Source organism: Mastacembelus armatus, chromosome 8 (assembly GCF_900324485.2).
Source record: "Mastacembelus armatus chromosome 8, fMasArm1.2, whole genome shotgun sequence".
Taxonomy (NCBI): domain Eukaryota; kingdom Metazoa; phylum Chordata; class Actinopteri; order Synbranchiformes; family Mastacembelidae; genus Mastacembelus; species Mastacembelus armatus.
In genome coordinates this window covers 18,638,946-18,843,861 of record NC_046640.1, presented here as the reverse complement: position 1 = coordinate 18,843,861, position 204,916 = coordinate 18,638,946, and the positions used below count along the sequence as shown (strand labels likewise).

At 39.3% G+C, this 204,916-nt stretch overlaps 20 protein-coding genes, 1 long non-coding RNA gene and 13 gene segments (V, D, J or C); 21 read left to right on the top strand and 13 right to left on the bottom strand.

Moving 5' to 3' along the window:
• The first annotated feature begins 953 nt into the window (after positions 1–953).
• Positions 954–11,747, top strand: LOC113140642 (nuclear mitotic apparatus protein 1). Its single transcript, XM_026324530.1, has 17 exons — positions 954–970; positions 1,543–1,603; positions 2,426–2,753; positions 2,996–3,092; positions 3,253–3,379; positions 4,012–4,121; positions 4,333–4,655; positions 4,742–4,977; positions 5,166–5,276; positions 5,442–8,357; positions 8,536–8,683; positions 9,072–9,177; positions 9,840–9,996; positions 10,280–10,366; positions 10,608–10,734; positions 11,150–11,238; positions 11,643–11,747. The coding sequence occupies exons 1-17, from the start codon at positions 954–956 to the stop codon at positions 11,697–11,699; spliced, it is 5,097 nt and encodes a 1,698-aa protein (XP_026180315.1). The 3' UTR covers positions 11,700–11,747.
• A 1,327-nt stretch (positions 11,748–13,074) lies between these two features.
• kcnj12b (potassium inwardly rectifying channel subfamily J member 12b) lies at positions 13,075–26,938 on the top strand. Of its 7 annotated transcripts, none has more exons than XM_026324654.1 (3): positions 13,075–13,131; positions 17,723–17,985; positions 20,111–25,015. In XM_026324654.1, the coding sequence occupies exon 3, from the start codon at positions 20,224–20,226 to the stop codon at positions 21,490–21,492; it is 1,269 nt and encodes a 422-aa protein (XP_026180439.1). In that variant the 5' UTR covers positions 13,075–13,131; positions 17,723–17,985; positions 20,111–20,223; the 3' UTR covers positions 21,493–25,015. The 7 variants fall into 7 exon arrangements, 5 of the variants coding, with proteins under 5 accessions (XP_026180439.1, XP_026180441.1, XP_026180440.1 ...); XR_003296679.1 differs by lacking the exon at positions 13,075–13,131 and adding an exon at positions 25,511–26,938 and having other exon boundaries at positions 17,419–17,985; positions 20,111–21,671; XR_003296678.1 differs by lacking the exon at positions 13,075–13,131 and adding an exon at positions 25,511–26,938 and having other exon boundaries at positions 17,419–17,985; positions 20,111–24,912.
• Positions 26,939–27,079: 141 nt separating this feature from the next.
• tufm (Tu translation elongation factor, mitochondrial) lies at positions 27,080–30,580 on the bottom strand. Its single transcript, XM_026324652.1, has 10 exons — positions 30,499–30,580; positions 29,952–29,998; positions 29,722–29,860; positions 29,399–29,565; positions 29,030–29,299; positions 28,697–28,829; positions 28,446–28,550; positions 28,074–28,225; positions 27,638–27,757; positions 27,080–27,511 (listed from the first exon to the last, which is right to left on the bottom strand). Exons 1-10 carry the CDS (start codon positions 30,533–30,535, stop codon positions 27,341–27,343), a joined length of 1,341 nt encoding a protein of 446 aa, XP_026180437.1. The 5' UTR covers positions 30,536–30,580; the 3' UTR covers positions 27,080–27,340.
• Positions 30,581–31,164: 584 nt separating this feature from the next.
• On the top strand, positions 31,165–34,371 carry hspbp1 (HSPA (heat shock 70kDa) binding protein, cytoplasmic cochaperone 1). Its single transcript, XM_026324658.2, has 8 exons — positions 31,165–31,319; positions 31,600–31,721; positions 32,188–32,404; positions 32,530–32,754; positions 32,894–33,049; positions 33,549–33,645; positions 33,752–33,863; positions 34,121–34,371. Exons 2-8 carry the CDS (start codon positions 31,605–31,607, stop codon positions 34,199–34,201), a joined length of 1,005 nt encoding a protein of 334 aa, XP_026180443.1. The 5' UTR covers positions 31,165–31,319; positions 31,600–31,604; the 3' UTR covers positions 34,202–34,371.
• Positions 34,372–34,951: 580 nt separating this feature from the next.
• tmem86b (transmembrane protein 86B) lies at positions 34,952–36,390 on the bottom strand. Its single transcript, XM_026325702.1, has 3 exons — positions 36,173–36,390; positions 35,684–35,927; positions 34,952–35,512 (listed from the first exon to the last, which is right to left on the bottom strand). Exons 1-3 carry the CDS (start codon positions 36,221–36,223, stop codon positions 35,061–35,063), a joined length of 747 nt encoding a protein of 248 aa, XP_026181487.1. The 5' UTR covers positions 36,224–36,390; the 3' UTR covers positions 34,952–35,060.
• Positions 36,391–37,165: 775 nt separating this feature from the next.
• On the top strand, positions 37,166–40,724 carry aspdh (aspartate dehydrogenase domain containing). The gene is made up of 8 exons (XM_026325250.1): positions 37,166–37,229; positions 37,332–37,389; positions 37,492–37,636; positions 37,777–37,861; positions 38,412–38,561; positions 38,831–39,054; positions 39,135–39,274; positions 39,991–40,724. The coding sequence occupies exons 2-8, from the start codon at positions 37,335–37,337 to the stop codon at positions 40,026–40,028; spliced, it is 837 nt and encodes a 278-aa protein (XP_026181035.1). The 5' UTR covers positions 37,166–37,229; positions 37,332–37,334; the 3' UTR covers positions 40,029–40,724.
• On the bottom strand, positions 40,602–48,562 carry gys1 (glycogen synthase 1 (muscle)). Of its 3 annotated transcripts, none has more exons than XM_026325247.1 (16): positions 48,420–48,562; positions 46,484–46,602; positions 46,134–46,315; positions 45,123–45,314; positions 44,701–44,886; positions 44,405–44,549; positions 44,020–44,137; positions 43,624–43,744; positions 43,414–43,520; positions 43,172–43,231; positions 42,704–42,896; positions 42,348–42,474; positions 42,163–42,258; positions 41,890–42,053; positions 41,708–41,788; positions 40,602–41,559 (listed from the first exon to the last, which is right to left on the bottom strand). In XM_026325247.1, exons 2-16 carry the CDS (start codon positions 46,599–46,601, stop codon positions 41,329–41,331), a joined length of 2,121 nt encoding a protein of 706 aa, XP_026181032.1. In that variant the 5' UTR covers position 46,602; positions 48,420–48,562; the 3' UTR covers positions 40,602–41,328. The 3 variants fall into 3 exon arrangements, with proteins under 3 accessions (XP_026181032.1, XP_026181034.1, XP_026181033.1); XM_026325249.1 differs by lacking the exon at positions 48,420–48,562 and adding an exon at positions 48,154–48,400; XM_026325248.1 differs by lacking the exon at positions 48,420–48,562 and adding an exon at positions 48,200–48,400.
• Positions 48,563–49,962: 1,400 nt separating this feature from the next.
• Positions 49,963–61,023, top strand: pold1 (polymerase (DNA directed), delta 1, catalytic subunit). 3 transcript variants are annotated; one of them, XM_026324615.1, is made up of 27 exons: positions 49,963–50,093; positions 51,014–51,202; positions 51,626–51,739; positions 52,094–52,234; positions 52,467–52,592; positions 52,843–53,011; positions 53,349–53,463; positions 53,568–53,697; positions 53,834–54,000; positions 54,117–54,221; positions 54,405–54,545; positions 54,672–54,782; positions 54,912–55,103; positions 55,193–55,281; positions 55,402–55,518; positions 55,635–55,748; positions 56,044–56,191; positions 56,922–57,017; positions 57,113–57,250; positions 58,278–58,453; positions 58,656–58,808; positions 58,911–59,013; positions 59,119–59,251; positions 59,653–59,766; positions 59,916–59,968; positions 60,378–60,475; positions 60,586–60,673. In XM_026324615.1, exons 2-27 carry the CDS (start codon positions 51,016–51,018, stop codon positions 60,671–60,673), a joined length of 3,318 nt encoding a protein of 1,105 aa, XP_026180400.1. In that variant the 5' UTR covers positions 49,963–50,093; positions 51,014–51,015. The 3 variants fall into 3 exon arrangements, with proteins under 3 accessions (XP_026180400.1, XP_026180399.1, XP_026180398.1); XM_026324614.1 differs by having other exon boundaries at positions 49,999–50,165; XM_026324613.2 differs by lacking the exon at positions 49,963–50,093 and having other exon boundaries at positions 51,016–51,202; positions 60,586–61,023.
• Positions 61,024–61,124: 101 nt separating this feature from the next.
• Positions 61,125–66,354, bottom strand: LOC113140692 (GTPase HRas). 2 transcript variants are annotated; one of them, XM_026324616.1, is made up of 5 exons: positions 66,050–66,354; positions 65,684–65,796; positions 64,912–65,090; positions 63,901–64,060; positions 61,125–63,726 (listed from the first exon to the last, which is right to left on the bottom strand). In XM_026324616.1, the coding sequence occupies exons 2-5, from the start codon at positions 65,792–65,794 to the stop codon at positions 63,613–63,615; spliced, it is 564 nt and encodes a 187-aa protein (XP_026180401.1). In that variant the 5' UTR covers positions 65,795–65,796; positions 66,050–66,354; the 3' UTR covers positions 61,125–63,612. The 2 variants fall into 2 exon arrangements, with proteins under 2 accessions (XP_026180401.1, XP_026180403.1); XM_026324618.1 differs by having other exon boundaries at positions 65,684–65,799; positions 66,051–66,354.
• A 3,270-nt stretch (positions 66,355–69,624) lies between these two features.
• Positions 69,625–80,538, bottom strand: slc17a7a (solute carrier family 17 member 7a). Its single transcript, XM_026324529.1, has 13 exons — positions 80,477–80,538; positions 73,998–74,250; positions 73,622–73,740; positions 73,402–73,516; positions 73,226–73,313; positions 72,906–72,992; positions 72,668–72,810; positions 72,394–72,543; positions 71,743–71,875; positions 70,701–70,811; positions 70,163–70,290; positions 70,005–70,074; positions 69,625–69,923 (listed from the first exon to the last, which is right to left on the bottom strand). Exons 1-13 carry the CDS (start codon positions 80,536–80,538, stop codon positions 69,625–69,627), a joined length of 1,758 nt encoding a protein of 585 aa, XP_026180314.1.
• Positions 80,539–81,189: 651 nt separating this feature from the next.
• Positions 81,190–90,564, bottom strand: slc6a16a (solute carrier family 6 member 16a). Its single transcript, XM_026326001.1, has 12 exons — positions 90,240–90,564; positions 86,829–87,042; positions 86,543–86,700; positions 85,653–85,779; positions 85,345–85,520; positions 84,793–84,903; positions 84,383–84,624; positions 84,003–84,183; positions 83,436–83,637; positions 82,946–83,105; positions 82,691–82,853; positions 81,190–82,425 (listed from the first exon to the last, which is right to left on the bottom strand). The coding sequence occupies exons 1-12, from the start codon at positions 90,240–90,242 to the stop codon at positions 82,081–82,083; spliced, it is 2,082 nt and encodes a 693-aa protein (XP_026181786.1). The 5' UTR covers positions 90,243–90,564; the 3' UTR covers positions 81,190–82,080.
• A 671-nt stretch (positions 90,565–91,235) lies between these two features.
• eps8l1a (EPS8 signaling adaptor L1a) lies at positions 91,236–98,871 on the top strand. Of its 4 annotated transcripts, none has more exons than XM_026324399.1 (14): positions 91,236–91,343; positions 92,487–92,595; positions 93,074–93,132; positions 93,248–93,380; positions 94,505–94,593; positions 94,701–94,775; positions 94,852–95,000; positions 95,086–95,283; positions 95,517–95,625; positions 95,715–95,855; positions 95,955–96,096; positions 96,728–96,890; positions 97,144–97,276; positions 97,648–98,871. In XM_026324399.1, the coding sequence occupies exons 2-14, from the start codon at positions 92,487–92,489 to the stop codon at positions 97,732–97,734; spliced, it is 1,587 nt and encodes a 528-aa protein (XP_026180184.1). In that variant the 5' UTR covers positions 91,236–91,343; the 3' UTR covers positions 97,735–98,871. The 4 variants fall into 4 exon arrangements, with proteins under 4 accessions (XP_026180184.1, XP_026180186.1, XP_026180183.1 ...); XM_026324401.1 differs by having other exon boundaries at positions 93,232–93,380; XM_026324398.1 differs by lacking the exon at positions 91,236–91,343 and adding an exon at positions 91,721–91,811.
• Positions 98,872–98,946: 75 nt separating this feature from the next.
• On the bottom strand, positions 98,947–101,525 carry nme4 (NME/NM23 nucleoside diphosphate kinase 4). Its single transcript, XM_026324404.1, has 5 exons — positions 101,343–101,525; positions 100,432–100,562; positions 100,247–100,348; positions 99,914–100,026; positions 98,947–99,767 (listed from the first exon to the last, which is right to left on the bottom strand). Exons 1-5 carry the CDS (start codon positions 101,485–101,487, stop codon positions 99,647–99,649), a joined length of 612 nt encoding a protein of 203 aa, XP_026180189.1. The 5' UTR covers positions 101,488–101,525; the 3' UTR covers positions 98,947–99,646.
• Positions 101,526–102,575: 1,050 nt separating this feature from the next.
• xpo6 (exportin 6) lies at positions 102,576–115,360 on the bottom strand. Its single transcript, XM_026324397.1, has 24 exons — positions 114,547–115,360; positions 113,336–113,426; positions 112,724–112,836; positions 112,076–112,273; positions 110,942–111,101; positions 110,464–110,541; positions 109,764–110,295; positions 108,863–108,989; positions 108,651–108,760; positions 108,326–108,434; positions 108,091–108,183; positions 107,630–107,699; positions 107,374–107,533; positions 107,190–107,282; positions 106,521–106,665; positions 105,813–105,962; positions 105,493–105,682; positions 105,253–105,408; positions 104,837–104,951; positions 104,476–104,647; positions 104,151–104,312; positions 103,866–103,964; positions 103,439–103,669; positions 102,576–103,235 (listed from the first exon to the last, which is right to left on the bottom strand). Exons 1-24 carry the CDS (start codon positions 114,547–114,549, stop codon positions 103,134–103,136), a joined length of 3,459 nt encoding a protein of 1,152 aa, XP_026180182.1. The 5' UTR covers positions 114,550–115,360; the 3' UTR covers positions 102,576–103,133.
• Positions 115,361–116,313: 953 nt separating this feature from the next.
• antkmt (adenine nucleotide translocase lysine methyltransferase) lies at positions 116,314–118,589 on the bottom strand. Its single transcript, XM_026324402.1, has 6 exons — positions 118,523–118,589; positions 118,067–118,230; positions 117,835–117,939; positions 117,610–117,750; positions 117,102–117,152; positions 116,314–116,720 (listed from the first exon to the last, which is right to left on the bottom strand). The coding sequence occupies exons 2-6, from the start codon at positions 118,226–118,228 to the stop codon at positions 116,484–116,486; spliced, it is 696 nt and encodes a 231-aa protein (XP_026180187.1). The 5' UTR covers positions 118,229–118,230; positions 118,523–118,589; the 3' UTR covers positions 116,314–116,483.
• A 320-nt stretch (positions 118,590–118,909) lies between these two features.
• Positions 118,910–122,995, bottom strand: hirip3 (HIRA interacting protein 3). 6 transcript variants are annotated; one of them, XM_026326261.2, is made up of 9 exons: positions 122,883–122,973; positions 121,719–121,858; positions 121,329–121,449; positions 120,905–121,058; positions 120,312–120,674; positions 120,058–120,209; positions 119,834–119,981; positions 119,404–119,502; positions 118,910–119,305 (listed from the first exon to the last, which is right to left on the bottom strand). In XM_026326261.2, exons 3-9 carry the CDS (start codon positions 121,365–121,367, stop codon positions 119,118–119,120), a joined length of 1,143 nt encoding a protein of 380 aa, XP_026182046.1. In that variant the 5' UTR covers positions 121,368–121,449; positions 121,719–121,858; positions 122,883–122,973; the 3' UTR covers positions 118,910–119,117. The 6 variants fall into 6 exon arrangements, 5 of the variants coding, with proteins under 5 accessions (XP_026182046.1, XP_026182048.1, XP_026182043.1 ...); XM_026326263.2 differs by having other exon boundaries at positions 122,922–122,973; XM_026326258.2 differs by lacking the exon at positions 121,719–121,858 and having other exon boundaries at positions 122,883–122,995.
• Positions 122,996–123,814: 819 nt separating this feature from the next.
• On the bottom strand, positions 123,815–127,973 carry kctd13 (potassium channel tetramerization domain containing 13). 2 transcript variants are annotated; one of them, XM_026326025.1, is made up of 8 exons: positions 127,651–127,973; positions 127,178–127,239; positions 126,651–126,911; positions 126,399–126,568; positions 126,148–126,237; positions 125,909–125,961; positions 125,529–125,724; positions 123,815–125,190 (listed from the first exon to the last, which is right to left on the bottom strand). In XM_026326025.1, the coding sequence occupies exons 3-8, from the start codon at positions 126,886–126,888 to the stop codon at positions 124,942–124,944; spliced, it is 996 nt and encodes a 331-aa protein (XP_026181810.1). In that variant the 5' UTR covers positions 126,889–126,911; positions 127,178–127,239; positions 127,651–127,973; the 3' UTR covers positions 123,815–124,941. The 2 variants fall into 2 exon arrangements, with proteins under 2 accessions (XP_026181810.1, XP_026181809.1); XM_026326024.1 differs by lacking the exon at positions 127,178–127,239.
• A 1,012-nt stretch (positions 127,974–128,985) lies between these two features.
• On the bottom strand, positions 128,986–141,193 carry sez6l2 (seizure related 6 homolog (mouse)-like 2). Of its 2 annotated transcripts, none has more exons than XM_026325228.1 (19): positions 141,078–141,193; positions 140,257–140,337; positions 139,978–140,106; positions 139,685–139,903; positions 136,491–136,627; positions 135,847–136,039; positions 135,536–135,721; positions 135,269–135,452; positions 134,489–134,652; positions 133,649–133,843; positions 132,432–132,570; positions 132,015–132,211; positions 131,688–131,882; positions 131,339–131,533; positions 131,045–131,236; positions 130,746–130,784; positions 130,428–130,545; positions 130,224–130,335; positions 128,986–130,099 (listed from the first exon to the last, which is right to left on the bottom strand). In XM_026325228.1, exons 2-19 carry the CDS (start codon positions 140,312–140,314, stop codon positions 130,070–130,072), a joined length of 2,682 nt encoding a protein of 893 aa, XP_026181013.1. In that variant the 5' UTR covers positions 140,315–140,337; positions 141,078–141,193; the 3' UTR covers positions 128,986–130,069. The 2 variants fall into 2 exon arrangements, with proteins under 2 accessions (XP_026181013.1, XP_026181014.1); XM_026325229.1 differs by having other exon boundaries at positions 139,685–139,900.
• A 1,464-nt stretch (positions 141,194–142,657) lies between these two features.
• On the top strand, positions 142,658–145,030 carry asphd1 (aspartate beta-hydroxylase domain containing 1). The gene is made up of 5 exons (XM_026325697.1): positions 142,658–143,107; positions 143,336–143,542; positions 143,794–144,001; positions 144,697–144,810; positions 144,921–145,030. The coding sequence occupies exons 1-5, from the start codon at positions 142,658–142,660 to the stop codon at positions 145,028–145,030; spliced, it is 1,089 nt and encodes a 362-aa protein (XP_026181482.1).
• Positions 145,031–146,587: 1,557 nt separating this feature from the next.
• Positions 146,588–151,128, bottom strand: cabp5b (calcium binding protein 5b). The gene is made up of 6 exons (XM_026325308.1): positions 150,945–151,128; positions 150,150–150,180; positions 149,915–150,058; positions 149,211–149,320; positions 148,859–149,006; positions 146,588–148,151 (listed from the first exon to the last, which is right to left on the bottom strand). The coding sequence occupies exons 1-6, from the start codon at positions 150,993–150,995 to the stop codon at positions 148,123–148,125; spliced, it is 513 nt and encodes a 170-aa protein (XP_026181093.1). The 5' UTR covers positions 150,996–151,128; the 3' UTR covers positions 146,588–148,122.
• A 4,613-nt stretch (positions 151,129–155,741) lies between these two features.
• On the top strand, positions 155,742–156,177 carry LOC113140358 (Ig heavy chain V region 5A-like). The segment is given in 2 exon segments: positions 155,742–155,786; positions 155,870–156,177. Coding segments are annotated over 2 exon segments (351 nt in total).
• An 86-nt stretch (positions 156,178–156,263) lies between these two features.
• LOC113140399 (Ig heavy chain V region 914-like) lies at positions 156,264–157,269 on the top strand. The segment is given in 2 exon segments: positions 156,264–156,879; positions 156,974–157,269. Coding segments are annotated over 2 exon segments (345 nt in total).
• Positions 157,270–158,242: 973 nt separating this feature from the next.
• LOC113140361 (Ig heavy chain V region 5A-like) lies at positions 158,243–159,277 on the top strand. The segment is given in 2 exon segments: positions 158,243–158,467; positions 158,555–159,277. Coding segments are annotated over 2 exon segments (351 nt in total).
• A 425-nt stretch (positions 159,278–159,702) lies between these two features.
• On the top strand, positions 159,703–160,782 carry LOC113140396 (Ig heavy chain V region 6.96-like). The segment is given in 2 exon segments: positions 159,703–159,751; positions 159,843–160,782. Coding segments are annotated over 2 exon segments (354 nt in total).
• Positions 160,783–161,961: 1,179 nt separating this feature from the next.
• On the top strand, positions 161,962–162,547 carry LOC113140640 (Ig heavy chain V region PJ14-like). The segment is given in 2 exon segments: positions 161,962–162,026; positions 162,123–162,547. Coding segments are annotated over 2 exon segments (468 nt in total).
• A 2,495-nt stretch (positions 162,548–165,042) lies between these two features.
• Positions 165,043–167,299, top strand: LOC113140639 (Ig heavy chain V region 914-like). The segment is given in 2 exon segments: positions 165,043–165,099; positions 166,941–167,299. Coding segments are annotated over 2 exon segments (402 nt in total).
• Positions 167,300–169,556: 2,257 nt separating this feature from the next.
• LOC113140343 (Ig heavy chain V region 914-like) lies at positions 169,557–177,670 on the top strand. The segment is given in 2 exon segments: positions 169,557–169,612; positions 177,186–177,670. Coding segments are annotated over 2 exon segments (366 nt in total).
• Positions 175,954–176,391, top strand: LOC113140368 (Ig heavy chain V region XIG14-like). The segment is given in 2 exon segments: positions 175,954–175,996; positions 176,084–176,391. Coding segments are annotated over 2 exon segments (351 nt in total).
• Positions 177,671–179,216: 1,546 nt separating the features above from the next.
• LOC113140332 (Ig heavy chain V region 914-like) lies at positions 179,217–179,746 on the top strand. The segment is given in 2 exon segments: positions 179,217–179,265; positions 179,357–179,746. Coding segments are annotated over 2 exon segments (366 nt in total).
• A 528-nt stretch (positions 179,747–180,274) lies between these two features.
• Positions 180,275–180,695, top strand: LOC113140405 (uncharacterized). Its single transcript, XR_003296639.1, has 2 exons — positions 180,275–180,420; positions 180,517–180,695. It is a non-coding gene; the product is annotated as an uncharacterized LOC113140405 (long non-coding RNA).
• A 7,928-nt stretch (positions 180,696–188,623) lies between these two features.
• On the top strand, positions 188,624–189,193 carry LOC113140391 (immunoglobulin heavy variable 4-38-2-like). The segment is given in 2 exon segments: positions 188,624–188,666; positions 188,750–189,193. Coding segments are annotated over 2 exon segments (345 nt in total).
• Positions 189,194–197,038: 7,845 nt separating this feature from the next.
• On the top strand, positions 197,039–197,615 carry LOC113140638 (Ig heavy chain V region 914-like). The segment is given in 2 exon segments: positions 197,039–197,097; positions 197,194–197,615. Coding segments are annotated over 2 exon segments (465 nt in total).
• Positions 197,616–198,536: 921 nt separating this feature from the next.
• LOC113140380 (Ig heavy chain V region 5A-like) lies at positions 198,537–199,144 on the top strand. The segment is given in 2 exon segments: positions 198,537–198,752; positions 198,840–199,144. Coding segments are annotated over 2 exon segments (348 nt in total).
• Positions 199,145–199,797: 653 nt separating this feature from the next.
• LOC113140345 (immunoglobulin heavy variable 3-7-like) lies at positions 199,798–200,471 on the top strand. The segment is given in 2 exon segments: positions 199,798–199,846; positions 199,938–200,471. Coding segments are annotated over 2 exon segments (360 nt in total).
• Positions 200,472–204,916: the final 4,445 nt, after the last annotated feature.

Genomic DNA, 204,916 nt, shown 5'->3' with positions numbered 1-204,916 from the left:
TCTGTTGACGATTTGAAATTTATTGATTTATTGGTTGTGACACCAGAGCTCAAAATTACACATTTACACTGCTTTTGCCCAACCAATAGTCCAAAATTGATTTTTCTTTCTTTTGATAGTTTCATATCTTGTTTGTTATGTTATGCACATACAAGTGCCCAGCCTGGTGGATATAATCCAGCAAATACATTTATCTAGGCAATCAGTTGCACTGGTCCCTGAACACAGATGTATTCTATAAAAATAGGTAGAGCTGACTTTCTTCCCTAAGGTACCTTAGGTTTTACTAGATTGTGGTAACAAATTTGCCTTTTTCTGCTGCAGTCGGCTGGTGAGGAAACATAAAGTACAAGGATTCAAGTCGTATTACTGACAATTAAATGACTAATTAAGGAGTTTTTCATGTAACTCATCACACAGTGCTGCTACATTATTCTTTTTCTCAGTGAAGTGCTTCTTCAGACAAGTGATGTATGGGATCTGTGAAATAGTTGTTCTAGGTTACATCAGGTCACAGTTCACAGATCCCAGGTGACAACTGTGTCACTGCGAGTCTTCAGCAGAGCAGCTGCACAGTCAGCAGGTAAATCTTCTGTACCATGAGAGTTCATGTATTCATTGCTACCACTGTGAGTTGTGCAAATGTAGTTTTGTCTTGATATAAACTTGACAGACACTTGGAGCATTTGTAGGTATCAGGCAGGTTTGTCAAATTCACTAAAAGTGCTGGGTAGTAATCCTGTTAAGCGGTTTGCTTAATCCTACAAACTCTAATGGAGTTTGTCAACTTGTTATGGGATTAAATGTGCCTGTGTGCTGGTGTGTTTCTTTGTGACACCGTTGTATCGACCTGTGATTTTTTGCTAGACTGAGAAGGAGTTTGTGCAGCCATAAGTTACTACTTGTATCTTTTTAGACTCATTCAGTGTGTTTTGATTATATTGCTGGGAAAGATGTCGAAGAACCAAAGGTGAGTCAGCAGTCAGAGGAAATTAACTTATTTTAGTTAATGTACAGACCGATATAAGGGAAAATTACACAAGTGTAAATAGAGTATAGGACAACGATTCTGTTGCTAGGATAATATTAAAAAATATACAAGCAGCACCCTCAGATGACAATTAACATACTGTGTACATGAACATCATATGATATGCTGTTTTCTTTAAGGACAAAAGCTAGTTTGATGTTTGTTTGTATATTATTTACCTGGTAAATGTTCTTACTGGTCACTGTGAGCACTACTTCACTGTATGTACAATGCTCCACAATCTATTGCGAACAAACAAAACTTACCCAGTGCCTTAATCAGCTAAATAAGATAAAAAAAGACCGTTTGTTGCATGGTCTGGTGGACACAAGGAACACAGAAATGACTAATAATTTGAATTTAGAACTAAAGGATAAACTGTATAGATAATGGATATATGAATAAATATAACACTGAATTAGGCTAAATCATAAGTATTAACTGAAGGATGAGTATACAGTGCAGGACAGTAGGCTGATTTATGTTGAAGTGTCTAATCTTATCTGCAGCAGGTGGCATAAGACCCTAGTAAACTGTAAAACCAAAACACCCACACAGAAGAAAGCAGGAAAGGTAAGGACCAAGTTCATTTAGTTATTTATTTTTAGAAAAAAGCAATTCCCTATATACCAGAATTGTTGCTCAGCTGTGTTGAAAATGTTGTAGATATTAAACACATTTTATTGATATGTTCTTTAACTCATTTTGAAGTTCTTTGGCAAATGTCCTTGCTTACCTGGTTTATGAGGTATGAAACATTGCAGCATTATTGATTTAACAATGTCTTCCTTCCAGCAGTAACTAACAACATCTGCATATATGAAAATAATATTACTGGTCTACACTGAGAATACATAGTGTTGGAAACAAATTTTCCTCAAAGCGGATATGTATTCTTACTAGGCATGCATGCCTCTGGCTTGATTTGTGCAGCCATTAATGGCTAAAAATCAAGTCAGTGCAGTAAAACCTGCACTAGTTGCCAAGTCAGGGATCTTCAAAGCTCTTCTAATTGATTTCTCCGTCATGTAGTCCAGCCACAGATTGACTGCCTCTGCAGTTTGTGCAGTTGCATCTACAGAGACTGGTATATCTGATGGTTCTCCAATACTCAAGTGTGATTAAGTTTAATGTGTGTGTTTGTGTGTGTGTGTCCATGATCACAGTGTAGGTCAGAAGGTACTTAAGTAAATTAAGAGCTCTTGTGAGGATTAGAAGGTGCTATCCATCCATTGGTCTTTGGATTGTATGTGTCAAAGATTCAAAGAAGAGAGAGATTAAAATATTATCAACCTCGAAAATGAGGTTGAAAAAGCATTCTGCTGTCTTTATTTGATTTATTTTCTTAGACAATCACTGTTAGGCCTCTTCTATCACTCTCTCTCTCTCCCAAAGGACATAGCCGCTTTAACAGTGGCAGTGTCCGGTGGAGAACAGGCTGGCAGCGCTATGTCTAAACCCAGTGTTGGCAGTAAAAGGAGCAGCAGCCTCAGCAGCAGAAGTGGAGACTTGAGTTCTGGTGGCAGCAAAGTTGGTGGCAGTCTGAAAAGAGGCAGCCTTGTTCAGCAGGGCATCAGACCAGCATCTCGCCCAACCAAACCAGCCCACCGCCTCTGCAGCAGCCGCAGCTTCTCATCCCTCCACACCTCCTCGCTCACTGCTGCTCCTTTCATGAGAAGCAGCCGCTCTCTCAGCAGACTCGACCAAAGAGCCACTGGAGACGGTAATCTTATTCATGTTTTATTTATGATTTTTGAATAGTATTTCTTATTCAATAGGTCTGTTTGTTAATGAAAATGTGTTGGTTTATTTTTACTGTGCTAAATATTCATTTTGATTGTCCACCACAACATAGAAGTTGTAAAATAAAAAAAGAGGATATCATAAGAAAATAATAACCACTAATAATCTTGTCAAGTTATTTCATATATGGCTGCTATTTCTTTGTCTCTGAAACGGATTCAGACTGTGCAGTTCCAAATTTACAAGTAGAAAAAGGACAAACCACAGAAAAGAACGTACAGGATTCTGGCCAGCTGCCATGCTCTCAGGAAGAAATCAGGTTTGTTGTCGTTTTTAAGGTTTTTTTGAGAATTTCAGAGTCCTGGATTTTTCATTTAATGGCTTCTCTTTGAAATGCTGTTATTGTACTATATTTCAAATACGTCGTGGTGATCTGCAATCACTGATAGCAGGTTTTGACCCTTCTATTTTTATTTTAGAGACAACAAAGACCAGTGTCATGGTGATAATACCAAGAAAAAGAAACGAGGCAGCTTCTCTGAGTTTTCCTCTTCTTTGGTGTCCAATACAGGATGTCATCATCACTGCAAGAAAGTAAAAAAACAAGTACTTTTTTATGATTATATGTGTAAGTGGTCCACAGTTTTTGACCTTTCCCTGCTGATGCTATAATTGAGGCCAGAGATATCAGGTAGTGACTATGTATTGTTGATTATATGACTACTTCACAATAAATACTGTTCTCACGATCCAGACACTTTGTATAGTAGATGAATGTTTCCATAGACTTTGTGGTCATCTGATAGACATGGGGCTGGTGGGAGACCTGTTAGAGGGAAATGAAATGCATCAAAGGACCCAAGCATATTATTATTACTCTTACTATTCTAATTATTGCATGAAGATGATAATTTAACATATACTTATCTAGTCAATTTCAAATGAAGCACCAGAGAGATGAAGAGATTTTAAATTCTTGACCGTCAAAGCATCTGAAGACAGTCACAGTGTCCAAACATTTAAAAAACAAACCTTTGAAACACAAAAACTTTCTTTAGAAATGTGTTTGTAATAAATAAAAAAAGGCTTCTTCAGTGTTAATGTTTTCCTACTTTTCTTGTGTAATAGTTGTGTACAAGTATTCTTTGTCTTGTCACTCAATTCACAGCAATTGTATTTGTATTTGTATTTGTATTTATTATATAATATCATAATGACTAATATTTCTGTTTCCACAGACCACAGATGGTGTGCACACACTTTGTGCAACAACCTCTGGGATGAGGCGCAACTGGGTCCAAGCAGTTTTGATGAATGTGAGGCCTGGTCTTATACCTGATGTCACCAGGTAACTAGAGTTGTTTAATTTCTGGTGTAACTATCAAAAATGGTGCACAATTAGTGTCACTGTTCTAGATTTCATGGTATCTACTATATTATTGATAACCAATATTATTCTAATTTTATTTTTTTAATTATTGAGGCTTCTCATTATCTTACCTCTTAAAAAGCCAACTTACTGCCTTTGTGTAAAGAAGTTCCTTTTGTATTTTTCACAGCCCCCTTTCAGAACAGAAATCACAGCAACCAGATTCAGATTCAGCTGAGGTTGTGTGGAAAGTGGAAAATCTAAACAGCTGTTTACAAGAGCACAAAATCAGCAGCTGGACAGAATATACACATCAACAGCAGGAACAGGATAACAAACCGCAGCCAGAAAGAGAGCAAAGATCTGCTGACGAAAACTCTGCATCATTTCTTCGCCCAGTCTCTCTCCCTGGCTCCTCTGATCCATCTCCCATCAATCTTGCAGTCCAGGTGGAGGGGGGTGAAGCTGTGTCCTGTCATCAGTGTCCACCTCTTATTGAAACCACACAAACTGGTGAGTTATTAAAAAAACTGAGAAAAATAAGATAGGAGGAGAAATGCAGCCTATTAGTGTTTTAATGTGAGGCCTTTCTGTATCAGGTGTGACAGATCCATCACCGTGTGTTGAAGGAGCACTAAGCGACAACTCTACCTCCACAGCATTGCTGTCAAATAATGATTCTTTTGCTGAACAAATGCAGACTGAAACTGAGCTGAGTTTGCGGCAAAAGGAAAATATACAGCAAAGTGAGGTATCAATAAACTCCACCCCTGAGGGCACAACAGTCAAGAAAACACTGCCACATGACCAACAAACTGGGCAACTAGTCAAAGAGGTGAGATTATGTTTTTGTGTGTGTTTAGTAAAACAAACCAAATGAATAAAGTGTCACAGGCGGCAAATAACAAACCATGCAACCTTGAAAGAAACACTGAAAATTACAGGGGCACAAAGTTTGTTCACATAAACACATAAAACACAAAGTGAGATTTAAAGTGAGAGTTTGTTAATGTTTCTCCACAGCTGGAACAAATACAAAAAGAAGTGTCTCGACTGCAGCAGTTAAACAGGAATCTGCAGGATGACCTACAGCAAGAGAGAGAGGGTCATTCAAGAGACAAGATTCATCCACAGGTATAACACAGAAGATGCTCCCCTGACCTGTACCATTGTGTGAAAAGACCCACTTTCATTTAGTAAAACATAAAAAGTCAAGTTTATAGTCTATTTTAAAATAAAGTATGATTTGTTGTTATACTGTGCAGTTTGTCCTAATGAACTCTCACTGTTGTCCTGTAGAATGAGCTTCCTTCAAACTCCAGCTCATCTTCAGAGCAGGCTCTGACTTTACAGAGACTACAGAAAATAAACCACGACCTCCGCACTGAGCTGGAGGCCCACAGGAGGAGAGAAGAAGAAGCCAGAGAGGCTGAACTCATGCGAAGAGTAGATCTTTTAGCTCAACAAGCACAGTTACTGGTCACAGGTGATGCCACAGCACTTGCACAAACTCATCTAGAACAAGATCGCCATCGGTTCCATGAGCAGCAGATGGAGTGGGACCATCGTGTGGCCTCGCTGAAGTCTCAGCTTAGCATCAGTGAGGAGCAGAGGAAGGAGGCTGAGCTGCGCTTGACTCAGCAGCAACAGGAGTTACAGAATTACCATGATCTCCAGCAAGAGGCTAGTAACTTGCAGAAACATCTTCAGGAAATGAAAACTCAACTTCATGCCAACAAGGAAGCACAGGCACAAAAAGAGGCTCGTCTGCAGAAGCACCTAATGCTCCTTCAAGCAAGTCAGGACAGAGAACGGAGGAGCTTGACTGCAAACCTGGCACAGGCTGAGCAACATTCACAAGACCTTCAGGAGAGACTGGACATGGCTGAGCAGCGATTGGACAGCCTGAATAAGAATCAGACCTGGACCAGAGACATTGAGGAGGCTCAACATCAGCTTCAGGAGGAGCTGGCACGTACAGTATCTGCTGTACAGAAACTTCAGGAGGAAAGGGAGCAGCTCGACGGTCACCGTCAAGAGCTGCAGAATCAGTTATCTGAGTCAGATGCTGAGGTGGGTCGTCTGCAGAACCGCTTGAAAACAGAAGAGACACAATATTACAATATTGAACACTCATATGAGAGAGTGTGTGAGGAACTGCAGGTGGCTTTGGGGAAAGTGCAGCAAAGGGAGTCTGAAATACAGGATATACAAGAAGGCTATGAGAAGCTACTTGACCAGAAGGAGCAAGAGCTGAGTGAAGTTTTGTTGAAGATGGAAGTCTTGGGCAATAGCCTGGAGGAGACAGAACAGAAACTGAATGAAGTGCTGAAAGTGAGCACCTGTGTCTCTTCTCCACTGAAGGACAAGTCATCAGAGCTCACTCATAGTGAGAGACGATGCCAATCAGATGGCCCTCTTGCTATAAATGACCATAGGCCAAAGGCAGTAGACAATGACCAAGTGTTTACCAGTCCAAATACAACAGATGTTGCTCAGATAAATGGTAACCATTCCCATGAACATACAAGAACCCGGTCTCGTTCGGTTGACCCATCATACCAGTACATTGTCACTGCAGGAGATGACCCAGAAAGGTTCATGTCTGTGATCCAGTTACTTGAATCTAAGCTTTATGTGACAGAGGAGAAACTAAGAGACATCACCCAAAGATTGGAAGAACACCAAGGTCACACCAGCTGCCAGGACCCCCACCTTTGTTCCCAGCTCACTCAGAGCAGAGCCACCGCCCAGCACCTCAGTCTGCTGCTTCACAGTCAGGCCAAACAGAGCCAACGCTTCGCCCAGGAGACAGAGAACCGCTGCAGGATGTTGGTTGGAAGGTTTCATGTTGCTCTGAACATCATCCAAGCCTGCAGAGAGAGGCTTCATAACACTCCGATTAATATTTCAGACTTTGAGAAGCAACTAGCCACTGTTGCTGCCTGTCTTCAACAGGGAGAGAAAGAGGCAGAGAAACAACAGCATGAATCACACAATGCCAGCAGAGGAGTGAATAAAATCCTCAATGATGAGTCATTAGCTGCAGCTAAAACTACATTCAATAATATGTTATACTCAGGGGATGACAGGGAAAGTGTTGGAAGGTGTTTAATGATGGAACTATTTGTGGTAGAAAAGATGGTTTCTGTTCTTCAGAGTCAACATAGTGTTAGACAACTAGACTTAGTCCCTCCAGATAATGAGGGGGACATGGCCCACCGTTACAAAAGCATAATCTCCCAAAGAATAGCCTTGAAAACAGAAAATGGAACTAGCAGGGAAGAATGTGATAGTGATGAATCTGTAGAAAGTGCCATAGGTAGAGTGTGTGCTGACGCTGAGCTCATTTATGTGTCTATAAAATGTCAGCAGCAGTATGGAAGTGTCACTCAAGTCAATAATCAAGAAAGAAAGGATCTGGCAGATATCAGTCCCCCAGAGTTGGCCCCATATGAGGAGCAAGTGCAGCTTGAGGGCAGGGGTTTAGAAGAATCTGCAAAACCAGTTGAAAAGAACCAAACTGGTGACAATGAGGTTGAGGCAAAGAAACAGCCAGACTGGTTAGAGAGACTTATATCCCGGCTGCAGAGAAGGGCTGAATTCTTACGCCAACTCTGCCAGGGAATCTCTGATGAGGGTGGTGTGGACTATGGTGAGAAAAATGATTTTGCAGTAGACTTAAATTGGATGCAGGAGCATGCAAAGTTAATTTATTTGTCAGACAGGCTGTGTTTGGATTTAGAGCAGCAATTTCAGCAAAGTGAAACGTTGCAGAAGCAACTACAGGCCTCGTGCAAAGAGCGAGAAGTCACACTAATTGATGAGCAAGAGGCCTTAAATCACACCTTATGTCAGCTTCAAGAGAACAACAGCGTGTTAAGAGAAGAACTAGAGCGAGCAGAGCAAAGGATAATATCTGTAGAGAATGGGAACCAGAACCTCCTAGAGGACATTCAGAGGATTGAGGACTATCATGAGGAACGTATGAAAAAACTGGAAACAGAGTATCAAGAGAAGATTAGGGAGTTGCAACAGATCCATGAAGAAGAGATGAAACACCTGCTCAGTTACTATACAAAGTCTTCTTTCATTGAAAGTAACCCCTCCACATCAGAAGAGAGAAAAACAAAAAAACGGCTTGGAAATCAAACAATAAACGGCAATGCAATGGCAGTGAGAGAGTCTTACCAGAAAGAGCTTGAAAACCTTCAGGTAGGAAAGACCTTATATCTTTCTTTAGCATGAACTTAAATGATTATAACATACTTTTTGTTTTTTGTTGGAGTGTGACATCAAAAAGCAAAACCTCCAACACACATCCACTAGATATATTCTCCATTTCTGTTAATGCATGAATCACTAAAGAACTTTATTCTAAATTTGAATATAGGCTTCCTGTGACCAGGGTTTCACTGCTATGGAGGAAATGCACAGGAAGCTGATAAGTGATCTCCAGCAGCAGCATCAGATGGAGGTGGCTGCTCTTCTGAAAGAGAAAGACCAAGTGCTGCAGGAGGAGACAGCTGCCACGATGGCAGGTAGAGGTTTTTCTGCAATGAACTATAGAGAAATAAAAGTACTACAGACACATTAAGTCCAAAAAATAGTTTCACTATAATTAGCTTTTTTCATTGTTTGGTTTTTACACTATTTAAATTCACTGACACTCAACAGTGTTTAGTTTACATTAGCAAGCAAAGGACATCTGTTCAGAAACATTAATTTAATTGTCTTAGTTTAATGAATGTGACAAATATTTATTTATTATTATTATTTATTTTTATTTAATAATCAGGTAGTCAAAGGGAAAACAAGAGAATTTAGTGAACCAGAAACATTGTTCACCATGAAGTTTAACAGAAATCATGTTAACAGTGGTAAATAATAATGTATTTTGGATTTGTCATATCTCATATCTTTTTACAGCCATTGTAGCAATGAGGAGAGCACATAAGAAGGAGCTGGAGAAATGCAGAGAGACACAGCACACCAGGGAGAGTGCTGACATCATGCAGCTGCACATTGAATATGAGTGAGTTTCTGCTTTCACTCTTTGTTTTTTCTTCTGCGCTGAAACTACGGATGAAAAGTTAAATATGTCTTACTTCTTTACAGCAATATTTACCACAGGTCTGTGTTATTGGCTGTATAATAAACTTAAAGTGTAGATCATATGCGGCAGGTGCATATTTGCCATAATAGGATACAAATCATAAGAATAGCTACAGATCAAATGTCTTTTGCCCAGGTGAAATTCCCCATGAATATAGGCATCAGACAGTTTTGTGTCACTATAACACCATAGATTGGCTGCAGGTGCGTCAGCTCAGACAGTGACATGGACATAGTTGTGCATTAAAGTAAAATGATGTATTCTGAATTAGAGTAATTTTTTTTTTTTTTTTTTACACAGACTGGTTGCAAAGATAATAATGTCATGTACAATTTATAATATTTACCTGTTCTAAAATGACGCCTGGTCACTGTTTTCAATCAAATCTATATTTACAAGGAAATCTCCAGTTTAATTTAATCTCAAAATGGTCAGTTTTTCCAAGGAAGAGTGAGCCGCTAAGCCTGTGCTAGTTGTGTTTCCTCAGTCCATCATACCAGATTTTTATAGCATCACTTCTCCCTCAAAAAACTCTGCTCACTTAAGTGTGTATAATCTCCGCCTCTGCTTTACCATTGCAGGAAGGAGATCCAGTTATTGCACAAGGAGCTGGAGGTGTTGTCGGTTCAGCACACTCAGAAATGCCTGGAACACTCTAAGCTGAGTCAAGAGCTGCAGGATGAGCGAAAGTCCTCGATGCAGTACCAAAAAGAAAATCAGGAGCTCAAAAAGAAGCAGGTATAAACATTTTCTCCTCACAAAGGTTTTTTTGGACAGTGTGTCTGTTCTTCTAAAGCCATTCATAACATTTTCCTGTCATCCTTTAAGAGACAGACAGATGAAATGTCTCACCATCATTGCTCATTTAATGGGGAACCATCACATGTGACCCCACAACTAAATGACTTCTATGAAATGGAGGTTAGTGCCTGGAAAACAGAGTTGAGATGTTATGTTTGGTACATGCCACTTAAAAGTTTCTCTCTGAGAGAAATTATTATTTAACTTCCTGTACTTTCAGGTGATTCTGCGGGCGAGGGAGGCAGAAATGCAGTTTCTCAGGCAGGAAGCTCGTTCTCTGAGGGAAGAGCTGAAGATTGCTCGCATGGTATTAAATCTGTCTAAACCTCTGGGGAGATCCCTGAAGACGTTACATATTGTCAAGACTCTTCATAGGCAAAACATTATAAAACTTTATTTGTATTTACAGAAATTGAAGATAAATTAAAAAAGCAAGAAGATGTTTGTCATTAGGAACATTGTCCAATTTAATATAATGTATCACATAATGACTTCTAAGTGAAAATCTCATTTTTAGACTGACGTGTGTGTGTGTGTGTGTGTAACAGGACAAAATATACGCTCAGAACAAGCTGAAGGCTCTATATATGGACAGCCAGGGTAAACCGCATCAGGATGTCAACAAACTCAGCGAAGATTTTAAGTTCGCTACTTGGTCTCCAAGCAGAGCTGCAGGTCAGAGCTGCACCTCAGCGAGAAACTTTTTGCTTTGTCTACACTATAAATTTAACAGTAGCTAAAGAAGATTTCTTCTCACACATACAATTAACATTTCTCTCATTGGCTGGTTAATACTTCTTCCTATTTTGATGTAAAGACTGATGTTATTCTTAAACATATACATAAATTCATGTTTAAACGCAACTTAAAGGCATAGTTTGATCATTTTGAGAAATGGACTCATTCTTGCTGTGTACGATGAGAAGAATTGTTTCACCTGTATAAAGCTATAGTGAACAGTCAGTTAATTTAGCTTAGCATAGGTCTCATATCAGTCTCCTCATCCAATTCTTCTCAAGAAGTGTATTTCTAAGAATGTCAATGTGTTCCTTCAATTCCCTCTGTGTCTTTTCTCTCTTCGTTTTCTCAGAGGACTTGACAAACACAAGTGATGCTGCTTTTCTGAAGAAAACTGAGAAATCAGCCCTCACACGTCAGATCAGAGGAGTGAGATCAAAGGTAAAATTCACAGACCTGGTAAATACAGAAGTGCATCCATATCTGTACATCTAAATCAAAAACATGCACAGTTTCAACAGACATGTTAGCGTTAGGGTTTTATCAAAATGTCAAGCTATGTAGCACAAAAAAATGTAAACACACCTGAGAGTAACTCTTGTCAAACACACAAGCACTGCAGGGTGTAAAAAACACATGCTTCCAATAAACAAGTGGCAATATCTTTATAAGACAGAGCTGTAGCTTCACTTGTGGTTAAGCTTTTGTGTTTTAAAGGCTTCAGTCTTATCTACTGTTTAGTGCAGAATGCCTTTATTTTGCAGTAGTGTTTGTAGTCATACTAACTAAGAACCTTTATTCTTTTTTATCTCTTGTTTTTCATGTTTATGTGTGTTCGGCTGCAGAGTTTAAAAGAGGGCCTTTCTGTTCAAGAAAGAATGAAGCTGTTTGACTCATTCTGATCCAAAGACGATAAGAAGGTGCAGTTTAAAGCCAGGTTATGTATTTCTGTGCATTATGTATAACATTTGTTGTTACAGTACATTTTTATACGTTGGCTTGTTGCTGATGTGCTATGTCCTTTGGAAAAGCTCTATTTAATTTTGTGTGTTTGTGTGTGTGCGTAAGAGGAGTACCACTAGAGGGAGCACCAAACATTGGCTTTTCTAGATACATATTTCTAAAGATTTAAAATATAACAGAGCAGTCACAGACAGGCAATATTTATGTGTTGGTGTACATCTTAGTATACTGCAAACACACACACCTTTCCTTTTTCATTTAAAAATTGCACAATGTGTTGCATCAGTTATATAATTATTGTTAACATGTTGGACCACTAGATGTAGTGAAATAAAATATTTATTGCCCCAGTAGAGGCAACAGAGACTTTGGAAACAGATGAGGTGTCTGTTCCTGTCTATCTGTTGTTGTTAAATCTTAGAATCTGTTGCTGCAGACATTGAGCCGTTTTATGACCAAAAATATCAAAGCTGCAAAATAAAATGAAGAATTTTAGGGAGGTCAAAATGTATAAAGCTGCTGTACTAGAATGTATTCAGTTATATAAACACAGAGATTAAAATAATACAAGTACATGTACAGTGCATTTGTATCTTATTTGCCTGGTAACCAAAGACAACAAGCTCTGAATGCAAATCTGACATCCTCTCACTTCATCTTCTCACACTCTAAAATAAAGTCAGACAAGGAGCTGGTGTAAATAGTGCGTGTGGGTTGGAACATAATAGGACTTAAAGTCAGCTTAAAAAAACTTCCAAGAGCCACTAATGTCTGCTCAACAATCACATGGGACACACATAGTGTTCCTTATTAGTGGAGCATCACGTCTGCACAGAATCAGCACGTCCTCCGACATCGTACCACCTGTCACACAGAGGGAGAAGAGTCAGGGAGGTATTTGTTTTCAGTGATCCTTTATTATTGCTCCTCCTATATTAAAACATCCTTTTGACTATCATTGCTTCAAACTGCCTTTTATGAACATCTTGCTGACATTTAATCAACATGTCTGACATTGTTGAGAGATACAACTAACTTACAACTTGTTTCACTTGATTGAGGCAAAATGTTTATTTTATGTTTTTCTTCCTTTAGTCTTTTTAGCTTTATTCTATAGAAATATTGATCCATTACAGTAAATCACCACATCTGAATTCTGTGTAAATTCTAAATCATAGCTCTCAGTTTCCTTGCACCCCTAATCTCAATGTTACTCTGTTCCCTGGAGTCATATTCCTAAAGAGGAACATCGCACCTCATTAAGCACAGCACTTATCTTTTCTTCACTGTGACTCCTGCATGTGAAACTACACGAATCTGAGCTGATACTTGGAAAGTTCAAAGCTGATTCTTTAATGTTCATGGTCCATGGTGGGTAATTCTACACCTGTGAGGTTTTCTGGTTTGCTGTGACAATTTAAACAACACAATTATCAGTTTGGGATTTGTTCTCTGAAAAACCAAACAGGTAGGATTTTTCATTCTCAAGCACAAAAAGGACATAAGGGGAAATGATCTTGATACTTTATTATCCAAAGACTTCAGTGAAATATTACATTTAAATTGTTTTGTAAATGTTAGAACACAGAAAATGATTCTTTTTGGAGAATACAACCTTGCTTCAGTTTGTTTCTGTATAAAGTAGTGTTTGTGTTTGTTGTGCTGTGTGTATGTGCACCTGCAGGGCTTGTTCAAAGTTGAACTGCCCCACAAATGCTCCTGGTCCTCATGACTGATCAGCGGCTGATGTAGAAACACCAGCACCCAGATGCACCTGCTCAGGCTGTAAAAATAAGTGGCCCATTTAGTCATGCAAAGATCAATTACTGCAACCAGCACCAGAGCTGCTCTGATCAGCGAGTGCAGCCAACTTCCCCACCTCAGCTGTGTTTACACTGCATCTGAGAGGACTGTTTTCCTCTCACATGTGACACAGGTCTGTGTTTGTATCTGTGCAAACTGTTTTTCTTAGTGTGATTTAGATCACAGCCCTGTGACAGACAGGTGATTAGTCCAGGGTGAACCCCGCCTCTCACCCAGTGTCAGCTGTGATTGGCTCCAGCTGTGTCCATGGCCCTGAACTGGACTAAATGATAAAGAAAATGGATGAATGATTTGGATCACAGTGGAACAGAGTCAGGTCCAGAGGCACATGGCCTACATGCAACTTGTTTGCTCAAACTCAAACTTGTCAGTGTTTCCATGACAATGGATAAATGTATGTTGTTCATCTGAGACAAATATAAATTTGGCATCAGCATCAGGTTGGAAACACCAGCCTCATGGACAGCATGGTGGGTGCAAATGCAGAAGTGAAGCGAATTTCTATTAGATATTGTCATGTTTGAAAAAAACATGATCTGTATTAATCACTTAATAAAAACAGCAACAACAAACTTTAAACACACTGTGTACAATATAGTATATACACACTGTGTACAATATAGTATATACACACTATGTACAATATAGTATATTCACACTATGTACAATATAGTATATTCACACTATGTACAATATAGTATATAATATAAAATATATTTATTTTTTCAGCAGTAAGTGAGAAGCAGATATTTACATTAGTGCACTGCCATTTCTTGCAAAGTTGCCTTTATGTTACACAAGAAACAAAGCTGCCATCTGCCTGTATGAGGCAGTATACTGTATATGAAAAGTTTAATTAATGTTATTGATGAAGTGCAGATGTCGCCTCACAGCACGAGGGATCTGGATTCAACCTCCGGTCCTTTTTCGTGTGGCACTAATATGGTCTCCCTGTGTTATTTCACCAGGTGGGAGTACTTTATTATTATGAGGCAGGAAGTTGATTAGGTTGCTCTGGACCTTATTCCCTAACTGGAGCAGGGTGGCAGGTGAACAGCTCCCTAACACCGTCCTATATCTTGTGTATGTGCAGCTAAGATTTCTTTCTTGGAAACATAGCAGTTTCGATATAATAACTATGAAGTAACTGAATGTCAAGATTTCAGTGAGTGTCAGTGGAACAATAAAATGCTTTCTCTAATATTTCAGACATTTGAGTTGGCACAGACTACTTTGCTCAGATTGTTGTGCACGTTGAGTATAAATCCTTAATGTTTGTAAAGCTGACTTTATTGTTATATGTTTTTTTTGTCATTCATGAAATGGTTGAAGCTGTTAAAGCTGAACTGCACAGGTACCTTATGATACCTCTGCTGCACCAGTAAAAGATGTGGGCATTAAATAAGAATCCGGTCCATGGCACTACCCAATTGAAACCAGTACCACAACAAGTATTGTATATAAATGAGAGTCTATAGGGATATGTTTAGATAATAGAATAATGAACCAAAACTCCAGAAAAGCAGAGAAAGTGAGCATGAACACCAAAGTGCTGGTGAGAATGAATTAGCAGTTGTATAAATTGAGTACTTGCCATGCTCCTGATCCTGAGTGTCCTGTCAGAACCAGCTATGCTCCTGTCTGACTGATCTTTGAGCACCTTGTGCTCTGAGGGATGTGTTATATCCCGCACAGGATTTAACACTTTAAATGAATCAGAAGATTGTGCACTGATCATTTAAAAGGTGATTGCTGCAGCTGAAGTCCTGAGTGTGGTTGAGCCTGGCCCACTTTGTCCTGCTGCAGTCAGGCGGCCTTTAAATAACTCACTGGGTATGAAGTATTAGCTGGGCTTTGGTCTCTGTCCCCATAGTACACTTCACATCCACATCTGCTCTGGCATCTCCTATCTTAACCCATTTACCAGCCTGACAACATAGTAACTGTACTGCAGCAGTCATGTTGGTGATGTAAAGATACACAGCACACACAAATTCACCACCCAACATTTAATGATAATCATAGCCAATGAAATTTTACATTCAATATATTTCAGCTGAATGTTTTCCTCAATGCATGTTTCCACTGCTGTCTAAACAGCCCGAGTAAGTCCTGTTAAGAAAACATAACACTGAAAAAGTCATTCCCAGTAAATATGACCATTCTGATAAAGAAAGTGTGAAAAATCTGAAGTGTGATGTCTGGACTCTTGTCACTTCACCACAAATGTTCACACACAACAAAATGGCTTGTTATATCTTACATGCGTTATCTTATCATGCACACTAACTAAATGTACAGTATATATCCTTGTCCTCTGAAAAGCTGCAGTGGTCACACGGCATTAGTGAAAACAGATCTAACAGCAGCACTTACAAAGGTCAAATAATCCTATTATTATGAGAAAACTGATACTCAGACTACCATGGCTTCCTTGGCGGCCGTCACACTGCAGTGTCACGCACGCTTTCCACCCATCGCTCTGCTCTGTGACACTTTCGGTGAATCTGGGTCAGGACAGTATTGGAAATACTGATCCTGTTTCTGTCTTGTGAAAGTCCTGAAGTAATTACAAACTGCTGGGCAGAGCAGTCTGGATGGTAGCTTCTTAAAAACTAGAACAAGGTGTGTTTTTGTGCACACACTACAGGGGTGTTAGGGAATAGAAACAGTTTGTTCTGTTCTTTAGTCTGCTGTTAAATATTTAGTCTTTATACATTTTAAACTGTGCTGAGGATATGGTTAAATAGATTGCAATGTCTCTGTTGGTTGATCATTCACTTTGATCCTGTGTGAAACGTCCAAAAAAAAAAAAAAGATATTAATGACATTCACAGTCTTCAGAGGATTATTCCTAAGGCCTTTGGTGAGCCCCTGACCTTAGCAGTCTATATGTTCATTCCTTTAAATACCTCAACTTCTACCAGAGGGTTTATTACAAAATATTTTATAAACATTCAGTTTCCAGACAATATGCTGTATTGTAACAGCTGTCAAATCCTGTCATCATGTGCAATTGTTCAAAATTTTGGTTTATGGGCAAATACCTGCAAAGCTAATTGCTTTCCTAATAGCCTCAGCTGTGGTGAGGTCAATGCTAAGTGGTAAGTGATAGCATGCTGAACTAATAAAGTGGGCTTGGTTTACATTGCACCTGCTTAACACCAGCATGTTACCCGTGTAATTTTGAACCTTTTATCATGTTTCCATTATCACTTTTGTCAAAGCTGTGCTGTGCCTAAATATAGTTTCACAAGCATAGCTATAGATGCTTAATCTTGTTTTTGCAACTAATCAAGGGCACAATGGCTCATTTGTCCTGTGATGCACAATAAATTCACCCATTTCCTCCTCCAAACAAGCATGCACACACAGTGTTTAGCGAGAAACTGCCTACATCGGCTTTTCAAAGTCCAGCATGCTCAAAAGGGGGTGGTTTGCTTTCTGAATGAGTCAAAATGGAGACCACACCACCCACTCTGTTGGTTTTAGTTAGAAAATAAAGACAAAATTACAGATAAGGGTAGTGAATTAGAAGAGTGAATTACTTTATTTCCATAGACACCTACGTAATGGGCATTATAAATCTGGACCAATAATAAACCTAATGTGGCACCAATGTATCTATTTTGGTTCATCTGAAGCAAAGTAATGTTTTCTGATCCCTCTCACACACATCAGTCCTAAATAAACCAGCTGGTTCTTTTGACTCTTAACATTGCTGACCAGTGCTGGTACACTTGGTAAGGGAAGAGCCTCCAAATGCCAAGTATCTACAGTGACACTGTGAAAGGGAGGGGGAGGACGAGAGCTGAGCTGTGTGCAATAGTTCACTTGATGTGGGATACATAGTGGGATCTGCAGAAGAACAAGATCAGATAGCAGATATACAGAGAAAGTGTGAGATATGTGGAAGAAGAAAGACTGTCGACTGACCATGACTCTAAAATAAGCTGTGAGAGCTGTGTGACGTTTTGATTGGACTGGACCCTACAGGCCATGTGAGCTCTATATACATTGAATTTGAGATAGCTGTGATCAGGTCTTTGTGCTATTTGGAGGGTCAGAATTATGACTTCAGTGCTTCATTAAAGTCATTTTCTAAATTCTGGTCTGTTTCTGACCAATTGGATTTCAGCAGTCACTTTGGATGACTTGATGATAGGAGTGATTGTGATGCTCTCCTCACTGAGAGGACAAAGAAACGCGAGAGATATGAAGGTTCTCTGTGGCCATTTACTTTTCTGCCTCAGGAGGGTAGAGTGGTTCTACCCATAACAGAAGAGTCGAGTTGAAGGAAGCCTGAGGAGAAACATGCAGCAGTTTGGTTAGAAGAAAGCAAGATCTGGCAAGAAAAGGAAAGTTGGAAATCACCATTTATCAGAAAAGCCTGGATACACGGTAAGTTGCTTGTCATAAATATATTTCCATGAATTCACAGACTTGTGGGCTGAGTCTCGTTGTTTGAATTACATATATTTTCGTAGGTAACAGTGATAAATGTCAGCTGATAAATAGGCTCATCTCTGCTACAGCTTCGAGATCACAGCAGGCAGAGTATGGCTCTGGAGAAAGCCGAGGAGCAGTCACACCAAATTTTAGATATTAATATCCTCGACACTCAACATACCGCTTCCTAGCAACAAGAGCACTGAGAAAGTGGCATGTAAACCACATAAGCACATGTCAATACACAAAGAGCTCATCAATGGTGAAAATCTCAAAAGATTTTGTTATCAATTACTGTCGTCCTAGAGGCTGTGCTCTGAACTCAGGTCTGCAGTGTGATGGTGTAGAAAAAGAGAGTGAAGTTCCATCAGAGAAAACTGCAGCCAGTATATTTAATCTATAACAATTTAAATAAAGAACAAGAACGATTAAACTTAAGTCTGATCTCTTATAAGGTATGATATAAGGCATGTTAACAACCTCTCGACAGTGCAGACAACACAAACTACGTTTTCTGCAGCATCTTCTAATGTCCTTTTTTTAAAAATTGGTCCAATGCGACTCTGGATTTTTAGCCAGGTTAGTGACCTGACTGGAGGAATGACAATGTCAGCATGACACTTCACCACAGTCCAGATTCAAATATCTCAACAAATGCAAAATGGACAATCATTCAGGTTTGCACCACCATGATCATGATCCCCAGACAACATATCCTAATGACTTTGGCCCCTGACCTTCCCTGTAACCTTGCCATGAAGTTGACATTTCTATTTGCAAATATTAGCTTGCTAACATGCCAAACAAGCCAACATGTGGAGCTTGAGAAACATTATATTTACCTCTAGCATGGCTGTTTGTTCCAACCAATGTTTATCATGAAGTTGAATTAGAGACTATGATGTTAAGAGACAGTTTGACTCCAAAATATTCAAGCAGGAGGCCTGGCATCACTTCGAATGGAAAGAAGCGAGTAGGACATATTGTTATTTTACATTTGTAAAGATTACAATTTACAATGCACCATGAGAGAAGGTATGAAGATAAAAAAGGCACCTTATGTATCTCTAAAATTCACGTTCCACAGAGTTTACTAGTTCTTCTGGCTATAATTTGTGAATGATGTGTCCATGACATAATATTGATGTCAGTACAGGCTGAAATATAATTAACAATGACAAAATGTAAAATTAGAAATATAGGTTCAATGGAATTTTAAATAATGTTTATATCAACAAAGAGACAGCCATAACATTACCTGAAAATCATACTGAAGACATTACCACAATTTTTTTAATCCAACAAGGCACAAACTGTTTGGGACAAATCAGGATTAAGTTTCCTCCATTTTAAAAATATTTTTACACTAATGTGCTTTAAGTGATCATATTGATTCCTACCACCGAACATTTTTTTATCTGAGGTTGTCCCTTCCATGATACATGTATCTAGTTTTCATCTCCAGATTTTTCAGCCGATATTATTCTCCAATTCAGCCTCACAGGGGATTCACACACCCTCATCACAGCACTCCAGTGGCTCTAATAGTTGTACCAGCTGGAGGAAACAGAAGATACATCACATAAAATGGCAGGGCATTGAATTAGCTGGCTATTTCTGTATCTTGTTAACTAGAGAAACATGTATACAACAGAGTAGTTCAATAAAGCAGGAAAGAAATGATGGAGATTTGATGAGATGAGATAAAGTGAGGTAACATAGCAAAGTCATAAACATGCTATGAAAGAATATATTAGTAATGAAACCAAATTTTTACATAAACCAGGTCCTTAAATTAGATTTGACTCCAGAGAGAAGTTTTAAGTGCATCATGAACATTAGGAATCTGCATTTCTTCACTGGAAGTGAAAAGAGTGGAAAAGAAATTATTAATGAAAAATGTGATCTTATGCTGAACATATTAAATGGGTAACTGGACATAAATTACTATGTGGTTATCTTACATTTATTTTTCTTGTATATCCATGTAGTTTTCAAAGATTACAGAGAAGAAAGACAATGACAATATTCTACATTAATATTTTCCTTTTCTTTGTTTCTTTCATAAAAACAACAGTTTTTCAACTCCGGGTCAACCTTTGGACAGAGCTGTGCACTTCCTGTGAGCCTGGTCAGTTTTATATGAATCCAGTTGATAGCTTGAAGCCCTGTGGCTGTGCCCCCTGAGGCATGAGTGTGGCAAGGGCTCACCACCACCAGAGCTTCCTGCCCTGTGAAGAAAAAGAAGGCCTGAGACTAAGCGCCATGCCTGCTGTGGGCAGCTTCGGCAATGGCAAGATTCACACAAGACGCAAATACTACAAGCGGTTCGTCACCAAGAATGGCCAGTGCAACATCCATTTCTCAAATATGGATGAGAAGTCACAGCGGTATATATCTGACATGTTCACAACTTGCGTGGACATCCGCTGGCGATACATGTTGCTGCTGTTCAGCCTGGCATTTGTGGTGTCCTGGCTAATGTTTGGCTTGGCATTCTGGGTCATTGGCCTCATACACGGTGACATGGACCATCCTGGAGAGGATGACACTTATGTTCCTTGTGTCATGAAGGTCAACACCTTTGTGGCAGCTTTCCTGTTTTCTGTTGAGACACAGACAACCATTGGATATGGTGCTCGTTTTGTGACAGAGGAATGCCCGACTGCTGTCTTCATGGTGGTGTTTCAGTCTATCATGGGCTGTATCATTGATGCCTTCATGATTGGTGCTATCATGGCCAAGATGGCAAGGCCTAAAAAGCGTGCAGAGACTCTATTATTCAGCCGCAACGCAGTCATCGCTATGCGTGATGGGAAGCTATGCCTCATGTTTAGGGTTGCTAATCTAAGGAAGAGCCACATAGTGGAAGCTCATGTTCGAGCCCAGATTGTTAAGCCCCGCTACACACAGGAAGGCGAGTACATCCCCCTGGATCAGATTGACATGAATGTGGGCTATGACAAAGGCACTGACCGTCTGTTTCTGGTCGCACCCCTTACTGTCATACACGAGATTGATGAAGAAAGCCCTCTCTTTGGCATCAGTAAACAAGACCTGGAAACATCTGACTTTGAGATAGTGATTATACTTGAAGGGCTGGTGGAGGCCACAGCCATGACAACACAGGCACGCAGCTCTTACCTGTCCTCTGAGATCCTGTGGGGTCACCGCTTTGAGCCTGTTATTTTTGAGGAGAAAAACCAGTACAGGATAGATTATGCCTACTTTCACAAAACATTTGAAGTACCATCCACCCCAAGGTGCAGTGCCAAGGATATAGAGGAGAGAAAATTCCCAACATCTGGTGCCAATTCCTTCTGCTATGAGAATGAGCTGGCCTTCATCAGCAGGGATGAGGAGGAGGAAGAGGAAGACAGGTGTTCATCAGAGCTGGTGAATGAGCCGATTACTTCTGGAGGTGATGAAATGTTCTCCCGTAGAGAATCAGAGATTTAACCTTTGGCTGTTGCTTGCTGTGTTTGTTTTTGGGTGCAGAGCAATGCAGGCATCATGTGAAGAGCCCAATGACTGTCATTCTTCTGACATGAGGACACCACTGCAGGTGGAGGACCAGCAGCACTGATCTCCATCACTCAAGCAAAGATGAAACTCACCACATTTCTCACTGGATAAACGTTTGTGCTTTCCTGATATGGTTAATGAGCTTTATCACATGCAAACTGTCATGTTTCCAGATTCTAGTACTAATGTGCATGACGACAGTATAGTTTTGTATGAATATTTTGGTAAATGTTTTATTGTTTTTTTTTTGAAGGGACTGTCTGTGGGCATGAATCAGGTGTTGTTCACAGTCCTCAAACATCCAGTTTACAACTGAGTGTCGATTGAAAACTAAACTTTGGGAATATTTCTCTTGACTCATTTGGCAAAAAAGCATCTTAAATATACTCTTGTGGCTCCCTACATGATATTGTGTTAAAACAGCTGGAGCTAAAAAGTCCCAGGCAAAAGGTAGAATCCTGATTAGTTGATGATCCATGCAGAAGACCTGGATATAAAGAAACAGCTTTGTTCTTATTTTGCAGTGTAGAGATCGTTCGTCCTATAACCATGAGAATAATTAAGGTCACAATGATATTCTAACATTATTTAGCTTGATTTGCTAATGGGCAGGACTTATGCTGGATTTATGTGTTATTTTTGTTATTTCCAAACAGTACTGTTTTCCACTTTTAACATTACAAAAGCAAAGGCGTTTAGGATCATGACTAACCAAGCTATCTCAGGTATTGTTGGCTGTACTTGCTGGAGTGCAAACTAACCCAAATCAAATAAGCGGCAGGTGCTAATATTAGAAACTGATATAGTAGCATCCAGGACTGGATTCCACACAGTGAGGAAGTACCACACAGTGGAGGTGCTAGTTGTGATCGGGCCTACTTTTTATGTAACCACACAAAATAATGTGTTTTGCAAATCTGCTGGCCTTGGTTGTTGTAGGTAAAACTAGAAATGCTTGATGTGCTAATGTTTGCAGCTTATTTCAAAGCAGATAAACATGCATCCATTCCTTACAAACTTTATGTTGAATTTTTGGTTTTGGAGAGGGTATCAAAACATAGTAACATTCTGAGGAAGTCAAAGTTTGACTGGTCTTCTACTATTTGCTAAGTTGTGATTGCACAATTGGTCATGAGAATTAGCAAATGATCTAATGAAATTACTTTGTCAGTTCTTTTCAGATGCAACATATATTCTAACAGAAAACCACAACTGTACCTAACTCCTTGTTTTACATGTGAGACATTTTGTCTTTACTGGTCAAATAGCAATCATCATGACCTGTGTGAATCTAACAATTCCAAAATTAGAAATAACCAAAGACAAATAACATACACCTTAAAGTTTAGCCATTTCTGTAACATAAACACATCAAGCACAGGTCAGTCTTACTGTAACTTCTTACATATTATTAATAAAAGAACTGACACATAATTTTGGAGGACTCCCATGGGTAACAGAGGAATGTAAGTAAAGTAACCTGAAAAGAAACGCATGCATCCATGACCTGCAGGAGAGAGTTGAGTAAAACTTCATCATATCTGTGAAAAAGAAGTACTGACCAAAGGAAGCCATGACACACAACACTAAACATGGGAATGAAGATAGTGTCCCTTCAAAAGTGCTGGAGACTTGTATGACGCCAACAAATTTATGACTCCTGAATGTTTTAGATGTTCATGTTTTGTATATTTATAAGGTCTGTTACCACTTGTACGAAATAGATATTTTTGTGATTGAAAGATTGAACACGCTCTAACTCAAATTTAGATGCCACATCCTGCTTTGTCATAGTATATATATATATATATGAAATAATTCATTTATTCACAATTTCAAATCTAAAATAAGTTTGCAGCAATCACACAATACATTGAGAAAAACTTTAAGTATATTAACAGAATAATATTCTCTGTGAGACTGTGAATGTCCTGGTTTCACTCTGCCCTGCTCCTGATTTATGTTTATGGCAATCCGTTGTTTTTCTTTCATTTTTTCTGTTCTTCTTTCTTCTTTAATAATGTAATAATAAGTAATAATGATATTAGGTCATCCCAGGTAAGATGAATTAATTTTCCCTACACATTTCACCATGTGGGTTAACTTGTACACCTGAATGCCATTTCAGCACATTTGTATTTATATCTTGCTGACTTGCCCTGAAAATATCACTATTGGCTTGTTCCAGGAAACAAATGAGAGTTTTATGCCCATTTGCACCAAGAGCAAAGCCAAGGGCATCCTGCATGTAAAGAAGCTCATTTGTACATTTGTCAGTCCATTATTGTAAATAGTTTTATGAGGTTCTTAACTGCAAAGACACTTAAGTACAATAAATGTGTGTTAATATTATATGTTTCTGGAGCAAAGGAGGAAACTGGAAAAACTCTTTGCTTGATGGACCGGAATGATGTCTACTGAAACGAAAGGACCTCAACTTTTTCTCGCTGTCTTCCACTAAACTCATTTGAAGCAATCTTTACTCTAAGTTGCACTTTTTCATTTTGCAGAGTTTGTTGTGTGAGAAAACGATTTATAATTTAACAGACACATAAAACAATCATCTGTTGATTTCCACAATAAAATGCACCTCAGAAATCCAACAGTATTTTTCCCCCTCACTCATCAGGTACAGGTACAGGTACAGGAATAATTTGTGTTTTTGTATTTTGCATTTGTTGTAGGGTTGCAACAAATAAGAGTGGATAGAAAGTGGGAGTGAGCTGATAAAGAGCAATGGATTGTAATCTATGGCTGTGATGTGGTGGGATGGTGTCTGGTTGGGGTCAGAGGTGTATGTTTCACTCTTATGCAACCAATCAGACATGTCTTTGTGTATGCACACACTGGACTTGGCGGTCCTGCTTAATTTGCTGCCCTGCAAACTTGACCACTGGAAGACACCACACAGAACTTAGATTTGCTAAGGTAAATATTATCAAATTGTACTACATATAATCCATATGAGCTGATATTTTGCACTGAAATATTTAAGCAGAATAACTATTCTACTATCATCTCTAGCTAAATAAAAGTCTCTTCACTCACTTATAAAGAAAAATCAGGATTTCTACTAATGGTTAAAATTCGTCTAAATTGACTTGTCAGCTAAAGAGCTAAAGAGTGGGTGTGTGAAATATTAAACTTTTACCTTGGCGACAACATGTAAGACAGTTAAAAAAAACAACTGTCTTCTTCTTTTGTGCATTATACTTTGAGGAAGTCATCTTAACACCAAATACTTTAACAATGCTGTATCCTCTGAGATGTGCCATGTGACGAAAGGAGTGGTGAGAATAAACTTGGATGTGTTCTTCCCACTCAGTCGTGTTGGAGGATGAGAAGTCATGGAGGGTCAGTCTTCCAACATGTACAGTGGGTTGTTGAAAGGCAAATTCAGCCTTAATTGCAGCAGTTCTATTCTTTGCTGGTTTCCCTTGACTGCCAAAAGGAGGTGGAGGGTAGAAAAAAAAGTAACATGATGCAACAGCTGCACGTCCTTCCTTTAGGCCATAACTCCATGACTCCATTTTAGAGCTGGGTCATAATCTCATTGCATTTTCTATTTGCTGTCAGTTTTACCCATAACCAAATCGGTTGTTTGGCTTTAGGTATCCACAGCAACAATTAACCACTGCAGCTCATGCAGGTTGTATTGAGCAACAGCTGAGGTATATTAACCTAATATTAATACATTAATCCATTTTTTATATACTAAAAATGTGTATAGTTATCAAATGATGAATGTAGCCATAAGAGTGATGTAAAGAGTCAGATTCAGTCATTGTGTATACTCTGAACTAAGCATCCGTGTTGAAAATGACTGGAAATAACTTTTAAATTTTGGTGTCCTTGGCCAGAGATATGTCATTTAACTGGGACACAACAAATCAATTAAACAAACCGTAACATCTTCATAATATTACATTCCGGTTTCTCTTTCCTTTTGCAGCATAATCTGATGGCTAAGGCATGTTTATTCTTTTGAGGGGTGTGGACAGCTTAAAGGTAAGGTAAGGTAAGGTAAGAGACATGAGCTTGTGAATGGGAGATCACTGGTCAGAAAAAAAAAAAACAACACCCTGACTGGGAAAAACTGAGCGAAGCATTTTGTTTTAGAAATCAGTGTGGATTAGACTATAATCGAAATCTGCTGACCACAGTTAGTAGTTGTGTGGTAGACAAAGTATTCAGAACATGAATACAGATTTAATCATCTCACAAACCCTCAGAGTAATCTGGTGACCTTTTGGAGGATGCTTGTCCCTGTCCCTGAAGTATGGAACCACTGGATTACTATAAAGTAATTATAATCATACACTTTGATCAGCTACAAGTGTATTAATAGAGACTTTATTGTCGGGAATCTTCATACAACTACATTTCAGTTACTTCTAAACTATTTACTGTTTTTTTTAAACATTGCTCATGACCTACATGGAAGGCAGTAAAAGTATTGTATTTCCTTTTATGACTTGGCAATCAAATTAGTTGCGTCAAAAGCAGACCGTTTCATGGATTGTATCTCCCTGATGTTGCTGTCAAAATGAACATGTCAACAGAGCAATCAGATGAAAAGTGACATAAAAGCAGCAGATTTTCTTGACATGATTCAGACATCACTTACAGGTTCAAACATGTGGCCACTGGTTTGAGTCACATGTAATAAAGTGCTGTTCATTTTCTGATCATGTTTCTTTAAATTGTTTTGCTTGGACATTTATCCTCCAGCTGAGCACATCACTCAGTGGTACTAACTGCTGCAGCCTCTACTCATGCAGACATACAGTATTTGATTACAGCAACAGGCTGATTGGATTACAGGAGGCACTGACTCAAATACCTACAGCAAACACGGGGCAACTGGAGAACTTCCTGCTTCGAATGGACAAGCACAGAGGACATCAACTGTTCAGGTCAGCCTGACTTAACACACTGAAATGACCCAGTACAGTGAAGAGTGAAAAACTGTTAACACTTATCTGAAGATTTATCAAAACTTCAGTCAGAGGGTCTGAGGACAGAAGTGGCTGCTGTAAAGCTCACTGAGACAAATTTGTAATTCGTGATATTGGCCTATACAAACACAATTAAGACTTGAAAAACATCTACTTTCAGTCAAATTATCACTAATTTTCTCTGACTGATACTGTTATCTACATTATAACCTACATTGCAACACATAAACTTACACGTTTTTTATGATGATTAATTTAATGTAAATGTAAAACACAAAAAGAATGAACCTCCTATTTCATTAGATTAAAAAGCAAAACAAGTCAGGTACAAAGCTAGAGTAATAAAAATTAGTCATTTTGACATAACTACTGTGAAAAAACCTCTTTGCTGCCCTCATGTGGCATACACGCAGCATGTAATGTAGTTTTCATGGCTGCCTTCATCAACAGATGTGCAGACATACAGTTGTACAACAGAAACATGGATCCCTTAGTAATTTGTTTTTTTCAGCTTTCTGGAGAATCGTTTGGTTTGTAATATCCAAAAAAATATGGAGGCATTATTGTTATTAAATACATTTTATTACAGAAATGACAATTTTGAGAATCTGGTCCTTAAACACAAAGACAGTGCTGAACATATTTATTTTGGTTGGGTGCATTCCTTTGAGTTGTCTCCTGTTCATGAGTTTATGTGTTTATATATGAGTTTATATTTCTATTTTTAATTGACTTGACCAGACACAGACACCCTCCCTCCCCCCCTTGACCCTCCTGCACACACACCTGTCCTGTCCTCACTGCCCTCACTGCAGAGATCCCCTTCAGCCCCAGTTGCACTTGTCATCCTCTGTCATAGTCAGGATATCTGTGACCAGGCCGGTGCCGATGGTTTTGTTTCCGTCTCTCAAAGTGAACCTCTGGCCTTTCTCCAGGACCATTGGCTGGCGGAGCGTCAGTGTCAAGGAGGTGTCTTCCCCTGGCATCACCATTTCCTAAAACAGAATGAGAACAACAGACACAGGGGTTACAGTCAATTAAAATCCTGTTGTCATACTACATTTGTTTACAAATCTGAGATTCAATCGTCCATATATTGATAGACTGGCACACAAACGCACCTTTTCAGAGGGCAGAGTGATCCTACAGGCCATGTCCCAAGTTAGAGAAAACATGACTGGCATGAAGTTATTGATAAACGGTTTATGTCTGCCTCCTTCCTCCTTACTCAGAATATACACCTGTAATAGAGGAAGCACAAATATGTCTGCACACGTGACACACATTTCAGTCACTGGAAACAAGGGGTTATGCATATAATTTTAGGCAGCATAAAAAAAAAACAAAAAAAGCTTGCATTCACACAAAGTATTTATGTGTTTTCATTTCAAACATCTTCAACTCAGTATATGATCTGGGAGTTGTTACTGTGGCATCTGGCTAGTCTCCCAGTTGACTTAACATACCATTATGTTATGGCTTCATTTTCCTGTACTGTCATGCAAGAGATGTCACGATTGGCATCAGTAACAACTGTGTGTAACTGTGTGCTCTAACCTGGGCCTTGACTTTCTGATGTGGAAAGATGGATCCTGGTTTACACATCACCATCCCTCTCCTCACATCCTCCCTCTTCAGGCCTCGGACCAGAGCGCCCAGGTTGTCTCCCGCCTCTGCCCGTTCCAGAGACTTATGAAACATCTCGACACCTGAGTCAAACAGGATGGAAATTTCTTCAATACTTCTGCAGCTCATACATCTTTGGACACAAGCACAACAGACACACAACCTGACTTGGCACTTCTTCTCACTTATGCACATTACTCTACTTGTTTCCTGAGATTTTTCCTTTATTTGTCCCAATTTCCTTCATGCCCTATGTAAAGAGCACAGGACTTCCTCCTCTGAGCTCCCGCTGCTTTCACTCACCTGTAACCACAGACTTGAAGTTGCGATTGTGGCCCAAAAACTCACAGTCGTCTCCTTTCTTGATGACACCCCTCTCCAATGTACCTGTTACCACCGTACCTCTACCTGAAAGGCACAACTAATGACTTTCAGATTCAGAGAAACTGACATTTTTACACATCATGAACATCTGTCTCAGTTCATTACAACTCGGAATCAAAAATCTATAAATTTTGAGTTTTACATTAAAGAGCTTGGGGTTTTTATCCTACCTGGGATAGAATAAACCCCTTCAATGGGCAGAAGGAAAGGTTTCTCCAGCTCTCTTTTGGGCAGAGGAATGTAATTATCCACAGTCTCCAGTAGTTTCATCACAGCATTTAAACCCAGGTCAGGCTCCTTGTTCTGAAATGAACCAAATATTCACTCAGATCAAACTGAGATGAATTGTATATAATCTAACTCCAACTAGTCACATGTCATTCATTCAGTTTTATCCATATAAATATGTTTATATTGGAGCTATTCAATGTTAGCCCCCCTTTATCTGACAGAGACTTTAAGTAGTTGCAAATTCAACGATTTACTCCCAGAGGTGCCCTCACCTCCAGAGCACAGAGTGCAGAGCCTATTACAACAGGTGTGTTCTCGCCATCATAGCCAAACTCTGTGAGCAACTCGCGGATCTCGATCTCCACCAGATCCAACATCTCCTTGTCCTCCACAGCGTCGGCCTTGTTGATGAAAACCACCACATGTTCTACACCGATCTGCCTGGCCAACAGGAGATGCTCACGTGTCTGAGGCATCTGGCCATCAGTGGCTGCCACCACCAGGATGCAACCATCCATCTGAGCCGTGCCTGTAATCATGTTCTGAAAATGCAAAGCAACAAAAACAAACCTGCATCATATTCAGTGTTTTCTTCTTCAGGTTATTTTGAGAAGCTTTACAGGAGAGGAAAAGCTGATTACCTTGACATAGTCGGCATGACCTGGGCAGTCTGTGTGGGCATAATGTCTGTTGGCTGTGGTGTATTCTACATGAGAGGCGTTGATGGTGATGCCTCTGGCCTTCTCCTCAGGGGCATTGTCTATGTCTTCATACTTTTTGTAGTGAGCACCACCAGCATCAGAGAGCACTGTGGAGGGAAGTTCACATTGTTCAGATTATGTGCAAGCACAAACATTCACAAAGCCAGAAAACTAAGGAGCCTTTACTTTTCCTTGTGGGTCAGTGAAACTAGTTCACTGTCCGAACCAACTTGAATATGATCAATTTACGCTGGTGATTCTACCTTTTGTGATGGCTGCTGTCAAGGTGGTCTTGCCGTGATCAACATGGCCAATTGTTCCAATGTTCACATGGGGCTTGTCTCGGCTGTATGTCTTCTTAGCCTCTGCAGCGAAGGTCCGCCGACTCAGAGGCACAGTACACTACAAGACAACGAGAAACTCAGGAATTAAACTCAGTCAGAAAACCCATGTTATAGAGTCTGTAGACTGCAGTGGGTGTGTGTCTACTCACCAACTTGAATGAGCTGTGGAGGAGGCTTGGTGAAGAAAGCTGAAGTGCTGAGAAGAGTAAAACACAATGTGAGAAACATATCAAATGAATAGCTGATTAACGCAGATATCTTTATGGAATGGGCAAACAAAATCTCTACTAGAGTCAGAAATCACAAAGCCTAAACTAACATGTGTCACTGTCATGCAAAATCACTTCATTTAAGCCTTATCTGACAACAGATCAATGCAAAGCTAATACCTAAGCACAATAACAGTTGTGTTTTAGGAACAGACTGGTAGCTAACTGTCTGTAATATATATAACTTTAATAATAATCAATAAGTCAGTCAGTCATCAGCCTCTGCTAGCTACATCGGTAGCTAACACTCACTGGTAACGTGACCTTGCGTTGCTATTACAAGAGAGTGCATCATCTTGTTTCCATGCTTTTATATTTGTACAAGCGCAACCAACATTTTCTACTATTCTGCAACAAATCGGAGTGCTATGAAATGATCAGAAATACACACAAAGTCAGACACTGTCAAAGAATGAATCATTTTTACCCGAGAAACATGCACGCAAACCCACAAGGGCAGCCATCTTGGATTGCTAGAGGAGCCAAAGACGATCCAAACGTCAAGATAATATCCTGCCAGTTTCAGAGCAGTCCATTGAAGCAGCAAACCTCCCCTCCATGAATAACATTTTTATTCGTTACAACGAAATTATTATCATTATTTATTTATTATTGTTTTGTATTATTGTAACTACAGCAGAGCAGGCCAACGTAGCTTGAGCTTATTCTAATTGCACCATTTTAGGCTATTCGTTTCTCTAGCTTATTTATCATTTATATTGCAGGATTTGCTTTATTTCTTTCCTTATGCATTGACAGGGAAGAACGTGTTAAAATCTAGATTCTGCATATTTGATATAATCTCTTTGTGTTTTTATAAAGCCTACGTAAAATTAACTCGTGAGGAACTATCACTTTTGCCCATAGTCTCTGACCGTCGCGCTAACCAACGTCACTGATTTACCTTAAATACTCTACTATGGCTAAGTTTACTCTTGTGCGTCTTAAATACAGAGCTCATATTATGGTCAGTCATATTATAGAATTATCTTAGAGAGCTGTAAAGAGCTTGACATTATAATATGACACAAAATTCATTGAAAATTACAGTAAAAAACATTTTACTTCCCAGTTTGGTCCAAGGTTTATGGTAAAGCATGGCTCCCTTCTTGACACTCATGAGATTAGCTAGCTAGAACATTCTGGTGCATTCACGTTTCTGTGTTTATATAGGGAGCAAACCTGCTTAGACGTCACAAACAAACCGTGTGTTCTCTCATCAGCACTATTTTTCAAGACATTTGAAAGGTAAGTCGAAATAATCCGACTGTGTCGCCGATATTTCAGTATATCCTCAGTTATCTACCGTAAAAACAAGGTAGATGAGTCCAGCATGGGCACATAGAGGTTGGCTTCAAACTTACTTGGCTGTTAGTCGCTAATTAAAGGTGAAGAGGAACAACGTTTGCTTCTATGATTTTTGTCATTTGTAATGTTTCTGTGGCTGTTCTGTTTTACTGCTAAGCGTCACTAACTTTAAAGTCCAGAATTTAATTGCTAAGCACATGTTCGCTGTTTTTCTCTTCAGCTCTCATGGCAGAAGACAGACAGAGGAGGTATCCCCAAAACCTTCAGGGGGTCCTGCAGCTGGCGGTAGAGGCCGGGTCAGCTGCTGAGGGTCCTGCCCCTGTTGAACCCATGTCCGAGGAGGTAAGTGCCTGTCATTCATTTCAAATCTGAGAAGGCTTTGGGCAGATACCATGAATGCACACGTGTCAGAAAGTAATAACTATCCGATAAGAAGAATTCAATAGACTATATTTATATATTTCTAATGGAATAACTCCTGTTGTATGTGGTCAGGAATAGAGCTGAAATAATGTGCTTGTGTGGTTAGACTACTGACAGAAAATTAATCAGCTTGTACTTTGATAAGTTATTAGTCCTTTCAACACGTTTAAGAAGGAGTGTCAAAAGAATCTGGTTTCCATTGTGAAACTTTGTTGTTTTCTTTTGAAGCCCTGTGGTTTGAATATGGCAATGTCCGTGATGGCAAACTGTAAAAGGCACCAGTTTTCAGATAGTTTATAGTGAAAATAATAATGAATAACACAAACACTCAAATAATTAGTTGCATTCCTCTGTCAAGTATTCTCATGTTCTTTCTTTGTTCCAGAGGAAAACATGGCTGAGAGAAGCTCTTTCAGAAATCTGCAAAGGGCAGATGGATGAAGTGGAGCAGATGAAGCAGTGCCTGGCTGTCCTACGCAAAGAGGGAATCAGTGAGAGGGAGACAGGAGGAGAGGAGGAGATGGGTGAAGATGATGAAGATGAACAGGAATCAGCCTTTGAGATGCTGTCAGAGTTGTGTGCGAACCTTGACAATGCTAGAGGTTTGTATTAAATGTGATGATATTCTCTAAGCAGTTTGTAAATTCATGCTTAACTCTGAGACGCTAGATGGATATTTTGAAAGCGAATTGTTTTCCTGACTGTGTCCTGTCTTTCTCTGCTTCAGACCTGATGATTCTGGGTGGACTAGAGTTGGTTGTCTCCCAGTATCTGTGTCATTCCCAAAGTGGGCTAAGGTGGCGTGCTGCTGATCTTATTGCTAACTGTGCTCAGAACATGCCAGAGGTGCAGGTCCACTTGCTTGACATTGGGGCGCTGCCAAAACTGCTCCAGCTTACAGACTCAGATCCCCACTCTACCGTCAGAGTAAAAGCCCTTTACGCTGTCTCATGTGAGTACCTAAGAACACTGGCACACAGCTGTTTAACCTTTAGACTAGACTGAAGTGCTTTCTGTGTTCATGACTGTGGATGTTCAGTGTACACTGAACCTGAAAATAGAACTGTAACTGTATCCTAATGTGACTTCAGGTCTAGTCCGAGAGCAGGAGGCAGGACTCCAGGTGTTCCTGTCGCACGATGGCTTCTCCGTTCTAATGCGTGGCATGCAGTCAGAGAATGAGAAGCTCAGGACCAAGTCAGCTTTTCTTCTCCTCAACCTGCTGACATCACATCCTGAACAAAAAGGTAGAAATGACTGAGACTCACGCCACCTTGGTTCACCTTAACCTGCTGCAGAAACTCCATACAGTAGCCATTCTTGGATTACCACCGTGTGATCAAAATGTCAAAAGTGTGTTTAAAATGTGTGTGAACTGCTGTGGATGTTCCCAGTATTCAATTTTACTAATAATGCCCAAGGTGTATAGTGAACCTTTTTTTATTTATTTTTTTTTTTATTTATTTATTTTTTTATAAACAAGTGCTGCTCCCTCTCCCCTTATTAGAAAATTACTTGTTTAAAGCTAGCGTCTAGTTTGACTTTGGTGACTTGTCATACACCAGTTGTGTGCTACTATTTGATCAAACTCTGATGATGAAATCTTCTGGGACAGAGTGATGTTCTTACACTCTGACAATGCATCGACAGTGTTACTTTGCTTCCTCCTGAACTGCCACTGTAGCTGTGAGTCATACTGAGTCATACTGGGTCTGGTATCATATTCCTATTTTCTGTTTCCTGCAGATACAGTTGTCTCTATGGGTATGGTCCAGCAGCTTGTATCTGTTCTCCGCACGCCACACTCACCTTTCCATGAACATGTGCTTGGTGCCCTTTGTTGGTAAGACCCGCCCTGGACTTTGCTGCCTCCAGCCTTCACAGCAGAATGTTAGTTTACATTAGTTCATGGTAGCAATTATTGTCTTTTCTGTTTTGTGTCTGTGTAGTCTGGTGGAAAACTGTCATCAGGGGCTCAATGACTGCGTGAATCCTGATCTGCGCCTGGAGGAGTTACTTAGACAGCGAGCCAAAGAGCTCCAGGGAAAAGAAGAAAGTCAGGTAATTTTTTTTTTCTTATCTAATGTACAAATGAACTATCGCATAATTGCAAAATCTAGTCCATTGGAAACAGCATTGTCTAAACAAAAACTAACTAGACCTTTTATGGTATACATTTCCAAGTCCTGACTAGCTGCCAAAGTGTATATACTGTATTTTAAAATGTAAACAAAATGGAATTATTGGTTGTATCTTATGGCTTGGCTTAGTCCTTTTCTACTAAGCATCTTATAAAATCATATCTATTTTTCTAACAGGAAGAGCTCGACTTCTGTGAGCGTCTGAGGGTTTTGTGTTTCCGTAGCCAACAGTCAGATGACAGTGTGATGGATCGCTGAAGTATTATTTATCACAGATGTTGTAAAGGTATAACAGAACATTCACGATCATGGATGTTAAGCAACATTTTTGTCTGTTATGACAGCTGTCTATATTCTGCATGTAATCCAGGAGCTGGATTTTATTGTGTAAATAACTTTAATGTATAAAATACTTTTTCCAACTGTTATTTCAGCCCAGTGCTTTTAGATCTACATATCTCAAATGTTTTACCAAACATCACTGTCAGAGCTAGTCAGATGTTTTCTGTTTAGTTTATTTAACCCCACAATAAATTGATTTGCAAGTACATTTAACTTTTAATTTAAGTCTAGTGTTTGTAAAGAATTGTCTTTTTTTTTCATAGGTTAGTTCTTAAAAGATGACACAGAAGTGCAGGCATCAGCTTTACACTATATTTATTTATTTATTATTAATGGGAGTATTTTTGTACATATAATGACCAGCTCACAAGAAAACATTACCACCATATGTATGTACAACTTACAGTGAAACATGGATGTTGCAGAAAATTACTGATTAAAATATTTTGTCACAGAATACAGATGTTACATAAAATATTAAGTTTCTATAAGTCAGACATATTTTTTAAAATATTATGATTATTTATTATTCTGGAAATAGACCTTGGAAAAAGGTGTCTTGTCTTGCATGATGCTATTTTGCACCATCTTTTCTATTACATGCAGATCAGCAGAAGAACTGGTGTTGTGTTTACCTTCCTCTTTTGCTTTATATGGTGGGGTCCGTAAAAGATTTCCAAAACCTACAGGATGTGTTCTTTGGCAGTATTTAAATTTTATTGAAATAAATGTGAGGAAGATACTTAAGGCTGCAGGGATGCCACAAAGATTTTGTTTATGATCTCTTCCATTTTGCAAAGTCATCTCTGTTCTCCACTGCTTGTATATCACCTACAGCGATGAGTAACTGTGCCAAATAATATGTCACCATGACAATAGTGTTACCATGTTTTGTTGGTGCCATCACCTTGAAAACCTGCAGAGCCAATGAGAGGTCAGACACCATAAAGGTCAAACCTCCTAAAAGTGTTGCTGTGTGGTGGGTTCTAATAGCTAAAATCGCCATTACAGTAATTAAAGCAGTGTAAACCGCCACAGCTGGAGTTAGTTGATCTGAGTCTGGTGCCTTCTGCAGGAATGGATAGATGTAGATGTAGCTACCGCCTCCCACAATGACCAGGATCACATATAGGAAACGAGCCCAGGAGGAAGAGGAATATGGTGTATAACGACTGGAGAGGAAGGTGAGTGAGTACAGCAGATGAGCCACAGCAAATGCAGCCATGCCTGAAAAAGTGTGTGAGATGAGCGATAATATATGATTTAATTAAATTAAGTATAGCACTAGTCACTAGTATTTCACTAGTGACTGTAGATGGACAAAAAATCCTACCTGTAGTTTAATTTGCATCCATAAAATGGTTCTCAGTATTTCTCTACTGTACAAACAAGTCTTACCATGAAGGAAAAGCTCAGGCCATATCAGACAGCAGTCACCAATAGCAGAGAAGATCAATCCTCCCACCACTCCCAAGATACTTTGACCTCCATTCCAACTCAGTACTACTGCAGCTAATAGCAGTGCTGGTGCTGATTTGACACCTGCAGACGTGATGGACGCAGGAGAATCAGGAGTCCACAGGTAGAAGTACACAGCTGTGGAAAAGAAGAAAGGCAAGAGAAAGAAAAGCAGCATATAGGACTGACAGAGGGAGGAACAGAAAGCACAGGTTGACACATTTTGTTTCAACATTAATTTTTAAAAATAAACTGAAACCACATGAAAAATTTACAGTAACATATATCCATCCATCCACTATCTATACCCGCTTATTCCTTAACCAGGGTCACGGGATCTGCTGGAGCCTATCCCAGCTCTCTTTGGGTGAAAGGCAAGCAGTAACATATAAGTATTGTAAATAAAATTGAGTGGGTTTTTTTTGGTACCGTATTTCTTCTCTGTCGTCTGTCATATGCATCTGTCTCAAGGATGTCCATCTTCTCAGTCAGCACTGGCGTGGGCTTCCACAGCTGTCACAGCTGGATAAACCTGTGTTGTTAGGAACCTTGTATTTTCTTCTGCTTTTACAGTTGTTTCTCATGGAAACCAACACTAAACCCTCTTGCTCTCTTGTTCCTCTCGTCTCAGATCTCTGCCATGTCTCTCAGCCTGTAGGTGTTCACAGCAATGAACTTTGGAATGATCTTTGATGTCTGGTAGTTCTCTGATAATCAGTGTTCTCATTGACAAACAGGTGACCTTTGACATCTCCAGGCGCAATAATTACAAAAACGCATGAAGGTTGAAGTTGAACTAGACACTGTGTGAACTGTAAACTTTCTTATATGATAAAAGTTGTTTTCTTACTCCATATCTCTTGACAGTGACTATCATAAGACATATAATGTCTTATGATAGTCACTGTCAAGTCTGGGGACACCAACTAGTCTACTTTTGAAAGCTTAAACTGTTTAATGTGAAAGCAAAAATTCTGCTGCTTGTACATGACTGGGCTATTGCCTAACAAATGGTAATAAATAATACATATCTCAAGTGTATGTGCTCTGATTAAAGGGTCATCCTAACAAAGACAGGACTTCACATTGCACTGCTGGTGTTCACTAGATGGCCACATTGCTCCAAAGCTCTACATAAAGGCAAAAGCCATGCTAAATCAAACTAAAACATACTGTGCAACAACAGACCTGTCAGTGTTTACATTTTTGTAGATGAAAGAAATGTAACCATGTTGACTGATGTAATTTAAGACTCAATCAATGTCTCATTTGTTAAAAGGCTTATGTTTGTTGGACTAAAAAAATCTTCATGCATCTGAGGCTGAATTTGTGCAAATGTGTATAGGAGGAGCCTGAAGTGTAGTAATGTCACAGACTGAAGAGCTGATAATAATTAACCATGTCCTCTATGAATCAAACTTTGTACCATGCCTGCCTATGATTCCTGGTATTGTGCGGTGGTTGTTCTTCAGATTGGGATTATCAGGTGAGGAGAGTATTTTTAAAAAGGTCAACAGACATGAGTGTGTTGTTAAGTTGCAAATCAAAGTTGTGGGATTTTATTAGCATGTTTTCTTTCTGTCCATAGGTCATGGCAGCCAGCTATCCTTCCATAAAAGTTGGAGTTGTAGGATATGGACATCTAGGTTTGAATTCCCCTCTAAACCCCAGACATCTACTCTTCAAGACTTTGACTTGAATTCTCTAATCACGTTAATCTAATAACATTAAATGTGTGTGTGCTGCAGGGCAGTACTTGGTGGAGAGGATCCTTAAAGATGGAGCTGCTCTTGGTTTGATTCTGGCTTTTGTTTGGAACAGAAATTCTGATAAGCTCAAAGGTTTAGTTCCTGATGAACTTGTACTTGGTGATCTATCAACCTTTGCAGAAAGGTACACGCATAAACCATGCAAACCCTTGCAAAAGACAATATTAGCATCTTAAATGGTCTCTGTACTACCACACAAATTAAGCATTTAATGTCACATAAAATCCTTTTCAAGCTTTAATCAATAATTACTGTGGTTTACAGGCAATGTGATGTGATTGTAGAAGTGTGTCATCCTCAGATAGTGAAAGAATTTGGGCTCCATTTCCTCTCTCAGGCTCATTTCATGGTGAGATTCTTATCTGCCTGTAAACCAGGTTTGGTGATTGAATGTGAAAACAATTTACATGGCTTTTTTTTTTTTAACTGTGCTTTTATTTTTTTAGCAGTTTTTTTTTAAATGAATTACAGTTATGCTTCCCATCAGTAGAGAGTGGTTTCATAGTGTGAAAGCCAACACTGTATATTTGAGTGTGCAAAGTTTCATCTTTATGTTTCTGACTGATTTATAACAACACTAAAAACAGACAAGAGTAAGACGTGAGGTGTTCTCATGTTCTTATTTGAAAAGAGGAAGTAAATTTATTGTAGAGTTTTGCATATTTGTGGATTTCCAATACATTTAGACAGCTGAAGTCTGTATTTCATTATGATAGTGATGTTGTCTGTTATCTTCAACACATATGTGTGATTATTGGTTATAAATACCAAAGATATACAACATATTTCTTCTTTAAACCCTGAGATGTAAATGAGTGTACGCTAAAACAAAATAGTTGCTGTATGTGTCACTACAGAAAAAAACACCTAAGCTGACAGAAACATCTTTTTTTTTTCAGGTGGGCTCCCCTTCTGCTCTCTCTGATCCCAATTTGAACCAGAAGCTGCGTCAAGCTGCTCACCAGTATAATAAGACCCTGTACATCCCCAGTGGTGCATTATGGGGAGGCCAGGACATTCAGAGGCTGAATGATAGTGGAGCCTTAAAGGTAACACTGGGTTGGTGCTGTTTTTTTAATTTTTAAACATCAATATTGAGTTTTACAGATAACTGAACATCTCTGGTAAATCTTAAGGTGAAAGTTTGATCCCAAGGGTTAAAATCAGGTTAACGTTAGAGTGAAGGTGTAGGTTTAGATTAAAGTAAGGGGAAACACATATCTATAGGGAAACTTTAATTACCACAGAATGTACTTCTAAGTTTGGGGGTTTGAAGCTAACCTAAACTGTACTGTTAAATTTCTTGGCTTCTGCTCAGGCCTTGTTTATAAGAATGTCCAAGCATCCATCCTGCTTCCGGCTGACAGGAGACATCCTTTCTGATTGGACAGAGGGAGAGGGCAGAAGAGTTTTATTCAGAGGCTCAGTGGCAGAGTTGTGCCCACTTGCTCCTAACAATGTCAACACCATGGCAGCAGCAGCAGTGGCAGCAGGAACACTTGGCTTTTCTGGTGTTCAGGGAGAGATTGTGTCTGACACAGCGTGAGCCTAACTAAAAATCTGATTTACACAGTGCAGCCTTTCATATCTGCTTCAATGCTTCTCACCTTGTTACCCTCCAGATTAAGTGACTATCATGTGGTAGAGGTGGATGTGACCGGGCCTGATGGCTTCACAGTACACACAGTGAGGAGGAATCCAGCCAGACTCGGAGCAGTAACTGGAAGTGCAACATACAACTCCTTCTGGAACAGTTTACTCAGTGAGTTCTGCATTGTTTCCAAACACTTTCACAGAAATCCTGATGTAAAACTGCATTCAGCAGCTCTTTATGATGCAGTGGTGATACTTTAGCAAGTCAGTCACTGTTTCAAAGCTGGTAGGGTTGGAATAAATTAGTGCAAACTTCAATGAAATGATTTGCCAGTGTTGCTTAGATGCAATCAGTGAAACAATATATTTTGCTGCCAACCATCCTCTAGAAGTGGTGGACGAAATTGACTTATGTAATTTATCAAGCATTAATAGCATTTAGTGGATGGAGATCATTTTATATATACAGATAAGCGTTTTAGTCCAGTGGCTCCCAAAAGCGGTTGGCCCCTCCTCCTAAGGCCCATAAAAAAAACATTTTGTAACTGAAAGAATCTGGGAAGTTGAGGTCAAATGGCTTTTTGGTCAAACTGCTACCAATTCCAATAACTAAGTCCTACTTTTTATTAGTGGTCAAAAGACCTTTAACAAAAGTAACTGCAAATTTCAAATAAATACAATAGAAAGTACTGTAGCATAAATTGGCATACTCAAAGTACACTTATCCAATAGTGTACTTACAATACAGTACTTGACCTTGAAGTTACTGTCTACCACGGTCTACTGGAGAGAGTCTATTGGAAACAATGAAATAATAAACATATCACATCGAAAGACAAAAATATGCAACCAATGATTTAACCCTAACGTTTTCTTTTTGCTCAGTGTGCAAAGGACATGGGGGCCGGGTTTACTTGTGCTGAAGCATGTGAGGACTTTGGACCATTGCCTACAACACAGGAGGAGAATCCACTGGAAAAGTCCAGGCAAATGAAATGGTTCATGGTTGATAAACAGAATTTGAAAGCACATATATTCTGGATATCTGTGTTCCAATAAACCAAATAAACAGAAGGGTGAATTGTTAAAACACTAGTACATACAGTATATATATTTAAACTTTATTATAGCTTCATCTAGTGCAAGATTGAAACAATTGATAAAACTTTTACAAGGAGTGTGAGTATACACCTAGTAAACCCCCTCTCCTTCTTCCATTACAGTCAAGACGTACTTAAGCTCATTTTACAGCCATTTCTCTTTTGTCTTTCACCTGAAGGAAAGGCTGCCATCTAAGCACAGCCCATTTTTGCCCTTTGTCTCATTTCTGTTTCTTTCACAAATAAATACTTGCTGATACAGGCAAACCCAGGAATAACACACAAACAGAAACAGGAGTGTGAGGTTGATGATCGCCGCTGAGGCTGTGATATAATAAGGCAGGAACAAAACAAAAACACACACTTGATCCTGTTCACATTAAGTGCTACTGTATGTGTGTGTGTGTTTACATTTTATTTCCACTCTTGGAGTTTTGCAGTAAACAAGGCATTTGAAAGACAGAAGAATTGCTACAGTTTGGTGGAGAGTTGAGTTTAAAGCGCTGCATCAATATTACACATTCAAGGAAAACAAAGATAAAAAGAACATGCACTCATTGTGGCTACTCACAGCACTTTTACATGGGTCTCTTTATGTCTGAAGAATAACTTTCCCTGCTTTCAATGTGCAATGACGACAAGTAGGTAAAGGTGTGGGTTATGTGATTTTTCCTGCTCTAACCAATCTGACTCAAGTATAAAAACCCTCCAGAGATTCAAAACAATCCTCTGTTATTTTTAATGCCTTAGGCATACATTATCCAGTGTTAGTACCTTATAAAATCCAGCAGTTTTTTGTATTTTCTTTCCATGTTGGGCTGTTGCTTATTCTTTTTTAGCTGCTGCATTTTCTCCACAGAGATCACTGATAGCACTGCTGGTGTAACAAAGAATACCGAAACATGTTGAACTGAAATATCTTTAAAAATTCTGAGGTAAGCACAGGTTGGGAAGACACTGACAGTTTTGAAATTTTCACAACATGCTGATAATAAATTTAGCACTCGCATTCACAAAACTGCATCCACTTACAAAACGTGTGAGTACATGGATGACTATATTACGATTTTCACAGATAATGTTTCACTAGTGAGGTTTAGCATGTACTGTATGTGTGTGTGTCTCAGTTCTTCTCGCTTGTGATGCCATTGCTGTTCCCAGGGGACTTGTTTTTCAATGGTGGGGTGTAGGGCTGGCGGATGTTCACTCGATCTTTTTCTGCCTCCAGATCCTCATCATAGCGTTCATCTTCATCATCATTATCCTCAGCCTCGCTGTGGTGGGGGGAGGAGTGGCGGGACAGAGCTGGAGATGGTGGCACAGAAGCTGGTCGTGGGTAACGGAAGCCTGTGGTCTGAGGAGGAGAATAAAATCATTAGAATATGAATTGGATGATGAAGCTGAAAAAAAAAAAAAATCACTTCCATCAATTAAACAAAACAAGTTAAAGCAGGTGACAGCTGAGAACGCCCACCGCATAAAAGGCAGACAAGTTAACTTACTGAGGTGGGCTCTTGAGGTTCATATATGTAGGTGTCAGGGAAGGCTTTAGCCAGAGCCATATGACGGGCAGCTGTATAATACTAATGTGGAACAAAAGAGAAAGGGAAACAACATGAACTCATTTTAATTTATTTTAAAAATGTCACATGAATAAAATTCTCCTTGGTATTCAAAATCTCACCCTGCCAAGGTATCTCCAGTCCAAGAGATCGCTCAGACGCTCGGTGCGGTTCCTCTGGATGATCCGCTGACGCCGGCTCTGCTTGCAGAACTGGAACAGGTAGGAAGTGAGTTGGTTACACGACTCGTCAACCCCCCGAAATCGCCGGTCCAGGATGTAAATACCTGTGGAGAGAAGGTATGATGTGAAATGCTGCATATTCCTGTTTATGCTTTAAAACATTTTCAGAGAATCACAGACAATTAAAAGTATAGCATATATAAAGAAAGGTACCATATGCTGAGGGGTCTGCTATGTGTTCCTCCATGAAACAGCCAAAGCCTGACAGGTTAGTTGAAACTGATGGAATTCCCATGACTGTGCACTCAGCTGATGAAGACAGAAGAAGTAAGCCCCAATGACATTTTACAGTATATTACACATATATGTTCACACTTGCCCACATGAGGGTGTCATACCTGGTGTGTACCCCCAAGGCTCATAGTAAGAGGGGAAGACACCAAGGTGGCAGCCTCTCACAAACTCCTCATAATCCATCGGAAGTAGAGGAGAGGTAGAGGAAAGGAACTCTGGGTGGAAGATTATCTAACAGGAGAAGAAGCCATTCATTTATCAGACCTTGTTATATGGGAATTTACCATTAGAAAGAATGTGAAATGTGGGCAAACCATAATTCTTTCTTTAGAAGTCATACAGCTGAACTGTCTACATCCTGGCTGATCCACAAAACATGAAAAATATGACAAGAACTCTTCAGCAGAGCGTTGTTGCTTGATTTATTGAGGTTGACACTATTTAGAGACAACTGACATACCTTGACACGGTCAGCAGAGCTGTTGAAAAGGCCGATACGACGGACACAATTAAGGATAGGGTCGCTGCTGTCCTCCAGCATGTTATGGGTACAGATTGGAGGCTGACATTGTCTCTGAGTCGCAAAGATGGCACGCTTCATAATGGTGAAATCCTCTTTGTCCAGCATCTTTGACACATCTGGCAGCTGCCCACTAAAGAAAATTAGTAGATTTAGGCTTAATGATGAGGAAAAAAATTAAATGCAAAATGATGAATACACATTTTGAAAACACCTACAATGTAATGCTTATATTAGTAGACTAAATATAACCAGTATGTTAAAACAAATTACTTTTTTGACAGATTCTACTTTGATTCTTCAGAATCTCCAGGACTGATGGGGAAACATCTGGATTAGTTTTTTTTCTTTTTAAATCAGCAGATGCTTGCACATGCTATAGGTTTCATTAAGTAGGTTGAAACTTACACCAAAAGTGACTCGTAGAGTTTTTTTCCAAAGCGTTCCTTTACAGTATGTGCAGTATCCCTGTTTAGGATAGAAATAAATGAGAGCAGTATAATAAGACAGCTATTAAAAACACTTGTCCAACTTGGATGGTGACCGTATAAGTATGGACTTAAAATCTGTCTAAGTATGGATGCGTGTAGCGTGTTGGCTACACTTTTAGCAAACTGCTTCACCTTGTTTAAAATGAGAGGAAACCTCACCAGAGCTGCTTCCTGACTGCCTGGCCTTTCAAGGTCTCCACATTGAAGTTGTTTGTCCGAGCTGGCATGATGAAGAAGGCAATGACAGTCACATCACTGTGGTTGACCTGCGACAGGAAGCCCAGACAGAAATACAGGGTTAAAATGTAACATCTCTGATTCAGCTGCCCCGACCCCAAAAACATATGCAAACTAAAAACACACACTTACTCTCAGCAGATAGTTGAGTCTGGCTAAAGCCTCCAAGAAGATGTCTGCTCCTTTGTTGGAGAATTCATACCTTCCAGCTATGAAGAGGAACAAACACTTGTCCAGGTTGAAGTCAAGGTGCCTGATGGTCAAAACAAAGCACAATCTGTAATATGTCTGTATTCTTCATCATTTACTTTGTCTCATGCTTCTATCACTTAATGAATTTGATGAAAAGCTTGTAACCAGAAAGTGAAGGCAATAAAATGAGGAAGTAGTAAATTAAGCAGAACATAATTAGATTATATTATATAGCAATTGAGTTTTATTGTTTATGTGGGGTTATCTGTACATTGAACATTTATCCTCCTGCTACCATGCTGCTAAATCTTGCACTGTGTATTGTGAATCTCTGACCCATAGAAGTGTCCCCTGATGAACTCCTGAATCCGATTCTTGCTCTGAGCGTGGAGGTTTTGAAACTCATGCACAGCTGAGAACTTCTTCACATTGAGCCCGTTGGGAGTGACGATGTCTGTGTGAGGTGGGAGAAAGTAAAAGCGTTTAATGTAAAAATATGACAGACAGACAACAATGTGACAGATAGAGGCAAAGACAAAAAATTATTTAACCTTTTGTATTGAATTAGGTTAAAACAATAAAATATTAAGACTTTCAGAAGCAAGAAATAGAGTATATTTATATTCAGTGAAACTTCATTAAGTCAGTGATAAATAAGACTACTGTGAAATGTCACTAAGTTTCTGAATGCAGTGTCACACATCAATTCACCTCCACATACCTGGTTTCCTCTTGAGCAAATGCTCGGCCTCAATGGCTGTAATTTGTGACACAGTGGTGAAGACATGAGCACAGTGAGCAGCTGCCCGCTCCAAACAGTAACGATGGTAGATCTGTCTATCGCCTGCTTCCTTATCCAAGTTGAACTAAATGAGTGGTAAGGATGACAGAGTATAGGTTGATTGCTTGCTGAAAACAAAATCCATATGTGGATGACATCATACTATTATTTTCTTATTTATTTCATTACTTCTCTGTACAATAAATGTAATGAGCTGCACAATGAAACACACCTACCTCTGCAAGGTTGTTATAGAAGTCCACATTTCCAGCACACAGATATCGTCCCAGTAGTGTAGCGTGAGTGGTGAAGATAGTCGCAACAGGCAGCTGCCTATGTCTACACAACACCAGGCCGAGGCCTGCCAGCCACTCATGGAAATGGGCCACAACATGTGGAGGTTCTTCACTCTGGGCTGCGTACTGCAATGTGGGGGAATACAGGGTCACTGTGAGGTACAACACACACATACTTCATGTGTCTTTCTGGGTTTTCTTATTTTAAGACTGGATATGTATGATAAGACCTTTTCAGGTGTTTTAAACTAAAAATAATTCCCTTTTTTCTGCACATAAACACAAAATATCAAACCTCTTCTTTACACAACTAAGTCATTTATATAAGTTATCAGCTGTGACATGTCACATGAGCTACAAACCTCCCCCAGAAGCCAAGCTGTTAGGAAGCCAAAGAGAACAGCATCGTTGGCCTCACGATCGAACCAAGGCACACCAATGTCACAAAGGTCCCACAGCTCACTCTTCCAGCGGTCCAGAGACCAGGCAGTGAACGCAACATCAATTAGAACAACGTAGGGACTGCCCTCAATAAGCCAGCGTCCAAAGTAGACCTGTGGGATAATGAGGAACCAATGGTATAAGAGTACTTTTATTCTATAATAGTGGGAAAGTACTAATTATTAGTGGTTGATCTCTAGCTGAAAAATTACTTTAAGAAAAATTGTAAAAAAATACAAAAATCTTACATTAATCATTCATTTAACTCTTATTTTTGTACATACATTAACCTTAATGGAGTCGCTCTTGATGGTACAGAATTGCAATGTCATTTCATGCCTAAAGTCTGATTAAAGTGGAAATGACTAGATTAAAGTACTAATACAAGGCAAAAACAAGAAAAATAGATTTTTAGCTCAGTCTTCTTTGGGGCTGATCAGCCATGGAACTTAAAAATGCCTTAATTCTTGAAAAACAAGATGAGCTTCGTTGAAAAGAAGGCACTGTGCCTTTAAAACACAAGCTTGAACATTGATAGCCTTGACCTATAATTCCACAGGACTCCCAGAGTGACACAGCGCAAAGAATTGAAAGTATCACACACACACACATACTGACAGTCATCTATTTCTGGAGAGCGACTGTGTGAGACCATGAGAGTCAGAGAGACACTGATACAACCTCTAACCTTTGCAAGGAAAAGGTCACAGTGTTTAGAGACACGATGGTCAGGGACAGGCTGAGAAAAGAGTCGATCAGATATAAAAGAAGAACTGTGAATGATCTAACTGGGTGTTTAAGTGTAGTGAACATTTATTACATGTATCTACAAATCACACTCTATAACCACTCCAGCTACGTGGAACTGTGCCCTTGAGTGGAACAAACAAATTTAACTCAGATGTATGTTTGGTGGGTATGTGTAGCAATACCTTACACCCACTGGAGTTCATCTTGTCAATGGTTCTTTTCAGCTCAGGATTGGTGGGCTCGATCAACTCCACCTGAGTGCGCACGTTGCTCTCCACGTAGGGACCCACCAGGAAATAGTTCTCCCCCCATTCCTCTGCGGTCAGACGGGCTTTGGTCTGGATGACAGTGTAGATGCCTCCAACTTCACACGTGCGTGAACACGTACACACGGGTAAGATAACAATAAAATATGATTCATCTGTACAGATTAGATTTTTCATGAGGAATAATCTGTGTTTATGTGAAGATGGAAAAATCTTTATGTAAGTATTTTACTTATTCAGAAACGAGAGAGTGATAAAACACTTGCCTTTGTTAGCGACCTCCCATGCAATTTCAAAAAGAACAGCATTCTCCAAATCAAACTCCTCATCCCAATCCTCCAGTCCTGAGAGGGACGTGACAGACAGGCTGCGAGCCAGCGGCATGCTGGGTAAACACAGAACACACTGAGCTGGGGCAGGACCACTTTACAACTGTGTAAATCACCAGTTAAATCATATAACATCAACTTTAGGATACAAAAATATTTAGTACATTAGTTTACTAGTGGGACCCTGACTGTAAACATTTAGCTTGTTATTTCTCTATAACAGTACCAAGTAAACCCCTAACTTTCTCTTGACAAACATTTCCTCACACACCTACAAGAAGTGATTATGTCATCCATCAACCGCATGCCTTATTTCATAACTGCCACTACAGTGCTGTGACGTAAAAAGAAATTTCTCAATTCTTTTACAATTGTGACAATCCTTGTTCTCGTTGGTAAAACACTGGTGATCAAAATGGAAGTCATATGACAGAGAGACCTCTGCAAACTCTACACACAAAGGCCCCAGAGTCAAATGAGATTCAAACCCAGAACCTTCTTGGTGTGAGGCAACAGTGCTAACCACCACACTACCATGCCACCCAAATATATTCTTAATTTTTCAGGTAACGTAATAACTCCACCTTTGGCTGTTCCCAAGGAAAAACACTATGCACAGTGTGTGTGTGTGTGTGTGTGTGTGTGTATGTGTGTGTGTTTGTTTACATAACATACACATGCACCATGTATTAAAGGACAGCATGAGCCTACATAAAACCTACAAAACTGCTGTCTACTAAACCAGAAATGCGCTGTAAGAGATCAGGTACTGCAACAGAAAAAGTCTTCACATTAGCAGTGGAGACATTTGCAAAGTATAATTAAGAAAGGAATACATTCCTCTTGACTGAGTGTAAGAGTCAAAAACAATGTGCCTAAAGAAACGGTGCAACCATCTGAACAAGAGGTGTGAGAGAGGATACAGAGGTGGAAGAAATCATGGACAAGGGCACAGATCAGGTAAACATTTGAACAACAGCTTTGGAGGTTTCAAGTTTCCACATATCACATTAGTGTAATTTGTGTATTTGACCACAGGTGTATTCAAACTAAACATGATGCCACAAGATTCTGTTCACACCTGCTTGAAACTCAGATTCAAGGTAAAAACACAACGTTCCCCTTCATAATATATTTTGGAGAGCAAGTCATAGAGAGCATAGTCTGGAGGACAAACAGTCGGACATTGTCCAGCACTGAAGATCCATTATGCAACTGAGGTAACAATAAGGAATAGTCATTACTGAGAGGAGTGGAACCATAAACACTCTATATTAGGGCACCTGTCTAGTAACTTTTATTATTATATATTCTATAAAAAAGGAAACCATAGCAGACCCTGAAATTAAACACGACAGTGCTGGTCAATTCTTCAGGGAACCCCTGGGATTCCCTCGGGCCTTTTGAACACACTCACCGACTTATGTCACTACTTTATGCATGTTTTTAAATGGGGGTACCGTCACTCACATACAATGACAATAACAAACATCATGCTTATCAGCTTTGAAATTCCAATATTTACAGTAGTACTGTCCGGCAGGCCTACAGGTCTATTAGAGGACAAGAACCGTAACCAGGCTATGGAGGACTCACTGCACAAATACCTCAGAAAGCGGCTGCTCTTCCACAGAATACAGGCGGTAACGGTACCTTAAAACGAGCAGCAGACCTGTCCGCTGAGTATGAATGCTGCGGGATGAATCGCCTGTGTTTCCTCACGAGTTGAAAAGCGAACGTGACATCAAGCACCTACTGCAAATCAGCTGCGGAAGCGCGCAAAGGACGCCTGTGATGCGCAACTGCGCGTTCCTGTTGAGAAACTATTAACCTATTTTCACTCGGGAAAAATAAAACACAATTTTCTACTCACCCTTCAATTTTGTTCCAACTTCACTACGATGAACTACACATTTGCAGCTGTCGCAGTCAATCCAAAAAAGGACACAGCTGATAGGGAGGAAAAGGGGGCGGCACCCTTCTTTAAACGCCAGCGATCCACATTGGTGTGATGCGTTTACTGTCATACTGACTGACAGAACTACCATGTCTTTTGGTGCAGGGTGAAGGTTGGGTTCGCGAAGGCGGGGTATCTGTCTACATAATATTCATGAGCTTTACTCCTACTGGTCTCAGCCTCTTCTCTGCCTCCTCCCGTGCACTGACCGTGAAGGGAACTGGGCGTTTTCTTCAGACGAGAGATGCAATTGGCTGAGCAGAGGTTCAAGGGCGCTGCATTGTCGGTTCATTATTATTCCATCCATACAAAAGTGGTGAGGAGCCGTGCGACACGAGGCAACTCATTCTTTTTTTTCTGTCCGGAGGGACAAGAGCAAAGGAGTTATTTATAATGGCTTTAAAGGGTCACGGAGAACATTGTTTGGAGAATACAACGTGACCAGTGACATTAAGAAACACAACCCCTCTATATATCTTTGTGATTTATCATGTATAGCAGTAACCTTAATTCTATTTTCCACTGGCTCCTATTTGTCTAACTACACTGTCATTCACTGCTGACCACATGGGCCAAGTGGCTGCACTGTCAGTTTCCAGATAAAATCAACTCTGTGTAACAGACACACACACACTGATTTCACTGACATCTAGACACCAGCATGTACCTTCATTTGTAAAGTCTTGCTGTAAAAGTTGCTGGAGGTTCTGGCTGCTTTATCTTCTGTTTATTTTCTCAGCTGATTAATCACTTGTGAAGACTTCTTTCCAAATAAACAATCATTTCATCAAATATCTTGTTTTATCTGACCAAATCCCCAAATATTTACTGTTATGAAGGACAATCTCATTCTCTCATTGACTCAGAACTATCAAATGTTTGATAATTTTGTTTGACAAATGACCTAAATGATTAGTTGATAATTACGATATTTATCTGTTGATTAATGTATTAATGTTATTGCAGCTGTAAAACTGATGTCTGCTACAATCTCTGACAGAAATTGTACTTTCTCATGATTTATTTCTCATTATTTTGATAGTTACACTTTTACACATCCAGTCACACTTTTTTGTGTGACTGGATTGTCTTGTAATCTTGATCTATCTATCTATCTATCTATCTATCTATCTATCTATCTATCTATCTATCTATCTATCTATCTATCTATCTATCTATCTATCTACCTAGCTTTATGGGGAGGTTGGTGTGCGTATTATTTTACACATTAAATAAAATTTTATTATAAAATGGTTTATTCTGGGCAAACAATGTTCTTGTTAGTATAAAAATAATTGACGCTGTTTTCCCTCCTTTCTGCTGCGTAAAGTCTGACGTCATTTAGCAGGGACCACACGGTTTTTTTTTATAGCAGGAGGTATTGCCGGGCCGCGTTCAGCTTCCTGGTTCTTTACAGCTGAGTTTCCGCGTTGTCCGTGTCGTCATTGTCCGTTCCTTTACTATTGGGCCTATTAAGCGACAGACCCCTACTTTTTTCGCGCTTTCGTCGGTGAAAGCTCACAAATTAAAGACGAGTGGCGGGAGCTAGTGTCATCTGGGGGCTGTTGTGAAGTTACTATCCAGGCTTAGGTATCTGTAATTGCATTAAAATCCAGTGATAGTTACTTTGTCACATTTCACAGAGAGATCAGTGCGACACTGGTAAGATTAGCTTTGGCGCGACGTTGTTCTGTGTTTACACTCGCTTTTGCTAGCATGCTGCTTTAGCTCGGTGCAAAATAACGCAGCTGCTGCAGTTTGAGGAATTACTTAACACAGTTTACTATTGCGATACTGGGATTAATATATAGGAAGTACACCATTAACATGTGGGGTTATAAACATCAGCCATGACTGCCCGCAACTGAAAAGGCATCGACAACTTGGGAAGACGCTGCGCGGCTACTTGAAGTATTTTAAGTGACGATGATAGAGCAGCACAGACAACGACCATATTGGTTTCTTTCTCAATAGCTTACTTTATGTGCAATCTGGAAGGATGTTTTTAAGTTTTGGGGTTTTTTACAACCCAAACAACAAACCACTTTTACCAGCTTAGCTTGGTTTGTTGTATTAGATGCAAGTTTTGCTGTTTCTTTCTGAACTGGCTCCAGTCTGCCTTTTCCTCCATTAGAGGCTGTTTGATTTAGGAAACCACTTGTAGTATTCTGTACTGCAAGTGATGAAAGTACTGTAACTTGCTTGTTTTGACTGTTACACGCAGTAAGACGTCCATAGCCAGTTTGTATGTGGATGCACCAATCTCCACATGTGCTCTGACACAACAAGGAATAATGTCGATTGAATAGTTATTTCTTTGTTGTTCTAATGTTTCATAGATATGGTAACATCTCATCTTTCATGTCCTAACAAGCTCTTAAGTAGTGTGTTGTTTTGATGGTTCAGTCTCATTGCCTTCTTCATCACTGCCTTCTCAATTGAGTTAGGTTTCTTTGAATTTTTATTTCTGATCTCCACTAACATCCTTTGACCCAAAATGTTTCTCGCAGGCATGGATTATAAAAGACGTAATGGTGGCCCTTTTCTGGGCGGTGCATCCCAGTCCAAACGGGGTAAACCAGCTGGTGAATGGGAGGAGAGTCCATCACATTTTGAAGAGGAGCTATCAATGTTTGACGATGTAGATATGGAGGCAGAGGAGATGGAGGGGCAGGCAGGCCATGATGTTATTCCTGTAGGTGAGTGTTGGACAAAACTGCACAAAGTCAGAGGTATAATGGCAGAAGTATAATGGTTTTACAGGTGAGGGAAAAGAGTGAACTTACCTAGTCAAATTACAATTCTGTTTTATTTTACAGCCAAAACTTCAGGGTGAGTAAACTTTGTCACTGGTAGCTCTAACAAATCTGAGTGGCTAAGTGGGTAATCCAGTCATCCTTACATGCCTAATTGAAGCAAGCTTACCTTTGCGTTGTGAGTAATGGAACTGTGTGACGATATTAATAAAGGGTAAATGTGGAACTAATTATTCATTGTACCAGGAAAGTACTGTTTGTTCAACTTCTAGCTATTCTCTTTTATTCTGTCTATTCTTAGCTGTGCCTATTAACATATGAAATTATTGATTCAGGCTTTTTTCCTGTCATACCGTCTTCTACCAGGTGACCTCTTCTCAGCAGACCTTAACCCTCGCTGGCGTCGACCTCATGCCTCTTCTCTGGACTCATCATCAAATACTTTGGTGTTTCAGCAGATTGATCTTGACTATTATTTAGGTAGCTATCAAAGAGCACTTTGTTGATGCTAGAACCAAGTGAATGCAGACATAAGGAAAACATATACAGTGAATTTATATATTGTTGTTAAAAGTATAAAATTATGGTCATTTTATTTTATTTTATTTTATTTTTTTTGGACATCTGTTCTAGAGTCACTTTTTACAAATATTTTCAATATTAAAGATTTGAAATGAGGACTGGACTGTCCTTACAATTTAAATTACTCAGTCCTTTTAGGCTTTTCTTGTTTGCATCTAAATGGAAGTGTAAATATACTTACAAGCTCATATACAGTTGTTGTATGTGAGAAGAAATGACATCAAACTTGGTTTCCACTTTTGTGTTACGCAGGAGAGCCAGTGCCTGGCATGCCTGGCCAGTCACAGGGAAAAGTCCCAATCATTCGAATGTTTGGGGTGACCGACAATGGCAACAGCGTTTGTTGCCATGTTCATGGTTTTGCTCCTTACTTCTATGTTCCTGCACCCAGTGGTGAGTACTTGTCTTTATTTTTGCAATATGTAACTTTACATTTCGGTGACATAACATATTTGATCAGTACAATGGCTTTAGTCAGTTACTAATGAATCATTCAATCAGTAGAACATATTCTGTTCTTCTGAGTTGTCACTTTTCTGTATGATTTAATCTTTTGATGGAAAATTCATGTAATGAATTCTTACTGGTTCCTCAATGTTTCACTCTTTCTGCGTCCTTTGAAAAGGGTTCACGGCTGATTACCTGGGTGAGTTTAAAAAAGAGTTGAACTCTGCTGTCCTTAAAGACATGCGCTCCAATAAGGACAATATCTCCATCACAGTGTTGGCTGTGGACATCACCCGGAAAGAGAGTGAGTATACCTTTAACTTTTAAGTTAGTTAACTTTGTTGTTAAGTGGAGATAAGTGTGTAAAGGATTTCACTCACAAATATGGTGTTTGATTGAACTGTTGTAAAGGACTGGTCATGAATGAAATCTGATAATAAATTAATGTTTTTAATATATTTATTAGTGTATAGAATTATACAGTAATAACATACCCTGACTTTATGCTTTTGTCATAATTTTGAGATCTAAGCTGCTGTTTTCTTTTTTCAAAGGTATATATGGTTACCATGGGAAACGCAGCCAGGATTTCTTGCGGATAACCATGGCCATGCCTCGTCTCATTGCCCCTGCAAAGAGATTGCTGGAGCAGGGCCTTAAGTTTGGACCTTACCCGATCCAGAGTTACCAAGCCTACGAGGCCAATATAGATTTTGAAATTAGGTGTGTATGGTATTTTAAAATGATATGAATTAGTTAACTTGTGTTCACAAGAAATTTGTCTGCATCAGTATTATAAAATATTAACTTTGCAGTAAAAGTCAATGAATTGTGTGGACGTTATTATAAAATAAATTAATCTTGCTTGAATACTCAGAACATGTGTGCAAAGGAGTAAAAAGGCAGCAGATTTTCTGGGAGAGTGTAACAAGGTTCTTGTAGACATAACACACTGAGGTAGCCAGTCTATGAACACAGTGGCTCTTTTACAGCAGCTGGTAAATATTGTGATATTAGTTTTATTTTTCAGCTTAATCACCCTACCTGGTTGTGTTGTCAGGTTTATGGTGGACAGTGATGTGGTGGGATGTTGCTGGATTGAACTTCCCAAAGGCAATTACAGACTGCGTGAAGAGAAGAGCATGGGGGCCACGGATTCTCAGTACCCAGGCAAGGTAGGTCACAGTCTGGTGGTCAATGGTTCACTTTCCTGTCTTCATACAATGTTCATATTGCCACACTTGGTGTTCATGAACTTTCTCTGGTGTTTGTCCTTCAGGTGTCCCTCTGTCAGTATGAGGTGGATGTGGGATGGACAGATTTAATAAGTCACCCGGCAGAGGGAGACTGGCAGAGGATTGCACCTCTCAGGGTCCTTAGCTTTGACATTGAATGTGCAGGAAGAAAAGGTTGGTTTGTTTTTTACTCTCTGGCATTCAAACTGTACATACAATAAACATCCAATCATAAAAATATATATCATCTTGTCAGGCTTAATGAAAAGCAAATTTTGAGTTTGTCCTTGGTGTTAACTTTCCCCCCCAGGAATCTTCCCAGAGCCAGACAAAGATCCTGTGATTCAGATAGCATCTATGGTGCAGCGTCAGGGTGAGACAGAGCCGTTCATTCGTACAGTGTTCACCCTTCAGTCCTGTGCCAGCATTGTAGGTTCTCAGATACTGTGCTTCACACAGGAGAAACAGCTGCTGCAGGTACCAGCTTTTCCTTAAGACACTTACGAATTTTGGTGTTTCCTTCCTTTTCTTTTCTAATGTTTTGTTGTTCATTGTCATTGTGACATTGTGAACATTTATGCTTGTATGAGCAGAGCTGGGCAGAGTTTTTGAGGACAGTGGACCCAGACATCATCACTGGATACAACATTCAAAACTTTGACTTTCCTTACTTGCTCAACAGGGCAGCTGCTTTAAAGGTTAGATGGACCCACATTCCTTTACTGCTTTCACCTAATGACAATCTCTATAATGTTCTTAGCAAATTAGGCATAAAAGCACTTATGTATTTGTAAACAAACTTAATATCTTTTTTTTTTTTTTTTTTTTTGGACTAAGACATTTCTTCTTCTATTCAATAGCACATGTTCTCTTACGTTTAGGTCAATCTGTTTCCCTATTTGGGTCGAGTGCGAGGCATCAAGTCAGTCTTGCGAGACCTAAACTTCCAGAGTAAGCAGATGGGCCGTCGAGAGAACAAGACCATTAACATGGAGGGCCGGGTTCAGTTTGATCTACTTCAGGTCAGCACTATTCTAAACTGTAATTAAACAATATTTCAGACACTGTATCATTTGTTATTGGTGCGTTGTTTCGAGAAGAATATTCAGAAAAAGAGTATATTGTAACTGGTTTGTCTGTATTTTCAGGTGCTCCTTCGGGACTATAAACTGCGTTCGTACACACTAAATGCTGTCAGTTTCCATTTCCTGCAAGAGCAGAAAGAGGATGTACAACACTCCATCATCACTGATCTGCAGGTAACAGTCTGGAAGAGAGCTGGTTCTCCTTAACAGTTCTACAGATTTGACTGCCATTTGTGCACCTGTTTGTAATGAAGTTTCTAAAAACTTACATTGAGTTTATTGTTCTCCACTTTTCCATCTCAGAATGGTAATGAACAGACGCGTCGTCGTTTAGCAGTCTACTGTCTGAAAGACGCCTACCTTCCACTGCGCCTGCTGCAGAAACTGATGTGTGTGATTAACTATATGGAGATGGCCAGAGTGACAGGTGTGCCTCTAACGTACTTACTCTCAAGAGGACAACAGATTAAAGTCGTCTCTCAGCTGCTGCGACAGGTGACAAATGCAATTACATATAATCGTTATTGTATAACTGCAGATCTAAAGATGCGAAACCAAGTATCTGTCCACATGTACATGTTTAGGCCATGAAACAGGATTTGGTCATGCCTGTTATAAAGACAGAAGGAGGAGAGGACTACACAGGAGCCACTGTCATTGAGCCAGAAAAAGGGTATGTTCATTTGATCTTTGTTTATGTGAGTGTATAAATCCTCTGTGCTCTTGATTTTAATAGTTTTGGAGGTGCACTCTTCTCACATTCCTTTCAAAGACCAATTTCTTCTCTGTGCAGGTATTACAGTGTGCCCATTGCCACCCTGGATTTCTCCTCCTTGTATCCGTCCATCATGATGGCTCACAATCTCTGCTACACCACCCTGTTGCAGAAAGGATCAGCAGAGAAACTTGGGTGAGCATGTTTTTATTTGCTGTTCAGATGCTTAAAATGGGATTATGTATGTTTATTATCAACATGGTGAACTATAGTAGTAGAAGCTGTAATAGTGGAAATGCTTGTGTCTTCAGCCTGGCACCGGAGGACTTCATCAAGACTCCGACTGGTGATCTGTTTGTGAAGAGCTCGGTGAGAAAAGGACTTCTACCTGAGATCCTGGAGAACCTGCTGTCTGCCAGAAAGAGGTTTGCATTGGCTCAAATAAATCACAACAATAGACTTGAACTGAGTAGTTGGCAGTTGAGTACATAGCTTTCATACCATGGTCTGCTAAAGCCCGTTAACCTTTTGTTTCTCTGATTTAATGTTTCCTGACAGTTATTCTGGAAAAATAATAAATTTCCAAACTAAAACAAACCCATGATTTAAACAATTTGGATTTTATTCATGCTATAGAAAGTATACAGCAAAGTACTGTGTTGTTTCTGTGCCCATATGTCAGCCACATCGTTATAAGCTTGTCCCGCTGACTTTCCACAGGGCCAAAACAGAACTGAAGAAGGAAACTGATCCTTTCAAGAAGCAGGTGCTGGACGGCCGTCAGCTGGCCCTCAAAGTCAGTGCAAACTCCGTCTATGGCTTCACGGGGGCCCAGGTGGGCAAGCTGCCCTGCCTAGAGATCTCACAGGTGCGTTCTTGATTCTGGGTGACAACTTGGAAATAACCATCCTGTTCATATTTGATACGTGACTGTGCAGCATGTGGTGCTCTAAGTACATTTAATTAATGCGATGTGATTCATGTGAACAACCTTCAGTAATAAAGCATGGTGGCCTTGTTTACGCAAATTAGTTTGCATAAGGAGCCTGCCAGTGTTTTCAAATGCATCAAGACTAAAACACTGCTGTTTTCAAAAAGTAAAAATTGGAGCAAATCTTTCTTATGCACCTGAAAAGAGAGTCATGTGCTGTATAAATGTTTTTTTTTTTTTTTTTTTAATTCTCAATCAAACCACTTCTTATTTATTCATCCTAAATAACCTGTGCACAACGTTACATGGTTGTGCACAGATGTGAAGCTGAAGCATGAATGTTAAAGATGTAGAGCAAAGATTAGTGCTTAACTTAAAAACCACAGAACAGGTGATGAGAAATGTAAAGAACTAAACACAAAGAACTTCTGCACCTGTAAAAACGAGCAGGCTGTGTTTCTTGCTTTTTTTGTGGAAAGTTGACTTAGTTGCATAACACCTACACAGAGAATTGAGGAAATAACTACATGACCAGTTTTCCCAAGTGGCAAATATTTATCCCATGTACTGAAAGTCATGACTAGAAAAGGTCTATGACCAATGAAAGTTCCTTTATTTTAGCATTTATTGGTAAACTTATCTAAATCTTTTGGGTTTGTCTCTTCAGAGCGTCACAGGTTTTGGAAGACAGATGATTGAGCAAACCAAACAGTTGGTGGAGTCCAGATACACTATTTCCAATGGTTACCAAGCTGATGCCAGGGTGAGGAATACTTCTTTCCTTTTTCACAATGACATATTTATGTTTTGCTCCTCTTCTTAATTTAACGTGGATGTTTTTACCTGTTATTTGTTAAGGTAATTTATGGAGATACAGACTCTGTGATGGTAAAGCTTGGAGTAGGAACAGTAAGGGAGTCTATGGATATTGGGAAGGAGGCAGCAGAGTGGGTGTCATCCCATTTCACACCACCCATCAAACTGGAGTTTGAGAAGGTACAGTTTCTGCCCAATCCATTTATCTGTGGAAGTTGCTAAGTTGTTAGTGAGGATGGTTAGAGTGGGTGTTAATTCAGACACTAATTTGACCTGGATGTGTGTGTAACATTGGAATTGAAAGCATGATGCAGATTTTATATGTATAACAAAGTACATTTGGCTGTTTATTCAATACAGGCAGAACAAGATTCCTTAAAGTTGACTTGATAGCTTTGTTTTACTGATGCAACAACCCCATGCCCTCAGCTTGATTTGTCTGTTGTTGCCCAGGAATACAGCATACAGTAAGCTTAGTAAATCATATTTTGTAGTGTCATTTATACCAAATGTTTTCCAAAGATTCTCTTACATGGGTTTTCAGGAAGGAGAAGTTAATTTAAACTTTGAGAAGTATCTTATCACAACAAAAATACTGATGCAGTTTTCCATGGCCTATTGGCTAGAACTGCGATTAGATTCAGTGTGTCTGACACACAGAGTATGAGGTGATACTCTAAGATGCTTGTGATTCAAAGCATAAAAAAGTAGACATAGCTTGAATAGTCTAACATCGTCATATTGAACGACTGAGTGCTGGAATTGAAAGGAAAAAAAAAATCTACACCTGCAGGCTGTCTACAAAGGTCTCCAGTATTTTTCTAGCCTGTGTTGCATCCTGTTTTTGTTTTGGAGTTTGACGTTTCTGGCTCCAGCTTGATCAGCTGGTTGCCCATGCACCTGTGCTGGTTTCTGGTGGGGGCCCACATGAGGCTTTTGCTCAGTTCTCTGCCACAGAAGCTCCCTGGGGTAGTTTGGTATATTTTGTGAAACTACTTTGGTGTTGTGTTTGCTAAAGAAATAACACCACCATATCCTGATATCTCTCTGTAATTTGTAGATGATCTGTTTGTGAAACGAAGTATTTGAAGTGAATATGGAGGTGTCTTCACATATTAGGCATCTGGTATTATGAGTCAGAACTTAGGACCTTGACAGACTTGTAAAGTCTTTTCAACTAATGCAAGTTTATCTTTCTCTTCCACAGGTGTACTACCCATACCTGCTGATCAACAAGAAGCGCTATGCAGGCCTGTATTTCTCCTCCTGTGCAGACACACATGACAAGATGGACTGTAAAGGAATTGAGACTGTGCGCAGAGACAACTGCCCTCTGGTGGCTAACCTTATCAACACCTGTCTACAGAGGATCCTCATTGACAGGTAGAGGTTTCATCCTTTTTCAGTTTTTATCTTGTATTTAATTTGGACATAGTGATTAGAACTCCATAATTATGCACGGAACAGTAATTACATCAAGTGTTAGTGTCAATTATTCTGCCAGATTTTTGACTTCTGACAAAGAGCTTGAATCTTAACCACTTGTTAATATGGTTGTAAAACAGCTGGTGTGATGTGTCTTTAGGGATCCCCAGGGTGCCGTGGCTCATGCAAAAGAGGTGATCTCAGACCTGCTGTGTAACCGTATTGACATCAGCCAGCTGGTCATCACCAAGGAGCTGACACGCACGGCCCAGGAGTACAGTGGCAAACAGGCACACGTGGAGCTGGCAGAGAGGTCAAATTTGACTGGGCACTGCAACATTTGATTTAATATAACACTCAAAGGACAAACTGTGTGATAGGGATGAGCAAACTCTTTAATATTGATATCTTACAGGATGAGAAAGAGAGATGCAGGTAGTGCCCCTAACCTGGGAGACAGAGTTCCATATGTCATCATCAAGGCTGCAAAGGGAGCAGCAGCATACATGAAGTCTGAGGTCTGTAGACACCTTTGTCTTTTAAAGTGCATGTTTATTTCCTTTATACTTCCCACTTATCATATTTAATCCTAATAATTGTTTTTCTTTCTAATGTATCTTCAGGACCCAATCTATGTGCTGGAGAACAACATTCCCATTGACACACAGTACTACCTGGAACAGCAGCTGTCCAAACCACTGCTAAGAATATTTGAGCCCATCCTGGGTGAGAGCAAGGCAGAGAACATTCTGCTGAGTAAGTCTGTACACACACTTACTGAAACTGGACTGACGAGCATCTGTAATTAGTTTACACCCTTGCCTTTGTTACAGAATGAATTCTTTAGGACCTCAAGGTGTTAGACTTTAAGTAATTTTTGGCCATTTCACATTTTATTTACTCTGTTGATTTATTATCAAAATAATCTGGAGCTTTACCTTTACCTCTGTGTTGGATTGAATGTAATCCTGCCAATCACCAAATCAAGTGTATTAGAGCTGCACAGTTCAGCCAAAACCTTAAAAAGAATCTTACAGTCACTGGAGGATATAACACAGATGTGGTAGTTTTAAAAAAGTGACACTTCCATTATCATGTGTTGTCTTCTCAGGCGTTTTAGATCATAACATCACTGTTGATTGTACGGTGTCTTTCAGAGGGCGACCACACACGTTGTAAGACTGTGTTGACCTCAAAGGTTGGGGGTCTCATGGCGTTTGCCCAGAAGAGGAGCACCTGTATCGGTTGCAAAGCTGTGCTCAAGACAGATGGTGTGTTTTCACTATTTTAAGGTTTTCATTTCTACTTTGATATTCAGGTTATATCTTTAGATTATGCCTTGTTAGTGGACTGTTTAGGATTTTTGTACCTATAGTTGGGGTTTTATACACTAATGGTAATCTCTAATGCATCATTGCAGCGGCTGTGTGTGATTTCTGTAAGAAGAAGGAGTCTGAACTTTATCAGAAAGAGGTAGGGAAGATGCCAGATGTCTTATTACTTTCAGATGCTGGTTTTCTACACTATCAGAATTCAGAGGCTTGGATTAAAGTGTTTTCCCTAAAAGTGGGTATGGTGAGTAGCTACAGCTAGTGTTAAATTTGCTATCACTATGTATGTTGTAGATATTCAGAGAAATGAGAATATGCATTAAGTGACATTCATCATGATAATTGTTTAGTCAGTCAACAAAAAAAAAAAAAAAGATCCTATCAAACCTACTGAACACACCTAAAACAAGCAGGACAGTGGCCCTCAAGGAGCATGGTTTACCCACTTTTAGGGGAAAGTAGAAAAATAGTTATCCTCTTAAGTTGTTCTTGGGTGCTGTTGTCTGTAGGCATCACGTTTTCTGTCATGTGTAATGATTTGACAATTGCAGATCTTTCACCTGAACACCCTGGAGGAGCGTTTCTCTCGCCTATGGACTCAGTGTCAGCGTTGTCAAGGCTCCCTGCATGAGGACGTGCTCTGTACCAGGTACATATGCAGTACAAAAATCACACACTTACCATAATTCTGGACAGCCAAATTTACTATAGAGTTATGGTATTATTTAAATGTAAACATCCTTTCTCCCACCCCTGCAGCCGTGATTGTCCTATTTTCTACATGAGGAAGAAAGTTCAGAAAGATCTGGATGACCAGAGCAAACTGGTGTCTCGTTTTGGATGGTGAGAAAAAGGCACACACTCTGTCCTCTTGTGCCTCATTTCAGACGACTGTACTGTCTCACTGTATTTTTTTTCCTGAATGTTTTTGTTCTTGTCAAATCCATTTATATCACACTATTTCTATATTTTCTAATGTAAATAACTTACATTATTTTTTTTGTAAAATAAAATAACTTTTTTGGTATTTATGGCCATTACCAAATCATTGCAAAAATAATAGTTGGCAACGAATGTATGTATCGATTAGTTAGAGCCAGCGATGTAGCTGTTTGCGATATCGGTTGCAGAGAGAAAAATGGCAGAAGTGAAGTGTGAAAGTCCCATTTTTCTTAATTAAACAATTTTTACACTGTGGATGGTCTTCAACTACTTTTCCCTGTTATGTGGTCAGACGATCAGTCATCCAGTAAAATGTTTACGGTTCTCATGCCAGTTGACAATAACTTGCACGTTACTGAGCAGACAGATTTCTGTTTTATCTAATGTCAATCCACAGTGACACAAAGACATTTAATTGTTCATTACAGCAGAGTGCATAATAAGGTTTACATAGCTGTCAGTGAGACGTTCAGAACAATCAAACTTTATATTTTTAGTCACAATAAGTCGAGATAATGACACATTTGCAGCCTGATTTTACAACATAGCAGGTGTGAATCCTTAATGGGCGGATACACTTGTTACATTATAATTCAACGGCATTTAGTTAATAGAACTTTGATATAATTTCAGTAAATATGTGAATAGTAGTTTCTATGAAGTGAAATTGACCAAATGTATGACATTGAAAATTGAATCTGAAAGGTTGACAAATTTTGAATGGATAAAATAAAACAAAAATAGGGTTCAAACTTCTGAAAATTGAAATCTAAATGTGTTAAAAATTGCATAATTTTCAGTGTAACAAACTGGTGTCTTCATAGCTTTGAAACTTACATTACATTTGACACTCTCCTTTTAGAGATTGATTATTGCTTTCAGTTTCAAATCTGAAACTTTGCTGAAAGATCAATCACATGGTCAGTCAGCTAACAGGGATCCATCTAAATGTGCTTGTAGTATTCACACTCTAAAGTGAATTATTACAAATGGACACTAAAGATGCTGCATGGAAAGCATGCCTGTCAGCACAGCTGGGAGAACTGATTTGTATAGTTGACACAAAATGGACAAATTGTAATACTCTCAATCACACTTTCCATGCATCATCTTTACAGTATTCAGCTGTGATTATTCATGGAAATTAGTTTAGAAGAATCGCTGTTAGCAGACAGTGCCAGAAAAAACAGAAAACAGTGCCTGCTTTTTTTTTTTCTTTCTTTTTTCAGGTTGAAAATCAGGTTGTATCTCTGAATGGAGAGTTGGTAATATTGAAAAGTGAAGTCATTTTACAAATAAATACTTTTGAATCCCGTTTCTTGTTAAAGGCGCACTGTGTAATAGAATTAAACAAAATGTCCCATCCCACGTTATGACACTGGATGCAACTCGGAGGAATTGAGCCCAGCCAGCCTGCTTGGTCCTACAGTAGAAGAACCTAAAGCACTCCACCCTGCCCTCACATAATCTCACACCCCCAACCTGACAAACTAAAGTACGCTCTGGCTCTCTCTACTAGTATTATGTGCCTGTGTTGAAATGCTGCCCCCTACTGTTGTTCTGCAAGCAAATCTGTTACACAGTGGGCCTTTAAAACACTTTTTACATTCAAAACTTATTTAGCCCTTTAAATCCTATGTCAGTCAGTGATTTCACTTCAGTAAGTTTTTCTTGATGGAAAGGTTTTAAAATTGGTTTTGGCAAATTATTTGGAAGAACTACAAATATAAAAATTTAACAATCCATTACATTTAGACTGATGGCAATTATTAAACAAAGGGAGCTATAAAGTTGTTTGTCCTTTTCAATATCTGTATCATTCAGTATCAAGAATGATGAAATAAGACTCTTCCTGTGAGATTTAAGTTCAACACTGGTTTCAACATCGGTGGATGATGTAAGATTTCAACCACGGATGGCACTGGGCTTATACAAAAATTAATTATAAAATTGACTGGAAAAACAAACAGGGCTGACAGACAGTAAGTTAATGATGGTGTGAAATTATGGAAACTGCCATCAAATCTCAGCCAATCAAATTTACATGCTCCCACTCTGTTACTAACTAACATTCTACAATAGCATACACAACAGGAAATGCATAAAGTGCACCTATGAGTCTAAAACAGTTTTGAGGCTTTTGTTACTGTGGTGATCCTATCCTATTACAGCATTTTCATTGACAGTCTTTGTGAGAAAATTAAAGAAATGAACTAGGCACTGCTGTTGTGTTTCAAACCCCAGAGGATACACAAAACTATGAAAAAAGGATTTTTTTTCCCCAAAAAATATTTTCATGGCAAAAAAGTATCCAAGTCATTGTGATACTGTTTTCTCATGAAATCAGATGGACATTGAGCAATCATATATAACATTTCACCCCAAACAGTGTATTGAGTCCTAAAATAATTTTGAGGATTTGGATTCAATGCATCTGCAGAAGTAACAGTGCAAAGTGCGGTGAAGCTCCACTGTGAATCCCCTAAATAGTCAAGAGGAGCTGAAAACACTGGCCCGACAATTTACAATCAGAAAAAATATCTGGGGAAAATAAAACTTGACCACACACACCAAACAGGTTTTGACAAATGCTGACTAAACAAAACAAAACAAAACAAAAAAAAAAAAAAAAAGGGGGGGGGGGGGCTTCTAGTTGTCATTGGAGGACTAAATGGCGACATACTGTAAGTGGAAACTGTGACAGCAGGTAAAATGCCCTTGTCATGCTTAAGTCCCTGCCTGGAAATGTGCAGGACATCTCCAGAATGAGAGGAAAGGTGCAGTGTGTGCAGGGGAGCATGAAACAAGCGCCATGGGGGGATGCTGGTGAGAGTGTATGGTTTGCTATAGAATTATGCAACGTCTCTGATTATTTTTCTTACTCTTTTTGTTGCTGCGATTGGTCTCTTTATATCTTCTGATCTCCCGTACCAGTGAATAGAAAGCTTCCTCCACACCCTGCAGGGAAAGCGAAATGCACACTGGTCACACACGTAACGCTTGTAGATATGGACACATCCTGGATATGTTGTTTTTGTAATTACTGGTTTTATTTCAGATATTGATATGCAAGTGTCTCATTTAATCAAACAATGCAAAGTAAATGCATAAGGTACTGCCTTTCCTATATACCTGTCTGGTTTTAGCAGAGGTCTCCACAAACGGTACTCCATAGCTTCGTGCCAGCTCCTGCGCCTGTCGTGTCTCCACTGTGCGGGTACTCAAGTCACTCTTGTTCCCCACCAGCACCATGGGAACACTGTCGCTGTCCTTCACCCTGTTTATCTGCTCTCTGAGGAAGAGGGACATGAAACATCACCCAGTCTGCTTTACAGCCACGTCACTATCATTACTATCATGTATCATCTGCCATCATGACCACACTGGGCACCAACAGACAGTCTAAGTTTTTCTCATCTCTTAAGTAACAAACCAAGTTCTAGAGAACAGATTACCCCAAGACCTTGTAACCACATGCATCATATCTGTAGCTGCATTACAGATAATTACAAGCACAGTTCCTGCTAATGAGGAAGTAGCCTTTGTAGTGCTAGGCAGTCTGACCCTGCACAGTACACTACGTGCTGCTGTACCACTTAGTTAAACACTGTTCAACAGGCAATTGCTCCTCCCCTCCTTTTCAAGTATGGATTTATTACTGACACAGCAGGCACTGTTGGTGTTCAACATTTTGCAAATACTGCAGTCTTTGATTTTGACAAGCCAAAGATGTGGTTTGTGCAATGCATTGTGGGATTATAACATTCCCAGAGCTTTGCCAAACTCTGAACACACATCCAATTTGTTAACTGGATGTTTAAAAGTCACCATGAACAACTTTGTTTATGTTGTGAATTCTAACTATGTGACATTACCAATACTACATTTTACTTCTAAAGGCATTGTCATTTTATAAAAAACATATTTTCTTCCTCTTTTAACAACATTGTACGTCCTTGTATCTTGTAACAAGTACACAGTCTTTTGATACTTATTTGGTGTATCAAAATTAAGAATATGAACCTTAAGATACACGTAAGTATATAATTCACAGCAGGTGTTGCTGTGCTCTGAAAATGTTCCAGTCTGGCTGGTCAAAAATCAAGATGATATTTGCAAAACAGTCTTTGAAGCCTCTTGTACCTGTAGAGGTGAACGTCCTCAAAGGACTTGGTGTTGTTGATGGCAAACACACAGAGGAAACCCTCTCCTGTCCTCATATACTGGTCCCTCATGGCGCTGTACTCCTCCTGACCTGCAGTGTCCAGGATGTCCAGCAGACACGTCTCTCCGTCAATCACCACCTGTTTCCTATACGAGTCCTGCAACACAGAATCAATAATCATGAAAGGGAGTCTGCCAACAACTGTGACAGCAGATTGCATCATAATGGTTGTTTTTTAGCAGTCATATCACTGCATCATGTAGTGAAAAGACCTTGTTGGGTATAATATTAACTCACTGGAAACTTGAAAATTTTAAGACAAAGAGATTTACAACCAGCAACAATATGAGAAATACATAAAACACTACACAGCAGCTGGGTCTGTTTGTGACACTAACAGACTTATTTGAATTTTGTTTTGTTAATGTGTTTTACTCATTTTCAAAAGGCTCCTGGCACAACCTGGCCTTTTTAAAAAGTGATGTAGAGTAGAGACAGTGCAATTTGGTTGTTCACTATGACCCAGTTTGCATTATGGTACATTAGGATCTGATGATGTGATACATCATTGTTATTCCCTTGACCTGTCACTGATCACAATTTAGTGGCTGATGGATGTGAAACACAATAAAGAAAAAGTTCTGTGTATTTTTCATAGCACAAGTCACCCTGAGAAAGATGAAATGTACCATGTAGTTCCCGAACAAACCTCTGAAACCTCTAAATGTGTCACACCAAACTGTGTCTCACCTCGATGGTTGGATCATATTCATCGACGAAGTGGTTCTGGATGAGCTGGATGGTGAGAGCGCTCTTCCCCACACCTCCTGCCCCGACCACCACAAGTTTGTACTCGGTCATGCCTGGAAACGATTAAACCAACAGGTAGTCAGCAAAAAAACCAAACAAACTGTGATTTCCTCTCGGATTAATCAATGAGAGCAGCGCTTGACCTAATCTAACCAGCTGATATAACCCTCTTCCTGACATGGCGAAGACACTGACCCAGATTTAAGGTTATTGTGTCTTAGCGTTGGGTGTCTACATGTTAACTCTTCCGGACAGTTACTGAGCTGCTCTGCTGGTAAAAGTTGGGGCTGTCCAAACGTTACTTACCTGTGTGTGTGTGGTTTATTAGTCCGTGAAATGATAACCAGCTAACTTTACGGGTGGACAGGCGAGATTAGCTTGCTACATAACGTTAGCCGAGACCAATCCCCTGCTCAAAACACTTGTACAAACGCTACAACACAATTTTGTATTTCTAACTCGACTTTTCCGTAAAAACGTGAGCTACAGATTGGTGACGCTATCGGTAAAAGTCTAACTTCGTGTAATAAATAAATTAAAAGCCAAAAATCGTGCGAGTTCCTATTCAATCTCCATTGTGATTCATTGCAAAGAGCAATGCCTTTTCGCGTTAATCCCCACGCAGGGAGACAGACGTCGTAAACCTCCAATCATAGTGGAAGTAGAGTTTGAAACCCCGCCTATTTCTAGAAAAGTGTCCAATCACGAACAGCCTTCACTGAGCACGATTTAGTGAACATTCCTTCTCTAAACTCGTCTTTTTTTGGGCGGGTAGAAATTTATAACTGATGGATACGAATAATGGTATTCATACTCATCTATCTTCCGATATCATATAGAATGTACACCTGCTCTAAGCAGTGCAAAACTCTTAGCCTCTTAGAAGGCTTCTATTATTTTATTTTGAAAGTTCTCACCGGAAGTGTTAATATGGCATTTCGTCTGCCTTGACAATAGTTGGTGTTCACCGTGGATCTGGGTGTTCACTGCCCTCTGGTGGTCATATTTGGGAACTGCAACAGAACAAAAACCCGATTTAAACCTACATTTATATGCAACATATTACATTATAGGAAATATAATTAGAAAAATAACGTGACTTTGTAGCCCCTGTTGTTCTGAGGTGTTTTGGTAAAAGAATTGTTAAAATTTATAAAATGCATTACAGTAGATTTTCTTGTCTACTGTAAAAGATTTATAAATGATGACAATTTCATGCATCTTAAAGGTTTATCTTCAGTCACACTGGATGCACACATCCTGCAGGCATCATACCCCACCCTCTGGTCCCTCATCCTCACTTCCCGTGCCGTGTGACATCCATGTTTCTCGCTCCCTCTCCCACTGAGTGCATCTGCTCTCCTATCTAATCTTTGCCTAAAATCACAGAGATAATCCCGCATCCATCTGTCCCAAGAGAAAGAGAGAGAAAGACAGAACTGACAGTGTGGGCATAATATTAAAAATCAACACTAATTTAATGTTTTTTCCTGCTGTTTTGGTGATAAAATCCTAAAGCCATTAGTTCAAGATCTGAAAATTGCTTAAATTTTATTATACACAAGGATATCTCACATATACATCTTTTATACATAGAATATTTCCATCTTATATTCAAGTTTAAATACTAGCATTTCCTTTTAATTTTTTTTTACACTGAGTCCAACCAGGTAACCACACATTTCATCAAGAAGGAAGAGGACAACAATGGAACAACCATAAACTGAGACAAAGAAGAAACTTGATTAAAATACACCAACACAACACTTAAAAATGAAATTGTTCATCGCAACAATCATTCAAATCTTGTCACTCATAAAACAGTAATTTGCCTTTGTTACATAGTCGTGTACACAAAACTTTACTCACTAACACATTTTACCATTAAATCCTCATTTGATTGAAAAAAAAAACAAAAAAAAAACAAATCTTAACATTTCAGCAGTTCTTCTCACAAAAGTGAGCTCAACTCACAAAACCTCTATAGGTTAAACAGAGCCTGACTGTTTATCTGGAAAAGAGTTGCCTGCAAATGTACCTTTAAATTTAAATTTGCACTGGAGTACCCCCCCCCCCCGTACCTAAACAAATTCCTTGTGTGTGTGTGTGTGCGCACACTCACTTGGCAATAAAGCTCATTCTGATTCTGATTCTGATTCTGAAAAATAACATGTAACACCTGATAGTGCTCACACTGTGGGGACAAAAATGATTTTGTGACTCAGACTACCTACTAATTGATGATTTGGTTTAAGGTTAGGGTGAGGTGAGATTTAGGCAACTGGTGGTTATGGTTAAGTCTAATATAGTAAACTAATATAAGTCAATATCAAGTGAAAAATGAATGCAAACATGCAGGTTTCATGTATCTTATCTGTTGGCTCTACCTGTTCTCTGTGTTTCTTTCCTGCATCAGAAGCTTTTCTGGAGTCTCCACTGCATTATCCAGCTGTTATTGCGTTAAAATGGAGTGGACACTGCTTTAAAAGGACAAGAAAACAACTGATGTGATTAGTCATTGTTTGCAAACCATAACCACACCCTCTAATAACGTATGATAATTGATTCTGGCTAATCCCCACCTGTTACCATCTGCACCATGGGATCTTTACTCCAACAGCCACATAAATACCAAACACTGCAGCACCACTCCTTCTGCACATGGTGCACTTAACTGTGCTTGCATGAAATTTGCAGTCTGTGTGTAAAAGCAAGAGAGTGATGATGCAATGCTGTGCTTATTAAAGCATGCTCACCTGCATCTAACACAACACACTCACTATCCCACACACAGACAATCTGAAAAGCCCAGACCCACCAACTCAAACATTTAAAGGGAAAGCACAGATTGAATTAAAACCAGAAAAGAAGAAGACAGAATGTCCTGTTAAACACATGAAGGAAAACAGGGGGAGAGGATAGAATAGAGGCAGCGACAGACAACAGGACATGATGTGATGCCTGGAAACACTGCTACTGCTTTGCACTGGTTAACAAACTCTCACACTGTACTTATCATTCATGGCCACCTCTCCAAAGGGAACACACACATAGTGTAAACCACAAGTGTCAGATGATTACTCAAGATATGTGTTCTCTGACCCATGAGTCTGGCTGGACATGACCTACTTCAGTCAGACCCAGGCGAGACTAAGCTAAACACCACACACAGCTTTGTGCACAAACTCAAGCATTAGCTTACACACACACACACACACACACACACGCGTGCACATACAAATTGGGCAGCCTGTTATAACAAAAGCTTTACAAACACATAAACAGATTGACACTTAAGCACCTTTTCCTTCTTTGAGAAGTTTGAAAGTAACAGGGTTTAAAACATGACAGATTCTCACCATAAAATGAACTGAGTTCATGTAATTTGGACAAAGTTGTATAAAGTTGTATGCTCTAAGGGTTTACATTTTAAAACTGTGGCCTCAAAGGTGCTTCCCCAGCAAAAAAGTAAATGTGCGGCTTATACATTAAAATTTAAAAACAGAAAAAAACACCACCAGGGTTTAGAGAATTGCTACACCAAGCAACCCCCCCCCCCCCCCCCACCTAATTTCTCTAGGATGTTGTGGAACCAGAATTCCTGACCAATTACAATGAGCCCAGGAGCAAGAAGGAAATCTGGGAGATGAGTTCAGTTTGTGTTTAGGTACACCTGCATGCACATGCTTACACACACTCATACACGTACACACATACACCATGGAATGCATCAGACACACATTTGATATGTGCAGTTGTAAATATTGTACAAAAGCACACAGCAGGTCCATCAGTACTGCAGTGACTTTCTTACAGTCCCTCTCCAAAAAAATCTTCATCTTTTCCTAATTTTTTTTTAAAACTTGAATCATGTTGATTTTCTATGTCAGCTCCCTCTCTTCTTCTCTCTCATACATGTAAGAGTTATATCCAGGTGGCTGCACATACTCCTCAGATTTTTCCCAGTCCGTCACCCATCCAGGACCAGCTCCTCCCCCTCCTCCAGCCCCTCCTCCATTGAAACCCATCACTGGTTGACTCATGGCCCCGTATTGCCCACCTCCACGGTACATCTCCTCTGTCTCATTGGCCAGTTCATCCTCATTAATGATACCGCATTTCTCTTCACTTGTGTCCTCTATGTCTGCCCATGGCTGCTTCTCTCCTGAAGCAAAGATTCCTATTGAAAAAATGATCAGAAATTTAGACTAAGGTCTCCTGTGCATGCTCACAAAGCACTACATTCATAGACAAGTCCTACCATAGAAAATCACTCCTCCATAATGAACAAGGGAAGCTATAAGGAAGACACCCTGCCACTCCTCACGTGTCTGAAGTGACAGAAATGGTGTTGAAAACAAATGAGTTTGGCCAGTCTCATCGTGCATCATCAGGCTGATCACAAGTGCAGGGACATACCTTGTGTTTGGTCATGGCTCCAACTATGAGAGGACACACCATTCCAGATAATGTTCCTACCCCGTTTGAGATGCCCATCAGTATGCTGGCATATCGAGGGGCAATATCCAAGTGATTAACATTAAACCCTAAAAATAAATCAAACAATGTGATGTTCCACTGTTTCTCAAGCTGGTTTTCATGCTTACTAGTGACACATCTCACAACGAGTAAATAGACATCAGGGGGAGAGATTTAGGCTGCTGTTGCAATTTAATAAAGATAAGTTAACCAGCTGATAACAGTAGCTTCATATTTTCTGTACACACAGCAGAATGACATTGACTTCTCCATTTAACTCTGAGCAAGAAAATCCAAACCTAAATGTCAAACTGTTCCTTTAAAACAAGCACAGCAGGCTTTTGTTAAAATACAATTTCTCTGACAAACCTTTTTGATCATTTAAACTGAACCCAGTCAGTTTTGAACTGTTGAAAGGTTACAGCAATACATCAGATTAAATCAGGCTTTCAGCATATTAGTTTAGACCATCTCTTACCTGAGATGGCAAATCCACTGAAACCCACAGCAAGGACTAAGAAGGAAATGGCAACACCTTTTGTGTGAGAGTATCCCACCACCAGCAGGAGGGTGGCCTCCATTCCAAAACCTGAAACACATCCACGTAAACACAAATAAAATACCACAAGACCAGAGCTATGAGCAATGCCATCCACAACTTCATACTCAGTTTAAAAAAAAAAAAAAAAAAAAAAATCACTGGTTACCTGTTACACAATAAAGCAGTATATTGAAACGTTTCTATGAGTTTCTATGTAAAGTGGCTTGATATGATTTTCTTGTGATTTGGTTCTATGCATGTAAATTGAAAGAACAAACACCATGTTAGAAATCGTACAGACTCATCCAGCCTTTAAGTTATGCTTAAATAAAAATATGATTCATGTACTGGCACCTATTGCATTACTTTATGTCAGTGCCTTAATAGTGGCAATGCATGGACCTTCTTCTTTTTGCCTCAGTTTCCTAGTCTCTCAGTTCTGTTTGTGTTTGGCCGACTTAGTGTAAATGGTGTGACAAATATAAACATCCCAAAATATGAACAAATAGACCTGCATCCAAATAGTCACACAAATACATCAACAAAAATCTCTCAGCTATTGTTTTTCACGTTGATTCACTACAGAAAAGATGATGGCATCTTAACATCTACCTGATGACAACATCTGGGCAGCTTGGCTTAACTGACATCCAGGTGTGGGTGTCCTCTCGTGTGTTTTGCCACACACAAAGTCTAGTTTATTTAAAGACAGATGTTCTTTTGGGCTCACTGGATTCTCACCTTTACTAAATAAAATGTTTCTTGAGTTCATTCCATATTTAATCTTTTACAATCAGGCTCATTTTCTATTTCTCAACATTAGTCTAGTTTTTACTGTCATAATCTCAAATCTGAGATGTTCTAATGCAAACCCCAGTAAATCAGCGCGTTGTCCAGTTTCTGCTCTGACAATGCTGTCAGCTTTCTCTAGTCTTTCTTTTTATTCCTCCTCACTCCCCTCCACCGTTTTTGCTCTCACCTCCACAGTTCATGAGCTTCCTCACGTTGGTGGTGGACATCAGGTTGTGAGTTCTCAGGTAGTCTGCCAGTTGGCCTCCAACAGGCACAACAATGGTCATCACCAGATGGGGCAAAGCTGACACAATGCCCACCTGAAAGACGAAAGGAGAGAGGAGCTGAATGTGTATGTTTGTCATTACTAAACAATTCAAAACCTAATAACTATAGTTTGCAAAGAGATTGCAAATCTTTTATCTAAACCCAAGATAGATTATTTTGTAATAGCACATTGAAAATTAAAAGTAGTAAATACTTCTACTGTTTAATGCTCCTGAACTGTGATATAAGCTAACAAAGACAATCTAAAAGAGAGGAGAGAGTGTAGAATACTAATAGTTTGCTCTGACACTGACCATGCAGTTGAAAGCCTTAAAGTTTTGCAAACCAACTTAAATCTTTATCAGCGTTTTGAGACAAAGACTTGGGTTAAAACAATACATGAATTTCACTTAAAATTCAGTTGAAACACCATTAATTCAAGGCTCTATCACCAAAACTAAACTGCACTCAGCTAAAGTTGGGTGCTCAAGCTGTGGGCAGATCCCAGGTACTGAAAGAAATCAAAGGAAGGAAGTTTTTATAGCTGTGTATTTGGATGATATGATCTCACCTTGCTGATCTCAAAGCCAAAGACTTCTTCAAAGTAGGCTGGCTGGCTGATGAGCAGCAGGTAGAACGTCCAGCTCCTGCAGAAGTTGGCCACAATGATGGCATAAACTGGCATGGAGGTGAAGAAGTGTCTCCATGGGGTTTTAAATTTCTGTCACCAAAAGGAATAAGACATTACTTGGATCCACTGACTACACTGAGATGGATCAAGAACTAGAGTCAGCTGAATGTGGGTTGGTTGACAGGCTGCACATAAACATCAAATAGTGCCATACATGGAGAGGATTAAGAAACGCTGCAGACTCTCCAATGGCATCTTCAATGTACTTCCTCTCCTCTGGTGTGATGGTGGGATGCGCTGCTGGACTCTCATACGACACAAGAATCCAGAACAAATACCAGAATATCCCAAAGCTGCCTGGGAGAGGGAGAGAGGCAGTGAACTGGCTGAACAGTCACAGTACTGCAGTAAACCAACAGATACCCCAGTATAAAGATATTCAGGATACTAACCATAGACGTAGAATACTGAAGGCCACCCAGTGTATTGCACCAGTATCCCAGCTAAGGGCATTGCCACCACAGCCCCTGCATAGGATCCTAAGAAGGCACCAAACATGAAGTAAAGCAACAGCACCAGGGTTTTACCTTTTTGGTTATAAAGTAATTTCAGTGCTCAAACAGCTTCATATATACTGTTAATGAATAGATGTGGAAATCCACATCTTCTACTTTAAATCTTTAAAAGTCTGCAGGAACCTCCTGCAGCTGATGTTACAGAAGGTTAGTGCAGATGTCATAGAAAGTGTGTTAGTATGGTGTTGAAACATTACCACAAAAGGCCGTTGTAGCTAATCGACTTCTTTCCAGAGGAGGTGCCCACTTGGCCCAGATCCCGTGGCAGGCTGGGTATGATACACCCTGAAGGACAAAATAAAGTTAGTGTTGGAAAAGGTTTACACATCACCCTTTAAGCACATGCACATGCACATGCAGGAACATACTGCACCTCAACAAGGCCCTGGCATATCCTGACCAGTATGACGCAGCTGTAATGGCAGCGAGCAGCAGATGGAATCAGCATGTTGAGGGTGGAGGTGGCCACTATGGCAAAGCCAAACACTCTTAAACACACAAAAAAGAAACGCAAGGCCTCAGACTGAGTGTTCAGCGACACTAACCATAGCAACCTTAGAATCATGAAATATTCAAAATATATAAATCTTCACCTATTAGCTGCAAATTTTTGACATATAAAACCGCCCGGAATCTGTGTGACGATGTAGCCCCAGAAGAAGGAGCCATGGATCATCCCTACTGTCTCAGGGTCCCAGGTGAACTGTGCAGCCTGGAGAAAAAATATATAAATTAATGACATTTAATATTGAAAACAGAGAGGAACAATCATCAGACCGGTGACCATACTTTGACAGCACCTCCAACTTCTTTATTTTCTTCACTATTTTGATGTGTTTAAATAAATGATGCTTTTCAGTTCCAAAATTAAGAAGGGAACTGATGTTTGTATTGTATTGATGTTTATATTTTTATGATGACATTTAATCTTTAGTGGCATTAAATAGGTCAAAAGCTTTGATTTCTTACCACAAGTACTTCCTTGTTGCCTTTGTACACGGTGTGGTCATTGACCATGCTTACAATGGCCACGCCCAGGTTGCACCGGATACCGAAAGAGATGCAGAACCCCAGTCCAGACAGGATGGCGATGATATAACGCCTCGGCAGGCCAAAACAGGTACAGTCCACCACCGGCAGCTCCTTCTCCTCCACCAGCTCAGGGCGGCCCTCTGCTGATAGCTCAATGGTTTCTCCATTGGGCTGCTGCTTCTCAATGAGCCTGAGAGGAGAGACAGAAACAGAAACAGAGGCAGCATATAGAAGAAGGAATGTGGATCCAGAAATACCTCAGGATTTTGGCAAACGCATATAAGATTATACCCAACATAATTCAATCTGATCTAAATTTTCTGCCACAATAAGTTTGGTGTTGAACTTCAGTAAAGTTCTACAGATTTGAGCCACACTACAGAATGAACTTATTAATGGACCCAATTCTGAGACTAGCTCAGCTTAAGAGGTTATTTCCTTTAAGAGGAGAAAGAAACATTCCTTGTGGATAAACAGGCGGGGTTATGAGGGTGAGGTCACACACTGATACACACCTCCACTCAGGACAAAAACCTGCAAAACAACAGAACAATGACTCTAAAGGGGATTTCCTGGGAATATTATTGGCAATAATACAACTGATGCTTTAAACAAATCTCAGTCTTCTCTTTATTTTCATGCACATCTTGCAACCACCACATTTATTAGTGAGGAGATCTTACACCTTTGTGATACCACCATGCATTGTGAGGTTGTAAGAAGTGTATATCCATTCTTTGTGCATGTTTTTACTGCAGAGAGTTTGTAGGCTTTGTCACACACACCTCCATGCAGACAACATGCACCATGTTGGGGCTGTGTCTCACTCAGCATGTGGAAGCAGCTGTCACTAGCCAAGAACACACAGCACATTCCCTGAGTGCCTGCTCCTACAGGTCGCCTGGGACCTGCTACGACACCAGTGTCCCAGACCCAGGTCTAACCACACAGATCCCAGATTACCACTGAATGGACAGGCTTGGAAGTTTATGCTGCGAGGTTACTGCTTAACTAATACTAACATATATTAGCTTCCTCTGTTCTACCCTTTACACAATTTTAAATTGTGCACATTTTTCTAAGAAGAGACCAGATTCTTTTATGCTGTTACTCAGGAGTCAAACAGAGAAGGCAGGAGAGCAGCCATCTGTGTGTTACAGCCTCCATGCTCTCAGCAACACCACCCACTAACACACAAATACTGTACAAACATGCAGCAGATGTAAGGACATGCTAGGTGCAAATCCACATTTCTATTAAATCAGATACAATGTAACTGTGGTGTTCATGTTTTAACATGAGCGTGTGTACAGTATTTTGGAGTACATTTGAGTTCATAGGGTGTCGCACTTGTGTGCTGATCCAGTTAGTCAGTGAGCTGGAGAATTATGCACAAAAACAGGAGGAATCAGGACAAGGATTTGTTCCACATGATGAGGGTGGTTGCATTTTTGAAAAAGGTGTTTTAAAGATCAGGTACCTACTGATGCTGGACTGTATTTCAAGTGGATATTCAAGATGATTCTTCCCTCTCGGGGGCTACATACACCGAAAACCCAAAATAACTTACTCACACATACTAACACAGGACAAGCCAGACTCTGACACTGGTTAATTATTCATGTGTTTCTGAGTGAGATAAATAATTCACTATAGCTTTTTACACCATAATCTGTCACTACTTATCTATGTCTTGTATGTCTGCATCTGTTATATTTCTTAGTTATGCTTGTGCATTGTACTTTCTCTGCTATACACAACAGATTCTGCATAAACTCCTTTAGAATTCATGCAACAAAAACATGAAATATATGCAGGTATAATGATCTATAAATTGAACCTTTAAAACACAGTGAACAAAAGAAAAATAATAAAGAACCATTCAGAAGTTTGTAAGAGATTATAGAGGTTAGACTCCCTCTCTCTCTCTCTCTCTGTCTGTCTCTGTCTCTCTCTCTTAAGCTGTCACAACATTCGGATTAGGATTACAAAAATGATTTACTTCCGGAAATGAATATGGAAGGACAGACTAGCACTGGGCATGGTTCAGCATGTTTCTCCCTCTATCACAACCCACTGTTGAATTCATGCTGGCATTTGATTCTGTTGTTTTTCTTACCTGCACATATTTTTGATTCAAATGTTTAATGATTCCTTTTTTTTTTTTTGCCGAACTTGTCAGCAATGAGTTTGGTAAAAATTGATAGCAATTACCCATTTGATTTAATAGTGTGACTGAAATTACTCCTCCAGTCTGCTGGCCTCTAGACATGGAACTTTAACATATGCACCATAGTGCAGAAAATTCAAGAAACAAAGAAATGACATTGTAAGCGATCCTGTAACAACAAACTGATCAAAAGGCTGATGTAGCACAAAGGAAGGCACATTTTTCAGTTGGCTGTATTCACACTGCTGTCCTCTCTGTAGCAAACAGACGTGCTGACTTCGCTCCTGAGTGGAGCTCAGTAGGCTCTCCTGCTTCACAGATAGTGAAGGCTGCAGGAGGATCCTCATTAAACCTCAGAACAGATTGCAGCCTTACACTTTCACATATGCTACCAGCTAACGAGGCTAGCTCACAGCAACAATTACTGTTAATTACAGATGCTTCCCACTAAAAAGCAATCTAGCTCTAGCCAAGGGTCTGCTCTTCTAATGCTGTGTTTTAAAGTGGAAGGATTTTACTGGCACTTTCAGTTAATGGACAAATATTACCTTGATATAAATCAGCATTTGTCACTATATCTGCCTGCAAACACAAAACCTTTTTCATAATTGTGCTGGTTGGTATGTTACACACAGAAAAGAAGAGCAGTCCCTGGACATTTCCCTTTCACTCAGCTGATGTAATTTCTCTTGTTAGCATCATTCGGACCCGATTGGTCTCATCTGGCAACAATTAATGAGCAAGCGAGCATGAGCAGGCAGGAGTCCCGTGACCTCAGGCTCTCTGAAATGTCATAATTACAACTGTAACAGGCTCAGTGAAGATTCACAATTAAAACACAGTTGAGATCTGTGCTTTTCACCTTTGCACAAGAAGAAAACTATATAAGAATAAAATCTGAATAAATATCTGATATAAAATGTACAAGACAAAATCAAAGTGATTCATCATGAAAAAGGCACTTCAGGGCATTTACCCACTGGATTTCATATAACATATAAATCTCAATCAGATATAAAAAAAAACAACAAAAAATAAAAAACTTGTTAGTTTGCATGCTCACATTAGATTTCATAGATGACTTCATCACTCCCTAAACTCAGAGTAGACAACAACTGCACTCATGTTGATTAAGATCACATTTGCTTTACATTGTGAGATAATTATTTTGCTTAATTTCTAGATTTACAGTAATATGTTGGCTATGGTAAATTAACACTTTTTTCACATGTTGGTTCATGACCTGAAACCTTTTTAACCTGTATATTAAAGTCACCAATTTACAGAGCATTCTGCATAATCCTTTGATAAGAGGATGAAAGAGACAGACTCTGACAGTAAAAATTATATAACATCCGTGCACTGAATTGATCAAGCATTGTACCATAAGCCAGCGCTGCTTTTCTCTGTTCATGTCAGTGTCCACTCTCCTCCTCTCTAAATTAGATTGAGGTTTTCTAAAATTTTAAAGAGAAATTTCTGTTTTTTGTAATTTTGATAGTGGTGTCTCCCCCTGCTCCATGAGCCTCTCCCTCTCTCTGAAGTGAACAGATTGGGTCTCAGTGGGACTGTGTCACCCAGGGAGACACCCTGCTCCCCATCCTGTCACGCTGCTTTTTTTTCTGCTGTGACACACAACGTTCAAATAACCACATGTGACCTTCATAGACTTATCTATACTCACATAGTATAACTCAATCAGCGTGAGCACTGACTCAATATGCACGCACACACATGGCTTCTTGCTTCCTCAGTAAACGACATATGTGTCACAACATGATTAGCATGTTACATATTGAGAAATTATAAAAATGCTATTTTTGGTTGTTTCCCAGGTGTCCCAAAGTGTTTAAAGCTAAAACCTAACAACATTAACAGACGATGGAAATGCTAAATACTGCAGCTGTGCTGACCACAGGGATACAGGAACATTGCTCCCAGTCACCAGGCATGCTGAGCGGCTGCAGCTGACTTTCCAAACTGCTCTGATGGATTCATCATGTGTGACATCCTTAGAGTACATTTTGCTGCTTCCACACACAACAACACAGGTAGATTGAAACAGCTGCATAAACATACAGAAAGAAAAAAGATAAATATAGAGAAATCAGGTATCTTATACAGTGGCACTCTCCCAGTGATGTAATTAAAGATAAGCTCTCCTCATGAAGCCCTGCAGTCAGACAAGCACAGTCATTTAAAAGCCTTTACCAGACCTCTATGCAACAATTTTATGAGATGCAAAATGTCCACGGGATGCTATTAGAAATTTTTACAAACGTCAACATATGGACTCATGCTACACAGTTGTAACATGAGTCCTTGTAATTATATTTCACATGATGCTGTTGAGGAGTTACATGGCACAAGGAGATGAACAGATGATATTTGGCTACTTATTTGAAGATGTTAAAAGAGTTAGAGGAGAAAGGTAGAGTGCACTTGACCTTACAGTGGTGAAGTTTATGCTTACATAGTGCAGTTTAATATAGAAACAGGAGATGCATTCTGATAGAGAAAACCTTTAAATAATTGATGAACTCCTGGCTGCTTTCATAAGAAAGGATCATGGTTTGTGAGGTGGTGACATCACACACAGACATAGACATTTGTTCATACAGTGCAGGGCCTCCTTTACACATGCACACATTTATACACACATATTTTCATATCTCAAAACATCCATTGTTACATCAACTTAAAAACAATCCACTTTTTCTTTGAGTTATACAAATCTCTGGCCATAAAAAACCAGAGTTCACTAGCTAAGCCATGGAAACGTCCGCTAAAACCAATCTGAATCCAATCCAAACATAACACATATCTCATAGCATCAGCTGTGACCATACACATGCATTGCTCACCACCAGTAAAACAGAAAAAGCCTGAGATTTGCATGTCTGTTAATCTGGGAGACCCTGATAGGCTGAGAGTTGTGTCTCAATGGATGGATGAAGGATGGAGGAGGATGGCCAGACTGGAGGAAGTGACATGGACTGGGATGGAGTGAGTGGGAGGAGAGAGTTTAGGGATTTGTGTGGCTCAACAGCTGGACTGAAAAACAGGCTATTTCAGGACGGGATTTATACGTTTGGCTGCTACCTCAAATCCTGAGAGAGTGAAAGCTTAAAGCAGTGGTTATTGCATGAAGGTCTATCAGTATCTTTAATCTCTTTTTTTACTGAAATATTGGCTACACACCCATCTGTGTTGCAACCTTTGGTTTGATATGCATTTTATTATAATACACACAGCACTTTAAGGCATTTATAATTACAGTCTGCTGTTATATATGTTGATTTCATCTTTAAAATTGACAGTCACAGACATGAGCTTGAGTCTGTGATCTCATGGTCTGTTAATCCAAGAGAAGCAAGTAACTTTTGGCAGTTTTGTCAATTATTTGATTTGGATGACCTTCATTGGTAATCACGACATAATTTTACTTTGCGTTTAAACAAAACAGTAAATGTTTGGATAGATAGATAGATAGATAGATAGATAGATAGATAGATAGATAGATAGATAGATAGATAGATAGATAGATAGATAGATAGATAGATAGATAGATAGACAGACAGACAGACAGACAGACAGACAGACAGACAGACAGACTCTCATCCAGGTCGGGCCAATAACGCACGGACATATTATGTAATCGCACTTTCTTCTCCTCTGAAACACCAACATACTCTACTTTAAGTCAAACAAACCGGCAGGAAAAAAACACTTTTACAAACAGCAGCATCGTTCAGGATTTGTAGAAGTGTGCAATTAAGTATCAAACCAAAACAAAACAAACCAAAAAAACACAGCAAAACTCCTGTGCCACATGTATAGGCCTACTACTGTAACTGCACTGTGCGACTTCTCTTTTGGTACAGTAGGATACAGTTTTCCTCGTTAAATATAAAATACAGGCAATTCGTGAAGTGAGAGTCAAACATTTGCTCCATCACTTGCGGCATTTTCACCCAGTTCTTACAGTGCAATCACTGCGCCATGCGCTGCGCTAAGCCGGACTTTCCCCGCTACCTTCATGATGTTTGCGGTCCAAACCCATTCCCCCAGTTAAAAGCAATAAAACCGCACTTTGCTTTGCCACAGGGTTACTGGTTGGAGGAGAACGGAGAGAAACCTGCATCATGATGAAGTGCAGTGTCCTGCAGAACAAAACTATCCTCAAACACATGAAAACCGGGAAAAGTCAGAGCTGGAATCACAGATATGTGAAATGTGTGTGTACCTGTGAATTTTCCCCAGAGTTTTGCCCGCGACCGCCTTGAACCTGTCTGGTCTGATCTCCATCCTTGCGGCGCCTTGACCCTGCCGGTGTGCTGATGTCCCACGCACCGTCCCGTTCTGCCCGAGTGCGCACAGTCCTCTCTCTCCCCCACGTCTCTCATCCCTCCCTACCCGCGAGAGCTCACTTCTCTCTCAGATGGGTCACAGAAACGCTGGGCCTTTCAAAGTGCAAGTTCACGTTTGGTCTCTGTTAATAAAGCAGTAATCTACTGAAAATGAAGACATTAAGTTAAAGACGATATTGAATATCCATGCAATTTGTACCAAGTGTAAATATGATAAAATACCAGGATCAAAAAGTGCAAAGTTCCCCGACAGTGCAGTGAATTGCAGAATTTTCATATTCTTTCAGGATGTTTTTATTTTTAACTAGTTATTCCTTTAAAAAAAAACAAACCAATTCATAACATTCCACCTATAATTAAGAACATGAGTATTATATTAATATCTATCAATAAAAACTGTTTTATACTAAATAATATGAACTATTCCATCCTTAGTTCAATCTACTGAGTCTGTTAATAAAGTCAAATATAAAATCATAATGATCTTCAGCTTTATAAAGAGCAAAATAAACATTAGATATCACACCTTTAAAGGTGCTAACAGCTACAGGTTTGAGTGGAGCTGTAAAGGTACCTTCACCCAGGATGCTGCCATCTGGAGGTTTATTTAAACACTTAAGAACAATACAATATTGCACCACTGGACACTGTTGTGACCTTATGAGGTAAAATCATACAACTAATGTAAAATAATCTTAGTTTCATATTAAGATCTGTCATTTAACATCTAAACTGAATACACACACACACACACACACACACACACACACCTATATATATATCTTTTCATTTCTTCTGGGGACATTAAATTGAGCACATTGACTTACAGTCATTTCCTGGAGACTTAACCTAACCTTAACCATCACCACTACTTGGGCTAACCCGAATCCTAACCTTACACCACGGTTGTCAATATAATACATTGCCCAAACTGACCTAAATCAAGTTCTAACCTTAACCCTAAAATCAATTTTTAACACTCAAACAGGAGTTTGAAAAAGCAAGGACCAATCAAAGTGTCCACATCTGTCAGTTCACAGGGTTTCAATTCACCAGTAACTTGCACTAAAACTAGTTTGACATGACGGTGGCTGGAACATCCCTTATCTTAAAATCTTTCATAAATTCTTTGTTTTCCGATGAACAGCAGTCTCTTCATATGTCATATACCTTAAAGTGTTTCTATGTTCTGGCCAGCATGAGTAATTCAGAAACTGAGGAGGGTTGAAATAGAGGAATTGTAGTTTCAAAACTCCATGTATCAAAGATTTCAATGTGATTGGTAATGAACCTTCAACATAAACAGTTCAAACAACTTTGGATTATCAATTTTAGAAAACTGACTGAATGTTGTCACTGGGTACAACACAGACTCTTGTGTCCTCCCTTTACGTTGCCATCTTTCTTGCAGGGTCTTGCTTGTACACACTCTGTAGTTCAGCATTTTGTCTCTCAAACAACTACCTTCACACAGCCGTAATCACATCACTGTATCTTGCTCCTCCTCTTCCTCCTCCTGCTGGCTCAGCAGCTGGTATTGTTCGCTGCCTATCGGCAGTAAGGCCGCCCTGGGACGAGCCTCGTCCTCCTCACAGAGGGCTCGCTGGTCAAAGTCGGAATCCAGCTGCTCAGTGGAAGTGCATTTGGTGTAGAACCCATGGTGCATCTCCTGACCGCCTTCTTCCTCAGAGTGAGTGTTAGGGACCTGACGATTTTTTAGCATGGAATGGATGTAGCCAATAGGCACCGGCAGGCTAGCAAAAACTATGAGCATGACAATCATAGCCAGGGCCCAGCCAGGGTACTCAAGAGTCATCTCTGAAGCCTGAAGAGGTGGAGACACAGCAGCTCAGAGAGAAATACATGTGCAGGAAGAGCAGTGCTCAGGAACTACAGTCTTTTCACAGACAATGAACACAGGATTAACTGTTTTGTTAGTGACTACAAAGAAACTTTAACACTGTGAATACTTCAGTCTTTTACGTTAATCATTCTTTTGTGGAATTTAGAGCAGCAATAATAGCACGTCCATAATAAGAAAATGAAAGATGTTTGAGCGAAGCATAAAAATCAAAGGTGCAGTTTCTTACTGTGCTTCGATTCCAGGCAGTGTACGTGGGCCCTTTGAAGACCATGCGCAGCAAACTGGCAGCCAGAAGACCAATCATCGCCAATAAACAAACGTATTTCCAAAGATATTTGTAAACTACTGGAGGACGCCATTTGAGCATGACTTCAACATCATCCAGGAAACTGCAGTCATACAAACATTTTAGATGAATCTTGTCAAAATAAGAAAATAAAATATAAAAAATAAAAGAGGACAAAGGCAAAAATGATCTTACCGATCAGTTCCATAAATCCACGCCACACTAATGGTTTCAAAAATCACTACAATGACCAGAGGTAGTGTTGCTGAGTAGTCATCAAACATAGTCACAAAGTAGTTTCCTGAACGCTGGGTGAACAACAGCCCTATCAAGAACCCCAAAGCACAGGTGGACACTGAAAAACAAGAATGTAGGCAGTGTTAGAAAATAATACAGAACAAACCTTGTTAAATTCATTTGATTCAATATACTGTAGTATTGTCCCTTTAAACTTGTCAGTAAACGTGGTGGTGTCAGTCATCGCTGTTTAAACAAATATTTTCAGTGATTCTGGCATTTAAGCTAAGTTTGATTATCTTATTTTATTTTTCTATATATTCATATACAGCGAAGACCAGTCAGTGTCCAGAATTAGCTGGTACAGGTACAGGTTTTTGTAATGTTCCATAACTGCAAACAGCAACTGCTGTCTATATTCTAAGAAATAAAATGTTGAAAGCATTACCAGTAAGGAGAGTCCGCCGGAGTCCCGAGAGGCTGAAATTGTCCATCAGAGGTGTGAGGATTCCCTGCATGGTCCCAAACATGGTGCTGAGGCCCAGGTTGAGCAGCATTAGAAAAAACAGTGTGGACCAGAAGGGGCTGGCTGGGAAGACGGCCATGACTTCAGTAAATGCTATGAATGCCAGGCCTGTCCCTTCAACACCCTGCACTCACACACAGCACAGGAAGAAAATACAGTGAGAAAATACAACGTCTGAAATATGAATTATAGAAATGTTGGCCTCAGACTGTAAATATGTAAGTGAATGAATTTAGTGGCTCCCTGAACACACTAAGAAACAACAAATGTATGTGATAAAGTATATTAACCCAATCTTGGTGTGTAATGTACCAAAACCTTGTTTTATTGTTTTTGAGATACTTTTTATCCCTTTACTGTTAAATCATTCTCCCAAGGACACTTCTTGGTTTTAGCTCTTTCAGCTCTCACATTTGTCTTGAAAGACCTCAATATTAAGAAATAAACATATACATACATATAGAAAGTAAGTTATTATCTCAAGAACACCTTATTCATCTCTTGCTCCAGACTGCAGTCAGTGATGTTAGGACCCACCATCGATCTGTAGTGACTGTACCACTCTCTGTATTCAGCTATAGACACAGAGCTTGGATCTGTCATGTTGAACCACGGCCACCAGTGCTGGTTTGATCCATGGGACGCCATGATGTTCAGCAGACCGAGATTTCTGGAAGAGGTCAAAGCAATAAAATAAAATCAGAGGGAGCAAATGCAATCTACGAATTATTTTACTTATTTAAATGGAAAAGAGTTTCAGTTCCATTGATCAATCAGTTGAGCTTATGTAAAAATTGTTTTGGCTGTGCTAGAAAATATGATTTTTAAACTGTCTAAGGTAATATTCATGCAAACACACATATCCGTACTTAGCCACACAGCGTAGTGCGATGTTTTTGGCACGAAAACCCAGCACTACAAAAACCACCAGGGAGGCCAGCACAGACGTCATGAAGTTAATGCCGGAGACCATCAATGCGTCCCTGTGGCAGTTGTTGTGGACTGGATTGTAGGATGAATATGCAATAACGGATCCATAGCCCAGTCCGAGGGCAAAAAACACTTGTGTGGCAGCCTGCCTCCACACCTGAACATTTCCCCAAATTTCCAGCTGAGAAATACCATTAGTGTACAGACAGGAAAACACGTAAAACATCCATTGCAGTTTTTAAACATTTTCCACTCAGCATTCATTAGACGGCTAGTAAGAAAAGAAATGGAGAGAAAACGTACAGAGGAAAACATGAACATGAGCAAACGGTATGAATGCTGGGCTTACTTTAGGATAAAACATGTAGGTGATTCCTTCCATCGCACCGTCCAACATCAACCCTCTGATGAGAAAAATAAAGAGCACCACGTAGGGAAAGACTGAGGAAAAGTACATCACCTAAGATTTGAAGAAAGAAGTGGAGGATGATTTCTGTGTCAGAATATTTCTGAGGAATAGTTCAATGACAAATATTTGCTTTCTGGTGGAGTGTTTGATAAAAATATTCATGCCACTCGCATATCTGCCATTATATATGAAACCTAACCTCAGTACAAAGAAGCAGAGGAGCAGTTAACCTATAAGCACCTGTTTCCAGTCGTTGTGCTAAACTAACTAGCTGCCTGCTGCAGCCATATATTTATCCCACAGACAAGGCAGTGGTGCTCATCTTCTTATCTTACACTCAACCACAAAGTAAATATCTCATTTCCACAAGGTTGGTGTATTTTAATGTTGATGTACTTTAATAATCCTAAAACCATCAGTGTCTGTAATGGCAGGAATGTTGACAGTTGAAATATGGTATTTCCTGGGGTGAGAAGAGAAGACAGATTTTACCTTTGCAGAAGACTTGATGCCCTTGATCATAGCCAAAGAAACAATTGTCCATGCAGCCAGCAAGCAGACTGTCATGTTGGAGTTTAACTCTCCAGATTCTTCAATAGAATTTGTGATGTTAAGAGCTTTCCGAAACCAGAAATATGTTGTTGGGGAGCTACTGGCACATTCCCTAACTGTTGATTTAGAAGAGACAAAACTGTAAACCTTGCACTGTAAACCTTGCACTGTCAACAAAGACATAGATGACATCTATGTGACATAGATGTCATCTATGTCTTTGTTGACCTTGTCAGTTATGTGACTACCTGTGTCATTGGTGGCAACATCAACTGGACACTGCTGCCATGGCAGAGGATACTGAAAAGAATTCCCCATGTAGAACAGGCTCCAGGCAATGATAACATTGTAGTAAAGAGCCACAAAAAAACAGACCTAGAAAAGGAAAGGGTCATGAATTTACTTAAGCATTTATCAGTATTTACACAGCAATTTCTAGCGATACAGGATACAGTATGTGCTGAAAAGTACTTTCAATGTCAAAAATGAGCTGTCAAAGCAGTGAACAGCTAATCTCATATGGCCTCAGACAGCAGCATGCAGTGGAATTATTTGTTGTGTGCTCCTTTAGTTAAGATATTATTAAACTGTGGACTCCTGTATGTGAAAGGCTTGCTAAAATGTATTTATAACAAATTCTGAGACGGATTTGGACTGAATAATGAGTTTGTTTGTGTTTTTTACAGAAATTAAACAAGCTCTTTTAGAAATAGAAACATGGGTGTTTATGTGTACAATGACATATCTGTGTGCTGCACATGCACAGAATGTTCTTGTCTACTTTGTGTTTGCATTCTGTCTTCGGCAGAGAAAACTGTTACGCAACAAACAGAGCGTTGCAGCACTCTTACATTACTAATGCCATCAAACATCTTTTCTTAATTATACACACGGTATGGCTAATAAAAAAGTTATTTACAAAAAGGTAAAGAAATATGTTGTGGCTTCATAATAAGATATAATTAAGGTGTCTTTTAGAACACAGGATGGAGAATGGATTTGACTGCTTCTCCATTCTGGCTTTTATTTGCCCAGACTAACAAATAATCCAAAATGACAGACGTACACAGACATATGGCTCGATTTCAAACACAGAGAAAAAAAACTAAATAAAGGTAAAATTAAAAATAATCCTCACCATGCAGCTGGAGTAGCCAATCCCTGCCAGCTTTGGGGAGATGTGCTTCCAGACACCAATGCTGCCCTGTCGAATACTCTGGCCAGCTGCCAGCTCCATGAAAAACAGTGGAACCCCCACAACCAGTAAAAGAAAAACATACAGAAGCATGAAGGCCCCTGGAAGGAGAAAAGGAAGAAACATTAAAAAACACTTTACACAAGTCATAAAACTTACTCACATTTTGTCATAGATTGTCAAACTTTTTGTGTTTGTCCTGTATAATTATTTCTTTAAAGATACTCACCTCCTCCATTTTGGTGGCAAAGGTATGGGAACCTCCACACATTCCCTAAACCCACACTGAACCCCACCTGGGCCAATACATACTGGATCTTAGAGTCCCATGCTGGCCGGTCTCCATTGGCTATCTCTACCACATCTGTGCCAGGCTGCATATGACACTGGCCCTCACCCAGCCAGGCTCTCTCTTCGGTGCTGTCCAGTGAAGGCTTCTCCACCTTTCAAAAACATAGAAGATGAAGAAAAATAAAAATGGCTTTGGGTAAACCTCTTCTGATTATAGTTTAGTTTTTTTTTTGTTTTTTTTTTTTTAAATCGACCACAATCTAGATCATGTAACATATGATATTATCCCAAAAAGCTTTTCTTGCAAAAGGAAACTAGGCATGTTGAAAAAAAAAAAAAAATTCCACGCACAGCTGCAAATAAAATAATTCAATTCAATTTATCTGTAAAGCACCAAATCACAATAAAAACAATCTCAAGGCACCAAAATACATAATGAGTCAATCACTTGGCAAGTTCAACTTATTAAGCAGGGACTGCCACAGTCTATAACAATATAAAAGGTTTATGATGTCTGAAAACCTGGGACATTTGTGCTGTAACCCATGTTGCACTCCAGTATGATAAACAAACAAGAAGAATACGCTCTATGTAAGAAAAGTGAGACTGACATTTTGTCTGTAACCTACATTGTATCTGTGCGAAGCCAAACACAAGAAACGTTATTAACCTTAAGATTTTCTTATGATTAGCAATTTTCAGCAAAAACCTTCACTGTATAGAGATTTTATCATAACCTTGTGGTGGAGCCCACCATTCCCAAACTGGATTCAAACAGCCTTCATGAACACAAGAGAGAGTGATGAAAATGGTATGTGTAGCGATGTGATGCAACATTACTGTTTTTATCTTTAGCCCTACTGTTCACTCTCCCAGAGTCACATAAGAACAGTATTGAATTACTGCTAATGCAACTTTGACTACTGCTGCTTCACATTAAAGCCATTCAATTATGTATTTGTCAAAGAGGTTAGAGATAACCATAAATGTTAGTACCCACGTTTGAGACAGTGACAAAGATATGCATGCACACATATGTAAACAGGAGGTGAAATGGGAATTGTGACCTAAATCCACTAGGCAAACCTTACGATGAAGGTGGGATCATCTTAAATTGACGTGAGGGTGGGAGTGAGCAGGAAAATCCACTGGGCGGTGTTAGGCTTACATTGGTTCACATGGTAGGTGGTGCCGAGGTGCATGTGTAGACCCATGCAGTGGAAACAGTGGATATAGTTGGTAACATGACAGGAGGAAAGTTTCAGTATGACGATTTGTTTCAATATTTACCACAGTGTAAGAAACAGCTGGAGGTGCCTGTCGTCTCTTTCACATGTTCTAGCCAACATGTTAAGTTCAAATGATGATATATTATGGACCAAAACAGGCTTTTGTTTAAGTAGTTGATGAAACGATTAGTTGATAAATCAGTTGCTGTGAAATGTTATCAACATTATTAACAATGAAGTTATTTGGTAAATATAAATGAATGTCTTGGCTTTCAGTCCCTTATGTTGCTTGGACAGATTGTTGTGATCCTGCTGTTTAAGGTAAAGGTGGAGCTACAGGTAATCCGCATAAAAATAACTATTAAAACGAGAAATTAAAAACTCCAGTGGTAACATATAGATTGGAAATAAAATAGGTCCTAAAATAGGCCCTTGAGGCACTGCAAAGTTCAAAGCAGCTGCGTCAGACACCCCAGACCCTAAAAAAAATTTCCTCCTGTTAAATAAGTTCTGACCCAACAGATGCAGATAAACCAGCCCATTGTTTTAATCAAACAATAAGACTCTCATGATTGACTGTATCAGAGGCAGAGTTAGGATGCAACACAATTAAATTAGAGAGAACACCTGCATCTGCATGCACAAGAATAATATTAAACACTCTCCAAAAAATTCAAAATCCAGACTGAAACTTCTCCAAAACAAAAAAGTTTGCTTCTGAATGTTCAGTTTTTCAAACAGGTCTAAAGCTATTGTAATCCAAGTCAGTTCTTTTAAGAAGCAGCTAAATTCTGGCTACTTAGAAAAAGTTAGGGACACAACTAGAGACTAATCAAGCCAGAAACCAAGGGCCAACAGTAATCAGAGTTTGTTTGAGAAAATTAGCAGGAATATAATCATAGCAGCTCAAAGAGGATTACAGATCCAATACTGTGTCCATAAAAATAATTTTAAAAAACTAGGTTTGAGGATTAATGAGTGATGGAGCTGTATCAGTATTGGTAAAAGGAGTGGTGATTGGTTTTGTCAAAAAGAACTGTAAAAATGTATTGGAATCAATACTAAACGAAGGAGTTTTGTGGGGTGGGGGCAGTATTTAGAAAGCCATCAGTTGTGAGAAATGAAGAGTTAGGATTGTTCCTGTTGATGTCAACAGAATCTTTAAAATATGATGAATTGAATAGATGATTGATATTTAAAAACTGATGAACACAAAAAATTATGCTATTTCTATGAATATTTCAATCACCGGCTATAAAATATTTATCATAGTCAAGTTCAGCACCAAGAAACTACATAATATTTTGTACTGTATATATCAAACAACCATTTCTAGGGCAGGAATTTATCCCAGGACACATTTTGTGAAAGGAAAATGCCCCACAGACTGCACACATATACACCAGGAGATACAGTATAATTCCCAAACACATAACTCATTGTTTTACACCAATGTTTCCATCATCACTGTAACTACATGCCTATATGATGATATGGAAAATAACTATACATACGCATGTTGCTATACAGATTGTGTATGACTGTAAATATATTTTGGGTAAATAAAGTAGAAAACAGCAGCTGTTTTTAACATTTAACATCACTGATCAAATGTGTTTTGGCTTTAATCTCAGTGTTCATCTCGACAACACAGCAGTGTGGAGGAGCTGTTGTCATTTTTTTTTTGGTAAAGTCCAGAAAACTAACAGGCTAAAGTGTAAACATGAATCCACCTAAAAGAAAAGTCCACATTTAGTATTTTTTTGTAATATCTGGCTGTTATTTAGTTTGTTCTACAGTAGCTACAGCACAGAGCATTGTGGATATTTTATTTTCAATGTAGACTACATTATATTAACAGATGTGGGCAGTGAAACATATCTGTCTCTGAGCACATTGTGCAGCATTGCATGTATACTGTGAACAAATGTACAGAAAATCAGCTGCCTGGGGGAGATGACCGCAGCCTTAAAGCTCTTCATGGCTCTGAGTGTGGGCTACTTAGCACCAGAAATAATGGAAAAACAAAATAAACCAGAGCAAGAATCCAGTAGAAGCAGCAGAGTTCAGATAGAGCGCATTAAGTCACGTTAATAAAACGTGATGTGTAGTGGACATACCATTCTGACAGCACGTCCAGGAGGGTGTAGAGTTTCCAGCAGACCTGGCGTTGGTCTTCCTGCCAACCACTCTCCGTCTCTTTCCAATAACACTACTTCAAACTCTCCCTTTTTTTGGCTGTGATAATATTTAGACTAATATTTAGACTTATTAAAGGCAAAGATGTCAACTCGTGGGTCCGTTTCGTGCGTGGGAACAATCTTGCCAACCCAAGAAGAAATGAAGGAGAAGTTACTGCAGCTGGAGCCAATGAGCAGAGTGAGGGGCTGAGCTGGCCGGCCCCCAAAACGCTCCGCGGGGCAGGACAAGCAGACCCATGGGTGCACGCTGCTGTGTGCGTGGCCACTGAAACAGAGGAGAAAAAAAAAAAAAAAAAAACAAACAAACGAAGAAAGTTAGAGTTTGTTCCTGTGGCCATGTGTATTACGCCCTGTGCTGCGTTTAAACACACTGCCCTTTGCACGATCTTTAAACGTCAGATTATCCGATTATAGGCCAATTACGCATCTGTTCGTGTAGTCTCCAAATAAACTCATGACTCGACATTGCAACACTGCGCTCATTTATCTCACACTGCTTGTTAACAGTTCTCCAGCCTGCAAGAGGAAAAGCTTATTCCTGGTGTTAAACAAACTGTATGAACCTGCAGAATCAACACGTTACTAGGGTCAGAACTAATGGAACCAGGTATTTAACACCAACAACCCATTTAAAGTTTGCCTGCCTGTGTCAGTCCACTCGAGACATGAAGAAAAGACTCTGACCTTTAATGACCAGTTGGTGTCACTGTTCAACAGCAGCTCAGTTTCCCCCTACGCCATGTAGTTAAATTCTCAGTATCTAAGAGCTGAGGCCTATTACTGCACGAAGCTAAATTAGAATTAAGACATTATTCCGACCTAAATGTTCAATAGACTGACCTCTCTCGGTTTGTCACTAAAATACAGATCTGCTCAGAAACAACCGAGGATCTCTTGCTCTTCTGTCAGGATTGTGTTGATTTCTGTTTATTGTTCCAGTTAACCACTTTTCAATTCTTCATCTGGGTCAAACTGCTGATGCACCTGCCAGCAGTGTCACATTTCTGCAGCATTAGAAACTAGGTATGTGTTTCCCACATCTTTTCCTATATCACTTTAATAGACCTGTCTTCCTGTTTGCTAACCTCTGAATCATATCTTGGCCTTGGCTTTGTTATTGTCTAAATAGAAACTTGATGTCACTGAGTTTGTGGAATTGGGGAATCTGAGGAAAAGTGCATTACATTTCTGGAACAGCACATATTGCAGATTACATTTGCCCCTTAGCACAAGCCAAAGGCAGTTTCTGCCTGTCACAAAGAGAGACATGCTCACAAAGATGCAGAGAGAAGAATGAGAGGGAGGAAGAATCCTAGGAGAGTGAAAGCAACACAGATTAAATACAGAAGGAAAGCCAAACTTGTTTTTCTGGTTTCTGTATCTTAAGAATGTGGGACGTACTGGTGTAAACAGCTAAGCACAGTGCACATCTGACACGGCAGCAGGACTGATTTAAGCACCGTGGACTTAAATACTCAAACTGCGCTAAAGGTACAGTGACAGTGATGTATCTAGATATTTGGTGTTACGTTTGTGTGAACTGTATGTGAGAGAGAGTGATTGAGAGAGAGAGAGAGAGGCAGGTACACCTGTCATACGAAGGACAACTGCCTTGTGTCAGTAATGTGTGAAGACCTTTGATGTAACTATACTTCATTTTGATACATTAGAATATTGATTCAGTTTTATTGCACAAGGGGCATTGACTGTGTATGATATGATGATATGTTAAGGTGGTTGTTAATGCTTGAAAAGCTCATCAACATGTTGGTGATGTTGAAAAGAAGAAAGGACAGGGGGAGGAAAAGATGAGATAAAGAGCTTCATTATATTCGCACAGCATGTGTAATTTCTCTATGACGTTTTCGTGTGTCATCTGTACACCATGTGTCTGGTTGTAGTGGTTTTTCCTGTCATGTATCTGTCACGTCCATGCAGGTGTGCACACTCAACATTCTTACAACCGGCTTGTGGAATGTGACAATGTTGAGCTCTCATTCATCATTACAATGTTCAGACAAAGTTGAAATGAGTGTTCCAGGGTCGTAAAGATTCGAACCTGGAACCTTCTTGCTGTGATGTGACAGTGGTAACCACTGTATGACTGTGCTGCTCCCTGAATTACGGTACATGCTTGATTTTACTGTTTGCATGTACATGCTACAGATGTCTGCAAAACGACCACCAGTGGTTCCCAAAAAGCCTTCAGGTGTCCAAGTCATGGTAACACCAGGGAATGAGCCTCCTCCCAGTGGCTACACAAATTTTGTCAAAGGTATAATCATCTGGTCCATGTGTCTAGTACTGTGCAAGGTTTAGGCACTAACAATGCACATGATTTGCTTTTATTATAAATTACATAACAATTTTTGCATTTATCAATAAACTTCATGCAAAGTGCAGTATAAGAGCAAAACCTAAATCTAATCAGTATTTGCAACAATCCCTTTTGCTCTGAAATCAGCAACAGTTCACTTTGGTTTGACCTGCACAGTTTCTCCTGGTACTTTGCTGCACCTTGGAGCAGCTGTAGCAGTTCTTCTGTAGGTTCAGGCTGTTCCAGGGTCCCTGGATTGTGTTGTCTGAGAAGAATCTAAAATTAATCTAACTCTAAGTGCCATAAACCTCTGCACAGTGCTGTATGTGTGAGCATGTACCTGTGTTTTCATTCTTAAAACCAGCATCATGCACTAGGCCTGTTGTTGAAGTGTATATCCAAATTTGATAAAATGTTTTTTTCTTCCTCTTCTTAGAGAATGGTACCCATGGGGTGTCAAATAACACATCTCTCCCCAATGCAAAGAGTGAAGTGGTATGTACTTCCAGAAATAATTCAGATTTTAGATGTTTAACCTTTGCAAAGAAGCTTATAAAAAGTACGTAGCTGTGGTTAAATTGTTAAAATACACAGTGTGTTTCCTCATCAGGAGATTCTCAACCACTGTTTTGATGATGTGGAGCGATTCATGTTGCGCTTGCAGCAGACTGCTGAAGCCCAAAGTGTCCTCAACCAAAGAAAGAAGAGGAGCAGGAAGAGCAAGAAGAAAGAGAATGAAAATGGTGAGAGCTGTTTTTTCAACTACTAGTTTCATAGTTTCACAAACATGGTCAAGAAAAAAGAAAACACATGCTGAAAACCTGCTTTACTGAAACAGAATGTGAACAATGCAGGTAACACTATGTATTGAGATAGCATGATATTTTTGACAGACTGCAGAAGAAGAGCAGAGGCAGGAAATGGATTTATTCTATTGGGTTGATGACATACTTTGGCTTAAAGCAGACACTTGGTGTTATGAAAATGTTACCATATGAGATACAATCTACTCATTTGGATCTTGTTAAAGAAGAAATGGTATTTCTAAATAAGTGAGTCATTCTTCCTCACTGTGACAGGGAACAGCAACAAGATTTGTTTTACAGGCTTGATATTTTCAATGTAGACTGCTGTTTCTTTGTCACTGGAACATTGAACAGAAGTTGAATTGTTTTCATCTACTTGTGTTCAACCCAGTGTTGGCCTGGCAACATGACATGGGTGTTTCACAGGTTTCTGGCCAGTGTGTGCAGGGATAGGTGTGATAGGCCTAAACACAATGCCAATAATTATGAAATGGAACACAAGATTTCTAGTCATTACCAATGGCATAGCTGTGTAGTAGAGTGGTTGGTGGGAACAAGCTAGGACAAGTACTCCACACCTTTACAAAGTTATCAACACTAATGGCAGGCTGCATGTTGCAGAAACACACTAGTATTCTTCTGTAGTGTTTCTATTAATACTTAAAGTGGGGAAAATAAGTACAAAAAGAGTTTCTCCACCAAATGCTAAGTTATGTTTTGCTTGGGGATCAAATACTTATTGTACTCACTAAAAAGCCAATCAGTTTATAACATTTGATATAATGTGTTGTTCTGTGTTTGTTATTTATATTCTACATTGCTCTGTTACAATAAATCTACCATAAAAAATGATAGATTGTTCATTTCTTTGTAAGTGGGCAAACTTGGAAAATCAGCAGGGGATCAATAATTATTTTCCCCACTGTATATGTCTGTAAATAGGCAGCTTCCAAAGTGTTGACACTAGAAAAACCAAAATCACTACCTGTGTAATAACAGCAGTGATTGTGTTTTTAATATGTATCCTGGAAGATGATGTGACTGTACCTTTCTCTGTGTAGATGACTTGTTGACCATGAAAGCTTGCCCTCCATCACAGGAAGAATTTGTGGGCCTCTTTCAGAAAATCAAGTACTCCCTCTGTCTGCTGGTGAGATTAGACTTGTGATAATTAAGCAATGAAATAACTCTAGAAATTTAGGATGATATTTTTGGAAAAATGAAACGAGAAATTATCCTATTTGCTTGTCTATTTAGGACTGTGTGAAATCATCCATCTCACGGCCTGACGCAACAGAACTGCTACATCACATCTTTGTGCCTCTTAGTCTGGTCAGACCTTTTAAAGTTTGATTTAGTCATTTCTCAGTCCCTGTGATACTAAGTATAGTTACCTTTTCTTTCACAGATGGTAAAAACCACTGGAGGGCCTGCATTAGGTGCATCAGTAGTTAGTCCTGCTATGACCAGCAGTTCAGTTTCACTTCTCCAGGAGCATCTGACTGAGCAGGAAAAGGCACTCTGGACTTCATTAGGACCCAACTGGACTTCACCACGGTCTGTGTGTTTATATATGTGTTTACAATCATGGTTTGTAAATGTCATGTTGATCTAACAAGATCCTCCTTCCTTCCTTCCCCAGTTCACACCTCAGTGTGTCTGTTCCTCCATACTCACCTGTCTTCCTGGATGGCTGGCAGCCTCAGCTCTATGACTCATCTGGTCAGACTCTCGAAGACCCCATTGAGTTGCAGCACAAACAGGACGCCTTCAGGGAGAGTAGGGAGACACAAATTCAACAGGACAAAGTAGACGGCCCTGGTGAAGAGGCTGTTGGAGTGTAAGTCTGTAGACATTGAGAAAAAGAACAAGGCATAATTATGTTTTTATAGTAGGAATGACAATGCCAGCCAAATTCCAGTATGTTACCTAATAACCTGTCTGGATCTGATTAACAACTTATTTCCATGTAACTCATCAGAGGTTAGGCACACTCATATCTGACTTCAATTTGTGAAAATTGCTTTATTTTTTTACAGTTTGCATATATTTTAAATGACATTTCTATTTCAGAGGTGAAAATGGGCTCCTACCAGAGGGTGATATGCTTTACTGCTGCAGTTATGACTTTGTGGCAAGAAATAGCAGTGAGCTCTCTGTGTTACATGGAGAAATACTAGAGGTAGACACCCTTAATTAAAATTATAGGTGGTAACATACCTGTTGGAGTGTATATCACAAGACACAGCTGATTTGTGAATCTTTCCTTAGGCCATTGAGTCATCAAATCGATGGTGGAAATGTCGAAATCGATTTGGACAGATTGGATTTGTTCCCTTTAATATTCTGGAGCCTGTGTCTGCTCTGAATAACGGAGGGGAGGACAGCCCAGTGGTACGCAGAGAGTCAACGGTATGAATACAAACATCTACACACATACAGTTTAGTTGCCGCAAACACTTCACATGCTGTTGATTCATTTTCATATTCATTTCTGTTTTTCCACAACAGAAGACACCTGTTACCCCCAAGACAAAGTACTTCTCATATGCTCCATCAAGCCCAGTTGGGACCAGCCCCACTGCTACAAGTCCAGTGCGTCCTCAGACCATGGTTTTTCCATCTTCAGCAATGAGAGAAGATGGAGACCGAGGTAACAGACCCATCCATGTTCACATGTACAAACATAAAATGGCTCGGTTCACAAATATACTGGAACCCTGATACTTTGTGCAATTTAATGAATTTAATGAATGAAATCCATAAAATCAAACAGAGACACATTTAGCAAAAGCTGAGCAGACAAATGGTTATTTTAAATTGCCTCTTTCAGCTATCTTCATTAAGGGAAATAAGCTGAGTGTCAAGCTATTTTGGCTTCTTCCCCAGCTCTTGCCTATTTGCATGTGCAGAACATCACATACAATGAAAATAACAAAATTGTTGTATCAAAAACTTCTAGTCTTTGGGCTAAAATTATTCAACAAAAATCCCATTAACTCTTGTTTTGTTACTATACAAAAGACTCATATCTCATGAAAAAATTAAAACCAGAGTGAAGTGATAGAAGTGTGTATTTTGTACTCAAATAAAAGAAACTAAACCCAAAGCTGTAGCTTTCTAAATACCTATTTGCAGGATAGGACACCAAATGTAGAAGGAAAGATTAGATGACGTGATGATGATGATGTGGCTTAAAAAGTGAAATCCAGGAGGATTAACACTAACCTGACACGGCTCAGGTCTGCATGTGCATACTAATGAAGTCTGTTGTGTTTGTGCAGTCCTGATAATGAATGATGAGCTTCTGCAGCGTCTAGCTGGGAAAAGAGGCTCAGGCCATCCACTAGTGGTGCCCCGAACAGCTGACCCTACTGCTACCCTGAACTACCAGTCGCCGCCTGATGAGGTGAAGGCCTGGCTCACTGGCAAAGGCTTCAGTCCACAGTGAGTGTCCACCACTGGAGAAAACTCCAGTTCACACTGCTCCCAAAAACATGGAAGACTAGTTTGAATAATCCACTGGTTATATTACATCTGGTTTTAGGTTAGGGAATATCACTTCCAAAATGTCCAAGTGGGGGTGAATCAAGTCCATGCATTTGTCTGGTTTGCTAAATACAAATGATTTATGTCTCTTTTGAACAGAAACACTTGTAGACACCACCAATGATTGTGTCGCTGTTTTCTCCTGTGTTAGGACAATTCAGAGTCTGGGTGATTTAACTGGAGCACAGCTATTTTCCCTGAATAAGCGCGAGCTCTGCACAGTGTCACCAGAGGGAGGTGCAAGAGTTTACAGCCAGTTAATGGTGCAGAAGTCCATTCTTGAGGTTTGTCCAGTGTTATTCTACATGTATTGTGTATTGTTGGGTCAAACATGTCCTGAAACTGTTGGCACAGCCTCAGCTTACGCACAGACTTTGCTAGTTTACCACATTTTTATTTAACTTTTAATTTAAACAGAAGATTGACCAAAATGTATATTGACTCCTTGATAGTTCATAGTTAAATGGTCACAGTGGGTAGATTCTTACAGGTAGCATATCTGTTCTTGGTTTGATATTATAGAATTTATTGTACAGGTTGTATTTAGTGGTGTGTTTTCATTAGACCTTCACTGTACAGTATAAAAAGAACTGAAATTGTGTATGTGTGCTTCTTTTGAGAAATATCCTGATATTGTATCTTGTGTCGCCCTCAGGATGCGGCCAAAGCCACAGAACTAGAGACAATGATGCAGAAGCAAAAACAGAAGATTGACTTGAAATATGAGAGTGAGGTATTGTGACTGTGACTGACTCACAACCACAAATAAAGACATGACATCACACATTTGCTGGGCGCACATAGGGCTGCTGTGGATGATTTAAATGTTTTAATCATGTGTTATTGTATTTTTTCTGTGCTACAGATATATCAAGAAAGGCAAGCTGTTTAAAGTATGACTGTAAAATTAATAAATACAGTTATATTAAAACTATTTTTGAATTTAAAATGTTTTAAGACAGAAGGTCTTTTAACTTCAAATCATTGCCAGAGCTTAGTTTTTCTATGTCGTTTTTTCTTTTTCAGGTGATATTTAAAACAAGACAATAAACACAAATGAGTACATAATGAGTAGTCTGATATGCTAATGTTGTAAATTAAATACTATCATAATGGACTGAAGATACTTTTTAAAGCTATTAAACCAATGAAATGTTAAGAGTGTTTGACTCCACAGAGCAGTCGATTCAGACTTTTTAATGCTTGCACATCAACCTGTATTAAAGATAATGTTACTTGTTGCTGTTCAACACCAAATATGCATTAAGCTGAGTTCATATACTGTATTTACAGTTTCAGTCCTGACTTATTCTATGAAATTAAAATGTTTCTGATTTTGCATTTCACTGTGATTTCAGCTATGGCCCATGTGTCATGATGTTTTATACAGAAAACAAGAAAAAGTTATATGATCCAGACATACACTTTCCCCAAGAGGACATAGAATTCCAGTGATTTCATCATATACACTGAGTGGAAAATAAAGAGCCAAGTATTTTTAAAGATGTATAAGGAATAAAAAATAGGAAGTGACACTGAAGCTAAAATTAATTCCTCCTGTGTTTAATGACAGCAGATGGAGGTAAGTCAATCAATATGCAGAGCTCTGCACAATAACACGACTTCACAACATTTCTACAAAAGCTACAACATTCATCAGAGGTCAGATGTTCTGGTGTGAACTGATTATTTGACTCAACTACTATTAGTTATCATCCTAAACATTTCAGGCAATCCCTGGTTTCCTTTAAACAATTGACCCTTTTGTTTAATTTCATTTGTGTCACAGTGGTTTTAACTAGAGGTAGAAGCATTATGACTTCATTTACACAGATTTACCTGATTAGACCTTCAGTCATTGAAAATAATTAGACTTAAGGTATTTGAGGATATAAATCAGGTAAACAAAATTTTAAATTACATTTCTTCAAGTGTTACACTTAATTGCTTTCCAAGAGCACGACTGCATATCATTTGTTAAATAATAGAAAATTACAATTTTTTACTAATAATTCCTTCGCAGCAAAGTTTTCTTAAAATGTGAGTTCTATCATTTCAGTGTAGCCAAAGAGTTGCAAAATTTGTGGCATGTTCTCTGTAATGAAAAAGCTTGTGCAAAAGTTTGAGTGTGTTAGTCTGCTGGAGCTGGGCTGGTAGTCAGTCATTACACTATTACAGTGTGGGCAACAACAAGCTGAAATTAAATTGGTCCTTATTTTATTTCACTTTTTGTCTTTATAACTTGGTAATGCTTCAATCTGGATCTAATCCGACTCACTTGTAAATTACTCCTTGGACCACAAGCTATTTAGATTTTTGCTCACTATGATAAGGGGACAACAAGAACATCATATTAATCACATAATCCAAATGTTACACCTGCTCAGAGCCCCATGCAATTAAAACATTTCAGCTGAAATAAGGTACTGAGACATTATCATGTTTTGCATCTGTCATTTCTGTTCAGTTCAGTTTATCCACTATAGCTCCACACTGATAATGCAGCTCCACAATCTCAGCGTCTTAACATAAATCTTTGTGATTGTGTACTTACTGAGGTAAATTATCTGGTAGGAACACTGTACGTGCCTCATTATTCTCAGTCACTGTGGTGACACTGTTAATGGCAGCAGCAGAAGAGGTTCTCAGTATCTTCACAGCTCACAGGTGATGGTTTGGTCACAGCTGTCCCAGTTCAGGAGCTCCTTTCCCTGAAACCACAGCTGGATCTCCCTCTTGGCGCCCTCCAGTGAATCACTGGCATGGACCACATTCCTTCAAATGATCAGTAGACTTTACTGTTTAATCTCCAAGGCAGAAAAAAAAAATCTGAACTGCTTCTCAAGTGGCAATGTAAGAAAATGGCAGTTGCTGTTAAATCCTGAAACTTAACATAATAAGATCAAATGACACCAGGTTACCTGCTGACATGAATCCCGAAATCTCCCCTGACCGTGCCTGCTCGGGCCTCAACTGGGTTAGTATGTCCTACCATCATACGTGTTGTCTGGACTACATTGTGCCCTTCCCACACCTAAACAATAATAAAACATACACACACAAACAGAAGGTTCAACACTGAGCAAGATATGTGGCTGTGTACTCGGTATAAATTACTTTTCAGCAAACATTTAAGACATCTGAAACACACCTTTCATGTCTGTCAACTTATTGCACAGATAGAAATAATAATAAAAATAGACAGAGTTGATGGAAAACACAGAACTATTCCACAAGGAAGCAGGAAACCTCACCATGACCACCACGGGCCCTGAGGTCATGTAATGCAGCAGACTGGGGTAGAAGGGCTTCATCCTCAGTTCACAATAGTGCTGAGACAGCAGCTCCTCAGACACCTTCACAAAACAGACATCCACCGTTACAATGACCTGTACTCCAAATAAATATTGTTAAACATACCAGTGTCAGGTTTCTGTACCTGCAGCATTTTCAGGCCAACCAGTTTGAAGCCCCGCTGCTCAAACCGCTGAATTACTCGGCCCACAAGACGCCGCTGAACTCCATCTGGCTTCACAGCTATGAGAGTCCGCTCCCTGACATCTGGAAGACCTTGTGGGGCAGACAGAGCAGAACAGCAGCTGATGCCATGTGAGGACAAATATTGACCCCAACTCACTCACATTAGTGCAGGGAAACAACCCTCAGCAAACACACACAGGTACATGTGAAACGCAGCCCAACTAGCCTGTGTCAGCAGAGGTTAGATTCAGCTGGGGCACCGCGCACGAGCTAATGAATGACTGCACGCAATCAATTAAATACACACGAGAGAGACTCGGTCTGTTGGCATGTTAGACTGGCTGCACCCGTGAAATACAGACTTTAAGTGTTTTTATCGAGAGAAAACCGTTCATGATACACTACTAGTGTGTCCTGTCCATTACGCAGGATCCGGCGCAGGTTTTGGACCGATTACGCACAACACAGGTCGCTGTCTCTCCAGCATCGCTCTCATCATAGTCACTATCTGTACCTCTAACCCAGTTCTAGTTCATTACCCTGGAGCCTGGCAAACAAACCTGTTTTTGCAAAAAGTCCCGTTAAATTTAGAACAAATAAACGTTGCACATCAAAAGTAAAGTCTATGGTGTTTAACATTAATTTATTATTTAAATCTAAAGACATAAATATGTCACACTCTCTCTCTCTCTCTATACACACACACACACACATCACCATGGCATAAACTGTTTCTAACATGTATCTGCCAGTTTATAAAGTCAACATCTCATCTGATTCCAAAAGTGGCACAAGTTTCTGAACTACCTGACTAAAACAGATAATGCACGAAAGCAAAATCAAGCTGTTGATAAAAAGTCAGTCACCTACTTGATTTGCTCCTGTGTCCTGTAACTCTGTGTCCATGCAGCAGCGCGGGGGGAAACCTAGAAATCAAACTTTTACTGGAGTTTTGCTTCCCCGAATAAAAGTGTTGGAGAACTCTTGGAAAAAGGCAGCGCTGGAACATGAGCATGTTTTGAGGTTTTGTTTCTTCAGGCTCTACAGAGTGAAGTCAACCCTCCTCAATCACAACTCACGAGTCAATCCCGTCTGTCCCACCTGATTATGGCTCGAACGAATTCTATTTAACTCCAGTGATGCCAAACGTGTCTGGCTTCCTTTATTTCTGCACGTTTGTTTTTATTCACCAAAAGTGCCTCGTTTTCCCCTGACATCATTATTGGATGTCACACTAACTTTATGCGCAATCTTCTGTAAATATTTCCAGGAATTCACTTCGAGCTTCAGCAGGATGTGTATGTCTGCAGGATATCCAACAATGCACTGATGACTGTAGGTTTTACAGCCAACAAATCGTCGACAACGTCCAAATTTAATGCACCAAGTCTATTACAAACCTACGTCAAAGCCCAATCACTTTAATGTAATCGATAATCCCTTCAATAAACTCTCCATGTATCCTTTTGTAAAGCAGAGTAGGGTTTTTGTCTCAGCCTTGACAGACTGGAAGTCTAAGATATTACAATACCTACATTCCTTTACATTAAACTCACATCTAATTAAATCTCGATTATTTCACCAGCTGAGAAAATGTTTGTACTTAAACATCTTAATATCCAAAGTCCTCCAAAGACAAATGGCACCCAACACTTCAAACCTCACACCAAGTTCAACTTAGAGAAGAACTGATGCAATATTTTGGGTTTAGTTTGAGAAAGTGTTTCACCTTATTACTCTAAGGCTTGTGAGGTTTTCATTATCCTTCCATTGATTCTGATTTGCCCCATGTGATGAGTCACATGCTATGCATCAAGACTTCTGTTCATGATTCCTGTCAATGACAGTCTGCTTTTATCCATCTTGTATATTTCCTCAGTAAAGCCCAAACCAACTATTTAACAATGTGCGCATGTGTCACAAAAGTGAAAGGCTAAACATATTCAGGTGAAGTAAAAAAAATGGATGCCCTGATGAGTGAAAAGCAACAGTGAATCCAGAGGAATGAGAAGAATCTCTAAACACAACCATTATTCACACAAGCAATACTGTAACAACACTGAGCAGCACACAGACCAACAAAATCACGAATTAACTAATACCTGAGTTTTACTAAAAAAAAAAAAAAGCACTTTATTTAATCAAGCAGTTTTTCTCTTTTTCAGAATGGAATGATATGAAAGATCTTAAGTTGAGAGTCTGTCTCCTTTGGAGAAAAAAATCTGAAGGCAAAATGAATGAAAGAAGACATTTTAAAAACTCAAAATGAGTTGAAAGTGCTCAGTCCCAGCCCGGCTTTGTTGCAGAGGCGTGGGAAAGAAGGCCTGGCTCAGACTGCTCCAGGTCTGGGCGAAAGCCAACTGCAGACCAGGTTTACATTTCTTGCCAAACTATCATTGGCAATACGTAAGGAGGGCACTGCTTCTAAAAAAATAATAATAAATGGGCCAACCTTCTACAGTAGAAACAAACAAAAAAAGTAAAACAGCAGCATCCTCAACCTCCAATTACTCAACCATTCAATAATGTGTGTTGTTCCTTCCTATTTCTTTGAATAGGCAGAGCAAAGCTGAACTGGAGGAGTGTTGGGGCAAAGTGGTCAGCACAGGCTGTCCTTGAATATCACACTTGATGTGCGGAGACCTTCAAGCAGTCATTGTGCTATAGCTTGATGGTTCCAGTGGGCAGGCTACTATTACACAGTCTGTAGTAGCGGAGGTCATTCACTAGCCGCTGCACACTTTGAGTGAAGGATGGCAGGTCCTTGGAAGAGAAGAGGAAAATTATACAATTAAATGTCATTTCAGTCTTGGTTTATTTTGAGGCTTATATTATGTGCAACATCTTTAAATCTTTCTTCAAATTATGTATGTAAGTTGGTTGATCCTGTCTAATGCAATCTATATGTCAACTGGCTATAAAATATACTGCCATTGTTATTCAATCCCATAAATGTTTGTTCTCACCCGCTCAAGCTTGAAGTTGCGTGCGAGAACAGCTCGTTGACTGGTGTCCACACCCTGGCAGCCATTGAGGAACTCTGGCATGAAGGCAGAGTAGAAGGCATCAAAGTCAACAGAGGCCATGTTGTAAATGGCAAGAGTGATTTCTTCCTGAAGAAGGTCGTGGCTTTTGTGGAGAAGGACCTGCAGCAGCACGTTGATAAAGTGGAAGAGCATCGAGGTCCGGAAAAGCTTCTGAAGGACAATGAAAGCAGAAGAATGACAACAGGGTTTAGACAGGTTATAATTATGACTACTACAATTTAATGTTGCTAGAGAATCCATGTAATACTCATACGATAATGTGTGGATTACAGGACACGTTATCTTACAGGTGAATTGTGCATATTATGCTACAGGTAGAACAAGGATGATATAAAACTCTTCTTACTCTGTGATATAACTTGTGCTTGCTGTTGAGTGACTCCAAATAGGAAAGATTCTGCTTGAAGATGTGGATGTCAGGCTGCAGAAATGACTGTCCAAAAGCCTGGCAAAGAAATTTCAACAAAGGTCAGAAAATCAAGTTAAACAATAATTAGTTTCTCTTTTAGGCATGTTACAGTTTGCTATTTTTGTGATTTGAAATGTAATCTGTTCCAAACACAAAGTGTAAATCGTCTTGCTTTATTGAAAGAGTACATGGTAACAACTGCAGGCATGTGAATAAACAAACCTGCATGGCAGCTGTGAAGTGGGCCTCATTTTCAATGGTATCTTCGGCAGCTCCTCTTTGGACAGTTGTTAAGACTGAAGTTTTAAAGAAGTACCTCCAGTTTTGATGAAGGATTTGGTATAGCAGCTCAAACATCTCTGCCTTGACGTCTGGGGAAGACCGCTATCAAAGATGAGATCAAATGACCTTCTGTTTTTCACGAAGTGCATTTATTACATATTGCAAATTTTAGGTACTAGCAAATAGATTAATGCAGATGCAAACAAAATGAAACTCCAGAATCTGTAGAAAACTAGCAACCTTAGACAGGTAAACACCAACTGACCTCTGCCACCACTGGGTAAACCTGTTCAATGCACAGAGAGAGGATGCTGGGCAGGAAGGGCTTGAAAGCGTGACCAGGTTCTTGCACCACCACCTGCAGAATTTTCAGGAACTTCTGTACCACTCTACACCCTGCACTGCCCTCTTGCAAAATGCTGGCTGCCAGCTGTTCCCTGGAGCACATATAGTGGGTATTACATTATATTACATAATGACAAGGATGATAGCAGCATTTTCAGTATTTTCCCTATGCCATTGAAAACTTTATCCATTTATAATGATTGTCAAACTACTACAACTAATAAAAGTAAATATTTCTAAAAATTACAGTGAAGTATAAGTTTAAAAATAAGTTTTTTAACCTGGTGAACATGCTGAGGAAAGTGTGGATGATCTGTCCTGTGAAAGCAACACCCATTTGGACTCGCAAAGCTTGAAACAGTGTCAAGAAGAAGGCCAACATCTCATCTGTTACATCTGTTAAAGAGAAGTGACAATTAGCAAAGCTGGCTAGTCAGAGGATCTTTTGTGTTGTAGCTTGTTCTCTTCAGAATTTGTACTGATATTGGGATTTTAAAAGTATGATGCCAGATGTTTGCATACTACCGCTTTACTAATTTAATTCAAATTCATAAACTTTGAAAATTTGTCTGCACTATAGAACTGCCTCTATGCCAATTTCTATTCCGGAGATGATAGCGATGAAAGGCGGTTGACCTTGTTGGAATTTTTTCTTTGAACTTGTGATGAATAGTCAAACTGTAGATCAGACACAAACCTGACTGCTGAATAAACACTGGGAAGAGGCTCAGGGACACTTGGACAGACTCCTGAAGACTCTGGTAACAGATCTGTCGCGATTTGGTGGATTCACCAGAGATGCTGTCCACTATATCTCTGAGCACAGGCAGAGTCTGCTGTATTACTGCTTTCACTGCAGTAGAAAAAAAGATGGTCAGAAAACACAATTATAGAAAGAAACATACACACACAGAAAACAGAAAGTAGAAATACTCACTGTCATCCAGATCAGGCCGCCGTGGAGTAATATTCACTGTTCCTCTTAATATACGATACTCTCGAGTGAGGGCTGCCACTAGACTGGCATGGTTGCTGGAGCGGGTTTGCCACTGCTGCTCATTCTCCGGTAAGTTCGCCCAAGGGAGCAGCAGCATGTTGGATAAAGCCCTACACACCAACATGTAAGCCTGTATGAGCAGGCACATATACAGAAAAGAAAAAACAGACAATTATTTCAAGCCTAAATAAATCCATTATTTGTCTTTATAAATAAATTAGTCTTCATACATATGAAAAATAAAAGCAATAAACATGGACCTCTTGGGGAAGTCTGTGGGTCTGATTATCTGTTGTAATGAGGTTGAAGATGTTCTGAACAGCTGGTAAAGTCACCAAGAACACAGGCCGCACTGTGGATGTGATGGACACCATCAGATGACATGCTGAGAGCAGCAACTTTTCAGGTACCTAGAGACATAAGTGTTAAAAGAAGAACCATTTGGTAACAACACTCTACAGCATGTGATTTAATGACATGGGTTTTAAGCACCTTTAAGGCAAGGCAAATTTATTTGTATAGCACCATTCACACACTACGCAATTCAAAGTGCTTTACAAGGCATGTAATTACATTAAAAGTATGGAAAAGAGAATCTAAAAACAAAGACATTTAACATAAAATAAATTTAAATCAAATAAAGTAAATTTAAATAAGATGTAAAAGCACATTAAGGCAATGAGTTAAACAGCTAAAATATCTGTTATGCACAGGATGTAAATTACACAGATATAAATACCAACAGAGTACATACATCCTCCTTAATGAGCCAAAGTTTCAACATAAAACAAACACCAGTTTATACAGCATGTATCTATGAACTGCACTTTTGAGCCATAATTATAATTTCACAAAAAACAAACATTGTCAAGTCCCCTTTGCATATTTAAAAACATATAAATTACAGAAATTATTTAAATACAGTGTTTTAATTACAATTGTCCTCCAAAATATATGAGGCATGCTACCTTAGCTGTAATGAGTGGGCTACTGGCATCTATTGTGGATGTGATGAGGGTGATGAACTGGCTCTGGTTTTGACCGTGGACCTCACTGTAGAACTGTGCAAGCCAGTGAGAGTAGGCTTGCAAAGCAGCAAGCGCCTGTGCATGTCTGTAATCAAAAATAAATAAATAAAACATACTAAATAAACCATATTTAACCACAAATAAACTACACAGCTACATTTGAAAGTATAACTTGTGTCATGCTAAATTTATTTCATGGTAATTCAGTCCTTCAGTCAGGTATTTCAGTCTTAAATTTTGTTTTTCATGAATTTTTGAGAAACCACAAACATGAGAAACCAAACATTCAGTTTGGCCTGGATTTATATTAGGCCAGTTTCAGAAATAAAATCGTCTAACTTTATAAAACAAAACAAGAAGCTGCTCTGAGAAGAATAAACAGGAAGAAACCTTACCAATACTGTACAATCAACCATGGCAGCTTTTCTGTGGCTTTAATTAATGCTGTGAAATATGGTGTCTAAGTTCACACAAACATTGCACAAACTCTCTTCCTCTATTCTGTTGTTGCCGACATTGTGTTCAAAGAACTACAGTCTTATTAATTGTAAACACCAGGTCACATATACAGAAATAGGGTTATAGTTTCTATAAACATATGATACTTACACATCAATGAGGTCTGGCTTGAGCACGGAAGGCACAGCAGTCTCCAGGTCGTAAAGGCTGGTCTGAGAACCGTAGCAAGTCACTTTGACCAACCTTGAAAAACATTAAACACAGGATTCATAATGAATCACACTGAAGACAAGTGTAAATATTTCTTGTTTTGGGCAAGCAGCAGAACACTGACCTTTCCACCACTGCCAGGGCATCAGTGAAACGTTCAGCAAAAACTTCCCCAATAAAATGCTCAGCCACGCGCCCGACAGCTTGAAGTAGGGAGCTGAGATCCCTGAGAGAACAGTGAAGTCGTCTGCAATCATTCTCTGCAGTTATATTGAGCCTCTGACCTGAAAGATGACAGAACATTTTTATCCCTGGAATCACCACCATTCAACATAACTGTATCTAAAAGGGAATGGAGTGAATTTTTGAAGCATACTCACTTCTGCCGGTGGTGACGATAAACTGCTGCAAACCCAGGTACACATCCAAATTGTCTTGGAGGACTGGAAACTTGAGACAAAAGCAGGATAAGGAGAAGGCTGACACTCGGATGTATCACCATTCATTTATTAACAGGTACTACTAAAGTTGAGTCTTAAATCTTAATTTCAAACAGTAGCACAGAATGAATAAGTATTCCTGTGGTAAAAGTTGAACACACTAATAAGGCAGCAAAACAAGACCAAGTGATGTAGTATAATATTCAGGACAATTTTGCTCCTCCAATTTTGGAAAGTACAAAAATGTTTGGTGTTTCGAGAGCAGACATTTTGTGCTTCTACCAAACAAATTTAAAAATCAGCATACACCACACTAAAAATGTAATACTCCCATGACACCAACATTAAAATACCTAAAAACCACATAATATATTAAGATAACAGCAACAACAATCTCTTACCAATGTGGAAAATGCATGGGATGGGAGAAGCTCCATCACCTTGGCAACCACCTCCAGACTTTGACGCAGATACCTTTGCCACTCGGTCTGTTGCTATAGTTACCAAATTAAGAATGACATTTGGACAGTAAAGTGGCAAATATATCATACTTTTATACTTTAACATGTGCATATCTTAAAGGGGTCAGTACATACAGCCTTAAAATACACACACACACACGAATAAGGTTCTTACATCATCATCCAGAGTCTCATCATCCAGCTCTTCTAGCTGGGCCTGATTGTATCTGAACTGTATACGATTTTGAACTTCCCTTAAGAGGAGAACTAAGGCATCTTTGTACCTGTCAGAAATACAGGGATGTACACTATTTCAAACAAAAGCTACATACAATAAATAAGACCTCAGACATTTTGCACACTGCATATGTCTATATGATATATGGTTGCATTAATATGACAATGTCAGGTTAGTTCACTGGGTGTTTCAGAAAAACACTGAAGGTTATAACCAGGAATAAGTAATTTAAGGGAATGAATACATTTTCTAAGTGGCATACCTGTTTAGAACACTTTCTCTGTCTGCTAGTCGGCTTTTGATTTTGGTTGTTAGAAAATCCAAAAACACACTCCAAATATCCAAACAGGCAAAATAGCCTTCATGGGTAGGCTGAAAAACAGTAAAGCAAGAAAGCAAGTTTGCAGAAAAGCAGTAGAATTTAACACAGTTTGGTGGACTGCATAAACAACCTAATCACAACATTATCATTACCTGGTTGAAGGTGTACTTGAAAAGCAGTGCAAGAAACTCTACAATTGGAAACTGAGGACTAGCTTCAATTCGCCTCAAGTGAACACTGACAAACAGGCGCAGAAAGTCTGTGAACTTTTCCAGGTAACTGTAAGTCAAAAGACACAACCATTAACACAAAATAATGAATTCCACGAAAAACACCTTACAGTAATCTATGTTGGTCACCAATATTATTTCAAAAACCAAGTCAAAGTACACACACAATGTTATGACATGGTGTGTGAGTATTACTACTTCTTCCACTATGTATCGCCCTAAACATTTGATTTTAGAGGCAATTCAAGCTTTGTCTAACATTAGTGCTTTGTGTGACATTAGCAGTAAACAAAGCATTCTACTGAGTTTCCAAATTCACTCATTGGTCAGTTACCGCTGGCTTTGGAGGCTGCCTTTTGTACAGTTGGGTACAATCAGGCATTGCAGTTCATGTCATAGTTTTGAAACAGAACAAGATAAGAAAGGAAAAGAGTGTTAAGGAGTGGTTTATCGTTTGTTTCTGGAGCACTCAAAAGTAGTGGCTGAAAAGAAAATAGGCACAGTCCCTATTAAGTTACATTCACAGGCAGAAAGTAGTTATATAAAATGGTTCAGAATGACACACACATATCAGAGCTTCAGTACATGTGTATGCAACCAGTGTAGAGAGAAGTAGTGATGAAAACAAAGACCGTTTTGATAGATGTATTACTAAGAAACGGCACAATGCAAATTCTAAAAGCAAATTAGACTTGAGTGTAACAAAAGTAAATATGACTAGATACACACTACATGCTGAATTTGTTAATTTAAAATACACTAGTCTCTAGTCTGTAAACACTTCCAATACATAAATAGTATTAATGAACTGACAGAGCCCCACCTCTCATCAAGTTCCTGTAGACGGCTCTTGATTGTATGAGCGTTATTCTCACGTGTCAGCCTCTGCAGAAGAAAGAAGGTTTGCTGGAACATACGAAGCAGGTACTCCTCAAAGTCCATGGGCACACAGTTCTTCGACACCAGTTCATTGACACAAGTCATGGCAAGAACACCAAGCCGGGCACGGTCCACCTTACTGCCCTCGCTCTGCTGTCCATTTCGTCCTTCTCCATTCAATACTGGTGGCATTGTCCCAGTATTAAGCTGCCCATTGGAAGAGGAGGAGTTTGAGGAGATAAAAGATCCTGCCTTGTGCTTTGTCCGTAGATCACAACCAAAACGTGCAAAATGGAAAATGGATGCCAGCAGGGTAGGAGTGATGCTTGTAGACAGAGGGATCCAGCTAAACAAGTGAGCCAAACACTCCAAAACCAGACAGCAGAGCTGCTGACTCTCATTGTCCAATGCGGCCATGGGTTGGCAAAGTAGTTTTGAGTACTGGCTGCCCTGAAACAAACTGCCCAGCAATTCCACTGATAGATGAAAGACACAGAAAATGGTCTGGTTAAATCATGACAACAAAAATATTTAGCTAAGTGCTTGCTGCAGTCACGTTAAATAATACATACAAGCAACTACTACTCCATGATAACCATTTTACTATCAACTCCATGCTACTATATACAGGATGATTCACTTACCACTTTCCCCTGAGGTGGGTGAGGGAGGTGGGGTGGAAGCTATTACACTGTGCTTGTCCCAGTAGGTCTCCAGGATACCTACAGTGGCAAGAACCCAATAAGCTACATAAAGGGAAGGATTTGCACCAAACATTTGCTCTGACTGACAGCCGGACTAATTTTAGGCAGATTTTCTGTGCCAGTTTGGTTTTTTTTTTGGCCACAAGAAATACAGGGCGACTGAATGTTAAAAATCTGATTTAAACCTCATCAGCTGCTAGATAATTAATGGTTATATAAATCAGTTCCACACCATAACTGCACAGTGCCATGGAGTAAACAGTAAGAACACAAATTTCTGATGGATCTAGTCTGCTACCTGCTCTTCTGCTCCCAAATGAAGATAGGTTGCCACAAATCAGCCTACCAGCATTACCACATTGGATAACTTATTATATTAGGAAATCAAGGTGCTCAAAATATTAGGGGTCGTTCTCACCTGTCAGCAGTCCAAGTACGGTTGGTACCTGCTCCAGCAGCAGTTTGCGCAGCTCATCTTTCCTGGCTACGCTCAGGTCTTCTCGAGGACATGCAAGTTCTTCTGACGTGGTTTTCAACATTACTAACCCCAACTGAGCCAAAGCTGGAGACTGGATTAACTGCAGTTTACAACAGATTAAGAGACACAGCTCCATCAATGAAGAAAAAGAATTTGCCCCTTATATATATATATATATATATATAGTCCTTTGCTGTTAACAGAACCTGTAATTTATACTATACTCTATTATGAGGGTTGGTTGACAGTTCAGAGTTTCTGGTAGAGGTCGGACATCCTGTCTAAAACAAAGGCAGCGTCTGCTAACATCTAACACTATTAATAAACTTCCATGAAATGAGATATTAACTCTCATAGAGGTCATATAAATACATGAGTGTGGCTGTGGCAGAATCCTGATGTTTCCTATGTGGAACCTTGCATCTTATTTGATCCATTACTTTTCTTCTCATAATCATGTGGTATCTATACAGACATTAGACACATCCAACTAGTTTTTACCTAATTTTTACTTTTAGACCAGTTCCCTGTGCTGAAAGAAGAGGAGCATGCAAATGGGGAATGGAATCATTTTATAAAATCCACTGTAGACTAATAGCTTTTAATCCTTGCATTTTAAATACTAATACTGTGCTCTGAAGCAATGGTTTAGTCCATCCAACTAACAACAACACAATTTCTTAAGATTAAGAGTTAAATTAAGATTTTTCTTGTAGGTCTTGTCTAGCCACATCATTGTGATATTCGGAAAGCTTTTTGTTGTTTGCAAGCACTAAACCAGTAAAATTAGCAGAAATATAAATATATGTAAACCTGAAATGCAGTTTAAATAAATCTGACACATCATAGCTAAAGTAATACACAAACTTGTTAGGAGAATGTCACGATATCTGAGAACATGTGTGTACTGTTAACAGAAAATATGGTTTTGTAGTCTTGTTTTACTGTGATTGTTTTGTCTCGGTCAATTTTAGTTGCATTTAGGAAGACAACCACCATCACCCAGTTACTGGTGATTTATTGATTTAAACAGAAACAAAATGTTTTAACAGTAGAAATGACAGTACGTCTTACCTGAAGGGTATTTGTGAAGAAATCATGGTAGAACATTGGCCAGTCCTGGCGACCAATGTCCACAATGACTTTACAGAGCTTGTTACGAATGAAGTAGGGCACTGACTTGTGCTGAGCAAGCAGGAGTTTGGGGAGACAGCTACGGATTTCCATCTTGTCTTGGGAAGCAACACCGATCCACATCTTGTTCACCAGGTTCTGAAAGTTAAGGGGAAAATTAGATGTCAAAGCTTTAGCTAAAGAAGATATTTTGGAATAGTTCTCCATAATTTCAGTAAACAGTAATTCCTTTAATTCATTCAACAAAAATGGTTTTACAATATCGTGAAAAACATTTTTCATAAAACATATTCCAATACAAATGAAACACTGCAATTGACACCACCTAAATTTGAATTACTGATCTCAGATATCAATTAAGAAAGCGAAAGTATGTCATCACGGTTCACAGGATAATCTGCCTTTTATCCCCTTATACAGTTAGCTAACTTGTTTTGCATAATTAAACAGGGAAAAAGAATGGAATTGGTTCCTATAAAAAAATACTTAACTCTATGCACTGTGCTATTTTATGTCATAAAAAAAGTTAAGACGACACTGGCTTGTACTTTATTCTGAAAATATGCATCTTTCAGCTCTGTAACTTACTTCAAACACTGTGAGACTGTACATCATTACATACTCATTCCGAGTATTGGAAAGGAAGAACAAGCAGTGCCTCCATGCTCCAGTCTGCTGTGCGAAGTTATTCAACAGCTCTTCTGCAGAAATAAGGAAGTAAGCATGATCACTGACAGTATTTTACTTCACTTTCCTAGACTCAAAGTAATGCGTCACAACACAGGAAGTGTATAAAAAAAAAAAAGCAGCACAAAAATATTTTTCATTGAAATCAAATAAATTCAGGTCACATTAAATACTCTACAGTGACATTGAGACCTACATTGTATTTGGTGATCCAGATTTACTAAGACAGCAATGTGCCGACTGTTACAATGTTGAGAAAATACCACATTGGGGAAAAAAAACATTAGAATCTAAAAAAATCCTTATTAAAAGACTACAAAAGCATTATCTTAAAAAAAAAAAAATTAATAAAAAAGCAAGACCCACAGTGATCATTTTCATTTTGATTAAAACATACCTTCAAATTTGAAGTCAATGTAATTAACTGACCCCAGTGAATAAGACTGTAAAACATGGATTCTTGAGACTTAATGTCACATTTTAATCTCTAATGCATAGGGAGGCAAGACTTACCTATTTCTCTCTTTCGCTCATTGGTCGTGCAGCTGTGAAAGAACTCTGTCATAAGATTCTCCAGCGCACGCAGCGATGCCTCCTCTGAAGCCTAGTGTAGAGTAAAAGGTTAAATCAACCACAAAACCTACATCTACACGTTCTGACAATGTGTCCTTTTGCACTTAACACTGATCCATTAGTGTGGCAAAAATAAGATACACCAGCATCTGTTCATTTGACATAAAATTCATGTCTGCTGTGAATTTATACTGCATGACATATAATATTGATGCACATTAGATGCTCAATTGCAGAACAGTAATAACCCTTTCCATATATGTTCACAAACAAGAAACCCATCCTTACAATGAAGACGGAAAGGCATTGAAATTCTAATATCTTACTTTCATAGACAAGCATTTATTATGCCAAGTTTTATTCCACCCACTTGTTAACGAAGAATGCCTGTATGTATGTATGTATGTCACCCCACACACTGATTCACAGATAAGACCTTTAGTAGGTTTAGTGCTTGTGGATGCATGTACCATCGTGCCTACGGCCTGTGTGAGTCAAAAATCTATCCTGACTTATTCATGCCTACACAGAGAGTTGGTCACTGGTTTGTGTATTATGGCAAAGTCTCATGGAAATGCTACAGTTCACAAATGCACTTTGACTTCCTCACTTTCACTTTGAAGACTGCATGAGAAATACAGGTTGGGCCATAATAAAAATCAAACTGTATTAAAGCAAATCAATTGTGCTGTAACACTTTAGCCGCCATGCTTTTACAAGATGAAGGAAGTGGGGCCCTGCCTAGCAAAAACAAGTCAACAAGACAGCAAATTAAGATTTTAAAGAGCAGTTCCTGTGGCAGGTGGGTCTGAATTCCTCAAATAAGCCACAACTTGCCGTGACTTAACACTACTCACAACAAATATTCGGTTTTGCAAGATGGGCGTCCTGTTCCGTGAAATGGCATAACGAGCTGTAACATCCTGTGAAACCCTAGTTTTTCACAAACCGTTATATGACTGAGCATACAGAAAGGTCACATTAGCATGCCGCGTTAGCAATATGTACGTCTAACTAGTTAAAAAAAGATGCAACGTAAAATGACTTTGGGTCAAACAAACGAACCCAGAGCAGTATGCACCGCATTAGCAAATAAGACAGGTAGACAACATGGACAGCTTTGTAAATAACACACCTTAAATTATACTTACCATGTTTGGCTGGCTCAGGTGCTTTCTTCACTTCACTTAGTCTCGGATTAAGTCGAGGGAATAAGAAAACATTAGCTACTTAGCTACTTAGCCAATTCTGTAGCTAACGTTAGCTAGGCTGTTGCTGGCTAACGTAACCGCAGATGGGCTTCATCATGCTCTGCTCGCCTACTTAGGTCGATACTGTGCGCACTTAAAGTAACAAGATTACACTCAAAGTTGATTTTGCGTTGCTCCAATAAAACACGCTATCGTTTACCCTTACCAGATATATAAGTTTAAGATCGAATCAGCTATCTCGGATTGGTGAGTTAGCTGCATGTCCGTGTAACGTTAGATCCATTTACCGTTAAGTTAAAAACACAGGTATCTTGTTTTCCGGGAACATCTAACACTGGTTGCAGGAATATTTAGCGTCAATAAGCTTTGCGATAAGCGTTTCAAAGCCCAGTCACCCAGCTGCTAACGCTGCAGCGGATGGCTAAGTCGTTAGCTTTTCTAGAAGAATGAAGCTAATTTTCTTCAGCTAGCTGTCAAACGTTCACGACAACTTGCCTTTAGCGGTACAGCCTGTAATTATTAAGCAGCTTTACATGCACGTCTTAGTTATGTATTTCACAAATTTGTAATAACACTAAATATGTAATACTATGCGCGCTTGTTCCTGTTACTCTCATTTGCAACGAATAGGGCGGCTCAAAAAAACATAGCTAGCTTGCTGGTTACAGGGTTTGCTATGCAACTTCCTCTTCTGCTGCAGAAATCAACCAACCCGCTGCTTTGAATGTATTATAGCAGTCACTGTAATACCAGGACGAGCTTTCTAACTGTGACACATATTACGTAGTGAGCATACAAATAAATTATTGTGGGTGAATTATAAATGAAAAATTAGTTGCTCAAAAATAATCTGCGTGTTACATATATATATATATATATATATTTTAAAACATGACAGCTGTTTTGACCTCGTTGGATCTGCAATACTTCACTGCTTTCATTTCTAATGAATGTTTAATGTATTTTCATGTGGTTTTCTCCTGTGTAATATCTAGTTCAATGCTGTTACTTCTATGCAAAGACCATTACGTTTTATCTTCTGTTGGATCACAAAGTTAATAAGAATTTTGTTTAAATTATGTGTATGGACAATAATTGTGGCTGCCTACTACATGCTTCCGTACTTGTATAATATGTATACTATATACTGAATGTACTATACACAGCAATACCAGTGTTACTGTACGTACCATGTATACACTAAGGATCCAATCAGGTTTATGCGGGGGAATCCGGTCACCTTTGACATCCAGTGCCCACAGAGCCACATTCCACACTTGCTGCTACAAGTATATTTCCCAAGAAGTAAGAGCCTTTGACCATCATCCACTTAGCATTTAAATGTTTAGTCTTTCCTACCTGTACAAAGTGGGCTGCACCATGGAATCCAAATATTCAGCTTAAGAAGTCTAATTATATGTAGGGCACTATAAGAAACACTAAATATACTGTTTCATATCAGCTGCAGATGATATACTTATGTTTGCTCCCCCAGGCAGGTAAATCCCAAAACTCTACAGTGTTCTACAGGCAAAAGTGTAGTTTTCCTTTAATGTCAACAGGGACTGTTGCCCAGGAATGTCTGGTTAAAAGGTTGCTTGGTGTTGGTAAGCAAAGAATTTGATCAAAACATCAAAATGAGCACTTTTGTGTAAACACAAATCTAGATTTTTGTTAGCCACTGTACTTACCATAAAAATCATATTGTTGATGTAGTCAAAAAGAATTAGTCTTTATTATATAATCGACATTCAAGTTGGGTACAGTGTTATCAATATTCCAGTGAAGGATATTTATATTATATAAGCAGGGTTTTTGATATTTATTTCTATGTTACCTTTGAAGGCAGGACCAAGACAAGAGACACTGAGGCATCTTCAAGTATATCCTTTCTCCTTGGTTAATTCCTTGTCAAGGTCAAGGTTCATGACTGTGTGCTTGACATTTATCTTGGACATGTGCTGTCTTTGTGCTTGCATGCTATATGCCCAGGCCCTGTCCACACCCTGACCCTCAGTTCTGAAGGGTTCCCAGTTAGGGAAGGGAAAACGTCCAGCTACCACCAAGGCATCATCAGGAAGCTCAGCCTGCAACTTCTCCTGCAATAATGAAAGCTAGAAACACAAGAGCATAGTTAGAACTTATACAACACTTTCACAAAAATGTACAATTTTTAATTGTACCTTGACAATATGCTGAGAGATTTTTTGCTGGTATCTATAGTCTAGCTCAGGTTGTTTATAACAAATTGTAGTCATCTGGCTTAAACAGTATTCCAATTTACCAATGTATTTAAACTATTTTTACATTAATATAAATTCTGAGGGGAAGAACATTTAGTCTCTATGTTCACCATTAAGTTCCTGCAGGTGACCCATCCCACCTCATCACATGATGATCTCATTTATTAATATTGCTTTACTACCACATTTGCTTGGCTATATGCTACATGGAGATGATCTGTACTTTGGATATCTGTTCATTGTGTTACTCACCACACTGGGAGCCAAAAATACTGTGACATTCTTGCATTCTGTCAAGTCAACCTGTGATGAGATACAATGCAGGACAGAAATAGGACAATAACTTTGTTAGCAATTCACCTTCAAATAAGAAAAATACAATGGAATCAGTGTTAGAAAACTTACAGTAACTTCCTCTGACTATGACTACTAGTATATACTGCCTGAAAGGATCTGAAATAAGCTGTGAAATCTTCAGGAACACTGACTATGTGTATTATGTGTGGAGATATTGAAATCATCTTTGCTAATAAGAAAACCGTTGTTATGATGTTGTTAGGATGTTGTTAGGATGTTTGATTGTGTTATTTGTTATCTTTTCCTTCTGGAGAAATAAAATTTCCATTCAAACAACCACGTTGTTGCAGTAATATATTGCTGCAGATACTAGTATAAAATGTCATTTATAGGTTGTTGGTGTAAACTCAAAATTTACACAATAGTGTTATTAATGGTATAAAACAAGTGACAAATATCAAACCTTCCAGAGATCTTCTCGTCGATACGACACTTTACCATGCTGGCCTGCTCTCCATGCATGAAAACGGGCCAGGCGAACGAGCCACGGGTTGAGCTCATAACCTACAGCAGGAATAAAACCCTGCCGACTGGCTTCTAAGACCTCAAGGAACAAAAACAACTACAGTTAAAACCTATTGCTAATCAGTGCAAGTCAAAGGTTTCAAAATATCTTGCTTGTACTTACAATGCGGCCATCACCAGATCCCAAATCCACAATGCCCCCCTTTCGACATCTCAACAATGTCATTACATTATCTACTTGAGCTTTGCTGGCAGGAATGTAGGGCACCTTGAAGAAATTTTAAAAAGCTTCTAATAAAACAAAATATATATCTCAACCCTTTCAAGTGGTGCATTTAGCAGAAACGAAGTTGCATTAATCGTTATTCGACATGTTATGAAGATATAGGCCTTACCTGTAGCCTCAAAGGGACTCTGCGGAAACCTGGCTGAAGGATTCCCACCCACATTGCATATACAGCAAGCCCAGTGCCAGCTGCTATCTGAGCAACACCCCAGCCACCAAGAGGCCTGGCCTTGAGCTCAGCAAAGACCTCATCTGTTGTGTCGTCATCCATTCCTGGTTAAAACGTATAGTAGCATAGTAGTTAGCTATACATATATTATATAATGCAATCCCATACAACATGTCTGCCACACATTGTTCATTTAGGAAGATCGGGCTTACTGGTTTGGCATCTAGCTTCGGGTCTGATATGTAATGTCAGTTTACTAACCGAGTCGCTCTGTGACAGACAGACTGTGGCTCAGCAGTTTGATGATCACATCTATTTAAACATGCCGCTATGTTGCTACAGACAAAACCTAACAATCGTACTTTTATTCGGATAATAAATAATTATCTCACTGACCTGGTTGAGCACGGGCGGACACATTACACCGTGGGACCAGTCCATCTGCGAAATAGTCCGTATATCCGCGAGCTTATTCACATGAGTTCCGGAAATGTGACATTGACAAGACATATTCATTGGAACTAATTATTAGATTACAATGAATTTTTACTATTCACTTTCTTACAATTTTATGGGTATTAGCTTATCGCTATGCTATCTAATCCTGGTAATCAACTTCCTGTACATTTGATCTATTTAGAAATGTATTTAGACAGATCAAAGCAACTCATGTTTTTGTTTCATGATTAAAATAAAACTGTTGTTTATGAACACAATGCTTTAATTTGAAATAGAACATGTATGTACATGAAAACATTAAATTATCATAACTTTCCATTGTAATTCTTTTGAAAAAAAAAAGCCCAATTTGAAACCCATCCATTTACAATATATAATAATTTTATAAATAATACAATCCAGATAACTGTTTTTGTAAAGAGTACTAGAAAAACCCAGTATCTGTATCCTTAATATCAAAATGATTAGCAAAGACCCAGCTTGTACAAAGAACTAAAACTGTCCATATCCAAGAATGCAAGAGGAGTCCCTCTCAGTCACTGTCAGCATCATCACTGATGATTCCCTGTAGGTTGGCCCACTTGGTTGCTCTTCCACACCCTCTTTGTGTATTGTTTTCCTGATCGCTATCAGAACCAGAGTTCAGTGTGCGTTGATATGTAGAGGGGGGAGGGTCATCTCGTTCTTGCCATGCTGAGGTTCCTCTGCGTTTAGGACGACCTGAAAGAGGTATTTATTATCGTTATGAAACTTTACTCTGGTACATACTAATGGAAAATAGGAATAGGTGCTACAACCTAATAGAGACACATAGTTACCTTGTGTGGAAATGATGTTGCTGACGTCAAGAGCTGCTAGTTCCTGAGCCTCCTCTCTCTTCATTCTGACTTTTTTGCATTTCTCAATAGATGGCTGGCCTGTGTGACAACACAATATCAGATCATACCATACATGGCATAATATAGTTCAATAAGTGTTAAAAAAGGGACAAGGAAAGGACAAGCTAAGCAGGTAAGTTCCTGGTAAATTCCATGACAACCTGACAATTAAATATTGATATTTTGTGTGTGAACACGTCTTTGTGAATTTGGCCTTATGGTGATACTACAGACCAGGTCCAGAGACATAAAAAAAATTGGGATTCTTTCTCTGTAGGACACAGACTTCCACTTTACTTATTTACCACTAATAGAAAATATGTTTTCAAACTAATAAACCTGAATTTGGAACTCCAATAGTCCCACTGACCATGGACACCAAGTTCTTCGAGCTCCTTCTTCAGAGCAGCCACCTTGGAGCTAACAGAGTGACAGCCATCAAGGAGCTTTTTGTAATTTCGCCTCACACCACAAAGAGAAATGTAGCGTTTGAGCCTCACAACCGCTTTGTTGTCATCCTGAAAGATAACCAGAAATGTCAGCAAATGACCATTTCAACTGAACGCATAATTAAAAGTCCTGATTCTGACTCACCTTTTTATTTCTGGTGCCCTCATCTTTTTTCATAGTTTTTTTCTTTTTATGATCTTCTTTATTTTCTGTCCCTCTATCCTTTTCATCCTCCAGAGATGGAAGTGAAGATGAATCTGAATCTGAGTCATTGTTTTTCTTGTGCAGGGAAACTTCTTCCTTGGCATAACACAACAGAAAGTTGTTACAAGTTATAAACGTATGACAGTATAACAACAGTTATTGTGTATTGTATACGTAGGTTTTTGCAAAGTCACCTTTTTCACTGTCATCAGAAGACTCATGACTTTTGTCTTTGTCATTCCTTTCTGACTTGCCATCTGTGTCAGTGTCATTCTCTTCAATAATCTGTGTTTTTTTCTTCCCTTGACTTGTACTGTTGCTTTGGGCTTCTCTGTTTTTTGTAGTAGTTGCTTTTGTTTCCACCATTTCTTTTGGACTAACATTTCTGTTAGTCTCATCTGTAGAGTCGTCACTGTTCACTTGCCGTTTATGGTTTCCATTTGTCTTTTGCTGTAATTCTTCTATCTCTTGCTCTGCATCCTCAGATTCAGATTTTATTTGCTCTTCCTCTTCACTCTCCTCACTTTCTGTTTTGCAGTCCCCTTTTCCCTCTGATTCTGTCATTAACCAAAGAGAAAAGATGTCATTTTATGGTATGCAAAGGAGCAACAAAACTCACAAACCTAACAAACCTTACTGGGGATAAGTCAAACCAGATTAGCTTAACATAGTGTTCGACAACACAGGGTACGGCAAATGAGAAGAGATTCATTTTAAGTGTATGCAAAAGACAGTTAGTTACAATTACATGTATGTAAAGGAAACAATGTAAACATTTATAACCTACCTGATGATGAGTTTGAGTGATAGCGGGATTTCTTTGCCTGGGATTCATCTTCATCCTCTTCTCTACCACTTATCACCTCATCATTTTCCTTTTCTCTCTTCCTTTTGATTTGAGGATTCTTGGTCTCCAGCTCACTTTCACTTTTGTCACTGTGCTAGTAGAAAAAAAATTCATGATTATCCACCATTTTCTCTGCCCCATTTATATCAATGAGGCTAAATAACTGGAATGCCTCAGTTTAATGCAGTACAAAATAGTGTCCAAAAAACGAGATGTTGAATCAACACCTATTTAAATCACATTGAACAAAAACTGAACATTATAACCTAAATGAGAGAAAATTTATTGCAGACCACTAGTTTCTAGTGCATGTGATAAAATGCCAACTAAGTGTATCTAAGCTGAAAAGGCAAAATTTACAAACCTGCATTTTCATAAGTTCCTCTTCAACCACCTTTTTCATGTAATTTCTGGCCTCTGGACTTAACGATTCCTGTCCCACATGTGCCAGGTATTGCTTTTTTAATATTCCTAAAGTCAGCGTGCTGGAATAAAGATCAGAGCACGGTGTGTGAGGCAAGAATTAATTTTTGGTAACATACATAATTGACCTGTGTATAGAATAAAAATGCCTGTAAAAAAGGATGATTTAAACATAATTACATTACACAGGATGAATCATATTTAAAGATGTAAACAGTGAGTGACTGTAAAATGGAAAATTTAGAAGTAACAAAAGAAGTCTATAACTTTGTGAGTAAAGAATAATTTTCTTGTTCACAACATGTTTGTGCTACTGTTTATAAGAACATACCTCGATCAGCTTTAATATTATGACCACCTGCCTAATACTGTGTATATGGCAGCCAACGGTTGGCACTTTTTCACTCTGCACTGGACATCTTCTGTGAATCTGCTTCCACAGTTCTACTGTCAGGAAGAGCACACATCTATCTGCCATTCAGTGAAAAACAGAAGGGAGTGAAGCTGTAGTTGTAATATTACCACTACAGCCGATGAATGTTTCTTTTCATAAAGGCCAATGTGCAGTCACTTTCAACCATTTAATAGATTCAGACAAAATTGAACCTTTTGAAAAGAACCTATGAAATGTACAGGTTTAATCTACAGTAGGTCACCGTCATCATTAGTGAGCCTTGGGCATCCATGACCCTGTTGTCGGTTCACTGTTTGTCCTTCCTTTGACAAATGTTGGTTGGTATCAACCACTGCAGACTGGGAACACCCAAGTCCAGCATTTTCGGATATTTATAATGGTTTTGCCCAACTGAAAGATACCACTTTCCACCAGCAGGTGTCTTTTATAAACAAGTAGCTTATTCTCTTCAGCCAAATACCGCATGGCAGCTATCCTTTACACCAGGAGGGGGCTACCTATGTTCCTCGAGGGCCTCTGCCTTACCCACTGCTACCTGAATCAGGTGTGTTCAGCCAATCAGAACCTGGAAGATACCAACTCACTTTGCCTTCCCGCACTCAACCCTCATCTGAGATGGTATCTTCCAGCTTCTGACTGACTGAACACACCTGATCAGCTGTGGGTATTCTGGGTAAGACTGGGAAAGAGGGAGAACAAGCCGGACAATGGTCCTTTAGGACCCGAGTTGGACACTCCTGCTTTAAATAAAACATGCTTGGCTAACGTTACCCCTAAGCCCTGGCACGGATAACGTGGTAATATGAGACTGCGTCACGTGTGAATATTCTTCCTTTATAAAACACCACCTTAAATACAAGTATTTACACCATTGTCGAAGCTTGTTTGAGTTGTTAACTGACCACTAAATGTGTTGAAACTGGTTTGTTCCAGTGGGTCCAGCTGCTTTTAGTCCTGTGTGAAGTGAGTCGCAGTTAGTAAGTAGCTAACTCTTCACGCAGACTCGATTAACATTAACACACCCATGTTTTCGGTACAAACAACTTTCACTCACACAAGCGTTGAACTCGTCAACCCTACCTTAAGTCTGGCTCATCACAGAGCTGACCACACACAAACCTGCGGATGTTTATTGCCTCCTTCTTTGACGCCATCATTTCTGGCAGTGATATTTCTTTTTGGCGGCAATGCCTCCCCGGAGGTAACAGGAAGTGACGTCAGACAAACTCCAGGTGCTTTCATATTGAAAAATATGTGATGTGACAACGTGTACTTCGAAGACATTAACTTATATCTTCTACAATTATTGTGAATCATAACTATATTTTTTCTCCATCACGTTTTCTTGTAAAGTTTCGTTTAGTTGTCTACAATAAGACTTTAAAAATTTTAAAAATGCATTTTATGTCGCTAAGATTTTATTATAGCCCATTTTAATGAGAAAATGTTTTATTCACAAATTAGTTTTTAAAAGATTACTTTTCCTTCATTATTACATATTATACCAGTCAATTTAACTATATATGAGTCAAAATTTTAGATTTTGTTAAAAACACACTACAAACATTTTTAGAACAAATGGAGAAGTGAGGTGATCCCAAATTTCTGACTGGTATTGTGTTTCACTTAAAATATAAAACAGTATTTACAGACGATAAAGTGCCTGCACACTCTAAGACAGATTTTTCCTTTGCCCTTGCGACATACAGTGCATTCAGAAAGTATCCACACCCCCTTTATTTTTGGTACTTTTACAACTATTCCTAAAATACAGTTTTCACTTTGTTACTATGGTAATGAGTGTGGATTTCAGAAAAATCAATGTAAACAATTATAGTATCAGGCTGCAACATAACGAAACTGAAAAAAGTGAAGGGGGTTTACTTGCACTGTAGTGCAATGGTAAATAGTTAAAATCTTAACTTGGGTTTTGTTCCATATATTAGCAGAAAAGCTTCCAAATAATTCAACATCCACTTCAGCAAAGATATAAATTAGACAAAGGAGACAAATTTGATTTTGTAATTTATTCAGAATATTTCCATGACCACTATTGGACGGAAATTATATTAGTGCATATTTGAAGGTATTCCAAGGTGATTTTATGAAGGATCTGAGATACATATTGCTCTCATCCCATGGTTTTTCAGTATTCGGTGATTAGATTTACACAAGACACAGGTAAGTACTAAAAACAAAATACTTATCTTCTCCCTGAGGGAATCCCAGTATTATCATCACTGCATGGTACTAATTTGAGCTAATTTCTGTGGTTTGGTGTAAGACAAAGTGTAACATGGCTCAGAATAAAATTCATTATTAATAAAATGGTCATGGTTCCTCTTTAAAAACATAAACTGAAATGTATTTTAGTCATTTACAGGAATAAATTCTGATGTGTGCTGTCAAGTGTATCATATCATTCCAAAAATTTAAACTCACTTGAGCACTAGTTAAAACAAAGATTGCATACTATACAAAAGTTAAATACCAAACAATAAATTAGGTTCATAAATTAATTAATAAAAAACATCCTGAAGCAATAGCAATAATAATTTAAATAAAGAAAAAGGAGCTGCTCAAAATCGCATATATGGACATCCTCACTAAAAATGGCTACCCAGTTTTATTCCAGTGTTAACACATATAAGGTAAACGTCACCACCCTCTTTTCATCACTGTTGGGCAGCATTTCAGTCAAACTTATTAAAAGGCAACAGATCTTTCACAACTTCAGAAACTTCAGTACCATTAACATCTGCATTGACATCTGCTTCAGGGATCAAATCCACATTTTGATGGGAGTTCGGTTTTGAGCCCCATTAAGTAACATGCAGGAGGTTCTTTAACATTTGCAAAGTGATGTTTACGTCAGTTCCATGGCCCAGGTAATTTTTTCTATTTAAACAATGTACACAATTGGTTTGCTGTAAACAGAAGCATTTTTCAACTCAAACTCTTACTTAAATTACAAACAGTCATCACCCCTTACACTTCTGCAGAAACATCTAACGACATTTAATGAAATAACTAACTCCAAAACTATTGCTATGATCAGGGACACCTTTCGTTCTGTTGCAATTCAACAAAAAACAAACACTCATCAAGTCACTCTCTCGTGCTTTGCGTTTTCACATTATCAGTCCTTATACACAGTTTGCTGACCGTGCCCTCTTTCATCATGCATTATATGCCTCCTTACATGGATCCGTCTTACTCGCCTGTCCCCGCCCACAGCACCCTCTTCCTCCGACTGGCCAGCTCCCAGGGATGAACCTGAGCCTCTTGAGTCTAAAAGGTGTAACCCTCCAGGACCAGATCCTCTGCTATTCTCATAGATGAGGATATTGAGGGTTTCTTCAAAGATTCGAGCCTCAGGAAACTCAACCTAAAAATACACCATGACCAAGTTTGTTGGTAAGTGACAGTTTATTTGGTAAGGACAATGGAAGTTTTTACCTGGATCTTGATCTACTGCCTGTTAAAGAAAGGTTGGTTTTTAAAAAAATACTAAAATGTCATTAAAATAAACTAATTTTCTGAACCTTAAGAATGTCTTACAGTGCAGTTTAGTCATAGTGAGATTAGCCAATTCCCTGTGTTTTCAGGCTTTGTGCTCAGCTAACTGGCTGCTGACTAACTCACAGCAAGAAAGCAAATCTGTATGTTCCCCAAACATGCAAGTTAGTGCTGTAAGACTTACTGTACAAACACTGTAGTGCTTACTTTGGTCTGCTTCTTCTCTGTAGCATAGACAATGGAGGTGCAGCATACTTCAGCAATCTTACGTCCTTCACCATAGAAAGACCAACAGCAGATCTCATCCCCGAGCACGTCTTTCACAAACAGGACCCGGCCATTAAATCGGAGGACAAGTTTGTCAAACAGTTCAATGTTCTTCAGCAGGTTATCATCAGAATTGCTGGTCACAAAAGAGAGACACAAAAGTCATTAATAACTGAGATTATTAAGCATCAGCACTCAAAATCCATAAGTGAAGTGAATAAGTGAAGTTTAAGTAAACAAAAACATCATGGCAGCATGTGGTTAGTCTAATTGTTCTTCATGCTCTGTGGGGGAGATGAACAGTCAGCCTTAATTTTTACCTGGTGTAAGAATATTTGTTGTTTCCTCTGTTGTTCTGCAATTTTACCACCGGCTGTACAGACAAGCAACAGGAATAAATCTGGGTCATTCTGTAAATCTATAAGTGAATGTCATTACATTATGAAAATGTCATTAGAAAGTCTGTGTACAAGCACAACTAACTTTAAAGCCACAAATCAAAGACAGTACTGGACAATTGTGGTTAACAGCTGATCTATTTAGACAAGATGTAATTTACCTTTCTACAAGTAGAAATCATCTTCTGTTCTTCTTTGGCTGAGGTGATCATAGGGATACAGCACACACTTTCAAAGACATCCTTCTGCTTCTGAATATTAAGAAAGAAAGAAAGAACACCAAATACATCTGCAGCTTCCACATTTTCAGAAGGGATGAATTAACCACATACAAATAAGCAAATGATTGTGTTTATTTAATGTTGAGCATTTACTTAGAATAAATAAAACCAATAAAAAAAAATCTATTTACTTGCATGGCACTAAGGCAATGCTGGACAAGTCCCTGAACCCGATAGTACTGGGCCTCCTTCAGGACCTCATCCAGTTCTCTGTGGTCTTCTGGAAGTGGTACTGAGCCATCACGCAGGAAGTTCAAAACAAGCCCAAAGTGTCGGCCACACCTATCCAACACAACCCAACCTGGGAGAGCAGGGAAACGTACTTACAGTCATCAAACGACAACAGTGTGGATGTAGTGAAAAGGTGACACACATCCACTCACCTTCTGAGTCTGTGTTGACGTCTGTCCCTCCGTTGCATATGCTCCGCAACAGACTGTCTTCTTTGCTTAATGTCTGGACAGTTGTGTAATGCAGCGAGCCACCAACATTTAATTTGACATACTTGCTCCCTAGCAGACCCCGATTTCTGTGCTCATCTGTGTTATGGCAGGCAGGCTGGGAAACAGCAGGCCGGGCAGAGTCGGCAGCGTGACTGCCAACTGAAGCCTCGGCAGACATGGGGCTGGAGGGTTACGTCCTGACTGTAATGCAGAAGGATATGGGACTGGTTTGATACAATGACAAGCAACGCTCTTTATTCGTGTTCCATAACTGTGTTCCTGACTATATCTGCTTAGTTATTTCCAGAAGCAGCACATTAGTGTGGAATATTTAAACAATGGAAACTGGAGAACAAAGCAATGTAAGTGTTCCTGCTGTGTGAACTACAACTAAATGACTTACTACAGTTAATTCATGCAGTTTTACACCATAGTGTGTTGCTTCCCTTCTCACAAGCCCAACTTACATGAAGTCTGTGTACTTCTGCAACAGCTGCGCTAACTGAGAGAAAAGGTTCCAGGACAAATGCTTGAGAAAGAAACATCAGAAAGAAAAATGGTGTTTCTGTGTATCCGGATCAAAAGGCACCAAGAAATGACTCTCAGACGCACTTTCTGCACTTGTTACTCTCAGCCCCTTGGATCTCTGATACCAAATGAGTGTTTTATTACCAAACTGCTAATCAAGTGCAAAGTGCATCCGCTTAACACCAGGTTTTTTCCACTCTCCGCTCAAGTGAAAGGTCCTAAATGTTCGTCCAACCCCATATTAGCAGCGTTTCAGCTATTAGGTGTTGACAGCAACTATTCCCAACACAACAAACACAAATAGCTCAAACATGACACCAACGACTGAGGTCGAGTCAGTTGGTGAAATAATAGATGGCTGATAAAATCCTATCATGTTAAATTCATTTAGCTTATACAGAACCGTACTTACCACAGCGAACATCCAAGGAGGCTGCGACAGCGGATCTAACTAAGTTAATTTACAAACCACACAAATGTACAGCCCTGCTAACATCTGACAGCCATTTTAGCTAAATCAAAGCGGCTAATAACAACCAGTCTATCTGTCGTACAGCGAGTTACGCTATTTTGTTTGGTAACGTCTCTTGCGTGAAAATTTGAAATCTACCTAACCTTAAATGCGGATAATTAAATTAGAGAGACCCACTTCCATAGCTGGACCCAAAGATTAGCTGATGCTAACACGAGAGGCTAAATAGGTCAAACGGAAACGAAACTAGACCATCTGCTTCCGCTCCCTTCTTCTTCTGTTTTCAAATTGTAGACAACAAGTGAATTGCTGCCACCTTTGGGAATGAAAAGTGATCATTATGTAGAGCTTCGTATTTTGAGTATTCAGTGACCAACTTAGATGTAAAAGTCGTGAGTTTGAGTAGCTCGAATGGTTTTAGTTTTAAAAACACAAGTTTGGAGGTTTTATTTTGAAACGAATGACTGGAAATAGTATTACGGGATTTTGTTTGACTTGACACACAGCGCGGACGTATTTTAGGTTGTTTACTGCCCTCCAGTGGTTACAGTAAGAAACTGCAATACAGTGAAACGTGTAGCTAACGGAGAGTAATATCTCTATAATCGTCTTTAATGTTAATATGTGCAACACACACTGGTGTGATTGTTACAAATAAAGACTCTAAAGTTTATGTTTATTTAGCGCGAAGGGAAACGCTGTTAATCTGAGTGGATCCATGTCTTTTCTGCCCTCTTGTGGTCACAAGGGGTAACTGCAATGTCAAATTCGTCAAGGCAGCGTCAATGCAGACATGATGCTAATATGCTAATACTTCCGGTGAAAACCTAAGAAAATAAAACCCAAATGAAGCAACTACACAAAAACCAGAAGTTACAGAAGTCGAAAGTTTTTAAATTTGGACAACTACACACTAGTGTAAAATCGTAATACAGTAATACAGACAAGAGAGCATGCTACCAGTTTCAATGAATACTTCAAAATAAAGGCGTCTTCGTAGTGGTCAATGTAAAGTTTATTCTGTGAGAATATCACAGATATTTATAAAGATTAATATTACTCTGTAAGAAGTTTTCAGTTATTTCATATCTGTAAATGGCATGCTAATAAATAATAATAATAAAGGTTTACACCATTCAACAGAGACTTTATTTCCAGTTCAGCAAATAATTTACTGCCTTCAAAAGAGTGTTTTCATATATGAAGCAAAGGAATGCTACTGATGATGAAGAGAAGAATTAAGTCTACAAAGCAACAGTCTCCAAGATCCTTCATTTGGCACAGTGAATGAGACCACATTCACTGTTCAAACAATCATTTGTAAATAAATACATAATGCATCACAGCAAGCAGCCAAGGTTGTAATTTTTCATCAACATAGTGCATACAACATCAAATCTGATAACAATGATAACTGTCAATAACTCTAATGATAATGGCAAGATTGAGCAGAAGCAATAAAATTTACAATCAGTGCATGCTCTAAGCGTAATGACATTCATGTCCTCACCTTTATTATATGTCATCTGACAGTGGGTGACGATGCACTCCAGAAACAGCAAAGAGTAAAATAAACACTTCCTTTGTAAGCACTACTGCAACAACAGATGAAACACTTAGAGACATTAAATTATTTAACATTATATTTTGGCACTGAATTTTCATTATATATATAATGAAAATATATAACCTCCTGCCACCATGTATAAGTGTATATATGAGGCATATATAATTAAGTATATATCAGCCTCAATTAATATTAAGTCAGATATTTACATTCAATTTGTGTGTGTTACAGAGAGACAAAGTGAGGATGAGAAAACGACTTTTGATCTCAAACTTTTTCTCATGTCAGAAATGAAAATATTCTTCCCTTTTAATGTGAGACTGTAAACTGTAACATGAGACACTTCAAAAATGAAAGAAAAATATTCAGGGTATACTGTATGTTGACTGTAACTTTTGGCTGTAATAAATAAAGTATTGCAAAGTTGCCTAATATTTTGGCCTCATGAATAAATAAATAAATAAACCAATTTCCCTTCACCCCTTCTCCCTCTCCTGTTTTTAATCCTCCCACACTGTTATTTTTATTTTTTTGTCAATGTCTTACCCTTCATAAGGCACCGGTCCTAGTGACTGTGAAGTAGTAGCCATGTTTGACAGACCACATCAGTGCAACAAATCAAAATAAAGCACTTCCACAATCAATAAACCAGAAACACACTGGTGGGAAAACAGAAAGCTAATTAAAAAGAAATGATAAAGGGAGAGTGAGGCCTTACATTATTAATGAATTTGACGTTTAAAAGAACTGTATCTTTGTGTGGTTTTAAATTCTCACCAAGACATTTCACCTTTAAATGGACACTTCATATTCCCGTGTATCCTGAGGCCAAAGCAAGAAAACAGTCAGTAAAAAAACATGTTTGTAAGGAAAACACAAAGAGCCAGTTTTAACATGTGAAACAAACCTATACTCTGAATGTTTAAGGCATGAGCCCAGTACTTACCCCTGCCTCATAAAGAGGGTTGTTGAAATCAGACTCGACTGTAATGGGACTGTAGGAGTGTGTGTGAGAAAGAGACTTCCAGAAGCGCGGTTTCCATTCTAGTCTGCATATGCTGTGGGTGACAAATGTGAATAATAAAGACTTCAGGATTCATTATTGTGGACTGTGACACAACAGGCCACATTGCCTATCCAGGGCACTTACTTTGTATAGTACATGTAAATTCCTCCGATGAGCAGGATGACCAAGATGATTGGCAGAATTATTGCCAAAGCAATGTTCTCACTCAGGATCTGATGGGACGGCTCGAATGACTGGGACACTGTAAAACAGTCGTCACAAAAAGATGCTTTCACTAAAAGATATGATTTTCATTGTCTAGCATTTTCTTTCTTTGCCTTTGATCTAAGTTATAAATTGCAGACACTCCAGTATTATTCCTAATGTCAGCACTAAAATGATGCCAAAGGAAGGAAATAAAATTCCACACTTTGTAAAATATAGAGATAGAAAAGAAATCACCTTCTAATTTGTGATCATCCAATAGTTCCTCATATGCCACTGTGTCAAATGAAGACATAAAAAGGGAAATAAAATGAATTATTAATTGCGACATTTTATTATATGCTATTACTAAGACAATGGCAGGTAAGATAAGTAATAACCAAGAAACACTGAAATAAAACATTAAGGGCAGCTCATCTCAAATACCTAAATCACATCCTGACAGAGTGAATCAAAAGTTTCAAGCCCTTTTCCTTTCATGTTCCTTGAAAGCAAAGAAGCTCCATGACAGAATATAAAAATGTTTTCTCCTTTACCTTTGCAAAAGGGTGGCGGGCTGTTCCACTGAGAGGGATGGCCAGGAACGCAGGTGATAATGACCTCACCGATAAGTTCGTAGCCCTCGTAACAGAAGAAGCGCAGAGTCTCTCCTGCCTGGTAGCTGTGCTTGTACAAGGTTTGGTATCCATTGTCAGGGACGCCAGGGTTTGGGCATGGGTCATATTTTACTGTTCCCACAAACACACAAAGGACAGTTGTGTTCATTTCTAAGTGCACAGCAGTAAGCATCACAAAGTGGCACCCGGGCTTAGTACAGGATGGACACTCACAGACACACTTCGGGCTGCGGTCGCTCCATTTGGGTGTTCCAGTGTCTCGTCCATGGCAGGAGATTTGGCTGGGACCTTCCAGTTGGTAACCCTGGTTACAAGAGAAACGGACGACTGTCCCAACAGCAAAACCTGCTTCAGGACGCACAGAGCGCGCTCCGTTTACCACCTCTCCTGGATCAGGACACTGCTGGACTGTGAGGGACCACGTGGGACACACAGAGCAGTTTGGGTTCGTTAAAGGCAAAGTCGTTCCAGATACATAATACCCAAACACAGATCCCAGTGCATAAGGAAGGTTTCTCTGCAGCACTAAGGTCTTTAAAATATGCCCCACTGTTTGACTCACCTTTAACACAAGTAGGTGGACTGCTGCTCCAGGACAGGTCCCACTGGCAGGTGATAATATCAGAGCCACTGATGTCATACCCTGGTTGGCACTGATAAGTTAGTACGCTGCCTCTCACAGGGGAGGAGTGAGACGAGCTGATCCAGCCAAACTCAATCTGAGGCAGAGTATGGCAGGTGTCATTTGGCTCCACCTCTGTACGACAGAGAGAGAGAAAGAGAGAGAGAGAGAGAGAGAAAGACACTGAACAAGTTGTTCATGATGGTGTTTTCTGTGGTGGCTGACCTCATTTGTCCTGTTCAAATCGGAGACAAGCTGCATATTTACCTCGGTAATGAATGAGGAATCCCTGGCTAAGGATAAAACTGGAATCATCTGGGTCACTCTGAAACTGAATGGTGACCTCTGAACCCCCTGACACAACCTGGAAACGCTCTCTGGACCCCATGTATTGTCCAATCACGTGAGATATGAGATCACGTCCATCAAAAACAGTCAGGACATCAGTGTGGCGGATATTTAAGCTTTTAGAAGGACAAGAATAAAAACAGAGATTGCACATCACAAAGACTATTTTTAAAGACAAGCAGTCCACCTGCCTGATACAGCACCGAGAAGAAGAGAGGCAGGACAAACAGATTATTATTATATGACTACCAAAATCTTTTTTGGCGTCATTGGTTTGCTGTGCTGTTTTTATTATTTACTATTTAATTGCCAACAACATAAATTACAATTACTCACATCTGGACGTCCAGTTCAATGCGTTTCTCCTCATTACCATGGATCTGCCACACACAGTCCAGCCCCTTGGAGTAACTCTGGGGCCAGTCTGGAGACAGGATGGTACCTGAGGGCTCGGTCAGTTCCCCTCCACACAGAGCTTACAGGGCACAGGGCACAGGAGAGAAACTGAGGTGAATGACATAACTGGTGACTTAACAATATAAATTAACATGGAAAAGCAACTGGAGGAAAGTAGGTATATTAAAGGTGAACCCTCAAGAAGACGTGATGAAGATAACAGAAGAGAGTTGTGCAAAATGTCACATGGTAACAGTTTACTTCTAACTTGCATTAAGTACATCCTTATTAGAAACAGCAGCCAGCTAACTTATTTGCAGCATTTAGGCAGATAAAATAATACATGTGGAGAATAGTCCCATTTTTATCAACAACAAATAGAGACACATATAAACAATAGAATAAAAGGGAAGTGTGTCAGTGTGGAGATGACAACTCTGGGTGCAAACAGCAGTAACAGCAGTAACAGCAGTACAAATCAGTAGTTTGATTCCAGTCCTTCTATAAGAGCACATTTCATTTGGTTGAGATTGGCTGATGACTTCACATACACTTCTTGCTTTTTTCTCCCTTGAAATGACGCATGAAACTGTGAAGCCACAATTACATGTACTAGTGGCTTAATTGCTCATTTTGTAAGCTCTCAATGCTCAAGACCTTCTGACAACCATAAAATGTCAGACCTCTTCTCCATTCAGGCCATTGACGTCACTGACATCCACCTGCACATACATCACTGTGTATGGGCCCCTGGTGCTTTTCTGCCAGCAAACACACCAGTGTATAAGACTTTCAGAATATCTTTCGCGTAAATGCATGGTTGAAACTATAGCGCCTGTGTTTTCAGCAATGATGGTGCAATGTCTCTGCCATTTTTATATCTACCAGTGTCTCTCTGCAGTTTTCACAGTATGGCAGCAGCTCAGCACATGACACAGTGTGGCTGTAGCTCATTGTGGAGCAACATCCTGATGCCTCAGGCACCCATTCATGTGTTTTAGCAGCAGAACAAAAAAGGAAGGACGAGGAATAAGAACATCTCTAATTCTGATTGGGAAATAAAAAACAATTTGGTTTCATAAACTGCTGGAATAAGGGGTAGACATGTCACGCTTCACTTATTTGAAACACAACCAAAACTCAATCCTGAAACTTACCTCTGCACACAGGTTCACTGTCATTCCAATGAGGATTGCTGGAGTCCACACACTCAATTGTCCCTGAACCCTGTTCCATGACGAAGCCTGGAGAGCAGGTGAAGGTAACAGTGGTGCCCAGCTGATATGAGATGTCACTGCTGCTGAAATTCCCATGAGGCATGTAGGGCTCCCAGCAGTGTTCATCATCAAAAGCTAACAAAAAGAAACAGAAAAAATTCTGGTAACATAACAAATTCTGCTCAATGAAATTATGCACCGATAGCCATTTAATTCAGGAGGGTGCAGTGTAGATTTTCACTTGAGATGATCCAGAATTTCCAACCCTCTTGGTTAAAAAAAGCCCAGGATAAGGTGCTAAAAGCAGTGAGCAGCTCAAAGCCTAAAAAATCCCACTGAAGACTGTGAGCACTTATGTGGCTCTTTATGACTCTCTTAAACTCAACAACAAACTAATGAAAAGAAAGCCTTCATTTTCTCCACAGCTGTAGCCTATTAAATCCCATTACCACTAAAGATGTTAAATATAATAACCAATTATCTAACCTCGCCCGCAAAATTATCTCCACCTTATCAAGATTATAAAGGTCAACTTTAAAAGCTGCACTGAAATTAAAATAAGTAATAATAAATGACACGTCACCTCTGAGCTTTTTAAATTCATGTAATTTGTGGGTTCTGGAAATACTATAATTAATCATGTCCTACTTGTTTTCAGGCAAAATGCTGACCCAAGTATGAAATCTTAAACACTACTGAGGTAAGAGACATGTACAGATGTGTTTTGCTGAATGTAGAAAAAAATACAGGTACAAGAGTAGCCAAAGTCTCTGTGCTCACCCTCATATCGCAGTGCCAGGAGCAGAGGGATGGAGGAAGAATCTGCTGTGAGCTCCAGGTACAGTGTGGAGCTCTCACTAAGCAACCCACGTTCTGGGACATCATCCAGGTCTGAGTCAAAGAGCGGTGGAGACAGGGAACTGTTTCCACTGCGCACAATTAACCTACAAAGAACAAACCACGAAGATGCCCAGTGGTAAGAATGAGAAAAGACCAAAACATTATCATTAGAGTGTGGATAAGAAGTGTGCACAGATAGCAGGTTTAAATCAGCCTGGCTAATGTAGGACACTGGTCTAGAATAAAACTTGTTTTTCTTCATTTATGTGTCAATGAAAGTTTTCATTAAAGTAGGAATAAATAAATTGTAAGGGTTTACTTTCCAATTTTAGATATAACAGCTTTCTCATTGTACTTGTGACAATTATCAAATGATGATGGTTCGTGTGCGTGAGAAAAAAAACAGCGAAATTCTAAAAAGACAAGTGTGGAAGGTTTGGGACAAAGATATTTTCAATTTGCATTCAGGGTAGTGAAGAGGCTGTCTCTAGAGAAAGAAGCATATGTGCAATAAAAGTGGGCTCATCATTGCTTCTACTGCATCAAGGTTGAAAATATCTTTTTTGAATATTATTTATTCTGAATCTTCTCTCCTTACCAATGTGCAACTCTGACCTCTATCCACATGCTGAACAACTGAAACTAAAGTGAAGGAAAAAACAAGGTACAGTTGATCTAATCAGACCCCATGACACACAAACTAAAGGAGCTCAAACTTACTTATCATCATCTTCATCCAGGGCGATCCTCTCAAAGTGTAGGTGGAGTCTGTGTCCCTCTTTGGCTTCTATTAACCAGTGGCAGCTCAGATTATTTCCATTACTGTGGTTGCTCAGAGATGGAGGGGGTGGAGACAGTATCCGACCCACTGTCGCATTACGAATCCACCCTCCACAAGACACAGCTAAGGAAGAATTATATCACGTATATGACTTTCCAAGAGTCACAAATTTTGTATTTAATTCAAATCTAAATGAGTTTACTGACCGACACACTGAGGCTCAGGTGTGCTCCAGTGTGGTTGTGTTGTGTTGACACATGTAGCCACCTCATGGCCACGAACCTGGAAACCAGGATCACAGTGGAAGTGTGCCTGACCTCCTGGATGAATGTCCGTCACTGTCACGCCGCCTCCCTCAGGAGACAGAGGGAACGGGCAGGACAGTAGAAAGGCTGTTGATATTGATGAGGCAGGAGGGCAATGAAATGTATTTTTTAAACAGAAGATAAACAGTTGACATCTTGCATTCATCATTTGTTTGTGTAACCATTTTTGATCATTCAGACCATTCATTTACCTTGATAATGGAGGCTGAACACACCATGGTTTGTCTGTCGGAGACTGCGGTAGTGAATATACACCTGATTGGTTGTACTGCGAATGACCTGACCTTCTCTCATCAGGGTCTCGTTGGCTAACAGCTCTGGTCCTCTGCCTCCATAACCCATGATTGTCAGAGACTCTTCCTTAGATAGATTGACCTTCCTCACCTATAGGAAAGAAGAGGAAATAATGACATGTGACCTGCTCTGACAGTTGTCTTTAATAAATAAAACTACCAGATGAAGTGAAATAATCACTGAATAATTAACTGATTTACAGCCACATCTAAATATCTAATTAAATATCTCATTGCAAATATTGCACCTTTAAAATGAGGAAAATGGAATTTATCTTAACAAAGAGAGGCACTATCACCATATTACCTCTTCAGCCTCTTACCTCTCAACATGCACCATTATTACGCACAAACTGAAAATGTAACACACATGCTAAAATATGTTTAAATATCCACTTTGACCTTTTAGTCCTTTTAGTGGTACAGTAAGCCTAAATATTCAGTTCCTAGACAACATTAGACTTTTATTGACTGTTTTACAGAGAAATGCATTTGAAAAAGGTCAATATTTGAAATGTCTATGAATTCATAATGCACATTACCTGAATTTCCACACCGTAACCGATGTACACAGTAATGCTGTAAGTGCATTCCAGAGGGGAAAAAGATGATGATGATGATACAGGATCTGGTGACTCAACAACATCCTCCATTGCTGACAAGGTAGCATTGCATTGTACTGGGAAGAGAGGGAAAAGGCAGGAGAAAGCAACGCTTTTAAAAATCACCTCATACCAAAATAACATAAACTGCAAGTTTTTTATAGCATCAGCGGGATTCACATTAATATAATCAACTTCATAGATTCTTTTTTCATTGAATTTTATGAATGTAAGTGTAAAATACAAAGGCTGGCTAATGTCCATGTATTCTTTTTGCCCCCAGCTATAGCATACTGACAGTTTTGTAATTTATAGGTGAGTTCATTCCCAGGTGGGATCAAATGAAACATTCAGTGACTTGAAGATGAGAAAGAAAATCCAGTGTCTAAAGATCTTTCATTAAACTGCATGATGTCTCCAACATTTCCACTGATCTATACTGAATAAACTGGGAAGTCATGAAGAAATCTTAGTTAAAAGCCAAAAGCTGACAGTTCACTACTGTCAAACTCAGGGCAATGCTGTAGTGATTTTCTAAACTGGAAGGAGCCTTCAGCCTAATGTCGCTGGTGGACACTAACAAGAATTACAACCATACAAGTCAGACTCTGCTCAGCTGCCATATGGCTATAATTTAAACAGCATTTGTAGTGCACAGAAATTCACAGAAAGACAAACATAAAACAACCATAAAAACTATGCACAAAATATATTTTTGTGACTTTGGAAAGGTCTACTTTGGTCTGTACGCTATAACATACGGTAAGTGGCAAAAAAACAGGAAACATAAAACTGTTCTGTGCTGTTGAACTCTTAGTAACTGATAAATGCTGAAAGATGCAAATGACAGACATGCTTAACACCAAAATACCCATCCAATGAGACACCCCCCACTTTGCAAATCAGGTTTCTGGGTAAACACATGATGTTGTAATATTGAATGAGAACATATTGGTCAACAAGTCCAAGTAACCAATAAACTACCAACTCCAACAGTAACAATAATAAAAAGATTCAAATGAAACACTTATACTTGGGTGAAGCTATGATGTGTTGGGTTAAATTATTTTGTTGACTATGCGCCGCTAGAATCAAATTTTAAGCTTTTATTTTTGTGCACATGCGCAAAAATACTGTAACCACAATAAAAATTGTTCTTTAGCCTTTTTGATTATACTCGTCTCCTTCAAAATGTTACTTTACATCTTACAACCAAAAAGACAAAATTAGCCTAAAGAATAATGAATCAAGATTACCACACAAACATTGTACAGTTGTAGGTTTTCCTGTCTGTTTTGTTGGTTGTTTTCTGGCATAACAAAAAGAAAATAAGGTCTGTAGTCACACCCTTTGTTCAGAAAACTGATAGGTCTGAACCAATTCTAGTTATGGCACCAAAAAATATAACTTTTCTGCAAACTTAGGATTAGGTAACCTTCGGATAGCTGTCAAAATATCTAATTATTAATGACTGTGTTGTCATGACAACATGATCATATATATGGAGACATTTTCTCATAACTTGGTAGCTGTTCTACACAGGGTTGAGGTAAAAATTCCCAGAAAAGACACAATAAAACCCTGGAGTAAGCACACGATAAACTCCCTCACATACACACATCTTAGTGTGATATTTGTCTCTCCACATCAGCTGACCCTGCTCCTGCAAAATCACAGTGAGAGCTATGCAGGAAAAGCTGTGACACTGTCTCACTGAAGAGCATTTCTGACAGTCACTCACACAAGATGCTGCTCGGCTCTTCACCATTCCCTATTAGTATTCTGATCGTGATAGCATTATTGATTGACCCATACTGATTTGTCAAATGAATATTTTTCTTCTTGTGACATGAAGACAATAACTGCGCTCATATTATCTGGGAGTTTACCTTGTTACTCTCTTTGAGTGTTGTTTTTTGTTGTAATAATAACTTAAAGACAAAAAGTTTCCTTAGATTTTATTGTCAAGATTATGAACATTAGTGGCACTGAAGGCAAATGTGCATGATGATGGACAAATTTGCATGTGCAAAATTCAAGGTATGCTCAAGTGCCTCTTGCACATTATGTGTTACATCTCACTCTATGAAACTCATTTTAATAAGTCATCTGTTTTTTTTATCCCCATAAATGTCGTCCTTGTCTTGTTGGGGCTGATAGAGATGCTTACATATGATATCTGGTAAAAATTGTCAATAAACCTTGGAGAAAGAGCTATAGACAAGATATTTTGCATCTGTTGTGGATAGGGAGTGTGCCATTTAGGAACAAGCCAAACAGATTCTGGGTTCTCCAGAGGCCACTTTGTTTATCCATCCTAGACAAGGTTCACGACTCAGTGGTGTATTTTCTGGGTACACCATATCAGTGTCCCTTTTCAGTGCAAGCAAAAATTGTGCACATTAATGTAAGACATATTATGGATACACCTAGCTGTAGTCTTCTCACAGTCTTCTCATTTTCTTTATCACCGTTCAGTGTATACAGTCATTTCTTTGTGGCCTCCGAGACTTAATTTGGTGGTGTCCCTCCAAAGGCATAGATCCTGGAAAGGAAATAAAGGAAAGATATTATTCTTGCAGGAAAAAGACCTGTGGCATTAATAATCATGTCTGTACTTTAGATCTTGTTATCAAACAACTATAAATGTTAAAATGTCAGCAGTGAGGTAAAAAACAAACCAAAAAAATGTCTACATATGTTACTTCACAGTATTAGCAGATAGCTATGGGCTATATTCCATAGCTAACTTAAAATTCATCATGCAATTACTATAAACTAGTCATATAACAGTATCTGAATTTTCAAAGAGGCTATACATGTGCACCTTTATTTTCCAAATAGGCTAGTTCACATTACACATTGTGACCTGGTGATGTTTTCTCATTAATATTTTATAACTTTTCCACTTACCTCATCTGTGAAAATCTCTTTGTTATTCTTTCTTCAAGGGGAGGCAGAGAAAGGAAATGACTGAAGTTGCGACACTTAAGTGATTCAGTAGGACGTTGGTGTAGCTGCTGATGCTACCGAAACCTGCAGCTCTAAAGTCACGGGTGAAATTTTTAATCAACTGTTTAAATCACTTTAAATAAACAACCCAGACTCAGGGGAAGCCAGGCTGTGGCAGGTACCTGGCATGTGCATTGTTGTTATGGTGGTTGTGGTGATCAGAGTGGTGGTAGTCTCCTCCTCTACGGGCAGCAAGGACATGGGATTCCTTGATCCTGTCTGGCTGGCAGCAGAAGACGAGCTTAAAGCTGTGGTGAGCAGCCCTGGAGATATGACTGTTGCTGTTGACTCCGTCTGCCCAAGCCCAGGCGCAGCTTGTGTTGGGTTGGTGGTAGTACCTGCTGAGTCCAAAAATGTAATTCAGAAGTTGCACTGTAAGTGTGTTACTAAATCCATAAAGGCATGTTTAGTGTACCTGTGCCAGAAGAAGCTTGCCCCAAATATTCCTTGCTCTGCAGGGCAGCGTGGATCAGGTCACCCAGAGGGTAAGAGTCTGGGGTTGATGTTGGTGGTGTATCAAGCTCAGGAGTCATAAAGCTCATACCTGAAATAGACAGGACTAATGATTGTTTTTGTTGACATGGGAAGAAAAGATGTTTTTTTGTAGGTTTGAGAATAAGAAAGTCTGCATTAGTCTGGGACTGTGGTGGGATATCAAATGAGAATGCATTTGAGAACACACACATACTGTTACCTGAAACCAGGTGGATCATGGTGACAGACAGCATCACAGCAAGGCGTTTGAACCCCATGGCTTTGGATGAAGCTGAATGACCTGAGAAGGTGAAAATCAGCAGAATAATTAACTATTATGCAATCATGTAAACAGAATAATTAGCCTACTGTATTATGTACTGTATTGTTAGTAGCTTCTCATTATTGCAGGAGCGACAGTAATAAGCCATACTAACTAGAGCCGCGATGAATAACAGATTATTAGCCTTATTATTAATCATTCTCGTACAATTCAGGTACTGAGCGTGTGTTTACATTACACAGGCCACAATGACTCGGATTAGAAGCTCACTGCACTGATACTGTAACACCTCAGCTCTATCAACCTGGAAAATCTCTTTTTAGTTGATACAATCTAGAAACGTGTACGTTTTTTTTCAGGTCTTGGAAAAGGCAGTATCCTGTATACACATCTCACACGGTGTGAGGTTAAATATTCAGGCTTCTCCTGCATTTTCTTCCCCCAGATCTGCAACAACATGCCTGAAAATGCGCTATTCCAACGTTCAGCATATGAGCCTTCAATAAACGCGGGTAGACTCCAGATCTTATTGTGTGAACAACCTGTCAATGGTAATGTGTCAGAAAGCACCTCCGCTGGTGATCGAGGCGTTTCCTCGGTGAAAACGCCAGGCTGTGTGACAAAATGATGGGGCTGTACGAGGAAGCCTCACTCGCACCTGCCCCGGCCCTCTTTGTGCGGATTACGATTTTTGGCATCAGTCATTAAAACGAGACCGAGAACTATCGAAGCAACGCTGAAAGGTGCATGCCGCTTACCTTTGCACCAGGCTGTGTGCTGTATTATTTTTCTTGCACTGTATCCTGTTGCTTTAGGCCCCCCAAAAGACGGCGGGGTTGTGCTGGTGAGATGCCACTGGCTGGTTACTGTGTGGTTGACGCATTCGGCTATGATGTGAGGGCATTTGTGTTGAAGCTTCAGGCGCGCTCTAGCGGCCGCATGCGGCAACTGCAGCAGCGCGGCAGACAGCAGCATTTGATCTGTGGGCGCTGGAGGAGCTGTCCACCAGCGCGGTGCTGAAGCGTGTCCGTCACTGCACGGTATTATCAAGGTAATCAGACAGATGTGAGATGCGGCACGCAGTGGGTAAATAGCCTGTTTCCTCATTTACAGTCCTGCATGTGCCATACGGTGTGCATGGCGTCTTGTGCCGTGGTTCCTTATTATGGCGGGATGTTTGCGCTAACATGTAATGCGGAAATAAAACATAAGCAGCTGAGCTGTGGGGTTGCTGCAGAACAAATAATAAAATGACTGATGAAGCTACTGCAAATAAAAAGACCAAAGTCCACAATTTCTTGAACATCTTGATGGTGCCAGGCCAAGCAGCCGCCTGTAAATGTTTGCAGTGGGCAGCCTCAATAAATCCAATGGAACAAGCGTATTAGGGAAGAGCTCTCCCACCTAAACACATGGGCACAAAAACAGAAATGCAGGCACTCATGTTTTCTGTTTGTGGATAAAAAACTCTGTTTCCACAACAACAGCCTTACTGACTTACACTGTTACCTTCAATTACTTTATTGTCCCCAGAAGTTTATATCCTTGATGACAAATGTTATTTATATGTGGAGTAACAGCAACTGAATTTAAGTGAACAATGACAAACAGAAAAAAAAGTACTGGGCTATAGAGTAAACTACAAGGGCTTTGTGTAAAGGGAAGGAATAAAGGAAACGAAAGCTGGAGATAACACAAAGACCTGTGAAAACTTTGATCAGTCATCAGAGATAGATAAGCAACAAGAACAACCATACTAACTCCAGCCTGTTTACTCTCTATACCCCAATATTATCAAGGAAAACACAACGTGATTAGCACATTACAAAGTAGAAACAAACACTCTTCAAATCAGCAGCCAAGGTTGAACAGTTTAGACAGCTCGCCTTGGCATGACTTCAGAATATTGCCTGCTGTGAAATCATCAGCTTCATCCATGGCTAAATTGCTCAGACAGCAATGGAGCCAAGACTTACATAACACCACAAAGTCAGTCTCAGGGGCTGTTAAATCAAAGGGTCAGTGGCTTTATGATGGAGCGGCAACCTGTCTTGAATGTTTGATTGGCTTCTTTCCAGTGCATGATGGGATAGACTGGACAGATAGGGAGCTGATGGGGGAAGGTGTGCAGGGGGAAGGTGTGCAGGTGGGCAGTCAGGTGACTGAAGACAGAAGGGAAGTGAAGGATCTGGGATGATTATAAACTGGCAGATACATAAAAATGCTGAAGAAATAACAAGGGTGACAATTCTGCCATATTATACGCAATCATGTATTACAATCACAGTTTCTTAATCTGTCTCTATTTCAGTATTTTAGTGTCCTACAAACTTAAAGGATGCACTGGTCAATGAGCACGCTGCCCTTGCCTCCTTATGAGCTTGGTATCCATTCCCTGAGTGGCCTTCTGTGGACTCTGCTGCTCCTGTTTCTGTGGCACTGTTATCGGATGGGCTCCGACCTGCCAATTCCAGGCCACACACATGCTGGAAAACTCAAGTCAGGCTCAAGGCGGTCCATGATGTCCCGTAGCGGTATCTGTGCTGGAACAAAGTGCAGTGCGCGATCCAAGCTGTTGAGGAGTGATCAAATTACTACCTTTATTTCCATGGAAACAGAGGAGGATGAGGACCAGGGACAGGGCTACCTCACCCCAGTGCTGAGTCATGCCTTGTTTCCAGCCCAGGCATCTGCAGAAGCCAAGAAACTGTATGCAGCACTACAAGAGTACGCTAAACGCTATAGTTGGGTGGGCATGGGCCGCATTCATAAAGGCCTCCGTGAGCAGGTACAAGTTTATTCCATGCAGGACATAAGCTGTTTGCTGATGGCAGCAAATTTGAGTTAAGTAATGTCTTAGAAGGAATTTCATTGTGGTTGAAGATTTGTTTTGATGTTGTCTTTAAAGAGACATTTTAACATCTCATTTGGAACAATTTTTTATTCAAAGGTAAAGAGCAGAGAAAGGAAACATTGTCAAGAATTAATCACAGATTTCCTATTGTTCTCACTTTAGGTCAGACTAAATGATCACTCTGCTATACAGAAGCCTCATCTCTTTTTTCTACCAGATGTCCCAAGTGTTCCTTTCTTCCCACGTGATGCTCATCGACATGACATTGAGGTCTTAGAAGCCAACTGCCCTGCAATTCTGGATGAATTCCAGGCTATTTATCAGCGGGGCATTGACTCTAAACATGGTTGGACCTCTCTGGGACCAAAGGTACACAATAACATCACCCAGGCCCACTGTGAAAAAGGAGCAGCCTCCATCTATTGTATAAAATGCTATGGAAAAAAAACTGGCACATTATGATCAGTCAAAACATACAATATGTCAACGAAGAGCCGTTTTGTTATAATTTTTCAATAAATGAAATTGTGTCTACTCAACATCTGGTATTTGTGTTGCAGGGACTTCATTTAATGAAGCTTATGTTATCTGAGTTAATTGTAGGCCATTTTTTCTTTCAGGGCCAGGCAGTGTTTCCTTTGTACAGTGCAGGTGTCTGTGTGGCAGGAAACTGTCGCTCCTGTCCTTGCACCTACCGGACAATTCTGTCTCTACGTACATTTATAAGCAGCAACTCACTGGGATCTGCTGGATTTTGGCTGTTGGGCCCGGGAGCTACACTGGGGAGTTCGTATGGACCCACCAACACACGCCTCCGTTGTCATCTTGGTGAGCGAAAACTTTTATGCTCATTCTGATCTATCTGCAATCATCTACATCTGAGTCTCTCAATCAAAATCTACCAAATTATGCTTTTGTTTAACACTATAACTATACAGCCTGCAGAAATTCCCCCAGGTTATATGAAACTCATAATAATTCTATTCTGAATGTTTATAAATCTATAAATCTAAGGCAATCAGGACACTCCTCATCAAACAAAGACTATTCCTTGACTGTATTGGCTGTAGGAACAATTCATTCAAATGCCAACACCTTCGAAAATAGGCATCGCTTTGTGTTTTGTAACAAAATATTTAGGACAAATGAAGAAAATATTCATGTAAAATATTAGAACTGTGTTAGTAAAGGTAGCTTAGTTCTGTGAGAGAGACTACAGAGACTTTATAGGGCTTAGTACACTATGGTGCACTTTAGCACTGTCCTGAAGCACCTAATATTTGATGTCAGACTTTACCACACTAAAAAAGAAAAGGTCAGATGCAGCTATAATACTAAACCATTACATAATGCAGTACTTTGTGGGTCAGGGTTGAGGTTCATTCCTCCTTAGCCCATTTTGTACCATGATCCCTTTGGCTATAATCCTGTTTTAAACACAGGCTGGAGTGCATACCCTTCTTAGCTGAGTCCAAACATAATATTTGGCAACAACAGTTTAAAAACAGACTTAACTTTTGTAGGTCTGCAGACTCCACCCCTGTGTGAGCTGGTGGTAGGAGGGGAGCCTCAGTGCTGGGCAGAGGGACACTGCCTCTTGGTTGATGATTCATTCCTTCACACTCTCTCTCACAAGGGTCAGTGAATCACAAACCTGAAACACTAATATATTGCATATCATAGTGAATAGTGAACGCTTTTCAGTTTACTACATGTAAATAGTTTTTTTCTGTGCTTACTATTAAAGGTCCTCCAGATGCTGCACCCCGCGTCATTTTGAGTGTGGACCTCTGGCATCCAAATGTGGCTGCAGCAGAGAGACAAGCATTAGACTTCATGTTCAGTCCTGACATCTAAATTTGTTCCTGCCCTACCAATATACAACATACAGGGAGGCCTTATCTTTGTGGGTCTTGCGTCTCATTCCAGTTGATGAATCACTGTGTGAATGTACCCTAAGAATTACACAAGCCATCAGCCATGCTTTCAGCTGCTGTTGGGGATATGGTTAACACCAAGTGCCATTTGAATGCATTATTAGGGATGATGTTAGACAGTGCTACATGATAGACAATTTGGTTGCAAACTATACCCAGACATCACTTAAAGCACAGATATCTAACCTAAGAAGAGTAGATCTTATGTTAACTGCAGTAAATTGTAGTCTCTTTACATCATATACTCTTCCAGTGAATGCTATTTGCATGTGAAATCTGTCATGACTATGAAACTTTATTTTGAGCTGCCGATGCATGTGCTACTTTTAAAATTTAGGCGGATTACCTATGGTTAAACCCAAAAACTGTGAAAACATGAAAATCAATAAATGTACATTTCTATTTATTTTTGTTTTCCAAAACGGATGCCAAATACATTTGCATACTGTGATGTTTGTTCTTTTCTTATTATAATCCTTTATGAACTTGGGTGTTTCTATCCACAAATCTATTAGTATATTTTTTTTATTATCATAATTTGTGACATATTGGTGTTTACATATTGTATTACATACATAAATCAGTTTTTTCCTCTATTCTCTATGTTTTCCTGTAATCCAAGCAAATACTATACATACATACTACAGTATGGACTTTGTGTACTAATTTGTGTGTAGATTAAAAAAAGTAAGTGTGTAAGTAAAATTTTTCATGGGGCAGAGCTAATTATTTTGTAAGGCTCTCGAGATACATAATGGGGAAACACATTTATTGTAATCTAATAAATAGTAATCAAGTATATGCGGTTTTAAAAACAAAACTACCCAGAGGACTACTTGGCTTAAATGTGTTTATTTTCTATGGAACTCCAAAATGACTCCAAAGTATTATTACTTGGGGAAAAACAGCATGTCTGTATTTTAAAATAGATATATTTCTAATAAATACACTGTATGTCTTTTAACTCAAAACATCATTTTGAAAACACATTCTGGTTCATTTAGCACCTATAGCTGTTTTTGGCTTACTTTTTTCAGTCAGTAGATGAGAATTAGTCCAGTGATTTTGTCTTATCTGCCATCTGTTCATCTGAGGGTCCCATGATGAGGATTACAGAGACTGAACTAATCTCCCCCAGAGACAGATTATTCCCGAGATGGGTTATATGTAGTTGCATGTATGTTGTTTCATAGTGTGTAATTCATTCAACAATGGACATTTACTCTATGAGCAGTGCCAAATTTAGGTGGGTAAAACATCTGATTATCAACTTCATAAGCAAATAACTCAAATACTGAATGTTTCCACCTCATCATCGCAAGTCAAGTGACCTTGCTGCGTCACGGCAATGTTTTCAAACCAGCAATTGCATATTTAAAACCTTAGTATCATGATTTTTTATGTCTTGCTTTATTTATTGCTCATGACATAAATTTATCAAATTATCTATGACATTCAAAGAACCTTGGTATTTGGTTACAGCATTAGACGATTAGGACCAGCACATTCATTTGAAAGACAAAAATAGCTGTTTTTCTTTTGTTATACAGCAGCTTTAGCAAACTTAGAAGAATTCTTTTCAACAAAAGATCCCAAACTGAAGAAAATGGTTGGAAAATGGATTTGTTATAAATATCACTTGCATATTACTGTTAAAAATAATTCAGTATCATCTGGACTGTAGCAGAGTTAAAAAAAAGTCTATACCTAAATGCCTAGAGTCATATACTTAGCAGATACCTAGCATATCGTAAAGTTACTTAAAGCATCTCTAACACAAACATGTCTTGTAATATGCCACCACCTTGTGAGAACCTTATTATAAATAGCATTATGTATTTTCTCATCAACACAGATGCTTTGCCCTGGGCCTCTGTGAACTCCAAAGTATCTGTGAAGAACAATGCTGCAAGGTATTTATTGATGGAACAATTTCTTATCAAAGCTGTGTGGTACCCCTGCTACAGCAAGTGGAGGTACTGTATAGAATTTGCAAAGAAAAGAGACAACATCTGAGGAATGCCTACTAAATTTGCAGTTTGTCTTTGAAATTAAATCTGCTCAGAGCTCAAACAGTGTGCATATAGAAGGCAAATATTTAAGACCACTGATCAAGTAGATGGTGAGTAGCTTTCACACAGACATGGGAGGATACGTGGCCCTGAGGGACAGATGGTTTTAATGCCGGGGTCAAGACTGTAGACACATCAAAGAGTGTGTGGCAGAGTCAACCCTCGTGGACAGGAGCTCATTGGTGAATGTTTTTATCTGATTTGATTGATTAATGGCTCATTTAGGCTTTTTTAATTGTCCATGATCAATATACCAAAAAGGTCAACTGATCATCACCCCAAGAAAAACATGCACTTACAGTACACTGCCTCCCGAAACCATCCACACATCGTTCCCTATATACAGCATCCAGGGATCTGGGACATGTAACTCTACAACATGTTTAGCATGGCAATGCTGTTTTAAATGTTACCAAGCTCCCATGATCAGCTACAGAAGATGCTAATCATTGATGTCATCTTTAATAGTAAATGTAATTTTGACAGCATCTTGTTTTACTTTAGTGCTTTAGTTTTACTTTACAACAGATTTATTGACTTAATACTTCAATTTCTGCAAACATGTTTACCAGCTGGAGATTAGAGACACCGATAATTTTACCACTGCCAGATATTTAGCTGCAGTGCAACCCTATGTATCAATTCCTCGCCAATAGAAAGCAGTTCTGCCATTCTCTTAGAACAGTGGACAATGATGTGCACACTTACTCAGAGCGAATGATATGAAAACAAATTTGCCAAAATTTCAGAACTGTAGAAATCAAATTAATTTTAGGTTGTAAAGAAATTACAGTTTTAGTAGTTTCATATTTAACTTTAGGAAAAGATTTTCATTGACACTTAAAGTGAAATAACTTCAAATGAAGTAGGCTGCCATCAGCATGGCTCAGTAAAAAAATACATCCTCTCCATTTGCAGACATCCAATTATCCTGCTGTCCTCATTTCTGTGACATCATTTTCACAAACTCTGCAAAGAGAATTGACAAATTATTGATTAAATTATTATTACTTTATAGTAAACAAAACTATTTCCATTGCATAAGAACAACCATATTACATACTACTTTATGCTTTTGGTGAATGTACATATGAGTCGCATTTAAATGTTTAAACAAAAAGACCAATACTGATGTTTTTACATGAAGCATCATACATTCTCTGCACAATGTGCAACAAGCAAATGAATGAAACATTTCATTAACAGTGTGATGTGTCATAACAGCAAAATCACTGGTGAAACTAATAACAGGCTCAGATGCATTTAGGTGTGCCAGTGAATCATAGTGAGCCCACATGCACAAAGCCAGGGCCCTGTACCGGCACATGTGATTAACAGGCTGTAAGACAAGTGTATTTAATAGCAGATTAAAATGATCTTTATTTTATTTTAGTTTGGCACAGTTACATTTCCTAACATAGCACCTAACAATACCCAAATACTTAACACAACCTACTACTAATATTTTATTTTATTTTATTTCACTTCGATCTTTTCTTGAGGTGGCTCATAATTAATTTATCCGACAATATTTTTTTTTACAAATCTATCCTTTAAACCAAACACTCTTTAGGTTTAAATTTTTATGTTTCACAGAGCAATCCATGTCTGGCATTAGTATGTATGGCTGAAGACTCGATCAGGAAATGTTTGTGCTGTGTGTGCTTGTATCTCACCCTCAAAGTCAACTGTTCCATCTCCATTGTTATCAGCTTCCTGAACCACGGCATCAATTTCATTTTTGCTGGTGTTTTCACCTAATAACTTTATCATGGCATGTCTCAGCTCATCAGATGTGATCGCACCATCACCATCTATGTCAAACTATGAGAACAGGGAAGAAGAAAACAAAATATTAATTATGATATTTCCCTAAGCTTTAGGGAATCTTATATATTTGGGTTGGATGGCTATCACAGTATAATGTTTAGCCAGATTTTAAGTTTAAGCTTTTACAGATTGTTCATTTAATGTCCACCATGTGGTGCCAAAACCTAAAAAAGAGTAGGGACTCAGTGTTGAGCTCACCTCTTTAAAAGCATCTTTAAGTTCTTTTAAGCCTATCATCCCTGCAGTTTCAGCCAGAAGTTTGGGGGTCATCAGTTCCACAAAATCCTCAAAGTCCACCCGTCCCCCCACTGTAATAAGAAAATATGATAATAAAAATCAGCATTCTCTTACCGTTTATTGATTTTAATAAATGACTTCATATTGTCAATGGAGTTAAATACTTGCAACACATAGTATTCTGTCAGGTTTTATAAATATGGTATTTAACTAATTATAACTACAACATCTGTACTTTGTATGTCTGGGGCTGACATACATGCCAGACCTTTCGAGACCGAAAAATAAAGCAAATGTAGGGCTCAGGGCAAACAGAGCATGCAAGGCACATTTCCTGAAACATTCAAAACAACACTGTTTAGAACTCTTGGGAATTTATGCAGCAGTTTGCCACTTCAATTTTCTTATGATATTTTCAGTATCATATTAAATGATATTTATGTGATACCGAAAGGGGTCGAGGATAACCACATTGCACTTTTTAAATGTAGCTAATAAAAGAAATTAATCAAACATTTCTTGACTGTTAAATTATTTCAGGATATATCTAATGTAATGCACTGGTCAGATGAGGTCATTCAAAACTTCAGCCTAACATGATTTCAATGAATAAAATATTTATGAAGGTTTGACATATTATTGTTTTAAGGCCATTCATCACTCACAGTTCATGTTGATGTTCTGGCTCAGTTCAATCAGCTCCATTTCAGTTGGCATGTAACCCATGGTCCTCATCAAGTTCCCCAAGTCTTTACAGCTTATAAAACCATCTTTGTCTTTATCAAATTCTACAAAAGCTTCACGCAGCTCTAGAGCACAAAAAGACACAGGCAGAGGCATGTCACAACTTGAAAAAGTTAAATCTGTTAGCATAAAAACTGAAAGCCTAAAAAAAATTACCTTCTATTTCATCATGTGTAAGATTTCTTGACTGCAAAACAATGATGATATGGACACAAATATGAAGTGCTGTTAGTATGCTTTACAGTAGTTCACCACAAAATAAAAAAAACTATTATTATATCCACAGTCATCTACTGTATATTGCAATGTTCTACAAAACAATGATTACCTAAAAGCACCTTGCCGGACACGAATAAATCATAAATGAAAAGCAGTTTCAGATCAGCTCACGTTAATATAGTACTTCTGTGTAGTCTGTGAATATGGATTGGCGATAATCTCTGAACAGCTGTTTGTCCACCTCTACCATCTGTAAACTGGTTTTGCCATTAGGATTGATACAGGCCGAGTGAGTCTGTGTCATATTTTAAACCACTGCTTAAAACATTGTTTAAATCTTACAGTATTTCATTCAATTGATCTCAGCTCATACACACAGTATGTTTTCATTTTCTGTAAATTGCAATCACTGCTTAAAATCTATATGTTTAATTTTTTAAATTAAGGACACAGTACGTTGTTAATGCATCCCACTAATGCACCAGTTAAAAAGTTTGCCCTTCCACCTCTACTCCATTCTCCAGAAGGGGACTAGTTCTTTTAAAACCTCTTTTCCCATTAGGCTAAAATGGCATAGAATAATAACAAAACAGTATTTGTTTAATAAGATTTAAATTTCTGGTACACCAACAAAAAAGATAATGATATTCACATTCATATGAGATTTAGAAAACTCTTAAGATAAAGAGGTAGGTAACCAGTAAACTGTATAATGTAAAACCATAGACTTACTTCTCTCCTTGTTCCTCCTCTGAGAAAAATGCAGGCTTGTTTAAGACTCATGATGACAGTCTTAGTTGAGTCACTGGACACTTGAATTTATGAATTTCTTAGTTTAGATTTAAACGCTATTCCATTTGGATTCTTTTTTCAGTCTCAGCATGTGTATGTGTGTGAACTGTGATCAGTCGTGATCTGTGTATGCCAGAGTGGGGATGAGGTCTCATGGATTATCTCTGCAGCTTTAGTCTACAAGAGAAAGATGGGCTTAAAGCTGTGCATGTACACAATTTCCTATAGACAAACATTAGTTCTATTTAAAAGCTTTTCATAAAAACCTATTCAATATAAGGAATACAAAAGATTACAATAATGTAAATAACTTGATACAGTTTTCTAATAATAAAAATCTGTTTTACAACCTCATTGGATTACAGGCTTTATTAATTTAGATGAAGTGCATGTGGTCTGAATGTTGGCATTATTGGCTCAGCCTGGGATTGTCAGAAATTAGGTGAAGACTATACATGGAACTTTGTAGTTGTATGGTGATTATTGCCTGATGAGGCCATAAAGGCAAAAATTGGAATTATACTAAAAATACTCCAGGTTTTTGCTTTTTGGTTTACACACCTGGAGGATGTGGTGAGATGTATATACATTACCATAAGCCATTGATTCATTTAGAAATAGAAAATACATGTCAAATACTTGTTTTCAATTAGTGCTTCCAGTTTGCTGACTCCTTCCATCCTTTCACATTACTACTAGTGATTAAAAGACTGTCACTATCACTAAATGAGACAATACACAGTACAACAGATGTGCAAGTGAAGGCAGAAAGACTCTAGTATTAGCAGGATTGTAAATCACATGCCAGTGTTTATGTGCCATAATAAAAAAAAAAATTCAGAAAACTGTTAGGAGCACAGTGTTACAGTTGAAGGCATTAATAAAAATGTAAATGGATTTGTTAGAATAGGGTTGAATCTCAGCATGTAACTTATCAGACTATTATTGAATAACTACAGCACATGAAATGGCTGTTTACTGCACTTTAAATATGAACATCAGCTTATCACATAACTACAGATGCTTTGGCAACAAAAAAGGTCCTGTTCAACTATCCATCCATCCATCCAGCAATAATCATTGCTGGAACCAATCCCAGCTGATATTGGGTGAGGGGCAGGGTATAACCTGGACAGATTTCTAGTCTATCATAGGGCTGATACATGGAGACAGTCAAACAACCTCACACACTAACATTCACACCTATGGGCAATTTAGAGTCACCAATTAACCACAAACTGCATGTCTTTGGATTGTCGGAATCAAAAAAGGAAGCTCAAGTATCCGGAGAAAAAAACAGTCACAGGAAGAACATGCAAACTCCACACAGCCAGGTCGAACAGAATTCGCTCTGAGGACTGTTCCACTGTTGTCTCTCGCAGGCAACTGAAGGACATATTCTAAATTTACACTAAATCATCATATTTAGTAAAAAATAATATCAGATATAGGAAACTTGAGCTGTCTGTTCTCTCTGGATGTAAACATTTATGGTATTATCTTTCATCCTGCCATGAAATCACTTTTCCCCAACAATCCTGTTCATATGCAGTACGCTACATACAGACAAATTAAATCCACCACATAAAACCAAATTACATTTCTAATGTTAAACTGTCACATATACTGTAACACAGTCTCATCTAATATTCATACAACTAACTTACTGAAATTAAAGTGGTATTGTTGGATTGATTTAGGTTTTCCTTGGATAATTTTATTAACTATATCCATGTTTGTCATGAAACAGACAAGTGAAACTGTTGAACAAATTATATCAAAGCCAAACCTATTTGTTCCTCACTAGTAAAATTCCAATGCAAATCTAAACATTTCTGCCCTCCCACTGACTGGCTGTCTTCTTGTTTAATGCGAAGCAACTGTGTTCACAGCTTCAGTCTCAAGATGTTGGACAAAGTGTCTGTTTTTTTGACAGTGCTCTGTCTGCCCTGTAAGTTTTATGCTACAGTACAAATCAAAAAGGTATACATTTCATATTCTGGCATTTGTTCATCATGTTCTAACCCTTCTTTTTATTTCTGGCTCTTTGGCAGGTTTGAATGGCCAAGCTCTGCAGTCAATTCCCTCCACTTCAGTACTGAAAAAGCCTCAGGAAGCCCTCAGTCTTTCCTGCAGGGGAACTGGGTTTGATTTCAGTCAGTATGGCATGCACTGGATCAGACAACCTGCTGGAAAAGCACTTGAATGGATTGGGGTTATTTATTATGATTCAAGTAAAACCTTTTACGCTAGCAGTGTGCAAGGACGAATAGAAATCACTAGAGATAATAGCAACAGCATGGTGTACCTGAGCCTGTCCAACCTAAAGCCAGAGGATTCTGCTGTTTATTACTGTGCTAGACACTCTGTTTCAAGTCTGCAGAAAGGCTTTACAAAAACCTTAAATAATTATTTTTTGCAAAAGCCTGCAGGGGGCAGTAAATGTCTAAAACAGTTCAGGCTGTGGTTTATGACTTCCTCAGTTTTAAGGGTTGTAGCGCCATATGCCTTTCTACATCAGTGTACTGTGTAATATTATTCCCACCTATTATTTTGAAACAGTATTGTTATGTCTCAACTACTAAAAGAAATAATTATAATTTATGAATGATGAACAAAAAAGGGGAATTAACCACATGGATTAAAAATGTGTTAGTAAGAAATGTTTCTGTTTTGAATCTGTGAATGAATTTTTGAACTTAAAGATTTAAATCATTTTAAAATATATAAATTTAGGCCTTAACCAGTAAGAATGAACAAACTAAAACAGGTTCTAGATTCACAGACATTTCAGTGATAACCCACTGTTGGTTTTAGCCACTACAGGATTAATGTCATGTGCTCACAGACATTTTTAAAGTAAAGTTTGGCTTTAGGATGTTTATATTCATCAGTGATTAATGTAGCACTGATCTATTGCTGGACTTTAAAGGCACATTTCACAATAAAAGAATTGAAAGAATGACAAATGTTGATACCACTCCATAACATAACTGCAAAATCACAACAACCAGGATGAATCCTGTGCCTTTAATTGTTATATTAATATTTTAACTTCATGTCACATTTACGTGTGATTCAATTATTAAAAGATAATATAACAAACAAAAAAGCAATCTACAAATGAATGACAGTTTTAATGTAAACTAGAGGACACAGTTTTTCATACTGGTTTCAGTTCCTCAGCACCTGTTTCTCTGTATGTTTCTGTATTCAAACATCTGCAAAGAGTGTGACCATTAAAACTCATTCATGCAAATCTGCAAACAAGACAAGTTTTTATACTACTTACACAATCCTATCTGCTGTCATCAAGCACATGTTACAACAGAAATCTCTGCATTAATGCATTAAAGTTTGATATGCTTGATTCTATGCAAACTTAGTGACCTTCCTTTTCACACAGAAACATGTAACTGCTGGATCAGTGACTACATCTTCATCTGTTAAATCATTTGCAGCTCAACATCTGACTATAAACTTAAACTATAAACTTCAAGTTTATGTCAAGATTTTTACATCAACAGCTGGAATAATTTCTCTCTCTCACTGTTCCTGACTGTTTTACTTTTCATGCCTCTTTATTTTTCAGGACTGTACCTCCAACATATCATTATACAAATTCACATAGTGATACACATTCCCCACCCATTCTGCTTGCTCTGAATATATTCCTGTCTCCAGGGCTAGTTTTCTATCAAAGACACTTCCCAAAATGTTGTGTATTTAGAAGTGAAGAATCTGAAACAAGAAGATTTTTCTGTTTATTATTGTGCTCAAGAAACACAATAACACAAGAGACTACAAAACTGTCCAAACACACTGCACACTGATCTCTGAGTATTAGACTTTGAAAACAAAGAGTGAAACTAAACAGGAATAAAATACTGATATTGCTCCATAATGCACAACTGCAGCAACATAAACACAAGCAGGATGAATCCTGGGTCTTTGTTACATTAACTCCTTCTCACATTTGTATCTGATTTGACTTTTAAAAAATTATAAGAAAACAATCTATAAATACATGAATGACTCCATGTTTTTCTCTAAACTAAATGATGTAGTTCATTGCACAGGGGTTTTCAGTTCCTGAGCACCTGTTTCTCTGTATGTTTCTGTGTTCAAACATCTGTAAAAAGTGTGAACATTAGAGACATTGATGCAAATCTGCAAACCAGACACAGCAAATTTCATTTTTTATTCAATTTACACAATCCTATCTGCTGTCACTATTCCTTTTTGGAGCAAATAAGTAAAGTAACATTTTAATACTGATACATTTAAGTTAATCAAGAGTCTGATGTACAGACAGATAATGACAGTTCATAAATAACTACATTTAAACAAACAATGTATATATGGTTTACACAAAGATAAGATAACATTTGTGGTGGCTGTGGTGTTTGTTTCCATGGTTGTATCATATCAGTTATTGTAAAGCTGATTGTAATTAATATATTTTCCAATATTCATTCAATATTCATTTACACTACCAAAAGTCTGGAGACACTTCACTTTTGAATTTAATGAGAAAGTGTGTCCAAATTAAAATACAACTACAACATATTTATGAATCAATAGTTTATAGTAGCACTGATCAGATTTATTGGCTCTGGGAGGATCAGCATTAATGTTTGATTCTATGCAAACTTAGTGACCTTCCCTTTCATTCAGCTATAAAAACTTCAGATCAGACTGTCAGTGCAGTTCACAGCACGTCAGTTGCAGCATAAACAATGTTGTCTGTAGCTCTGCTGCTGCTGTTGGCAGCTGGATCATGTGAGTCATCAGTTCAGTCAGTATTTCATGTTCTGCAGTACAACCTGATGACTGGTGACACAAGATGTTTGTCTTTTTAACAGGTGTGAAATGTGAACAGCTGACACAGCCAGCCTCTGTGACTGTGCAGCCAGGTCAACGTCTGACCATCACCTGTCAGGTCTCTTATTCTGTGAGCAGCTACTACACAGCTTGGATCAGACAGCCTGCAGGGAAAGGACTGGAGTGGATTGGAAGTGCACGTGCTGGACACACCACATACTACAAAGATTCACTAAAGAACAAGTTCAGTATTGACTTAGACTCTTCCAGCAACACAGTGACTCTGAACGGACAGAACATGCAGCCTGAAGACACTGCTGTGTATTACTGTGCCAGATACTCACAATAACACAAACCATCAGTAGACCTGAACAAAAACCCCTCAGTGCCTGAAAACCTGTAACATGAAGCCACCAGAGGAGGAGCCCTCAGACCACTAATGATTTTATCATAGTTCACAGAAAACAGTGTTGCAAAAGTAAAGTGCACTGAAAATGTGTAAACAATATAAAATAGATTATTCTTCTATAATGACATTCAGTAAATCATAAAGAAATTAGCATCTTTAGTTCTCTTTAGTCAGCTTCACTGATATGTTAGAAACTGAAACTTCTTCATGACTCAAACCAACTGCATTGTCTCTTCCAATGAGTTAAAGAGCAAAGTTTTAATTTATATTATTCTATTAACAGTTTTTTTCAGTTAAGATTTTCTGTCAGGGAAATAAAAATAGATCTCTTTGCTTTTATTTCAGTGAAATTCCTCCAATCACGTCTCAGGTCTGTGATGTGCTTTTGTCACCAGATAAGAGTCGACCTTTGGCAACTACACAAATTCAATTCAAATTCATATATTTTTTAAATTGATCAAACAAGGTCTATGATGACCAGGCTGGTTCACTCCTTCCTGAGAGGAGGAGTCAATGCAAAACTCAGATGTCTTCCACCTCTACTTATCTGACTGCAGAGAGGACGACAGAGAACAGTGGACACACAGTTTAACATGATGGACTATAGGACAAGACTGCTGCTTTTAACCATCTGCTGGGCAGGTGAGAAAATATCTGTAATGAAGCTTGAAATCAATCTGTTTTCAAGAAGGTGCAAACTTACATCAACTGACTATTTTCTGGTTTGTCTTGACAGGTGTTGATGGTCAGACTCTGACAGAGTCTGATCCAGTGGTTAAAAGGCCTGGAGAATCCCACACATTGACCTGTACAGCCTCTGGATTCACATTCAGGATGGGCTGGGTCAGACAGGCTCCTGGAAAAGGACTGGAGTGGGTTGCTTACATTAGCAGTGGTGGTGGCAGCACTTACAACCCTCAGTCAGTCCAAGGCCGGTTTACCATCTCCAGAGACAACAAAAGACAGCAGCTGTATCTGCAGATGAACAGTCTGAAAACTGGAGATTCTGCTGCTTATTATTGTGCTCGATAGTCACAGTGACTGGAGTTGGTTCAGCAGCTGTACAAAAACCTACAGTAGCCTACTCAGTAGCCTGATGGGTTCTAGTAATTATGATAATATATTATTTTATTTTTTTGCTGTCGCAGATCAAAGATGGTGCTTAAAAACACACAGACACCTATAATGTAGTTTTAAATAAACTACTTCAGTGTATTAAGGCTAAGACAAGAATGTACTTGTTTTATACCAGTGTTACCAAAAGATCCTGTGCATTTTGGTTCTTGTGAGACTTTGATCAAAGATGAATGAAACAACTAATCCAGCTGTTATGAAGACTTCAGGGAGCCTGCTGTCTCTTCTCATTACTGACCTACATTAAATATATAATAAATATAGAATAAATAGCTAAATGAGTAAATCACACACTACAGTTTCATGTATATCTTTCAGAGAAGACAACTGCAATGAATTGAAACAATGTGGAGTAACAAGACAATAAAGTAATTTATATCTGAATGAACATGAACTTTCTATGGGCTGAAACACGTTTCTTCCTCTAGATTCTTTAATCTTCACTTTAATCTTCACTAAGCTAAATATTTATATATTTTTGCAAAAAAATATTTTAAACTGTTCATATGATCCAGTTTAAACAAATAAATATAAGTTAAGAATAAGTAAGTGTCTAAAAAAAAAAAAAAAGCAGCAATTAGAAAATTCAGTGCTGATAAGATTAAACCTGTTTCCATTGCTGTTCACCATCATTGTTACTCTAGTGTTGATTTTAATATGCCTTCAATAATCCAGGAGTCATGTTAATATTAACATTGAAGTAGTAATGATATTTATTGTTTTTAATTACAGTAGGATGTATTTAAGTTTTTAAAAAGTAATTACAGTAACTTAGGAATAAATAGTTTTCAGGAACTGTTAAAGTAAATGCTGGGACCTTTTCAACATGTTACAGTTAAATGTGCAATGAAATGAAACATTCATATCTAAGGCAGAGCTGATTTCCAGCCATGTTTTCACTGAACAATGAACCAACTATTATTAGATCTGATCACACCAACACTGTAGCTCTTATGAGTCTGATTCTATGCAAACTCAGTGACCTTCCTCATACCTATAAAAACCTCCAGTCAGACTGTCAGAGTAGTTCACACATCACTTTCATTAGAAAACATGTTTCCTGTTGCTCTGCTGCTGCTGTTGGCAGCTGGATCATGTGAGTCTCTAGATTTGACATAGAAAACTGTTCTTTTTTACAGTATCACTTGATAATTTGTCATAATATATTCATTGTTTTTAACAGGTGTGAAATGTGAACAGCTGACACAGCCAGCCTCTGTGACTGTGCAGCCAGGTCAACGTCTGACCATCACCTGTCAGGTCTCTTATTCTGTGAGTGGCTACTGGACAGCTTGGATCAGACAGCCTGCAGGGAAAGGACTGGAGTGGATTGGAAGTGCACGTGCTGGACACACCACAGCATACAAAGATTCACTAAAGAACAAGTTCAGTATTAACTTAGACTCTTCCAGCAACACAGCGACTCTGAACGGACAGAACATGAAGCCTGAAGACACTGCTGTGTATTACTGTGCCAGAGACCCACAATAACACAAACCATCAGTAGACCTGAACAAAAACCCCTCAGTGCCTGAAAACCTGTAACATGAAGCCACCAGAGGAGGAGCCCTCAGACCACTAATGATTTCAGACCAGTTTACTTTTGGAGTAAACAGGGAACAGTTGGTTGATTTTATATGTTCCTTAATTTATCAATATCATCTTAATTACTCAGACAGTAAACTCACTGAACATTAGTAAACAGTAAATTAGACTGACTTTAAAAACTTAGAGCCTAACAAGAAGTTCATCTTCAGAAAGTTTTCTTTCCATTTCATTTGTCACCAGTTTAGGAGCCTTCAGACCACTGATCTGACATATGACATTAAGACCACACATACACAAACTTGCTGTAAAAACAATCAAAGTTGACGTTTTTGAAAATTTTCAAATGGCTCATGATTTTAAAATGACATAAATGCACATATCCATCATATTAAAGGTCTTCACATTGTAAACAAACATGTAACATTTAACCAAGAAAATGTCTTAGTATATTTAAACTTTGAGTTCTGTAAAGTTTTTGTTTGTAGTAAACACGGTTTCTTATTCTGATCATTACACACAATATTAGAAGAAAAATCAGATTTTACCACACAGAAATAATTTTGTGAAGCCTATTTGATTTTTTTAAATTCAGATTGAATGAAAACTTATTAGGCTCAAACCACAACTGTCACTATATATTGACTGAAACAAGAAATGTCTATGATGACCAGTCTGGTTCACTCCTTCCTGAGAGGAGGAGTCAATGCAAAACTCAGATGTCTTCCACCTCTACTTATCTGACTGCAGAGAGGACGACAGAGAACAGTGGACACACAGTTTAACATGATGGACTATAGGACAGGACTGCTGCTTTTAACCATCTGCTGGGCAGGTGAGAAAATATCTGCAAAGCTTGAAATCAATCTGTTTTCAAGAAGGTGCAAACTTACATCAACTGACTATTTTCTGGTTTGTCTTGACAGGTGTTGATGGTCAGACTCTGACAGAATCTGGACCAGTGATTAAAAGGCCTGGAGAATCCCACACATTGACCTGTACAGCCTCTGGATTCACATTCAGCAGCTACCATATGGCATGGGTCAGACAGGCTCCTGGAAAGGGACTGGAGTGGGTTGCAACCATTAGCTGGGATAGCAGCAGCATCTACTACTCTCAGTCAGTCCAAGGCCGGTTTACCATCTCCAGAGACAACAACAGACAGCAGCTGCATCTGCAGATGAACAGTCTGAAAACTGAAGATTCTGCTGTTTATTTTTGTGCTCGATAGTCACAGTGACTGGAGTTGGTTCAGCAGCTGTACAAAAACCTGTTAGTCGTTTTGGATTGATGGACCAAAATCAGCTCACAGCTTCAAAGTATTTGGTTTTGGATTAGGAACAACATGTCAAGTATTAATTTAGGAGCAATATACAGAATCAGTGGATCAAGGTGTGGACTGATGAACATTCACCAATCACCAACATAGATTTAACTAAAACACTGGTCCTGATAGAAAAAGAAGAAGACTGAAACTAATATTTAAGCATTTTCTTTCCCTCTCTTTCTACTACTATCAGATTCTACACACACATGCACACACGTGTTTCCATTATTTGTGAGGACTCTACATTGACTTACATTCACCTCCTCAGGATTTACCCATCACCACTACATGACCAATTGTAACCTGAATCTTAAACCCAGTTGTCTAGAACTACATGATTTACAGGGTGGGGAACAGCTGAGTCCCCACACTGTGAGTGTGTATACAGGTTTCAGTCTCCAGAATGTGAGTAATATCAGGGGTGCTGGCACACACACATGCACATGAACAATACTAATTTTCTTTGTCAGTTACAATTTGAAGATAAAATTTAACAGAAACAGGTTGGACCATTGCTCTAAAAGGGGAAGAAAAAAAAATCAGACAGACATACCCAGGCTGAGTGAGTTCAGACTATTTAACAGACAGAAAAAATACAGTCCCTCTTAAACCATCTGCTGGGCAGGTGAGAAAATATCTGCAAAGCCTGAAATCAATCTGTTTTCCAGAAGGTGCAAACTTACATCAAATGACTATTTTCTGGTTTGTCTTGACAGGTGTTGATGGTCAGAATCTGACACAATCTGGACCAGTGGTTAAAAGGCCTGGAGAATCCCACACATTGACCTGTACAGCCTCTGGATTTGACTTTGGTGGCTCTTGGATGGCCTGGATCAGACAGGCTCCTGGAAAAGGACTGGAGTGGGTTGCTACTCTTGATAGTGGTAGCGGTAGCAGCAAATACTACTCTCAGTCAGTCCAAGGCCGGTTTACCATCTCCAGAGACAACAACAGACAGCAGCTGTATCTGCAGATGAACAGTCTGAAAACTGAAGATTCTGCTGTTTATTATTGTGCTCGAGAGTCACAGTGACTGGAGTTGGTTCAGCAGCTGTACAAAAACCTGAGTTCCAAATCCAATCCAAAATTTCTCTCAAACTATGAGAATAAAATGTTTTGTATTTATTGTTAATTTATGTTTTTAATAGGAAATGTAGGAAATTAATGAATTAATTAATCAAAAAGAATAACGATTAAAACATATAAATAATACATTTTCCTTACAAAACAGCCAAGGACACCACAATGGGCTGATGAAGTTATTGTACAGGTTAGAAATAGTGAAATGTTAAAGCTGTAAGATGAATTCTGGCCACTTGATTGTTCAGTTAATGGCCTATAAAATACATAAAAATGTGGCAGTGAAATTATAAAAAATAACGATGCAGTTTGTTATAATAAAACTAGGACACAGTCAGTGTCAAGCTCTTCTCACCTTTGTCACTATAAAGACACAATCCCCAGTTAATCACTGAGCTTAACTGACAGACTGAACTAGACATTTGTATTGACATCACACAGAAACATGTAACTGCTGGATCAGTAACTACAGCTTCATCTGTTGCTGCTCATCATCTCACTCTGTCAACAAGATTTCTACATCAACATCTGGAATGTTTAAAATGATTTTGGTGACATGCAAATGAATGATTCAACAATATGTAAATGAATGTAGCTCATAAGGAAGTGCAGTGTGGGCCTGTGTGTCAGTGAGAGGACAGAAGAGCTTCAACATCAACCATGTTCTCTATAGCTCTGATACTGCTGCTGGCAGCTGGATCCTGTGAGGAGCTTTCAGTGGATTCACACTAACAAACACATTAGAAACACTGAATATTCAGATGAATGATGGAGATAATGTTGATTTCTGTTTCCACAGGTGTTCACAGTCTCAATCTCATCCAGCCAGACTCAAAGGCTGTGCAGCCTGGACAGTCTTTGACCATCACCTGTCAGGTCTCTGGTTATTCTCTGACTGATAACAGCTATGCAACAGGTTGGATCAGACAGCCTGAAGGAAAACCAATGGAGTGGATTTTCCATATGTGGGGTGGTGGTAGTTTAACTCACAATAATGCTTTGAAGAACAAGTTCAGCTACAGCAGAGACACTTCTGCTGGAACAGTGACTATAAAAGCAGAGAATCTGCAGCCTGAGGACACAGCTGTTTATTACTGTGCACGTGGGCCCACAGTGGTAAAACCCACCAACCAACCTGCACAAAAAACCACAAACACACGACTGAACCAAACACTCAGTTGCCTCAGAGCAAGATTTACGCTGTTTCAGAGAGATGGGTCATAAATTTACATCTGACAAAGATCAGATTAATAGTAGCTCATTCACTGTTACAGTATCAAGAAAACTACATACAATGCATTTTTTATGTTGGTGAAGATGGAAACATTAATGAAAACTGCTACACAATCAGTCTAAGATTCATATGATTGTCCTGTTCCATCAGTCCAGAGATTTGCTACCATAACCTAAGAAATTTAAAAAATTCCTATGGTGTTTAAAAAATATTCAGTTTATGAAAATGTGTGTTACATGTTCCCTTTTTAAACCAGTAGAGGGAGGTCTATGCAAACACTTCCCACCTTATAAACACATCAATAACATGCAGAGCACTGAGGGACAAGTTTATGCATTTCTGAAAGACTGATCAACCTTCAATTAAAGTCAGATGAATCAAAAGACCAGGACACTCCTTTTATCTGTGAAGTTAAATCACATTAGGAACCTGATTGTCCTGCAGAACTTACTAACATTTTAACTGTGGTGACTTTGCTTTTCTATATGTGAATACATTTATTTACTTTACAGATGTAATGTACAAATAACAACAGATCATCTATTTTCCGTCAAAAGTAAAATTTGGATCAGGGCAGTAGGAACAAAACTTTACATATTTAAACTTTGAGTTTTGTGAAGTTTTTGTTTGTAGCTAAAACTGTTTCATATTCTGAGCATTACACACAATATTAGAAGAAAAACCTGATTTTACCACACAGAAATCATTTTCTGAAGCCTATTCAAATTCTTTTTTTTAAATTTCAGATTGAATGAAAACTCATTAGGCTCAAACTACAACTCTCACTATATATTGACTGAAAGAAGACATGTCTATGATGACCAGTCTGGTTCACTCCTTCCGGAGAGGAGGAGTCAATGCAAAACTCAGATGTCTTCCACCTCTACTTATCTGACTGCAGAGAGGACGACAGAGAACAGTGGACACACAGTTTAACATGATGGACTATAGGACAGGATTGCTGCTTTTAACCATCTGCTGGGCAGGTGAGAAAATATCTGCAAAGCTTGAAATCAATCTGTTTTCAAAAAGGTGCAAACTTACATCAACTGACTATTTTCTGGTTTGTCTTGACAGGTGTTGATGGTCAGACTCTGACAGAATCTGGACCAGTGGTTAAAAGGCCTGGAGAATCCCACACATTGACCTGTACAGCCTCTGGATTGGATTTCGTTAACTACTGGATGGGCTGGGTCAGACAGGCTCCTGGAAAAGGACTGGAGTGGCTTGCAAGCATTGAATATGATAGTGACAGAATCTACTACTCTCGGTCAGTCCAAGGCCGGTTTACCATCTCCAGAGACAACAACAGACGGCAGCTGTATCTGCAGATGAACAGTCTGAAAACTGAAGATTCTGCTGTTTATTATTGTGCTCGAGAGTCACAGTGACTGGAGTTGGTTCAGCAGCTGTACAAAAACCTACAGGACTCAGTCTTACTGGGATCATATTTCTCAACAATAGTTACTCATATCATCAATAAAGTCCAATTCTAAATAGAAACCTAGAAATATCAGCAGCAGATTTGACTGGTCCTGTTCCACTCACTCTGACCCTGATTCTTTCTTTTTTCAAAATGAGCAAATTTCCACCTAATGTGAGGCTGAAAAAACATACTGTTCCACAGATTCAGTAGAAGAGATTCTGCTTGTTGAGGGAGCTCTCAAAGAACCAGAGCAGCAACACATACATGATATTAGAGTATCAGCAGAGGAACAGTGAGAAGTATCAGATGTTTCTATTTCTGCTAACACTACGTGTGTCTGATTATTAAACATTTTAACGTGACGTAAAAAGGTGAACAGGAAAAGCAAAGAAAGGGGGAGGGCCATGAGTCAGTAATGAAATACATTTTTCTAATATTTTGACTTTAAAAACTCGTCTAATGAGAAATTCATCCTTAGAAAGTCAGTTTCTGCAACATAACATCAACAAAACAAACAAACAAACCAAAGCAAACTTTTCACTGTAGAAAAGATCACATCAGTTTAGTTTCAGCAGCAACCATGTTCTCACAGTCTGATAACAGTCAGATAAATCACCAGGATCAGGACACTGCTTTTATCTGTGGTGAGTTCATTTCAAATTTACATATTTTAGTAACAACAGTTTAGTGTGTGGACTGTTTCTTCACTAAAAGCCCAAGGACAAGACAACAATGTGCTGAAACCAGTCATTTATAAAACATTTACACAGTAAGTCTTATAAATTAATATATATTATTTCCATTATTCCATTACATTATTACACACACACTAAAAGTTATTTTAGCGTTCTTTCTCTGTCTTTTTAATAAAATTAACTTACTGAATAAAATGTTCCCACATACAGTGAAACCATCTACTTCATTATAAGGTCAGTTTTTTCAATCTGTGTTTAAAATGATTTTTGTGAGATGCAAATGAATGATTCAACAATATGTAAATGAATGTATCTCATAAGGAAGTGCAGTGTGGGCCTGTGTATCAGTGAGAGGACAGAAGAGCTTCAACATCAACCATGTTCTCTGTAGCTCTGATACTGCTGCTGGCAGCTGGATCCTGTGAGGAGCTTTCAGTGGATTCACACTAACAAACATATTAGAAACACTGAATATTCAGATGAACTAGACGATACAATTTCTGAAGAAATTGCGTTGGGATTGCTGATTGTCGCGAAAAGCTCAAGGCAAACCGCGTCGCCGAAGCATGTTTTGAATTGCCCGACGCGGTTGCAATAATCGAGAAATACGAACTGTAGTGAGGGTGCTTTAATTTTGAGAAAATGCTTTAAAAAGGCTTTTATTCTGAAAGGACAAAGAGCTGCAGGAGACTCATGGGAACTCACAAAAGAATCTGGACTTTATTTTGAATATTCCTCATACTTTAATAAAAATGTAACTAACTTCCTATAAATAACTGTAGACTTTTATTGTGAAAGTCTGACCATGTCAGAAGCCATGGCTGATATGGAAAATGGCCTCACTTGGTGCCTGAAACTATATGCCAATAACTAACGTCCGTTTTAATACTGAGTTGCTGTTTCAGGGCTTTTCTATTGAGAAAATGCTATTTCAGGGCTTTTATTTTGAAAGGACAAAGTGCTGCAGGAGACTCTTGGGACCTTGTACAAGAATATGAACTTTATTTTGAATATTTGCTCTAAATAACTGAGAATGGTGCCCATGTGTAACAGCATTAGGCAGGCAGTCATTCTTAATTACCAACCAGACAGCTGCTATGCTGCTATTGCTTTGTGTTGAGCTGTTACTATGGTGACCTAAGCCTAGAGTGGGGGGGGGGACTGAGAATGGTCACCATATGTAACACCAGTGGACATTAGGCAGCCAGTCATTCTTAACTACCAACCACAGACAGCTGCTATGCTGCTATTGCTTTGTGAGCTGTTATTATGGTGACCTAAGCCCAGAGTGTAGGGGGAACTGAGAATGGTCACCATGTGTAACAGCAGTGGACATTAGGCAGCCAGTCATTCTTAATTACCAACCACAGACAGCTGCTATGCTGCTATTGCTTTCTAAGCTGTTGCTATGGTGACCTATGCCCAGAGTGGGGGTGGGGGGGGTGGTACTGAGTGGTCACCAAGTGTAACAGCAGTGGACATTAGGCAGCCAGTCATTCTTAATTACCAACCACATATTCCAAAAAATGAAGGATTGGTGGCGAGTTAGAAACAGCCTTCATTTGTGTTTCTCTCCAGAAATTGTAGAGCTCTTTATAATGGGAGTGAATGAGAGATTGAGCAGTCACTCTCTGTCTGTTTGGCCACGTGGTGGATAAACTGTAGGTCCTATGAAAATGAGAACTGCATTGCCTGAAAGAAGACAAAAATCTCTACTACTTTTGAGAAAATGGTGTATGAAGAGTCAAAATTGTGGCCGTGACGGCGAGTTAGAGAGAAAAATTTTACATAAACTTAACAGCTTATCCCACTCTAGTGATGACATCACGCACTCTAGCTCTCTCCCATAGACATCAATGTAAAATTCAGAAAATTCCTAAAGAAACCATAAAACTTAAACTGCGATTAAATAAAAACCGTAATAGATATCAAAAAGCTGAATACAAGACTTATAGATGAATGCCTTTTGACCCATTTAAAGGTCGAATGGTGTTTCTAGCTGAAAGTATGCTGACACAGTTAAAGCTCAAAGAGGACAAAGTTGAAAGGGGATTTTAACATTTTCTCCATTCATTCCTATGGGGAAAAATTCGACGGTGTTTGAATGACGTTTCTACGTCAAACGGTGTAGGACTAGATAGCGACCGAAAATTGGCGGAATAATAATAATAAAGAAAAAAAACGAAGAACATATCTTGGGATTGCTGCTTTGCACTTCAATCCCAACAATGATGGAGATAATGTTGATTTCTGTTTCCACAGGTGTTCACAGTCTTAATCTCATCCAGCCAGACTCAAAGGCTGTGCAGCCTGGACAGTCTTTGACCATCACCTGTCAGGTCTCTGGTTATTCTCTGACTGATAACAGCTATGCAGCAGGTTGGATCAGACAGCGTAAAGGAAAACCAATGGAGTGGATTTTCCATATGTGGGGTGGAGGAGACTTTTATCAAAATGATGCTTTGAAGAACAACTTCAGCTACAGCAGAGACACTTCTGCTGGAACAGTGACTATAAAAGCAGAGAATCTGCAGCCTGAGGACACAGCTGTTTATTACTGTGCACGTCAGCCCAGAGTGGTAAAAACCACAAACCAACCTGCACAAAAACCCAAAAACTGAACCAAACACTCAGTTGCCTCAGAGCAAGATTTCAGCTGTTTCAGAGAGATGGGTCATAAATTAACACCTTACAAAGATCAAATTAATAGTAGCTCATTCTCTGTTACAGTATCAAGAAAACTCCTAAAAAAATTCCTATGGTGTTTAAAAAATATTCAGTTTATGAAAATGTGTGTTACATGTTCCCTTTTTAAACCAGTAGAGGGAGGTCTATGCAAACACTTCCCATCTTATAAACACATCAATAACTTGCAGAGCACTGTGGGACAAGTTTATGCATTTTTGAAAGACTGATCACAGAGAACTGAACTACAATATTTATCACAGAATGGAAAACACAATTGTCTGGAGTTTATTATTTTTAGTTTCTATTCATGGTGGTAGTTTAACAAACAAAAAGTATATTTATGATAATTACTTAAACGTAGAAAAAACATTTGTTATTGATAGAGGAGTAAAGAGTATTTGAATGTATTTGTGCTGCTTTCATTTGACTTACACTGCAGCTGACACCAATAAAACATTTCAAATAAAAACGTTTTTTTCTCTTCTGCTGCAGTCTGCAGGACATTTATAATACTGTAGCAACTTGGCCAGGGAGTTGGCGGCCAGGTGCATTGTGGGAATTGTTATCAGTGTTTAGTTAGGTTACTTGTTCAAATGTGTTGAGAGTTACGTTCTGTTTGGAGTTATTGTGTACATTGGGTTGTGTAGGGAGGGGTTGTGTGTGTTCGTGTGGGGTTGTTTAGTGGGAGCGGCTGTCACCATGACTCTGGGCGGTGTGTGTGGAAAAGGGGCTTAGTGACAGCGCTTGTAAGTGTGTGAGTTTGATAGCTTGTTCGCTGAGTAATAAATTGCGTAAACGACGAAAACTGCCTCCTACTGGTTACTTTAGAAGACCACACTTATTTACTGAGACGCTCGGGGTCGTGCGGTGTATGGGGCACGAGCGCTCTCTCTCTCGCGCGCTCTCTCTCGCTAGCAAGTACGGCGATAGCTGCTAGCATCCTGCTAGCCGTCTAGTTCAGAGCCATGGTAGCTTACCTCCAACAAAGAAACCCACCAGTTGTTACAATACTATGTATATAAGTTTGGAATTTTAATTACTGTCATTCAGGCATTAACAGTTTTCAGGAACAGTTGAAGTAAATGCTGGGACCTTTTCAACATGTTACAGTTAAATGTGAAAAGAAATGAAACATTCATATCTAATGCAGAGCTGATTTCCAGCCATGTTTTCACTGAACAATGAACCAACTATTAATTTGATAATTTGTCATAATATATTTATTATTTTTAACAGGTGTGAAATGTGAACAGCTGACACAGCCAGCCTCTGTGACTGTGCAGCCAGGTCAACGTCTGACCATCACCTGTCAGGTCTCTTATTCTATGAGCAGCTACTACACAGCTTGGATCAGACAGCCTGCAGGGAAAGGACTGGAGTGGATTGGAAGTGCATGTGCTGGATGCACCACAGCATACAAAGATTCACTAAAGAACAAGTTCAGTATTGACGTAGACTCTTCCAGCAAGACAGCGACTCTGAACGGACAGAACATGCAGCCTGAAGACACTGCTGTGTATTACTGTGCCAGAGACTCACAATAACACAAACCATCAGTAGACCTGAACAAAAACCCCTCAGTGCCTGAAAACCTGTAACATGAAGCCACCAGAGGAGGAGCCCTCAGACCACTAATGATTTTATCATAGTTCACAGAAAACAGTGTTGCAAAAGTAAAGTGCACTGAAAATGTGTAAACAATATAAAATAGATTATTCTTCTATAATGACATTCAGTAAATCATAAAGAAATTAGCATCTTTCGTTCTCTTTAGTCAGCTTCACTGATATGTTAGAAACTGAAACTTCTTCATGATTCAAACCAACTGCATTGTCTCTTCCAATGAGTTAAAGAGCAAAGTTTTAATTTATATTATTCTATTAACAGTTTTTTTCAGTTAAGATTTTCTGTCAGGGAAATAAAAATAGATCTCTTTGCTTTTATTTCAGTGAAATTCCTCGAATCACGTCTCAGGTCTGTGATGTGCTTTTGTCACCAGATAAGAGTCGACCTTTGGCAACTACACAAATTCAATTCAAATTCATATATTTTTTACATTTATCAAACAAGGTCTATGATGACCAGTCTGGTTCACTCCTTCCGGAGAGGAGGAGTCAATGCAAAACTCAGATGTCTTCCACCTCTACTTATCTGACTGCAGAGAGGACGACAGAGAACAGTGGACACACAGTTTAACATGATGGACTATAGGACAGGACTGCTGCTTTTAACCATCTGCTGGGCAGGTGAGAAAATATCTGCAAAGCTTGAAATCAATCTGTTTTCAAGAAGGTGCAAACTTACATCAACTGACTATTTTCTGGTTTGTCTTGACAGGTGTTGATGGTCAGACTCTGACACAATCTGAACCAGTGGTTAAAAGGCCTGGAGAATCCCACACATTGACCTGTACAGCCTCTGGATTCTCACTCAGCAGCTACGATATGGCCTGGGTCAGACAGGCTCCTGGAAAAACACTGGAGTGGGTTGCATATATATACACTGGCAGTTCACATATCTATTACTCCCAGTCAGTCCAGGGTAGATTCACCATCTCCAGAGATGACTCCAGCAGTAAACTTTATCTAAAGATGAACAGTCTGAAGACGGAGGACACAGCAGTTTATTACTGTGCCAGAGACCCACAATAACACAAACCATCAGTAGACCTGAACAAAAACCCCTCAGTGCCTGAAAACCTGTAACATGAAGCCACCAGAGGAGGAGCCCTCAGACCACTAATGATTTCAGACCAGTTTACTTTTGGAGTAAACAGGGAACAGTTGGTTGATTTTATATGTTCTTTAATTTATCAATATCATCTTAATTACTCAGATAGTAAATTCACGGAACATTAGTAAACAGTAAATTAGACTGACTTTAAAAACTTAGAGCCTAACAAGAAGTTCATCTTCAGAAAGGTCTCTTTCCATTTCATTTGTCACCAGTTTAGGAGCCTTCAGACCACTGATCTGACACATGACATTAAGACCACACATACACAAACTTGCTGTAAAAACAATCAAAGTTGACGTTTTTGAACATTTTCAACTGGCTCATGATTTTAAAATGACATAAATGCACATATCCATCATATTAAAGGTCTTCACATTTTAAACATACATGTAACATTCATTCATTCATTCATTTTCTATACCCGCTTATTCCTGAACCAGGATCACAGGGATCTTCTGGAGCATATCCCAGCTCTGTTTGGGTGAAAGGCAGGGTTACACCCTGGACAGGTCACCAGTCCATCACAGGGCCACATAGAGACACTCAAAGACAAAAAACCTCACACACTCACACTCACTCCTATGGGCAATTTAGAGTCACCAATCAACCTGACATACATGTTTTTGGACATGTGGGAGGAAACCGGAGTACCTGGAGAAAACCCACACAAGCACAGGGAGAACATGCAAACTCCACACAGAAAGGCCAAGTTGCGAACCCACAACCTCCTTACTGTGAGGCAACATGTAAAATTTAACCAAGAAAATGTCTTTAGTATAAATAAGTGTTGATATGTTTCCTGTGAACATTTCAGATTAGTGCTGGTCACAATATCAGGACACTGCTTTTATCTGTGATGTGTTAATTCACATTAAGATCCTGATTGTTGTTTGGCATCTTTTAGCAGAACTTACTAACATTTTCACTGTAGTGACTTTATTTTTCTATAGGTGAATACATTTATTTGCTTTACAGATGTAACATACAAATAACAACAGATCATCTATTTTCTGTCAAATGCAACCACAGGGGGGCACAATCCAGTGTCTTCATGTGCCAGTCCCAAGTCCGGGTAAATGCAGAGGGTTGTGTCAGGAAGGGCATCCAACGTAAAACCTAAGCCAAATCAAACATGTGAATCACAGATATGACTTCCACACCGGATCAGTCGCGACCCGGATTAACAACGACCGCCACTGGTGCTGTTAAGCTACAGGGTGCCAGTGGAAATTAGACTACTGTTGGTTGAAAAAGGAGAGGAGGAAGGCGTGTTTGTAAGCAAAGAGAGAAGAGGAAGGGCAGTAGTGAAGGAGTAGGGACTTTGAATGTAGGAACTTTGTCAGGGAAAACTAGAGAGTTGGTTGATATGATGGAGAGAAGAAAGGTGGATATCTTGTGTGTTCAGGAGACAAAGTGGAAAGGTAGCAAGGCCTATAGATTAGGAGCAGGGTTCAAGCTGTTTTATCATGGTGTGGATGGAAAGAGGAATGGAGTAGGAGTTATCCTGAAGGAGGATTTTGCTAGGAATGTTCTGGAGGTGAAGAGAGTGTCAGATAGGGTGATTAGTCTGAAGCTGGAAGTTGAAGGTGTGATGTTGAATGTTGTCAGTGGTTATGCCCCACAGGTAGGATGTGAGTTAGACGAGAAGGAGAAATTCTGGAGGGAGATGGATGAGCTGAATCAGGGTATCCCTAGTGTGGAGAGATTGGTCATTGGGGCACATTTCAACGGACATGTTGGTGAGGGAAACAGGTGATGAGGAAGTGATGGGTAAGTTTGGTATGCAGGACAGGAATGCAGAAGGACAGATGGTGGTAGACTTCGCAAAAAGGGTGGAAATGGCTGTGGTGAACATATTTTTCCAGAAAAGGGAGGAGCATATGGTGACATATAAGAGTGGAGGCAGGAGCACACAAGCTGATTACATCTTGTGCAGATGTTCCAACCTGAAAAAGATCAGTGACTGCAAAGTAGTGGTTGGGGAAAGTGTAGCCAGACAGCATAGGACGGTGGTGTGTATGGTGACTCTGGTGGTGAGGAAGATGAAGAGGACAAGGGCAGAGCAGAGGACCAAGTGGTGGAAGTTGAAGAAGGAAGAGTGTTGTGTGGCTTTCAGGGATGAGCTGAAACAGGCTCTGTGAGATCAGGAGGTTCTTCCGGATGACTCGACAGCTACAGCTGAAGTGATCAGGGAGATAGGTAGGAGGGTACTTGGTGTGTTATCTGGAAAGAGGAAAACAAATAAGGAGGCTTTGTGGTGGAATGAGAAAGTTCAGGAGTGTGTTAAGAGGAAAAGGTTAGCTAAGAAGAAGTGGGACACTGAGAGGACAGAAGAGAACAGACAGGAGTACAGGGAGATGCAGCGCAAAGTGAAGGTAGAGGTGGCAAAGGCCAAACAAAGGGCGTATGAGGATTTGTATGATAGGTTGGACACATAGATTGGTACAGGTTGTCGAGGCAGAGACAGAGATGGGAAGGATGTGCAGCAGGTTAGGGTGATCAAGGATATGGATGGAAATATGTTGACAGGTGCCACAAGTGTGATGGAAAGATGGAAGGAATACTTTGAAGAGTTGATGAATGAGGAAAATGTTAGAGATCCCAGAGTAGAAGAGGTGACTGTTGTGGAGCAGGAAGTAGCAAAGATCAGTAAGGATGACGTGAGGATGGCGTTGAACAGGATGAAGTGTGGAAAGGCAGTTGGTCCTGACGACATACCCGTGGAGTTATGGAAGTGTTTAGGAGTGGTGGCAGTAGAGTTTTTGACTGGGCTACTTAACAAGATCTTGGAGAGTGAGAGGATGCGTGGGGAATGGAGGAGAAGTGTACTGGTGCCCATCTTTAAGAACAACATGCAGAGTTGTGGAAACTACAGAGGAATAAAGCTGATGAGTCACACAATGAAGTTATGGGAAAGAGTAGTGGAGGCTAGGCTGAGGTCAGAAGTGAGCATTTGTGAGCAGCAGTATGGTTTCATGCCAAGAAAGAGAACCACATATGCAATATTTGCTTTGAGAATGCTGGTGAAGAAGTACAGAGAAGGCCAGAAGGAGCTGCATTGTGTCTTTGTAGACTTAGAAAAAGTGTATGACGGTGCCGAGAGAGGAGCTGTGGTTTTGTATGAGGAAGTCTGGAGTGGCAGAGAAGTATGTTCGAGTGGTACATGACATGTATGAGAGCTATAAGACAATGGTGAGGTGCGCTGTAGGGGTGACAGAGGAGTTCAAGGTGGAGGTGGGACTGCACCAAGGATTGGCTTTGAGCCCCTTCTTGTTTGCTGTGGTGATGGACAGGCTGACAGATGAGGTTAGACAGGAATCTAGCAAGCAGGTTGGAACGGGTGGAGGAAAGTGTCATGTGTGATATGTGACAAAAGAGTGTCAGCAAGAATGAAAGGAAAGGTGGACAAGACAGTGGTGAGACCAGCAATGTTGTCTGGTTTAGAGACAGTGGCACTGAGAAAAAGACAGGAGGCAGAGCTGGAGGTAGCAGAGATGAAGATGTTGAGGTTCTCTCTGGGAGTGATGAGGATGGATAGGATCAGGAATGAGGACATCAGAGGGACATCTCATGTTAGATGTTTTGGAGAAAAAGCCAGGGAAGCCAGATTGAGATGGTTTGGACATGTTCAGAGGAGGGACAGTGAATACATTGGTAAAAAGATGCTGAGGTTAGAGCTGCCAGGAAGGAGGCCTAGAGGAAGACCAAAGAGGAGGTTCTTGGATGTAGTGAAGGAGGACATGAGGATAGTTGGTGTGGGTGAGGAGGATACAGAGGATAGGGTTAAATGGAGGCAGAGGATTCACTGTGGCGACCCCTGAAGGGAGCAGCCCAAAGGAGAAGAAGAAGATCTGTTTTCTGTTAAAGGTAAAATTTGTATCAGGGCAGTAAGAACAAAACTTTACATATTTAACATTGAGTTCTGTAAAGTTTTTGTTTGTAGCAAAAACTGTTTCTTATTCTGAGCATTACACACAATATTAGAAAAAAAATCAGATTTTACCACACAGAAATAATTTTTTGAAGCCTATTTAAACTTTTTTATATCAGATTGAATGAAAACTTATTAGACTCAAATTACAACTTTCACTATATATTGACTGAAACAAGAAATGTCTATGATGACCAGTCTGGTTCACTCCTTCCTGAGAGGAGGAGTCAATGCAAAACTCAGATGTCTTCCACCTCTACTTATCTGACTGCAGAGAGGACGACAGAGAACAGTGGACACACAGTTTAACATGATGGACTATAGGACAGGACTGCTGCTTTTAACCATCGGCTGGGCAGGTGAGAAAATATCTGCAAAGCTTGAAATCAATGTGTTTTCAAGAAGGTGCAAACTTACATCAACTGACTATTTTCTGGTTTGTCTTGACAGGTGTTGATGGTCAGACTCTGACAGAATCTGGACCAGAGGTTAAAAGGCCTGGAGAATCCCACACATTGACCTGTACAGCCTCTGGATTTGACTTTAGTAGCTCTTGGATGGGCTGGATCAGACAGGCTCCTGGAAAAGGACTGGAGTGGGTTACTGAAATCAGCAGCGGTGGTAGCAGCAGCAAATACTGCTCTCAGTCAGTCCAAGGCCGGTTTACCATCTCCAGAGACGACAACAGACAGCAGCTGTATCTGCAGATGACCAGTCCAAAAACTGAAGATTCTGCTGTTTATAATTGTGCTCGAGAGTCACAGTGACTGGAGTTGGTTCAGCAGCTGTACAAAAACCTACAGTAGCCTACTCAGTAGCCTGATGGGTTCTAGTAATTATGATAATATATTAGTTTATTTTTTTCTTGTCGCAGATCAAAGACGGTGTTTAAAAACACAAAGACACCTATAATGTAGTTTTACAATAATTTCTTCAGTGTATTAAGGCTAAGACAAGAATGTACTTGTTTTATACCAGTGTTACCAAAAGATCCTGTGCATTTTGGTTCTTGTGAGACTTTGATCAAAGATGAATGAAACAACTAATCCAGCTGTTATGAAGACTTCAGGGAGCCTGCTGTCTCTTCTCATTACTGACCTACATTAAATATATAATAACTATAGAATAAATAGCTAAATGAGTAAATCACACACTACAGTTTCATGTATATCTTTCAGAGAAGACAACTGCAATGAATTGAAACAATGTGGAATAACGAGACAATAAAGTAATTTATATCTGAATGTACATTAACTCTATGGGCTGAGACATGTTTCTTCCTCTAGATTCTCTAATCTTCACTTTAATCTTCACTAAGCTAAATATTTATATATTTTGGCAAAAACAAATATTTTAAACTGTTCATATGATCCTGTCTAAACAAATAAGTAATAAATTAAGAATAAGTAAGTGCCTAAAGAAATTAAAAATAAATATGAAGCAATTGGAAAATTCAGTGCTGATGAATTTAAACCTGTTTCCATTGCTGTTCACCATCATTGTTACTCTAGTGTTGATTTTAATATGCCTTCAATAATCCAGGAGTCATGTTAATATTAATATTGAAGTAGTAATGATATTTATTGTTTTTAATTACAGTAGGATGTATTTAAGTTTTTAAAAAGTAATTACAGTAACTTAGGAATTAATAGTTTTCAGGAACTGTTAAAGTAAATGCTGGGACCTTTTCAACATGTTACAGTTAAATGTGCAATGAAATGAAACATTCATATCTAAGGCAGAGCTGATTTCCAGCCATGTTTTCACTGAACAATGAACCAACTATTATTAGATCTGATCACACCAACACTGTAGCTCTTATGAGTCTGATTCTATGCAAACTCAGTGACCTTCCTCATACCTATAAAAACCTCCAGTCAGACTGTCAGAGTAGTTCACACATCACTTTCAATAGAAAACATGTTTCCTGTTGCTCTGCTGCTGCTGTTGGCAGCTGGATCATGTGAGTCTCTAGATTTGACATAGAAAACTGTTCATTTTTACAGTATCACTTGATAATTTGTCATAATATATTTTTTATTTTTACCAGGTGTGAAATGTCAACAGCTGACACAGCCAGCCTCTGTGACTATGCAGCCAGGTCAACGTCTGACCATCACCTGTCAGGTCTCTTATTCTGTGGGCAGCTACCACACACATTGGGTCAGACAGCCTGCAGGGAAAGGACTGGAGTGGATTGGATGTGCACGTGTTGGATACTCCACATACTACAAAGATTCACTAAAGAACAAGTTCAGTATTGACTTAGACTCTTCCAGCAACACAGCAACTCTGAATGGACAGAACATGCAGCCTGAAGACACTGCTGTGTATTACTGTGCCAGAGACCCACAATAACACAAACCATCAGTAGACCTGAACAAAAACCCCTCAGTGCCTGAAAACCTGTAACATGAAGCCACCAGAGGAGGAGCCCTCAGACCACTAATGATTTTATCATAGTTCACAGAAAACAGTGTTGCAAAAGTAAAGTGCACTGAAAATGTGTAAACAATATAAAATAGATTATTCTTCTATAATGACATTCAGTAAATCATAAAGAAAATTAGCATCTTTAGTTCTCTTTAGTCAGCTTCACTGATATGTTAGAAACTGAAACTTCTTCCTGACTCAAACCACCTGCATTGTCTCTTCCAATGAGTTAAAGAGCAAAGTTTTAATTTATATTATTCTATTAACAGTTTTTTTCAGTTAAGATTTTCTGTCAGGGAAATAAAAATAGATCTCTTTGCTTTTATTTCAGTGAAATTCCTCCAATCACGTCTCAGGTCTGTGATGTGCTTTTGTCACCAGATAAGAGTCGACCTTTGGCAACTACACAAATTCAATTCAAATTCATATATTTTTTACATTTATCAAACAAGGTCTATGATGACCAGTCTGGTTCACTCCTTCCTGAGAGGAGGAGTCAATGCAAAACTCAGATGTCTTCCACCTCTACTTATCTGACTGCAGAGAGGACGACAGAGAACAGTGGACACACAGTTTAACATGATGGACTATAGGACAGGACTGCTGCTTTTAACCATCTGCTGGGCAGGGGAGAAAATATCTGCAAAGCTTGAAATCAATCTGTTTTCAAGAAGGTGCAAACTTACATCAACTGACTATTTTCTGGTTTGTCTTGACAGGTGTTGATGGTCAGACTCTGACAGAATGTGGACCAGTGGTTAATAGGCCTGGAGAATCCCACACATTGACCTGTACAGCCTCTGGATTCACATTCAGCAGCTATTATATGGCATGGGCCAGACAGGCTCCTGGAAAAGGACTGGAGTGGGTTGCAGCCATTAGCAATGGTGGTGGTAGCAGCAAATACTACTCTCAGTCAGTCCAAGGCCGGTTTACCATCTCCAGAGACGACAACAGACAGCAGCTGTATCTGCAGATGAACAGTCTGAAAACTGAAGATTCTGCTGTTTATTATTGTGCTCGAGACTCACAGTGACTGGAGTTGGTTCAGCAGCTGTACAAAAACCTACAACAGCCTACTCAGTAGCCTGATGGGTTCTAGTAATGATGTCATGTTTTTCCTCTATTTTCTTTCATTTTGTTTTAATAAATAAACACTTTCCTCTACATGACACAAATTCATAAAGTCTGTCCCGAAGGAAATAACAACAATAATAACTTTTAAAATAATTACTTGTACAAAGACAAAGCCAAGAATATACTTGTTATATACAAATATAACCAAAAGCTTCTGTGAACATTTGTTCTTGTGAGATGAATGAAACAACTAATCCTGCTGTTAGAAACACTTCAGAGAGCCTGCTGTCTCATCTGATACTCACCTACATTATATAATTCACAAAACACGTCTGGCTCAATGAATATATTAAACACTACAGTTTCACTTATATACTGTAACAATATGCAATAAAAAAGTATCTATAGCTGAATAAAACATTTATCTGAATTTTTAACCATTTATGAGAAAGTCATGACAATTATTTAACAATATTAATATAACCATGTCTGCTGTCATAAGTTTTGTTTAAAACAAACAAAGAGAAATACAAGTTAGTGCCCAAAATAACTGAAAATTAAATGTTAATAAGTTTCTATTGCATCTATCATTGTTACTCTAGTGTTGATTTTAATATGTTCCAATAATCCAGGAGTCATGTTAATATTAACATTAAAAATAGGTAAAAGGCCTGGAGAATCCCACACATTGACCTGTACAGCCTCTGGATTCACATTCAGCAGCTATTCAGCAGCTATTCTCCAGAGATGACTCCAGCAGTAAACTTTATCTAAAGATGAACAGTCTGAAGACGGAGGACACAGCAGTTTATTACTGTGCCAGAGACCCACAATAACACAAACCATCAGTAGACCTGAACAAAAACCCCTCAGTGCCTGAAAACCTGTAACATGAAGCCACCAGAGGAGGAGCCCTCAGACCACTAATGATTTCAGACCAGTTTACTTTTGGAGTAAACAGGGAACAGTTGGTTGATTTCATATGTTCCTGAATTTATCAATATTATTTAAATTACTCAGACAGTAAAGTCACTGAACATTAGTAAACAGTAAATTAGACTGATTTTAAAAACTTAGAGCCTAACAAGAAGTTCATCTTCAGAAAGTTTTCTTTCCATTTCATTTGTCACCAGTTTAGGAGCCTTCAGACCACTGATCTGACATATGACATTAAGACCACACATACACAAACTTTCCGTAAAAGCAATCAATGTTGACATTTTTGAAAATTTTCAACTGGCTCATGATTTAAAAATGACATAAATGCACATATCCATCATATTAAAGGTCTTCACATTGTAAAAAAACATGTAACATTTAACCAAGAAAATGTCTTAGTATATTTAAACTTTGAGTTCTGTAAAGTTTTTGTTTGTAGCTAAAACTTTCTTATTCTGAGCATTACACAATATTAGCAGAAAAATCAGATTTTACCACACAGAAATAAATTTCTGAAGCCTATTCAAAACTTTTTAAATTCAGATTGAATGAAAACTCATTAGACTCAAACCACAACTCTCACTATATATTGACTGAAACAAGAAATGTCTATGATGACCAGTCTGGTTCACACCATTCTCAGAGGAGGAGTCAATGCAAAACTCAGATGTCTTCCACCTCTACTTATCTGACTGCAGAGAGGACGACAGAGAACAGTGGACACACAGTTTAACATGATGGACTATAGGACAGGACTGCTGCTTTTAACCATCTGCTGGGCAGGTGAGAAAATATCTGCAAAGCTTGACATCAATCTGTTTTCAAGAAGGTGCAAACTTACATCAACTGACTGTTTTCTGGTTTGTCTTGACAGGTGTTGATGGTCAGACTCTGACACAATCTGGACCAGTGCTTAAAAGGCCTGGAGAATCCCACACATTGACCTGTACAGCCTCTGGATTTGACTTTGGTGGCTCTTGGATGGCCTGGGTCAGACAGGCTCCTGGAAAAACACTGGAGTGGGTTGCTTACATTAGCAGCAGTGGTGGTAGCAGCAAATCCTACTCTCAGTCAGTCCAAGGCCGGTTTACCATCTCCAGAGATGACAACAGACAGCAGCTGTATCTGCAGATGAACAGTCTAAAAACTGAAGATTCTGCTGTTTATTATTGTGCTCGAGAGTCACAGTGACTGGAGTTGGTTCAGCAGCTGTACAAAAACCTGAGTTCCAAATCCAATCCAAAATTTCTCTCAAACTCTGAGAATAAAATGTTTTGTATTTATTGTTAATTTATGTTTTTAAAATGAAATGTAGGAAATTAACTTAATTAATCAAAAACAATAATGATTAAAAAATATAAATAATACATTTTCTTTACAAAACAGCCAAGGACACCACAATGGGCTGATGAAGTTATTGTACAGGTTAGAAATAGTGAAATGTTAAAGGTGTGAGATGAATTCTGGCCACTTGATTGTGCAGTTAATGGCCTATAAAATACATAAAAATGTGGCAGTGAAATAATAAAAAATAACGCTGCAGTTTGTTATAATAAAACTAGGACACAGTCAGTGTCAAGCTCTTCTCACCTTTGTCACTATAAAGACACAATCCCCAGTTAATCACTGAGCTTAACTGACAGACTGAACTAGACATTTGTATTGACATCACACAGAAACATGTAACTGCTGGATCAGTGACTACAGCTTCATCTGTTGCTGCTCATCATCTCACTATGTCAACAAGATTTCTACATCAACATCTGGAATGTTTAAAATGATTTTGGTGAGATGCAAATGAATGATTCAACAATATGTAAATGAATGTAGCTCATAAGGAAGTGCAGTGTGGGTCTGTGTGTCAGTGAGAGGACAGAAGAGCTTCAACATCAACCATGTTCTCTGTAGCTCTGATACTGCTGCTGGCAGCTGGATCCTGTGAGGCGCTTTCAGTGGATTCACACTAACAAACACATTAGAAACACTGAATATTCAGATGGAAGATGGAGATAATGTTGATTTCTGTTTCCACAGGTGTTCACAGTCTCAATCTCATCCAGCCAGACTCAAAGGCTGTGCAGCCTGGACAGTCTTTGACCATCACCTGTCAGGTCTCTGGTTATTCTCTGACTGATAACAGCTATGCAACAGGTTGGATCAGACAGCTTGAAGGAAAACCAATGGAGTGGATTTTCCATATGTGGGGTGGAGGAGACTTTTATCAAAATGATGCTTTGAAGAACAAGTTCAAATACCAAACACACACTTCTAATAGTTCTGTGACATTAACAGGACTGAATCTGCAGCCTGAGAACACAGCTGTTTATTACTGTGTACATGGTGTTTGGTACTGAAGCTGGTTGTCACTGTGACACAAACACTGACAGACCTGCACAAAAACCCTCTAGCCCAGGGGTGTCAAACTCATTTTCACCGAGGGCCACATCAGCATAATGGCTGTCCTCAAAGGGCCATATGTAACTTATAAATGTAACTAAATGTAACCGAATGTAATGTAAAATGATTGTAACTTGTCCTTAATGTCAAATAACTGAATTTATTACTTATTCAAGTTACAAGCAAAACAGTTGCACAGAAAAAATATGTTTGCTCGTTCCTCTGTTATAACATAAATCCTTTTAATTTGTCAGGTTATGAAACCCAGATAACTCCATAAATCAAGGATCAAACTATCCAAGTGAATAAAGAAAAATAAAATCAAACATAAGTTATGACATTAACTTTGTTCAAACGTTCAACAGCTCGTCAGTGACAGAGAGATCCGAATTCACGCCTCTAATAAAAATTGGTAACTGCGCTGGACAAGTTGTTGCTTTTCTTGAAGGCTAGCTTTGGCGTACTTAGCTCCGCGTTTGGTGTCAAAATGCCGGCGTAGATTATAGCTACTCTTTGACAACCGACACCGCCTCGTACCACAAAAGACATACCGGTCTTTCTCCTTGAAGCACAAACAAATATTCGGTTTCCCATCTTTCTTGAAACAGTCTTCTATCTCTATCAACTTTTCTCTTTCTGGACATTTTGGGGTTATTATTTAACTCTCAATTCCACTTGTTGGCATTGACGTGGAAACACGTCTAGTGGCGGGGAGCGGTTACATCGCGGGTATCACAGTCGACAGGCATTGTGGGAAATGTAGTTTTTGGTCAAAGAACGCTTTTGAACTATTTTTTTAAACACTCAGACCTTTTATGCTCTCGCGGGCCACATTAAATGACGTGGCGGGCCACATTTGGCCCGCGGGCCTGAGTTTGACACCCCTGCCATTGATCTTCACTGTCATCCTTAAGTACATTTTATAGGTTATGTCCTCAAGTTTAAGCACAACAACTACTCAGTTATATTTAGGCATTAAAACATGTTGGTCAGGTAACTAGAGATTTCCAATGACATCAAACAGAAACATGTAACTGCTGGATCAGTGACTACATCTTCATCTGTTAAATCATTTGCAGCTCATCATCTGACTATAAACTTCAACTTTAAACTTAAAGTTTATGTCAAGATTTCTACATCAACAGCTGGAATAATTTCTCTCTCTCACTGTTCCTGTACAAAACACCATTAAACCAAAACAGACTGTTCTGTGTTCCTGTTCGGATTTGGGACATTAGCATCGCCAGCACACTAGATGGCAGCAGAGTGATCGCGCAGCTGTAGTGAGCGAGCGAGCAAGGAGAGTGAGAGAGATGTGCTTCCAGCGAGAGCGGGCAGAGAGTAGCTCACCGAAGCAAGTTGGTTGCGAGTATTAGCTAAGCCAAAGTAGTGGTGTGTCGCATACTGTGTGCGTACGGAAATGTGAGTACATTTAGCAGTGATTGTGCTAAACGCTTGTTTGAGTCAAGAACAAAGCAGTTGGATTGTATTGTCCTGTAACTAAGCTAATGTTATCTACGCCGTGTAGTGCTGTTTATTAGACACTGGTTCGCACTGTCGGTGTATGCGGAGGCGTGGTGTTTGAGCTAAGGGAGGCTAGTATGTAGCTTTATAAGATATCCGCCATTACACGCTCTCTGTTTAAGCACGGTGACAGTGCATATTGCGGTTCTATAGCAGTTAAGATTAGAATGCTTTGTAATCAGTTATCTTCTTGTAATTAGTCAGCAGTAATGACATCACACTGGTTGTATTAGATGTAGCATCATATTACTGTAGACTAATGTTAAGTTCATTGTATATTTTTCTGTGTTTCAGAAAACCACACACATATGTGCCTTTCACACCCATATTGTTCCTGAGCTGAGTTGTGACCCAATTATTCAAATTAAACGAACAGTGACTGGAAGTGACTCATTCTTTATTTACAACCCTCAACTAAGTGGTGTGACAGTACCAGTTCTGACCCGACAGGCCTGTAGCGATTCAACCATTCCGCACCAGTCCAGAGTTTAAGAAAGAAGCTATCTTTCAGTTCCTGACTGTTTTACTTTTCATGCCTCTTTATTTTTCAGGACTGTACCTCCAACATATCATTATACAAATTCACATAGTGATACACATTCCCCACCCATTCTGCTTGCTCTGAATATATTCCTGTCTCCAGGGCTAGTTTTCTATAAAAGACACTTCCTAAAATGTTGTTTATTTAGAGGTGAAGAATCTGAAATAACACATGGCTTTCAACTGCATGTGATGTCCACTCAATACATTTTATTGATAATTTTAACCATTTCTGGGATCACAGGCATCTTTTTAAGGAAGACGGATTGTCTCTAAATAAACCAGGAGTTAAAGCTTTCACCTCCAACCTATTTTTCTTCCTGCGCCACAACCTTCCCTCTGCCAAGGACAAGATATGACGGGAATCTGCCAAGGACAAGATACGGGAATCTAAACAAAATGAAGAAACATCAAAACATCCAAAGCCAACACTCCCCCCCGAATGCTCTAACATGGAGAGAAGTCAGAGCAAAGATGAGGAGGCCACACCCCCTCCACTAGCAGACACTGCCTGTGAGGATTCACTTCCCACAACCCCGCAAACCCTACCTAGTTCACCATCTTCCCGGGGCATCCCATTCCCCATCACCAAGAACCTCGCCAACCTAATGAAGCACATCACTACTGGGCCCAAACTGACCTCCTCCCCCAGTGTCATTTTTACCCCCAGAAGTCCCTCAAAGCCGCATGCCCCACCAATTCCTCAGCAAGCTCTGCTGCAATCATCACAACTGCAGCATCCACCAACCCCTCCTCCACGCCGTCACCAAAACCATTCTTTGTCTCCACAGCCTGATAACAGCACAGTAAGCTCTAACTGATATGTGCTGGGTCCAGGCTGCAATACTGTTAGTCATGGCTCTCTCCAGGAAAAGCCGGGGCCCAATATGCAAATAGCTGTTTCAATCCCAGTTTTGATAGGTAACAGAAAAAGTTTGGCAAATCTACAGAGAAATAAGATTTACCCAATGCATTCTGCAAATTTATGTATCCCTTGCCAACCACAGTATGTCCCAGAACATGGGGAAAACAATGTTTTTCACAGACTAAATTTAGCTCTTTTAAATGTCAGGTCTTTGGTAGGCAAATCATTTTTAATCAATGATTTTATTATTAAGCACAAGCTTGATTTTATGTTTTTAACCGAAACATGGTTAGGACAAGATAATAATGCTGCAGTTCTTATTGAATCAACCCCTCCAAATTTCAGTTTCATGAGAGAAACAAGAATATATAAGAAAGGAGGTGGAGTTGCTATTTTATTTAGTGATAGCCTCAAATGCAAAAACATATCATATGGAAAGTTTGACTCCTTTGAATATGTTGCTATTCATACCAAATCCTCCTGTCGAGCAATATTTGTAACTATTTATAGACCCCCAAAGTACAATGCACATTTTTTTGACGAGTTCGCTAAATTACTATCTATTGTATGCATTGATTTTGATTGCATTGTTTTAGTGGGTGACTTTAACATTCATGTTGATAATCTCAATGATGCAAGTGCAAATGAACTCTTGAACATCCTGGACAACTTTGGGCTTTCTCAGCATGTAACAGATCCAACACACATCAAGGGACACACACTGGATCTAATAATTTCTAAAGGTCTTAATATTTCTGAGGTGGAGGTGACCGATGTTGCTCTTTCTGATCATTACTGTGTTTTTTTTAAAACAACCACCCCTGCTGTTTTGCACACAGGTGAAACAGAGGTAGTCAAAAAGTGGAACATCAACGAGAAGAGCTGTGCATTATTCATTCAGGCTTTTACATCATCACCAACCATGCCATCAGCCCCTGTTGATGATCTTGTAAGCAGTTTCAGTACCAAAGTTATGACTGTTATTGATTCCATTGCCCCAATTAGGACCAAGGTATTGTCAGCAAGAAAAAAGTCAAAGTCACCTTGGAGAAAAGCCACAGTGGTTAAAATTCAGAAAAGAATATGCAGACAAGCAGAACGCAGGTGGCGAAAAACCAAACTCCAGGTTCATTTCGACTTGTACAAAGAGAGTCTTCAACACTATAACCAAAAACTAAAAAATGCAAGGCAATCATTTTTCTCAGAGGTTATCAATAGAAACAGCAATAATGCCCGCGCATTGTTTTCTGTTGTAGACAGACTCACAAACCCAGCACCCTCTTTTCCTTCTGAACTACTGTCCAAAAAGTCATGCAATGATTTTGCAGCCTTTTTCACAGACAAAATATTAAAGATAAGACAAACTATATCTAGCTGCAGTCCTAGGAACATGACAATATCACCTGTGCCTCCTTGTTCTCCAGTGAATCTAGAACATTTTGATCTCATTGATCACAGAGCTCTGGCAGAAACGCTTCTACAATTAAAATCTACATCATGCTGCCTTGATATTTTACCAACAAATTTTTTTAAAAATGTTTTTAACAGCTTAGCTCCAGATGTATTGCAGATTGTCAATAGTTCTCTTCAGTCAGGGCAGTTTCCCCAGGCCTTAAAAACTGCTGTTATAATACCTCTTCTTAAAAAGCCTAATCTAGATGCTTCAGCAGTAAGTAACTACAGGCCAATATCAAATCTTCCATTTCTGGGAAAAATAATTGAAAAAGTAGTTTCTCAACAAATTCGCAGATTTATGGTGCAAAACAATCTTTTTAATGCACTTCAGTCTGGATTTCGCGCACACCACAGCACAGAGACTGCACTTATAAAAATTTTAAATGATTTACATTTAAATAATGATGAGTCCAAAACCTCTGTTTTAGTACTACTGGATCTCAGTGCTGCATTTGACACAGTTGATCATGATGTGCTGCTTCATAGACTAGAAGCTTGGGTGGGAGTTACTGGCTCAGTGTTAAATTGGCTAAAATCTTACTTACAAGATAGAGACTATTTTATCTCACTTGGTAACTATGAGTCTGAGCGAACAAAAGTGAAATGTGGGGTTCCTCAGGGGTCTATTCTTGGTCCTCTCTTATTCAATATCTACATGCTGCCCCTTGCTCAGATTATGGAATACTACAACATTGACTACCATACCTATGCAGATGACACCCAACTTTATATATTAGTATCATCTCATGATTATAGTCCTCTAATTTCATTATGTGAGTGTATTAATCAAGTCAAAGAATAGATGTGCCAGAATTTTCTCCAGCTTAATACAGACAAGACAGAAGTGATTGTTTTTGGCCCCAAAAATGAAAGGTCAAAGATCATTGCTCACCTTGACTCCATGTCATTGAAAGCTACAAATCAAGCCAGAAACCTTGGTGTAATCATTGACTCAGACCTGAATTTTAACAACCACATAAAATCCATCACTAAATCTTCCTATTACCACCTGAAAAACATTGCTAGAATAAAAGGTTTTCTGTCTACACAAGATGCAGAAAAACTTGTTCACGCATTTATCTTCAGTAGGTTAGATTATTGTAATGGCTTGTTCACAGGTCTTAGCAAAAAGTCAATCAGGCAGCTGCAGCTAATCCAGAATGCTGCTGCCAGAGTCCTTACAAACACCAAGAAACTGGACCATATCACACCAGTTCTCAGATCACTACACTGGCTTCCCGTTAGTCAAAGGATAGATTTTAAAATTTTATTGCTAGTTTATAAAGCACTAAATGGTTGTGGAACAAAATATATCCAAGATATATTGGTTCCCTATGAGGTTTCCAGACCCCTCAGGTCATCTGGGACAGGTCTATTGTGTGTTCCCAGAACCAGAACCAAACAAAGTGAAGCAGCATTTAGTCACTACGCTTCTCACTTGTGGAACAAACTTCCTGAACACCTGAGGTCTGCTCCAACTGTCAGCTCATTCAAATCAGGACTGAAAACACTGTTGTTTACTGCTGCCTTCGAATAATTGTTATCTTTGTTTTCTTAATGTGCTTTTATGTTTTATTTTAATTTACTTTACTTGATTTAAATTTATTTTATGTTAAATGTCTTTATTTTTAAATGCTCTTTTCAATGCTTTTAATGCTTTTAATGTAATTGTATGCCTTGTAAAGCACTTTGAATTGCGTAGTGTATGAAAGGGGCTATACAAATAAATTTGCCTTTGCCTTTGCCTTTGAAACAAGATTTTTCTGTTTGTCATTGTGCACAAGAAACACAATAACACAAGAGACTACAAAACTGTCCAAACACACTGCACACTGATCTCTGAGTATTAGACTTTGAAAAAAAATGGTTAAACTAAACAGGAATACTGAACAAAACCTCCACAGAGTATCAGACCAAAACTGGCAGTAGAACATATGATGAGTCAGATGAATCTAACCATGGAGAATATGACAATGGATCTAAACAGGCACATATGAAGGAAACAACTGATGGTGTGATGATGAATACTGTACAATTACTGACATTTACCCCACCATCAACCATCATTACTGCCCTAACAGTCTGGTAGAAAACAACAACAACCTGTCACCTTCAGCTGTCACTCCAATCTGGTTCAAAGAGTCTGGGCTCAGTGCCATGTTTCAAATAAATAAGAGGCCTTTGGTTTTTCTTCATGGAGGGAGAAGGGAGAAGACATTCTGGGGGATCTAGTCAGTGATATTTCCCATAATAACACTTCCTCTTTATATGTCAAATTAAAGTCAATTTATGGAAAACAAGTCAAAAACAAAAAAATCACCAACCTCATCCTCTAAAATGTTTCTAATAAAAATTATGTGTTAACTTCATTCAGGACATTTTCTTAAAGTAAAGTTTAAAAGTAAAGATGTTTACCATCAGCAGTGACAGCAGTGCCATTACCTGGTGTGTGGCTGAGCTTTAAAGGTACATTTCAAAATCAACAAATTCTGAAAAATACTGATATTGCTCCATAATCAACTGCACAACTGCAACAACATAAAGACAAGCAGGATGAATCCTGGGCTTTTGTTACATTAACTCCTTCTCACATTTGTATCTGATTTGACTTTTAAAAAAAACAAAACAAAAAAAACAATCTATAAATACATGAATGACTCCATGTTTTTCTCTAAACTAAATGATGTAGTTCATTGCACAGGGGTTTTCAGTTCCTGAGCACCTGTTTCTCTGTATGTTTCTGTGTTCAAACATCTGTAAAAAGTGTGAACATTAGAGACATTGATGCAAATCTGCAAACCAGACACAGCAAATTTCATTTTTATTCAATTTACACAATCCTATCTGCTGTCACTATGCCTTTTTGGAGCAAATAAGTAAAGTAACATTTTAATACTGATACATTTAAGTTAATCAAGAGTCTGATGTACAGACAGATAATGACAGTTCATAAATAACTGCATTTAAACAAACAATGTATATATGGTTTACACAAAGATAAGATAACATTTGTGGTGGCTGTGGTGTTTGTTTCCATGGTTGTATCATATCAGTTATTGTAAAGCTGATTGTAATTAATATATTTTCCAATATTCATTCAATATTCATTTACACTACCAAAAGTCTGGAGACACTACACTTTTGAATTTAATGAGAAAGTGTGTCCAAATTAAAATACAACTACAACACATTTATGAATCAGTAGTTTATAGTAGCACTGATCAGATTTATTGGCTCTGGGAGGATCAGCATTAATGTTTGATTTTATGCAAACTTAGTGACCTTCCCTTTCACTCAGCTATAAAAACTTCACATCAGACTGTCAGTGCAGTTCACAGCACGTCAGTTGCAGCATAAACAATGTTGTCTGTAGCTCTGCTGCTGCTGTTGGCAGCTGGATCATGTGAGTCATCAGTTCAGTCAGTATTTCATGTTCTGCAGTACAACCTGATAACTGGTGACACAAGATGTTTGTCTTTTTAACAGGTGTGAAATGTGAACAGCTGACACAGCCAGCCTCTGTGACTGTGCAGCCAGGTCAACGTCTGACCATCACCTGTCAGGTCTCTTATTCTCTTGGCTACTACACAGCTTGGATCAGACAGCCTGCGGGGAAAGGACTGGAGTGGATTGGAATGAAATATACTGGTGCTTCATACTACAAAGATTCACTAAAGAACAAGTTCAGTATTGACTTAGACTCTTCCAGCAACACAGTGACTCTGAACGGACAGAACATGCAGCCTGAAGACACTGCTGTGTATTACTGTGCCAGAGACTCACAATAACACAAACCATCAGTAGACCTGAACAAAAACCCCTCAGTGCCTGAAAACCTGTAACATGAAGCCACCAGAGGAGGAGCCCTCAGACCACTAATGATTTCAGACCAGTTCACTGAGGAATGACAGTCTTTACATATACTGTATACAGCACTGAAAATGAAAACAAAGACCTACAGGGGGCAGTAAAAAAATCTGACAAATGTCACTAAGATCAGTTTTGACATTAACACACATACACAGACAAACAGGTGGACCCTGCAATAGCACCAGGTCAAATTTGAACTTCTTGTCTTATTTTCTATACAATAATGTGACAATAATAAAACTTCCATAAGAGTTTTCTGTAACTGGTTTATAATTTTTATATTACATCTTCTTTTCCTTTCAGCTGCTCCCTTCAGGGGTCGCCACAGTGAATCATCTGTCTCCATTTAACCCTATCCTCTGTATCCTCCACATCCACACCAACTATCCTCATGTTCTCCTTCACTACATACAATAACCTCCTCCTTGGTCTTCCTCTAGGCCTCCGTCCTTTCTATATCACATACATGCATGATATATCCACTATGAGATGAGATGAAATTAACTTTATTAATCCCAAAGGGAAATTCAATGGTCTGCAAACTATAAACACATTTAACCAAGAAAATGTATTTAGGGCATATAATATATTAATATAAGCTTATAAGCATTGAAATAATGTTCCATGTCTACATTTCAGATTACTACTGATCAATGTTTAATTAATGTTAGATGAATCATAAGATCAGGAAACTGCTTTTATCTTCTTCTTCTCCTTTCGGCTGCTCCTTTCAGGGGTCTCCACAGTGAATCATCTGCCTCCATTTAACCCTATCCTCTATATCCTCCTCACCCACACCAACTATCATCATGTCCTCCTTCACTACATCCAAGAACCTCCTCTTTGATCTTTGGCCTCCTTCCTGGCAGCTCTAACCTCAGCATCCTTTTACCAATGTATTCACTGTCCCTCCTCTGAACATGTCCAAACCATCTCAATCTGGCTTCCCTGGCTTTTTCTCCAAAACATCTAACATGAGCTGTCCCTCTGATGTCCTCATTCCTGATCCTATCCATCCTCGTCACTCCCAGAGAGAACCTCAACATCTTCAGCTCTGCTACCTCCACCTCTGCCTCCTGTCTTTTTCTTAGTGCCACTGTCTCTAAACCAGACAACATTGCTGGTCTTACCACTGTCTTGTCCACCTTTCCTTTCATTCTTGCTGACACTCTTTTGTCACATATCACACCTGACACTTTCCTCCACCCGTTCCAACCTGCTTGCTAGATTCCTGTCTAAGCTCATCTGTTAGTCTGTCCATCACTTAATCAATCTATTCCTCCTGGTTTCACATATCTCACCCATCCATGCCTCTCGGGACGCCTCGCCATACTGTACAACCTTAAATACAAAATATCCATCCACCCCACTGTCACCTTCCAGTCCTTTGAAGCTCTCATAGCACGTATTCACGGTCACACACCAACCTTCCTGGCCACTATCTACCGCCCACCAAAACCTAACCCGACCTTCCTGGACGAACTGTCTGACCTCTTAGCTAACCTCATCTCTCTGTCAGCCAACACAATTCTTCTTGGTGATTTTAACATCCACTTCGACAATCCCAACAACACCACAACAAAAGACTTCATTTCCTGTCTGGATAGCTTTGGGCTCCAACAATACATCACCTTCCCAACACATTCTCTAGGCCACACCCTCGACTTAGTCTGCTGCTCTGGCGTCTTAGCTCAGTCATGTTCTACCCTCGACACCTTCTTCTCCGACCACAAACTAATCTGCTTTAACTCCAAACTACCTCTCTTCAAAACCCACCTCTCCCGCACCATCACCTTCCGTAACTTAAAGAACATCGACCTCCCCTCCTTCACTGCTACTCTCAACAACCTTTCATGTACTAATTATACACCGTCCCTCTCCAACATGTTATCCAATTTCAACCGTGAGCTACGAAATCTACTCGACACCTTCGCCCCACTCAAAACTAGATCTGTATCCTTTACACACTCTGCTCCATGGTACACACCTGAACTCCGCCTCCTCAAAACCCAAGCCAGTCACCTTGAACGTCTCTTCAAAAAAACCGGTTCATCCACCCACAAGGACTTATACCTAAACCACATACTGAAGTACAAGCAAACCATTACTCAAACAAAATCTGACTTCTATGCCTTTCTTATTGTATCCGCCTCTGGCTCCACGCGTTCCCTCTTCTCCACTGTCAAAAACTTATTGGGCCCTCCCGATACTCCTCTCTTCCCCTCACTCTCCACCACCTTGTGCAATAACTTCCTGGATTTCTTCTCATCAAAAATCGAAAATATACACCAGCAATTTCCCCCCATCTGTGACACTGCGAACTGCCTCCACTGTACCCTTCCCTGTCTATCAGTATCCTCCCTGCTTTCGAGTTTTATCATTCCACCCACCACAGTTATCTCTTCCCTGATCCTCAAATCCAAACCCTCAACCTGCAAACTTGACCCCCTACCAACCAACCTCGTCGAGCTCTGTCTCCCCTCTCTCCTTTCTCATCTTACCCACATTATTCACACTTCCGTCAGTTCTGGCATCGTACCCCCATCACTCAAGACAGCCATCATCACACCAATTCTAAAAAAACCTGGTCTCGATCCTGTCGACCTTAACAACTTCCGCCCTATCTCCAATCTCCCGTTCCTCTCCAAAATTCTTGAAAAAGTTGTTCACCACCAGGTCCATACCCACCTTTCGCCAATAGCCTATACGAACACTTTCAATCTGGTTTCCGCCAACTTCACAGCACTGAAACTGCCCTGGTCAAAATCACCAACGACCTCCTAGTAGCCGCAGACTCTGGCCTTGTCTCCATCCTCATCCTCCTTGACCTAACTGCAGCTTTTGACACCATCTCGCACAATATTCTCCTCCATCGCCTTCCTTCCATCGGCATAGCTGGCTCGGTCCTCTCATGGTTCACCTCCTACCTCTCTGACCGCACCCAGTCCGTCCATCTCCAGAACTTCCACTCCCAGCCCTCTACTGTCAGTTGTGGCATGCCTCAGGGCTCTGTCCTGGGGCCCCTCCTCTTTATTATTTATCTCCTTCCTCTCGGAAATATCTTTAGGCAACATAACATCAATTTCCACTGTTATGCAGACGACACCCAGCTCTACCTCTCTGCTGCTCCATCTTCTATGCTCCCCCCTCCCTCCCTCCTTACCTGCTTACATAATATCAAATCCTGGTTCACCCATAACTTTTTGAAACTCAACCCCGACAAAACTGAAATTCTCCTCGTGGGCACCAGATCCACCCTTTCTAAAACCAGCACCTTCTCCATTCAAATTGACAACAATACTGTCCTCCCCTCCCCCCAAGTTAAAAGCCTGGGTGTCATCCTAGACGGTACTCTCTCCTTCATTCAGCATATCAATACCACTACCCGGTTGGCCTACTCCCATCTCCGTAACATAAACCGCATCCTTCTTCTCTTACCACCGATAGCACGGCCACACTCGTTAATGCCTTTGTCACCTCTCGTTTGGATTACTGTAACTCACTCCTCACTGGTCTACCTCTCAAATCACTTCACAAACTTCAACTTGTCCAGAACTGTGCTGCTTGAATCATCACCAGAACTCCATCCTCACATCATATCACCCCTGTCCTTAAACAACTTCACTGGTTCCCTGTGTCCTTCCGTATAAACTATAAAATCCTCCTTCTCACCTACAAAGCCCTCCACTCTGTTGCCCCACCATACATCACTGATCTACTTCATATCTATTCTCCGCCTCGTACTCTCCGCTCCTCCAGTTCCACTCTCCTCTGCACCCCTACAGCATGCCTGGCCACCATGGGCGCTAGATCCTTCAGCCACACTGCGCCCCGCCTTTGGAACATTCTCCTTCATCACATCCGGTCGTCTCCGGACTTATCAACTTTTAAATCATCACTCAAAACGTATCTGTTCCGTATAGCGTTTTCCACCTAACTCTCTTAACTTCTCAAAGCAGCCCGTGATGTTCTACCACCCTCTGTCTATTTCATATTGTGTCATATTGTTTCATATTTGTTGTTCTGTCATCTGGGTTTCTGTATTTCAATTTACTTTTACTGTACATCGCCCAATTCCTAGATACTCCACACTTACGCCTTTACATTCTCGCCCTCTGTTTATGCATTGGTGTTACTGTTGTTTTAATGCACTCTATGTATTTCATGCTGTATGCTTCCTTTTTCTCTCTGTATGGTGACCTTGAGACTTTGAAAGGCGCCATGAAATAAAATGTATTATTATTATTATTATTATCACCACAGCAAACAAGAAAGGGCTCAAAGCCAATCCTTGGTGCAGAAACACCTCTACCTTGAACTCCTCTGTCACCCCTACAGCACACCTCACCACTGTCTTATAGCTCTCATACATGTCCTCCACCACTCGAACATACTTCTCTGTCACTCCAGACTTCCTCATAAAAAACCACAGCTCCTCTCTCAGCACCGTCATACACTTTTTCCAAATCTACCAAGACACAATGCAGCTCCTTCTGGCCTTCTCTGTATGGTTTCATGCATCTGTGGCATGAAACCATACTTCTGCTCACAAATGCTCACTTCTGACCTCAGCCTCGCCTCCACTACTCTTTCCCATAACTTCATTGTGTGACTCTGCATGTCTCCCTTGTTCTTAAAGATGGGCACCAGTACACTTCTCCTCCATTCCTCAGGCATCCTCTCACTCTCCAAGATCTTGTTAAATAGCCCAGTCAAAAACTCTATTGCCACCTCTCCTAAACACTTCCATACCTCCACAGGTATGTCATCAGGACCAACTGCCTTTCCACTCTTCATCCTCTTCAACGCCTTCCTCACTTCATCCTTACTGATCTTTGCTACTTCCTGCTCCACAACAGTCACCTCTTCTACTCTGTGCTCTCTGACATTTTCCTCATTCATCAACTCTTCAAAGTATTCCTTCCATCTTTCCATCACACTTGTGGCACACTCCTTAGCTGTGGCTTGTGGCTTTGTTTGGCCTTTGCCACCTCTACCTTCACCTTACGCTGCATCTCCCTGTACTCCTGTCTGTTCTCTTCTGTCCTCTCAGTGTCCCACTTCTTCTTAGCTAACCTTTTCCTCTTAACACACTCCTGAACTTCCTCATTCCACCACCAAGTCTCCTTATCAGCTTTCCTCTTTCCAGATGACACACTAAGTACCCTCCTACCTGTCTCCCTGATCACTTTAACTGTAGCTGTCCAGTCACCTGGAAGAACCTCCTGACCTCCCAGAGCCTGTTTCAGCTCCTCCCTGAAAGTCACACAACACTCTTCCTTTTTCAACTTCCACCACTTGGTCCTCTTCATCTTCCTCACCACCAGAGTCATCCTACACACCACAATCCTATGCTGTCTGGCTACACTCTCCCCAACCACTACTTTGCAGTCACTGATCTCTTTCAGGTTGGAACGTCTGCACCAGATGTAATCAACTTGTGTGCTCCTGCCTCCACTCTTATATGTCACTCTATGCTCCTCCCTTTTTGGAAAAATGTGTTCACTACAGCCATTTCCATCCTTTTTGCGAAGTCTACCACCATCTGTCCTTCTGCATTCCTGTCCTGCATAACAAACTTACCCATCACTTCCTCATCACCTCTGTTTCCCTCACCAACATGTCCGTTGAAGTCTGCCCCAATCACCACTCTCTCACCACTAGGGATACCCTGATTCAGCTCATCCATCTCCCTCCAGAATTTCTCCTTCTCGTCTAACTCACATCCTACCTGTGGGGCATAACCACTGACAACATTCAACATCACACCTTCAACTTCCAGCTTCAGACTGACAATGTCCCTACATTCAAAGTCCCTACTCTAACTCCTACACTCTTGCCCTTCCTCTTCTCTCTTTGCCTACGAACACGCCTTCCTCCTCTCCTTCTTCGACCAACAGTAGTCCAATTTCCACTGGCACCCTGTAAGTCAACAGCACCAGTGGCGGTCGTTGTTAACCCGGGCCGCGACCGATCCGGTATGGAAGTCATTTTTGTGATTCGCATGTTTGATTTGGCGGAAATTTTATGTCGGATGCCCTTCCTGACACAACCCTCTACATTTACCCGGACTTGGGACCGGCACATGAAGACACTGGATTGTGCCCCCCTGTGATTGCATTAGGAAACTGCTTTTATCTGTGTTGTGTTAATTAACATGAGGATCCTGATTGTTGTTTGGCATCTTTTAGCAAAACTTAATAACATTTTAACTGTGATGACTTTGCATTCCTATATTTAAATACATTTATTCACTTGGCAGATGTTCTTTTTAGATGCAACATATACATGACAACAGTTCATCTACTTTCTGTCAAAGGTCAAATTTGTATCAGGGCAATAAGAAGAAAACTTCATGTATTTATCACAGGAATAAACATTAAGTTCTGTAATGTTTTTATTTGGAGTTAAAATTGTTTTTTGTCAGTGTCTTCAGGCTGCATGTTCTGTCTGATCAATCAGTGTGTAGACTGGAAGAGTTTACACAAAATATCATTAGACTAAAAATCCAATTTTACCACAGGAAATGAATTTCTGAAGTCAATTCAAATTTTTAACCAATTCAGTTTAACCAAAAAACGATTTGGCTGAAATAACGTTCACTATATGTTAATTGTCTTGCTGAAATAAATAACATCTATGATGACCAGTCTGGTTCACTCCTTCCTGTGAGGAGGAGTCAATGCAAAACACAGATGTCTTCCACCTCTACTTATCTGACTGCAGAGAGGACGACAGAGAACAGTGGACACACAGTTTAACATGATGGACTATAGGACAGGACTGCTGCTTTTAACCATCTGCTGGGCAGGTGAGAAAATATCTGCAAAGCTTGAAATCAATCTGCATTCAAGAAGGTGCAAACTTACATCAACTGACTATTTTCTGGTTTGTCTTGACAGGTGTTGATGGTCAGACTCTGACAGAATCTGAACCAGTGGTTAAAAGGCCTGGAGAATCCCACACATTGACCTGTACAGCCTCTGGATTCACATTCAGCAGCTACCATATGGCCTGGATCAGACAGGCTCCTGGAAAAGGACTGGAGTGGGTTGCTTTCATTAGCAGCGGTGGTGGCAGCAGCAAATCCTACTCTGTCAGTCCGAGGCCGGTTTACCATCTCCAGAGACAACAACAGACAGCAGCTGTATCTGCAGATGAACAGTCTGAAAACTGAAGATTCTGCTGTTTATTATTGTGCTCGAGAGTCACAGTGACTGGAGTTTGTTCAGCAGCTGTACAAAAACCTGAGTTCCAAATCCAATCCAAAATTTCTCTCAAATACCGAGAGTGAAACGTTTTGTATTTATTAATTTATGTTTTTAAAATGAAATGCAGAAAATTAATGAATTAATTAATCAAAAACAATAACGATTAAAAAATATAAATAATACATTTTTCTTACAAAACAGCCAAGGACACCACAATGGGCTGATGATGTTATTGTCCAGGTTAGAAAAAGTGAAATGTTAAAGGTGTGAGATGAATTCTGGCCACTTGATTGTGCAGTTAATGGCCTATAAAATACATAAAAATGTGGCAGTGAAATAATAAAAAATGACGATGCAGTTTGTTATAATAAAACTAGGACACAGTCTGTGTCAAGCTCTTCTCACCTTTGTCAGTATAAAGACACAATCCCCAGTTAATCACTGAGCTTAACTGACAGACTGAACTAGACATTTGTATTGACATCACACAGAAACATGTAACTGCTGGATCAGTGACTACAGCTTCATCTGTTGCTGCTCATCATCTCACTATGTCAACAAGATTTCTACATCAACATCTGGAATGTTAAAAATGATTTTGGTGAGATGCAAATGAATGATTCAACAATATGTAAATGAATGTAGCTCATAAGGAAGTGCAGTGTGGGTCTGTGTGTCAGTGAGAGGACAGAAGTGCTTCAACATCAACCATGTTCTCTGTAGCTCTGATACTGCTGCTGGCAGCTGGATCCTGTGAGGAGCTTTCAGTGGATTCACACTAACAAACACATTAGAAACACTGAATATTCAGATGAATGATGGAGATAATGTTGATTTCTGTTTCCACAGGTGTTCACAGTCTCAATCTCATCCAGCCAGACTCAAAGGCTCTGCAGCCTGGACAATCTTTGACCATCACCTGTCAGGTCTCTGGTTATCCTCTGACTGATAACAGCTATGCAACAGGTTGGATGAGACAGCGTAAAGGAAAACCAATGGAGTGGATTTTCCATATGTGGGGTGGAGGAGACTTTTATCAAAATAATGCTTTAAAGAACAAGTTCAGCTACAGCAGAGACACTTCTGCTGGAACAGTGACTACAAAAGCAGAGAATCTGCAGCCTGAGGACACAGCTGTTTATTACTGTGCACGTCGGCCCAGAGTGGTAAAACCCACCAACCAACCTGCACAAAAACCCACAAACACACGGCTGAAACTAAACACCCATGATCCAAAAGTGAACATTCATAAAGTCATGAATTCTTGTTGAGTTGATAAAAAAATTAGTCAATGCAATTTCCTGAATGATAGAAAAACCCTTGTGGTAACATTGTTTTAGCCTCCCACTGCAGCTGCCATCACAATAAAAGAGAAACAAAATACTTGAACTATCTAAAAAAAAAAAAAAAAAAAAAGATATCTTCTGTTTCAAAAATATTGGTTATAAAATAACGACTAACAAAGTTAAACTGAAAAGTGACTCATTTTCTACCGAAGTATTAACAAATACCTACATATATGGAGCCAATTTTTATTTTGTAATTTGTAGCTGCTACAAAACTAAAGGTGACATTTCTTATATGTTTTGTCCTCACATTTTCCAAAGGTGTTTTAAAAATATTCAGTTTATGAAAATGTGTGTTACATGTTACCTTTTTAAACCAGTAGAGGGAGGTCTATGAAAACACTTCCCAAATTATAAACACATCAATAACTTGCAGAGAACTGAGGGACAAGTTTATGCATTTCTGAAACACTGATCACAGAGAACTGAACTACAATATTTATCACAGAATGGAAAATACAATTGTCTGGAGTTTATAATTTTTAGTTTCTATCCATGGTGGTAGTTTAACAAACAAAAAGTATATATATGATAATTACTTAAATGTAGAAAAAACATTTATTATTGATAGAGGAGTAAAGAGTATTTGAATGTATTTGTGCTGCTTTCATTTCACTTACACTGCAGCTGACACCAATAAAACATTTCAAATAAAAATGTTTTTTTCTCTTCTGCTGCAGTCTGCAGGACATTTATAATACTATGTATATAAGTTTTTGAATTTTAATTACTGTCATTCAGGCATTAACAGTTTTCAGGAACTGTTAAAGTAAATGCTGGGACCTTTTCAACATGTTACAGTTAAATGTGTAATGAAATGAAACATTCATATCTAAGGCAGAGCTGATTTCCAGCCATGTTTTCACTGAACAATGAACCAACTATTATTAGATCTGATCACACCAACACTGTAGCTCTTATGAGTCTGATTCTATGCAAACTCAGTGACCTTCCTCATACCTATAAAAACCTCCAGTCAGACTGTCAGAGTAGTTCACACATCACTTTCATTAGAAAACATGTTTCCTGTTGCTCTGCTGCTGCTGTTGGCAGCTGGATCATGTGAGTCTCTAGATTTGACTTAGAAAACTGTTCATTTTTACAGTGTCACTTCATAATTTGTCATAATATATTTTTTATTTTTAACAGGTGTGAAATGTGAACAGCTGACACAGCCAGCCTCTGTGACTGTGCAGCCAGGTCAACGTCTGACCATCACCTGTCAGGTCTCTTATTCTGTGGGCAGCTACTGGACAGCTTGGATCAGACAGCCTGCAGGGAAAGGACTGGAGTGGATTGGAAGCAAAGCTGCTGGTGCTTCATCCTACAAAGATTCACTAAAGAACAAGTTCAGTATTGACTTAGACTCTTCCAGCAACACAGCGACTCTGAATGGACAGAACATGCAGCCTGAAGACACTGCTGTGTATTACTGTGCCAGAGACTCACAATAACACAAACCATCAGTAGACCTGAACAAAAACCCCTCAGTGCCTGAAAACCTGTAACATGAAGCCACCAGAGGAGGAGCCCTCAGACCACTAATGATTTTATCATAGTTCACAGAAAACAGTGTTGCAAAAGTAAAGTGACCTGAAAATGTGTAAACAATATAAAATAGATTATTCTTCTATAATGACATTCAGTAAATCATAAAGAAATTAGCATCTTTAGTTCTCTTTAGTCAGCTTCACTGATATGTTAGAAACTGAAACTTCTTCATGACTCAAACCAACTGCATTGTCTCTTCCAATGAGTTGAAGAGCAAAGTTTTAATTTATATTTTTCTATTAACAGTTTTTTTCAGTTAAGATTTTCTGTCAGGGAAATAAAAATAGATCTCTTTGCTTTTATTTCAGTGAAATTCCTCCAATCACGTCTCAGGTCTGTGATGTGCTTTTGTCACCAGATAAGAGTCGACCTTTGGCAACTACACAAATTCAATTCAAATTCATATATTTTTTAAATTTATCAAACAAGGTCTATGATGACCAGTCTGGTTCACTCCTTCCTGAGAGGAGGAGTCAATGCAAAACTCAGATGTCTTCCACCTCTACTTATCTGACTGCAGAGAGGACGACAGAGAACAGTGGACACACAGTTTAACATGATGGACTATAGGACAGGACTGCTGCTTTTAACCATCTGCTGGGCAGGTGAGAAAATATCTGCAAAGCTTGAAATCAATCTGTTTTCAAGAAGGTGCAAACTTACATCAACTGACTATTTTCTGGTTTGTCTTGACAGGTGTTGATGGTCAGACTCTGACACAATCTGAACCAGTGGATAAAAGGCCTGGAGAATCCCACACATTGACCTGTACAGCCTCTGGATTTAATTTTGGTGGCTCTTGGATGGGCTGGATCAGACAGGCTCCTGGAAAAGGACTCGAGTGGGTTGCTACTGATCGTGGTGGTAGCAGCAAATTCTACTCTCAGTCAGTCCAAGGCCGGTTTACCATCTCCAGAGACAACAACAGACAGCAGCTGTATCTGCAGATGAACAGTCTGAAAACTGAAGATTCTGCTGTTTATTATTGTGCTCGAGAGTCACAGTGACTGGAGTTGGTTCAGCAGCTGTACAAAAACCTGCAACAGCCTACTCAGTAGCCTGATGGGTTCTAGTAATTATGTCATGTTTTTCCTCTATTTTCTTTCATTTTGTTTTAATAAATAAACACTTTCCTCTACATGACACAAATTCATAAAGCCTGTCCCGAAGGAAATAACAACAATACACAACAATAATAACTTTTAAAATAATAACTTGTACAAAGACAAAGCCAAGAATATACTTGTTATATACAAATATAACCAAAAGCGTCTGTGAACATTTGTTCTTGTGAGATGAATGAAACAACTAATCCTGCTGTTCGGAGAGCCTGCTGTCATGACAATTATTTAACAATATTAATATAATCATGTCTGCTGTCATAAGTTTTGTTTAAAACAAATAAAGAGAAATACAAGTTAGTGCCCAAAATAACTGAAAATAAAATGTTAATTAGTTTCTATTGCATCTATCATTGTTACTCTAGTGTTGATTTCAATATGTTCCAATTCTCCAGGAGTCATGTTAATATTAACAGTAAAATAGTAGCAACCATATTTATTGTTTTCAGTTATAGTAGGATTTTATGAAGTTTGGAAATTAAATTACTGTCATTTATGCATTAATAGTTTTCAGGAACAGTTGAAGTAAATGCAGGGACCTTTTTAAAATGTTACATACACTCACAATAACACAAACCATCAGTAGACCTGAACAAAAACCCCTCAGTGCCTGAAAACCTGTAACATGAAGCCACCAGAGGAGGAGCCCTCAGACCACTAATGATTTGACCTGTTGTCAGTTTTGTTTGGTGTTTCCCTTGTTCTTGGCTGAAGCATTAGCTGACTGCCTAATAGTAGTGATAGGTACTGACTAGTTGCGTAAGTCTTATTGCAAAAGCAATTTATGTTTACCATTTCAGTCGGTTTCCTAGTTTCCCGTCTCATTCGGTGACTGAGTTTTTCTCGTTTCATTCGACTTTGTGTTTTGTGTTTTTCCCTCTCCTGGTGATCCCAGGAGGAGTAATAAATCCTCCTGAGTCCTGCATTTGTGTCCTACTGCCTCTCCTTGTCTCCAGCACTCACCACCAACACTTAACAGTCTGATCAATCAGTGTAGACTAGAAGAGAATAGACAAAATATCATCAGACTAAAAATCAGATTTTACCACACAGAAAATTTATTTTTGAAGCCTGTATGGCTCACTGCTTCCTGTGAGGAGGAGTCAATGCAAAACTCAGATGTCTTCCACCTCTACTTATCTGACTGCAGAGAGGACGACAGAGAACAGTGGACACACAGTTTAACATGATGGACTATAGGACAGGACTGCTGCTTTTAACCATTTGCTGGGCAGGTGAGAAAATATCTGCAAAGCTTGAAATCAATCTGTTTTCAAGAAGGTGCAAACTTATATCAACTGACTATTTTCTGGTTTGTCTTGACAGGTGTTGATGGTCAGACTCTGACACAATCTGGACCAGTGGTTAAAAGGCCTGGAGAATCCCACACATTGACCTGCACAGCCACTGGATTCACATTCAGCAGCTACCATATGAACTGGGTCAGACAGGCTCCTGGAAAAGGACTGGAGTGGGTTGCTTTTATACACACTGGCAGTGCATATATCTATTACTCCCAGTCAGTCCAGGGTAGATTCACCATCTCCAGAGATGACTCCAGCAATAAACTTTATCTAAAGATGAACAGTCTGAAGACGGAGGACACAGCAGTTTATTACTGTGCCAGACACCCACAATAACACAAACCATCAGTAGACCTGAACAAAAACCCCTCAGTGCCTGAAAACCTGTAACATGAAGCCACCAGAGGAGGAGCCCTCAGACCACTAATGATTTCAGACCAGTTTACTTTTGGAGTAAACAGGGAACAGTTGGTTGATTTTACATGTTCCTTAATTTATCAATATCATCTTAATTACTCAGACAGTAAACTCACTGAACATTAGTAAACAGTAAATTAGACTGACTTAAAAAACTTAGAGCCTAACAAGAAGTTCATCTTCAGAAAGTTTTCTTTCCATTTCATTTGTCATCACTTTAGGAGCCTTCAGACCACTGATCTGACATATGACATTAAGACCACACATACACAAACTTGTTGTAAAAACAATCAAAGTTGACGTTTTTGAAAATCTTCAACTGGCACATGATTTTAAAATGACATAAATGCACATATCCATCATATTAAAGGTCTTCACATTGTAAACAACATGTAACATTCATTCATTCATTCATTTTCTATACCCGCTTATTCCTGAACCAGGGTCCCAGGGATCTGCTGGAGCCTATCCCAGCTCTCTTTGGGTGAAAGGCAGGGGTACACCCTGGTCAGGTCACCAGTCCATCACAGGGCCACATAGAGACACTCAAAGACAAAAAACCTCACACACTCACACTCACTCCTACGGGCAATTTAGAGTCACCAATCAACCTGACATACATGTTTTTGGACTGTGGGAGGAAACAGGAGTATCTGGAGAAAACCCACACAAGCACAAGGTTGCGAACCCACAACCTTCTTACTGTGAGGCAACATGTAACATTTAACCAAGAAAATGTCTTTAGTATAAATAAGTGTTGATATTATGTTTCCTGTGTACATTTCAGATTAGTGCTTGTCACAATATCAGGACACTGCTTTTATCTGTGATGTGTTAATTCACATTAGGATCCTGATTGTTGTTTGGCATCTTTTAGCAGAACTTACTAACATTTTCACTGTAGTGACTTTATTTTTCTATATGTGAATACATTTATTTGCTTTACAGATGTAACATACAAATAACAACAGATCATCTATTTTCTGTCAAATGCAACCACAGGGGGGCACAATCCAGTGTCTTCATGTGCCAGTCCCAAGTCCGGGTAAATGCAGAGGGTTGTGTCAGTAAGGGCATCTGACGTAAAATTTCAGCCAAATCAAACATGCGAATCACAAATACAACTTCCATACCGGATCGGTCGCGACCCGGATCAACAACGACCGCCACTGGTGCTGTTAACCTACAGGGTGCCAGTGGAAATTGGACTACTGTTGGTTGAAGAAGGAGAGGAGGAAGGCGTGTTTGTAGGCAAAGAGAAAAGAGAAAGGGCAGTAGTGTAGGAGTAGGGACTTTGAATGTAGGAACTTTGTCAGGGAAAACTAGAGAGTTGCCTGATATGATGGAGAGAAGAAAGGTGGATAGCTTGTGTGTTCAGGAGACCAGGTGGAAAGGTAGCAAGGCCTATAGATTAGGAGCAGGGTTCAAGCTGTTTTATCATGGTGTGGATGGAAAGAGGAATGGAGTAGGAGTTATCCTGAAGGAGGATTTTGCTAGGAATGTTCTGGAGGTGAAAAGAGTGTCAGATAGGGTGATGAGTCTGAAGCTGGAAGTTGAAGGTGTGATGTTGAATGTTGTCAGTGGTTATGCCCCACAGGCAGGATGTGAGTTAGACGAGAAGGAGAAATTCTGGAGGGAGATAGATGAGCTGAATCAGGGTATCCCTAGTGGTGAGAGAGTGGTGATTGTGGCAGACTTCAACGGACATGTTGGTGAGGGAAACAGAGGTGATAAGGAAGTGATGGGTAAGTTTGGTATGCAGGACAGGAATGCAGAAGGACAGATGGTGGTAGACTTCGCAAAAAGAATGGAAATGGCTGTAGTGAACACATTTTTCCAGAAAAGGGAGGAGCATATGGTGACATATAAGAGTGGAGGCAGGAGCACACAAGCTGATTACATCTTGTGCAGACATTCCAACCTGAAAGACATCAGTGACTGCAAAGTAGTGGTTGGGGAGAGTGTAGCCAGACAGCATAGGATGGTGGTGTGTAGGATGACTCTGGTGGTGAGGAAGATGAAGAGGACAAGGACAGAGCAGAAGTCCAAGTGATGGAAGTTGAAGTGTTGTGTGGCTTTCAGGGAGGAGCTGAAACAGGCTCTGGGAGATCAGGAAGTTCTTCCAGATGACTGGACAGCTACAGCTAAAGTGATCAGGGAGACAGGTAGGAGGGTAGTTGGTGTGTCATCTGGAAAGAGGAAAGCAGATAAAGAGACTTGGTGGTGGAATGAGGAAGTTCAGGAGTGTGTTAAGAGGAAAAGGTTAGCTAAGAAGAGGTGGGAAACTGAGAGGAATGAAGAGAACAGACAGGAGTACAGGGAGATGCAGCGCAAAGTGAAGGTAGAGGTGGCAAAGGCCAAACAAAGGGCGTATGAGGATTTGTATGATAGGTTGGTCACATAGGTTGGTACAGATTGGCGAGGCAGAGACAGAGATGGGAAGGATGTGCAGCAGGTTAGGGTGATCAAGGACAGGGATGGAAATATGTTGACAGGTGCCACAAGTGTGATGGAAAGATGGAAGTAATACTTTGAAGAGTTGATGAATGAGGAAAATGTCAGAGAGCCCAGAGTAGAAGAGGTGACTGTTGTGGAGCAAGAAGTAGCAAAGATCAGTAAGGATGAAGTGAGGAAGGCGTTGAAGAGGATGAAGACTGGAAATGCAGTTAGTCCTGATGACATACCCGTGGAGTTATGGAAGTGTTTAGGAGAGGTGGCAGTAGAGTTTTTGACTGGGCTACTTAACAAGATCTTGGAGAATGAGAGGATGCCTGAGGAATGGAGGAGAAGTGTACTGGTGCCCATCTTTAAGAACAAGGGGGACGTGCAGAGT

Bases quoted from the DNA above. Each gene is read 5' to 3' on its own strand.
- kcnj12b (XM_026324654.1), top strand. From the start codon at position 20,224: ATGAGTGTGGCAAGGGCTCACCACCACCAGAGCTTCCTGCCCTGTGAA.
- LOC113140692 (XM_026324616.1), bottom strand. From the start codon at position 65,794: ATGACCGAGTACAAACTTGTGGTGGTCGGGGCAGGAGGTGTGGGGAAG. The intron at 64,061-64,911 runs GTACAAGAGGCT...CCTCTTCCTCAG, and splicing joins GAGGACGTTCACCTCTACAG to AGAGCAGATAAACAGGGTGA. The intron at 63,727-63,900 runs GTATATAGGAAA...CTTTCCCTGCAG, and splicing joins CCTCTGCTAAAACCAGACAG to GGTGTGGAGGAAGCTTTCTA.
- antkmt (XM_026324402.1), bottom strand. From the start codon at position 118,228: ATGGATGACGACACAACAGATGAGGTCTTTGCTGAGCTCAAGGCCAGG. The intron at 117,940-118,066 runs GTAAGGCCTATA...AATTTCTTCAAG, and splicing joins GAGTCCCTTTGAGGCTACAG to GTGCCCTACATTCCTGCCAG. The intron at 117,751-117,834 runs GTAAGTACAAGC...TTGTTCCTTGAG, and splicing joins GATCTGGTGATGGCCGCATT to GTCTTAGAAGCCAGTCGGCA.
- aspdh (XM_026325250.1), top strand. From the start codon at position 37,335: ATGGCAGCCAGCTATCCTTCCATAAAAGTTGGAGTTGTAGGATATGGA. The intron at 37,390-37,491 runs GTTTGAATTCCC...TGTGTGCTGCAG, and splicing joins TGTAGGATATGGACATCTAG to GGCAGTACTTGGTGGAGAGG. The intron at 38,562-38,830 runs GTAACACTGGGT...GCTTCTGCTCAG, and splicing joins ATGATAGTGGAGCCTTAAAG to GCCTTGTTTATAAGAATGTC.
- pold1 (XM_026324613.2), top strand. From the start codon at position 51,016: ATGGATTATAAAAGACGTAATGGTGGCCCTTTTCTGGGCGGTGCATCC. The intron at 51,203-51,625 runs GTGAGTGTTGGA...GTCTTCTACCAG, and splicing joins CCATGATGTTATTCCTGTAG to GTGACCTCTTCTCAGCAGAC. The intron at 55,104-55,192 runs GTGACAAATGCA...GTACATGTTTAG, and splicing joins TCTCTCAGCTGCTGCGACAG to GCCATGAAACAGGATTTGGT.
- slc6a16a (XM_026326001.1), bottom strand. The intron at 85,521-85,652 runs GTAGTCACATAA...CTAAATCAACAG, and splicing joins TGTTGCCACCAATGACACAG to TTAGGGAATGTGCCAGTAGC. The intron at 82,426-82,690 runs GTAAGAAACTGC...CCACCTCTTCAG, and splicing joins CTGCCTGGAATCGAAGCACA to GCTTCAGAGATGACTCTTGA.
- kctd13 (XM_026326025.1), bottom strand. From the start codon at position 126,888: ATGTCTGCCGAGGCTTCAGTTGGCAGTCACGCTGCCGACTCTGCCCGG. The intron at 125,725-125,908 runs GTAAAAATTAAG...TTTTGTGACCAG, and splicing joins AACAAATATTCTTACACCAG to CAATTCTGATGATAACCTGC. The intron at 125,191-125,528 runs GTAAGCACTACA...GTGTATTTTTAG, and splicing joins CAGAGAAGAAGCAGACCAAA to GTTGAGTTTCCTGAGGCTCG.
- nme4 (XM_026324404.1), bottom strand. From the start codon at position 101,487: ATGCTCATGTTCCAGCGCTGCCTTTTTCCAAGAGTTCTCCAACACTTT. The intron at 100,563-101,342 runs GTAGGTGACTGA...CTGCCCCACAAG, and splicing joins AGGACACAGGAGCAAATCAA to GTCTTCCAGATGTCAGGGAG. The intron at 100,349-100,431 runs GTACAGAAACCT...TGTTTTGTGAAG, and splicing joins TTGGCCTGAAAATGCTGCAG to GTGTCTGAGGAGCTGCTGTC.
- slc17a7a (XM_026324529.1), bottom strand. From the start codon at position 80,538: ATGGAGATCAGACCAGACAGGTTCAAGGCGGTCGCGGGCAAAACTCTG. The intron at 70,291-70,700 runs GTAAGAGATGGT...ATTTATTTTTAG, and splicing joins CAGTGGATTTGCCATCTCAG to GGTTTAATGTTAATCACTTG. The intron at 69,924-70,004 runs GTAGGACTTGTC...TTTTTTCAATAG, and splicing joins TGGAGGAGTGATTTTCTATG to GAATCTTTGCTTCAGGAGAG.
- eps8l1a (XM_026324399.1), top strand. From the start codon at position 92,487: ATGTCTGCAAAACGACCACCAGTGGTTCCCAAAAAGCCTTCAGGTGTC. The intron at 95,626-95,714 runs GTAGACACCCTT...ATCTTTCCTTAG, and splicing joins TACATGGAGAAATACTAGAG to GCCATTGAGTCATCAAATCG. The intron at 96,097-96,727 runs GTAACAGACCCA...GTGTTTGTGCAG, and splicing joins GAGAGAAGATGGAGACCGAG to TCCTGATAATGAATGATGAG.
- asphd1 (XM_026325697.1), top strand. From the start codon at position 142,658: ATGCACTGGTCAATGAGCACGCTGCCCTTGCCTCCTTATGAGCTTGGT. The intron at 143,108-143,335 runs GTACAAGTTTAT...TTCTCACTTTAG, and splicing joins ATAAAGGCCTCCGTGAGCAG to GTCAGACTAAATGATCACTC. The intron at 144,811-144,920 runs GTCAGTGAATCA...TTACTATTAAAG, and splicing joins TCACACTCTCTCTCACAAGG to GTCCTCCAGATGCTGCACCC.
- hirip3 (XM_026326258.2), bottom strand. From the start codon at position 122,959: ATGATGGCGTCAAAGAAGGAGGCAATAAACATCCGCAGGTTTGTGTGT. The intron at 119,503-119,833 runs GTCAGTGGGACT...GTTGTCACACAG, and splicing joins CGAAGAACTTGGTGTCCATG to GCCAGCCATCTATTGAGAAA. The intron at 119,306-119,403 runs GTAACTATGTGT...TACCTCTTTCAG, and splicing joins CAACATCATTTCCACACAAG to GTCGTCCTAAACGCAGAGGA.
- gys1 (XM_026325247.1), bottom strand. From the start codon at position 46,601: ATGCCGCTGGCTCGCAGCCTGTCTGTCACGTCCCTCTCAGGACTGGAG. The intron at 43,232-43,413 runs GTGAGGTTTCCT...TATCCTAAACAG, and splicing joins GCAGTCAGGAAGCAGCTCTG to GGATACTGCACATACTGTAA. The intron at 41,789-41,889 runs GTGAGATTTTGA...GTTCCACATTAG, and splicing joins ACTGGAGATACCTTGGCAGG to TATTATACAGCTGCCCGTCA.
- xpo6 (XM_026324397.1), bottom strand. The intron at 112,837-113,335 runs GTAAGTCTTGCC...TTATTTCTGCAG, and splicing joins TGAGCGAAAGAGAGAAATAG to AAGAGCTGTTGAATAACTTC. The intron at 103,965-104,150 runs GTTTGTTTATTC...TTTCTTTGCCAG, and splicing joins ACTTCACAGCTGCCATGCAG to GCTTTTGGACAGTCATTTCT.
- tufm (XM_026324652.1), bottom strand. From the start codon at position 30,535: ATGGCTGCCCTTGTGGGTTTGCGTGCATGTTTCTCGG. The intron at 29,861-29,951 runs GTGAGTAGACAC...GTTGTCTTGTAG, and splicing joins TCCACAGCTCATTCAAGTTG to TGTACTGTGCCTCTGAGTCG. The intron at 28,226-28,445 runs GTGAGTGAAAGC...TGTTTGACTCAG, and splicing joins CTTCAAGTCTGTGGTTACAG to GTGTCGAGATGTTTCATAAG.
- hspbp1 (XM_026324658.2), top strand. From the start codon at position 31,605: ATGGCAGAAGACAGACAGAGGAGGTATCCCCAAAACCTTCAGGGGGTC. The intron at 32,405-32,529 runs GTTTGTATTAAA...TCTCTGCTTCAG, and splicing joins GAACCTTGACAATGCTAGAG to ACCTGATGATTCTGGGTGGA. The intron at 33,864-34,120 runs GTAATTTTTTTT...TTTTTCTAACAG, and splicing joins AGGGAAAAGAAGAAAGTCAG to GAAGAGCTCGACTTCTGTGA.
- sez6l2 (XM_026325228.1), bottom strand. From the start codon at position 140,314: ATGGGGTTCAAACGCCTTGCTGTGATGCTGTCTGTCACCATGATCCAC. The intron at 131,883-132,014 runs GTAAATATGCAG...TCTGTCGTACAG, and splicing joins ATTCCTCATTCATTACCGAG to AGGTGGAGCCAAATGACACC. The intron at 131,237-131,338 runs GTGAGTGTCCAT...TTGTGGGAACAG, and splicing joins CCGCAGCCCGAAGTGTGTCT to TAAAATATGACCCATGCCCA.
- tmem86b (XM_026325702.1), bottom strand. From the start codon at position 36,223: ATGGACATCCTTGAGACAGATGCATATGACAGACGACAGAGAAGAAAT. The intron at 35,928-36,172 runs GTACCAAAAAAA...TCCCTCTGTCAG, and splicing joins GACGACAGAGAAGAAATACG to TCCTATATGCTGCTTTTCTT. The intron at 35,513-35,683 runs GTAAGACTTGTT...ACACTTTTTCAG, and splicing joins GCCTGAGCTTTTCCTTCATG to GCATGGCTGCATTTGCTGTG.
- cabp5b (XM_026325308.1), bottom strand. From the start codon at position 150,995: ATGAGTCTTAAACAAGCCTGCATTTTTCTCAGAGGAGGAACAAGGAGA. The intron at 150,059-150,149 runs GTAATTTTTTTT...TTTGTGCTCTAG, and splicing joins TACACATGATGAAATAGAAG to AGCTGCGTGAAGCTTTTGTA. The intron at 149,007-149,210 runs GTGAGCTCAACA...CTGTTCTCATAG, and splicing joins TTAAAGATGCTTTTAAAGAG to TTTGACATAGATGGTGATGG.
- LOC113140642 (XM_026324530.1), top strand. The intron at 2,754-2,995 runs GTAATCTTATTC...AAACGGATTCAG, and splicing joins CCAAAGAGCCACTGGAGACG to ACTGTGCAGTTCCAAATTTA. The intron at 9,178-9,839 runs GTGAGTTTCTGC...TTACCATTGCAG, and splicing joins CAGCTGCACATTGAATATGA to GAAGGAGATCCAGTTATTGC.